Source organism: Chelon labrosus (genome assembly GCF_963514085.1).
Source record: "Chelon labrosus genome assembly, chromosome: 24".
NCBI lineage: Eukaryota > Metazoa > Chordata > Actinopteri > Mugiliformes > Mugilidae > Chelon > Chelon labrosus.
In genome coordinates this window covers 3,970,414-4,243,309 of record NC_140357.1, presented here as the reverse complement: position 1 = coordinate 4,243,309, position 272,896 = coordinate 3,970,414, and the positions used below count along the sequence as shown (strand labels likewise).

The 272,896-nt window shown below is 42.9% G+C and overlaps 17 protein-coding genes across 31 annotated transcripts; 8 read left to right on the top strand and 9 right to left on the bottom strand.

Annotated features, from left to right (window-relative positions):
* The first annotated feature begins 18,872 nt into the window (after positions 1 to 18,872).
* Positions 18,873 to 24,730, top strand: LOC311509002 (sodium/myo-inositol cotransporter-like). 2 transcript variants are annotated; one of them, XM_084574012.1, is made up of 5 exons: positions 18,873 to 19,124; positions 20,227 to 21,212; positions 21,295 to 21,487; positions 21,911 to 22,038; positions 22,121 to 24,730. In XM_084574012.1, exons 2-5 carry the CDS (start codon positions 20,582 to 20,584, stop codon positions 23,365 to 23,367), a joined length of 2,199 nt encoding a protein of 732 aa, XP_084430138.1. In that variant the 5' UTR covers positions 18,873 to 19,124; positions 20,227 to 20,581; the 3' UTR covers positions 23,368 to 24,730. The 2 variants fall into 2 exon arrangements, with proteins under 2 accessions (XP_084430138.1, XP_084430139.1); XM_084574013.1 differs by having other exon boundaries at positions 18,873 to 21,212.
* Positions 24,731 to 30,689: 5,959 nt separating this feature from the next.
* Positions 30,690 to 48,663, top strand: LOC311509426 (ATP-dependent RNA helicase DDX3X-like). 3 transcript variants are annotated; one of them, XM_084574636.1, is made up of 20 exons: positions 30,690 to 31,037; positions 32,529 to 32,580; positions 33,096 to 33,143; positions 33,625 to 33,684; positions 34,421 to 34,624; positions 34,883 to 34,985; positions 35,120 to 35,236; positions 35,531 to 35,630; positions 35,742 to 35,877; positions 35,999 to 36,096; positions 36,289 to 36,387; positions 36,469 to 36,629; positions 36,721 to 36,865; positions 37,068 to 37,212; positions 37,853 to 37,903; positions 38,962 to 39,143; positions 39,664 to 39,781; positions 39,874 to 40,027; positions 40,118 to 40,242; positions 40,360 to 48,663. In XM_084574636.1, the coding sequence occupies exons 1-20, from the start codon at positions 30,993 to 30,995 to the stop codon at positions 40,437 to 40,439; spliced, it is 2,223 nt and encodes a 740-aa protein (XP_084430762.1). In that variant the 5' UTR covers positions 30,690 to 30,992; the 3' UTR covers positions 40,440 to 48,663. The 3 variants fall into 3 exon arrangements, with proteins under 3 accessions (XP_084430762.1, XP_084430763.1, XP_084430764.1); XM_084574637.1 differs by lacking the exon at positions 33,096 to 33,143 and having other exon boundaries at positions 30,691 to 31,037; XM_084574638.1 differs by lacking the exon at positions 37,853 to 37,903 and having other exon boundaries at positions 30,693 to 31,037.
* A 101-nt stretch (positions 48,664 to 48,764) lies between these two features.
* On the bottom strand, positions 48,765 to 52,002 carry tgds (TDP-glucose 4,6-dehydratase). Its single transcript, XM_084574639.1, has 12 exons — positions 51,455 to 52,002; positions 51,223 to 51,289; positions 51,067 to 51,135; positions 50,898 to 50,988; positions 50,662 to 50,810; positions 50,484 to 50,582; positions 50,238 to 50,297; positions 49,885 to 49,928; positions 49,630 to 49,795; positions 49,472 to 49,527; positions 49,198 to 49,295; positions 48,765 to 49,112 (listed from the first exon to the last, which is right to left on the bottom strand). Exons 1-12 carry the CDS (start codon positions 51,499 to 51,501, stop codon positions 49,054 to 49,056), a joined length of 1,005 nt encoding a protein of 334 aa, XP_084430765.1. The 5' UTR covers positions 51,502 to 52,002; the 3' UTR covers positions 48,765 to 49,053.
* Positions 52,003 to 52,225: 223 nt separating this feature from the next.
* On the top strand, positions 52,226 to 57,894 carry gpr180 (G protein-coupled receptor 180). The gene is made up of 10 exons (XM_084574483.1): positions 52,226 to 52,438; positions 53,087 to 53,230; positions 53,359 to 53,453; positions 53,561 to 53,666; positions 54,018 to 54,198; positions 54,333 to 54,382; positions 54,559 to 54,716; positions 54,828 to 55,025; positions 55,119 to 55,196; positions 55,368 to 57,894. Exons 1-10 carry the CDS (start codon positions 52,300 to 52,302, stop codon positions 55,521 to 55,523), a joined length of 1,305 nt encoding a protein of 434 aa, XP_084430609.1. The 5' UTR covers positions 52,226 to 52,299; the 3' UTR covers positions 55,524 to 57,894.
* A 31,963-nt stretch (positions 57,895 to 89,857) lies between these two features.
* Positions 89,858 to 101,454, bottom strand: LOC311509638 (uncharacterized protein). The gene is made up of 7 exons (XM_084574878.1): positions 101,106 to 101,454; positions 95,347 to 95,479; positions 94,219 to 94,332; positions 93,568 to 93,817; positions 91,350 to 91,599; positions 90,695 to 91,259; positions 89,858 to 90,577 (listed from the first exon to the last, which is right to left on the bottom strand). The coding sequence occupies exons 2-7, from the start codon at positions 95,436 to 95,438 to the stop codon at positions 90,193 to 90,195; spliced, it is 1,656 nt and encodes a 551-aa protein (XP_084431004.1). The 5' UTR covers positions 95,439 to 95,479; positions 101,106 to 101,454; the 3' UTR covers positions 89,858 to 90,192.
* A 5,226-nt stretch (positions 101,455 to 106,680) lies between these two features.
* Positions 106,681 to 114,437, bottom strand: LOC311509634 (uncharacterized protein). Its single transcript, XM_084574874.1, has 6 exons — positions 114,226 to 114,437; positions 109,571 to 109,679; positions 108,934 to 109,183; positions 108,308 to 108,557; positions 107,658 to 108,216; positions 106,681 to 107,540 (listed from the first exon to the last, which is right to left on the bottom strand). The coding sequence occupies exons 3-6, from the start codon at positions 109,090 to 109,092 to the stop codon at positions 107,366 to 107,368; spliced, it is 1,143 nt and encodes a 380-aa protein (XP_084431000.1). The 5' UTR covers positions 109,093 to 109,183; positions 109,571 to 109,679; positions 114,226 to 114,437; the 3' UTR covers positions 106,681 to 107,365.
* Positions 114,438 to 139,256: 24,819 nt separating this feature from the next.
* LOC311509167 (uncharacterized protein) lies at positions 139,257 to 143,822 on the bottom strand. 2 transcript variants are annotated; one of them, XM_084574234.1, is made up of 7 exons: positions 143,684 to 143,822; positions 142,982 to 143,162; positions 141,719 to 142,226; positions 141,378 to 141,627; positions 140,764 to 141,013; positions 140,115 to 140,673; positions 139,257 to 139,997 (listed from the first exon to the last, which is right to left on the bottom strand). In XM_084574234.1, the coding sequence occupies exons 3-7, from the start codon at positions 142,210 to 142,212 to the stop codon at positions 139,613 to 139,615; spliced, it is 1,938 nt and encodes a 645-aa protein (XP_084430360.1). In that variant the 5' UTR covers positions 142,213 to 142,226; positions 142,982 to 143,162; positions 143,684 to 143,822; the 3' UTR covers positions 139,257 to 139,612. The 2 variants fall into 2 exon arrangements, with proteins under 2 accessions (XP_084430360.1, XP_084430361.1); XM_084574235.1 differs by having other exon boundaries at positions 143,641 to 143,739.
* On the top strand, positions 143,243 to 149,393 carry cyp4f3 (cytochrome P450, family 4, subfamily F, polypeptide 3). 2 transcript variants are annotated; one of them, XR_014699803.1, is made up of 14 exons: positions 143,243 to 143,921; positions 144,066 to 144,210; positions 144,329 to 144,382; positions 144,511 to 144,638; positions 144,801 to 144,922; positions 145,008 to 145,154; positions 145,261 to 145,387; positions 145,474 to 145,540; positions 145,717 to 145,846; positions 145,964 to 146,097; positions 146,365 to 146,429; positions 146,513 to 146,595; positions 146,686 to 148,148; positions 149,253 to 149,393. XR_014699803.1 is itself a non-coding variant. In XM_084574236.1 (13 exons), exons 1-13 carry the CDS (start codon positions 143,718 to 143,720, stop codon positions 146,885 to 146,887), a joined length of 1,608 nt encoding a protein of 535 aa, XP_084430362.1. In that variant the 5' UTR covers positions 143,243 to 143,717; the 3' UTR covers positions 146,888 to 148,314. The 2 variants fall into 2 exon arrangements, 1 of the variants encoding a protein (XP_084430362.1); XM_084574236.1 differs by lacking the exon at positions 149,253 to 149,393 and having other exon boundaries at positions 146,686 to 148,314.
* A 2,938-nt stretch (positions 149,394 to 152,331) lies between these two features.
* Positions 152,332 to 159,882, bottom strand: slc19a1 (solute carrier family 19 member 1). Of its 3 annotated transcripts, none has more exons than XM_084574238.1 (6): positions 159,821 to 159,882; positions 158,414 to 159,033; positions 156,405 to 157,188; positions 155,835 to 156,027; positions 155,053 to 155,194; positions 152,332 to 154,601 (listed from the first exon to the last, which is right to left on the bottom strand). In XM_084574238.1, exons 2-6 carry the CDS (start codon positions 158,693 to 158,695, stop codon positions 154,467 to 154,469), a joined length of 1,536 nt encoding a protein of 511 aa, XP_084430364.1. In that variant the 5' UTR covers positions 158,696 to 159,033; positions 159,821 to 159,882; the 3' UTR covers positions 152,332 to 154,466. The 3 variants fall into 3 exon arrangements, with proteins under 3 accessions (XP_084430364.1, XP_084430365.1, XP_084430363.1); XM_084574239.1 differs by lacking the exon at positions 159,821 to 159,882 and having other exon boundaries at positions 158,414 to 158,732; positions 158,839 to 159,802; XM_084574237.1 differs by lacking the exon at positions 159,821 to 159,882 and adding an exon at positions 159,459 to 159,802.
* Positions 159,883 to 162,407: 2,525 nt separating this feature from the next.
* LOC311509470 (C-X-C chemokine receptor type 2-like) lies at positions 162,408 to 172,161 on the bottom strand. 5 transcript variants are annotated; one of them, XM_084574696.1, is made up of 4 exons: positions 171,253 to 172,160; positions 166,321 to 169,767; positions 165,179 to 165,387; positions 162,408 to 164,996 (listed from the first exon to the last, which is right to left on the bottom strand). In XM_084574696.1, the coding sequence occupies exon 4, from the start codon at positions 164,992 to 164,994 to the stop codon at positions 163,939 to 163,941; it is 1,056 nt and encodes a 351-aa protein (XP_084430822.1). In that variant the 5' UTR covers positions 164,995 to 164,996; positions 165,179 to 165,387; positions 166,321 to 169,767; positions 171,253 to 172,160; the 3' UTR covers positions 162,408 to 163,938. The 5 variants fall into 5 exon arrangements, with proteins under 5 accessions (XP_084430822.1, XP_084430821.1, XP_084430820.1 ...); XM_084574695.1 differs by having other exon boundaries at positions 166,321 to 169,684; XM_084574694.1 differs by having other exon boundaries at positions 166,321 to 172,160.
* A 151-nt stretch (positions 172,162 to 172,312) lies between these two features.
* On the top strand, positions 172,313 to 179,633 carry arpc2 (actin related protein 2/3 complex, subunit 2). The gene is made up of 10 exons (XM_084574699.1): positions 172,313 to 172,535; positions 173,781 to 173,815; positions 174,159 to 174,271; positions 175,509 to 175,554; positions 175,676 to 175,862; positions 176,014 to 176,107; positions 176,977 to 177,103; positions 177,197 to 177,297; positions 177,936 to 178,036; positions 179,132 to 179,633. The coding sequence occupies exons 1-10, from the start codon at positions 172,462 to 172,464 to the stop codon at positions 179,151 to 179,153; spliced, it is 900 nt and encodes a 299-aa protein (XP_084430825.1). The 5' UTR covers positions 172,313 to 172,461; the 3' UTR covers positions 179,154 to 179,633.
* Positions 179,634 to 181,156: 1,523 nt separating this feature from the next.
* Positions 181,157 to 185,383, bottom strand: LOC311509424 (keratin, type I cytoskeletal 18-like). Its single transcript, XM_084574633.1, has 8 exons — positions 184,945 to 185,383; positions 184,770 to 184,852; positions 184,527 to 184,683; positions 184,262 to 184,423; positions 184,051 to 184,176; positions 183,326 to 183,555; positions 182,695 to 182,729; positions 181,157 to 181,725 (listed from the first exon to the last, which is right to left on the bottom strand). Exons 1-8 carry the CDS (start codon positions 185,320 to 185,322, stop codon positions 181,340 to 181,342), a joined length of 1,557 nt encoding a protein of 518 aa, XP_084430759.1. The 5' UTR covers positions 185,323 to 185,383; the 3' UTR covers positions 181,157 to 181,339.
* Positions 185,271 to 189,393, top strand: LOC311509425 (intermediate filament protein ON3-like). Of its 2 annotated transcripts, none has more exons than XM_084574634.1 (10): positions 185,271 to 185,405; positions 185,586 to 185,868; positions 186,558 to 186,766; positions 186,850 to 186,910; positions 187,004 to 187,099; positions 187,190 to 187,354; positions 187,441 to 187,566; positions 187,649 to 187,869; positions 187,999 to 188,024; positions 188,660 to 189,393. In XM_084574634.1, exons 2-10 carry the CDS (start codon positions 185,710 to 185,712, stop codon positions 188,848 to 188,850), a joined length of 1,254 nt encoding a protein of 417 aa, XP_084430760.1. In that variant the 5' UTR covers positions 185,271 to 185,405; positions 185,586 to 185,709; the 3' UTR covers positions 188,851 to 189,393. The 2 variants fall into 2 exon arrangements, with proteins under 2 accessions (XP_084430760.1, XP_084430761.1); XM_084574635.1 differs by having other exon boundaries at positions 188,613 to 188,801.
* Positions 189,394 to 191,602: 2,209 nt separating this feature from the next.
* LOC311509044 (G-protein coupled bile acid receptor 1-like) lies at positions 191,603 to 193,775 on the bottom strand. The gene has a single exon (XM_084574083.1). The coding sequence runs from the start codon at positions 192,694 to 192,696 to the stop codon at positions 191,677 to 191,679; it is 1,020 nt and encodes a 339-aa protein (XP_084430209.1). The 5' UTR covers positions 192,697 to 193,775; the 3' UTR covers positions 191,603 to 191,676.
* Positions 193,776 to 199,940: 6,165 nt separating this feature from the next.
* On the bottom strand, positions 199,941 to 204,164 carry aamp (angio-associated, migratory cell protein). Its single transcript, XM_084574833.1, has 11 exons — positions 203,853 to 204,164; positions 203,578 to 203,715; positions 203,363 to 203,482; positions 202,938 to 203,077; positions 202,504 to 202,648; positions 202,334 to 202,417; positions 202,091 to 202,206; positions 201,907 to 202,001; positions 201,723 to 201,813; positions 201,190 to 201,344; positions 199,941 to 200,534 (listed from the first exon to the last, which is right to left on the bottom strand). The coding sequence occupies exons 1-11, from the start codon at positions 203,941 to 203,943 to the stop codon at positions 200,459 to 200,461; spliced, it is 1,251 nt and encodes a 416-aa protein (XP_084430959.1). The 5' UTR covers positions 203,944 to 204,164; the 3' UTR covers positions 199,941 to 200,458.
* An 8,547-nt stretch (positions 204,165 to 212,711) lies between these two features.
* LOC311509271 (histone deacetylase 4-like) lies at positions 212,712 to 252,311 on the top strand (the record flags this gene model as incomplete). Of its 3 annotated transcripts, none has more annotated exons than XM_084574396.1 (27): positions 212,712 to 212,882; positions 214,991 to 215,288; positions 227,841 to 227,909; positions 233,059 to 233,399; positions 235,877 to 236,027; positions 236,714 to 236,837; positions 238,392 to 238,510; positions 243,982 to 244,110; positions 244,201 to 244,310; positions 244,719 to 244,853; positions 244,960 to 245,152; positions 246,321 to 246,550; positions 248,205 to 248,429; positions 248,687 to 248,882; positions 249,012 to 249,145; positions 249,224 to 249,326; positions 249,422 to 249,468; positions 249,557 to 249,664; positions 249,830 to 249,885; positions 250,037 to 250,124; positions 250,206 to 250,325; positions 250,527 to 250,624; positions 251,013 to 251,131; positions 251,294 to 251,427; positions 251,594 to 251,678; positions 251,782 to 251,926; positions 252,032 to 252,311. In XM_084574396.1, the coding sequence occupies 26 exons, from the start codon at positions 215,264 to 215,266 to the stop codon at positions 252,069 to 252,071; spliced, it is 3,324 nt and encodes a 1,107-aa protein (XP_084430522.1). In that variant the 3' UTR covers positions 252,072 to 252,311. The 3 variants fall into 3 exon arrangements, with proteins under 3 accessions (XP_084430522.1, XP_084430521.1, XP_084430520.1); XM_084574395.1 differs by having other exon boundaries at positions 212,712 to 213,113; XM_084574394.1 differs by lacking the exons at positions 212,712 to 212,882; positions 214,991 to 215,288 and having other exon boundaries at positions 227,795 to 227,909.
* Positions 252,312 to 256,672: 4,361 nt separating this feature from the next.
* Positions 256,673 to 264,001, top strand: LOC311509287 (ribose-phosphate pyrophosphokinase 2). Its single transcript, XM_084574425.1, has 7 exons — positions 256,673 to 256,970; positions 259,943 to 260,126; positions 261,164 to 261,262; positions 262,118 to 262,242; positions 262,505 to 262,678; positions 262,762 to 262,921; positions 263,011 to 264,001. The coding sequence occupies exons 1-7, from the start codon at positions 256,849 to 256,851 to the stop codon at positions 263,101 to 263,103; spliced, it is 957 nt and encodes a 318-aa protein (XP_084430551.1). The 5' UTR covers positions 256,673 to 256,848; the 3' UTR covers positions 263,104 to 264,001.
* Positions 264,002 to 272,896: the final 8,895 nt, after the last annotated feature.

The window sequence follows — 272,896 nt, the reverse complement described above, 5'->3', positions numbered from 1 at the left end:
AAGGTGCTGGTTTTTGTCCTTAAAATCAGATTTCCATCCGAGTAACACTGTACTCTTGTGCCTCCTAAACAACAACTCCCAGATAAATTGGCGTAAAATTTTGTACGAATGTTCCTGGATCCCGTATGATTCACCCGAGGGACTTTCTGACTTTCGTCTGGAAAGGTGCTCCACGTCCCAACGTTTCTCTGGACTTATTACAAACATCTCTGCTTCTGTTTCCCCCGAGGATCTCACAATACATAAACTGTATATATAAAGAGCGGTGTGTTTTTCAATCATAGGGAAGTATTGAGAAGAAAAATAACCGTCTTGTGAAGTGCTTCGCGTCTAGCAGATTGGTCCGCCGCCTGTTTATTCAGTGATAAATTTCCAGCATTGCTCCGTCTCCGACCGTTTCCCAGAACGCCGGTCAGCTCTGACAAACCCAACAGCTGTTTCCCTACAGGAGCTGCAGCAGTCTTATTTGCCTAGGTGTGTCTGCAGTACAATTTTGTGGTGATTTAACCCCCAAAACACCCAGAGCATGTCTTTTCAGCGCTCATTGATGAGGCTGTGAAGTGTGATTGCAGAGCAGCCGGCCCGAGGTGAGATCTCACTGACAACTTTGCAGCATGGAGAGTTGGAACAGATGCTCTTCTTTCTCACACCAGCTCTCTTTTCTTTCCGTACCCCACAGGGCCCACGGCACCTTCCGCCCCGGCTGCGACTCACGGTGCCCGACAGTAGCTGCAAGTCACGGGGAGCTACGGTGAATTCTTAAGGATAATATTGAAGTATTTATGCAGTTTAGCTGTTAAACCTTTCGCCTTGGATTGTTGTGGTTGGCCCGAGGAATTTCAACTGTTGTGTGAAGAGGCGTGTCTCTCGTCTGGCTTTTATCAAGCAAGATCCGCAGCGCAGAATTCGTTGCATCAACACTTGTCGATTATTGCTGCTGGAAAAGAGGGGGCCCCGTACGGTAATCCCGCTCTAGGGGCCTCCAGATCTCCACGGCCAAGAAAGCAAATAGTCTTTATTAAAACCAGCATTGGAACACATTTTTCTAGTTCAGAGTTCAGATATCCATCAACTTTGCAGAGACATTTGTCAAACATGGTCTTGCCCTCCAGAAGGTGCACTTTCTCCAGTTTGGAAAACCCACACACCGGACAGATTTCTCTGAATCTTGGTGTCGATATTCGAAGTTACCAAAGGATTTCTCATTGTGATTTTTGTGATGCTTTTGTACAGCTAACAAAGCATTCTTGTTACTGTGAAGATGAACCCTTTCAGCCCTCTACACAATAAGAGAGAGGCCCTGCACAGGCTTGAAACTGAGAACTAAAGTTCTCTATCCAAAGGTCCAACTTCACCGAGACCTGACCTATACACTTTTTCTTTATTTAATATTTTGCTGACCGTTGGATAGCCCTCAATGTTTGCATAAGTAATCCTGCCCAACCTTGAAACTTCCTTGCAACAAGCAGGAAGTTTCAAGGTTGGGTAGGATTAGAAACACACAGCCTGAGCTGAACCCAAAAATGGTAACGTCATATTTAAGGCAAACCTGGACCTTGCAAGAAATAATGCTCCTGGAAAAAGGTGCTAGCAAGGTGCTAAGTCAGCAAGGTGCAAGCACAGAGTAGTAGAATCCGATCCCGTGCACAGCTGCAGCCTTCAAATTCACAGATCCGTTGCTCAAACTGGACTTCATCGTCTCCTAAGCACCTGATGCAACCCTCGGCCCCTCAGGCTGTTTTAACACGAGGCCTTTTTTTTATTTTTTTCTCCCGTATCACCTGCTAAGTCTCAAGACAACAGTTGTCGGTGTCTTTCTGACACTTATGAATTATGGGGCGTAATAAAACGTACTTCCTCTCGGGGCTGCACGCTGACTCGATACTTCCAGCGCGCCGAGGTTTTCGCCAATTTGCATTCTACTCGCGAGTCAACGGTGTCAGGTGAAATGTGAAGGACGGAGGCGACGGCGAGCGGGAGGAGAGGAACGGACTGGATCATGCGCAGCACGTTTTTTTACCTCAAGGACATCAGAAATCTCAGGGCTGCCTTTTAATTGAGGCGGCGGCGGCAGTCAAATATTGGACTGGGCGAGCTGAGAGAGAGAGTGTTAACTGACCCCCCCGACCCCATCCCCAGAGTAAATGTTAATGTGTGTGTGTGTGTGTGTGTGTGTGTGTGAGCATGCTCCCAGGAATGCAGCCATGGCTCTCAACACCTTCCTCTCTCCATGGAAACTATGTCAACACATGGATGGGGGGAGACAGAAAGAGTGTATATGAGATGGGGGGGTGGCTGTGTGTGAGAGAGAGATTTATTATTAGGTAGAAGATATTTGACCTTACTTCTCCATAAATCTCCCTCTCTTGTGTTTCACTCTCTCTCTCTGTAACACACACACACACACACACAGAGAGATATGAACTTCAGAGCAGTTAGATCATTTTTAGAGTCACTTTCATCTTCTGCAGACTTTCGCTGAGTTGATTTATAAAGCGTTCAAGCACGAACACACACACACACTGAGATAGATAGCAGGAAAAGACAAAGGGCTAGAAACACATGCACGGAGCCAGGCTAACAAATTGACTTCTAGTTCTACTTCTGATATGATTGATAAGATGCGGCTTGATTGTTTCCTGTGGAGTGGACCATTACAAGTTTAGTTTTAGCCTGTAGTGAATGTGTATTCTGTTCAGACTGGACTAATATGTGTATGTAGCTTAGCTTAGCAAGAAATGCATAAATGTTCTCCGAGCTAGCGAGCCCGCACTTGCCAAAGCATGTGGAGGAATGTCACTCAACCTGCTGTGGCTGCAGAAAGAAAAGATGTCAGGGTGGATGGTTGGATTGAGAAAATGTTTGACTTGGACACTGGAGGCCAATGTTCATAGCCTCGAAAAGTTGCGCGTAAGGCTACATACAAGTTTCGGCTAGCGCGTAGCGCAAGCTAGAGGAAAACTCTCCGCACCAGCAGGTGGCAGTAGTCTGTAGTCATCGTACAAAGAGCTACAACTAACGGGAAGAGCTACAAACCGTTGTACGTGAACCATGCTGATCATTTGGTCTCACATTAGAGGTCTGGCTAGTAGCAACAGTGCTGAGGCCCTTACATGCCTGTACATAGGCTGCTGCTATAGGTGTCAGATATGAAATGCTCATAAGAATTGGAAGGAACTAACAGTAACCTATTTGTTATTGAGTGTTTACAAAGTGTGTCCCGACATGACGTGACTGTTTTTTTTAAGTGATATCTTTTATTCCAAATTGTCAGACTTGTAGACTCTTGGTTGAACCCTCAGAGCTGTGGTACACTCTCACCCTGCAGGCAGCCTGATCCTCCTGCATGACTTGTCCTTGTATGGCGCTGTGTCTCCGCCGTGGCACGGCTCCAGCTCTTCGCCGGGCACTCATCTTCATAATGCATACACGTCCAAGTATATACAAATAAGTGGTACCGTAGGTATGAATCCACATTGTCTAACCCCCGCTCTCTCTCTCTCTCTCTCTTTTCTCTCTCTCTCTCTCTCCGTCTCTCTGTGTCCGTGGCACGAGGCCAGCTAATATCTCGCTGAAAGATGGGGCTACGGCAACTGCTGCACTCTGATGCTGCAAATACTGTTTACCTCGGCGTCCAGATGGTAAATAAAACTCAGGGCTTGATGGCAGCTTTGAGGGAAAGGTAGGGAACCGATTTAGGCTGCCAAAAAAACCAAGGCTCTTGTAACAGATATTAATTAGATGTACTAAATGTACCCAGCAAATCAGCGAGGGATAAAAACCTGATAAAACAGTGATAGCATGCTATTCCCTACCACTGGCAACTATAAAGCCTCTACTGGATATGATAGGGGCGAAGGAGGTCCAAACCTCAGTCCCTAAAAGATGCTACAAAAGAGTGAATAAAGACTGCTTTATACACATACACTCTTATCGCTGTGCAAAATGTATATTGACTTCATAGCTGTAATTCCATGGCGGCAGGGATCTGAGCTAATGCTCCACGAGGGAGCATTAAAGCGAAAGGGATAAGCAAAGTCAGAGTGGCTCTGACATGTCTGTGTGTTTGAAGTTGTTTGAAGACCACGCGACTGTCGTTTTCCGCAGGCGGAGGTTGCTGCTGATCAAGAGTACCGAACACGGTGATGACACATTTAGAGACTAATCATTTTAATGTCCGACAACAAACCCCGGCGTCTTGCATATATTAAAGCCAATTTAAAGGAGTCGTTCCTGTTTGAAATACCCGGAGCTGATTCCCCTTATAAAAAGCTGTCATCATTAGGATGGGTACCGCCTGAATAGAGCAGAGTTATTGCTATTTATGTACGTTTTAAGATCAATAAAACGGAAAAAGAGCAGGCAGCTCAGAGCCAACCTGTGTCTGTGTCTTCTCACTGAGTTGTAAACGTGCTCATAAAGCTCAACTCAACCTTGCGCTGTAATCCCCCTCCTTTAAAGGGCTCATCAAACCGCATGTCTTGGCCTGGATTAACACAGAATGTCAGGTTTGATTTTTCGAAGAAATTCTCTGCTTTAGTGGATCCAGCCCAGCGGTGCAGAGAGGTCGAGCCGGTGCGCTCAGGTCACCGCGTGGACACAAGCTCATCACATCCTCCTCTGATCCATAGAGGATCCAGCTAATGGAGTTTAGATTGATTCATTGCTGATTAATCTCGATCAACACTGAAAGAGATGACTAAAATGAACAAGAGACTCCTCACAAGGAACATCCTGCATGCTAATATCTGCCACGTATGTTTTTATGCATCTATATCTTTATTTTTGCTGTTTTCAACAACCATGAGATTCACTCCACATTGGGAGTTAGGAGGTTAAATCATCCAAATACACACAGAACAAAAATAGCGATTAAAACACAAGACTCTCACACTCCTGCTCCGGTGCTGTAGTTACACACGGCAGTCTTGCTAATTTATCTGCATATTTTAGTAGAGAATGCCAATAAAGTCCTTTCGAAACAAAGCCAGTATACTTGCAGTTAATATATTTATATTAGAGTTCCCGGGAAATAGCTTGAAGGCTGCTTTTAGCTTACGTACGTCCTGTAAAATCTGACTAGTGAGGCCTCAAATATCCCGAAAAGCCCAGCTCTGATTGGTCAGCTCCGACGGCCTCCGCAAGGGAAATGGAATATGAGTACACGCCCAATAATGCAGGATGAGTCATCAACATTTTAAAGTAGTTTTTCAGGAAATGACAAACTCAAAAATACTAAAATACTAAAATTTTTTTTTACAATTTTGTCAACATAAGACAAATTAGCATCTTGTTCTGATCATCTTTAATGGTGAAAATGAGATTTATATTGGAGACTGTTCTTTAAGGTTTTTACATACAATATGTATATATTTTTTTTAATTATTACTCTGGTTAATTGTCAGAAATTTAAAAGACTACAACTCTTAAACCCACATCTTCTCTCTAAGTATGTGTGAAAATGTGGGTTTTCTTGTCATCTTTTGTGAACTGACCCTTTAAGTAACCAGTTTATGGCTTACCATAAAAGGCTGTCACCACGGTTACGACAGAAGCAGAGTAAAGTCGTGAGTGACGGACGCAGGGCCGTGACGTTTGCCGTTCCGTGGTCAAAACGCAACCTCCCGCGACCCAGATCTGCTCCCGCCTCTTTGGACGGCGGAGCGGAGATGTGGGTCGGGTCACATTCGGAGTGCGGCGCGGGGCCCCGGCGCGTAGACTTGGACTCCGTCGCATCATCAATCACTGCATTTCACGGTCACATAAACCCTGAGAGCAGAGAGGGGAGAGGGGAGAGCAGAAAACATGTCACACTTCAAACGCAGTCACCAGCCATTACATGCTGCACACCATTACACACAGTACACACACTCTGACTGCTCACGCCTCGCAGCACACGAGCACGACTGTAATTGCAATATAACCATGCACGAAGGAAAACCTATCATTTAAGCGCAATTTTATTGTCAAAACAGGGTCCCTGACACTTAAATCAATTCTGTAACATACTAAGAAAGTTGATGTTTCTTGCTAAACAAAAGAGGGAACGTAAAGGATCTTTTATTACAAATTACAAAATATTACCTCGACTGGACCCTCAAAAGTTTCACAAAAAATGAATCAGTCAGAAAATTACAATATTTTTCCAGCACATTTTACACCAGTCACATGTTTTACATCGTATAGGCCCGACGTCCACAAGTGTGGCAGCACGGTAATTGAAAGGGAAACAGTATATGCTGATTTTTGTATGAGAACGGAATTGAAAATGACGGGCCCTAACAGCCGGATGGAGGGAGATTGACTGAAGTTGGCTTTGTTGTGCGACCTTTCGTTGACCCAGTCCAAATCTGGCAGGCATGCTGGGGTAAAAAAAAAAAAAAAGGAAAAAAAAAGCAATGATTCAATCCCTTCAAGGGTCAAGAAAGTCAAAGCTGGCTTGCTGTTAGGTTTTTTGGCCTCAAAGAGCAGAGACCCTGATGAGAAGCAGCATCACAGATGACAGTTGTAGACAGGGACAGGACCCCTGGAGGCCTGATGGTGGAGCAGATAGTGTTAAGAAGACGTCGCCTGAGACCCCCTAAACACAGAAGTGCACGAATTTTAATGAAGGGAGGCTCATAAAGCTGGCAAACAGACCATTGGACAAGAGGAGTGACGTTGAACATGTAGAACTGAGTGATTTTGACAGCGTGGAAAAGCGGACGTGAGGAAGCATAGCCCTGATTGACACAATGTGTGGGAACACACGTGCCTTATTAAACTTTTGCCTAAGCTGCGCTGAATTTGCTCTACTCTTAAAAGTATATATCCAAATGTAGTGCAGATTTTTGCAAAGAAAATATTTTAACCAAGTGCCGATCTAACCAAGAATGATGGGAAACGTATTATAAATGTGATGTCTGCTTCATGAGTCGCTCTGCAGTTATCAACCTATATATAGCATTGTTTGTATTTTATATCTTCTCTTTTTTGGCTGTTTTTGCAGGTGGCTGAGAATGCACCGATTATACTGGCAAAAATCATGGCGAACATTTAGACCTGTGCATAGCAGCTGAATTTAGCTGTGGTTCAGTTGTTCATTTAAAGCCATTTGGGAGCCATAAGAGCTCTTCTACGGGGGCCGAGCCAAAAGGGCCGAGTCTTTGAAAGGAGCCGAACTCGCCATCTCTTAACTACTTCCTTAAATTCGCTTCACAGATCAGCGTCCATGTAGAGCTGCGCACACAGGGTGCCAGGTCCCATCATTATCACGCTGACCCTTTCATTATTCTTGATGTTATGATGCTCCGTGGATGCTCGCATGCAGCCTGAGGACAACTCACATTAACCTCTTTTCCACTAAGAGTTTGACCCAGTCTTCTTCACGTAATGAATAAAGCACGGGGGCTGGTTAATGGTCTGTGTCACGGGTGTCTCGTTTTCTTTTTTTTAAATAATTCCCAATAAATTCAAAGAACTCAGGTGTTTATTTCTGTTTGTGTCATTTCTACAGAATAAATCGGGGTCGGTGGAGTCTTGAGAAGGTCAGCTTGCTGCTCAGCCAGTGGTTAACCTTGGTTTCTTCATGAAATTCAACTATTTAGTGTCTACAGAGGGAACTGGGACAGTCGGATATATACAGAAGTGCATGAAAAATCTGCTTCCATCCCAGATGATACAGCACAATGCGAGTATTTTTAGGCTTCGCCCATGTGCGCCCAAATATCCGAGCGCAAGGGCTGGCGAAAGCATTTGCTGAACAGATCGATAAGCATATTTTGGAACTGCAGTCTCACGCTCCTCATGCTGCCGAAAAGCAGAGTTCAATAATCTCAGCTCAACAGAAAAGCTCGAGGTCTCAATTAAAAAGTCTCAAAGTGGGAACGTTCCCACTTTCTCCTCCAACAAACCAAAAAAAAAAAAAAAACGCGGTTCAGAGTCGGTGTCTGTGCCGTTAAATTAACCTCCGAGACATTAGATGGCAGCTCTGTGATATTACTTTTTAATGATCTGCTACCTTCTTTGGCAAAAATGAATAGTTTTATTTATATGTGTAAGCTGTAAGGGATCAAGAGAGTTGACATGGATAGATTTTTGTGTTTTGGGTCCCTTCACCCCAGAATAGAAGTCAAACTGCGCCTCGGGGCCGTGAGATACGCCGACCTCCTTTCTCCTACCAGTGCTCTCTATGTGTGTGAGTGTGTGTGTGCTGCGAGGAATTCCTCCTGTTCTCCTGGGTCACCTCCTCCAACACTGCACCGATAGTGCCTACAGCTGCATTTCAAATGAAGGAGCAGCTTTATGTTTCGGGCTTTCATCTGACCCTGGGGCTCTAGGGGTTCATTCCCCTCCATGTGTTTTACACTTATATGTATATATATATAGTATATGTACATATATATGCGTGTGTGTGTGTGTGTGTGTACACCGATCAGCCACAACATTATGACCACTGACTGATCAGCCACAGCATTATGACCGGACAGGAATTTGTGTGGATGTTCCTTAGACATGTAGCACCCACCGAGACCATTCACACTCACATTCACACCTACGGCCAGTTTAGAATCACCAGTTAACCTAATGAGCATCTGTTGGACAGTGGGAGGAAGCTGGAGTACCCAGAGAGAACACAACCTGTACTAAAAACTGTAATTTTCATCTAAATTTAGTTGAATGCAATGTAAAGAAAACTGATAAAATAACTGAATAAAATAGAAAATATGTAGGTGCAACTGTTTATGAGACTAAAACGCAGCAAACTGCAAGCAAACCTATACTAAAGTTGCCATCTTTATCAAGTTGTGATGCTAATCAAACACATTGTGTTCGTCTGAAATTTAAACTACTTTAACAGCATGGAACTAATCATTTAAAAGCACTTTTTGCAGTACGTAAAACTGGTTAAATGATAACATTAAAAACAATGTCCATGTGGTCGGCTTTGGTCTGACGTGACTGGTGATGCTGGTGGCTGCAGTAACCTGCCGCAGCATCCTCCCGTTATCTCGGCCCCGACACCTTATGATTGCTGACAGTTTTCAAACGCGATGACCGTGCAGTAAAGTGAACACCGCGTTCTCGTCAGTGCAGGCAAGACTGGCCAGGTCATGATGCCTTTAGGTTTGTATTAAAGTCAATATTTCTATTGCAGAAGAAGAAGAAGCCTGCCCGATGGAAGAATCAGTATGGTTCATGAATAATAAAGGTACATTTGCAGAAGGAACAGCAGTCCATCATGTCAGGTGTGTACTTTTGACTTTCTCCTCGTGTCATCGATCATTAATCAAAAAACACTGACTGATCACATGTGCGCTGAAGCCGTGTGGTTATTTTAGTCTGCGCTCATTCACGGTGACTGAGTTCAGGTTGTCAGCGTACAGCAGCTGACTGCCCTTCGTCAGTCAGATGGTCTAAATGGCTGCCTGCACCCAGGATTTGGTAGATTAACCTCACACCGAGAGTGGGACAGAGGGATGGGATGAGGTCCAGTCCAGCTCCAGTTTTCCAGTGTCTCAAACTAGCAACTGTAGGCTTGCTGTAGTCAAACCCATTCAGGGTTCTGTGGCTTTTTGTTTCTGAACCACAGAATTTATTTACCTTTAACAGTCTGTTTCCTTCAAGACAGTGTTTTAACTAGTTTAAAGCCAGAAAATCTAAAGAAAATGTGCTAAAATGTGTTAAGATGTTTCATAGAATTGGAGTGGAACTGCAAAACTAGCAACACATTTAGATAACATCCATCATTTCAATATCAGAGTCAAAACTGACTTATTAACTATTTTATTTCTTTTCCATTCTCTCTACTAATTTACCTCCTGGGTGAATTTATCATCCAAATATTTGAGCTGTTGGGCCATTAACGAAAGAGGTTTTTACAGTTGAATTTGCTTCCAGCAGTCACAGGAGGAGCGAGCAGATTACACCTGCTGTGTAGAACTGTCACTGATTTGGAATACTAATGATATTTTAAATTTATTTCATTACATTACAAAGGTTTTCTATTATGATTAAATGTCCACAAATTGTTTACACAGCCTGAACAGCAACAGACACAGCTGGTTGACGTAACTGATCATTTAGCAGTTAGCATTCACAATTTCTCATTTATTTATTAATCATTTATCATAGCCAGATAAGTTACTGTAGATTTAAGCTTGTGAAAATATTGCAGTCATGTAAAATAATGTTTTACCCCAACTATACAGCCTGAATGCTGCCCTGAAGGCTTTTCACCTCTCATGTTATTAACTGATCTGTAGCCATGCTCCTTTAGGCAATAGGAGTTCCACAGGGCACTGTCCTGGGTCCCCTCTTCTTTTTCGCTGTAGGATGCTTTGTATTATCATACACTTGCATGACTTCTGCTGCAATTCTGATGACCCCACTGTTTTTGTCATCACCATCTGATCCTCAGGTCCTTTAAAAAAAATTTGTAGGAGTATAAGGACCTACCATATCCATATCCCCTGCAAATTACATCCTGGATGGTGGATGATTCTGCACTTCATGATTTATGTCTAAATATCCTCGATGTAGCGTGGTCTGGTGGGTGGCGTCCAGTTGTGGTGGAGAGCTGCAATTAACATTCATGAATTTAGATTTCTGTAGGGAAGTATTTCCTAAACCATAACCACACTCTAACCTCGTCCATATTATACGTGCCACAGCTATTGTACACGATGTAATCTGATGTCAAGTGGTTGGTGCTCGTGTCCAGTTCAAGTCTCTGGTGCTAGCTTAATGCAGGTAAAAGAAATGCTTCTTCCTACTTTTAAGCTAATGGTCAAACATTTAATCAGCTATGTTTCTGGGCCACACATCCCCCCTACTTTGAGGTGGTCTCCTGTTTTGGGGTCACAGCTTCTTCATTTCTGCTTCCAAAAAATGTTTGGGCTGGCCACGATAACACATTTTTGTTGGAAATCCCAGAACACCATACATCTCTTAACACAGTTGCACTAATATACAGCTCGGAGTGCAACTAACTTATCTTTAAATGCAACTGTGACCAATGCTGGAAGCTTTCCTTTCTCATTCAAATGAATTCTAATCTGCTGTTAATGAATCCCAACCACTTTCCAAGTCAAATACAGGTACAAACACATACTCTCACACGAGTTATGTAAGAGCTCTGAATGCTGCTTCACTGAATCAGCTGTTAATTCAAGGAAGAAAAAAAAACAAAGGAAAGGGGAAGGGAGCGGGAGAGGATTGGGTTTATACCTCGTCATTCATCTGTCAAGTCCTCCTTCTCTTAAAAAAAAAAGCTGAGCAAGCATTTGGTGTCAGCATATTTGCGAGTTTGTGTGTGTGAGTGCGGCAGCGTGTGTATGTATGTGTGTGTTAGAGGATCAAATGTCCCCCAGACAATGAGACGCCCTTATTTAAAATATCTGGGGGAGAGAGAGAGGGAGAAGGGACATTCAAGGAATGAAAGCAGCAGAAATAGCCTGTTGATCTGTCTGTCTCTGGTTTTATTCAGCGTGACCTTAAAGTGGACTTTCTGCGACCACAGTCCAAAGTAGAACCATAGCTACCGAGCTAATGGCTAACATGCTAGACCAACAATAACACACGTGCTCGTTGGCATTTTGCTGCGAGAACCTGAGCCTTTTATCCTTCTAACGGGCTTATATGTAAAGATCTCGGATCAGTTGCAGCCTCTTTCGGCTAAATATTTGTTCTGAATCGGAGCCCTGCTCGTACGGACAGATGAAGATTAATGGTTTCCTTGTTGGGTTCTTGAACTTTAGTCTGTCCTTTCCACTTTGTTGATATGACCCCAACACTAACAGCCAGGTTGCAGAGTTCTTCCTCCAAAAACCTCTTCAAGCAGCATTCCTTATTTAGAGCAGTGGCTACAGTGTGTCCTTAAAGCATTCCTCAGGGAGTCTCCTCCGTCACGTACCTGCATCGCCAGTTTGGTGCAAGTTTCCACAGGTTCACGGGGACTTCAGGGACTTTTAGAAGCCTCTCATTCTCATACTGTTAAAAAATAATTATACTGCACCATAAAAAAGTCAGCTTTAATGGGTTGATGGTTTTCCCCACCCTCATTATTCTTCGTCTGTCTGTTTTGAGCGATAAACTTGCTCTGCTGTACGTTTCGGGGGTAAGCAGGAAGTATAATGTTGCCATGGAGTCACACAACTTGACATTTGTTTACTTTTTGACAAATTGGCACCATTAAAACTTGCTTGTAGCGGTTCCTGTTGGCGATGAGCTCATTGCTGTACAGACAGCTATTGCGAATCATTTTCGTTTTTAACTTTTATTTGCTAACGATATGTGACGGAACAGTAGGACCACCTGCCGTACCTGCAGCTTCCCCTTTCACTTCACGCAGCGTTAGTTCATTGTGCCTAACAAAGAATTTGGTTTGCAGTCTCTTCACAGCTACGTTTACAGCTTATAAGTGTTTCTTTGCAATAACAAATGTCTTTTTTTTTTTTCTCTCTCTCCTTTCTAACACGCACATATCGAGGGAGGTGTGTTTGCTGAGGTCACAAAGTCCTGTGTGGTTCTCAAGTTTCTCAGCCGCCTCTTTCTCTCTCTCACACACACACACACACACCGTTCACTCCCTGCTTTCGCACATGTATCACCATGGCAACATCTACCAGCATGCAATTATTACCATGGCAACATCAGACTGTACATGTCCATTAGTTTCAGGGATTCGTTTTCCCATCGTAGCTAAGTGGCTAATGCTAAGTGATCCTTCGTGGCTCCACTTTATCTCCCAGTATGAACCTTTTAACTGATTTTTACTTATATCAAGTCATGTGACCTTAGCTAATGCCAAGCAGTAGTCTATAAACATGATTTCAAGAAGAGACAGTTACAGACAGAATACATAGGTATAAAAAGACGTAGGATAGCGTCTTAGTAAAGTGGACATCATGCATGGTTTCGGACATTGGAATGATTGAAACCACACATGACATCCAGGTAATATCCAGGTCCAGATGTCAGTTGCTAACCCAAACTTTATTTACTCAAGATACAGAAATCAATATTCACACAGTGTAAAGTCTCTCCCTGCACCACTGTGACAGTTAGCGCTTGTGTTTTTCAAATTCAATCACATTTTTCATTAACCCCGGGGGAATCAACCCCCTCACATACACAACCACAATTCTTGATGATGATAAACATGTTGGAAGTGATTTTTCCATCTGCCTTTCATTCCCTCTGCCATCTGCCATCGCCAGCAACTCCGAAAGACTAAGCCCTGTCTGTGCTGGACGGATAGCGCCCTCCCTCGTCCTCCTCGTCCTTCCCTGGGCTGTAGAGAGACCTCTTCTTCGTAGTCCCGCCCATGCTGACCCCTACTGACCCCTACTGACCCCCTCCATTTCTCCTTCTCTGTGAACTGTAGCTATGTTTGCTTTGTAGGAGGTGATAGTTTGGTTACACCTACATTTATAGCGGACTATTCTTTGTGGGAGCGTGATATCAACTGCAGCGGCACTTCGAGACATGACAGCGGCTTTAAGGAATAGTTCAGGATTATGGGAAATACTGTATGTGTTAATCAGTGAGTGTTTCCTGCTGTTTCCAATGTTTATGCTGAGCTAACATCGGCTAAGCAGTTAAACAGTTTCCAATTTGCTTACTACTAGATTAGATTAGATTAGATTAGATTAGATTCATTTTATCAGATTTGATTTGCTGCAATTCGATTTAAACTTGACTAAATTAGACTAGACCAGACTAGACTAGACTAATTTAGATTGGAATCAATTAGATTTATTCATTTAGATTAGATTAGATCAGATTAGATCTATCAGATTTGATTCCATTCGACTAGACTAGACTAGATTAATTTAGATCAGTTATCACGAATCAGTTCGATTTATTCATTTAGATTAGATTAGATTAGACTGGATTAGATTGCTTTAAAATGCACAAACCTCAACAAAAAAATGCAGACATACAATGCTAAACTAACATCGGCTAAACAGGTAAACAGTTTCCAATTTGCTTACTACTAGATTAGATTATTAGATTAGATTAGATTAGATTAGATTAGATTAGATTCAGTTCCATTTGACCAAACCTAGACTAGACTTGACTAATTTAGATCAATTATCAAGACACAATTAGATTTATTAATTTAGATAAGATTAGATTAGATTAGATTAGATTGGATTAGATGCTTTAAAATGCACAAACCTCAACAAAAAAACAAAAAAATGCCAACATATAATGCTAAGCTAATATCGGCTAAGCAGGTAAACAGTTTCCAATTTTCTTACTACCAGATTAGATTAGATTAGATTCCATTCGACTAGACTAGACTAGACTAATTTAGATCAATTATCGAGAATCAATTAGATTTATTAATTTAGATCAGATTAGATTAGATTGCTTTAAAATGCATAAACCTCAACAAAAAAATGCAGACATACAATGCATACTACATTAAATACAAGCAGTATGCAAATAGTATGTTTTTATTTTGTATAGTCTGCCTACCTTTATGTATATGCACGTACAGAGGTTAGTGGGGTAGTTTAAAAGACAAATGAGTGTCCAAATACAGAAAGAAAATCACAGAAATAGTAGTAGTTACATCTGCTGTAATGGAACACACTTTTCAAACTGACATATAGTTTGTTTTTTGTTTTTTTTCCAGTGAATCCAGAAACCTAATCCAGACTTGGATCCAGACTTGGATTAGGTTTCTCACAGTGTAACAAGCTTATGTATTGTTGCTCTGAGTATTTGATCTCTTGGATGTTGCAACTTGTCGTCTTGTTGTCACCCGAGCGGCATACACTCCACAGCTTCTGATTTAAAGCCAGAGAGCAAATGTTTATGTGTTTGTCTGTGTCTGTCAATCAGCTGCACGCAGGAGCGCTCCAGCGTCGTGGACTCGCGGGGATGCTGAGGGATACGGTTAAATATAGTCTGTTAAAACTCTCTTTTTACATGATGTTTTCCTCAGCAGGGATAACCGTTTGTGCGTGTTTGATTGACAGTGGGACTTTTTTTTTTGTGAAATTTCAAGTCACTATTTCACCACAAAAAAAATGGCCTATTAATAATTGATGGGTATAGCAATGCGCCCCTCTTCCTCAGTCTTTTTGAAGAGAGGTTTGGAGTCTGGGCTGAAGGGGCTGCAGATTTTTAGAGATGACGAATTCGAGTCGGATTCTGCTCTAAATCAAATCGTCGTATAACAATCCTCAACTGTGACACTGAATGGCTGCTCAGTTATAACAAGTAACTCATGGGGACCTTTGTCAAAGAAGAGTGGCAGTGCTTGTGTTTGTGCAAGAGTGGCGCCATCTTCAGTCTGAGATCTTAAACAGCACCACCTTCCACAGAGAAATTATCACAGTTTAGTGAGTTTCTCTAAGCTCTGTGCAGGTAAATGGCAAATGGCAGTAAAAAGCAACATGAAGTGTCTTTGTAAGATGGTGCTTGTATGAAAAGAGTCCTCCAAAGAGACCTTTCAATGGAGACACAGCTGCCGTTCTTTAAAAAGTTAGTTCCTCACTTGATGTTTAGATGTTTAGAAGTTTCAGCTGCAACTAGACTGTAAATGCTTTCTTTCATGCAATATATATATTTTCCATGACTTTTTTTTAGCGCAATTTCGTTCTAAGAGGCGTGACTCTTGCGTCACTCTCCATAGCTGGAAACTGATGAAATCCTTTGCCACTTTCTTAACTCTAAGCTTTGTTTACAGTGTTCATGTTTGCGTAGAGCCACGTCTGGATCGGGATCGAAAGAAGAAAGGAAAACAATCCGTCCATCTTCTCCACGCTGAGGGACACGGGCTTTAGATGTTCACTAGGCCACAACAGCAACAACACACAGCACGCCATGAGAGGAACACACATCTGAAACGTTTCTTTCAAAAGCGGCGATGACGGGGATGTTTGATTTATAGCTGAGCGAGCTTGAAAAAAAAAATAAAAGCAGCATCAGATCCAGAATAACACATGTGGCAGCTATCAGATCATCTACTGAACAAAACGAGCCTTGACTCGTCCTTCGGCGCAGCCCAGCAGAGGGCCTCTGTATTTTCTCACACAGCAGCAGCAGCAGTGCGCGAGGAACCCACATTGTGTTTGTTGTGGAAGTTACTTAATAGAAGGGAAGTGGTACAGTGGTACAACACCTGTCAAGCTGAGTCTGGCTTTCAGATCCAGTGTGAAACAGCTCCTCCTCCTACTTACAGTTAATCCTGTTTCATTTCCAAGAATGAAGGGATATCGGTCCCATGTTTGTTATAGCTGCCCAAGGTGCACGAGGTTGTGTTGCTAACAGGCAACATGTGATGTGCCCTGTTTGCTTTAATAGTAGGATCAGTTTGTTTTAAATGTATGTTTTGTGTTGAAGCACAGCATCGTCCAATATGTCTTGGTGTGCTGAAGCACTTCGGTTGTCCTTCGGTTGCCCAAACCCTGAAAAACAGGCCCTATACTATTATGCCTCCTCCACTAAACTTCACAGTTGCTGCAAAGCAGTCAGGCAGGTAACGTTCTCCAGGCCTCTGCCAAACCCAGACTTGCCCATGTGGCTGCCAAACAGAAAAATGCGAACAACCCGGCAACCAACCGCATGGCAGTTTACACACCTATGGCGATGGGTCTGGTTAAATCATCTGAATTCAAGAATTAACAGTTGTGGCCAAACACTTTTGTCCATATAGTGTAGGCCTGTGACCTTTTACCCCTTCCTCCTTGTGCAGTGACTTGTACGGCCCATTCAAGAGCTCTATGATCCTTGACTAGATCGTTGTGAATTAACCACCATCTAGTGGCTAAAGATGGCAGTAGCTCCGTTTGACGGTGACAAATCAATTTAGAGCATAAATGACGTATTTTAAACATCTCAAAACGGTGACCTAATAAGTTAGTTTTAACTCGAAAGCCACAGCACGCAGTAGCTTCCGCTCTTGCTCGCACTTAACTCTGGTAGTCAGTCTGTCAACACAACATCATTTATTGACAGTGTGATTTTGCAGCAAATGTAACCGTACAGATCTCAGAAGGCGAGGTTCTTTGTGATCTGAAGCCGCTAATCTTCGGGGCATGTTGAGGCCTCCTGCCTGGATTAGTCGAAGTGGAAATGTGCCAAAATATGCCGAGGAACAATCTTCCTCTGCGGTTCTTACAGCGCTTTTAAATAAGTCCAAAGCTACTTTCAACAGCTGAAGCGTCAGGAATGCAAATGAAAGCTCTTTTACCTGTAACAAATTTTCCCCCCATGCAACTGTGCACCAATTAGCACTAAAACAGGCCATTGCACACAATCTGCAATCACATGAGCTAATATATAATAAATATTGACACAGAAAATGGGAATACACAGCATTTTCTGCTTAAGTTTGTGAGAATCTAATGTAGGAAATTGTGTTTTCTCTGGAATTGATGTGATTTTGATTACTTGCTTCACTGCCTTAATTCACAGTAGCACATATGTGATGCTAAGATGTTCCCTCCTTCCAGTATTCCTGATTTTATCCACTGTGACTTCCTGCAACGCGACGAGAACCCTTCCACCTCTCTTTCACCGAAAGTGCATAATCACGGTGCGTGTGCAGAAAGCGGTGTTTTGCTGCCGCGCGAAGGTCGCCCCTCTCTCGGTGATGGCTAATGAGGTCAATAGACACAGGGAGAAAAAACAAAAACGGGTGCATGTCGTCTGCATAAATGAATCAGGCATGCACAAAATAGCACACATGCAGGTGGACATCGGTGCCAAATCAGGCCGTGTCCACGTTCTCATGACTCTGTCGTTTTGTGGGTTTATAAGTAACAGCGTGTCTACCTTTGTTTTCTTCCTTGTGTACCAGATGTGCTCGTCCTCACTGGAAAGTGTCAAACCTGTAGTTTTTTTTTTAAAACAACAGGATCTTTGGTTTATTAAACACGTTGAAGAATAACTGAAAACTATTTTTTTTTAGTTATATACATATCCTTATTGAACATATGACATCTGAATGTATGAGCACATTTTTGCTTTAACGGCATAACCCTAGCCCTATTAAAGTGCAATTACATTAATGAAGTTAGTAATTTTTTATTAAGTCCTGTGCAATGAAGTGCTGAATATGATGTTACAGCCATGAGATAGCAGTTTAGCTTAGCATAAAGACTGGGAACAGGTGAAAACGGCTAGCCTAGCTCCATCCGAAAGCCACTCAACCACCTTTAATTCACTTATTTGTAAATGAAGAAATGTAAATATATGAACTTTTCTGGTGTACGTAATAAGTCTCCATCAACACTAACTGACGAATAATCAGACATATTTAGCCACATACAGCAAAATGTTAACATTATAGCGTAATAATCTATAAGTAACGCCAGATTTTTTCCATTTGTTTTAGTTCAGTGAAGTACATGTTGAAAATGTTTACGTTTAATGAACTATCATTTTAAAAAAAACATTTTATCAACAACCAGAATTTTTTTTTTTAAGAAAAACAGGTGCAATTTCAGCACATTGCTGCCATCTGCTGGATTTTGCCATTTTTTTTGACAAATTGCTCTAAATGACTTCTAATTTTCACACTTTGCAAATTGGACACTCGGTTTTGGCCCGCGAGCCGTATGTTTGACACCCCTGGGTTCCTATGCCAAAATCTTGCTGCTCATGCCGCATCCAAGTTTGCTTTCCCACTCATTCGTGAAGACTTGTGTGTGCACAACTGCTCTCTGCACACTGTTTCAGAGAAAGCGCTCTCTCTTGCCTGTGCGTCCGGTTTTAGGTCTCTGCGTGCAACCGCTGACGCACAGCAAACAGGAGGACGCCAGGCTGCACTATTTGGGGCCATGGGCTAAATAAACTGCCATTTGCATGTTCTCTACTTGCAGGGGGACAACTTTTTTTTTGGATATGAATAAATTCAGGCCTACATTTCCAGAAATGAAAATAAAGCGAAACTGTGCTCGAAAGTTTCAGCGCTCCCACTTGATGCTCATTAGATATTCCTCAGCGTGACTTCCAGGTGACGATGATGCTGCTGCTGCTGCTGCTGCTGCCTCAGTGGGCGGAGGCTCCGCTCCTGTTAAGAGGCTGGCGGACCGCGCAGCCAGACGCAGCGTGGAGCGCGAACCGGTCCGCTGGTTAACTTTACGCATCAACCTGGGAGGCGACTTGGAAGGAAACATCGGGTAAGTCAGGTCTTAATTACCGATTAAAGTCTTAGAAAACCGCAAATGGGCATTGCCAGCTTAATGAGCAGAACAGGGAAGCAAAGAAATGAAAAGGAAGTCGCTCAAATTCAAAGGAAAAGCATTTCAAGCAATAATACCACAATCGTGGGATAAAAGAGCAAGTCAGAAGACCTTCCTACAGCCTGTCCTGCAGAATATTATGCTTTATATTAAGGCTTTAAAATATTACCTGACTTTGGGGTACGTGTATTGTTCAGCAGCAACAGGAGACTTTTCAAATTTGCTTCAAATAAATAGTGTACTTTACTGCCGTCCTGTTAAATAAATTGTGAAATAATCTAAAGTACTCAGGCGCTGGAAGTAGAAGACCTGTCACTCGACATTCCCTTCAAGTTTACTTTGAACTGATGACTATAATTCAATATTGACTCAATTGCAGAAAGCATCAGGGGTAGACTATGCAGCTTCACGTATAGTCCTCTGTTGTTGCTGCTGTTCCCAGACATCTAACTTTCCAATAAAACAAAGTGAAGCTGCGTGGAGAGACTTTTCCGAAGAGATCCAACTGCAAGTTGTCCTCCACAGGCCAAAGCACTCTGCTCAGCAGTTAGCTCTGGAAACAGACACAAACACCAGCCCCGATGCAGGACCGTCATACTACAGTCCTGTGTTGTGGCTAGTGATAGCAGTGCTCACAAAAAAAGAAATACAGTTACTAGAGAGCAGCTGAGATAACTGCGCAGCCTTTCATCCCCACTTTTAAGAATCTGGTATTAACCACTTCCTCATAGCGTAAACCAGTAGATTATCTTCAGATCCTCCGTGCCTGGAGAACACACAGTCTTGGCAAACACCTTGACAGAAATGGTTAAGTACTGAAACCTGCACCGCTCCTCTTAGAGTCAACATAAAAAGTGTGTCTGCTATTCACAGGAAAGAAAGAAGCAGGATTTTTTTCTCGGTTTAGCCATCCTCAGCTGCACTGCAAATCAGTTTTAGTCTGTTGTTGTCGTCTTATCCATAACTTTTACTGGTAGCAACATGTTTGGTGTCACTTTAGTCATCAGCTTTTTTCTGTGTGTGTGTTTGTTTGTTGCAGGATGCTGCTAAACTTTTTTTCCCTTGGGGAAAAACCAAACGAAACCAAACAACAAGGCACCGTCATTGTGTGAGATGCCAAACCACAGCGTGCTTTTATTCTCACATCTGAGGTCAACTGCTTTAAACTTTAAGTGATTTTCATAGAATCAGAGTTTCAAAGAAGACTTCCCCCCACATATAGTATGCAGATGAGTGTATGTGACTCATTTGCTGCCCACTGACTGGCAAATCTTCCTTAGATCTCACTAAAAGTCGGTGGAAACTTTATTCTCCACTTTTATTTCATAGGAAACACAGTGCAAAGAGAGCGCACAGGTTTGTTCAGTTTTGGAAACCTACTAAAGTCTTCAATCATGGCCACTATGGAAGCAGTAGATATCATCGTTGTAGCGGTGTACTTCATCCTGGTGCTCGCAATCGGCTTCCTGGCAATGTGGAAAGCTAATCGGAGCACGGTGAGCGGCTACTTCCTCGCCGGCCGCTCCATGAACTGGGCAACCGTTGGAGCGTCTCTCTTTGTCAGCAACATAGGGAGTGAGCATTTCATAGGTCTGGCTGGTTCAGGAGCTGCCAGCGGGTTCAGCGTGGCTGCGTGGGAGTTCAATGCTCTGTTACTGCTCCAGCTGTTAGGCTGGATGTTCATCCCTGTTTATATTAACTCTGGAGTCTACACGATGCCGGAGTACCTGTCCAAACGATTCGGAGGGAGGCGACTGAAAGTCTATTTTGCTGCTTTGTCTCTCATCCTTTACATCTTCACCAAGTTGTCTGTGGATCTCTATTCTGGAGCCTTGTTCATCAAGGAATCCTTGGGGTGGAACCTGTATGTCTCCGTCATCCTCCTCATCGCCATGACAGCCTTGCTGACGGTCACTGGAGGACTGGTCGCCGTCATCTACACAGACACTGTCCAGGCATTCCTCATGATCGCCGGAGCCCTCTGTCTTACAGGCATCAGCCTCTTCAAAGTGGGAGGGCTTGAAGGTTGTTGTTTTTGTTGTGCTTTTCATTTATAAATTTGTACCATTTTACTGTGCTAAACCATGTCTTGTCGTGCCACGTTAAGGAGTGAGGACCAAGTACATGCAGGCTACTCCAAACGTCACTGCCATCATGCTGTCTTTCAACCTGACTGTTTCTGATTCCTGCCGCCAACACCTTTACCCAAAGCCAGATGCGCTGAAGATCCTTCGAGGTCCGAGGGATCCAGACCTTCCTTGGCCTGGTTTTTTACTGGGCCAGACTCCGGCTTCTATATGGTACTAGTTTTTCCCTTTAGACTGATGTCATACTCTCTTCAGCGTACTTTCTCATCTAGACCCAGACCTACACCAAAGCACATCATTCAAAACCATAAATTCAAAGCTTACTGTGGCAAAATAAGCCAACAAAGTCAGTCGATTAATCCTCCGGGAACCATGAACTGTACAAAAGCTTGCTAAACGAAACATCAGGGAATCGGTTAAATAGGCTTCATCTATCGGTGTCCATGTCTGTGCTAAATTCCATGGCAATCCATTCAGTAGTTGTTGAGATATTTCACCAGTAATGGTCCGAGAGCTAGCTTTCGAAGTCACTACAAGTAGCTCAGGTAATGGAGAGTAAACCATCATCTTTGTCAGCCTAATATTCTTTTGTAGCAGACTGGATGCTAACTGTAATCCCTCTTTGTGTGTTCTCAGGTACTGGTGCGCAGATCAAGTGATTGTACAGAGAGTTCTGGCAGCGAAGAATATTGCTCATGCCAAAGGTTCTACCCTCATGGCCGGCTTCCTCAAAATCCTCCCGATGTTTGTCATTGTCATCCCAGGTAGAGCAATTAGTTTCCTTCTGACTTAAACCTAAATTACTAACTGTAAAGTTGCCTGATGTGTATTTCCCAATGATTCCAGGAATGATTGCCAGGATCTCCTTCGCTGACGAGTTGGTATGTATCAGTCCAGAGCACTGCATGAAAGTGTGCGAATCTGCAGCTGGCTGCAGCAATGTGGCTTACCCCCGGCTCGTCATGTCAGTGATGCCGGTCGGTCTCCGCGGGTTGATGATGGCCGTCATGATTGCAGCTCTAATGAGCGACCTGGACTCTATCTTCAATTCAGCCAGCACCATATTCACACTGGATATATACAACATGATACGAAAGCAGGTGTCGCCCAAAGAGCTGGTGATAGTAGGCAGACTCTTTGTTGTTTTCATGGTGATCATCAGCATTGCCTGGGTGCCGGTAATCATTAAAATGCAGGGAGGCCAAATGTTCTATTACATCCAAGAGGTGTCAGGTTATCTAACTCCGCCTATAGCCGCTCTCTTCTTGCTTGGTGTCCTGTGGTATCGCTGTAATGAGAAAGGTGCCTTTTGGGGCGGGATGACAGGGTTTTTACTTGGAGCACTTCGTTTGATCTTGGCGTTCGTTTACCGCGAACCGCTCTGCGATCAGCCTGACGAGAGGCCGTCTTTCATCAAAGATGTCCATTTCATGTATGTGGCAGCCATCTTGTTTTGGGTATCGGCTTTTGTGACTGTCGTTGTGAGCCTCTGCACCACTCCACCCAGCGAAGAACAAATCAGAACGACAACTCTGTGGGGGTTAAACAAGAGAAAGAAGCTGAGATGCCAGGAAACCCACAATGCTGGGGAAGACATACATTCTTTGAAGCCTCTAACCAATGCAACCTTAACTGGAAATGGTGTCATTGGTGAAGAAAAGATTTGTCACAGCCACCAAAACAAGGTCACTGGTGCTGAGGCTAATCATGAAAATGGTCAATCAAGCAATGGTAACACTATCACAGTCTGTGATTTAGAAACCCATCATCCAATCCAGAATGGTTGCCATCCGTTGATTTCCGACCCCCAAATTGTAGAAGAGGGAGAAGGAAGAGGGGAGCGGGAAGAGGAATGCTGTCTTGGAGGAGGAGTAGGAGGAGGACTGGATGGTGGATGCTGTACGAAAGTTTTAGACTGGTTTTGTGGCTTCGAGGAGAACCCATCCAAAGCTCAGGTCATTACAGCTGAGGAACAGGAGAAGATTGTGGATGAGCTTCTCCACGAATCTCCAGCAACCAGAATCCTGCTAAACATAGGACTGGTGGTGATTTGCTGTGTCGGAGTCTTTCTCTTCGTCTATTTCTCCTTATAGGCACAGTTAACTCAAAGCAGTGGACCAAATTTGTCCTTCACTCATTCAAAACTGGTGCTTCTATGACAACATTCAGTAAAAACTTAAATTCAAAAAGGTTTCGCACATATACACTATATTACCAAAAGTATTCGCTCACCTGCCTTTACTCATTCTATGAACTGAAGTGCCATCCCATTCCTAACTCATAGAATTCAATATGATGTCGGTCCACCTTTTGCAGCTATTACAGCTTCAACTCTTCTGGGAAGACTGTCCACAAGGTTGAGGAGAGTGTTTATAGGAATTTTTGACCATTCTTCCAAAAGCGCATTGGTGAGGTCACACACTGATGTTGGTCGAGAAGGCCTGGCTCTCAGTCTCCGCTCTAATTCATCCCAAAGGTGTTCTATCAGGTTCAGGTCAGGACTCTGTGCAGGCCAGTCAAGTTCATCCACACCAGACTCTGTCATCCACGTCTTTATGGACCTTGCTTTGTGCACTGGTGCACAGTCATGTTGGAAGAGGAAGGGGCCCGCTCCAAACTGTTCCCACAAGGTTGGGAGCATGGAATTGTCCAAAATGTTTTGGTATCCTGAAGCATTCAATGTTCCTTTCACTGGAACTAAGGGGCCAAGCCCAGCTCCTGAAAAACAACCCCATACCATAATTCCTCCTCCACCAAATTTCACAGTTGGCACAATGCAATCTGAAATGTACCGTTCTCCTGGCAACCTCCAAACCCAGACTCGTCCATCAGATTGCCAGATGGAAAAGCGTGATTCATCACTCCAGAGAACGCGTCTCCACTGCTCTAGAGGCCAGTGGCGGCGTGCTTTACACCATTGCATCCGACGCCTTGCATTGCACTTGGTGATGTGTGGCTTGGCTGCAGCTGCTCGGCCATGGAAACCCATTCCATGAAGCTCTCTGCGTACTGTACTTGGGCTAATCTGAAGGTCACATGAAGTTTGTAGCTCTGTAGCAATTGACTGTGCAGAAAGTCGGCGACCTCTTTGCACTATGCGCTTCAGCATCCGCTGACCCCTCTCCGTCACTTTACGTGGCCTACCACTTCGTGGCTGAGTTGCTGTTTTTCCCAAACGCTTCCATTTTGTTATAATAGAGCTGACAGTTGACTGTGGAATATTTAGGAGCGAGGAAATTTCACGACTGGATTTGTTGCACAAGTGGCATCCTATGACAGTTCCACGCTGGAATTCACTGAGCTCCTGAGAGCGGCCCATTCTTTCACAAATGTCTTGTTTCACAGTCTGCATGCCTGAGTGCTTGAATTTATACACCTGGGGCCAGGCCAAGTGATTAGAACACCTGATTCTGATCATTTGAATGGGTGAGCGAATACTTTTGGTAATATAGTGTATATTTCCCTGCAAGAAATGCTGCAAGTCAGCATACAGCAATTAGGCTTATGGGGGACTCCTTGGAGCCCCTGGTACAGGGCGCGGTCCACAGATCCCTGCCTTTTAGAAGATAAGTGCAAATGTTTGGTGGTGATGATACAACACCACAAATTGGAGTCATGGTGGTGGCCGTTGATTACATTCAACAATAATTAGGACAAATGAAAAAAAAAAAAAAACCCACACCAACAATAATCTGTTGTGGTTAAACATGCACTTCATCAACATTCATAAGCCATCACCATTCATCTGTTTAGCCTAGAAAGTCAGAAAGTCTGGCCTGCAGTTTAGGGCTGGCTAGCTAGCGATCAACTCAGGCAGGAGTTAGTGCTTTCACAATGGGAGCAAGTATTCTATGTGTATTTACCATATATAATGTGTAGTCTATGGGATGAGCTTGCAATGCTTTAACCCAAATAATTTGAAATCTTTCTGGAAATAATTCTCATGCTGAAGAGAATTAGTTTTCCGTTGTCTCTAATTTCCCACCAATTTAGAGACAGACTTCAATTCAGACAACCACCACGTTGATTCTACACTGTGTGAATTGATGGAGAATGCACTTTCAAGAGTTTATGTGGCAACGCTGCCAAGTGAAACTAGTTTGTTTCTGTTTTGTCCTGTTTTGTGTCACTGCAAGTTGTATGTTTGTGGACTGTATCCCTTCAAGGTACTGTACAACTACTTAATACCACTGTGTAAAACACAACACAGCTTGCTTTACACTGTTTGGGTGAAGGTTTCAGAGGAACAAGACCAGAGGAACTGGTCTTTATTGAAGTCCTTGTACATGAATAAAGTGGTGTTTTTCCTTTTAGGCTACATGACAAAAAAAATCACGTCACTTGTTAGAATATAGAAAAACAGGAGAAGAAACATACATTTGTGTAGGTTTGACCCACCATAACTAGCCGTAAGCTAATAAAGTAATAAATCAATGTGCGGTTATTTAATACACCTTTATTTTTTACACCATATGATCATTAAGTATAGTTTTTACACACTTTATAAGTAAGACTACACACTCATTTTTCTGTGAATCTGTAAATTAGCTGCCAACATATTTTTATGCTTCAAAGCTAAAGCTAATATTTCCTCCAACAGTTTTAGCACTGTATGCTAACATGTTAGCATGTAACGAAGGTAAAGCTGCCACATGCAGTCCACAATTAAACCATGTCCAATAGTTTTAAATTAACAACTGAATTTATGTGACATGTTCTTTTGTTGTGTAGCCTCAAGCTATAATACAGTTTCCCAATGGGGATGTGTTATCATGAGATGACAATTCATAGTGAATGTGAATTTAATTGAGATTTACTGTGAATTTGCCTTTTATCTTTAATGGAAATATGTAAATAATTTTATTTAGTCTTTCTTCTCAGTCCTTTGTGCTATATTAGGAAACCATCAAACCCTCAAACCCTTCAAAGTTGCATTTAATGAAATGCTCTCTTTTTGATTATTTTTTTTTTTATTACACTTATTGTCAAACTTTAAATGTGTCATGCACACAAATTATTTTTTATGGTTGATTACAAATGTTAAAGGCAGGATTTTTGAATATTTTCCACACTGTTAAAGCCCTTCCTTGTTTGATCCAGGCCATTTAATTGTATTCATGTATTTTTTTTAACTTTGCACAGAATAAAACTTATTCCAGAGAGGGAGCTTTAAGGGAACGAGCCAGATTCACTTTTAAAAGACAGTATTCTCACTGTTACGTGAGGATTTATCAGGATAAGTAAAGGTGCAGGTTCCAGGTTGCTTCAGCTGTACGAAGTACTTACAAGCTGTGCTGCACAATAAAAATCACAATGAGTTTCCTTTCATCCTGTGTCATTCCAGTGATATATTGCACCTAAATTTCACCGAAGATGTCATTAGAGATCAGAAATATTTTCTTGCTCACAAATTTTCAAATGAGTCAACTGTCCTCATGACCCTTAAAGGCCTGTGCCAGGATCTGAACATGAGGGTTGTTGTATGCTAACAGTGCGTGGTGCCTAGAAACTAGACACTTTGCAGGGTTTCACTGACCTGATGGGCTTGACGGAGAATGAAAAAGTTTCTTTACTGTGACTGTTGTTCTGTAAGGGGGCACATCTAGGAGCAATCGCAGCTGGTTTACAGCCTCTATAAAAATGCCCAGTCCTGTCTTTTCGGTCTCTCTTCCACTATTGTTAAAACTTACATGGGCTTAAAATTGACTTGACTCAGACATAACCATAGTCAGCGGCTATGTATTCTACTAATTAGACTAATGGTCCAGTCAGAACAGAAATGCCTCATGCAACCACCTCGATTGGTGCAGTCTGGCTCAATCCAGCAAAATTGGAAACAACTTTCATTTGGATTTAAGAAGGTTGGTGTAATGTGTTGTTGATTAGCACCTAATAACCATGTGGATGCTCTATCCAATTGTTTCTAGGTGGATAGAATACAGGTTTTTACATGAGGTGACAAATTAGTTGCAGGGACACGAACATGAATGTAGCAAAACAAGTTGTAAATTCGTAAAGATGAAGCAAGAACTGATGTGAACAGCACTATGAAAGAGACGTGCTAATTGTAATCAACATCTATAATAGCTGGAGTCTCTGATTTTGAGATGTAAATAGTTTAGTGACTCCCTAACTTTTATTTTACTGTCATTATAATTTTTTTTTTACGGCCAAGTCTCCAGAAATATTGAATGGATTAGCATGTTAGCATGAACTCTCAACCCTTAAAGAACGAACTGTAATTTTGGAGATCCTCCTAACTATCTACCACCTGCAAAGCTAAGGACATCCCATCAGCCGCAGCTGTCCTCAGCAGACGTTGACGTGCAAGTAACACTCCTGCTAATCAGCAGTATGTTAGGGACACTGCTGTAAACTCTTGAGTATTTTTACAGAAGTGACATACTTGCAATTTACAGGCCACATACTACCCATTGGCTTTTACAACATGCAGTATATGAAGCTCACTACTGGAAAAGCAAACCTTCGCGAGTAAAAGCCCGAAGGCAGCAACGAACCACCAGGTATGTGAAGCAGACTCCACAGACCCTATTAAAAGCCACGACAACAAGCCAGCGTGCCACCGCTCAGTTCAAGATTACATTAACAACAGCCTCTGCTGCAGTGGAAAGTTACTGGCTGGAAGCGGAAAGTTACTGGGTAGTTCACGCACAAGCTGTTCTACTCAAGCTTTGAAAAAAAGAAGAAAGACATTTCTTCTTCTTCCATGTCTTGAGGTTCACAATCTTACTCTTCTAGCTGCTGTATGGTTTATCTCTTGCCAGAGTAAATTGTAATCATCATGTGCACGGGTACTCTAGTTGTGTATGTCTAAACACTAAAGAACAGAAGTACACTGCGGTTTATTAAAGGTTTGCTTATGCTGTCGGTGTAATGAGGTTGAAGATGTTTCCAAAACCAATGGTCAATATGTCCATATAAACAAAAGTGGAATGGTGAACAGCGCAAAGGTGACCTGCATAAATATTAACGAGCTCCTCAACAGCAGTGCATTCACATCCTGTGTATGTGTGGGGGTCTAAAATCAGCAACCGTACGGGAACTCGCTTCAAACCACAGTAAATGTCAATATGAGTGTGTGGATTCACTATTTCCTTTTTCATTTGTGTTTTAAAACCTACAACTTGCTCGGAATTTATGTGGTGGTTTTTTCGCCGGCCACCGACCGTGACCAATGTGGCAAGCCGGTAGGCGGCGCAAATGGCAGCAAAGGACAAGGGCAGCGCGGCTTCCAGGACAACTGCGCAAATGAAAGGGTCAGAGTGTGGGTTGGGTGGGGGCTGGGTTTCAGCCAAACCACCACCTGTGCACAGGATGTTCCCCTTCACCTTCGCAGACGACACGTCTTGTGAGTTCATCAGGCAACGTCTGATCAGGGGGCCTTTCCTCATGGTATTGAGGGGTTTTAGTGGCACAAATGTAGGCCTCAAGTCTAATTGGATGCTACAATATTGCATAGTTTTTGGTTTTCTGTACTATAAGGTGTGTTTTTTGACTTGAATAAAGGCAATGTTATTTCTTATTGGCCTAGCATTTTCTTATGCTTTTTCTTATTGGCCTTTCAACGTCTGATAAAAAAAATGGTTTGTACTGTACGTGACAGTTCAGCACCCGTGTACGTCCTTCACGTTCTTCATAAAGAATGAAAGTCTTTTCCCCCCACAAAGGTTAATTGGTAGTCGTCCAAATGTGCTGTTGGCATGGGTGTGTGTGCATGACAGGTGTGCTTTAAACTGTCAGAAATGAATGTTGCGTACGTGCAAGCTAAGACACAAGAATAGACGAATAGACGACGGAGGCTTTAGTGTTTACATACTTGCTGGGCTTGTGGGCTTTTTCTTCTGTTCTCCCGTAATCATGAGTCATAGATCGGTTACTTGAAAAACACATAATATGTTAATGCAGGTGTAGTCTCACTCAGTAGATGTGGGCTGTTAGCCTCTCACTGGCTGCGTTTTGCGTGCTAGCATTTTTAAATCCAACTTAGCTAGGAGCAGCATCGACAGTCTCCAAGCTAGCAACCTTTACGCTAAAAATGAGAGGTTTCGAAGAAGCAGGGGCCGGCGGGTGACCCACCAAACTCCATCCTAGATACAATCCATTCTTTGCAATCTGATTGGTTTCAAGAAATGCAAACATAATAATATGTTTAATGATTACATGTCCAGTTATTACTCAGCGCCACTGAGATGGGTCTGGCTACGTGACCCTAAAATTTCCAGCCTGTTTGCTGACATGTGACCTCTTTTCTGATGATGCTTTCAAAGAATTTGACATGTGTGAAGTAACCGATGCTTGTTCTGTATTTGGGTCAGCATGTTCATTTACGTGGAACAAAAAAAACTGAAACCGAGGGAAAGGTAAAGCAACAATGGAAACTGTTGTTACTGATTTTTGCCACAAGTGGGACGCCTTACACCACAGACAGACCAAATGCTGCACTAGTCTCACAAGAAGATAGAGGTCAGCATGAACTGCGCCATGCTGAGTATTAAGCGGTTGTTAATGGGCTATAAATGCCTCTGGACTTGACGATGTGACTTTAAAAAGAGTCCGCTGTTCGACACAAGCTATAAGAACAACTGAAACAGGATTATTTTTCTCCTGAAGTTCAGAAATAAAGGCAGAAATCAGAAAACCAACACATTCAATATGCCAAAGGAGACACCTTATTTTCTTTGTCTCACAAAAAGAAAGCTGGCAACATGTACATCACTTCCAACCAACGTAAAAAACTAATGAAATATGACAAATATTTAAAAATGTATATTTCACGTTATATTAAAGTTGGTTTTATAGACACACGAGGCTGGCTCAAACATTTGTCTCGTTAATTTCAGTTAGTACCCTTTAATATGTCTTGGTACATGCATCTTTTTTAAAATTAATTACTTTATTAACGGTTAACCTGTGATTGCTTTTCTTTTTTTTCCCTTTTCTTTTTTTCTTTTAGTAGCTTTATCGCGATAAACTGTTGTTAAAGTCTCGCGATGTTTTGATTAAAAACATTTTAGACGTGTCCATCAAGCTAGCTAGTGACAAACCGCAGCAACCCGGAAGTAAGGGTGGAAAAAAAATGCTCATTGTTTTAATTTTAAGTGAAGGACCCGTCGGCTGGTTATCGCTAACATTAACCTTATATGAAGTATGTAACGAATGGCTACGTTTACTTGTGCTAATCTTTAAAATTACTTCAGCGCTGCGAATTAAAAACTAGCTTTGGTTGCTGTGATTTCGCAAAACTGGGAAATTTAATAAAATATTTTTTTATTTAACACGTAAGTTGCATATTATTATCAATATGTACTATATTTTTATTTCTGTAGCTAACAAACTTTCAATGTCTATGTTTTGGTCAAAATAACTTTTATTTTGACATTACCGGATGTTTTTCCCGTTGTCTTAATGCTCGCTTAACGGGTACATTCATCTCAGCTTCTGCTGAAGAGCAAACCGACATCAGCTGAGTTTGCACGAAGTATCATCTTTGAAGCTAAAATACAGGAATTTACCTCCACTTAAAATCCATTACTAGTATTCTGCAAAGTTACGTGCAACTCTTAAGCCAATGAAATAACTGTCATCTTTCGTAACCACAGAAACAAGCTAGCGCAAAGGAGAAATAACATTACATCAAACCCGGCAAACAAAGAGGTCCTTTTTCAACGGCAACATTTTTCCTCCGTATTCTATAGTTATGAGTCATGTGGCCGTCGAAAATGCCCACGGTCTAGAGCAGCAGGTAAGCCGCGCCAGTTTAATTCGTTTGCAGCGTCAGTTGATGAAAAGTGTTATAACGGCAGGGATAAACGTTAGCTTGCCGGCTAGCCCAACATCGCTAACGGGATGCTATCGTGCTAGCTAGCGCTGTGTGCGCTCGAATTCTACACTCAAACGACCAAAAGTGGCTGAGGGGCGGTGAACGAACCATTCGATGTGCAAAAACATTTTTACCACTGCTGGTGTGGACTGGGATATGGTTTTGTGTTCTTTACACTTAAAAGTTGTGTAATAGATTTAAGAAAGCTTTAATATTACTGTTAAATGTGATAGCCAGCTTAGAGTGCAAACGGACTGTTCATTGCAGCGGAGAGCGAAATGATAAATAACGGTGCCGTTGGCTGCACCGTGTGAACATATGCAACGCACCCATCAACTATTCCGTTCACTGCGTTCGTCTTGCAGCTTGATACAATAATAAAATGGAGGTGTGCGGGGATGGAGCTAGCGCCTCTGACACAGAGATAATGCGGCGTTTGATAGCGTTTCCCATCGGTTTTCAGATTATACGCAGTGTTGCACTGTCTCCGTGCTTGCCTTGACTGCGTCCCGCTTAAAAAATGGTCATTTCTTCTGCGTCACTATCAAGGTAGTCTAGCTGTGTCTGACTGGTCAGACAGTTGGATGGCAACAGAAAAGTACTGCATGTCCTCAGCTGATATTTTGGAAAGGTCTGTCTGGCACAAAGAGTTTAATGCACAGCACTGGCCCCGTTTGAACAAATCCCACATCCACTCCAGTTCAGTTAGAGTGCAACGAAAGCTGCAATGGCAGTTTTTTTGTTTTTTTTTAGAGCAGAAAGTGTTGGTGCAGTGTGGGAGATCGTCAAAAACAAACACTGGAAATGAATGCATAACAAACCAAAGTGGTTTCCCTGAACAGCAGTGGCATTAATTAAGGAGCATTTTCGGTGACTCAAACCAGCTGTGAAGTCAATCAGTGCAATGGGATTTCTGCTTGAGGCTCAGACGTTTGCTAAATCAACATCTAGCGAAAGAAACCACAATAATCTGTGTGTTTTCAAATCTGGACAGTGTGGTTTCTGTACAGTGAATGTGAGCAAACGTTTTGGGGTGATTTGCTGTAAGGAAAAAAAATATTACGGAACCTCAAAACCAGGTAAACAAAGAATCAGTGAGTTTCTACCATGTGTATTTTTGATTTGCTGAATAGAAACAGATAGAAACGGTGGAAATCTGGATGCGGAACCCTATAAGAGAAGATACGGACGGATTATAAAAATCTCACTGGAGTTATTTTAATACGGCAGTGCTTTCTCTTCCACAACAACAAACTTGCACTTCATAGATGGAAGCTTCACTTTTCACTATGTTAAAATTCAGGTGGATGTATAGGGAGGTCGCACACAGATGTATAACTAGAAAACAGTGTAATTTGTGTTTCTGAAAATGTGTGCAAGTTTAGTTATTTGTGGCTTTCTTTCTCTCTCCAGCTCGCTGTCCTAGACTTGAGCGGTGCCGACGGACAAGGTGGAGGGACCAATAGTAAGCAGCCCACATGTTTTGTATTTTTTTAATATTTTTTTTAGTTGAAATGCGTCACGCGCACAAAAATACTGTGCGTCGACACTACGTTGGAAACATATGTTGTATAGATTCAAATATGCATATGTGTGGGTGATGTTTTGAATAATTCAAAATGAAGTTTTATAATTCATTACATGTGGACACTTTTCCATCACATGGTGGTTTTAATTATTTAATTTTTGAATGCAGGGGCATTTAGTTGAGGAAATGTTTGTTATTTCGACACTGGGTTTCGTTCTCAGTGCGCCTTGAATTTCCTCTTGTTGTCATTTAAGGGGTCTCAGCCATCCAGGTCATGGTATATCCAAAAAAAAAAAAAAAAAAGCTGATTTCTAAGCTTTATTTGACATTTCCTCTTGTCATTTTATAAACCTTTAGCCACCACAATAAATCTCAATGAGTCGATTCATTACAAATTTTATACCATTACATATTCAGTGTAACATAAGTTCTGTAACTGATGTCTGTCACAGGACGATATATTCCTCCACATTTACGGAACAAAGACGTTTCCAAAAATGGTGAGTGGTGTGAAACTTTCCTTGAAATAAAAAGCACCATTTTGTGTATTTGATTGCGTTGTGTGACCACATCAATGGGTTTACTGCTCCATAAAAGATTTGAGACACACTTGTAAGACATCTTTATTTTAAATCATTCATCAAAAACAAAAAAAAACCACAAAAAAAAAATCGGAATCACTCATTTAATACGATCCAGGCAGAGTTATTTAATTTATTTTTGGATATCTGTGTGACCAGATCTGGTGATAGACACACAGTAAATTTTCTACGGAAACAGAAAATTAAATGTCAGAATAATTGTAGGAGATGTGGCTTATAAAGAAAACTAAAAAACCTTTAATTTGGTAACTACGTGTTGAAAGAGTCGTCCAGAACCCATTTGTAAAATCATTTCTTTATACATCTAACTCCATAAGTATATGTATTATCACTGCATCTGTTACTGATCATAACCACAATTGAAACGTCTCTTTTTCAGGAGGAAATGCCTTTGCTGCTGGACGACCCGGCGGCTACACCATTGCACCTGCAGCCAACTGTAAGTTCTTTCTGATGCATGCACAGCTACGGACGCCGTAACTGAGATGGTAAGATCCACTGTTTAAAACTCTTAACAGTGGATCTTACCAACCAACCATGCTTCAAACGTTAATAGCACAGCCAGGTACTAAGTGCTGGTCACTATTAACCCAAGTGGCCAGCTCTTTTAAGAAGATTTTAAGAATACTGTTGAATTCAACCTGAATTCATCTTTGTAAGCAGCAGAGAGACAGAGATTTTCCACTAACAGTTGTGTTATGAATTATTTCGAAACACAAAAACAGAAATGACCGAGTCATATTGACCGGGGATGTTGGTTTCTGGTGTCGGTCATGTTCCTTAAAATGAGAGATTTGATATACATCCAGTTTCTGATGAGGGGCCGTTATCTGTATTATGTTTGTAACACCAGTTCAACCACACTTTTTTGCTACACAGGGTGAAGGGTTCAAAACATCCTTCATCAACCCGCCGTTGAAATCTGCTTTATAATTAAATGATCAAATGGAAGCATATATAACTTCCTGCAGTGTGCTACGGTGCACTTCCTATTTCATAACTGTTTCTTATTTCCTGCTCAAGTCAGTTATTGGTAAGCAACAAGAATAGAAAATGATCAGCCCTCTGATTTTGACAGCGGTGATGATTAATAATCCTGCAGATGTGGCGTTAATGAGACGCTGGGATCATTTTCACCCCCCTCCCGGTGGTTTAACGATTCTCCTCCCCTGCAGACGGCTGGGACGCGGGGCGCAACAACTTCGTCAACGGCTACCACGACGCTCGCATAGCCGGCAACTCGTTCAACCGCGGCCCGCCTCGCATGGAGCGGGGGCGAGGTGGGGTCGGGGGAGGCGGCTACCGCGGCAACAGGGGCGGGGCCTTCAACCCCATCAACCCAGCGCAGCCAATGGGTTTTGTTGGGTACGAGAATAAAGGTACGACTTAGAGTTGTTAGACCACTTCTAACTTCAAAACTTTAACCAAGTTGAGCGTGGGCATACAGCTTTGAGTCTTGATTCTCTTGTAATTACCAGAGAACACATCAGATGAAAGATGTTTCACAGTCGGCATCTCCCACATTTTAGAGTTCAGACACCAGCTGTTGATACCACACTGTGCTGTTGAACGCTGCTTCGTTAATATTGTATGCATGAAGCTATTCTCTAAAAGTTTTGCATCCATTCTTTTGTTAGACGCTACCGGCTGGAACACCCCCAAGGAAGCCTATGGCAGTTTTGGCAATAACCGGGGGAAGTCTGCGTTCTTCAACGACAGAGGCAACGCTAACAGAGGGAGGTGAGTGGATGAGACACACCGAATAACTTCTAATCTCACAGAGCCTCTTTACGCTGCAACCTGAAGTTGTGTAAAGCGGTGTGGGTTCTCGGATTTTAAAAATAAACCTTGCATCACACGTTTGCTGCGATCAGGTTCGAGCATGGCGGATTCAGTGGAGGCGGAGGAGGAGGAAACAGCCGCTGGGTGGAGGAGTCCAGAGACGATGGAGACTGGTCCAAACCAACACCGCGAAATGAACGGCTTGAACAGTGAGTCTGTGCTTTCACGGGTCTTAAAGCGGTGTATTCAAGTTAAGGGAAGTCAGATCTCGTAATACGATCACAAGACATGGTTGCAGTTATGGCTCATTTTAAAATCTACATTTGACCATTTGATATTGATGAAGGTTGGACCTTGTATCACTAAATAACACACAACAACACAACAAATAATTTATCAAGTAGCTGATAACAACTATACATTGGGTTTGTGAAGCAGATTCTTGATTGTGGCATTATGTGTCTTTTCTGAGCATCACACTAACCCGCTCTGTATCTCTGTAGTGAGTTGTTCTCCGGCAGCAACACTGGCATTAACTTTGAGAAATACGATGACATTCCCGTTGAGGCTACAGGACAGAACTGCCCTCACCACATCGAGAGTGTAAGCTGCTCTTTTCAATTAGGAATTTAACAGTAACCATCATATTTCAGCTCTATTATTGTTTTCCACAGCTCTTTCTTTTTTTTTTTTAAATAAATGTTTGTCTTGTAGTTCCAAGATGTGGACATGGGTGAGATCATCATGGGCAACATTGCTCTGAGTCGCTACACCAGACCCACTCCTGTCCAGAAATACGCCATTCCCATTGTAAAGTCCAAGAGAGACCTCATGGCCTGCGCACAGACAGGTAGCACGCACAACCTGACATTTCCACAAACAAAGCACTAATATCGTCATTAGATTCCTGAGACAGTGCCGTGAAATGAGACGCTGAATGCATGCGGATGAGGTTGACTTTGTGTGTTTAGGTTCTGGAAAGACGGCGGCGTTCCTGCTTCCAATTCTGAGCCAGATCTTCACTGAGGGACCAGGAGAAGCTCTTAATGCAGCTAAAGCGTCTGGACAGGTGAGGAAAAACATCCCCCAAATGGTGACTATGGTTATTCCTCACATCAAATAACAGAAACCTTGCAACCCCTCACATTCTGTTTTGTCCCATTCGATGGATCCTTGCTCACAGGGAGGGGACCACCACTGCTGCAAATTTTTCAACACGCTTATCTGACCGTTGAAATGTGGTGTTGCCTTTGTGTTGCAGGAGAACGGAAAGTACGGCCGCCGCAAGCAGTACCCCATCTCTCTGGTACTGGCTCCGACCAGAGAACTGGCGCTGCAGATATACGATGAAGCCAGGAAGGTATTTTGAAGAACGCACATTAGCGTGCAACAATGGAAACATTTCATCTTCACGACTTCACCCTTCGCTTTTTCTTGCTAGTTTTCCTACCGCTCCAGAGTGCGCCCCTGCGTCGTGTACGGAGGAGCAGACATCGGCCAGCAAATTAGAGACCTGGAAAGAGGCTGCCACCTGCTGGTGGCCACGCCAGGAAGACTGGTGGACATGATGGAGAGAGGCAAGATTGGACTGGACTACTGCAAGTAAGGCAGAAAGATGGAGTGATGGATGAAATTAAAAAGCATGCTTTGTGTTTTTTTAAAAAAATTACTTCTCTTTACCTGTTCACTTTAGCTACCTGGTCCTAGATGAGGCAGATCGTATGCTGGACATGGGCTTCGAACCACAGATAAGGCGCATTGTTGAACAGGACACCATGCCACATAAAGGCATCCGACAAACTATGATGTTCAGTGCTACGTTTCCTAAAGAGATCCAGGTACGTCTTCACTGAATTTATTTTAAGATGAATTGCTCTAACCTCACTTGAAGTGTTTTGGTCAAAAAACAGCTATTACTAAAATGGAAATCATAGTTTACATCTTAAAGTATTCATTTTAAATTCAAAGGAGGTGATATTTTAGTTTTTTTACAGTGCAAAACAAATCAGCTTGTAAGCAAATTGTTTGCTTGTTCCGCAGATCCTAGCCAGGGATTTCCTGGAGGAGTATATCTTCCTGGCAGTGGGCAGAGTGGGCTCCACCTCAGAGAACATCACTCAGAAAGTGGTGTGGGTCGAAGAGAGTGACAAGAGGTCTTTCCTCCTGGACCTGCTCAGTGCTACAGGTGAGAAATAACAACTAACTCTCCCTTTGTCCGGACTGTTGCTTAAAACACATCGCCATCAACCTGAATTTAAATTTCCACATCTGTGACGAGCTACTGCAAACACACATATACACACACACAAACACGATGCAATTTTATTTCCTCTGTCCTTTTGCCATTATCACATTGTCATCTTCGCATTTCAGCCAACACATTTCTACGTGTCCCATGCTTAGCACTATGTAATGTCTATCTTTGTCTTTCAACTCTTGAAAACATTTGGATAAGTAATGTATGTAGGCGGGGCTGCAATTCATTTCAGGCAGCTCTGACAGGGGTTGAATAAATCTAATTTAAAAGAGTAAGTCTTCCTGCATTTTCTGGTGATTAGACGCCTACATCAAGAAACATCCTGCAAGTTTAATAGATGATATTTCATCAAATTATATTTTATTTCTTGGCCTTACAAAGGCAGTGGTCGTTCCTGACAGCAGTTTTAGTTGCTCAAAATACTTCCTCTTCAGTAAAATAAAACGTTTTCTTGTGGTGATCAGTGTACTTGTGTGTTGATAAAGCAAATTAGATATACAAATTTGGTTTTCAACTGGTTACTGAGTGCAGTTTACATGTCGGTGGTTTGGTGTGGTTTTATCCCAAGTCATCCCCAGCGAGGTACAGGACAATACTGGAGACAACATAGAGAAACCTGGTAAGATCCTCAATCAAGAAACTTCTATCTGTCATTTCATATTTTAAGTAATTATGCTTGACTTTATAATTCTTCCCTATGGATGGAGAATTCCTTGTTTATTCACTCGATTTCGGTTCTGTGTACCATTTCACAAGTCTAGTCTGCTCAAATGAAACACCTGTTTTTGTTTTGTTTTTTTTCCTTTTTATAGTCGGATCGTTTTTGTGGCATCTTTACGTACATTATGTTGCTGTGGTGTCTTCATGTCAGACCCGAAGCCTTGATGGAGAGACTCTGGTCACGTTGTACTCCGGGTGCTGCAATGCTGTCACGTAGTCACAGCTAAAAACTGGTTATGAATGTGGGTCATTTAGTAATGTGAAGGAGGAGGATGTCGGAGGGCGATGCAGTGACCAAAATCTATCCATCAACGGCCCTAGTAGTGCCTGCATGAAAACACAGCGCTACTTTATTTTGATTCTTCAGATTGTTTTTATGCACACTGCACTATTCTGGTCGTACAAAAGCATCGATTGTAATGTGACGTGATTAGTTCAAACTGGGCAACCTGCATGTGTCACACCATGGACTGAAACACCCTTACATGACATACAATCTACAAACATGGCTGTGGTAATATGTCCTGTAACTATGATTTGTTCACACTAAGGGATGTACATTCCACAACTGCGCCAACGGATTTTGTTTCTCTTTTAAAATCGCAAATGGCTTTTCATTTAGAACATCAACATTTTGTTATTTGCATGACAATGTCGCTATAAAATTGGATTGTTCTGGTGCTGGTGTCCATTTTGTCATTTAACACTGCATTAGTTACAAGTCAATTCTATAAAAGCCTGATTAGATTTACTGAAGCAGTTACGTTTTGTATAATGGTTTATTAATCCTTTCCAGAGCTTGATTCATGTAATGATACTCCTGTCAGAGGTAGTGCCATAGTTGCACAGGATTTTGAAAACTGTAATGTTCAGTCTGAACAGCTACTTTGTTTTCAACAAGTCAAAAGGAGATTTTCATCGCATTAACCTCTGCTGTCTTTTCTCTCGGTTGACCAGGTAAGGACTCGTTGACTCTGGTTTTTGTGGAGACCAAGAAAGGCGCCGACGCCTTGGAAGACTTCCTGTATCGGGAGGGTTACGCCTGCACCAGTATCCACGGAGACCGTTCCCAGAGAGACCGAGAGGAGGCCCTGAACCAGTTCAGATCAGGAAAATGCCCTATTCTGGTGGCTACAGCGGTGAGTACACGTGAAATTCTGTTTGTCACACAGATGACAGTTCTTCACAGAAATGGGTACGTGTACCACATAGCATGTGTCAATATCATACGCTGTATAAATATGGACAATGTGTCACCACTTCCTTGCATTGGCCAAACTGACGCTATTTTCCTGGGGATACGGGCAGCGCTATCTTGCGAGTTTGGAGCCGAGTTTGCGCAATACGGTTCGAGAGTGGAGCCAAAAATGTTATTTGACGTGTATTTTAGTGTTTTAGTTTGACCCAAGTCCCACCCACTAACATGGAGGGGGTGGAGCTTATGACCTATACTGCAGCCAGCCACCAGGGGGAGCTGTACTTGCTTTGGCTTCACTTTTGAGGAGAACTTCTGCAGTCCCTCTTTAAATAAATAAATAAATACATACTAATATTTATTGACGGCCTCAATAGAAACAGAAAAATGACCTTGTTTATAGTCCATAGTATATCATACCTGTAAAAGGTACGTGTGTTTCTACTATTGTGTTGCTTTCTCAGGTAGCAGCTCGGGGTCTGGACATCTCCAATGTGAAACATGTTATCAACTTCGACCTGCCAAGTGACATCGAGGAGTACGTTCACCGCATTGGACGTACGGGACGAGTAGGAAACCTGGGTAAGGCTGTGTCTAATATCAGTTAATGGAAGCGTCCCACTAAGATGTGTTTGATTGCGTATGTTTGTATCCTCTGTGTGTGTTTGCTGTAGGGCTGGCCACATCGTTCTTCAATGATAAAAACGGAAACATCACTAAAGACCTGCTGGATATCCTAGTAGAGGCCAAACAGGAAGTTCCCTCATGGCTTGAGAGCTTGGCGTATGAACACCAGCACAAGAGCAGCAACAGAGGACGCTCCAAGAGGTAGTCATGGACGTGGTCTCCTTTAAATGTCTAGACCTAGTCAGAATCGGTGTATTTGAATCAGATAATGTAACTGATTTTTATCACCAGGTTCTCGGGTGGTTTTGGAGCACGTGATTATCGTCAGACGGCTGCAGGGGCCAACCCTGGAGGCTTTGGAGGACGTGGCGCTCGCAACCAGGCAGGACATGGAGGAACCCGTGGCTTTGGAGGAGGTGAGGATCTGGTCTTGAGTTGTAACTGCTTCTGTGAAAAGTCAAAAAACTGCAACATTTAACAGAAATGACAAAGAAAAGCTGACGTGTTCTCTGCTTCTTTCTCCTTCTCCTCAGGAGGTTTTGGCAACTTCTACACCAGCGACGGATATGGAGGCAACTACTCACACTCTCAAGTTGACTGGTGGGGCAACTAGGTTCCTCCATCTCCCCTTCACTCATCCCCCTTTCCTCTTCTCTCTCATCCTCCATCCTTTCTTCACACTGTCATCCTGCATCCCATCTGTCTAGCCACCTCCATTAACACCCTGAACCCAGTGCATGTTATTAAACTATTTATACTCATTTATATAGCCCTCCTCCCATCCCCATTCACATCTTTTACTTACTCCTCAGATATTTCCTTTGCTTTCCATCTCCACTTTTGTCTTTACAAAAATTTTCTTTCTTTTTCTTTCGGGTCTCACCTCTCGAAATAGGTAACATTTTAGAGGAATTGTTAAATTTTAGTTGGTTTCTTTTCAACACTGGCCACAGATTTACTTGTTAGCGCCAAGCTAGCAACAAACTTTGCTTTCAGTAAGAAAGCTTTTCCCTCTGTGCCATGTGTCTGAAGAAAAATAACCAGTTAAAGTCGTAGGTGTTCTTTATCCCCATAAAGTAGGACGTACAAGGTTTACAGCGTGTGGGCTGTAGAAGGGGAAGTCCTTTTTTTTTTTTCCACTTAAGATTTGAGTTTTGGCTTCATTGTGTTTTGTCTGCATTCTCCCAACGCCGGTCAGGCTCCCTGTGTCACCTCACATCACCTTTGTATTTAACGCACGGCCATGTTGTAAATCACCGGCCAAATCCTTTTCTAAAATATAGAGATAGGCGAGACGTCGAAGTATGTCTGCATATAAATTCAAAAATAGGAACTGGCTGAGGTCTCCTTCTCTTATATGACGGATATAAAAAAACAAAAAAGAGGCCACAGAAACGGCAAAATGTTTTTTTGTTTTTTTTCTTTTTAATTTTTCTTTTTAAAACATTGAAATATTGATTTGCCAAGTCTAAATAACAGAAAGAAGAGGTAAGGGGCTGGACAAACGGAAAACGTTGTTGCCCATTAGCAATAACGCGAGCTAAACAGTCTGAGGACTTGTGGTTGTTAACAGCATTTCTTTGTTTTAAGCATTATGGAGAATCATCTGTTTCTGTACTGTGCCTTTAACAATTTGAACATTGTCTCTTATTTTCGTTGTTTTTATTGCCATAACACGTAACTGGCTACCAGTATAAGCCAATAGTGACTAAAAAAAAAAAAAAATGTGTATTTAATGTCATGTATGGGTTTAAACATGTTTTTCTTTATTTCCATTTGGAAGGAAACAAACTAGGCTTGAACTAAATCAAACCTTGGCAAAAAAATAAACAAAAACTGAGATGAGGAAACTCAAAATAATTCCTTATCTGCCTATAGGAGTTAAAATTCATCAGGAGGACTCTGATGAGCTGGTTCCCCCAAAGCATATCACCACTGTCACCGTATTTAAAGATTAAGTTGATAGAGCCTTATCCAGAATGACTAAATATGGGCCAAAAAGACATTACATTGATTTCTTTAAAAAAAAAAGAAGAAGAAGGTGTAATTGTTACTAAAGCAGAGATAACAGCAGTGGTTTTATGCTTTTGGGAAACAGAGTCCTACTCATTGACCTGTGTGTCACATCTACAGCTCTGGTTTGAGCTTGCAGTTGGGTTCCCTGAAGCCATCTTGTCACTAACGGTCGGGCCACTTCATGTCTGTAACGGAGCCACTCGTTTAGCTGTGCTGCAGCAGCAGCAGCCATGTCCCAGCAGTCGTCTCTCGCCATCCAGACATGTAAATGTAGATATGTTCCTCAAACACGCTCTCATTTTAGAGTAACAATTGTTCGATTACCTTGCTGTGTACTCAAACTATTGAAAAGCCCGGTCTTTTCCACTTGCAAAGCATTTTTTGGTTTGTAGAAATTAGGAACGCCACATGGCTGCTGCTGAAAAAAAAACGTTACTGGATAGTATCCGCGGCTGTGGCTGTTCAACCGACTGTTAGTGCCACCATGCTCCCGGGAAACCAGTTCTGCTTCCACCACAAACACCGAATCCCTTGTTTGCCAAAAGCTTCTTTCAAGGGGATACACAACTAAAAAGAGTTCCAAATTGTCTTGCTCACTCTATCCTGGAGAGTTACATGAAGAGTCTTCTCTAAAATAAGTCATTCCAGTTTATTCGTTATTGTCTTTCAGATCTGTTGAGGCGAGGGGTGAAATTTAAAGAATCGGGTAATCGAGCCGTTTTTACTGCAGGGGCAGTCAGGGCTTCCCAGGGATGTAATGCCGCACATCCAGAGCACATTTTAGCCTCTTACCTTACTTACAATGATCAAGCACAAGATGTCATAGTCTTAAATCCGATGTTTATTGCTTGTCACTTCCAAACCAAAGACCTGCTGAAAGATTGCCAGTGCTTGCTTTCCTTTTCTTACTGCCGTGTTCACTCAGCAGTTCCTCCCCGCTTTGCTGTGCCTTGTCTTTCTAATGAACTCACTTCCTGATTTGCAGTGTCACCTAAATATTGGTCAGGTCTACATTTCCACCAACCAGCAGGGCGACCACACACGCATTTCAAAACACTCCTAGCTAGTTTCTCTCAGTCAAAGCTGCACCACTCTGCTGTCAACTTTCCAGAGAAGACCGACAGTCTTGACAGCTATTATCTTTATTCACCTTGTGTCCGCATAAGCAAAATCTGCTGCAGACATCAGCTGGCACAACAACATGACCAGTATGTGTTGAACTTTGGCCCTGCTGGTGATGTTAAATGGAAGAAAAAAAACAAAAACGTAGCTCGCAAGCACATTAAGAATCACAGGCTAAATTGTGCTGGTGGAAAAGTGGCAAAACAGGGCCGAGTTCTAATTCCTGGGGAGCCCCGCTTGGCTCTGCTGTAGAACCAGGCTTCTAGGTGCAATTGACGTGCACCTAGGCTGTCCATGTTTGATCCCTGATTGAACTTGTAAAGGGAACTCCACTGTACGTTTGGATGGTTCAGTGGCAGAAAAGCCCACTGCGTCAATTAGCAGCAGATAAAGGCAAAAAATACTATTGCTACCCTGTGGGGAAAATTATTAATTTGTATCTGGCTGTTAATTTCTTTTGTTTACATGTAGAAGCTAGATAAAATGTAAATAGTTCAACACTTCTTTAAAAAAAGAGATAAATCTCCACAGTAAGAAGAATGTGAATTATAAGTTAAACAACACTTGACGTATAGGAAATTACATTGATCACTCAACATTGGACCAGACAGTGTCTGGTGAGCTTAGTTCAGTGGGCAACTTGAACACGATTGACAAAAGCAGAGCATGTGTTTATGCATAAATAAACCAATCACTAAAATTAATCTATCAAGGAATTCTCACGGGGTAGGTTCCCTCAAGTTGCCCACTGGCTTTGACAAATGACAAGGCTGAACCAAGACAATAAAACATATGCAAGTGTTGTTGTTTTTTGGTCAAGGAGTTAAAAATGCCAAGCAAATAATTACGAATCAGTAGCAGGCTTTAGTTACGTTCGAACTATCGTGTAATATTTTAATTTTTTTCTGTGATTTTCAGACTAGTTTTTAATGAGAAGTCCGATTCAGGCCAGTCTTCAGATCTGTATCACTCGAGTACATTTTTGAGGGAGTTTAGTGAAACCAGTTGATTTTAACACTACTACGTAATACTTCAAGCGGAGAGCAGGTCACGTACAAAATGTAAAAACGCGGATTTTTCCGGAAGCTTCTTGGTGCAAAGTCGCATCTCTTTGGTTTAAGGTATCTCACTTAACCTGGTTTAGGGGCAATGCTGCCTTCAAGGACAGCCGTCGAACTAAAGACGCCGCACTCCAACGTGTCCATTGATAGACGAACCCAAAAACAAAACTTTTTTTCAGCTACTTTTCTTACGTGTGGTTCGGCTGTCAGATAAATCGTTAGCTTAACTCCTATGAGCACCGGTTAAATTGCTGATTTAAACTGTTGACCAGAACTGACAGAGGTGTCCCAATAGACAATTTTAGCACCCGATTCTTTTACTTTTTTTATTTTTCGGTGGCCACGACACGAACGCACACTTTATTTTCTCCTGCAGCAATGGTGGATGGTCTCCATGTCAGATGTCTTACAAGAACTGTTGCTAAGTTTGAAGGATTAACCAGCAGGACGATAGAAATCAGTAACAGGACAATGCGTTGCAAATGACAATCAATTATGGAGGATTTTGCTCAGTTTAGGATTCACTTTCCACATGAACATAACTCTTTCATTTCCACTTAGTGTTGTGGACACCGTTACATGTAGATGTTTTGTTTACCAGCTGCGTTGTCGGCAGTTGCTCAATAACTGATGTGACACTGTTTCGAGAGCAGCTTCTGCCTTTGAATATTGACTGAATAACACAATTTTTAACTCATGGCCTAACTGTCATTCGACACGTTGACTGACATTCCCTGTGCGAGAGGCACCGTCATCTTTTGTTACTTGAATCTGTGGCTGCTGCCGACCACAAACTTCGCACGCGGCTGCTGCAGCCTCTTGTGTTTTAGTTTCAAACGCGAAGCTTTATAAAATACCTGTCGGAAGCAAATCACGTGAAGGAAAGTGGTTGCGTGTGTAGATGTTGCCGTGCCTTCTAACAGCCACTAGGGGGCAGATATGTTAATAAATGAAGGAGCGGCTTAGCGTTTCACTAAATGCTGCTTGTTTTGATAGGAGTTTTTTATTTTTGAGTTATAGAGCAGGTCAACTTCAGATGAGTTCTGTCAAGTAGAAGTATTCAGCGTATACTGTGAATATGCAATTTGTTTAGGTCTTTCTCCAGGGCAGACAGCTTTTATACGTCTGTTTTAATTACTTTTGAATTGTGTTAGAGTAACTACCACTGTGCCCCAAATCACCACCTCATCAAAATACCCCCCTGCGCCCCCAACGTCTGCCCGTAACTGCAGTAGAGTTCAGTTGCGTGTGGCTTGCTTTCACTTTGTAGCCGCCAACATTCTCCCTTCCGTTAGGGACGTTTTCTTGGGTTTTTAGCACAAACTGGTACGAGTGAAATCAGCCCAAATTCTGACACATGCGCGGTGCCTTGAAATGACTGAATCGCTGATTCACTGAAGACTGAAATGCTTAGGGCTGGGTATTCTTCAATCCAGATGTAAAATCCTAACAGTACGTTGAAACAGTTTCAGTAAACGCACCATGAAGCGGCGTGTATGTGTGAGATGTGGACCACAGCTCGGCACAGTTACAAAAACACCTCGGTGCTGTTATTTTACCGACTTGCAACTGACTCCAGGTGCCATTTTGTGCCATTAATGGTACATTCTTGAGCAAATTGTTAGCTTTTTAGCCACAGGGCATTATAGGTGGGAGTGAAGGCCGCTTTGGTCCTGACTCATACTCCCTGCTAGGGCCGTCATTCAGGGTATAATTTAAATTCATCCAACACTTATGTTTATACCTGCAACAGTTATGCCTTCGCCTAATTAGCAAATGCTAGCTTGCTCACATGTTAAACTGCTGGAGGACACTGCAAACATTACCTGCTAGACAAACATATCCGCGTCATTGCAAGCATGTTAGCTTTTACTTGTAGCTATGCAGAGGCCGTAGCAGGTCTGTCTTTGCCGCTCTGCGTTCATGATCCGACATGAAGGAATTACGTGAATAACCTCACACATACTGAGTGAGTTCAAATGTAACGTGTGTTTGGACCGCGCTCCGTTTACTTCCTCTGAAACCCAGCACTTTAGCTTTTTGATTATTTCCCAAAACTTTTTGATGCCTTAAACACAGGGGTGATTACCCAGCCCTAACGGAGCAAATAGTGAAGATCGTTACACATCGTTGCCGTGGCAACGGACACACTGGCGGTGTCGCCATGGCGAATTATTCTGCGTCACTACAGTAGCTAATTTACCTGTGCTTTGATCGTCAGAGAACAATATATGGTGCTATGCTCCCATTGCTGCGGCCTGCAGGCCCCTCCGATGTAGAAACACTTCAAATCCCACAGAAAATACTTCACGTACTTAGTTTAAGGTTCAACTAAATCTTCTGTAGCACATGTCCTTCAAACCTCTGAGAGGTATGTATGCGTGAGTGAGCGTGATTGCAGTTAGGTGTCGAAATAGAGAGGTTTCTCCACAGTTTTTAGCGCGTGTGTGTCGTTTGGAAAGGTTCTTCCAGATATGAAACAGTTTTTTGGGACCAGGTGGAGTTCTAGTTAACAGCAACCGTAGGATTCAGGTGTTTGCACACGGGAGTTCTCGAGTCTACTTTCGCTGCTAGTTTGTGTAATTTATCAAGCATTTCTGAGAAATATTTATTTTTATAAGCCTAATACAAAAGTTGATATTTTACAAAGTGACTTGACCAAAAGACAGTAAACAAAAAACACTGGCACTTGAATGTTGAATGTCATTGGTATGAGTGAAAATTTCTATTTTTCTGGGGTAGTGTGAGCTTTTTAATGTTAAAGACGCAACGTGTGGGGGGGTTTCTCTCGCAATATGTCACGGTAACGGGCTGTCACTGGTGCCAAATGTTCACCTAATCCTAGTCCGCCTGTTCTCTGTAAGGCCAAAACAACCCAGGCCGCGTGCACATCACTTTGTAATAACCCTGACACCGTTTGCAGTAGTTCTTCATTTACAATATATATGCATTTATTTGAACATTTAAAGTTGCTTTTTACAGAGAAATCTTTCAACAAGGTGTAGCCACCACACATTGTTAGCCGTGCTAGTAGCATGGCTGCAGGGTGGCACCACTTAATCCACATTGTATGAAGTGCAGTGATATTTGTGGAAGATGCTCAATGTCACCTCAAGATAAACGACAACATCTTTTTGAGATCCTGTGACTTTCTCATACTTTGGATCATGTGCTAGCCAATTTTAGCATGCTAGCACTCTGAACTAAGATGGTGACCGTGGTAACCTACTAATAATCTACATGTTAGCCTTTAGATATCACAGTATATGTGTCCTTATTATGCAGTATTCATATTTCATAGTTCAAAATTAAATTGGAATTGTTTGTTTTTGGCTAATCCGGTAAATTAAATGACCTAAAGACGTCATAGTGTTTCATCATGTTACTGTATGTGGCATGTAGCGTGCCTTGTCCGTAGCAGGGCTAGTCCTCTTTCCGTCGGTTAGAACAAAAAGATGTGCACGCCGTTTCCCAGAAGGCTACAGGGTGAAGCGCTATGCGACTATGACAGATCAAGAGAAACCTCCTGCACAGGTTACCTGTAAAGTCACATTGGACTCAGTATCAGATCCACAAACCTGTTTGTGCGACAGGCTCAATTGCCAACAGCGATAATCAGTAACACAAACAGCCATCTTTAATTGGCGAACAAATTTGAGAAAACACCACCACATATGCCAAGGTTTGGATTAAAAAAAAAAAAAAAACTAATTAACAAAACGATCAAAGACCATTTTGTAAAAAATAAAAAACATGCAGTACAAAAAACAAGTGTCCAGATTCTCTCCAAGTCAGTTTTTTTTTTTTTCTTTTTTAATTTTCTTGTTTGAATCTTTACACTTCCCTTCTTGTTAATACCCTTGTTGTTGTGAATGTCTGGCAAGTGGCGAATCTTTAACTCTCCATCACACAGAATTAACTGTGGTTCTATTGCTATGTTGTTGTGATTTGCATATTTTCAGGCGTCTGTGTGTTAGCGCTGTCGTGGGGCGAGATTCTGGCCAATCGGAATCGATGATCTTTCCAGGTGTCTTTTGCATAGGTGACGAGTATTCATCTGTCTTGCATGAGAAGAAACGTAGCCTGTGTTTTTTACTGTAGGTCCACTAAGCACATACACACTGTAGTTCTACTCGGATTCAATCATTTGTCCTGCGACTGTAGCCTCAGTCGCCCAGAATGCAAAGCGGCACCAATAAGGCCGCAATCACTGACAGATGGATATGACACACGTGGCAGGTAAACCATCACACTTGACGGCTTTTTGTATGTTGCAGCTAAACATGTGAGGCTTTTTTTTTTTCCAAGTTATTGTGAAAGGACACTGGAAAATTTTTACAAACACGTTGCGGCTTCGTTTCAGTTCGATTCGAAGGTGACCTTTACGAGTGATTGCCGTTTTTAGCCAGCGACTTGAAACGAAATGGAGCCCAGCGCCGTCGTCGTTACTGAATGGCCAGACCCTCTCGGTGTGGACACACAGCAGCAGCACCGGCCTGGTAGTTAGTATTTGCTTTATGTATTAGTTTAGCAGTTGTGCACGAAGAGCACTGCACGAAGAGAAAAAAAAAAAAAAAAAAGAACTGTGCAACTATTCTGATTTTACCACAATTAAAGGTTTGGATTTGCAAATGTAAACGACGCTTCTGTGTTTCTTTTTCTGCTCTGTTTTTCTGCCTTTTACCACCTAAATAAGATCAACCCTGGGAAGAAACCTCCAAACAGAACAAGAATTGTGAGTTTTATTGTAAAACGTGCCATTTAATTGCGAAATTCAAAGGCTATCTGATGAAAAACTTCAGATAAATCACAGTGAGAGGAATAATGAAAATAAAACATGAGCCTGAGCTCAACCCTGTAGAAGAACTGCGATGCCGCGGTTTGACACAAGCATTGTCAAGGTTTCTGTTTACCTCCACAATATTAGTTTAAAATGATTAATTATCTAAGCAATGTGTTTGTCAACCTCAGCTACGTCAGTAATTAAGATAAAGTGCGGTTGCTTCCAGGTCCGGTTTGGTCCTACAGTCATCGACGCTCCTCGCTTACATCCGACCAGAAGTTTGGGTTATCTTGGTACCATTTGACTGTGAAACAGAAAAGAATCAATGTTTACACTGTATTAAATTCTCTTCGTCGTGTTTTTAGAGGCCCGTGTATGTGCTGCTGTACCAGTGTGTCTGATGCCCTCAGCCCAGGACACCTCGGCTCTCCAGCCCAGCTGCTGCAGCTTCTCACATGTGATGGGGTAGCGCAGGTCGACTCGCGGCCTAGACAGCAGAGGTTAATGTTTTACGTAGAAGAATCAAGAGGTTAGGATATTTCTCTAGTGTTTATGTGAATATGAGCCAGCTCTTTGTTTAATAGATCTTTTAATAGAGTATTTTACACTTTAATGGTGTCATAAATTTTAAGATAGAAGGAGAGTAGTAGAGTATCTACTCACCTGTCTGGCACAAACTCCAGCCAGTTATTCACTTCCTCATCAGGCACATCTTTGACCTATTAAAAAAAAAAAAAAAGACTGTATCTGACACTAATGGGGTTTTCCTTTCCAGTTTAAACATCTTAAAAGTTTTCAGAGCCAGCAGCTCCCCCACCCACCATCCTAACAAGCTCCCTGGCCAGCTGCACGATGGGAATCTCGCAGCTCGTCCCCACGTTGTAGATTTCTCCCAGGGTCCCTTTCTCCAGGACCAGCAGGAAGGCGTCGACGGCGTCGCTGACGAACAGGAAGTGGCGGGACTTGGGGAGAGTTCCCTGGATGGTGCTGCGGCAGAGAGGGCGGGCAAGGTTTTTACTGTGAAGCCGTTTCTCTCTTGATTATTTTTATGAAAACAAATCCTGAAGCGAACGTACCATTTCTTGTTCATTTGCAAGAGGGTGAGGAACCTTGGAATGACCTGAAAGATCAAGATAGATTGATTGAAAAGCCTGGAGGAGATGCAAATCCAGCAGAAGGTAAACCGGTTTACACTCAGAAGAAGACAATCGGTTAAAAGCTCAGTGATCGTCCAACCTTGTTATGTCAATCTCGCAGTTAACTGGTTTAATTTTTCAGTTTGGAAATGCAGAATACATTCCCCAGCAGTCCCCCAGACACAGGCTTCCTCACAGGTAAGAACAGCTCTTGTGCTACACAAAAAACTACTTCATAACCCTGCACACGTCACTCGGTGCAATTTCTATCTTTAGTGAAGTCTGGTAAATACCTTCTCTGTGTACTGTCTGGGCCCATAGATGTTGTTGCTCCTGGTAATGATGACGGGGAACTGGTAACAGACGAATAGCTGTTATTATTCTGAAGGTTATTTTCTTGATTTGGCCATTTAGGCAGAAAAATTTAAACGTCAGTGAAAGAAAAGGCCAAAAATATAAAGTTTACTTTCACATACGACAAAAAAAACTGGCATATCCCCATTTCACAAGCTGGCACTGAGGGATTTTAATATGTCTACCTTATACTGGTCCCAGTAAGATCTGACCAGGTACTCTGCAGCTGCTTTAGTGGCAGCATAAGGGTTGGAGGGCTTCATCGGACTGCTCTCGTCAAACACCTGCAGAGAAAACCAGTAACCCATAAATAAACCCAACAATTCATCAACGCAACCAGAAACACAAACAGACCCCCCTGACCTCGTCCAGGCCGGCTCCGTACACTTCATCAGTGCTGACGTAGATGAAGCGCTGCGGCCGGTGTCGGGCCTGATGGGCAGCTCCCAGCAAAACCCTGGTCCCCTCAACGTTTGAGCGCTGGAAACTGGAGGGTGACTCAAAAGAGGACTCTGAGGGAACGAGATAAGGGTGGAGGAAGCTGAGGCTTATGCAGGTGTGTGAAAGTGTGGCGCTAGTTTTTAACAAGCGGTGCTCACCGACGTGCGTTTTGGCTGCCAGGTGGAAGACGACGTCAATGTTTTCTGTGTTGAAGATGTGGTTTACCAGCCGAGAGTTGCACACATCCCCCTGTTGAAGAACGCAGTCCGTGTGTGTAGGGAAAATGATAATATAGAATACAAGATTGAGGCTGCTTTCAGCTCTTACCCTGATGAAGGTGTAGTTTGTTTTGTCTTCAATGCTCTCCAGACTCCTGTGGCTGCAGCAGTAGTCAAACTAGAAGAGAGATCGGACAGTCACATAAATATTCACTCCTTGACATAGAGTTTTAGGAAGTGAAGTGTAAGGATATATCTGGCTTACATTATCCAGGTTAATAATCCTCCATCCTGGATGTCTGTTGACCAGTGAGCACACCAGATGAGAGCCACTGGAATCAGAAGGATGATGAGTTTTGCCATCTGCATTATTTGACAACACTAAATCTAATGTTGTTTGTGCTAAAAATACAACTCTCTATTTAGCTTTAGTCATTATTTAATAGATGAGAAATGAATGGAATGATTAACGAGCTGTAATTGACATGTGAACTCACATGAATCCATAGCCTCCTGTCACCAAAACAGTCCTGTTAAAGTCCATCCTCTGGTCTTCCGTCAGCTGTCAGCTCACCTTAAGGTCTCCTACGCACATAATAACGGCATCTTTATTCGGTGTACATACTGTATAATCCCTTGCCGAGCCGGTTAGTTGGCTAAATAACTGGAAGAACAGTTGTTCTTTATGTTCTTCCGCACAGTAGTTTACTTTGTGTGGTGTACGACAGTCTCCGGCTGTTTACGGCAGTGTTGACACGTTGAAAATGGGCGTCCATTGGATCGCACGTTAACCGCTTTCTACTCCATGATTGGCTCTTGTGTGTGACGCAGCGAAGCTCACTGCGTAAGACAACAGTGTCAAGTAGGCTTAAATGAAAATGGCATTTCCGGTTAGTTTTTTCCAAAGTAGAAAGATTGAACGTGCAACTTCAGTTAGAATGTTAAATTTAGAAGTATACAGCTGCTTTTTAATAGTTTATATAGTTTTAATTAGTCAAATATTACTGTTTAAAATCCCTCATGTTCTGAACGATGAAGCACGGGTACATAAAAGGAACGGGTGTTAAAAAGGTTAGTTTAATAGAAACTATTGAATTTTTTTTCTTCAGTTTGATATATAACAATTTGTTGTATGTGTCATTATGCGCTCAAATACAAAATTTTCCCCGCATTTACTCACAAATTAGGTTTTAATTTGAGGGCAGAAACATCCGACTTCCTGTTTCATCCTTGGTAACTTTGGGCTACTTGGCGCAGCTGGTTTACTTCTGGCTTCGTGGCTCATTGAATTGATTAGCTACCGTTTATTTGTCGATACCGTTAACCTGCACGGGGGGGAATAATGTCGTATTTAATAGCCACGCTTGTGGCTCTGGTGCTGTTCGGTCCGCAGGCTTCTGGGAAAACTGTGACGGGACTTTTTAAGAGCGAAGCGGCGAGACAGGAGAAGGGCCAGTTCATCACTAAATTCATGTACCAAGGTAACGATGCTGATGTTGCTAACGTGTCATTTCAACAGGGCAAAGATTAGTTAACACGGAGTCATAACGTACGTTTAATTCTTTTACTGTTTTTTGAGTTTTTTTTTGGCTCATTTAAAGCCAATTTAAAATAACAACCGTGTCGTAATTTTATTTAATTTTATTTTTCATTTAAAAATGTTCTCAACTAAGTATTTCAGTAACTGCTCCAGGACTCTTTATGTAGTCTTTAACAGTAGTATGAATGTTAAAAAGAGCCACCAGAAGACTTCAATTGGCCTCAAAACTCTGAATTTGTAGACTCTGAAATAGTTTGAGGCCAGTCTGTGGTGGAGGGAGGTCAAGAAAAAAAAAATCAAAGCCAGAGTATCTAAGAAGTGGAATTAATCATATCTAAAACGCAAGGGTTTATGGGTAGAAACGAGGCTGAGGCAAAGCAGGAAACTACCATGAGGACCCACAAGTCCAGGGGCCCCTGAAAGCAACCGTCTTCCTGTTGCTTATCTGCTTATTTGAAAACCTAATCTCATCTTAATCAGTTCCTTTAGAAAGTTTAGACGGTCTGAAACCACAATGTGAAAGAACAACAACACAGTAGTCGTGGATCAGTTAGCTTGTCACGATTTTCACCGTTCATATTCTTTCTAGGTGGCAGTGGCCTGTGCGTGTGCCGTCTGGACAACTCTCCCCTGGCCACCGAGAAGGAGTCCAGACTGCTTCTGTATCAGGACATGGACTCGGACCTGGACAACCTCAGCTGCTCCGAGAGGCTCTCCAAAGCCCACTTCACCAGTAAGTAATGACCAGCGATGACTGACACAATTCAGTCTCGACATGTGATGGATGCGAGGCAGCCATGTTGATCTGTCCTCCTCACTCTTCTTCTCTGTGTGTTTGCCCTCTCCCTCCTCCCGCTTCAGTTTCTCTAAGTCAAGAAGAACACAACCAGACGATTCCTCACCAGTCGTTCCCCACGGCCTGGCAGGTCCTGTATGCCGACAGGTATACGTGTGAGGTAACGGCACCGTAGATTTGTTATTCCGGGAGCTCATTAACACATGGCTTGCGTAACAACAACACTTAGAGTGAAAAAGTAATTGTTTATTTTCTGTTTTTCTTTAGGAAGGTGCAGTGATTCCCTCTCATGCTGATCTCAGTTTTACTGTCCTGCTGTTTAACGCAGACTCAGCTGGAAACCCTCTGGAGCACTTCAGTGCAGAGGAGGCAGGTCAGACATCTTGAGTACTCCCATCACGGTCACACATTAGGGCATCGTTCAGCTCTGTGATGTGAAAACTTGATCCAGATTTAAGGACGTGTATAGCAAATGAAAGCAGGGCGTTGCAAACTCCGACCTTTTCCCTTTAAAATCAGTGTCTGAAGCTATTAAAGAGATGCCTGTGTCAAATATTTAAAAGACATAATGCGCATAACGGCTTGCCAGAGGCGATATCAAATCTGCGCCGGATAATTCCATTGTACTTGCGCTGTAACTGGAGGCCGGGGTTTTGTCCCGAGGGATCTGCGTGTTTCGCGTCGGATGGACCGTTCGCTCTTGACACGTTTTACTTTCTCCCAGGCCTCCACAGCTTCTACTTCCTCTTGCTGCTGGCCTACTTCATAGCCTGCTGCATCTACGTCCAGCCCCTGCTCCAGGCTCTGAAGAAAGGAGGCCCCATGCACACGGTCCTCAAGGTGCTGACAACGGCGCTGGCGTTGCAGGGCTGCTCCGCTCTCTGCAACTACATCCACCTGGCCAGGTAGATTGAGCACAGAGACATGCAGCTGCAATATTAAGACCAGATTGGACAAAGTACATGTGCATCTTTGTATTAAAACATTGTTTTTATGCTTTTGTACAGTGTAAATGAATGCACTAGTGTTTTCTCTGCAGGTACTCCAGAGATGGTATTGGTATTCCACTGATGGGCAGCCTGGCAGAGTGTATGTCATCATATTTTCTAACCTCACTCTTAAATCTTAATGCCGTCCAAAGGTTTTATTCGATTTAGATTTGTATCCATCACCTCGCCCCGCCTAATAAGAGAAAGAGGAGCTTCTCTGATGTCGGTGTTAATTCATATCCCCTCTTCTCTTCCACTCTTTCGCTCCCCGTGCAGTCTGGGATATGGTGTCCCAGGTGTCCATGCTGTACATGTTGCTGAGTCTTTGTATGGGCTGGACTCTGAGTCGAGGAAGGAAACCACAGTCCAGGCCTCTGCAGTGGGAGCAGTCTCCAGCGTCCACGGCTGTCGCTGTTGGTGGGGTCGTTACACAGGTACGCAAAACTGAAATCTGGTCTAAAAATGGTTCAGATTAAAGAGGGAGTTAAAGTAAAAGTCTGATATTCTTCAAGGGTGTATTTGAGCTGTTAAACTGTCATTTTCAGGCGGTGCTGCTGCTGTGGGAGCAGTATTCAGACTCCGAGAGCGAGCATCACAGCTACCACGTCCAGCAGAGCCTGGCGGGTCTCCTCCTCATAGCCCTGAGAGTGGGCCTGGCCCTCCTGCTGGCCTCCATCCTCTACCAGATCATCTCCACGGAGAGGAGCACCCTCAAGAGAGACTTCTACCTCACCTTTGCCAAGGTAAACCACGCTGTAAATCAAAACCGCCGCCAGGTAAACAATTACTTAACCTGCAGCGCGGCTCCTCATGTTGTCCTTTTGGTCTCTCTGCAGGGATGCTTCCTGTGGTTCCTCTGTCATCCTGTCCTCGTCCTCATGTCTGTAGTCTTCAACGAGCACCAGAAGGAGAAGGTTTGGAAGCACAATTGAAGTTATCTTCTTTGAAAATAATCTAGTAGCTTTTGCAAGTTTAATGTATTTTCCAGAGATATAAATGTGTATTCATTAGCGGAGAGTCTGCTGTAATACTTCAGACACTCCACAACCTCCACCCAGCCGCTGACTCGTCTTCCTTGTCCGCAGGTGGTGACTATCGGTGTGATCCTCTGCCAGTCCATCTCCATGGTGGTCCTCTACCAGCTCTTCTTGTCCCGCTCTCTTTACTGGGAGGTGTCCTCTCTCTCCTCCGTGTCTCTGCCGCTCACCATGTCCAGAACGAACCACAGGGGGCGCTACTGAGCACGTGGCAGTTTGCCTGATCACCGCGAGCGAGGGAGGACACGCTGCTACGCTGAGGCTTCTCCTCTCCTAACCTCCCTCTGTGTCAGGTGAGAGAGACTGAGGGGAACGGTTCTCCTTTGCTGTTAACGGTTTCCTTGAAGAACAGTGATAGCCACTAGGAAGCAAGTTACCAGGGAAGCATAGCGAGAGAATTAAAGCAACACCCTACCTCTATTATTTTTGACTGGGACCAGCAGCAAGGTTGCTGAGCAGGAGTAGAGTAACTAACAGCCAAAGTACAATCTGAAAATAAGGAACAGAAGGATGAATGAAGACTGCATCCAGAGGAAGGCTGCATCAGCTGGAGAGATAGAAAAAGGAAGCAATCTCAGAGAGTAGAGACGGTTGTTTGGGCTTCAAGGAGCCCAGATTGGTATAGATGGAAAGTTTAGGGATGTAGGGATTTGTTTAGTGTGACGGACTGACAAATTACCAAACAGAAAGTTTGAGAGATAAAAAAAAAAAAAAAGGAAGTGTCTTTAAGGATATAGTTTATTTCTCTGCTATTCTCGTGGTAATTGTTGGCAGGAAGGTGATAGATGGTGGAGTATGTGTTAAGGTTGAGATGTTAGTGGATAAACAGGTGGACTAAAGAGGAAGATGAGTGTATAAAGAATGGAACAATTAAGGTTGCACAGAGCTTGATGGATATCAGCATGGACTCCACATACAAGCTGTACCTTAAATCGTTTCTTCGCTCACGGCGTCGATCAGAGCATGTGAAACCCGAACCTTTGAAATCCTGTAAGCTGTACGTAGCTGGAGACACACTGCATGACTTATTCTTCATTGTAAAGGCAGATCCAGAGGAACCAAAAAAGCTGCCCGATGGCTTTAAAAGTATTTCACTGTGTAAATACATTCCAGTTATGTTCCCAACTCTACGTGACCATTCTTATTTGGTCAAATTATTACTGTAAGTGAGGTTCATTACTACAGAACAATGAAGTCCCCACTTAAACTGACAGGTTATGTATTTATTCATCAACTATTTATCAGTTAGTGAATATCTGGACAACAGATCTTGTGTTACTGACGTTTACAGTTTGATTTTATTTCAGTGAATCACAATCGCTATTATTCGCTTACTTAGTAGCATTTGTTGTCTGCTAAATACTGAAATGTTTACAGAAAGATGCACGTTAAGTTTCATGTTAACCCACATGGATCCAGGTCTTTCATAAGGTTAACTGAAGAACAAAGCTGGCTTTTTCAGGAGCTCACAACAAACTTCAGCCATATTATATAAGTCAACCCCATCACTAAAAACATTTGAGGCTACAGCCATGCATAACTTTTGTTTACAGCTGCCAAAACAACAATATACAGAGTAAGTGTGTTAAAGGTCGCAAAACCACTCTCCCAACGTTGCTCAGTAGCACCTCCTAGTGGTCTATTCATTGAACACAACAGAAGTTATAAAATTAACATTTAAAAGAACACACAGACTTAAGTTTCCCTTAATAATGTTTTTAAATATGTACAGAACCCTTCTTGCTGAGCCACTGGCCTTGAATAAATTAATATAATAAACTTAATTACAACATTATACTTGAATAATGAGCCTTTGTGGGTGGTTCAGCAAGTTCAGCCTGATGTGTTCTTTTAGATCATGTTGTAGATTGGGTTGCACTTAATCAGTGCCAGTGTTTATTTGCAGAATGTACTGTATGCACACTGTATGGTGTGCAAGTGGATGCTTTCTGTAAGTTTGTCCAACAATGATAATCTCATAAATCTGAGGCCTCTGACTGTACTGTGTGTTTAATAGCGGATCCTTAAATTGTTGCATTTATTTACTTTTTTTTTTTGTTGTTGTAGTTGTAGTGTTCACTTTGCACACTTCAGTTTGCATATATTAAATATTCATATTTTTATGACCTGTGGAAATGTTAGACCTGTGATCATGCCAACTGTAATAAGGTGATAAGGTAATAAAATCTTTTTCAAAGTAAACTGTCCTTTGTACTGTAATCACTGAGACTACAATTACTGTGCTAGTTTTGTATATTTGTTTATATGAGGAAAGGCTAACACTGTACAAACAGCAAAATCACGGTAAAGTGTATGTACAAATCCACACGGCCCAAAATATCTACATTTACATTAGAACACAAAATGGTATAAATGAAAAATCGTCACGAACAGGATTCGAACCTGTGCGGGGAAACCCCATTGGATTTCGAGTCCAACGCCTTAACCTCTCGGCCACCGTGACGGTGAGTGCACGTGCGGCACATGTACGGAACTTGTACAACCCTAACCCTAACACGCAGATAAACTATTGCGCGATGATATTATAATGTATAATATTTCTTCCTCGACGTATTTACCGTTATCAAGCAACACTGATCTTCAACTGAGCATTTAACATTGTCGTAAAGGTTGACGCTAAACAGATCTTGTCAAAATTAAACCCTTCGTTCGAAACGTTCCTTTATCAATGAGTTTTTGAATGCAGCACGGATAACGTCAACAACATATCGCATCTCTATTGGTCAGTCACTATGCAAGCCCCGCCTTCTTCCAACGAACATTAAAAACCAAACTCGAGCTGTCAAAGAGAACAAGAACGTCAACGCTACTGTCGCGAAAATGATCAACTGGAAGGTAAATACGCCACAGTGCATCGCGTTGTAGACTTTATGTTATAATATCAGTAAATTGCTGATTCCGTTTAGACTGATTTGTCGCGATTTGTCTCAACTCTCGCTAGCATGGAGCTAACGCTACCACAGCGTCTCGTGCTATCTGCAACAGCTGCTGCTAACACACTTCTTATTTCGCTAGCCACAGATATATTTATTGTTATTCGGGCATTATTGTCTCCTTATGAATTGTATTTGTGCCGAATTAATATGTGTTTTGTAGCATTTTGGGAACCTGGCAAGTGGTGTTAAAGTTAGGTGACTGTGTACGGAAATTTGTACATTATGATATTTTTTGAATGAGGTTTGGTGAGAATGAGAACAACAACAAGCCCAGAATACACATGGCGTGCAGCTGCTTCTCTGGTACACTCCTCCTCTTCCTCCTCCTCTCTGTGACCAAATTAACTTTCACCTTGACAGCTGAAGCCTCTGATGGGTGAGAGGGGAGGGGGAAACATCATCTCCAAGGTCCCTGACTGTTCCAGAGCTTTCTCTTCTTCGCAGGACATAAATGGAAACCGCCGGTTGCAAACAAATCTGAACAACTCTTGTTTTCCCCCTCCCTTCAAGGTTTTGGACAACGTGCCCGTCCTCTTGTACATCCTCGCCCTGAAGACACTGCTGCTGTGTCTGGCGTTCGCCGGGGTGAAGATCTACCAGAGCAATAAGATAGAGAAGGCCCTGAAGAAGGAGCAGGCTGAGAAGAGGAGGCTGGCCCAACAGGCGCAGGAGCTCATCGACAACTTGAAGGTGGACTGAGCAGAAGATGCTGCTGCGGACAGGTGTGTCGCTGTAAACAAATATTTCTCGAACTGTTTGTGCACTGGAAAAAGCTAGAATGATAAATGGGGATGGTCAGTGCATATTGTGCTGTTATTTATTGGATGGAGGTGCATCTTAACCCATAGGACCTCAGAAGGCCCATGTCCATTCTCTATATAATATTAGGCAGGTGGTTATAATGTTGTGCCTGATCGGACTAGACTCTTTTGCAGTAAGTGACTATTCAGAAACAGCCCCGTCATAATGATTGAAGGGATTGCGATCTATCTGACAGTTTTTCTTCCTTCTTCCTTAGGTCACCAAGACACTTCACTTCACTCTGTCAACATGAGCCAGACTCCTGACTGTCGGCAGCAGAAGAACCTTCTTGTGCGTCAGGACGTTGGCTGCATACGGGAACTGTTTTGTATATCTTGTATAAACGTTTGACTGAACCAGGTTTTTAGAAGAGGAAGTCGCAGTAGAAACCGTCGCGAGCCGAGACGAGGATGAAGGACTTTATTTTTTTTTGTAGAGGCGACTCTGCATCGATTTATAATTTGCCAGATGTTGTCGACTCAACTTTCACAAACGTTATCTGTATCACATCCAAATGTTGCTTATTTGTATAAATACAACATGGTATTTGTTTGGCGACAGCTTTGTGTCGAATCTTTGTAATTATATTAAATATTTTCTTCCACATACTGTAAAGATGTTATTTGTTTGCTTTCACTTGCTTCTGTCCAGTGTGAAACTCTAAAATCTAAATTAAATTTAGATTTTAAATTAGTTCAAAATTTTTAACAAATATCTTCATTTAAAGATGTAACAGAGTGGTGTGTTCAGTCCTGAGAGTTTCTGAATGCTGCTTTTACCACATGAACTCAAACAACACTGAGACTGGCTTCAGTCTTCAACACTCAAAGCCTCTACATTACAAAGTACAGAGCAGTGTCTGTGGTCGGCTGGATGACTCTGAGGAGAGTCTTCAGGTGTGGGTATGATCCTGGAGTTGGAGTTGGAGCAGGAGCAGCAGCAGGAGTTGCAGACTGAACGGCTCAGTGAGCCGTGAGTTGAACGGCTCCTCGAGGAGGCGGAGTCTGTGGGAGGCGGAGCCATTTTTTTCAAAATTTTGAAGTTTTTTGGCCAAAATTAGATGACAAGTATAACTAAAAAACATGAAATTTTTGTGAGCAAATAGCTCAGGGAGTAAGAAGAAGGGTTGGGAGTACAGAGACTGTGGGTTCGAGTCCCACAGGGAACTCTTTTATTTTTTAGTGACCATGAAATACGTTTATATCAAAACCTGGTCTCGAACCTGCAACCTCCAGATTCGGAGGCTGCTTTTTAACGCACCGAGCTACTTCTCAACTGAAAATATAAAATTTGGAACTTCTATTTCTGGTGTGAGTGGCCAAAAGCTCAAAAAAGGCAACTACCCCACTCCAGGCACGACCCAGCGAGCAGATGGCTTTTAGTGTAGTGGTAAAGTAAAGGGTTTGCACTCAGGAGGTCGGGGATCGATCACCGGTCTTCCCGTTTTTTCGGCTCTTTGACTCAGACTCCTGACTCAGATGACTCGAGTCAACAGCTCCCGAATCATTGATTCGAGAGTCCACTGATTCAGATCCACAACACAAGTGACTCAGGTGGTGAAGGCCATCCTTCCTCTGGGTGCAGGAGTCTCTTCAGGTTACTGACTGACCTGGAGCTGAACTTAGAAAATTTCACCACCACACCTGAGTGGCATGGTGAACAACAGGCAAACATCCTTTTAAAGCCTCAGACGGACATCAGTCACAATATTATGAACAGGAGCTTTTAATCCATCAAACATCAAAACTTTCATTCTTTAGTTAAAACTCATGAATCAGTTTCTTAAATAAATAGCTTTTATTTTTTTTATTTTTTAACACAAACATTAACACAAACATTAAATCACATCCGAAGAATCACATTCTTAAATAATTTAGTTTTAAAGTAAGAGTCACTGAGGAGATTCAGTTTAACATTTAATAAAAAGAAATCTGTGACTCTTAGTTTCTTTGTTGTTTCTGAGGTGACTGTGCTGACCTGAAGTCCCAAAGTTTCTCTGTGAAGCTCATGATGAGACCAGCTCTGAGGAAAGGTACAGTACGAGAAGGTGACGAAGTCTGACCACGACTCGTCTTCAGTTTTCATCTGGAAAGAAAAGAAGAAGGAAACATCCTGTCAGAGGACACAGAGACACAAAGCTCTGAAACACTGACATCAAGGAGTTATGAACTTACACTAACTTCAGTTATCTTAAAAAAATTGACCCAACTCAGTATAGATGACAAGAACTAATAACTAATAACAAGAACTGACTTCAACACTGTGCCGCAGAAAGACTCAAACACAGCAAATAAAAGAACTCTGTATCTCACTTCTCAGCCTTTAAGTCTGGTATCTTTAGAAAAATATGTTTCAAAAGAATTATGTGAAGCCACAAACAAAGGACGTTCCATGTCAAACAAATAACTCTGATCATTTGTTCCTGGATGATGGAAAGTATGAAATATTAGACATACAGACGTACTGTTTATCTACAGTTTCTCAAATTACAGATGCTTTTACAGAAGGAGGCTCAACACTTTAATTTCTAGACCATGTTCAGGGGTTTCATGGAGCTCCTTAGAAATGCTCTACCTTCATCAGTTTGTTTATATCTAAACAGTTTCATAGTTTGTCTTCAAGCTTCTGTACTGTCTTACAGTTGGTATATTTATTTTCCAATCAATTCTATATTTAGACTCATTAATTTTATTTTGTTTCATTCTATTTCAGCGACAATTCAGAAATTCCTCTTCAATAAAGCTGCATCTTATCTTAAACAGCTCCCAAACAGAAATAACTAACTGAACAAACACAACAACCAATTTGTTGCTTTGGGGACTACTTGGCGGATTAATCCACATGAAGCTGGATTGCATCGAATTATCTGAAAGTGGAAACAGCAGAGCAGCAACACGTGTCTCCGTTTTTCTTGCGTTTTCCACATTTAAATCCTTTATTTTTCTAAAAGTCAGTCAGCTAAATGAATCAGAGGTAAACAGCGGCTGTCAGACTCACCTGCGCAGGTGAACGCAGTTTGTTCATCAACACGAACACAGATCGTTCGTCAACACGAAAACAGATTGTCTCCACCGATACAAAGCGACACCAGGTAGAAGAAGAAGAACGAAACATTAGCGAGAGTTTTCCTTCGTCGGGAGAGAAGAAGCAGCGATCTGACGGTGACAACTAAAACACCAACCCGGAAACAACCAGAGGAGGAGGAGGAGGAGCGATGAAACTTAAATAATTCGGAGAGCGCGTTCCCAGCATGCTCCTCTGATCATCAACTGTGCTGCTGTGCAGAGGGGGAGCAGCACCAAGTTCCTGTGTGTGCAAGTCAAAGAGAACCTCTCCTGGACTACCAACACCGCATCACTGGCAAAGAAGGATCAACAGCGCCTCTGCTTCCTCTGCAAACTCAGGAAAACCAGATCATGCCCCGATTATGTGAACGTCCTCCAGAGACACCACTGAGAGCCTCCTGACCGGCTGCATCACTGAGTGGCACGGCGTCCTGCCGTAATAGTCAGAGCAGCTGAGAAGATAATCAGTGCCTCTCTCCCTTCCCTCCAGGACATCTACAGTACAATACCCGTCTCCTCCACAGGGCTGTGCAGGTGATCACACCCACCGACTTCCTCAGTCTGCTGCCATCAGGGAGGAGACCAGGATCACAGACTCAAGGACAGCTTCATACACCAGGCTGTCAGGAAGCTCAACTCTCAGTACCTGCTCTGTCCCCTCCTCTCTTATGTTGCACCAATGCAACTCAGGGGCTGCACCAGCCACTTTATGTACATTTGTCATGTGCCTTAGTTTTAATTTTATTTATATTTTTTCTTCTTTCTTTTTTTTTTTTATCTCAAATGCGTTCATCCCACAGTAATAGAAAAAATTATTAGACCACCCTTGTTTACTTACTACCAAACTGCAAGCTGGTCGAGGCAGGAAACGTCTTTCTACCCCATGAGATGACCGTGCACGCATCCGTTCCCGTGTCAGGAATCGTCGTCAGACCTCAAAAAAGAGTGGGCACTGACGAGAAATGTGACTTGTTCGACAGTTTGAAACCGACTTCTGCTCTGAAGTCACACAGGGCACAATAACCATAACGAATGGATCAGTAACGACAGGAAGGCCGTCAACAGATGGATGAGAAAGGCTGCTGGCTGCTTTAGCTGTGAAGTTATCGAACACCCCCTCCTGAGACACATTGACCACTCGGTGTTTCTACCAGACGGAGTGCACTTCACCAGAAAAGGAAATGAAATCTTTTTGACCAGGATACGCAACGTGATTAAGAAGATGCTCCAGGAAAGAGACCATAGTGGCAGCTGCCCCTTTGATGTAAATATGAGGTAAATTCGAACATAAATATTAGTCGGTAAATTAGCTCTAAAACCCTGTTTCCAAACATAATGCAGTTATTTGACAGTCATGTAAACCTTGTATTTAATTTAGAATCAATCAAATGTTTAACATCATTGAATTAGTATACTTTCTTTTGGAAACAGGGTGGGTTCATATGTATATATACCGATCAGCCACAACATTAAGACCAATTAAGTTTCTCAGTTCAAACTTTGAAGTGAATAACACTGATGATGTTGTTCTGATGTAATGTCCTTCTGGCAAACCTGGGTCCTGGCATATATACCAAGAGCGTCAGTTTTAGAGATGCTCTGACCCACTTGTCCCTGCCTAATATATCACACCCACTCACTGTTATTCACTTCATATTATAATTGGATTAAAATCTGACTTTAAATACGTTTATGTACTAACTGTATTTTGTCCTTTTCAGAATAAAAGCATTTATATTCTCCTGCCCTTCGCTCTGAGACCAACTAAGACAGGTTTGGGACAGATCTTGTCCAAATTCATTTTAACAAACCAATGTATTGACTGACTGATCTGAGGTTTATAGCTGATATATGATTCACATTTAATCAAATCTATGCTTTGAAAAGTTGACTTAGAGATAAAACATTTAAAACTTTCATCTCTGATCCTCAGCAGGGCAGAGAGAAGATGCAGATATTCCAGGTGTTTGGAGGCCTACCTTCACCTCTGCCCCACAGACCCTCGTGTTGCCGCCCGCAGCGTGGACCGCACAGGTGCAGCCCGGCCTGCAGCCACATTCAACCAGGCAGATCTGCTTCACGACGCCAGACGGCAACTTTACGAGCTTTTCGGCGACTTCGGGGAAACCATGTTGGAGCTGCTGCAGCGTCGTTGGTCGCCAGGAGATGAGGTCGGAGCAGAGCGCAGCGCAAGGCGAGTGCGCACTCCGGCCAAGCCTCATCTCCACGCGGTCAGCTGCGGAGCTGGGAGGATTTCCATCAGAATGGACTCATTCCATCATATGACTTCAGCACTGTGCTGCAGAAAGACTCAAACACAGCAAATAAAAGAACTCTGTATCTCACTTCTAAGCCTTAAGTCTGGTATCGTTAGAAAAATATGTTTCATTCAAATCAAAATTCAAGTCAATGAAGACAAAATATAAAAATAAAATAGCCCCAGTCATTAACAGTTACCTTTCAAAACGTTCTTTCTAATTTCTTCATGCGCATACATAAATACCATAGACAACAAATAGAAGTATATAAAAAATGCATTTGGCACCATGATCTAAAATAAACCCAAACCCTGCACTTCTGACCACCTACAATTTTCAGCCATAGTTGAACCATTTCAACTGTGAAACTCATCTTCAGAGTCAACTCCAGAGTGTAAAAAAAACTGGCAAAGATGAAGATGCCAGGAGGAAACGCGTGGATGACAAGCTCAGCCTGTCACAAGAGTTGGTGAGCCTTAAGACATAGGTTCAAATCTTATGACAGTGACTTTTGAAGTCCAACACTCAAAGACTGAAAGGCTCTAAGAAAGGGAGGGAACATGTGGACAAATAGCTCAGTCTGTCAGAAATGTCTTTGGAGAGTCTGAAGACATGGGTTCAAATTTTATGACAGTCAGTGACTTTTGAAGTTCAACATTCAAAGTAAAGACTGAAAGGCTCTAAGAACAGGCAGAAGCTTGTAGACAAATAGCTCAGGCTGTCACAAGAGAGGTGGGAGAGTCTTAAGACATGGGTTCAAATCTTAGGACAGTCTGTGACTTTTGAAGTCCAACACTCAAACGAAAGACTGAAAGGCTCAAAGAAAGAACAGTAACATGTGGACAAATAGCTCAGGCTGTTAGAGGGGTCTTTGGGGAGACTTAAGACATAGGTTCAAATCTTATGACAGTCAGTGACTTTTGAAGTCCAACACTCAAACAAAACACTGAAAGGCTCTAAGAAAGCAAAATAACACGTGGACAAGAAGTTCAGACTGTTAGAAGAGTCATTGGTGTTTCTTAAGACATGGGTTCAAATCTAATGACAGTCAGTGACTTTCTTTTGAAGTCCAACACTCAAACTAAAGACTGAAAGGCTCAAATAAAGAACACAAATACATGGACAAGTAGCTCAGGCTGTTAGAGGAGTCCTTGGAGAGTCTTAAGACGTGAGGTCAAATCTTATGACAGTCAGTGACTTTTGAAGTCCAACACTCAAACTAAAGACTGAAAGGCTCAAAGTAAGGACAGGAACATGTGGACAAGTAGCTCAGGCTGTTAGAAGAGTCCTTGGGGAGCCTTAAGACGTGAGTTCAAATCTTATGACAGTCAGTGACTTTTGAAGTCCAGCACTCAAACTAAAGACTGAAAGGCTCAAAGTAAGGACAGGAACATGTGGACAAGTAGCTCAGGCTGTTAGATGAGTCCTTGGGGAGTCTTAAGACGTGAGTTCAAATCTTATGACAGTCAGTGACTTTTGAAGTCCAGCACTCAAACTAAAGACTGAAAGGCTCAAAGTAAGGACAGGAACACGTGGACAAGTAGCTCAGGCTGTTAGAAGAGTCCTTGGGGAGTCTTAAGACGTGAGTTCAAATCTTATGACAGTCAGTGACTTTTGAAGTCCAGCACTCAAACTAAAGACTGAAAGGCTCAAAGTAAGAACAGGGACATGTGGACAAATAGCTCAGGCTGTTAGAAGAGTCCTTGGGGAGTCTTAAGACGTGAGTTCAAATCTTATGACAGTCAGTGACTTTTGAAGTTCAGCACTCAAACTAAAGACTGAAAGGCTCAAAGTAAAAAAAAACACGTGGACAAGTAGCTCAGGCTGTTAGAAGAGTGCTTGGGGAGTCTTAAGACGTGAGTTCAAATCTTATGACAGTCAGTGACTTTTGAAGTCCAGCACTCAAACTAAAGACTGAAAGGCTCAAAGTAAGAACAGGAACACGTGGACAAGTAGCTCAGGCTGTTAGAAGAGTCCTTGGGGAGTCTTAAGACGTGAGTTCAAATCTTATGACAGTCAGTGACTTTTGAAGTCCAGCACTCAAACTAAAGACTGAAAGGCTCAAAGTAAGGACAGGAACATGTGGACAAGTAGCTCAGGCTGTTAGATGAGTCCTTGGGGAGTCTTAAGACGTGAGTTCAAATCTTATGACAGTCAGTGACTTTTGAAGTCCAGCACTCAAACTAAAGACTGAAAGGCTCAAAGTAAGGACAGGAACACGTGGACAAGTAGCTCAGGCTGTTAGAAGAGTCCTTGGGGAGTCTTAAGACGTGAGTTCAAATCAGTGACTTTTGAAGTCCAGCACTCAAACTAAAGACTGAAATGCTCAAAGTAAAAACAGGAACACGTGGACAAATAGCTCAGGCTGTTAGAAGAGTCCTTGGGGAGTCTTAAGACGTGAGTTCAAATCAGTGACTTTTGAAGTCCAGCACTCAAACTAAAGACTGAAAGGCTCAAAGTAAGAACAGGAACACGTGGACAAGTAGCTCAGGCTGTTAGAAGAGTCCTTGGGGAGTCTTCAGACGTGAGTTCAAATCTTATGACAGTCAGTGACTTTTGAAGTCCAGCACTCAAACTAAAGACTGAAAGGCTCAAAGTAAGAACAGGAACACGTGGACAAATAGCTCAGGCTGTTAGAAGAGTCCTTGGGGAGTCTTAAGACGTGAGTTCAAATCTTATGACAGTCAGTGACTTTTGAAGTCCAGCACTCAACTAAAGACTGAATGGCTCAAAGTAACAACAGGAACATGTGGACAAATAGCTCAGGCTGTTAGAAGAGTCCTTGGGGAGTCTTATGACGTGAGTTCAAATCTTATGACAGTCAGTGACTTTTGAAGTCCAGCACTCAAACTAAAGACTGAAAGGCTCAAAGTAAGAACAGGAACATGTGGACAAATAGCTCAGGCTGTTAGAAGAGTCCTTGGGGAATCTTAAGACGTGAGTTCAAATCTTATGACAGTCAGTGACTTTTGAAGTCCAGCACTCAAACTAAAGACTGAAAGGCTCAAAGTAAGAATAGGAACATGTGGACAAATAGCTCAGGCTGTTAGAAGAGTCCTTGGGGAATCTTAAGACGTGAGTTCAAATCTTATGACAGTCAGTGACTTTTGAAGTCCAGATTCCAAAATGACAGTGACAAAAGCGTGCAGAGAGACAAGCCAAGTGTGAAGGGTTCTCGGTGGCGTGTGGTGGTTCAACCGCGACTGGCAGTCGCAGGAGATTGGTTCGAATCCCGCTCGTTGCCAGAGCCTGGATCATCGGATGGGCCCTGCGGGAGCAGGCGCGGGGGTGGGCCGTGTCCCCCCCGTGGTTTCTGAGCGATAGAAGGGGGGGGTTATGTCTCCGATAACTAAGACCAGCTGGAGTTTTACAGTGAAGGAAATATGAGGGGAGGAGTCAGCGGGGAGGGGGAGGAGTCAGTGGGAGGAGTCAGCAGAGAGGGGGAGGAGTTAGGGAGGGGAGGAGTCAGTGGGAGGAGTCAGCAGAGAGGGGGAGGAGTTAGGGAGGGGAGGAGTCAGTGGGAGGGGGAGGAGTTAGGGAGGGGAGGAGTTAGGGGAGGGGCCAGCAGAGAGGGGGAGGAGTTAGGGGAGGGGGAGGAGACCATTATTTTTTTCATCGCCGCCACCGCACGGGAAATCTGTGGGGGTTCCCTGAAGACTACGGTGGCCGGGAAGTGCAAAAAACATTACAAAATGTCAAACACTTTACAAAGCTTGAGATAAATTTACATTTTAGAAAACATTTTTACATATCATGAAAGAAAATGGCATTGCCATAACACATTTACAAGTCCCGAAACAAAATTACATTTCAGAAAGCAAATTAACAAGATGCGAAATACTTTTACAAACGCTGAAACAAATTTACAAGTGGCAAAGCACTTTTACAATTCCCGAAAAAATTTTACAAACATCAAGCGGAAAGGCAAAGTACCAACTCCGGGGTTGAACCGGATGTGATTAACAGGAGCGGGAGTTCATAGTGATCCAAGATAGACAGCGATCAAGTTATTTCTGTTCGTTCTTTGTTGCTGTTGTCATCGGTTCACCTAAATGTGCAGTTGCTTTTGTTAAAGAGGTTTTTATAATGTTACAGTATGTGAGCATGTGTTTTCTCATTAAATTGTTTTAGATCCATGATTCTCAAACTGTGGTCTGTTTAAAAATAAACAAGTATTACAAGAGATTTTGTTCTCTGTAATACAAAATACAATAAATACTCGTTACTTTGCTTTATTTTTTTATTCATATATTTCCCACTTTGAAATAATGAAGCTGTGGGTGACAAATTCAGATACTTTGTGTGCATGTTCCACCATTACAAATAACCTCTCAATTTCTTTTAGTTTTAGATACAGTTCAGTTGCAGACTGCCAGTACTCTGGCTTCTGTAAATGATTGTGATCCATGGCTAAGTCCAAGTACTCCTGCATGTTTGTGTCCTCACATGGAGCTCACTGGGCTCATGTATATCCACAAAATGGGCAAAACATAACTCGATCGCTGTCCATCTTGGATCACCGTCAACTCCCGCTCCCGTGAATCACTTCCGGTTCAACCCCGGAGTTGGTACATTCCCTTTCCGGGTGATGGTTGTAAATTTGTTTCAGGAATTGTAAAAGTGTTTCGCCGCTTGTAATTTAGTTTCAGCATTTGTAAAAGTGTTTTGCGTCTTGTTAATTTGTTTTCTGAAATGTAATTTTTTTCAGGACTTGTAAATGTGTTATGGCAATGTCATTTTGTTTTATGATATGTAAAAATGTTTCCTAAAATGTAAATTTGCCTCAAGCTTTGTAAAAGTGTTTCACATTTTGTAATGTTGGTTTGCACTTCCCGGCCACCGTAGGGGGGATATAAATAATAATACTATACCTGTAGGACGAAGCTCCTCTTCTTCAGGTGAAGTCTTGGAAACCATCATGGCCGTGTCCCCTCCTGATGTTCTGGAGTGATAGAAGAAGGAGGTTAGAACAAAACCAACTAACATTTACTAATGTGCAACAAGCTGCAACAAAAAACATCACTATTTTATTACAACCTGTTACTCTACTATTATAAAATAGTAAAAGAGCATGTAAAAAACAAAAACAATAAAAGTCTATGACCATCAGGAGTTTTACTATGGAGTAAAAAAAATAATCTAAAATGATGGAAGACTTTTGATGAAAAATGTTATTATGATTTGTTATGATTCATTTTAAAACTGTTTTAAATAGTAATGTAATATACTATACCTATATGGTGTCATTGGTTGCCAAGTTCCTGTTCTTTGGGTGAAGTCCTGGACATCATCATGGCTGTGTCCCCTCTCGATGTTCTGGACCGATAGAAGTAGGAGGTTAGAACAAAACTGACTAACATTTACTAATGTCACTATTTTATTAATATCTGTCACTCTACTATTATAAAATAAGTCATAAAGTCATTGTATAGTATGTTGATAAAAATGTCATAGTATAGTATGTTGAAAGAAAGTTAACATTTTAGTAAAAGTGAGGTAGCAACAAAACACAAAGAGACATGAAGACAACTTTAGTCTTTCATCACTTAGCAATTGCTGTCTTCATGCGTCTTTAGTTGTGGTTGAACTGGTGGTGGGGGACAGTCCGGCCTTTTTTACTATAGTGGTATGAATGGGTATCAATGAATTTTAATATATAAATGTGAAGTTGCAACGAAAAAGCTTCGCCAACATTATGACTTTGGACCTTCACATAAAAAACATGAAGACAGCTATTGCTGCTTGATTAAAGGACTGAAGTTGTGACAAGGTTTTGTTGAGTGAATACCAGAGTCTCTGGTCTACCTGGTTATGTTAGGAGTATAAAAACTTTCAACAAAACGTCACAACTTCAGTCTTTCATCAAGTAGCAGTGGCTATCTTGATGTCTCTTTAATTGTGGTTTCCTGTGTTGCTAGTTGATTTTCATCATCACATTTACAACTGGTGGTGGTGGACTAAACTTCTTCACTGAACTGGTTTGAATGGGTATCAATGAATTTTAATCTGGGACTTTTATTAAATGATGTCATTGGTAATTGTTTGATTTAAAGGATTTCAGGTTAACTCAGAGAAATAAACATTCACATTCAGTCTCATTCATTTGTAGATTCAAATTACCCAAATGTTTGTTCCATGTGCTCCATCCACACCTGTCCAGGTAGAAGGCCAGACTGACAAACAGGAAGTGGAAGATTCCAATGTGATTTATAGAAGGGGGAGCTGGACAGTACCAAGTTGTCGAAGGGGTATTTGGTAGTTGTAAACCACATTCATATAAAAATGTCTTTTACATGCATTCAAACAATTTCAGCATCTAGTTTGAAAATCATAAAATGTCATTAAGATGTCAGCCTGTAGGTAAAAGTTTGATGGTGTTGGAAAGATGTTTTATTTCATTAATGATGATCATTTTCTACTTGCTTGTGCTGGCAATCTGTATTTGGGCGTCTGTGAAATCAAAGAAGATGGAGGAAAACACACATGGAAGTAGGATGGAAGTTTCCTTGCTTGCTGGTGGGAGTCTTCACGATGACAGGTGAGTTTCATGAGTTTATGTTACATAATCCAAAAATGCAAAACGTGTTTTATTTTCTGTGGCAGCTACTTCTTCTCAGATTTTTCACTTCTCCAAATCATCGACTCCTGACTCAGATGAATGATTCTTCCTCCAAAACTTTGCCACACCTGACCCTCAGTCGACGACTCATCTTCAGTTTTCATCTGGAAACTCATCGAGACGAAAAGAAGGACGACACATCCTGGATTTACTGAAGGAGGAAGAGGACACAGAGACACAGAAACATTTAGATGATTTATACTTGTTAGTAGAATAGTTTTATTGTTTTACAGAATATCAGCTTTAAATCAACATTTATTTTGTCAGTTTATTCTTTTTCCAAATGCAGCTGGATTTCACCAAAGTGTCTGAAATGTCCTGAACGCAGCGGATTTAGCAGGAAGTGGAGACAGCAGAGCAGCAACACGTTGACTTTGTCTGAAGTAAAAAATTACTTAATGTCAGTTTCTTAATGTCTCAGTTTAATATAACTCAATCGAAGAGACAAAAACAAGAAATTTTTTAAAATAAAATAAAATAAAAATGTAAACCGGAAGCGACTCACTGACATCATTGTTACGTTGATGAATAAAACATATATGTTGACTTCAAGGTTGTTGTCCTAACTAATAAGCAGACTAACAGAGGATGAGTTGTAACAGTTGACTGATTCCAATAACTTTGATATTCAAACCAACATTATGACTTATTTGCTGCAGTATTTTAACTCCAATGTTCATCATCCTGTTAATTACTCTCTATATGTCAACACAGAACACACCTACAGTCTCATATTTTTATTTATTAGTGGTGAGTGATTTGCAAAGTCTTGCTTCTCCCATTGCAGCGCTAAGTTTGCATCGATCCTAAGTCAGATCAGGTCTGGAACTCTGTCAGGTTCGTATTCATTACACTTTAGAAAAAGAAGAACTCGAAAATTACGAAAAGAAATGTTGCTTTACTGTTATACATATAATTTCACCTAAGCTAACCTGTATTATACCTATAGGGTATTATTGTCTCAATCCAAGATGTGTTTGCTAAGTTCCTGTACTTTGGGTGTTACTGCTTTCAAACATTCAGGAATGACTCTTGGAAATCACCATAAATCTGGAGACAAAATTGTTTTATCTCCACCCAGACCAAGCCCTCAGCACAACCATGTTACTCCTGAAATCCTGCTCAGAGAAGAGGGAGAGGTCAGAGACTTCAAGGTAAATCCTGCAGAGATTCAGGATACATACATTTCACACTAAATGAATAAAAGAACAAATCACTGAACAGAGATTTGGCATCAGGTGAAACAATCTATCCGGTCCTTTTGTGAGACATTTGCACAGAAAACAAAATGACCTGCTTCATAGCAAAGAGATAAAGTTGTGACCGACACACACTGCTGAAAGACAAGACGCTGCATGCTGCAGGTAAAACAAACCTCTTTTTCAACACAGACAGCAGAAAGCTTTGTTTTTGATCAAACATGCTCCTTTTCTTGTTTTTGGGAATAGTTTTGACATCAATACTTATTTTTGCTGGAGAAACTTTTATTATGAACATTTTATACTTCGGTTGAATAGTTTGCGTTTATTTCAGTCATGAGGTGGTTTAGATCTGTTGGTTCAAACTGTAATATCAGGTTTCACTGTTAACTTAGATGAGATACATCTTCATCTTCTGTAACCGACTGTCCCGTGAAGGGGGGACAGGAGTCTAGAAATCATCATTAGCCTAATAGCCAGCCTGCAAGGCACTAGTTTCTACAATCAGCCTTGAAGGCAGCTGACTGAATAATGACATGCAATATGAAATCATCATTAGCCTAATAATCAGCCTCATTTTTCAGATTGAGTATCTCTCATCATTACCTGCACATCCATTCTGTGACCACACGAGGGCAATAAACATTAGTTATTCACTTTACAAACATTACATCTACCTTCATCAGTACATCTGTTTAATTATACACTGCCTGGCCAAAAGAAAGCTCACATCCTATAATATTTCGTTGGACCTCCTTCAGCTTTGACTACAGTACACATTCTCTGTGGCATTGTTTCCATAAGCTTCTCCAATGTCACCAGATTTATTTCCATCCAGTGTTGCATTCATTTTTCACCAAGATCTTGTATTGATGATGGGAGAGTCTGACCACTGCACAAAGCCTTCTCCAGGACATCACAAAGATTCTCAATGGGGTTAAGGTCTGGACTCTGTGGTGGCCAATCCATGTGTGAAAATGATGTCTCATGCTCCCTGAACCACTCTTTCACAATCTGAGCCCCATGAATCCTGGCATGGCCATCTTGGAATATGCCCGTGAACATCAGGGAAGAAAAAATAACCTGGTCATTCAGTATATTCAGGTAGTCAGCTGACCTCATTCTTTGGACACATAAAGTTGCTGAACCTAGACCTGAGCAACTGCAGCAACCCCAGATCATAGCACTGCCCCCACAGGCTTGTACAGTAGACACCAGGCATGATGGGTGCATCACTTCATCTGCCTCTCTTCTTTATCATGATGGCCCCGTCACTGGAGAGCGACAAAATAAAATATAAAACCAGTGTGTATATAATTACAAAAACCTTTGTATTTTATTGAACTCAACGCCTCCAATGATGTTTGTGTGTGAGGAGGTAAACGCGGTAAAACAGCAGGGCTTTAAAAGGAAAGCGAAAAAACAAATCAGTATAAACTGACAGTGCAAAGAAATCCTAATTTGACCATTCTGTCTGTCTGTGCATCCTAAAAGCTTAAAACAATTATTTCTTCTGTGTCACTGACTGATTTCTGTGTCAATGAATGAGACTGCATTGGGAACTCGAAGGCACAGAGAGGGAATGAATTTAACACATTCATCGGAGCATTTCTGATCTTCTAATGAAATAAACTCCGGCTTTTGTTTGGATCTAAACGTTGGAAATCTTTTTCTCTTCAGGAGAATTAAACAAAACAAACTATGTGGAGAAACTATGGTTCAAACGGACATTTTTTTGCAGTGCAGATCTGGTCAACGGGGAAGCAACAGGGACTCTCTTCCAGTCAGGGAGGGGCGCTCAGTGCTGTCAGTCCAGATGGAGGCGTCCTCACACACTGCTATGAAAATGCTGCTGTCGCGGCTGAAGCTGCTTTGCCGGATGTCTGATGTGCATTTAGGGAGGGTCAGTGTGGTGCACCTGAGGAGGAGGAGGAGGAGGAGGAGGAGGAGGAGGAGCAGAGTGTGGCATGATGAAGGATTCACCCTCAGAGCTCATAACTCTATTTATCTTTTACACCCTATGATAACTACAGAGCAACAGACTTGTCACACAAGATGAATTTACCATTTTTGTTATTTTAATGACTGTATTAATCTGATTATACATGGTACTGTATATACTGTACACACTCCTCAAATTAAATAACCTTCTGGAAAGGTACATTTATTCAATCTAAACTTCAGCTTCTTAATCAGTGATTTAACAAGAAGATTTTATAAAAACATGACTGTACAACGATCTGCAGCCTACCTGCATCATGAGTACCTGCTGTCATGCCTTGCTGTGTTGACTTTTCTCTCAGCGCCTGCATATGAATCCCTTCTTGGATGTGTTGCGCTTTCATAAAGGATGAAATGAATGGTTCTTCTGATTGGGTAGCCAATGCACCAATCAAATCCCTCCATGAAAACAATTTACCTGTTGTTCTTATGAAAAGGTACAGGCACTGCAGCATTCTTCAGCTAAATTCGTTGGCTTTCACAATTACATACCATCCTTTAGGATTGTGTTGCTGCTTAGATTTCTATAAGTGTTTGTTCAGTCTGGTCATGTGTGACCATTTGAACAGCGCACTCTTCTTTTGGTATTCACAACCTCACTGATGTAAATCTTTGCAAAATGTCATCCTTCAAATAGAATTTGTGAGTTTGTGGTTACAGCATGGGACGTTATGGGCACATAATGCTTGGTGTTTAACATCAGCCATAAGTTGTAAGAACACTGTTGGCGTCTAGAAGCCACGAAGCTAACAGTTTAGTATTCAGCATTAACATGTTGTTATGTAGTCGTTAGCACTCTACTGTTAGCCTCTGTGATTTTGACCTGTGGCTAACGCTACCTCCTGAACCACAACCATGTTGTGAACAAGACCACTTGAGAGTTTCTTCCAGGCACCAGCCAATCAGACGTCACTTCCTGCGGGCGGGGCCTAGAATGCCCAGTCGCTTGGCAACAACTTGACACCAATGCTGAAGTCACAATGTTTGAAAGGTCATAAGGGCATTCCAGAACACAACCAACTCTACATATACCAGAAATCAGTCGGTCGGTTCACATTTGTTCGTGCGTGCGCAACACAGGTTACTTTGCTACAGTTCTTCAACAGTCTTCCTTTGGAAATACTTTTGGAGATACATCGTGGAACTCAGTTTTGAGCTACACGCTGCAAGTTCTCAGTCATAAAAATGTCTGACAACTTCCAAGTCTTCAGAGGATCCCAGCTCAGGAACATCAAGCCTCCTCTGAAAAGAAAGATGGTAGACGACAACGCTACACAAGGACGTGACAGAAGCCCCTTCCAAGTCAGGAAGGACTTCTCAAAGGCCTCCTACCCAGAAAGGAAAAGGCTGAGGATTACCACAGATAAAGAGGAGAAAGACTTGACCCCAAGCGCCTCTAAAGACATCCCTTCTGTTATAACCCGGATCCAACCTCCGAAGAGGAAAGCTTCCAGATCACCGAGTGGCGACAGAAAATGGGAGAATATGCCAAGAAAGAAAAAGAAGAAGGACGACGAGAGAGTAACTAAGATCTGGATCATCGGGTCTAGTTACATCAGACGAGCAGAGGAGCCGGCGTATCATAACTTTGGAAAGAACTTTGGACTAAACGCCAAAGTTATGTGGTTTGGAAAAGGAGGCATGCGCTGGAACGGCGTCCGAGCTCGCTTTTATGATGAACTGTCCACACAGAGTCCTCCTGACATCTTGGTCGTCCATGCCGGAGGCAACGATCTGGGGCTCACGTCCTCCAAAGAACTGGCTTCACAAATGAAGAGGGATTTAATGCAGCTCCACGAAGAGTTCCCCTCAATGACAATTGCATATTCCTGCATCAATGAACGGCAGTCGTGGAGATACGGACAGCCGAAATGGATCAATAACGACAGGAAGGCCGTCAACAGATGGATGAGAAAGGCTGCTGGCTGCTTTAACGGTGAAGTTATCGAACACCCCCTCCTGAGACACTTTGACCACTCGGTGTTTCTACCAGACGGAGTGCACTTCACCAGAAAAGGAAATGAAATCTTTTTGACCAGCATACGCAACGTCATTAAGAAGATACTCCAGAAAGCAGCTCCAGGAAAGAGACCATAGTGGCAGCTGCCCCTTTAATGTAAATATGAGGTAAATCTGAACTTAAATATTAGTCGGTAAATTAGCTCTAAAACCCTGTTTCCAAACATAATGCAGTTATTTGACAGTCATGTAAACCTTGTATTTAGCAGATCAGCCTCGTTAGCAAGGCACAGGCTCTGGGTACGTCTACGTCTTCCAGGACTTCTGTTCCCTCGATCACAATCCGTGCGCTGGCTGGATCTGATGTGGCACCTCTGGTTACAATGATCTTCAACACTTCAGTGGTGAGATCTTGAAATAAGTTATCAACTTAATAAAACAATGGACATGTAACAAATTGTAGTTTTTATGCTGAAAAAGCTCATGTTTTTAAGTCATACTAACTAACCTCCTGAATCCTTTCTTAGAATGTGGTTTTATATGTATATATACCGATCAGCCACAACATTAAGACCAGTTAAGTTTCTCAGTTCAAACTGTGAAGTGAATAACAAATTCATTTTAACAAACCAATGTATTGACTGACTGATCTGAGGTGTATAGCTGATATATGATTCACATTTAATCAAATCTATGCTTTGAAAAGTTGACTTAGATATAAAACTTTTAAAACGTTCATCTCTGATCCTCAGCAGGGCAGAGAGAAGATGCAGATGTTCCAGGTGTTTCGAGGCCTACCTTCACCTCTGCCCCACAGACCCTCGTGTTGCCGCCCGCAGCAGTGGACCGGTACAGGTGCAGCCCAGCCTGCAGCCACATTCAACCAGGCAGACGCCAATCTGGACTCGCCACGATCCCACCGATGCTTCACTCTTGAAGGCTGCAGCTTGTTTCCAGCGTTTCCACACCTGATCTTTGACAAACTGCAACAACTCAGTCTGAATAAAGAATAAAACGTTTAAATTACAAAGTTGCTGCTAGAAATCATTCAGTGTTTTATAATCTGTGATCTGATTTGAAGCAGGTTCAGAAAGTACAAGTTTAGAAAATGGAAAGTCTAAAGAGCTGAACCCAACAGGATGCAGGTTCAACCAGTCAAACAGAACCAGTGACAAAGAGCTCTCATTAATATTAATGACAACAAGTTGCAGTTAAGTTCAGTTGGTAATTACACATATCAGATCTACAACAGTAACAGACAGTGAACTGACCTCAGAGTGTCCAGTCTACAATGTGGACTCTCCAGTCCATCAGACAGATGCTTCACTCCTGAATCCTGCAGGGTGTTGTAGCTCAGGTCCAGATGTCTCAGATGAGAGGACTGAGAGCTGACGACATGACGATGATGACATCAAGACACTGCAGATCCATGTCTCCACCAAACATAGTCACAACAGGTTCAAGTAAATTTAAGGAATCTCCGATCAGAGGCATTAAGTGAGACCCACAAGGGTCCTGGACTAAATGGATCCACCCAAGAAGAAGAAAACATGGAAAGTAATGCACATGAGTGGTGTCCTACAGACAGTCTTCAAAACTGAAACTATTCCTACAGCATCCATTATTTACACTCACTCATTTGACATATTTACAACAGGTAGACACTTCTTACCTCTTTGTCACAGAATATTATTGTTCTTTAAAGTCAATACCAAGAATCTTTGACCTGTTGCTCTTATATGACAAACAGCTTGATTCAGGCTCAGGTAGAGGAGAGTCTGGTCTCTGATGGGTCCTGGCAGAAGAAAAACAGTTACATACATTCAGTGAAAGTCTTCATTCATTAAGTACAAATACGATCTGAAACATTTTAAGGCTGACTTGATGAATGACCTTGTTTTAAATTTATATCAATAGACTTTGAACAGTCATTCTTGAAGGAAACACAGCTGGGTTCAGATTCAGGTTCAGGTTCAGGTTCAGTAGAGCCCGGTCTGTCCCGTTGCTTTGTTCTTCTACACACAAATATTAGGGTAGAAATAATGATGGTTCAGTGATTTTAGAGCCCACAGGTGTAGATTAATTAGGTTGATTTTACCTGAGAGCAGTGAGAAGGAGGAGGGGAAGAGAAGAACAGGAGGGAAAATACATGTACACAAACAATTCTGCCCCCTGACCCTGTTATGGACAGTTAGAGATGGTCATCTCACCTCTGAGCTCTGGTCTGCTTCTCATGGTCCCCACTCAGACGTATGGATTTAGAGGGAGGGACTCCCTCCCCTCTGTCCTCACTCTGATCCATGCTGATGAATTCACATCAACTCACACACTTTCTCCCTTCATCTGCAGAGGAAACACAAATCATTCATCTGAACTCCTCTTTACGTCTTTTCTACTGTAAAATGTCAGCTGCTCCTTCACTGATTGGCTCTTATTTTCTGTTTCATATCAGCTTCAGCTGAATAACGTTAGACAACAGTATTAGGTAGAGAGGCTGTCATCGGCTTTTGCACTTCTACTATAAAGTCCACTAGATGGAGTCATGAAGCTGAGGGGCACACAGGATGAATGAACAGCAACTTGCATTCACTGACACTAAAGTTAATTTTTAGTTTATAATACGAAAGGTCATCAATGAAAAATTATCAAATTGTGTGGATTCATTCTCATTTGAAGTGTGTTGACAGTGAACATCTTTCAATTCAGTGTTTTGTTTTGATAAAATCAAATTTATAAGTTTAATTTTATAATTTCTCAAAGAACAGGGTGACATCTTCAAATGTCTTTTGTTGGACAAACAGTCCAAACCTCCATGAGAAATTAAGAGGTGTAATATTTTTTCTTTTAAAAATTATAATCTAATCAATTAATTATTTTGCTAAACAAGGCAGCTAATGTAAAACCACAAGATTTCATATTACTGCAATTAAAACTTGCAGTAATATGGGAGAGTAGAGAACTATAAGGCTGAGATACAAATAAACAAAAACAAAAAACAATGAAGACGGACTACACAATCAGCATGAAAGTTTGACAACCTCGAACTTAATGTGATGTGCAGATGAATGCAGGACTTACAAATTAAGAAAGCCTTTTAGTTGGTGAAAGAAAATATTTGCTTCTTCACAAAAATAAACATTTGTGCAGATTGTGGCTGCTAAAATCTATTATGATTCTCTGAAACCGAAGATGGCGAAGAAAGTTCAGTGAAATGAATCAGTGAGGCAGCAAGTTAGTAATAGGGAGTTTATTTTTTTCTGTGCAGCAGAACAGAATGAGTCAACTTTGAACAAGATGAGTACAAACAGGTAACAGGTGTACAGGTAAATTCAAAGCAAGATGGATAGATCAATGGTTAAAATTGCAAACTCTCTAATTGTTTCATTTACCAAACGTCTGAAGTACATGCAGCTGTAGAATAGTACAATCACGAGTGTTTTACATAGTGCACAGGGAAATTAATTTGGCATGCGACTGTTATGACACGACTCTTAGGAAAAGTGGGTTTATACTTGCAGGGTGGTTCTGTGACCTCTCCTTCCAGTTCACACACAATTATTTTAAAATTTGTCTCACTGTATGCTTCGCCATTTGTTACGCCATTACAAATGGATGTGACATTGTTTTCATTATCAAGGATGAACGTGTTTGTCTTCTTACAAAGGTTGTTGTCATAGATTTTCCTTTGCTCAATCACTTCATCACACGTCGTCTCAGTCGTCTCAGTCATCTCAGCAACAATATGCTGTCTTTTAAACTGTTCATAACGTGCTCTCACTTTCTCGGGGTCAGGTGCTGGTGTTGGTTGAGTTTTTTTTGGTTTAGGCTTAGCTGAAAGCCCTGGGGCAAAGACCAGCATGATCAGCAAACAGGCGAACATGATCTTCATGATTCCCTGTGCAGGAAGAACAGAAATAAAGAATGGATTTCAACAAAGGGAACAGCATTGCAGTAATTAGACAAGCTGCACTGAGTAAACTTTCAATCCTTAAGGCTCAGTACATGATCTCTACTGATTCAGATTTTAAACTGAATCCCACTCAGAGCACACTCTTCACCAACCCTAACTACACAGCTTCCTTCAATATTTCTAAGCAGCATATACCAGGTATTACTTGCTGATGAATTCATTATGACTGATCACTTTTACACTTCATGTTCCCATCTTTCTTAGCCTATATGCAGGTTGGCCCACTTAACGTTCCTTTATGAATTGTTTTGTACTTCTCTTGAAAAAATAAATTAGATATTTACATTTACACAGCCTAGTCATATACTGGATCCACAAAACATAAAAAACAAGTCATTTGAAAAACTGAATGACTGAATAACATACTTACCATATCTGTTGCCCAGATAGTGAGTGACTGTGAGGTTGGCTGGTTGACCTGCAGGCGTTTGGGTAGAAGTTGGCTGTGTGAATCACCAGGTGAGACCTTCAGTGAGAGAAATTCTCTGAAGCTGTAACCTTGTCACAGAGAGAGTCTGCTATATAGTGCCCCGGTATGCCCAGCAATTATTATGCAGGGCATATGGTAAGGAAGTTATTTTTTGCCAGTCATGCATAGATAGTTCCAGATAAATATGCATAGTAGGCTTCCTGTTACATTAACCATTAACTACCAGAAATAACTTCCCTGTTATCGAAACATGAGCAGTCACCAACACACCTGATCAGTTTGATGATAACCAACCAACAGCAGGAAACAGTCAAATGAGCCATTTTCATGGCTGCTTAAACCTATTGTGATTCTCTGAAACCGATTAACCAACCAAAGTTTAATATGTCTTTTTCATAGTGCACAGGTAATCCTCCTTGGCATCTAACTGCAACAACTCTATTAGTTAGAAGCTTACCCCTATACTGACAGCTGGGTTTCCTGGCCTCTTCATTCTTACATACAACTATACAAAACCTTTCCTTACTATGTGTCATACCATCAGCTTTAGTTTCTCCTTCACCTTTACAAATGGATTTGACTTGCATTATCAAGTCTCTGAAGCTGTAACCTTGTCACAGAGAGTTTACGATATAGTGCCCCAGTAGCTGGACAACGTCTCCTTATCTGACCAGTTTGAATGAAGATGAACATTATCTGAACACAATATACACACTACTGACAGGAGAACACAGTCTGTATGGACTACAAGGCCACAGCAGTAAAAGCAGCCATATATGGAAGAGGAGAAAAAAAATTAACACAATGACGGTGTCTTTTTTCTGTGGTTGTTTATTTTTGTGTTAGCTTGAATTTATTTTCTTGGAGGTAGTACTTCAAAAGAAATTGTGCAGAGACAGTTCCACATAAATATGCATAGTCGGCTCTCTGTTATGCAGATGTGCAGATGACTAGCAAATTAAGAAAGCCTTTTAGTTGGTGAAAGAAAATATTTGCTTTTTTAGTTTTTTGCCTTTACAAAAACAAAAAATAAGTTTTTGTGCAAACTGTTATGATTCTCCGAAACCGAAGATGGCGAAGAAAGTTTAGTGAAATATATCAGTGAAATATATTCTGTGCTGCAGAACAGAGTCAACTTTGAACAAGATGAGTACATAAAGGTATCTGAACATATATGTATCACAGAGAGCTCTGATTGAATTAATAACATCATTTGTTTTGCATTTAAACGTGGAATCAGTTGTAGCAGGTAAATTCAAAGCAAGATGGACAGATCAATGGTCAAAATTGCAAACTCTCTAATTGTTTCATTTGCCAAACGTCTGAAGTACATGCAGCTGTAGAATAGTACAATCACTGATGACGTAAGTGTTCTTTATAGTGCACAGGTAAAAATGTTTTGCATTTGACTGTGTGGTTGGGCCCCAAAGGTGGCTCTTTCCTTGCTCCAGGTCTCGGTGTCTAGCCATGTCTCTCTTGTGCGGGGTGTGTGTGGGGTGTGTGTGTGGGTGTGTGTGTTTATGTGTGTTGGGGGTGGGGTGTGTGTGTGTGTGTGGGGGGGGGGGGGGTATGTGTGTGTCTCATGTCTCTGTGTTCTTATGGGGTGGGAGGGTTGGATTTTTTGTTCTGTTTTTGCTGTTTTTAGCCTCTGTGAGGCACTTTGTATTGCTTTTAATAGGTATGAAAAGTGCCATATAAATAAACTTGATTTGATTTGATTTGATTTGTTATGTAATGTCTGCCAGTAACAGTGGATTTATACTTACAACCAGGTGGTTCTGTGATGTCTCTGTACAGTTTGCATACAATTATTTAAAACTTTGTCTTATTGGTTGTTATGTGATTTCTAACGCGTTTACAAATGGATATGTCATTGGTTTCATCATCAAGGATGAACGTGTTTATCTTCTTACAACTGTTGTTGATTTCATAGATTTTCTTTTGCTCAATCACATCAGCACACTTCGTCTTAGTCATCTCAGCATCAATATTCTGCACTGAGTAAACTTTCAATCCTTAAGGCTCAGTACATGATCTCTACTGATTCAGATTATAAACTGTCCCCACTCAGAGCACACTCTTCACCAGCCCTAACTGCACAGCTTCCTTCAATATTTCTCAGCAGCATATACCAGGTATTACATGCTGATGAGTTCATTATGACTGATCACTGTTACACTTCATGTTCCCATCTTTCTAAGCCTATATGCAGGTTGGCCCACTTAACGTTCCTTTATGAATTGTTTTGTACTTCTCTTAATTTAATTTAGATATATACCATTTACACAGCCTAGTCACATACTTGATCCACAAAACATACATTTCTGAGGCAAGTTATTTGAAAAATTGAATGACAAAAAATAACTTCCTTACCATATTTGTTGCCTAGATTGTGAGCGGCTGTTAGGTTGGCTGGTTGACCTGCAGGGGTTTGGGTAGAAGATGGCTGTGTGAATCACCAGGTGAGACCTTCAGTGAGAGAAATTCTCTGAAGCTGTAACCTTGTCACAGAGAGTCTGCTATAAAGGGCCCCGGTATGTGGACAACATCTGCTTATCTGACCTATTTGAATGAATGAATAAACAGAAAATCTGTTAAAGACAGCTCTTTGTGTAAAAAGTAAGCAGATATGCAAAAATGCATTATAAAGGTTCACAAAGGGGAGATCAAGTCGTACTGGGCAGTGCATATTTGGACGCAAGTGTTACAGTTTTCATTATTTTGACTTTGTCTTCATCAGGCTGGATTTGAACAGTAACTGAGGTCAAACAGGCTTTAATCTTCAAGTCTCTCAGCTCAACAACTTAAATCAAGAAGTCACCTGCAGAAGCAGCCTGAGAGAACACCAACAGGGAGGATTCTGAGTTTAAATTGCACCTGTGGGTCAAACATTTGCAGCTACATTTTAAACACCATGACTTCACTTGTGCAGTCTCTCCCCTAAAATTCCAACAAAATCCATCTGGTGTGAATGCAAACACACTACACACTACTGACAGGAAAACACAGTCTGTGTGGACTCCAAGGCCACAGCAGTAAAAGCAGCCATATATGCAAGAGCAGAAAAAGCTTAACACAATGACAGTGTCTTTTTTTCTGTGGTTGTATATTTATGTCTTAGCTTGAATTTATTTTCTTGGAGGAAGTGACAATGCAGCTATAATAAATACTCTTAAAGTTTACATTAACCAACCGTATTCAGAGAGCGTTCGATACCTGGACAACGATTATCTGGATTTGAATAGAGAGAAGACGAGTACTAACATTCACTGTTTCTGAACAGAATTAAGCCACAGACAACTCTGAATGTGAGATATGCAAGTTGAGTCAAGGACACGTCAGCCTAGCTGTTGCTGAAACAGGTTATGATATCACGTATCCCCTCACAATAGAAGGCTGTATAGTATATCAGAGGGTTACAGTTACAATACTCCTAATATGTGCAATATTATTACACCTTATGGTGTAATAACACCAGTCTGTGCAATACGTCTATTATCTGTTCCATCTCTGTCATTTCTGCATGCTGTTGCAAATTGCAATTTCCCCATGTGTGGGACAAATAAAGGTTTTCTTATTCTTATTACATGAATCTCATGTAAATGAAAATTAAAACTGAACATGAGCATTTTATACGTGTGAAGCCTTATCCCAAATTAAATGTGCGGTGACTGAACATGAGTGTGTTTATGAATGCAGCATGTTTTAAACATGAATATGAAACAAAGAGCTGTATGTCAAGGTATTAATCTTGTTAAAGGTTGTTGCAGCTTTTCTGTTGCTTAGGGCCATACCACTCAGAACATGAATCAATACTGGCTCAGTTTCTACAGAAAGGAGAGCAGGAAGAAGTTACAGAGTGAAGGAACAACTACTGACCATGTGAGGAAATAATGTGAGAGCACCTTTTGTCACAAATTGAACTTGATCAGAAACACTGCAAACGGTTTCTTGATGAGCCAAGTTTCAGTATCTAATTCTTATTGTCATTTCTTACTTCATGTTTTTAATTCATCTGAATCCATTTTATTCTGTTAATAGCTCCAAACTCTCTCTCTTACAGACAGACACTCAAACACTGTGACAGCCTGCAGGACTGAAAGCTGCACAGGTGGAGTTCAGGCGCCATCTGTCGTCCGGACCACATACAAAATGTGTTAGAGGCAGGGAAGCTGGGCTGATTTTGATGCATCTTTGTGATATTTTGCAACAACATCAACTTCCCTTATTAATTTATTTAACACCAACTGATGCAATGAGTAGCTTCTCACTTCTTAAACAACCACGTCTAAAGACACATCCTGTGGTTGTGGAAAAGATGTTAGTCTGTTTGAGAAGGGTCAAATCATTAGCATGCATTAAGCAGAGAAAACATTTAAGGAGATTGAAGAAACTACTGAAACTGGGTTAAGAACTGTCCAATGCATTATTAAAAACTGGAAGGATAGTGGGGAACCATCTCCTTAGAGAAATGTGGTTGTGAACACACCCATCATGAATAGTGCCTACTGTACAAGCCTGTGGGGGCAGTGCTATGATCTGAGTTGGTTGAACGAATGAGGTTCTTCTATGCCATTTATGTACATGGCGGGATCATGAACAATTCTGAAATGAATCTAAGATGTCCTCACTCTGATCCATGCTGATGAATTCACATCAACTCAAACACTTTCTCCCTTCATCTGCAGAGGAAACACAAATCGTTCATCTGAACTCCTCTTCACATCTTTTCTACTGTAAAATATCAGCTGGGACAGCTGGGATAGACTCCAGCAGACCCCCGCGACCCTTAACTTGAATAAGCGGGTATAGAAGATGAATGAATGAATGAATGAATGAATGAATGAATGAATGAATGAATATCAGCTGCTCCTTCACTCAGCTTTTTTTGTCATCAGCTTTTGTACTTCTACCATATAGTCCACTAAAATACAGATAATGTAAAACCACAAGATTTCATATTACTGCATTTAAAACTTGCAGTCATGATGAGAGGGGGAGAGCAGAGAACAATAAGGCTGAGATACAAATAAAAAGCCCTGTCATGTCTGTAACTTAATAACTGTTACGGCCTCTCTGTACATGAACATGAAGGAAGAGGCTCCGTGTTATTTTCCAGAGGCACAGTGTTATTACACATCTCCAAAACAGTAACACAGACAGAACTCAGGGCTTTTTATACTCAGAAATAAGAAATCAATGCAGTTTATTTTTGTAGAGAAAGCTAATAAACATCAGCTTATTGTCATTTTAATTCCAGTAATAACTGATATATATGCTGCTCTTTCAGTGGAGAGAGATTTAGCTAGGAATATAGAAACAAGACATTAAATAATAACTTCTTAAGACCGAAAGAATTCACTTCTCTTTCCTACAGAAGAGCTTGTCAGAGGAGACACATTCTCAGTTAAAGGCATTGTCTTTTATTTGTCACTGATTTTCTATTTTTTTAATACAGGATAGTTTTTTCAAAGACAGTTCTCTCTGTTTTACAAAGTGGATTTTTAGTCAATTTAGAATAGAATAGAATAGAATAAAACTTTATTGTCCACCGAGGTGGAAATTTGGCTTCGGCTCACCAACACAAAGAACAATACTAATATACCAGAGTTGACAAATACAGACAAACAACATTACATTGACATAATAATAAATACAATAAGACAGTGGATGGCAGTTCAAGTCACTACATGTGGATTGGTCACTTGGTTGTGTTAAGAATGCCGATGGCATTAGGGATAAAAGACTTTTTAAAAACCCCCTTGGCCAGAGGGGCTCTATAGCGCCTCCCGGATTTCAAAAGTTCGAACTGATTAAAAAGAGGGTGGGAGCTATCTGCCAGGATTGGCTTAGCTTTCCTCCCCGTCCTCTCAGTGTAGATGTGGGTCAAAGACTTTTGGGGTTTTCCCACAATTTTGCTTGCGATTGCCACAATCCTGTTTAGTTTATTCTTGCACTTACTGCTTAAGTGTCCCTGAAACAAGAGTTTGGATGGATTGTATGTGTGCAGGTTTAACAGGACAGATAAATTTAAAAAGTGTTTTGGGGTTTTTTTCTAATGGAGAAGTAGAACATGATCTCTGAGCTACTACATTGGAGGACACAGGGAAAACCATGACATAAAGCTGATTTTCCATCACCATCTTTAGAGCGCACATTTGTTTTAAGATGTTCATAATTTCTGTACTATTCATGATGACGCTGACACCAAAACGCTCAGTTTAAAGCTGACAGTGGAAACTTGATACCTTAAATGAAATTCAGTAATCTTGAGTGCAGAGACCGTTCCAGATAAATATGCATGGTAGGCTCCGTTGAATTAACTACCACAAATGACTTCCTTGTTGGGGAAACATGAGCAGCTCAACACACCTGATTAGCTTCATGATAACCAACTGACAGCTGGAAACAGTCTGAGGACTACAGAGTCACACCAGTTATTATCAACTGTATTAAACGAAAACAGAACATGCATCCTTTTTTTTTTGTAATCCACAGTGGTGCAAACGTATCCCCACTGCTCCATTACAACAACCATATAGAAAGGTATAGAAAGATACCATGCTGTATCTGAGGGCAGCAGGTAAATATTGCGGCACGTCCTGTCTGCTCTCTAATGTTACCTTCAGTGACTATTTGACTAAAAGACACAGACTATTTAAAAAAAAAAAAAATCAGAAACAAGTGAAAGAACTTCACTGAGAATGTAAGTTGGTTTCAATGAGTTTATTCTATCAAGCAAAGTAAAATCCAGATTATCTGTATATTTAAAAGGGAAAAAAATGCTCTTACAATTCTTTATTGTTGTTATCTTAAGAGAGAAGATACATTATAATTAGCATATTCAAACACCAAATTTAGATTTAACCAATTTAAACATCAACTTCAGAAAATCTCACTGTAGTACAGAGCAGATGTTCAGATATGTTTCATTACACTAGAAAGGCTCACATATTTCTTGTTTTCACATTTCACTTTAAGTGTTGATTTTGGGTGCACATGTCCAGTGTAAACACAATTAGGAAACTTGTTCTTTTTAACATCTGTGCAGTCAACAACTTTAATTTCATGTATGTCTACCGGGCCATTACCAATTATTTTACAGGCGTCATCGAAGGTTACTGCACGCACAATGAAGGTTTTTGTGTGCAAGCATATCTTTTTGGCCGCATTGAACGGCCTCATCTTCTCATTACAGTTGTTTGGCTCCATTGCAGGGACAATCTCGAAGTCATCAGCCCCAGAGACCTCAGTGATGGAGAGCAGCACCAGCAGCAAACAGGCAAACTGGATCTTCATGATTCACTGGTGAAAAAACAGAGTTGGAGAACAAGAATTTAGCCGCACAAATTAAAACTTCAGTGACATGAGGGCAGCCTTTCTTTCCAAATCTCCAAAGCTTTAATATTTAGGAGTTGCAAACTTCCTTGAAATATAACATTTTGTTGGCAGTAATTCAGGTAACAGCAAATAATACTTTGCCCTACTGTCCATCTTCCAGGTTGCTTTAAATTACAGCTCAAATAGCAAAAAACAAATGTTCCACTTTGTGCTTAGAGGAGATCATTCAAACAACTGACAGCTTTAAAAAAAATAATAATAATCTTTCTACATCACATCACTTACCTTATATTTTCTCTTGGCAGATGAGAAGTTGGTTGGCTGGATGACCTGCAGTGGCTCAGGTAGAAGTTGGTGGTGTAAGTTGGATGGTGGAGATCTTCAGTGAAGGAAATTCTCTGAAGCTGTGACCTTGTTACAGAGGGTTTGCTAAATATAGCGTCCCGGTGGCTTGGACAATGTCTGCTTATCTGATTGAATTTGAATGACAATGAAGACTATGAACTTAATCTGAACAGAAATCAGTTAAAGACCGCTCTTTGCGTAATATGCAAGTAGATATGCAAAAACGCATTATACAGGTTCACAAAGGGGAGATCAAGTCGTACTGGGTAGTCCTTATTTGGATGCAAGTGATGCAGTTTTCATTATTTTGACTTTGTGTTCGTCAGGCTGGATTTGAACAGTAACTGAGGTGAAACAGGCTTTAATCTCAGCTGAACATCTATAGTCAAGAGGTCAGCTATTGAAACATTTGCAGCTACGTTTTAAACACCATGACTTAACTTGTGCAGTTTCTCCCCTAAAATTCCAACAAAATCCATCTGATGTGAATGCAAACACACTATTAACATACTGGAACAAAGAGATAGCATCACATTCAGCACATATGCTTGTACAGACCATGGGCAATAACCACAGATCTAATAACATTTCTATTTCACTATGAATACAGGAGAACACAGTCTATGTGGACTCAGCAGTAAAAGTGGCCATATATGCAAGAGCAGATAATGATAGTCTTTTTTTCTGTAGTTGTATATTTGCGTCGCAGCTTGAATTTATTTTCTTGGAGGTAGTGACAATGCAGGTATAGTAAATGCTCTCACAGTTCAGACTAACCAACCGTATTCAGAGAGCGTTTTATACCTGGACAACTATTATCTGGATTTGAATAGAGAGAAGACGAGTGCCAACATTCATTGTTTCTGAACAGAGATAAGCCACAGACAACTCTGAATGTGAGATATGCAAGCTGAGTCAAGGGCACGTCAGCCGAGCTGTTGCTGAAACAGGTTATGATATCACGTATCCCCTCACAATGGAAGGCTGTATAGTATATCAGAGGGTTACAGTTACATGAATTTACATGAATTGTAAATGCAAATTAAACTGAACAGGAGCATTTTGTACGTGTGGTGAATATGAAACAAAGAGCTTTATGTCAAGGTATTAATCTTGTTAAAGGTTGTTGCAGCTTTTCTGTTGCTTAGGGCCATACCACTCAGAACATGAATCAATCCTGGCTCAGTTTCTACAGAAAGGAGAGGAAGTTAGACTGAAGGAACAACTACTGACCATGTGAGGAAATAATGTGAGTGCACCTTTTGTCACAAATTGAACTTGATCAGAAACACTGCAAACGGTTTCTTGATGAGCCAAGTTTCAGTATCTAATTCTCACTGTCATTTAAGCCTACCTGCTGTTTCTGGTTTTGCAGCAATTTGACATGATGATAAAGAACTTGTTTGAGTGTTTCAGTCAAATAATATTCAACTTGTATAATATCAAGAGTCAATCAAAACGTGCATTTGCGTGACTTTATTCTTTTAATTATTCAACATTGCAGTGCAACATCATCTGGTGATGTGTGTAGTTCAGGTTTAACAGATTCTTCAAAACAAAAAAAAGAAACAATTGACAAAAAGGGACAAAATGAAAAGGTGCATTTACAGACGCTTAAGTTGTAACTACTTGTTCTTCTGTTAAGACCTGAAAGGCACATGATCTATGTTAAACTCAAACATCCTTGAATCCTGTAAATGTGAAAACAAAACAAGAACAGCTGAAATATTACTAGAAATTATTCTTTGGCAAGTTTCTCTGTTTAATTTACATGAGCATTTTTTTCCAACGACACTTAGCTCATGCAGCAGGTTGTGACTTTGGATTTGCTACACATCCTGTAACCTATGTCACCTTCTACATGTGAAATAAATAGCTTCCGTTCATATTAATGGAATATAAACTAAATATTTCATTACTCCAAACACTCATCCGTCCTCCGCTTGAAGGCAAGAAGGTAGACACAAAGACAGCCAGTATCTTCTAACAGCAGGTACAGTTTGGAGTCGACTAGACTGGCCTGTATCAAAGACTGGGTCAGCCTGCAGAGGTCTAGCATGGACCGGTCCACTCAAGGAAAATGGAGTCAGATCAGAACGGTCGACACTCTCCACAGGAGAAGTCTGTGCCGAGCGGCGACTGTGCTGAGCTGATGTCTGCTCCTGTCTTGCATTATGCTGAGGATGAGCAGAGCAGCTGATGCTCATCTGTGATTGGCCAGTTTTTCTTTCTGACTGTTGGACTGAAGTCAACAGCCAGTGTGTCTGACTGTGGACAGACGGATGCAGCGGGGAGTGGCAAACAGAGGTGGAGCTAAAAATACAACAGTTGGATTTTACTCAAAAAACACACAAGCTAAAGTTAATGTCTAAAGTTAATGTGTTGTAAGGGATTATTTCCCACTAGCAGCAAAGAAAATAAGGTCCTTACCTGTTGAATGATGTCTGAAGGGAAGAGGAAGAGGAAGATGGCCAATCATGTTTATGAGGACTTGCCATGGTCACATAGTCATCCTGAGGCAACACAGATGAACTGTGGCAGACCTGAGGGGACATGGTCATGTACCCCAGCACTTCCTTCTCCTCAACCGGCTCCCGGCCCTGCATCCTACATGCTGCAACACTGCATTGGTCTGTTTCCATTTCCATGTAGCTGCTGGACACAGAGCTGCAGTGCTGAGCTCTGAATGGGCTGAAATGAGCGGTGGAGCTCAGGGATAATTCTGGCTGCGTTTCTTCTTGTTTGCGGGGGCTCTGGTAACACTGTGCTGGAGTAGTCTGGACATCAGGGGCTCTTGGAAGCGTGGCCAGCGGACCTAGAGCTCTCACATTCACCGGCTTTTCTCTGTATATTGGTCTGCAGCGCTTCGAGGCTAGAAAGGCTTGAGGCTGACTGTGACTAGAGGTCGGTGATCGGCTGAAGTCAGGAAGAGCTCGTAATGCTCGTACCATCTCCCGAACTGCCTCATGAATGTGTTGGGCCACTGCTGGGTTTCCTGTACGGAACATAAATAGTCACATTCACACAATGAAGCACACTAAATAAACATGAAACATGAGGAAATGAACAAACTATTGTTAATTACCTTGTTCTCTCGCTTCCATCCAGATTTCTCCTGGACCGTTTGGGGCAGACCTGCCTACCTCCAAGTAGAAAAGGCCATCCAAATGACCAAAGCGCCGAACGCTAAGTAAAGGTATAGTGACAGACGGCAGATCATTGCCAGCACCCAGTCTGACCAAGATGAGAGACGTAGCTGTGAGGCAGAGACGGTTCTCTCCTGTGAGGGACTTGGAGGTGCCCAGACCCCTGGGCTTCACCGTGACGGGCCAAAGCTTAGGTGAAGGTGAAAGGAACGGGAGCGGAGTATGGCAGCGATATTTTTATAGCCAGTCAGAGGCAGCAGCACTTAAAGATGGCCGTTTTTTCCGTTTTGTTTTTGTAGTTTGACATAGGTTAAATTGATAGCATAACCCGCAAATGATTAAATAAAGGATTCATCTTTTACTAATTTGATAGTCATAGAAATCATAATATATGATCACAATCACACCATCTGTTGATTACTTGATACAGTGGGGAAAATAAGTATTTGATACACCGCCGATTTTGCAAGTTTCCCCCCGTATAAAGAATGGAGAGGTCTGTAATTTTCATCATAGGTAAACTTCAACTGTGCGAGACAGAATCTAAAATAAAAATCCAGAAAATCACATTGTATGATTTTTAAATAATTAATCTGTATTTTATTGCATGAAATAAGTATTTGATCCCCTAACAACCAGCAAGGATTCTGGCTCTCACAGACCTGTTAGTTAGTCTTTAAGAAGCCCTCCTATCCTCCACTCGTTACCTGTATTAATTGCACCAGTTTGAACTTGTTATCTGTATAAAAGACACCTGTCCACACACACAATCGATTACACTCCAACCGCTCCACCATGGCCAAGACCAAAGAGCTCCTAAGGACACCAGAGACAAAATTGTAGACCTGCACAAGGCTGGGATAGGCTACAGGACAATAGGCAAGCAGCTTGGTGAGAAGGCAACAACTGTTGGTGCAATTATTAGGAAATGGAAGAGACTCAAGATGACTGTCAGTCTCCCTCGGACTGGGGCTCCATGCAAGATCTCGCCTCGTGGAGTGTCAGTGATCATGAGAAAGGTCAGGGATGAGCCCAGAACTACACAGGAGGACCTGGTCTATGACCTGAAGAGAGCTGGGACCACAGTCTCAATGGTTACCATTAGTAACACACTACGCTGCCATGGATTAAAATCCTGCAGCACATGCAAGGTCCTCCTGCTCAAGCCAGCACATGTCCAGGCCCGTCTGAAGTTTGTTAATAGCCATCTGGATGATCCAGAGGAGGCATGGGAGAAGGTCATGTGATCAGATGAGACCAAAAGGGAACTTTTTGGTATAAACTCCACTCGCCATGTTTGGAGGAAAAAGAAGGATGAGTACAATCCCATCAACACCATCCCAACTGTGAAGCATGGGGGTAGAAACATAATGCTTTGGGGGTAGTTTTCTGCAAAGGGACCAGGACGAGTGCACCGTATGGAGGAGAGGATGGATGGGGCCATGTATTGCGAGATTTTGGGCATCAACCTCCTTCTCTCAGTAAGAGCATTGAAGATGGGTCGTGGCTGGGTCTTCCAGCATGACAATGACCTGAAACACACAGCCAGGGCAACTTAGGAGTGGCTCCGTAAGAAGCATTTCAAGGTCCTGGAGTGGCCTAGTCAGTCTCTAGACTTACACCCAATAGAAAATCTTTGGAGGGAGATGAAACTCTGTGTTGCCCAGCTACAGCCTCGAAACCTGAAAGATGTGGAGGAGATCTGTAGGGAGGACTGGGCCAAAATCCCTGCTGCAGTGTGTGCTAACCTGGTCAAGAACTATAGGAAACGTTTGAACTCTGTAATTGGATCTGTACTAAATATTAAGTTCTGTTTTTCTGGTGTATCAAATACTTATTTCATGCAATATAATGCAAATTAATTATTTAAAAATCATACAATGTGATTTTCTGGATTTTTATTTTAGATTCTGTCTCGCACAGTTGAAGTTTACCTATGATGAAAATTACAGATCTCTCCATTGTTTATAAGGGGGGAAACTTGCAAAATCGGCGGTGTATCAAATACTTATTTTCCCCACTGTATATCATTTCTGACTGACACAAAAAGCTGCAAATCAGGTTTTTTCTACTAAAACAGCAAAATTAGAATCGACCTACAGATTTCTATTACTGTGACTGAAATTAAAAGAAAAAAAAAAAAGCTTCTGGTCCAACCTCTTTGAAGAAAGCAGCAGGTGGGAGAGTACAATACCCATCATCCTCTTCCTCAACCCCTTCTCTGTGCTCTTCATCCTTCTGTTCTTCCTCTATGAGTTTCTTAATGGCCACATACCAGTCTTCTTGTTCCTTCTCGTCCTCCATCACCAGCACCATGGTCTGATCCTTGGCGTACAGCGCCACCGCGTGGCCTTTCCGGGAACTGCCAATCCGACTGACGCCAAGACAGCACCGCAGGTAAATCACCCTGGGAAGGAAGATTTAATTTAATCGTACATTGTGATGTATGCTCATTTACCTAACGCACAGCAAATAAGCTTCACAAATGTTCAGTAATGCCTCTTTATAAATTTTAAAGTAATAAAGTTCACAGTATTAAACTTCTGCTGTGTAGTAGTAGTGAATCTCAAAACAGAACAACTGATCAATAGTGCCAAATTAAAGGTTTGAATACCAGCTATACAAAGCATATAAGTGCCTGAGAACTTCAGCCCCAAGTTGAAATCGTTTGTGGTAATATACATCATTTCTTATTTGTTTAGGATACTGCCAAAACTCATTGCAATCTGTACTTATTACTGAATGAGTAAATACAAACTCTGAGCTCTTGTATAAACCCTTTAATTAGCTGAAGTAACTTTTACCAACCCTTGCTTGCTTGATCCAAACAGCGCAGCTTTACCAGCAACCTTCTCCACAGCGGTGAACTTCTCCCGGCTCTTGTACCACTCGAGTCGGCTCGGCCCAGTGTGACTCCCTGCTCTTAGGACAAAATATCTTCTGTGGTACTGTGCTACTACAGAGGAGTCATCAATACAAAGTCCAACTGTCAGTGCGGTCAGATCACTGTTAAAGATTGTGAAAACATCATGAATCACTAGATACTCCTATCAAATAGTTTCCTGCCCTTCAAAAAGCATTATTCAACTAACAGGCCAGTTTTGGCAAACTTCAACAATTCATCTTAAAGAGGAACTTATTAAATTAAATTAATAAATTATTTGCATTTGTATCACTATTGTATCCTCCCCAGATCACATCCCCTCCCAAAGTGCTAATTTTCTCGGCCCTTAATATGCCGTAATGATATGCCATTTCCCAGTGGCAAAATAAATGAAACTGAAGAGGCACAGTGTCATTACACATCTCCAAAACAGTAACACAGACAGAACATCCACTAGATTCAGGACTTTCACCTTTTATACTCCGAAATAAGAACACAATGCAGTTTGTTTTTGTAGAGAAAGCTATCATTTTAATTCCAGTAATAATTGATATTAATATTCAGTAATCCAATAATGATGTAGATTGAGCCTAAAACGCAAGAGTGCTCCAACTGTAAATGGGTGATGAGATGGGTCTCCACCTGTGTAATAGCATGACTTTATGTTCCATATAAAGTTCTAATGAAGTGGTCTTTATCTCCAGGAGATAAAGGCCACTTTCTGGATTTGAATGTTTTAAATTTATATCAATAGACTTTGAACATTGCTGAAGAAGGAAACACAGCTGGGTTCAGGTTCAGGTTCAGGTTCAGGTTCAGATTCAGTAGAGCCCGGTCTGTCCTGTTGCTTTGTTCTTCTACACACAAATATTAGGGTAGAAATAATGATGGTTCAGTGATTTTAGAGCCCACAGGTGTAGGTTAATCAGGTTGATTTTACCTGAGAGCAGTGAGAAGGAGGAGGGGAAGAGAAGAACAGGAGGGAAAATACATGTACACAAACAATTCTGCCCCCTGACCCTGTTATGGACAGTTAGAGACGGTCATCTCACCTCTGAGCTCTGGTCTGCTTCTCATGGTCCCCACTCAGACGTATGGATTTAGAGGGAGGGACTCCCTCCTCTCTGTCCTCACTCTGATCCATGCTGATGAATTCACATCAACTCACACACTTTCTCCCTTCATCTGCAGAGGAAACACAAATCATTCATCTTAACTCCTCTTTACGTCTTTTCTACTGTAAAATGTCAGCTGCTCCTTCACTGTTTGGCTCTTATTTTCTGTTTCATATCAGCTTCAGCTGAATAATGTTCGACAACAGTATTAAGTAGAGAGGCCGTCATCGGCTTTACTTCTACCATATAGTCCACTAGATGGAGTCATGAAGCTGAGGGGCACACAGGATGAATGAACAGCAACTTTCATTCACTGACACTAAAGTTAATTTTTAGTTTACAATACGAAAGGTCATCAAAGAAAAATGATCAAATTGTGTGGATTCATTCTCATTTGAAGTGTGTTGACACTGAACATCTTTCAATTCAGTGTTTTGTTTTGATAAATCAGGAAACTGGAAGAAAAATAAAATGTACAAGTTTAATTTTATAATTTCTCAAAGAACAGGATGACATCTTCAAATGTCTTTTGTTAGACAAAATTATAATCTAATCAATTAATTATTTTGCTGAACAAGGCAGCTAATGTAAAACCACAAGATTTCATATTACTGCAATTAAAACTTGCAGTAATATGGGAGAGTAGAGAACTATAAGGCTGAGATACAAACAAACAAAAACAAAAAACAATGAAGACGGACTATACAATCAGTATGAAAGTTTAACAACCTAGAACTTAAGTGTTACGGCTTCTCTCCATCAGTGCTGTAATTTGAACATGAAGAGGCTCAGTGTTATTTTCCAGACACACTGTCATTACACATCTCCAAAACAGTAACACAGAAAGAGACTCCACTATATTTAGGGCTAGAGACAGGTAACCAACCGACAGCAGGAAACAGTCAAATGAGCCATTTTCATCTTTCTGCTTTAAAAACTCAGAGGCGCTATTGTGAGAATTGTGGTGATGCATGACCTCAAACAACATGGCCAGTTAGTCCATAGATTATCTACATTGCTACATGCTCATTTTGTCTCAGGTAAAAAGTCCAGGAAATGGGTAAGATGTGCAGATGAATGCAGGACTTACAAATTAAGAAAGCCTTTTAGTTGGTGAAAGAAAATATTTGCTTCTTTACAAAAATAAGAAAAAACATTTGTGCAGATTGTGGCTGCTTAAGTAGTCGAGTTGTAAAAAAAATTCAGGGAAGATGGTCAATTTTTTTCACCTTAAAAAAAAGGTGGTGGCCGGGGGGGGGGGGGGGGGGGGTAATTCATGTAAATTCGTTATCAACAGAAAACACTGAAAATAAGACTTCTTAATCTAAGCCAAGTTTATTTTATCATAACAATTATCTCTTTTTAAAGACAGTATTTTACAACAGAATTTACAACTTCAACGTTTTACAGGGGGGATGATTTTGATCGTTTTTATTTCAGGTTATTTCATGCCATCCCCCCTCATCCCCCCTCAACTCGACCACTGGACGGACCAATGGTCAAAATTGCAAACTCTCTCATTGTTTAAATTTATCAAAAGTCTGAAGTACATGCGGCAGTAGAATAGTACAATCACAAGTGTTTTACATAGTGCACAGGTAAATGATTTTGGCATTCGACTCTTATGTAATGACTGCCAGTAACAGTGGGTTTATACTTACAACCGGGTGGTTGTGTGACGTCTCCGTACAGTTTACATACAATTATTTTAAACTTTGTCTTACTGGTTGTTCTGCCGTTTGTTACGTCATTACAAATGGATTTGACATTGTTTTCATCACCAAGGATGAACGTGTTTGTTTTCTTACAAGTGTTGTCAAATTTGAAGATTTTCTTTTGCTCAATCACATCAGCACACTTCGTCTCTGTCATCTTAGCATCAATATGCTGTCTTTTAAACTTTTCAAAAGGCGTTTCCATGTTTGAAAGCCCTGGTGCAAAGACCAGCATGATCAGCAAAGAGGCAAACATGATCTTCATGATTCCCTGTGCAGGAAGAACAGAAATAAAGAATGGATTTCAACAAAGGGAACAGCATTGCAGTAATTAGACAAGCTGCACTGAGTAAACTTTCAGTCCTTAAGGCTCAGTACATGATCTCTACTGATTCAGATTATAAACTGTCCCCTCTCAGAGCACACTCTTCACCAACCCTAACGACACAGCTTCCTTCAATATTTCTCAGCAGCATATACCAGGTATTACTTGCTGATGAATTCATTATGACTGATCACTTTTACACTGCTTTACATGTTCCCATCTTTCTAAGCATATGTTTTGAAATCGAGCAGTTGGCCCACTTAACGTTCCTTTATGAATTGTTTTGTACTTCTCTTGAAAATAAATTTAGATATATACCATTTACACAGCCTAGTCACATACTGGATCCACAAAACATATACAGTATTTCAGAGGCAAGTTATTTGATTGAATTGAGCTGAATGAGAGACAAAAAATAATATACTTACCATATTTGCTGCCCAGATAGTGAGTGGCTGTTAGGTTGGCTGGTTGACCTGCAGGGGTTTGGGTAGAAGTTGACTGTGTGAATCACCAGGTGAGACCTTCAGTGAGAGAAATTCTCTGAAGCTGTAACATTGTCACAGACAGTCTGCTATATAGTGCCCCGATAGGTGGACAACATCTGCTCACCTGACCAGTTTGAATGAATATGAACAGAAAATCAGTTAAAGACAGCTCTTTGTGTAAAAGGTAAGCAGATGTGCAAAAACGCATTATAAAGGTTGACAAAGGGGAGATTGGGATTTGAACAGTAACTGAGGTGAAACAGGCTTTAATCTTCAAGTCTCTCAGCTGAACAACTTAAGTCAAGAAGTCAGCTGCAGAAGCAGCCTGAGAGAACACTAACAAGGAGGTGGTACACCTGTGGGTCAAAAACACCATGTATTGAAACATTTGCAGCTACATTTTAAACACCATGACTTAACTTGTGCAGTTTCTCCCTTAAAATTCCAACAAAATCCATCTGATGTGAATGCAAACACACATACTGGAACAAAGAGACAGCATCACATTCAGTGAATATGCTTGTATAGACCATGGACAATAACCACAGATCTACTAACATTTCTATTTCACTATAAACAAACTGAACTGAACTGAGAACACAGTCTGTGTGGACTACAAGGCCACATCAGTAAAAGTGGCCATATACACTCACCGGCCACTTTATTAGGTACACCTGTCCAACTGTTAACTTAAATTTCTAATCAGCCAATCACATGGCAGCAACTCAATGCATTTAGGCATGTAGACATGGTCAAGACGATCTGCTGCAGTTCAAACCGAGCATCAGAATGGGGAAGAAAGGTGATTTAAGTGACTTTGAACGTGGCATGGTTGTTGGTGCCAGACGGGCTGGTCTGAGTATTTCAGAAACTGCTGATCTACTGGGATTTTCACGCACAACCATCTCTAGGGTTTACAGAGAATGGTCCGAAAAAGAGAAAATATCCAGTGAGCGGCAGTTCTGTGGGCGCAAATTCCTTGTTGATGCCAGAGGTCAGAGGAGAATGGCCAGACTGGTTCGAGCTGATAGAAAGGCAACAGTAACTCAAATAACCACTCGTTACAACCGAGGTATGCAGAAGAGCATCTCTGAACGCACAACACGTCCAACCTTGAGGCGGATGGGCTACAGCAGCAGAAGACCACACCGGGTGCCACTCCTGTCAGCTAAGAACAGGAAACTGAGGCTACAATTCGCACAGGCTCACCAAAATTGGACAATAGAAGATTGGAAAAACGTTGCCTGGTCTGATGAGTCTCGATTTCTGCTGCGACATTCGGATGGTAGGGTCAGAATTTGGCGTCAACAACATGAAAGCATGGATCCATCCTGCCTTGTATCAACGGTTCAGGCTGGTGGTGGTGGTGTAATGGTGTGGGGGATATTTTCTTGACACACTTTGGGCCCATTAGTACCAATTGAGCATCGTGTCAACGCCACAGCCTACCTGAGTATTGTTGCTGACCATGTCCATCCCTTTATGACCACAGTGTACCCATCTTCTGATGGCTACTTCCAGCAGGATAACGCGCCATGTCATAAAGTGCGAATCATCTCAGACTGGTTTCTTGAACATGACAATGAGTTCACTGTACTCAAATGGCCTCCACAGTCACCAGATCTCAATCCAATAGAGCACCTTTGGGATGTGGTGGAACGGGAGATTCGCATCATGGATGTGCAGCCGACAAATCTGCAGCAACTGCGTGATGCTATCATGTCAATATGGACCAAACTCTCTGAGGAATGTTTCCAGTACCTTGTTGAATCTATGCCACGAAGGATTAAAGCAGTTCCGAAGGAAAAAGGGGGTCCAACCCGGTACTAGCAAGGTGTACCTAATAAAGTGGCCGGTGAGTGTATGCAAGAGCAGAAAAAAATTAACACAATGACAGTGTCTTTTTTAAAGAAAACAATAATAATAATAATAAAATAATTTATTTTCTTTCCAATTACCGTCTTGCAGGTAGTGACAATGCAGCTATAATAAATGCTCTTACAGTTCAGACTAACCAACCGTATTCAGAGAGCATTCGATACCATGAGCAAAGATTATCTAGATTTGAATAGAGAGAAGATGAGTGCTAACATTCATTGTTTCTGAACAGAGATAAGACACAGACAACTCTGAATGTGAGATATTCAAGTTGAGTCAAGGACACGTCAGCCTAGCTGTTGCTTAGACAGTAGGGGTGTAACGGTACATGTATTCGTGTACGCAGTCATACAGCGTATGCGTCTGAGTAAGTAGCCAGGAAAAAAAAAATTGTGCGCAACAAGGTAGTTGAGTTAGTTTCTTCTAATGAAGTTATCAAAGTTGTCAGTTGCTACCCGACTACCTCAGTTTATCCCTACAAGAAATTGTGCTTTCTTTTCCTCTATATGAACAAAATGAATGAATGGTATGAGAACCCTCCTTTGTTTTATGTTTTATTCCATTTTTTTAACAGGAGGTGTTTTTTAGTTTTTGGTGTCTGTTAAAAATAAATGAAAAAATGCTAGTTTTATACATGTGAGTTTTTGTTGCCTTTTTCCAGTTGCACCAAACCTGTACTGAACCGTGACCCCCACATGACTTCTACACATGTCAGTCATCACTATAATGAACATGTGTGTTTATGAATGCAGCATGTTTAAGCATGAACATGAAACAAAGAGCTGTATATCAAAGTATTAATCTTGTTAAAGGTTGTTGCAATTTAGCTTTTCTGTCGCTTAGGGCCATACCACTCAACATGAATCAATACTGGCTCAGTGACAAAGATGCATTAGAAGAAACTATTTCTCACACGACTTCCTCTTCTATCTAGGTGTACACTTGTAGTATGTGGAACACTTTATTAGACTAACGCGTTTTGACTCTTGGCCTTCATCAGGCTCATCAAGAAACAGTTTGCAGCTGTTCTTGTTTAAACAGTTGCAAATTTAAGTCACCAGCCAGTGTGTCTGACTGTGGACTGACGGATGCAGCGGGGAGTGGCAAACAGAGGTGGAGCTAAAAATACAACAGTTGGATTTTACTCCAAAAACACACAAGCTAAAGTTAATGTCTCAAAACTGGGTAAAGTATGAGTTTTTTTATTAGTAGTGTATTATACAAAATGTCCGTCCGTTTGTGTTGTAAGGGATCGTTTCCCACTAGCAGCAAAGAAAATAAGGTCCTTACCTGTTGAATGATGTCTGAAGGGAAGAGGAAGAGGAAGATGGCCCATCATGTTTATGAGGACTCGCCATGGTCACATAGTCATCCTGAGGCAACACAGATGAACTGTGGCAGACCTGAGGGGACATGGTCATGTACCCCAGCACTTCCTTCTCTTGGAAGCGTGGCCAGCGGACCTAGAGCTCTCACATTCGCCGGCTTTTCTCTGTACGTTGGTCTGCAGCGCTTCGAGGCTAGAAAGGCTTGAGGCTGACTGTGACTAGAGGTTGGTGATCGGCTGAAGTCAGGAAGAGCTCGTAATGCTCGTACCATCTCCCGAACTGCCTCATGAATGTGTTGGGCCACTGCTGGGTTTCCTGTACGGAACATAAATAGTCACATTCATACAATGAAGCACACTAAATAAACATGAAACATGAGGAGATGAACAAACTATTGTTAATTTCCTTGTTCTCTCGCTTCCATCCAGATCTCTCCAGGACCGTTTGGGGCAGACCTGCCTACCTCCAAGTAAAAGGCCCTCTGACATGGAGAAGAGTCATGGACAGTTAGAGATGGTCATCTCACCTCTGAGCTCTGGTCTGCTTCTCATGTTCCCCATTCAGATCAGTGGATTTAGAGGGAGGGACTCCCTCCCCTCTGTCCTCACTCTGATCCATGCTGATGAATTCACATCAACTCACACACTTTCTCCCTTCATCTGCAGAGGAAACACAAATCATTCATCTGAACTCCTCTTAACATATTTTCTACTATAAAATATTGGCTGCCCCTTCACTGACTGGATTTCATTTTCTGTTTCGTATCAGCTTCAGCTGAAGAGAAGCTGTCATCAGACTAGAACACATCATGCACGAACAGCCATTTGCATTCACCAACACTACAGTTAATTTTTAGTTTATAATACGAAAGGTCATCAGTGGAAAATCATGAAATTGTTGCTGGAGCCTATCCCAGCTGTCAATGGACAGGTTGCCAGTCTCTCACAGGGCTAACTCAGAGAGACAGACAACCATTCACACTCACATGCACACCTTGCAGGGAGAACATGCAAACTCCACACAGAAAGGCCCAGTCGGCCCATGGATTCGAACCCGGAACTTGCTAGCTAACCACTACTCATCAGTGCTAACCACTACTCCACTGTACCACCTATTAATATTCAGAAATCTAATAATAATGTAGACTGAGCCTAAAATGCAAGAGTGCTCCAAGCTTTAGAACGAAATAAGAAGTGAACATCTTCTACAAAGATTATAGAACAGAAACAAACTGTAAATTTACTGAAGACAAAGAAGCAAACTTACAGTTTATCCAGTCCAAACTGTTGAAGAAGACAGCTCACCACTCCACACATGGACACTAAAGACTGCTTCCTGGAATGAGATGGGTTTCCACCTGTGACTGAAGCAGGACAGGTAAGATTTATTTAATAGCATGACTTTATGTTCCATATAAAGTTCCAATGAAGTGGCCTTTATGTCCCAGAGAAATACAAATATTTGTTCAATTTTTGCATTTTTGCAATAGATGCCATCTTTGCTTGTCTGGGTTTACGAGCTAATTTTCCAGTTTGAAACATCCATGACAGAAAACTGTTGATTTAAAATAAGACCAACCTCTCCCTCAATGCATAAAACATACTGGAACATTTCAAGCTTTTCTCCTGTTAAAATTAGCAATCACATCAATACCATTTGTCAGTCTTTGTGCAGGCCATTGACATGCTGTTTGACCTGTATGACTGAGACGTCATCTTAAAAATAAAAGTGAAGCTGTAAGTTGATTACTCTCTCCAACAACCTTTTAGAAGCATTTAGGGGTCCTTGAGGTCAGTCCAAAGAAGTAAAATGATGTGACACTACAGCATGTTACCACCTGATTGTGTGTGTGCAGGTTTAACAGGATTGATAATAGTTTTTTTTATTGAGAAGCAGAACAACATGATCTCAGAGACTTCACTGTATATGATGGTGTCACATATCAAAAACGATGTGGATACTACAATGGAGAAGGACGCAGCCAAACACGTAGTCAACATTTATAGTGGAAAGAAGCAAAGCTCACCGAGCAGGACTGCAGAGGGCGATTCCTCTCCTGAACCATGGCATGAAGCTGAATTTCCATCACAGTCTTTAGAGTGCACATTTGTTTTAAGATGTCCATCATTTCTGTACTATCCATGATCACGTGGACACCAAAACGCTCAGTTTAAAGCTGACAGTGGAAACTTGATACTTCAAATGAAATTCAGTAAGCTGGAGTGCAGAGGCAGTTCCAGATAAATATGCATGGTAGGCTTTCCGTTGAATTAACTACCAGAAATTACTTCCCTGTTGCTGCTCAGCCACTAACACACCTGTTCAGTTTTATGACAACCAACTGACAGCTGGAAACAGTCCAAGAACTACAAAGTCACACCAGTTAATATCAACTGTATTGAATGAAAAACAATACATGCACCCTTTTTCCTTTTTTTAAAGTTTTTTTTAATCCATGTTCGAGCAAATGACTCCCCACTGCTCCATTATAACAGCCATATAGAAAGAGTAAACACCATGCTGTATCAGAGGGCAGCAGGTGCATATTGCGGTGTGTCCTGTCTGCTCTCTAATGTTACCTTCAGTGACTATTTGCTGCACCTAAAAAGACACAGACTAACTGTAGTGATGCATGCCCTCCAGCAGCATCCCTGGTTTGATTCAATTCTATGATCCTCTATGTTTCAGTATCCACTGTACAATAAATCCACCTCCTAACACATCAGCAACACAACATGCAGTGACGTCTTTGTGAGAAAGGGATATTTAATAAATAAATAAATAAATAAATCAGAAACAAGTGAAAGAACTTCAGTGAGGCAGTAAGTTGGTTTCAGTGAGTTTATTCTATGAGTAATGGCTGCTACATTGTAAGGACAAACTGAGTTCAGAAAAGACAAGCAAAGTAACATCCAGATTATCTGTATATTTAAAGGAAAACATGCTCTTACAATTCTTGATTGTCGTTATATCTTAAGAGAGAATATACATTATAATAAACATATTATATCGCCAAATTTAAGCATCAACTTCTGAAAATTTCACTGGAGTACAGAGTAGATGTTCAGTTATGTCTTCACAATGCCAGCATATTTATTATTTTCACATTTAATTTTAAAATCTGTTTTTTTCAGCACAACTCCAAGGTAGTCACAAACAGGAAACCTATTCCTTCTAACATTTCTGCAGTAAACAACCTTAAAAATCCGAGGTACGTCTATCAGGCCTTTAGCAGTACCTTTACAGGCGTCACCAAAGCCTTCTTCACCCAAAACGAAGATTTTTAAGGGCAAGCATTTTTTTTCCGCCTCACTGAACGGCCTCATCTTCTCATTGCAGTTGTCGTTGTTCATTGCAGGGTCGAACACAGGGTCATCAGCCCCAGAGACCTCAATGACAGAGAGCAGCACCAGCAGCAAACAGGCAAACTGGATCTTCGTGATTCACTGGTGAAAAAACAGAGAACAAGAATTTAGCTGCACAAATTAAAACTTCAGTGACATAAGGGCAGCCTTTCTTCCCAAACATCCAAAGCTTTAATATTTATGAGTTGCAGACTTTCTTGAAATATAACATTTTGTCGGCAGTAATTCAGGTAACGGCAAGTAATACTTTGCCCTACTGTACATCTTCCAGGTTGTTTTACATTTCAGCTCAAATAGCAGAAAAAAATGCTCGATTTTGTGCTAAGAGGAGACAATTCAAACAACAAAAACATTTTTCTACATCACATCACTTACCTTGTATTTTCTCTTGGCAGATGAGAAGTTGGTTGGCTGGATGACCTGCAGTGGCTCAGGTAGAAGTTGGTGGTGTAAGGTCCGGATGGTGGAGATCTTCAGTGAAGGAAATTCTCTGAATCTGTGACCTTGTTACAGAGGGTTTGCTAAATATAGTGCCCTGATGGTTTGGACAATGTCTGCTTGTGATTGAATTTGAATGACAATGCACATAATCTGAACAGAAATCAGTTAAAGACAGCTCTTTGTATAATATGCAAGTAGATATGCAAAAACACATTATAAAGGTTCACAAAGGGGAGATCAAGTCGTACTGGGTAGTCCATATTTGGATGCAAGTGATGCAGTTTACATTATTTTGACTTTTTGTTCGTCAGGCTGGATTTGAACAGTAACTGAGGTGAAACAGGCTTTAATCTCAGCTGAACATCTATAGTCAAGAGGTCAGTTGCAGAAGCAGACTGAGAGAACACCAACAGGGAGGATTCTGAATTTAAGTTGCACATGTGGGTCAAAAAGATCATGTTTTCAAACATTTGCAACTACATTTTAAACACCAAGACTTTACTTGTGCAGTTTCTCCCCTACAATTCCAACAAAATCCATCTGATGTGATTTCAAACACACTATTAACATACTGGAACAAAGAGACAGCATCACATTCAGTGATGTATAGACCATAGACAATAACCACAGATCTAATAACATTTCTATTTCACTATGAACAAACTAGCAGGAGAACCCAGTCTTTGTGGACTACAAGGCCACTACAGAAAAAACTTAAGACAATGACTAGTGTCTTTTTTTTCCCTTGGTTGTGTAAAAATTGAATTTATATTTTTTCCAATTATTGTCTTGGAGGTAGTAACAATGAAGCTACAATAAATGCTCTTAAAATTCAGACTAACCAACCGTATTCAGAGAGAGTTCGATACCTGGACAAAGATTATCTAGATTTGAATAGAGAGAAGACGAGTGCTAACATTCATTGTTTCTGAACAGAGATAAGCCACAGACAACTCTGAATGTGAGATATGCAAGTTGAGTCAAGGACACGTCAGCCTAGCTGTTGCTGAAACAGGTTATGATATCACGTATCCCCTCACAACGGAAGGCTGTACAGTATATCAGAGGGTTACAGTTAGTGCACCATGAATCTCATTTAAATGCAAACTGAAGATGAACATGACCATTTTGCACGTGTGAAGCCTTATCCCAAATTAAATGTGTAAAAAGTGCAGTGACTTCTACACATCAGTCATCACCATCACGAACATGAGTGTGTTCATGAATGCAGCAACTGTTTTAAGCATGAACACAAAACAACAAGCTGTATGTCAAGGTATTAATCTTGTTAAAAGGTTGTTGTTAATTTAGCTTTTCTGTCACTTAGGGCCACACCAATCAGACATGAATCAATACTGGCTTAATTTCTACAGAAAGGAGAGCAGGAGGAAGTTAGACTGAAGGAACAATTACTGATCATGTGAGGAAATAATGTGAGTGCACCTTTTGTCACAAATTGAACTTGATCAGGGTCGTCAAGAAACACTGCAAACTGTTTCTTGATGAGCCAAGCTCCAGTATTTAATTCTTTAGCCTCAACGATACATTTAACAAGACAAGTCACAAGTAGGAAATTATTGTCATTTAAGCCTCACTGCCCTACTTCTGATTTTGCAGCAATCTGACAAGATGTTCAAGAACTTGTTTACATGTTTCAGTCAAATAAAGTCAAATAATATTCAACTTGTATAATATCAAGAGTCAAACAAACCATGCATTTGCGTGACTTTATTCTTTTAATTATTCAACATTGCAGTGCAACATCATCTGGTGCTGTGTGTAGTTCAGGTTTAACAGATTCTTCAAAACAAAACAAAGAAAGAACTGACAAAGAAGTGACAAATGAAAAGGTGCATTTACAGACACATAAGTTGTAGCTACTTGTTCTTCTTTAAGGTTAAGGTTAAGGTTAAGACCTGAAAGGCACATGATCTATGTTAAACTCAAACATCCTTGAATCATATAAATGTGAAAACAAAACAAGAACAGCTGAAATATTACTAGAAATTATTCTTTTGCAAGTTTCTTTTTTAAATTTGCATGAGCATTTTTTTCCCAGGACACTTGGATTTTCAACACATCCTGTAACCTATGTCACCTTCTACAGGTGAAATAAATAGCTTCTGTTCATATTAATGGAATGTAAACAAAATATTTCATTACTCCAAACACTCATCCGTCCTCCGCTTGAAGGCAAGAAGGTAGACACAAAGACAGCCAGTATCTTCTAACAGCAGGTAGAGTTTGGAGTCGACTAGACTGGCCTGTATCAAAGACTGGGCCGGCCTGCAGAGGTCTAGCATAGACCGGTCCACTCAAGGCAAACGGAGTCAGATCAGAGCGGTCGACACTCTCCACAGGAGAAGTCTGTGCCGAGTGCCGACTGTGCTGAGCTGATGTCTGCTCCTGCCTTGCATTATACTGAGGATGAACAGAGCAGCTGATGCTCATCTGTGATTGGCCGGTTTTTCTTTCTGACTGTTGGACTGAAGTCAACAGCCAGTGTGTCTGACTGTTGGACTGAAGTCAACAGCCAGTGTGTGTGACTGTGGACAGACGGATGCAGCGGGGAGTGGCAAACAGAGGTGGAGCTAAAAATACAACAGTTGGATTTTACTCCAAAAACACACAAGCCAAAGTTAATGTCTAAAGTTAATGTGTTGTAAGGGATCATTTCCCACTAGCAGCAAGGTAAATAAGGTCCTTACCTGTTGAATGATGTCTGAAGGGAAGAGGAAGAGGAAGATGGCCAGTCATGTTTATGAGGACTCGCCATGGTCACATAGTCATCCTGAGGCAACACAGATGAACTGTGGCAGACCTGAGGGGACATGGTCATGTACCCCAGCACTTCCTTCTCCTCAACCGGCTCCTGGCCCTGCATCCTACGGACTGCAACACTGCATTGGTCTGTTTCCATGGAGCTGCTGGACACAGAGCTGCAGTGCTGAGCTCTGAATGGGCTGAAATGAGCGGTGGAGCTCAGGGATAATTCTGGCTGTGTTTCTTCTTGTTTGCGGGGGCTCTGGTAACACTGTGCTGGAGTAGTCTGGACATCAGGGGCTCTTGGAAGCGTGGCCAGCGGACCTAGAGCTCTCACATTCACCGGCTTTTCTCTGTATATTGGTCTGCAGCGCTTCGAGGCTAGAAAGGCTTGAGGCTGACTGTGACTAGAGGTTGGTGATCGGCTGAAGTCAGGAAGAGCTCGTAATGCTCGTACCATCTCCCGAACTGCCTCATGAATGTGTTGGGCCACTGCTGGGTTTCCTGTACAGAACATAAATAGTCACATTCATACAATGAAGCACACTAAAAAAAACATGAAACATGAGGAGATGAACAAACTATTGTTAATTACCTTGTTCTCTCGCCTCCATCCAGATCTCTCCAGGACCGTTTGGGGCAGACCTGCCTACCTCCAAGTAGAAAAGGCCATCCAAATGACCAAAGCGCCGAACGCTAAGTAAAGGTATAGTGACAGACGGCAGATCATTGCCAGCACCCAGTCTGACCAAGATGAGAGACGTAGCTGTGAGGCAGAGCCGGTTCTCTCCTGTGAGGGACTTGGAGGTGCCCAGACCCCTGGGCTTCACCGTGACGGGCCAAACCTTAGGTGAAGGTGAAAGGAACGGGAGCGGAGTATGGCAGCGATATTTTTATAGCCAGTCAGAGGCAGTAGCACTTAAAGATGGCTCTTTTTTCTGTTTTGTTTTTGTAGTTTGACATAGGTTAAATTGACAGCATAACCCGCAAATGATTAAATAAAGGATTCATTTTTTACTAATTTGATCGTCATAGAAAACAGATAACATATGATCACAATCACACCATCTGTTGATGACTTGATATATCATTTCTGACTGAGACAAAAAGCTGCAAATCAGGTTTTGTCTACTAAAACAGCAAAATTAGAATCGACCTACAGATTTCTTTTACTGTGACTGAGATTAAAAAAAATAAATCAATAAATAAATCAGGTCCAACCTCTTTGAAGAAAGCAGCAGGCGGAAGAGTACAATACCCATCATCCTCTTCCTCAACCCCTTCTCTGTGCTCTTCATCCTTCTGTTCTTCCTCTATAAGTTTCTTAACGGCCACATACCAGTCTTCTTGTTCCTTCTCGTCCTCCATCACCAGCACCATGGTCTGATCCTTGGCGTACAGCGCCACCGCGTGGCCTTTCCGGGAACTGCCAATCCGACTGACGCCAAGACAGCACCGCAGGTAAATCACCCTGGGAAGGAAGATTTAATTTACAACTGTACAGCAAATAAGCCTCACAAATGTTCAGTAATGCCTCTTACAAATTTATAAAGCTCACAGCATTAAAACTTCTGCTGTGTAGTAAGTGCTTTTCCAATTTAACAAAGCAGTGAATCTCAAAACAGAACAACTGATCAATCGTGCCAAATTAAAGGTTTAAATACCAGCTATACAAAGCAGATAAGTGCCTGAGAACTTCAGCCCCAAGTTGAAAGTGTTTGTGGCAATATAAATGATTTCTTATTTGTTTAGGATACTGCCAAAACTCATTGCAATCTGTACTTATTACTGAATGAGTAAATACAAACTCTGAGCTCTTGTATAAACCCTTTAATTAGCTCAAGTAACTTTTACCAACCCTTGCTTGCTTGATCCAAACAGCGCAGCTTTACCAGCAGACTTCTCCACAGCGGTGAACTTCTCCCGGCTCTTGTACCACTCGAGTCGGCTCGGCCCAGTGTGACTCCCTGCTCTTAGGACAAAATATCTTCTGTGGTACTGTGCTACTACAGAGGAGTCATCAATACAAAGTCCAACTGTCAGTGCTGTCAGATCACTGTTAAAGATTGTGAAAACATCATGAATCACTAGATACTCCTTTCAAATAGTTTCCTGCCCTTCAAAAAGCATTATTCAACTAACAGGCCAGTTTTGGCAACTTCAACAATTCATCTTAAAGAGGAACTTATTAAATTAAATTAATAAATTATTTGCATTTGTATCACTATTGTATCCTCCCCAGATCACATCCCCTCCCAAAGTGCTAATTTTCTCGGCCCTTAATATGCCGTAATGATATGCCATTTCCCAGTGGCAAAATAAATGAAACTGAAGAGGCACAGTGTCATTACACATCTCCAAAACAGTAACACAGACAGAACATCCACTAGATTCAGGACTTTCACCTTTTATACTCCGAAATAAGAACACAATGCAGTTTGTTTTTGTAGAGAAAGCTATCATTTTAATTCCAGTAATAATTGATATTAATATTCAGTAATCCAATAATGATGTAGATTGAGCCTAAAACGCAAGAGTGCTCCAACTGTAAATGGGTGATGAGATGGGTCTCCACCTGTGTAATAGCATGACTTTATGTTCCATATAAAGTTCTAATGAAGTGGTCTTTATCTCCAGGAGATAAAGGCCACTTTCTGGATTTGAATAGAGAGAAGAGTACTAACATTCATTGTTTCTGAACAGAATTAAGCCACAGACAACTCTGAATGTGAGATATGCAAGTTGAGTCAAGGACACGTCAGCCTAGCTGTTGCTGAAACAGGTTATGTTATCACGTATCCCCTCACAATAGAAGGCTGTAGAGCATATCAGAGGGTTACAGTTACAGTTCTCCTAATATGTGCAATATTATTACACCTTATGGTGTAATAACACCAGTCTGTGCAATATGTCTGTTATCTGTTCCATCTCTGTCATTTCTGCAATTTCCCCATTTGTGGGACAAATAAAGGTTTTCTTATTCTTATTCTTGTTACATGAATCTCATGTAAATGCAAATTAAAACTGAACATGAGCATTTTGTACGTGTGAAGCCTTATCCCAAATTAAATGTGCAGTGACTGAACATGAGTGTGTTTATGAATGCAGCATGTTTTAAACATGAATATGAAACAAAGAGCAAAGGTATTAATCTTGTTAAAGGTTGTTGCAGCTTTTCTGTTGCTTAGGGCCACACCACTCAGAACATGAATCAATACTGGCACAGTTTCTACAGAAAGGAGAGCAGGAGGAAGTTACAGAGTGAAGGAACAATTACTGACCATGTGAGGAAATAATGTGAGTGCATCTTTTGTCACAAATTGAAGTTGATCAGAAACACTGCAAACGGTTTCTTGATGAGCCAATTTCATGTTTTCAATTCATCTGAATCCATTTTATTCTGTTAATAGCTCCAAACTCTCTCTCTTACAGACAGACACTCAAACACTGTGACAGCCTGCAGGACTGAAAGCTGCACAGGTGGAGTTCAGGCGCCATCTGTCGTCCGGACCACATACAAAATGTGTTAGAGGCATGGAAGCTGGGCTGATTTTGATGCATCTTTGTGATAATTTGCAACAATATCAACTTCCCTTATTAATTTATTTAACCCCAACTGATGCAATGAGTAGCTTCTCACTTCTTAAACAACCACGTCTGAAGACACATCCTGTGGTTGTGGAAAAGATGTTAGTCTGTTTGAGAAGGGTCAAATCATTTGCATGCATCAAGCAGAGAAAACATCTAAGGAGATTGTAGAAACTACTAAAACTGAGTAAAGAACTGTCCAACACATTATTAAAAACTGGAAGCATAGTGGGGAACCATCGTCTTCCAGGAAGAAATGTGGTTGTGAACACACCCATCATGCCTAGTGTCTACGGTACACGCCTGTGGGGGCAGTGCTATGATCTGAGTTGGTTGAACGAATGAGGTTCTTCTATGCCATTTATGTACATGGCAGGATCATGAACAATTCTGAACTTAATCTAAGATGTCCTCACTCTGATCCATGCTGATGAATTCATATCAACTCAAACACTTTCTCCCTTCATCTGCAGAGGAAACACAAATCATTCATCTGAACTCCTCTTTACATCTTTTCTTCTGTAAAATATCAGCTGCGACAGCTGGGATAGACTCCAGCAGACCCTTAACGGGAATAAGCGGGTATAGAAAATGAATGAATGAATATCAGCTGCTCCTTCACTCAGCTTTTTTTGTCATCAGCTTTTGTACTTCTACCATATAGTCCACTGCAGATAATGTAAAACCACAAAATTTCATATTTCTGCATTTAAAACTTGCAGTCATGATGAGAGGGGGAGAGCAGAGAACAATAAGGCTGAGATATAAACAAAAAGCCCTAGTGTCATGTCATGTCTGTAACTTAATAACTGTTACGGCCTCTCTGTACATGAACATGAAGGAAGAGGCTCCGTGTTATTTTCCAGAGGCACAGTGTCATTACACATCTCCAAAACAGTAACACAGACAGAACAGTTTAGTATTCAGCATTAACATGTTGTTATGTAGTCGTTAGCATTCTACTGTTAGCCTCTGTGATTTTGACCTGTGGCTAACGCTACCTCCTGAACCACAACCATGTTGTGAACAAGACCACTTGAGAGTTTCCTCCAGGCACCAGCCAATCAGACATCACTTCCTGTGGGCGGGGCCTAGAATGCCCAGTCGCTAGGCAACAACTTGACACCAATGCTGAAGTCACAATGTTTGAAAGGTCATAAGGGCATTCCAGAACACAACCAACTCTACATATACCAGAAATCAGTCGGTCGGTTCACATTTGTTCGTGCGTGCGCAACACAGGTTACTTTGTTACAGTTCTTCAACAGTCTTCCTTTGGAAATACTTTTGGAGATACATCGTGGAACTCAGTTTTGAGCTACACGCTGCAAGTTCTCAGTCGTAAAAATGTCTGACAACTTCCAAGTCTTCAGAGGATCCCAGCTCAGGAATATCAAGCCTCCTCTGAAAAGAAAGATGGTAGACGACAACGCTACACAAGGACGTGACAGAAGCCCCTTCCAAGTCAGGAAGGACTTCTCAAAGGCCTCCTACCCAGAAAGGAAAAGGCTGAGGATTACCACAGATAAAGAGGAGAAAGACTTGACAATGACCCCAAGCGCCTCTAAAGACATCCCTTCTGTTATAACCCGGATCCAACCTCCGAAGAGGAAAGCTTCGAGATCACCGAGTGGCGACAGAAAATGGGAGAATATGCCAAGAAAGAAAAAGAGGAAGGACGACGAGAGAGTAACTAAGATCTGGATCATCGGGTCTAGTTACATCAGACGAGCAGAGGAGCCAGCGTATCATAACTTTGGAAAGAACTTTGGACTAAACGCCAAAGTTATGTGGTTTGGAAAAGGAGGCATGCGCTGGAATGGCGTCCGAGCTCGCTTTTATGATGAACTGTCCACACAGAGTCCTCCTGACATCTTGGTCGTCCATGCCGGAGGCAACGATCTGGGGCTCACATCCTCCAAAGAACTGGCTTCACAAATGAAGAGGGATTTAATGCAGCTCCACGAAGAGTTCCCCTCAATGACAATTGCATATTCCTGCATCAATGAACGGCAGTCGTGGAGATACGGACAGCCGAAATGGATCAATAACGACAGGAAGGCCGTCAACAGATGGATGAGAAAGGCTGCTGGCTGCTTTAACGGTGAAGTCATCGAACACCCCCTCCTGAGACACTTTGACCACTCTGTGTTTCTACCAGACGGAGTGCACTTCACCAGAAAAGGAAATGAAATCTTTTTGACCAGCATACGCAACGTCATTAAGAAGATACTCCAGAAAGCAGCTCCAGGAAAGAGACCATAGTGGCAGCTGCCCCTTCAATGTAAATATGAGGTAAATCTGAACTTAAATATTAGTTGGTAAATTAGCTCTAAAACCCTGTTTCCAAACATAATGCAATTATATGACAGTCATGTAAACCTTGTATTTAGCAGATCAGCCTCATTAGCAAGGCACAGGCTCTGGGTACGTCTACGTCTTCCAGGACTTCTGCTCCCTCGATCACAATCCGTGCGCTGGCTGTATCTGATGTGGAACCTCTGGTTACAATGATCTTCAACACTTCAGTGGTGAGATCTTGAAATAAGTTTTCAACTTAATAAAACAATGGACATGTAACAAATTGTAGTTTTTATGCTGAAAAAGCTCATGTTTTTAAGTCATACTAACTAACCTCCTGAATCCTTTCTTAGAGTGTGGTTTTATATGTATATATACCAATCAGCCACAACATTAAGACCAGTTAAGTTTCTCAGTTCAAACTGTGAAGTGAATAACAAATTCATTTTAACAAACCAATGTATTGACTGACTGATCTGAGGTTTATAGCTGATATATGATTCACATTTAATCAAATCTATGCTTTGAAAAGTTGACTTAGATATAAAACATTTAAAACGTTCATCTCTGATCCTCAGCAGGGCAGAGAGAAGATGCAGATGTTCCAGGTGTTTGGAGGCCTACCTTCACCTCTGCCCCACAGACCCTCGTGTTGCCGCCCGCAGCAGTGGACCGGTACAGGTGCAGCCCAGCCTGCAGCCACATTCAACCAGGCAGACGCCAATCTGGACTCTCCACTATCCCACCGATGCTTCACTCTTGAAGGCTGCAGCTTGTTTCCAGCGTTTCCACACCTGATCTTTGACAAACTGCAACAACTCAGTCTGAATAAAGAATAAAACGTTTAAATGACAAAGTTGCTGCTAGAAATCATTCAGTGTTTTATAATCTGTCATCTGATTTGAAGCAGGTTCAGAAAGTACAAGTTTAGAAAATGGAAAGTCTAAAGAGCTGAACCCAACAGGATGCAGGTTCAACCAGTCAAACAGAACCAGTGACAAAGACCACTGACCTCAGAGTGTCCAGTCTACAATGTGGACTCTCCAGTCCATCAGACAGATGCTTCACTCCTGAATCCTGCAGGTTGTTGTAGCTCAGGTCCAGATGTCTCAGATGAGAGGACTGAGAGCTGATGACATGACGATGATGACATCAAGACACTGCAGATCCATGTCTCCACCAAACATAGTCACAACAGGTTCAAGTAAATTTAAGGAATCTCAGATCAGAGGCATTAAGTGAGACCCACCAGGGTCCTGGACTAAATGGATCCACCCAAGAAGAAGGAAACATGGAAAGTAATGCACATGAGTGGTGTCCTACAGACAGAAAACTGAAACTATTCCTACAGCATCCATTATTTACACTCACTCATTTGACATATTTACAACAGTTAGACAATTCTTACCTCTTTGTCACAGAATATTATTGTTCTTTAAAGTCAATACCAAGAATCTTTGACCTCTTGCTCTTAAATGACAAACAGCTTGATTCAGGCTCAGGTAGAGGAGAGTCTGGTCTCTGATGGGTCCTGGCAGAAGAAAAACAGTTACACACATTCAGTGAAAGTCTTCATTCATTAAATACAAATATGATTTGAAACATTTTAAGGCTGACTTGACGAATGACCTTGTTTTAAATTTATATCAATAGACTTTGAACAGTCATTCTTGAAGGAAACACAGCTGGGTTCAGGTTCAGGTTCAGGAGAGCCTGGTCTGTCCTTTTGCTTTGTTCTTCTACACACAAATATTAGGGTAGAAATAATGATGGTTCAGTGATTTTAGAACCCACAGGTGTAGGTTAATCACGTTGATTTTACCTGAGAGCAGTGAGAAGGAGGAGGGGAAGAGAAGAACTGGACCCGTTATGGACAGTTAGAGATGGTCATCTCATCTCTGAGCTCTGGTCTGCTTCTCATGGTCCCCACTCAGACGTATGGATTTAGAGGGAGGGACTCCCTCCCCTCTGTCCTCACTCTGACCCATGCTGATGAATTCACATCAACTCACACACTTTCTCCCTTCATCTGCAGAGGAAACACAAACCATTCATCTGAACTCCTCTTCACATCTTTTCTACTGTCTTTTCAGCTGCTCCTTCACTGATTGGCTCTTATTTTCTGTTTCATATCAGCTTCAGCTGAATAATGTTAGACAACAGTATTAGGTAGAGAGGCTGTCATCGGCTTTTGCACTTCTACCATATAGTCCACTAGATGGAGTCATGAAGCTGAGGGGCACACAGGCTGAATGAACAGCAATTTGCATTCTGTGACAAAGTGGACTAATAAATGCCATTTGTCAAGTGGATACATGTTTATTTCTCTGCCATGTTCAGTTTAGTTCTTTGTCTGTTATGTTAGCCATGAATCTCATATAGTGCAATACACATAACTATCCCGGGTTTGTTTGTGTTTAGCGTTATATTTTGTTGACATGGTTATCACCTTTAACACCTGGTTAAACAGTAACGACAAACAAGCATGGTTGATATTTCAGTTATTTTTATTTATGTTTCTTCAAGCAGTTTTCTGGTTTATTGAGTTAAAATGATTTCCTTTGTTTGAGTTACTTACCTCCTTACCTGGGCAGGAAGCCATTGTGGGTGAAAGGGGGGCGGCCCCACAATTCCCAGTCTTTTATGTACTGGATGACATCACCAGTGATGTCATGGGTGATACCATGTTGGAAGGGGGGAATGTAATAAAGTATATTTTATGTAAGTCTCTGAACAGAAGAGATATGGGAGATCTGGCATGAGGAGTGATAGTAGAGCTTAGTGAGAACTTTGAGTACAGGTGGTAACGATGTCTGTGTGTCTATTATGGTGAAATGCTGAACTGTTTAGTTTGTTGACCCTGTAGTGAAGAATGGTAAGGTCGTAAGGTACCTGACTGAGAGACAGAAGGGAGATATTCAGTGGTCTTTGGGGAGACCAGAGAGAAGCGAGCGAGCACAGCAGCTACCAGGACTTGTGCCGTTATTTCAGAATTATTATTATTATGAGTTGATCAATCCTCAGTTACTTTGTTGATACTTTGTTTAGTTTATTTATTTATTTTTTTGTGGTGGTTTTGGTACATTCCTGGAAGCACTGTGAATAAAATGCCCACCAACGGGACCTTCTACTAAGCCTTATGAGTCTGCCTCCTACTTCCTAAAAGACCCTCGGTGACGCAATCTTACAAATGGTGGCAGTGGTGACTCCAGTCCAGTAGGAGGCAGTGAAGATCATGCCCAGACCCAAAAAGGCAAATGAGGTAGTGGATGGCCTACAGGAGGAATGTCTTGATGATCTTGACCTGCAGGGGGCAGCAGGGGGTCAACCCCAGGATCCAAACCCAAGTGTGGCAGAACTATCTAGCCTTCTGCGATGTTTGATGGAGCAACAGTCTGACCGGGAGGTCAAATGGGAGCAGGACAGGAAGCGTCAAGAGGAGCGTTGGAAGAGGGTCCAGCACCAGTTCACTCAGCTTCAGCTAGAGGTTCGGCAAGAACGTCAGGATCGCCAGCCGGCTGGGGCTTCACCAGCTGACTCTGGGCCGCCCTCTATATCATCGTCAGTGCAGCATGAGGCTCAGCAGGTGCTCATGGGGCCTGCTCCTGATGCTGATCCAGTTGAGGCTTCCAGGGGGCAGCCATCCAACCCAGGGCCCAGATTTCCCGGGTGGAAGGGTCCAAAAATGCAGCCGTATCATGAGGATGAAGACATTGAGCATTACTTGACAACATTCGAAAGAATTGCACATGCATGCCAGTGGCCAAGAGAAGAGTGGGCTCTACACCTTGCACCACTACTCACCGGTAAGGCTCGGGCGGCATATGTTGCTTTGGACATTGAGGAAACAATGGACTATGTCAAAGTCAAGAGTGCTGTCCTGCAGAAATATGAAATCAATGCAGAGTCATATCGTGTGAGATTTCGTTCCAGTAAAGTGGAGAATGACGAGACACCCAAGGAGTTGCAGGCTCGCCTTAAAGACTTGTACGACAAATGGATGAATCCCAAAGACAAAACCAAGGAACAAATTGGAGATGCTATCGTCGTGGAGCAGTTCCTGAGGATCCTGAACCCTGAGCTCCGCACATGGGTTAAAGAGCGTAACCCCACCTCTTCTAAGGATGCAGCAGAAATGGCTGAAACTTTTCTGGCAGCTCGACGCACCACAAGACCTTTTACAAGTCCCAGACCTCACATAGCCACCCCTTCATCTGGTAAGCCAGCCATGGGTAGTGGGTGGAGGGACAGACAGGTTAAGCAAGGCCCCAGTAGTATAGATACCAGTAAAAATAAAGAGTTCAGAAACAGAGGCCCCTTAGCATGTCACTCTTGTGGTCAGGTAGGTCACTTTAAAGCAGATTGTCCTAGTCAGCGTGTAAGTAAGACCTACATGTGTTGTGCACCCACGTCGTCATTTAGGCATCTTGAGGGTAGTGCGCACCAAGAATCTTTTAATGAGGAATGTACGGCCTGTGTATCTATTGAGGACAAGATGTATATAGCTCTCTTAGACTCAGGTAGTAACCGCACCCTGGTTAGGCCAGACTGTCTTCCCAGAGATGTTATCTTTATTGAGGGAAAAATTAGCATCTGGTGTGTTCATGGAGACAATGTAGACTACCCCATAGCAGAGGTGCCCATTGAAGTTGAGGGTCAGCAATATTTGCTTGCAGTCGGTGTAATGGAGAAGCTACCATATCAGGTTGTGATAGGGAGAGATCTTCCGGTCCTGTATGATCTTATTGCTAAGTATGGGGTTGAGGAAAGTCAGAACAGGGCCAGCGAAGGTATGGTGGCAGTCACAAGGTCCAGAGGCAGGGGTGAACAGTCTGAATCAGCTCAGGGGTGGGAAGAGCTACCTTTTGCTGTTGAGATGCCATGTGTGGAGGAGGCTAGGCAGACTAGGGTGAAGAAAAGCAGGAGAGAACGGAGGCAGGACAGAGTGAGGGGAACTGAGATAGGAGAGTTATTGCCTGAGCCTGATTGTTCTGAGTTGCAGCTCATTCCTGGTAATGTTACTCAGGTGCAGAAGCAGGACCCATCCCTACAGCCCCTGTTTGCTAAGTGTGTTCCTGAGACAACCCAAGTGACGGAGAAGGGCAGTGAGGTATTTATTCTGAGGGGAGGGCAGTTGTTTCGCCGCAGTAAATTAGGTGATCAGCTAGTTGTTCCCCAAAGTTTGCGGCCCACAGTGCTTCAGCTAAGTCATTCCATCCCTTGGGCAGGACACTTAGGTCAGCAGAAAACGTTTGCTCGAATGGTGCCCCGTTTTTATTGGCCAGGGCAATTTGCAGACACAGTCCAGTATTGCAAAGCATGTCCACAGTGCCAGTTGACAGCCCCTAGCAGAAAGGGAGAGAGAGCCCCTCTAATCACCATGCCACTTATTGACACCCCCTTCTCCCGTATTGCCATGGACATCGTCGGCCCACTGGAGAGAAGCAGAGGTGGACACAGATACATACTGGTAGTGTGTGATTATGCTACTAGGTATCCAGAGGCGTTTCCACTGAAGAAAATCAAGGCCCGGCAGGTTGTTAACTGCCTGATCCAGCTTTTTTCAAGAGTGGGTATCCCTACAGAGATAATCACAGACCAGGGCACTAACTTCACCTCTAAGTTGCTAAAAGAGGTGTACAGCCTGTTGGGGATCCGAGGTGTGAAGACAAGCCCATACCACCCACAGACTGATGGCCTTGTGGAAAGGTTTAATAAGACTTTGAAATCCATGCTCAGGAAGTTTGTGACGGACACAGGATCAGATTGGGATCAGTGGCTCCCCTTCCTTTTGTTTGCCTACAGAGAGGTACCACAGGCTTCCACTGGCTTTTCCCCTTTCCAGCTCCTCTACGGACACCCAGTACGGGGTCCACTGGATGTTCTCAAGGAGGCATGGGAGGAGTCACAGCCACAGCAGCAGCAACACTGCAGCTCTCTAGCGTACGTCCTGAAGATGAGAGACAAGCTGGATGAGTATCAAGAGCTGGCTAATAATCATCTGTTCAGCGCTCAGCAGCGTCAGAAGGTGGGCTATGATAAGACTTCGCGGAGGAGGTCTTTTCAAGAGGGTCAGAAAGTCCTCCTTTTGCTGCCAACTTCAGATTCTAGTCTTTTAGCCAAGTGGCAGGGTCCGTATGACATCAAAAAGAAGGTGGGACCAGTGACCTATGAACTGTACTTACCTGACCGGCGCAGAAAGCACCAAGTGTTTCATGTGAACCTGCTGAGAGAATGGGTGGACCGGCCAGGGGGATCAGCACAGTTGTGGGCTCGTGCTGTGGCTGAGGAGGAGGAGCTGCAGGAGCAGTATTTTCCTTCCCTGGCTGGGGCCCAGGTGTTGCCAGGCCTGTCGCACCTTACACCGGATCAGCGTGGAGAGTTGGAGGAATGCATGCCACTTGAACTGTTCAGTTTGCAGCCTGGATGTACAGACCTCATTCAGCATGAGATTCGTCTGCTTTCTCCAACACAGCAACCTATCAGGGAAACTTCCTGCAGAGTACCTGCAAAGCTTATGCCAGCACTGAAGCATGAAGTGGAGGACATGTTGACCATGGGGATCATTGAGCCATCCCGCAGTGAATGGTGTAGCTCTGTAGTGCTTGTTCCCAAGAAAGATGACCCAAACCTGAGGTTCTGTGTTAATTTTTCCCGGCTGAATGCAGTGTCAGCTTTCGACCCATATCCAATGCCACGAGTGGATGAACTGATTGATCGTTTGGGGAATGCAACCCATCTGACGACCCTTGACCTCTGTAAAGGTTATTGGCAAGTACCCTTGACAGAGGCCTCCAAGGATTTGACAACTTTCCGAGTGCCTAGTGGTCTGTACAGGTTCCGAACCATGCCCTTTGGATTGCATGGTGCACCAGCAACTTTCCAGAGGTTGGTGGATGAGGTGTTGAGGGGAGCTGATGACTATGCTGCAGCGTACATTGACGATATTGTAGTCTTCAGTAAGACATGGGAGGAGCATGTGGAACATCTGGCAGATGTCTTTCGCCGCATCCAGAGTGCTGGGTTGGTCATCAACGCCAAGAAGTGCCACATTGCCAAACCAGAGGTCCAGTATCTGGGGTATGTGATCGGTGGTGGGGCCATCCGTCCGCAGGTGGGTAAAGTGGAGGCCATTCAGGCGTGTCCATTACCATCTACTAAGAAGCAGGTTAGGGCATTCCTGGGGTTGATGGGATGGTATCGCAGATTTATTCCAAACTTTTCATCACGATCTGCAGTTCTCAGTGACTTGACTCGCAAATCCAGCCCTGTCAAGGTGAAGATGACACCAGAGTGTGTTGCAGCATTTGAGGACCTGAAGAAGTGTTTGTGCAGTGAGCCTCTTTTGCAATGTCCCAATTTTGAACTCCCTTTCACTGTGCAGACAGATGCCTCGGGGAGGGGTCTTGGGGCTGTGTTGCTGCAGGGGGAAGGTGACGTCCAGAGGCCGGTGCAGTTTATCAGCCGCAAGCTCTTCCCGAGAGAAGTGAGGTACTCTACTGTTGAGAAGGAAGCCTTGGCGGTAAAGTGGGCTTTGGATTCTTTGAAATATTATCTTATTGGGAAGGCGTTTGTGCTAGAGACTGACCACAGAGCTTTGCAATGGATACACAGAATGAAAGACACTAATGCAAGAATTACCCGATGGTATCTTTCCCTCCAGCCTTTTCGGTTCCAGATCAAATACAAACCTGGACACCAGAATGTCATCGCTGACTTTTTGTCCCGTTCCTTTGAGGAGTAACGGTCTTAAGGGGGGGGGAGTGTGACAAAGTGGACTAATAAATGCCATTTGTCAAGTGGATACATGTTTATTTCTCTGCCATGTTCAGTTTAGTTCTTTGTCTGTTATGTTAGCCATGAATCTCATATAGTGCAATACACATAACTATCCCGGGTTTGTTTGTGTTTAGCGTTATATTTTGTTGACATGGTTATCACCTTTAACACCTGGTTAAACAGTAACGACAAACAAGCATGGTTGATATTTCAGTTATTTTTATTTATGTTTCTTCAAGCAGTTTTCTGGTTTATTGAGTTAAAATGATTTCCTTTGTTTGAGTTACTTACCTCCTTACCTGGGCAGGAAGCCATTGTGGGTGAAAGGGGGGCGGCCCCACAATTCCCAGTCTTTTATGTACTGGATGACATCACCAGTGATGTCATGGGTGATACCATGTTGGAAGGGGGGAATGTAATAAAGTATATTTTATGTAAGTCTCTGAACAGAAGAGATATGGGAGATCTGGCATGAGGAGTGATAGTAGAGCTTAGTGAGAACTTTGAGTACAGGTGGTAACGATGTCTGTGTGTCTATTATGGTGAAATGCTGAACTGTTTAGTTTGTTGACCCTGTAGTGAAGAATGGTAAGGTCGTAAGGTACCTGACTGAGAGACAGAAGGGAGATATTCAGTGGTCTTTGGGGAGACCAGAGAGAAGCGAGCGAGCACAGCAGCTACCAGGACTTGTGCCGTTATTTCAGAATTATTATTATTATGAGTTGATCAATCCTCAGTTACTTTGTTGATACTTTGTTTAGTTTATTTATTTATTTTTTTGTGGTGGTTTTGGTACATTCCTGGAAGCACTGTGAATAAAATGCCCACCAACGGGACCTTCTACTAAGCCTTATGAGTCTGCCTCCTACTTCCTAAAAGACCCTCGGTGACGCAATCTTACACATTCACTGACACTAAAGTTAATTTTTAGTTTACAATACGAAAGGTCATCAAAGAAAAATGATCAAATTGTGTGCATTCATTGTCATTTGAAGTGTGTTGACTCTGAACATCTTTCAATTCAGTGTTTTGTTTTGATAAAATCAGGAAACTGGAAGAAAATTAAATTTATAAGTTTAATATAATAATTTCTCAAAGAACAAGGTGACATCTTCAAATGTCTTTTGTTGGACAAACTGTCCAAACCTCCATGAGAAATGAAGAGGTGTAACATTTTTTCTTTTAAAAATTATAATCTAATCAATTAATTATTTTGCTGAACAAGGCAGCTAATGTAAAACCACAAGATTTCATATTACTGCAATTAAACTATACAATCAATATGAAAATTTAACAACCTAGAACTTAAGTGTTACGGCCTCTCTCCATCAGTGCTGTACTTTTAACATTAAGAGGCTCAATGTTATTTTCCAGAGAGACACTGGCATTACACATCTCCAAAACAGTAACACAGAAAGAGACTCCACTATATTTAGGGCTCAAGACAGGTAACCACCTGTGACTGAATCAGGACAGGTAAGACCGGCTCAACAGGAAGAGCATTTCTGTTTATTTAATGACATGACTTTATGTTCCAGAACAATGAATTTTCCTTTGGTTTAACACATACATCCAGGCATTCCTTTTGAATGTCTTCTTTGATTTTTCTTCCAACTTTATGTAAACGTGTCAAATTCTTAATTAACATCAGAGATCATCATCACTTTGAGAAATAGAAATATCTGTTCAATGTTTGTGTCTTCAAATTTGACTGAGTTATGACTGATCTTTGTTTTGACACACAGAAAAACAGGAACTTATTAACTAAATTATGGAACTAAATTATGCATTAACCCATAATTAGTGACTCACCAGGGAATACTTGATTCTCTTTACAAGCTGCAGGGAGCGCTGCTGCTCTTTCAGTGAATGCAGGAATATAGAAACAGGACATTAAATAACTTCTTTAGACCAACAGAATGCACTTAGCTTTCCTACAGAAGAGCTTGTCAGAGGAGACAGGTTCTCAGTTGAAGACATTGTCTTTTATTTGTCATGGATTTTCTATTTTTAATACAGGATCAACGTTTATAGTGGAAAGAAGCACAGCTCACCGAGCAGGACTGCAGAGGGCAATTCCTCTCCTAAACCATGACATAAAGCTGATTTTCCATCAGTCTTTAGAGTGCACATTTGTTTTAAGATGTCCAGCAATTATTCCAGGTATCACAACTTAAAGGGGTGGAAAGTTCATTCTTCAAAAGAAATTCAGTAAACTGGAGTGCATAGACAGTTCCAGATAAATATGCATAGTAGGCTTTCTGTTGCATTAACTACCAGAAATAACTTCCCTGTTAGGTAAACATGAGCAGCTCAGCCACCAATACGCCTGATCAGTTTTATGATAACCAACCAGCAGGAAACAGTCAAATGAGCCATTTTCTTCTTTCTGCTTTAAAAACTCAGAGGCGCTATTGTGAGAATTGTGGTGATGCATGACCTCAAACAACATGGCCAGTTAGTCCATAGATTATCCACACTGCTTCATGCTCATTTTGTCTCAGGTAAAAAGTCCAGGAAATGGGTAAGATGTGCAGATGAATGCAGGACTTACAAATTAAGAAAGCCTTTTAGTTGGTGAAAGAAAATATTTGCTTTTTTACAAAAATAAAAAAAACTTTTTGTGCTAACTGTGGCTGCTAAAATCTATTATGATTCTCTGAAACCGAAGATAGCAAAGAAAGTTCAGTGAAATAAATCAGTGAGGCAGCAAGTTGGTAATAGAGAGTTTATTTTCTTTCTGTGGAGCAGAACAGAGTGAGTCAACTTTGAACAAGATGAGTACATAGAGGTATCTGAACATATATGTATCAGAGAGAGCTCTGACTGCATTAATAACATCATTTGTTTTGCATTCAAACGTGGAATCATCAAAATTGTAAACTCTAACCATTTCATTTACCAAACATCTGATGTACATGCAGCTGTAGAATAGTACAATCACTAATCAAAGTTTAATATGTCTTTTTCATAGTGCACAGGTAATCCTCCTTGGCATCTAACTGCAACAACTCTATTAGTTAGAAGCTTACCGTTATACTGACATTTGGGTTTCCTGGCCTCTTCATTCTTCAGTTTACATACAATTATACGAAACCTTTTCTTACTATGTGTCATACCATCATCTTTAGTTTCTCCTTCACCTTTACAAATGGATTTGACCGGATTTGCATCATCAAGGATGAACGTATTTGCTTCCTTACAACTGTTGTCGTTATTATAGATTTTCTTTCTTTTAATCACGTCATCACACTTGTCCTCGGTCATCTTCTTGTCAATATGCTGTCTGTGAAATTTTTCATAACGTTCTTCTTCGATTTCCTTCTCTCTTGGATTTGGGTCAGGTTTTGGTTGAGGTTTTGTTTTAGGCTTTTTTGAAAGCCCTGGTGCAAAGACCAGCATGATCAGCAAACAGGCGAACATGATCTTCATGATTCCCTGTGAAGGAAGAACAGAAATAAAGAATGTATTTAAACTGTCCCCACTCAGAGCACACTCTTCACCAACCATAACTGCACAGCTTCCTTCAATATTTCTAAGCAGCATATACCAGGTATTACTTGCTGATGAATTCATTAAGACTGATCACTTTCCAGCTCCTTTACATTTCATGTTCCCATCTTTCTAAGCATATGTTTTAAAATGGAGCAGTTGGCCCACTTAACGTTCCTTTATGAATTGTTTTGTACTTGAAAATAAATTTATATATATACCATTTATACAGCCTAGTCACATACTGGGTCCACAAAACAATACATTTCTGAGGCAAGTTATTTGATAAGTTGAATGACTGAATAACATACTTACCATATTTGCTGCCCAGATAGTGAGTGGCTGTTAGGTTGGCTGGTCGACCTGCAGGCGTTTGGGTAGAAGTTGGCTGTGTGAATCACCAGGTGAGACCTTCAGTGAGAGAAATTCTCTGAAGCTGTAACCTTGTCACAGACAGTCTGCTATATAGTGCCCCGGGAGGTGGACAACATCTGCTTACCTGACCAATTTGAATGAAGATGAACAGAAAATCAGTTAAAGACAGCTCTTTGTGTAAAAGGTAAGCAGATATGCAAAAATGCATTATACAGGTTCACAAAGGTGAGATCGGGTCATACTGGGCAGTGCATATTTGGACGCAAGTGTTGCAGTTTTCATTATTTTGACTTTGTCTTCATCAGGCGAGATTTGAACAGTAACTGAGGTGAAACAGGCTTTAATCTTCAAGTCTCTCAGCTGAACATCTAAAGTCAAGAAGTGCAGAAGCAGCCTGAGAGAACACCAACAGGGAGGATTCGAGTTTAAATTGAACCTGTGGGTCAAACATTTGCAGCTACATTTTAAACACCATGACTTAACTTGTGCAGTTTCTCCCCTAAAATTCCAACAAAATCCATCTGGTGTGAATGCAAACACACTACACACTACTGACAGGAGAACACAGTCTGTGTGGACTACAAGGCCACAGCAGTAAAAGTGGCCATATATACAAGAGCAGAAAAACCTTAATACAACGACCAGTATCTTTTTTTCTGTGGTTGTATAATTGTGTCTGAGCTTGAATTTATTTTCTTTCCAATTATTTTCTTGGAGGTAGTGACAATGCAACTATAATAAATACTCTTAAAGTTCAGACTAACCAACCGTATTCAGAGAGAGTTCGATACCTGGACAACGATTATCTGGATTTGAATAGAGAGAAGACGAGTACTAACATTCATTGTTTCTGAACAGAGATAAGCCACAGACAACTCTGAATGTGAGATATGCAAGTTGAGTCAAGGACACGTCAGCCTAGCTGTTGCTGAAACAGGTTATGATATCACGTATCCCCTCACAATGGAAGGTTGTAGAGCATATCAGAGGGTTACAGTTAAATGAATCTCATGTAAATGCAAATTAAAACTGAACATGAGCATTTTGTACGTGTGAAGACTTATCCCAAATTAAATGTGTAAAAAGTAAAAAGTGCAGTGACCTCTACACATGCCAGTCATCAACATCATGTTTTAAGCATGAATATAAAACAACAAGCTGCATGTCAAAGTATTAATCTCGTTGAAAGTTGTTGCAGTTTAGCTTTTCTGTTGCTTAGTGCCATACAGCTCAGACATGCATCAATTCTGGCTCAATTTCTACAGAAAGGAGAGCAGGAGGAAGTTACAGAGTGAAGGAACAACTACTGACCATGTGAGGAAATAATGTGAGTGCATCTTTTGTCACAAATTGAACTTGATCAGAAACACTACAAACAGTTTCTTGATGAGCCAAGTTTCAGTATATAATTCTTTAGCCTCAACGATACATTTAACAAGACAAGTCACAAGTAGGAAATTATTGTCATTTCAATCAAATAATGTCGAATATTCAACTTGTATAATATCAAGAGTCAAACAAAACGTGCATTTGCGTGACTTTATTCTTTTAATTATTCAACATTGCAGTGCAACATCATCTGGTGCTGTGTGTAGTTCAGGTTTAACAGATTCTTCAAAACAAACAAAAAAAGAACTGACAAAAAAGTGATAAAATGAAAAGATGCATTTACAGACGCTTAAGTTGTAGCTACTACTTCTTCTTTAAGGTTAAGACCTGAAAGGCACATGATCTACGTTAAACTCAAACATCCTTGAATTATATAAATGTTAAAACAAAACAAAAACAGCTCAAATATTACTATATATTATTCTTTGACAAGTTTCTTTTTTTAATTTACATGATAATTTTTTCCCAATGACACTCAGCTCATGCAGCAGGTTGTGACTTTGGATTTGCAACACATCCTGTAACCTATGTCACCTTCTACATGTGAAATAAATAGCTTCCGTTCATATTAATGGAATGTAAACTAAATATTTCATTACTCCAAACACTCATCCGTCCTCCGCTTGAAGGCAAGAAGGTAGACACAAAGACAGCCAGTATCTTCTAACAGCAGGTAGAGTTTGGAGTCGACTAGACTGGCCTGTATCAAAGACTGGGTCAGCCTGCAGAGGTCTAGCATAGACCGGTCCACTCAAGGAAAATGGAGTCAGATCAGAACGGTCGACACTCTCCACAGGAGAAGTCTGTGCCGAGTGCCGACTGTGCTGAGCTGATGTCTGCTCCTGCCTTGTATTATGCTGAGGTTGACCAGGGCAGCTGATGCTCATCTGTGATTGGCCAGTTTTTCTTTCTGACTGTTGGACTGAAGTCAACAGCCAGTGTGTCTGACTGTGGACAGACGGAAGCAGTGGGGAGTGGCAAACAGAGGTGGAGCTAAAAATACAACAGTTGGATTTTACTCAAAAAACACACAAGCTAAAGTTAATGTCTCAAAACTGGGTAAAGTATGAGGTTTGTAATTAGTGGCGTCCGTCTGTGTTGGAAGGGATCATTTCCCACGAGCAGCAAAGAAAATAAGGGAATGAAAAGAACGATTGGATAGGGCGTGGGGACTGCCCTGTGTCTGACAGATGGGGGGGGGGGGGGGATTCCTAAAGGGATTTCCTAATTCCTAAAGGTTAATAATTAAAAAAAACAGTTAATAATTGGTTACACAGAACTTTATTACATTAATTTTAACACCACGTCTTCCACGGATGATAGGCCACGCTTCCACAGATGATCCAGACAGACGTGGTGTGCACGGAGGGGAGGGGCTGTGTGTGTGTGTGTGTGTGTGTGTGTGTGTGAGAGAGAGAGAGAGAGAGAGAGCCGCGTGAGTGACAGAGAGACGAAGAGAGAGCAGGGAAAGGAAATGCAGCTGAACGAATACGCTGCGTGTTTTAACCCATTCAGGCCTAAACACTCTTCTGTAAACCCCCTCTCAAAACCTGAGGTTTTTCAGAATATGTCAACACTTAAACCTTAATTTCTCAGGCTCTGTAGCAGATAAAAATATGAGATGAAAAGCATTTGACAGCTTACTTCTTTGGCTTTCAACTTGACTGACTTGCTAGGGCATAATCTTCAAATGCATTTTTTTTTAAATCAATAAACTCCAAAAATTTTGAAAATTTTGAAAATCAGTAAAGATCTATTTTTTCAATTACTTCGTCAATATCACTTCCTTCACTTGAGTCAGCCATGACGGATCGCTAGCACGGTGTTTAAAAATTTCGATCAAAACATACTCCACGTGTAGGCTTATTTCGACCAATCACAAAGCGTTTTATTAGTCACATGAGTTTAAAAAAAAAATCCCTAAGCATCTCTGTCACTCACCCAAGAATATTTCAGCCAATCACAGTGCATATAATTGGCCATGTGCCTCGAAAAAGACGACAACGCTCAAAATGACACAGACGCGTTTGCCGGCCTTAATGGTAACTACGCATAGATGCGTGATCCGGTCTTAAAGGTTAACACGCACAGATGCGTGATCCGGTCTGAATGGGTTAAATAGCGTAAAAAAAGAATAACGAAACGCAATATGTGACGGTCGGTGTCGAATCTTTTTTTTTTGTTCGGTGTTGAATCTGTGGCGCACCGCCACAGATTCGTCTATGTGTGGGAAACACTGTGGTGAAAGGAAATATTATTTTTTTTTGCTTTTACAAAAATAAAAATGCAATAACTTTTTGTGCAGACTGTGGCTGCTTAAACCTATTGTGATTCTCTGAAACCGAAGATGGCGAAGAAAGTTCAGTGAAATATATCAGTGAAATATATCAGTGAGGCAGCAAGTTAGTAATAGAGAGTTTATTTTTTCAACTTTGAACAAGATGAGTACATAGAGGTATCTGAACATATATGTATCACAGAGAGCTCTGACTGCATTAATAACATTATTTGTTTTGCATTCCAACATGGAATCAGTTGTAGAAGGTAAATTCAAACCAAGATGGACAGAAATTCTCTGAAACTGTAACCTTGTCACAGAGAGAGTCTGCTATATAGTGCCCCGGTATGCCCAGCAATTATTATGCAGGGCATATGGTAAGGAAGTCATTTTTTGTCAGTCATTCAGGTATCATAACTTAATGGGGTGGAAAGTTCACACTTCAGAAGAAATTCAGTAAACTGGAGTGCAGAGACAGTTCCAGATAAATATGCATGGTAGGCTTTCCGTTACATTAACTACCAGAAATAACTTCCATATTATCAAAACATGAGCAGTCACTAACATGCCTGATCAGTTTGATGATAACCAACAGCAGGAAACATGGCCATTTAGTCCATAGATTATCCACATTGCTTCATGCTCATCTTGTCTCAGGTAAAAAGTCCATGAAATGGGTAAGATGTGCAGATGAATGCAGGACTTACAAATTAAGGAAGGTTTTTAGTTGGTGAAAGAAAATATTTGCTTTTTTTACAAAAAAAAAAAAAAACTTTTTGTGCAAACTGTGGCTGCTTAAACCTATTGTGATTCTCTGAAACTGATTCACTAACCAAAGTTTAATAAGTCTTTTTCATAGTGCACAGGTAATCCTCCTTGGCATTAGACTGCAACAACTCTATTAGTTAGAAGCTTACCCCTATACTGACAGTTGGGTTTCCTGGCCCCTTCATTCTTCAGTTCACATACAATTATCCGAAACCTTTTCTTACTATGTGTCATACCATCAGCTTTAGTTTCTCCTTCACCTTTACAAATGGATTTGACTTGCATTATCAAGTTTCTGAAGCTGTAACCTTGTCTCAGACAGATTACTATATAGTGCCCCAGTGGCTGAACAACATCTGCTCATCTGACCAATTTGAATGAAGATGAACATTATCTCAACAGAATATCAGTTAAAGACAGCTCTTTGTGTAATAGCTAAGCCGATATGGAAAAACGCATTATACAGCAGCCTGAGAGAACACCAACAGGGAGGATAGATTGAACCTGTGGGTCAAACATTTGCAGCTACATTTTAAACACCATGACTTAACTTGGGCAGTTTCTCCCCTAAAATTCCAACAAAATCCATCTGATGTGAATGCAAACACACTACACACAACTGACAGAAGAACACAGTCTGTGTGGACTACAAGGCTACAGCAGTAAAAGCAGCCATATGTGAAAGAGAAGAAAAAACTTAATACAATGACGATGTCTTTTTTTTTCTGTGGTTGTATGTTTTTGTCTTGGCTTGAATTTATTTTCTTTCCAATTATTGTTTTGGAGGTAGTACTTCAAAAGAAATTGTGCAGAGACAGCTCCAGATAAATATGCATAGTAGGCTTTCTGTTATGCAGATGTGCAGATGACTTACAAATTAAGAAAGCCTTTTAGTTGGTGAAAGAAAATATTTGCTTTTTTTGCTTTTACAAAAATAAAAAATAAAATAACTTTTTGTGCAGACTGTGGCTGCTTAAACCTATTGTGATTCTCTGAAACCGAAGATGGCGAAGAAAGTTCAGTGACATATCAGTGAAGGCAGCAAGTTAGTAATAGAGAGTTTATTTTTTTTTTTTTTTTTTTTTTTTTTTTTTTTTATTTAGAAAGAGCATTTACAAATGACAATGCCACAGTCTATTACAAACAGCCTCAAGCACATGTATGTATACAATGACATTATCGTTTAAATAGTCACAAATTACCTGCGTATGCGTATTACTATGTAGCTCTTTCAGATGTTTTTAACATTTTATGTAACATTGTTAAAAACTATTAACAAGAAGGAACATGGGAGGCTTCCACATTGGAGAGGTATAGAAAACAAAATGCTAGTGTAGCTATATAGCAAAATAAATAGGTTCAGGTTAAAAAAATAAAGAAAGAAAGGAAAAAGAAAAACCTAGGTCACTAGAACAGTTTTCCTGACCTTTCTTCAGTAATTTAGGAGAAGTCCATTCTTATAGGTTTGATATACTCAGTCCATTTACTCCAGATTATGTAAAATCTATCTTTCTGGACTTTAAGGGAATATGACAGCCGCTCCATTACATAAATTTCATAAATCATGTCTATCCATTCATCTATAGTGGGTTGATGGGGTTTCAGCCAGTTTCTTGTAATAAGTTTTTTGCTTCCAGCTAGGAGAATCTGAACCAACTTTTTATCGGTATTTCTCCATCCGTCAAATTGAATGTCTCCCATATAAATTGCATCAATTGTAAAAGGGATATTGACTCCAAATACATTGTTAATATGTTTATGGATTTCCTGCCAATAAGGAACAATGACTGGACAACTCCAGAAAACATGGAAATGATTGGCGTTGTCCATCCCACATTGTCTCCAGCAGCTGGAACCCCCTCCCCCGTATCTTTTTTGTAAAGGTGTAATAAAAAACCTAATTACACTCTTCCAACAGAATTCACGCCAAATAGTCGAGCAGGATGAAGTCCATTGTACGAGACACATTCTTTTCCAAGCATCCTCTGTTATAATCAAATTGCCTTCTCTTTCCCACTTTTCTTTTATATACCAGGTATTTCCTGATTTGTGATGGAGTATAGCTTTATATAGTCTAGAGATAATCTTAGTACAGGGAGACTCTGATACCAACAAGAGAATTTTCAGAATTCCTGTTTCTATTTTACCTAAGTTTGGTCTCAGATTCTGGTTAAAGTAATTTCTAACTTGAAGATATCTATAGAAATCCTTTTGCTCAAGATTGTATCTTTTCTTTAGGTACTCAAAACTATGGAATGTCCCCTCCTTCGTAAATGAGAAATAATTTGTTAGACCTCTGGCAGCCCATTTTTTAAATTTACCATCAGATCTGTTTGGAATGAATTCGGTGTCATAAGCACACCATCTCAGTAGTTTAATTGAATCATTTATATTACAAGTTTTCGCAGTTTCCTGCCAAGTTCTCAATAGTATGTTTAACCAAGGGTTGCCTATGTTCAGCTGTTTATTCAACAGTTCGTTATCTGCAATAGTAGCTTCAATAGGCATCCCTTCTAGTAGCTCAAGTTCAACTTCCTTCCAACGTGCAGAATAAGCTGGGGTACATAAGCAAACCAGAGGCCTCAACTGTGCTGCTAAGTAATACTCTCTTAAGGAGGGGAGACCCATACCCCCACTCTCTTTGCTTAGTTGTAAGGTCTTAAACTTAATCCTGGGTTTTTTCCCCTGCCATAAATACCTGGATATCATCACATCCCATTCTATGAATTGCTTGGTTGGTATTGATACTGGAAGATTCTGGAAAAGGTAAAGCAATCTCGGCAATACGTTCATTTTAATGGACTCCACCCTGGAGCTTAGACTCAAGAAAGGGATAATATTCCACCGCGAAATGTCAGATTTCAACTGGGAATTTAAGGGGTTATAATTCGAATCAAATAATTTTGTGATATCCTTTGTTAAGTTTACCCCTAAGTATCTAATTGATTCTGCATCCCATTTCATTTTGTATTTGCTTCTGATGTGGTTAGGTGGGTTATAGTTGAAGGTGATTACCTGTGTTTTTTGTATATTAAGTTTATATCCTGAATACACCCCATATTGTTCTAGCAGGTTCATAAGCTTTGGAAGTGACTGTGTGGGTTGTGATAAATATATCAATACATCGTCCGCAAATAAGGCCAATTTATTTTCTCCTGATGGCATATTTATTCCTTTGATGTCTGTACTTTGTCTGATCCATTGGGCCAAGGGCTCAATAAATAGAGAGAAGAGGAGAGGTGAGGCGCAACAGCCTTGTCTCGTTCCTCTTTCAAGGATGAATGGATTAGATAAGTGACCATTAATTTTTATTTTTGCAGAAGGTTTATCGTATAGGGCTTCAAATACTTCAATAATAGATTTATGAAAGCCAAATTTTTCTAATACTTTATACAAAAAAGACCACCTGACTGAATCAAAAGCCTTTTCGGCATCTAGACTAATAATGGCTGTTTCTATTCCTTGTTCGATAATCCAATCTATTATGTGCAAAGTTCTCCTAGTATTATCCTGTGTTTGTCTTTGTTTTACAAAGCCAGTTTGGTCCAAGTGGATCAGTTCTGGTAATATATTTTCAATTCTTTTGGACAGGACAGTTGTAAATAATTTATAATCTATATTCAGTACACTAATCGGTCGGTAATTGCTGCACTCCAATTTGTCTTTTCCATCCTTTGGTAACACAGAAATAATAGCATATCTCCATGAGGCCGGGGTCTCTTTCCTCTTCAACACCCAATTAAAAGTTCTCAATAGTACTGGAGCCAGTGCTTCTTTCATAGTCCTGTACCATTCAGAAGTGAAACCATCTGCACCCGGCGACTTTCCTGTTTTCAATTTACTTATTGCTGCATTTAATTCTTCTATTTTTATTTCAGACAATAGTTTATCATTTTGTTCATTTGTAATGGTAGGTAAATTAAGAGTGGCTAAAAATGATTCAATCTGAAAGTCATTATTCATTCTTGGTTGGGAGTACAGCGATTTATAATACATTTCAAAACTTTGCTGAATTCTCTCTGTTTTTGTTTCAATGTTCCCCGAATAAGGATTTCTTATTTTATATATTGAATTGTCTGCTTGTTGTTTGCGTAATCTGTAAGATAGGAGTTTAAGAGATTTTCCACCAGCTTCATAATAACGTTGTTTTGTAAATAACAGCATTTTCTGTATTTCTAAAGTAGTGATTTCATCTATTTCTTTTTTGATTTTATTCATTTTTAATCTAGTTTCCTTATTTAGAGTCTCTACATGGTCTCTTTGTAATTCCTTTAATTTCTCTTCCAAACTAATGAGCCTTTCTTTTCTGAGTTTCTTTTCGTACGACGAGATAGCTATTATTTTCCCTCTGAGGACTGCTTTGAGCGCATCCCAGAGCACAGATGGCGTCACCTCCCCATTGTCATTCAGCTCCAGATATATTTTAATTTCTCTCCTAATTTTTTCCTTAATTTGTGAGTTGTTTAGAAGATTCGAATTCAGGCGCCAAGGTAAAGATCTTGGTTCATTGTCTAAATGTATTGACATGTATATGGGGCTATGGTCAGATAAAGTAATCGGACCAATATTACATTGTCTTATTCTGTGAAAGTCTTTGCCAAAAGTGAAAAAATAATCTAATCTGGAATAAACTGCATGAGGTGAGGAGAAGTGGGTAAAATCTCGGCCAGACGGATACAACTCTCTCCAAACATCGATAATTCCCACTTCTTTCATCAAAGCATTCACTTTCTTACTGATAGCTTTTAAGTCTGACTTTTTATTGGAGGAGTCCAATCTAGGATTCAAACGAATATTAAAGTCTCCTCCACAGATTAAAGTGCCCTGGCTTTTTGTAGTCATTATTTCAAATATTTTCTTGTAAAATAGCCAGTCACTACCAGGGGGGATATAGACATTCAGGAGGGTTATTAAGGCTCCGTTAATTTTCCCAATAACCAGAACAAATCTTCCTTCCTTGTCCCTAATTTCTGACACGTGTTCATATTTAACTTGACCCGATATCAATACAGCGACTCCTCTGCGGCGTCCTGATTTGTGAGAAGATGAATATATGTATTTGAAGCCCATTTTGTTTAGCTTGTCATGTTCTATATCACTCAAATGCGTTTCCTGTAGAAAAGCGATTTGAATCTTTTCTTTTTTTAATTTGGACAAAATTTTTCCTCTTTTGATTGGACTATGTATACCATTTACATTATAAGAAGCTACTTTTAGAGTTTTACCCTGCATACATGTGAACAGAAATCAGTCTCCATATACTTCCTAGGGAAGCCTCCCCTCCCTGAAAGAACTGACAGGGAATGAACATAGAAAAAGAATGCAAAACCAAAAATACAAAACAAATGCACATGAAATATAACAAAGCTGTGTATGACTTCCACTCCAGAGGTCTTTGATGTGACCCTACTGTAGTCTCTAGGGAAAGTCCCTCCCTGAGTCCAGAAGAGGGGGCCCTACTGAAGATAGCTGCACCAACAAGACCCCCCCTGCACCCTGTAGTCTTGCATTTAGTAACTTAACATCATTGATCGGAGTGACCAGGCAATAGTGACAGTTCCCCCGTTTAGATTTAGGTTTTTATATCCCCGTCTACCTGACTTTGAAGGGGGAAAAAAAAAAAAAAAAAAAAAAAAAAAAGGAAAATGAAGGGGGGCTCATTTACCAGACAAACATGACCAGTCTTAACTTGAAGTTGTTGGAGGTGAGGCCCGCCTGAAAGATTGTAGTCTCTCCTTGAAGTTGGACTCTCGTCTGGAGTGGGATGCGCGTCTCCCCCTCCGCTGGCTGTTCCTCTCCCACGTCAGCTGTCGCAGTTTGTCCATCAGCGTCTCTGGAGGTTTGACGATCTCTACCGGGTATCCTCTGTCTGACATGTCAGTTGCCGCTTCCTCGGCGCTCTCGTAGATCTGGGTTTCGTCGTTATATTTGACTTTGAGCCGCGCTGGATACAAAGTTTGGAACGGGATCTGGCGCTCCTTCAGGATCTTGCGTATTTCTGTATATGCCCTTCTTTTCTGAAGAGTACGCGGCGCATAATCGTTGTCCAGGTTTATTCGCCTCCCTTGCCAGGTAAAGCCCTTTTTCTGCCAAGCTAAGCGGAGAACATTTTCTTTTGTTTTGGAGCTGAGGAATCTCACCAGGATGGATCTCGGCGCTGCGTCCTCAGGTGGCTGTGGACCGAGCGCGCGGTGTGCTCTTTCCAGGTGCAAGGGCATGTCGTCGGGTATGTCGAGGTTTTCGCGGAGTAACTTTTCCACGAACGAAGTCATGGATTGGGACTGCTTTTCGGCTCCCTCGGTGACTCCATAGAGCCGTATGTTTTCACGTCTCGACCGGTTCTCCTGATCGGTTATCTTGGCATCCAGCGAGTTGTGTAGCTTAAGCATTTCTGCTAAGATATCCTCTGTGTTTTGGACTCGTTCCTCGACTTTCATTATTCGCTCTTCCGCCTCGTCTAGTCTTACGTTGGTCTTTGAAATTTCCCCCTTAATGTCCTCCAACTGTTGCTTGTTGTCCTGGCGAAAGCCCCTCAGCTCCCGAAGGATCAAGTCCAGATCAACTTTCTCTTCGCCTGGCATTGCGTTAGCCTGTTTGCTAGCAGTGGTCTGCGTGTCGCCAAATGGTCTTTCGCCGTCATTTATTTCTGGCTGCTGAGTCCCCCTCTTGCCTTTTAGCCTGGTATCCATCGTTGCCCCCGCTTAACAGAGTATATAAAAGTGATATTTCGCTTTTTGGGGGGCTAATTCAATGACTTTGTAGAGGGTGCAGGCGGGAGCTCCCTAACTAAGCTGCCATCTTGTCCGTGTCCCACCCGGAAGTCCAGAGAGTTTATTTTTTCAACTTTGAACAAGATGAGTACATAGAGGTATCTGAACATATATGTATCACAGAGAAGTCCGACTGCATTAATAACATTATTTGTTTTGCATTCAAACATGGAATCAGTTGTAGAAGGTAAATTCAAAGCAAGATGGACAGATTATTGGTCAAAATTGCGAACTCTCTAATCATTTCATTTACCAAATGTCTGAAGTCCATGTAGCTGTAGAATAGTACAATCACTATGTATAGTTTAATATGTCATCGTCATAGTGCACAGGTAAACCTCCTTCACATCTGACTTCAACAAGTCTACTCTTTAAATTCTTACCCCTATACTGACATTTGGGTTTCCTGGCCTCTTCATTCTTCAGTTTACATACAATTATATTAAACCTTTTCTGACTGCGTGTCATACCATTATCTCTAATTTCTCCTTCACCTTTACAAATGGATTTGACCGTTTTTCCATCATCAAGGATGAACGTGTTTATTTTCTTACAACTGTTGTCGTTATTGTAGATATTCTTTCTTTGAATCTCTGCATCACACTTGCCCTCAGTCATCTTCTTATCAATATGCTGTCTGCGAAACTGCTCATAACCTGGGTTAGGTTGAGGTTGTGCAACCTCAAAGACCAGCATGATCAGCAAACAGGCGAACATGATCTTCATGATTCCCTGTGAAGGAAGAACAGAAATAAAGAATGGATTTCAACAAAGGGAACAGCATTGCAGTAATTAGACAAGCTGCACTGAGTAAACTTTCAATCCTTAAGGCTCAGTACATGATCTCTACTGATTCAGATTATAAACTGTCCCCACTCAGAGCACACTCTTCACCAGTCCTACCTGCACAGCTTCCTTCAATATTTCTCAGCAGCATATACCAGGTATTACTTGCTGATGAATTCATTATGACTGATCACTTTTACACTTCATGTTCCCATCTTTCTAAGCATATGTTTTGAAACAGAGCAGTTGGCCCACTAAACATTCCTTTATGAATTGTTTTGTACTTCTTGAAAATAAATTTAGATATATACCATTTACACAGCCTAGTCGTATACTGGATCCACAAAACACAAAAAAACAAGTCATTTGAAAAATGAAATGATTGAATAACTTCCTTACCATATTTGTTGCCCAGATAGTGAGTGGCTGTTAGGTTGGCTGGTCGACCTGCAGGGGTTTGGGTAGAAGTTGGCTGTGTGAATCACCAGGTGAGACCTTCAGTGAGAGAAATTCTCTGAAGCTGTAACCTTGTCACAGACAGTCTGCTATATAGTGCCCCGGGAGGTGGACAACATCTGCTTATCTGACCAATTTGAATGAAGATGAACAGAAAATCAGTTAAAGACAGCTCTTTGTGTAAAAGGTAAGCAGATATGCAAAAATGCATTATACAGGTTCACAAATGGGAGATCAAGTCGTACTGGGCAGTGCATATTTGGACGCAAGTGTTGCAGTTTTCATTATTTTGACTTTGTCTTCATCAGGCTGGATTTGAACAGTAACTGAGGTGAAACAGGCTTTAATCTTCAAGTCTCTCAGCTGAACATCTAAAGTCAAGAAGTCACCTGCAGAAGCAGCCTGAGAGAACACCAACAAGGAGGATTTGAGTTTAAATTGAACCTGTGGGTCAAACATTTGCAGCTACATTTTAAACACCATGACTTAACTTGTGCAGTTTCTCCCCTAAAATTCCAACAAAATCCATCTGGTGTGAATGCAAACACACTACACACTACTGACAGGAGAACACAGTCTGTGTGGACTCCAAGGCCACAGCAGTAAAAGTGGCCATATATACAAGAGCAGAAAAAACGTAAGACAATGACAGTGTCTTTTTTTTCCTGTGGTTGTATAATTGTGTCTGAGCTTGAATTTATTTCCTTGGGAGGTAGTGACAATGCAGCTATAATAAACACTCCTGAAGTTTACATTAACCAACCGTATTCAGAGAGCGTTCGATACCTGGACAACGATTATCTGGATTTGAATAGAGAGAAGAAGAGTACTAACATTCATTGTTTCTGAACAGAGATAAGCCACAGACAACTCTGAATGTGAGATATGCAAGTTGAGTCAAGGACACGTCAGCCTAGCTGTTGCTGAAACAGGTTATGATATCACGTATCCCCTCACAATGGAAGACTTTATAGTATATCAGAGGGTTACAGTTACATGAATCTCATGTAAATGCAAATTAAAACTGAACATGAGCATTTTGTACGTGTGGTGAATATGAAACAAGCTGTATGTCAAGGTATTAATCTTGTTAAAGGTTGTTGCAGCTTTTCTGTTGCTTAGGGCCATAGCACTCAGAACATGAATCAATTCTGGCTCAATTTCTACAGAAAGGAGAGCAGGAGGAAGTTACAGAGTGAAGGAACAACTACTGACCATGTGAGGTAATAATGTGAGTGCATCTTTTGTCACAAATTGAACTTGATCAGAAACACTGCAAACGGTTTCTTGATGAGCCAAGTTTCAGTATCTAATTCTTACTGTCATTTAAGCCTCACTGCTCTGTTTCTGATTTTACAGCAATTTGACAAGATGGTCAAGAACTTGTTTGAGTGTTTCAATCAAATAATGTCAAATAATATTCAACTTGTATAATATCAAGAGTCAAACAAAACGTGCATTTGCGTGACTTTATTCTTTTAATTATTCAACATTGCAGTGCAACATCATCTGGTGCTGTGTGTAGTTCAGGTTTAACAGATTCTTCAAAACAAAAACAAAGAAAGAACTGACAAAGAAGTGACAAATGAAAAGGTGCATTTACAGACACTTGCAACTACTTGTTCTTCTGTTAAGACCTGAAAGGCACATGATCTATGTTAAACTCAAACATCCTTGAATCCTGTAAATGTGAAAACAAAACAAGAACAGCTGAAATATTACTAGAAATTATTCTTTGGCAAGTTTCTTTTTTTAATTTACATGAGCATTTTTTTCCAACGACACTTAGCTCATGCAGCAGGTTGTGACTTTGGATTTTCAACACATCCTGTAACCTATGTCACCTTCTACAGGTGAAATAAATAGCTCCCGTTCATATTAATGGAATATAAACTAAATATTTCATTACTCCAAACACTCATCCGTCCTCCGCTTGAAGGCAAGAAGGTAGACACAAAGACAGCCAGTATCTTCTAACAGCAGGTAGAGTTTGGAGTCGACTAGACTGGCCTGTATCAAAGACTGGGCCGGCCTGCAGAGGTCTAGCATAGACCGGTCCACTCAAGGAAAACGGAGTCAGATCAGAGCGGTCGACACTCCCCACAGGAGAAGTCTGTGCCGAGCGCCGACTGTGCTGAGCTGATGTCTGCTCCTGTCTTGCATTATACTGAGGTTGACCAGAGCAGCTGATGCTCATCTGTGATTGGCCAGTTTTTCTTTCTGACTGTTGGACTGAAGTCACCAGCCAGTGTGTCTGACTGTGGACAGACGGATGCAGCGGGGAGTGGCAAACAGAGGTGGAGCTAAAAATACAACAGTTGGATTTTACTCCAAAAACACACAAGCCAAAGTTAATGTCTAAAGTTAATGTGTTGTAAGGGATCATTTCCCACTAGCAGCAAAGAAAATAAGGTCCTTACCTGTTGAATGATGTCTGAAGGGAAGAGGAAGATGGCCAGTCATGTTTATGAGGACTTGCCATGGTCACATAGTCATCCTGAGGCAACACAGATGAACTGTGGCAGACCTGAGGGGACATGGTCATGTACCCCAGCACTTCCTTCTCCTCAACCGGCTCCTGGCCCTGCATCCTACGGACTGCAACACTGCATTGGTCTGTTTCCATTTCCATGTAGCTGCTGGACACAGAGCTGCAGTGCTGAGCTCTGAATGGGCTGAAATGAGCGGTGGAGCTCAGGGATAATTCTGGCTGCGTTTCTTCTTGTTTGCGGGGGCTCTGGTAACACTGTGCTGGAGTAGTCTGGACATCAGGGGCTCTTGGAAGCGTGGCCAGCGGACCTAGAGCTCTCACATTCACTGGCTTTTCTCTGTATACTGGTCTGCAGCGCTTTGAGGCTAGAAAGGCTTGAGGCTGACTGTGACTAGAGGTTGGTGATCGGCTGAAGTCAGGAAGAGCTCGTAATGCTCGTACCATCTCCCGAACTGCCTCATGAATGTGTTGGGCCACTGCTGGGTTTCCTGTACAGAACATAAATAGTCACATTCATACAATGAAGCACACTAAATAAACATGAAACATGAGGAAATGAACAAACTATTGTTAATTACCTTGTTCTCTCGCTTCCATCCAGATCTCTCCAGGACCGTTTGGGGCAGACCTGCCTACCTCCAAGTAGAAAAGGCCATCTAAATGACCAAAGCGCCGAACGCTAAGTAAAGGTATGGTGACAGATGGCAGATCATTGCCTGCACCCAGTCTAACCAAGATGAGAGACGTAGCTGTGAGGCAGAGCCGGTTCTCTCCTGTGAGGGACTTGGAGGTGCCCAGACCCCTGGGCTTCACCGTGACGGGCCAAACCTTAGGTGAAGGTGAAAGGAACGGGAGCGGAGTATGGCAGCGATATTTTTATAGCCAGTCAGAGGCAGTAGCACTTAAAGATGGCTCTTTTTTCTGTTTTGTTTTTGTAGTGTGACATAGGTTAAATTGACAGCATAACCCGCAAATGATTAAATAAAGGATTCATTTTTTACTAATTTGATCGTCATAGGAATCAGATAACATATGATCACAATCACACCATCTGTTGATTACCTGATATATCATTTCTGACTGAGACAAAAAGCTGCAAATCAGGTTTTGTCTACTAAAACAGCAAAATTAGAATCAACCTACAGATTTCTATTACTCTATTAAAAACAAAAAAAAAAGCTTCAGGTCCAACCTCTTTGAAGAAAGCAGCAGGTGGGAGAGTACAATACCCATCATCCTCTTCCTCAACCCCTTCTCTGTGCTCTTCATCCTTCTGTTCTTCCTCTATAAGTTTCTTAATGGCCACATACCAGTCTTCTTGTTCCTTCTCGTCCTCCATCACCAGCACCATGGTCTGATCCTTGGCGTACAGCGCCACCGCGTGGCCTTTCCGGGAACTGCCGATCCGACTGACGCCAAGACAGCACCGCAGGTAAATCACCCTGGGAAGTAAGATTTAATTACTGAATGAGTAAATACAAACTCTGAGCTCTTGTATAAACCCTTTAATTAGCTGAAGTAACTTTTACCAACCCTTGCTTGCTTGATCCGAACAGCGCAGCTTTACCAGCAGACTTCTCCACAGCGGTGAACTTCTCCTGGCTCTTGTACCACTCGAGTCGGCTCGGCCCAGTGTGACTCCCCGCTCTCAGGACAAAATATCTTCTGTGGTTGCGCTCCAGCTTCCCCAGGTAACTTTGTCTCACCACATCGCCCTGTGGCTCAGAGGAGGTCATGAGGGCACCAGCCAGAGGCGCAAGAGGGACGGAGCTTCGGCCGGTACAGAAGAGCTCCTCGTAGAAACGAGAAGAAGAACGCTCTCTTAACTGCATCCCGATGGGACCGTCCCCAGACTCCTCATCCGGCTCCGTTTGGCGGTCGCTCCAAGGAGGCCGCAGAGGAGATTCAACTGGAAGCCACGTTTGGGTGGAGCTGAGGCCGTGAGACGACAGAGGGGAGAGGGAAGCTGGCGGTGGAAACCTTTTTTGGTTGGGACACCTGTCGGGCCCTTCTGCCATTTCATTCATGTCAAGCTGAAGACCTGTCATCAGAACAACAATAAGATGACTGAGATTTCGCCACAACAAACAAGCTGAGGAGTCTGAACACCATCTCACGAGGTAAATGATTTTATTTATTGGATACGTTTCAGTCTTCTAACATGCAATCGCAGAAATATAAAACAGTAGAGAACAAGATACAAAGCCTTAAAGTAAGCGCTACTGCTGAGGAGTCATCAATACAAAGTCCAACTGTCAGCGCTGTCAGATCACTGTTAAAGATTGTGAAAACATCATGCATCACTAGATTATGAAATAGCTTCCTAGTTATTCAACTGACAGGCCAGTTTTGGCAACTTCAACAATTCATCTTAAAGAGGAAGTTATTAAATTAAATGAATAGATTATTTGCATTTGTATCCCTATTGTATCCTGTAGGATTATTAAAGTTAATGGAAAGGCAATTTATACAATTTAATTAAAATGCCTGAATGCCTAGAATCCCTAATTTCTAGTAAAGTTTGACTTCCGGTCAATTCTGACCATTTTATCCAATAATAAATGTGACAATTAGGAGCTTTTCCAACTTAATAATAGTGATAATAAAATAATAAATATGTAAATATCACTAAGCACATATATTGACTACATATTGAATAGTACACCTTCAATGGAAGGCTGTGGGGATGTTTCTAATTTAGCTACTAATTAAGCCAATTAGCTAACCATGCTAACTAGCTAGCTAAGTGGAGATTTCCCGCTCTGTTCGGGCAAATTCCTTTCATTAAAAACTTACCTGAAACTGACAGGTCTAAACATTACACCTGAAAACTTGGACTGCTTTCAGGGTTTCGTTTCAGTCTGCCTGTAACTGTCGAGCAGGGCTTTCCAAGCTCATTTTCTGCGTCTCTTCGCCCTGGCTTCCGTCCAGTTCGCCCACAGGTGCAGCAGATACCAATCAGTGTGGCCTTCAGTGGCTCCTCGTAAAGACAGACACCCAGTTGAAGCAGTGTTGGACAAGTGGCTCATTGAAGTTCTCAGAGTAGAAACTAAATATAATTTTAAAATTGGCCAAGCTGACTAATTATTTTAAGTAAATTTTATCTTACAATACAAAAAAATCTTGCAGGAACAGTAACAATTCCTATAATAACACAGTGACCAATAATAAACGACAGAAAGGCTACACTAACTAAATATATAAATATGCAAAGTAAAAGCATTTATTGTGCATATTAAGAAAAGATTAAACAGCCCATCTCTTCGCTTTCACACAGTTTTTTTTCTGTTGAGACACAATTCAGTGCCGAATAGTGCCATGGGAAATAACTGGTTCTTTAAACAGATAAAGGAAGTGTTTGTCAATGTGTCACCGCAGTTGTTTGTGATGAAATAACTGCAATAACCTGTGGAACCGTTTGGCTAAGGCATGTTTCATCACTGACAGCCACTCACTGTTAGCACAGCTTCTGTAAGAAGAGGACAAGTGCAGGGAAACCTGGGCCTTTGGATGCTTCGGCTTCTGTGCCAGGATGGCTGTCCTCCAGACTATCCTCTCCCAGGTCCTCACCCGGTCGGGCCTCTGTGACGTCCTGTACGTGGTCAGTAGTGGAATTCTTGCAGTCGTTGTGTTTTGGACGGTGAAGCTGCTGGTGCGCCATGCCTGGTACACTCACAGGCTGTCCTGCTTCAGCAAGCCAAAAGCACGCTCGTGGCTGATAGGCCACCTGGGACAGGTAGGTAGACTATTTATTATGTTTGATGCTCGACAAATGGTGACACAACAAATCAGGAAATGCAGTTGTAGACAGCGATATAGGATGTGCTTTGGATTTCATCATCTAATGCAGTAACCCATCAATAAATCATCTTTACCTCAGATGCAGAGCACAGAAGAAGGTCTCCTGCAGGTGGACGACTTGGTGCAGACGTACAAACACTCCTGCAGCTGGTTCATCGGGCCTTTCTATCACCTGGTCCGACTCTTCCACCCTGACTACGTCAAACCTCTGCTAATGGCCTCTGGTAGGAACTAGCATCATCAGTAAGATAGTGAAGCTACCTGACTATTACAGTTTCCCCAGAGCTTCATATAATGTTGTTTCCTCCTTCCATTATATCATCACTCCTTTACGTCTCCAAGCGAACATCACCATGAAAGATGAGCTTATCTACGGCCACCTGCGTCCATGGCTTGGTGAGTCAAATATGTCATGCTGCTCTGAAATTAGTCTGCAGTTATGCAATTTCAAGGTTCGTTGGAATCAAGTTTGTGTAATTGTAAAGTCAAATGGCTGATCTTCACATTGAAACCATCTCCGCCAGGACAAAGTCTGTTAATAAGCAACGGGGAGGAGTGGTCCCGCAAGAGACGGCTGCTCACTCCAGCTTTTCACTTTGATATCCTGAAGAACTACGTCACCATGTTCAACTCCTCAGCTAATACCATGCATGTAAGACACACACAGCCACACACAGCAACAAGGTCAAACTCACAGTTTACACGCGCATAAAAACGCAAAATAAAGAGTTTATTATTTAATATTTTTGTGGAACTAGAAGAAGAAAAACATGATTGGTTTCCTATGTCCTGCGTCTCCCTCAATGTCTTTCAGGATAAGTGGCGCCGCCTGGTGGCAGAAGGCAAGAATAACATGGAGATGTTTGACCATGTCACCCTGATGACACTGGACAGTTTACTGAAATGTGCCTTCAGCCACAACAGCAACTGTCAGGAGTGAGACTATACGCACTTGATTAATTTAGCAGATATATTTTATTCACGTCGTACTTCTATGTTTTTGATGAAACTGTCTCTCCAGGTCTACCAGTGAGTATGTGTCAGCCATAGTGGAGCTCAGCGACCTGATAATAGACCGCCGGCAAAACATTTTGCACCACTGGGAGTGGCTTTACTGGAAATCCCAGCAGGGAAAACGGTTCAGGCAGGCCTTAAACGTTGTACACAGGTGTGCTCTCTCATATATAATATGAAAAGTAAAGTATTAGCACGTGATATTACTTTTTGGAAAATAGCTCTAATTAGCATCTATTTTATCCTACTGTATTTTGCAGGTTCACCAGAGAAGTGGTTCAGAAGCGTCGAGCCCTCATCGACCAACAGATGGAGAAAGAAACACTGTCTAATGTCACAACACCGCAGAGGAAGAAAGATTTCGTGGACATCATACTGTTGTCGAAGGTTGGCCCACAGAAGAAATATAAAGAAATACAAGAGGTACTGCAATTCATTATATTACACATGATTGTGTATGTGTTGCGTGTTAGGATGAAGACGGGCAAGGCCTGACAGATGAAGAGATACAAGCTGAAGCCAACACCTTCATGTTCGCAGGTGAGATGTAAATGTTACTAAATAGCGCCCCCTGTGCTCAGAAGTGGTAATTACACAACGTTAGTCTATTAGCATTCCGACCTAAATATTAAAGCTGCACTTTATAGAATTTTCACCTTATTTTTAATCGTCAACATGAAAGCTTTCTTACTTGAAATGAAGTGCTTTGTCCACAGGTCATGACACGACTGCGAGCGCTATTTGCTGGACGCTGTATAACTTAGCGCGCCACGAACACTATCAGGAAAAATGCAGACAGGAAGTGATGGACCTGATGCAGGGGCGAGATGAACATGTCATACAATGGTCAGAAAAAAGACACACATTGAATACTTTACCTATTCACCGTGTGGATCAGTTCTATTTCAGTTATTCAGATGTGAATATGGACATGTGTGCAATGACACGTCTTTTAATGTAAAGGGAGGATCTGTCCAGCCTTCCCTTCACCACCATGTGCATCAGAGAAAGCCTCAGACTCCACTCTCCTGTGCAGGCTGTGACAAGGAACTACACTCAGGACATTGAGCTACCAGGGGATTGCACGGTACCAAAGGGTGAGAAGCTTCTTTAAAAGTACATTTTAAAAAGGCCACCGTTCAGGTTTTGCTTCTAGCCAAGCTTTTGCATGTCAGCAAACCATGCAGTTTTTTATTGGTGATGCAGCATTTTAAGGAATATCCATTTAAGGAGATTTTACTGTATGCCGTGTCGACTGGGAAATGAAACTTGTGGTGAGAGTTGTTTAAGAGCGTCCTTTAAGAGAGTAAAGCTCTGAAGGTTCAAGTCAAAATACCTCTTTTTGCCCTTTAAACATTCCCTAGGTGCGATCTGTTTGGTCAGTATTTATGGAACGCATCACAACCCTGCTGTCTGGACAGACCCACATGTAAGAACAGAACACATTTATTTTAATTTGATGTTCACTTTGGTACAGATTTATCTAATCTGTGTGATTTACTCTCTAACCAGGAATTTAACCCTCTGCGTTTTGACCCGAACAACACGGAGAGCCACTCTTCTCATGCCTTCATCCCCTTCTCTTCTGGCCCAAGGTTCAGTTTTGTCATTCGGCCTGAAGCTGAATAAGATCTGACTAAAGTGAGGATGTGTTGGTCGAGTAAATAACCTGTACGTGTTCACAGGAACTGCATTGGACAGAAATTCGCCCTGGCGGAGCTTCGAGTTGTCGTGGCGTTGACCCTGCTCAGGTTTCGTCTGAGCCCGGGTGTGAACCCCGAGCTGGGGAGAAGCTCTGGGGCCGTTCGCCGTCTCCCCCAGCTCGTCCTGCGTGCAGAGGGAGGACTGTGGCTGCAGCTGGAGACCCTGAACTCGACGGACAGATAGAACGACTGGATGAATGATCCGACGGAGTGACATTTTCAAATGTTTTATCATGTTTTTTAAAACTCAAAAGTTCTGGCTTTACAGATGTACCAACATTTTCAACATTTAGTCCCTACAAAGTACACAAAGCCTTTCTTCTTTTCCTTCCAAATGTAACATACAACATGTAAAAATACTATAATGTAAGCAACATGTTGCAACATTCTGTGTTCAATTTTACTGTATGAAAAAATAAATTATGACATTCATCTTGCTTAAAATCCTTTTTCATTCATTCATTCATCTTCTGTAACCGCTTAGTCCTGTTAAGGGTCGCGGGGTCTGCTGCAGCCTATCCCAGCTGTCATCGGACGAGAGGCGGGGGTACACCCTGGACAGGTCGCCAGTCTATCGCAGGGCTAACACAGAGAGACAGACAACCATTCACACTCACATTCACACCTACGGCCAATTTAGAATCACCAATTGACCTAATGAGCATGTATTTGGACAGTGGGAGGAAGCCGGAGTACCCGGAGAGAACACACACAGACACAGGGAGAACATGCAAACTCCACACAGAAAGGAACCAGTCGGCCCATGGATTCGAACCCGGGACCTTCTCTTGCTTAAAATCCTTTCTACAGAATTAGTAAACAAGCTTTGGGCCTCTCAGGTGCATGCTTTACTTCATACATAAAGGAGATAAATGAACTTAAGTCAGAGGGTTGTCCACACAACACAGTAAAGCAGTTTTGATCTGTTCAAATGAATTTTTCTCACATCAAGACCTGCAGTCACAACCCGTGACCACCAGGGGCGGAATACTTCCGCTTTGTAATGACGTTTAAGAGTAAACTTTTTAAAAAGTATAAAAAAAAATGTTTATTACATATAAAATTGATTGGATTAAATATAAAATCATTTTCTAACACCTAATAATACGCAATAATTTGTTTTAATGTTATTTTATTCTGATTTCCAGTCCTTTTAAGGCGGAGCCTGTTGTTGTCTTTAACTTTCAGTTTCTACCGTTTCAGTCGTCTCTGAGCATAAACTGCGTATTAAGCTAGCGTGTTAAGACTGAAATGAGTTTAGCTTGTAATTATAGTTCGTAGGTAACGTCTCTTGACATGTTTCTCTGGGTCCTCAACAGCAGCAGCCTGCATTTCTCCTCGTTTTTGACAGTTTAACCGACCGGAGATGTGGCCGTCGGTGACAGCCACGATGCGGGCCGGTTGGTTGTGTCTGTGGTTCTTGGCTGCTGCGTCCGCGGAGGCCGGTGAGTTTTTCTCCTTCGAGCCTCCTCTTTCTTGTTTTCCAACTTGTTGTCCTCTCTCTGAAAGCTGTTTTGGGTAGATTGCGTGGTTATATCAGGGTCAACAGCAGTGTTATTTTCCGTATCCACGGCCCCGCCCTGCGCAGGTCAGCGCGTCAAACGACATTGAAAGCAACAGGCATTTCATACAGACTGAATATAAGGCAAAACAAGGCGAAAATATATTATAAATTGACCAATTAGATAACGAATCGTGGAAGAACTATGAATAAAATACATTAAAAGAGCAGAAGGAGAGGCTCCAGCCCAGTCTGTATATAAACAATTATATATAAACAGTTTATACATATGTCAATTTATATTTTGATATCAAACAACTGTTTTTTAATAAATAGAATAGGTAGGAAATATAAATCAATATAAAACAACCACTAATAGAACAATTGTGAATAAAAATGCAATATGAAAATGAATCAGCAAAAAGAAAATCTGCTTTTTGCACTGACTTATGTTGCACGAACCCCAACCTCACCATCTCATGGTTTTTATAGTTTTATTTATAGTTTCCACCACCACAGTGTACATACAAAATGTCTTTAGATTTCTGTTTTCCTCTATATATGTTGTCATTTTTGTTTCTTGTGTAATTTTCCTGTCGAATTCGTCATTGCTGTGGACTTTTTGTGTTTATATTTTCCGCGCAAATTCCGCACCACTGTGACAAGGAAATTTCCCACACGTGGGATAAATAAACGATGTCTTAATGGAATAGACACACACAGTTTGACAGGTTAATCTAATTGGGCAAAGGCAAGGTTCAGAGTTTGTACGGCCCTCACTTGTTTCTTATCTATATCTGCCTTCCGGTCATGGAAGTCCTTCATTGTCACACCCCTGTTGGCATGAGCACACCATCCAGTGACAAATCACACAAGCCCACTGTTTCACAGATAAGAATGAGCCAAATGTGTGTGACAAAAAAATAACTTTCATTGTTCAACCTTTGTGTCAGATTAGCAGATGAACCTCTCTTATCCAGAACCTGGCCAGAGTCTAGTATGTAAAAAGCATATTTAAAGGCAGCTCTAAACCTTTTTGTCCTTGCAGAGACTGTAGTGTACGGGAAGTTGGGCGGTGAAGTTGTCCTCGATCCAAACTCTCAGAGCGCCATCACATCAGTACAATGGAAAGATGGTAATAACATTGCCATGGATTGGGATGGAAGCATATTTGAGTCATTTCGTCAGTTCAAAGGTATACTGTGCATACAAAGTTCTTCATTTAAAATTAAAGATTGATGCGCCACATTTGAATCATTTGTGACGAGCACTAGCCATGTGTTCTTACAGAGCGTGGCCACCTTAACCAGTCAACCGGAGTGATGACAATCAAAGGACTGACCCGAGAGGACAGCGCCGTGTACACACCAGAGATCAACGGCGCGAAGTTGACTTCAATTCGCCTTGAAGTCATCTGTAAGTGGATAAATTACACGCCATTTTGCTTATCAAGTTAAGCACTCTGGAGATTTTGATGAGGAGAAAACGGAAACTTGTGATTTTATTTCTAATGTCCCTCTCCAATGACAACAGCTCCTGTCCCTAAACCTGCTGTTAGTCAAACATGTGTGGCGGAAATGAACACATGCAAATTGACTTGTACTGGAGACACCACAGAAGCTGAACCAGTCACCTACACATGGACGGAAGACCAAAAGATCAGAACAGATTCATCTAAGACCATTACTATTGTTAAGGTACTGTTTGTGGCTGATGCGATTCACTGATCGGTTGACAAGTCCCTCGTCAAAGTATTTATTGCGCAAGATAAGTGATTAATGTTTAAGTCAAGACAGTTTGATGCGACACAGAAAGCATGTGTGTGTCAGGAAAGGAGGCATTCAGGTACTGTGTGGAGCATAGGTCTCCTATGTTTTAGAAAAATATATGTGTATAAATGGTAATGTTTATTGTTTCACTGTGTGTCCCAGGGAACAAGTTCAGACATAAAAGTGTTCAGCTGTGAGCTGAGGAATGGGGTCAGTAATGAGATCAGCGAAGAGATCGTCATCGATTTCATTAAACCCCAACGTGAGTTTTTTTTTTTTTTTAATTGGCTTCCCCACACGATCACCAACTGAAATGTGTAACTGTTGCTGTCGTTATTTTACAGCAAAACTGAGAATTTCTGCAGGACTGACTGTCTTAATCTCTATGGTCTCCATTGTTGTGGTGCTGGTGCTCGTTCACAAATGGACAGCAGGTAACACCCCCATATACACTCATTTTATTAGCACCACAGTGATGAGCAGTTAAAGGTCCGGTGTGCAGGATGTATAGTGACATCTAGTGGTAAGGTTTCACACTACAACTAACAATTTGCCTAGTTGGATTGGTTGGTCCACTGTGGGCTGTAAAACACAATGATGAAAATCCTACAACGTTAACATTGAAGCATCAAGTTACATAAATAAAACGTGTTTGTTGATACTTTATTTTAATTTTCTTTCAGGAGAATGGTTCTTTCAGAAAGGTGAGAAGCCCTAAATAAAACTTATAGTGAAATGAATCTAGCAATGTGAGTTCTAACTTTGTTCATGTTATAATTTTCTTCCCACAGAATCCATGCCCTGGCAACCAGGTCAGTACTGGTGCTATTAATGCCTTAAAAATCAACATGCTACTGATAAAATATTCTTTATTGCGGTTCTCCTGCGCTGTATTTTCTGTTAACGTCACTGTTTTTTTGTTTTTTCAGATTTCTGGAAGAAGGAACGTAAGTTTTTTTTTTTTTTATTTTTTTTTTTTATTCCTAATACTTCATTATGCTAAACAGTTGACACTAATACGTATTTTCTTTCAATAAACCAGCAATAGCCGCTGCTGGGTCCAATGGCACCACTGCTCTTCGGCATACAGAGGAAACTGATGGTAAGTTTTTTAAGCATTGTCAAACCACCAGGCTATACAAGGTTCAAGTAGAATTAAGGGGATGGTTCAATTTCTTTGAAGTGAAACTGTATGAGGTACAGTCATTGTATTAAGGCAAGCAATGGATACTATGCTTGCAAACATACTTTTCCAACAGGGAACTGAAGCCGTTTCATTGTTCTCCAATGAAAAATGAAATTTAATTTTACCTCCCAGAACACAAGAGTTGCTGCTTTATTGCTGCGTGACTTTAACATCAAGCCACTCCCACGTTCTGCGGGGTAAAATGTTTTTGTCTGTGGACTCTGGTGATGTTCCCTACTCCAGAGAACCTGAACCATCCCTTTGACACTTTATATTCAGGTGTTTGTGTGACCCGTCTTCTTTTCTCCTTTTGTCATTTGCCAGAGGAATCACCAATGAGTTAAGACGGCTGAACCTGCGAAGATGCGCAAGATCCAGATTGAAAAGATTTTGGAATGTGCAAAAGTGGATTTACACTCCAAGTGCGAATCCAAACGACACAACGCACTGAAAAGATCGGAGAGCGGTCTAGTAACCCTCAAGAGTCATCCCTCCTTCACGTTTTAAACAGGATGCATTTGTTTATCCAGCTATTACCTGCTACTTTAAGTCTCATTCTTTAAAAATTTATTAGACAATACAAGAGGAAATAAAATTAATAAGGCAAAAGACAACAGCCCAGGAGCAAGAACAAGCCCGGCCATAGAGAGAAGCTGCGAGGCCTTCCTGAGGTGTGCGTCAAGAATTCCGAGTCAAATTTTGAACAATACCAGGAAGGCCAGCAATGTGCGCTTTCCCGTAGCGGACTTCATGAATGACATCGACTGGCACCTCGAGCTCATTACGGCTGAGGACGCTTTGTGATCGGAGGCGGGTCGGATGTGCGTAGCCTCACCACTTTGAAGGGCAGCGTGGGGAGGAGCTGAGCCGACAGCCGGAGGGGAAAAAAGGGAGGCCATTGTCTGGTCAGCCAACAAAGCTCCCTACTCACAACTCACAGTATGTCCGTCTTCTTCTTTGCGTTCTCTCTGTATTTGGCTTTTCATTATGGCGTCGATATGTTATTAACATCACATAAGCATTAGATGAAGAATAAATTGCCATTTTTAACTTGTAAAAAGCTGCAGACACTCCACAAGACAAAGCACTGAGACATATCCTGTCAGTATTTATTGTAGTTTGATGTTTGGAGCTGGATCGGTATATTAGGTGTATTTTATGGAGGTGTGTTTAATAAAAAAAAAAAAAAAAAACGAAAAATCTTTTGACCTTTTATTTTTTTAATTTCCAAAAGTAAAAGGAAGGAATATTTCTGCTGGAGTGTAGTCTAGAGCTTCACCACTTGAGGGCAGCAAATCACCACTAATAAGTCACATGAGGATGGTTTGATAAACTGCTGGTTGCAGGCTATGGCTGTAAATTGTCTTGTAACTTCAGATAAAATTATGTATTTAGCTTCCTCGTCAGCTTTAACGTGGATGCTTGACTGTAAAGGAAGGAACCTGGCACCATTTTGCAACAGCAGTTTCTTAAAAAGCTTCAAATGCCTTCACTGTCTCCTTAATCAGTTAACTTAATGGCTCGTTTTTTGTTTGCCAATTTTAGTCAAAGACTGAGCATCCGGAGTGTTAAGGGCCTGACTTCCATCTTTAAATGTCTTTACAATGGTCTTTTGAATTTTAACAGAGGCAATCAGAATCCGCCATTTCGGTGCAGGTGCAATGGATTGATTCCATTTCATTCCTGATTCTTAGACGTTGTGCGAGCTTTGCACAGCCTTGCGCATGTTTTCAGGGCGAAGCAACTCCAATCGCATCACCGTGTCCAGCTGTAGAAACAATCTAAATCAAAGCTCCTGCTGAGAGATGCAGGAAAACAACTGTCTTTGTGCTGTGAGCAGCAGCTGACCAAACAAGTGACTTTCACACATCCTTTTATGAAACTCGGACTTTAAACACAGCATTATTACCTGGTGTGTGCTGGGGAGGAGTATGGAAAAAGTTTAAATTATTGATTCAGTGGTTTCAACAAATTATTAACAGAATTCCTTTAAATGTCATCAAGTGGTTCCCATCACAAGAAAACTTAAACGTTACAAACCTGTTTTGACATTTTACCAGTCTTGCATGCACTACAACTTTTTTTTTTTTTTTTTTTTTTTTTTTTTAAATGTTTTGTCATTGCTTCATCTAATGTTTTTAAGAATGTATTATGTCTTGTTTTTGTGCTTTCTAATCTTTAATCAAACGTTCTGGGAACAAATGACGGTATGTCGAGATGTTTTTTTTTTTTTTTTCCATTTGAATAAAAGTTAAAATCAAAAACAAAGTGTGGGTTTGACTCCAAAAACTGATCGAGAAGATTTCTATCCACCAATTGTGATTTATTTGTGAATAAAAAATTAACACCTGATTTTCTACAGCATTCACAGTCGTGTGTCAGGAATTATTTCAATCAAAAAAAAACAAAAAACAAATATCTACACATCCTGAAGAATCTAATGTTGTAAGACCTCTTGTGTTATGGCTGCGTGTGTCCTTTATAAGTTTTTAAAATCCTACTGAGCACGCTCTCTGTTGTAACACTGTGTACTTATGTGCTGTACAGGACCAGCGCCTGTAGATACGAGAGCTGCTGCTTTATCTTGCTGGTTGGTTGCTTATAAAAATGGCAGTCAAACTCACAAGCAACCAGATACTAATACAAATACAGACAGAAATACTAATTTTAAAAAATCTACACATTCACTTGTGTAGAAATGTCTATAAACACAATTTCCACATAAAACCCGTTTCTATGTAGCTAATTATTAATAGTGTCCTTCTTCTACATAACAGTTTTTAACAGAATTACAGCAATCACAACATTAATTTAAACACTATAAACAAGTCTACTGCAGTAGTAGAAGATCAGTTGAAGACATTCCTAATCTGACACTGATGTGTAAATGTGACCATCTATCATTGTCAAAAAGTAATCATACTAACGTGGTCTTTTTCTGTTCTTGTCAAACGGCAGTGTAATTGTAACATTTAGTACAAAAGGAGTGTCTGCACATTAAAAGGTCCCACTCTGTATCTAAGATGTTTTCGCACAATACTTAGCTAAGTGCTGATTAGTACAAAAAAGTGCTGATTAGATCTTTTAGACCAGAAGATGAGGCACTTGTGTGGTAAAGGCTAACACTGAACGCGCGGTTAGAACGTCTGACCCTGCCGACTCTGAACCGCTTATTGGCACAAACCTGGTCTCTAGGTAATAGTCGTTCATAGACAAGAGTTTAAGGCAACACTGTGTTATTGTGCTTTGACACTTTCAGACGAAGGTTCTGAGTTTACTGATGGGGGGGGGGGGGGGGGGTGGAGGTTTATGAGCGCGGCCCCGCCTCCTCCTCTGGAACGGCTTCCAGAGGGGTGCGGCGGTAATGGCGGAAGATGACCACAGCAGCGCAGACGAAGTAGACGGCGGTAAGAATGGTGAAGTAAATGAAGTATACCAGGAACTAGAAAAGAAAGAGAAATAGAGTTTATGTAACTGTCGCTGTACAACGGAGGATTTTGAGTGTGGTTTGAGTCCAGAAACTGATCAAGGATGAGATTTACATGTTATTTTCTTTTTACAGCCTTCAAACTGTAATATTGGTATAAAAAAAAGGGACAAATTAAAGTTTTTACAAACAAAAAAACTCAAGGATCTTCTATCTTTAAAGCAAACTACAGAGAAACACTGGCTTCTTTAAGTTTCTCATTGGACTCAAGTGTTTGATTGATGTGCTTCAGTGTTTCCCGTCTTGATTTGCAGCAGGTAAGCACACATAAAGTAAAATAATCTCCCAACATAGTAAAGTGCCACCTCTGACACGGTCTCTTCATTCATTTCTCTCAACGTTAAACCGTTTGGAATTGGCCCTTGTCACTGGTATGAATTAATTACTGAGGCTGCTTTTACTTTACCTGATTCTGCACGTCCAGTCCGAGGCCCCGCTTATCTGAAAAGATCAGGATGATGATGCTCTTCAGTATCGTCGCCAAGAAAGTGTTGATCCCAAACACCAGGGCGCAGAGCTCCTTGGTGAGCGACGACGCGATCTGGAAACTGTGGAGAGAAGACAGCATTGACGCAGGCCAAGTGGATCGATCATCAAAATAGGCCAGAAGAGTTTAGATGAAACTGGCCTGATCAGAAGGAGTTTTCGAACAGGTTATGAGAGGTGGTGTAAATATTTGACAATCCAATGATTAGGAAAATATTAGCTCCTAAAAACCAAGTTAACTCTGGATCTGGTTGGAATGAATCCATCCAGCATGTGTGCCCCGCGTGGGGTTAACGCACAGAGGTAGAGAAGCAGCCAGTTGTTCAAACAAGTGCTTGGAAAGGTGAACCAAGCTGGACTGTGTGTGGGCAGAAATGTTAGAAACATGGAAGCATCATGGTTATATTCTGTAGTCAGTGATTTTGGAACAATAACCGTTTCATTTCCAACAGATTTGATGCTCCACAGCAGCAGAAACACTTTGCTCATGTCTAAAAATGTCTATTCTGATGTTGGATCATTTTATTTACCAGTTAAACTGTAATCTAGGATGTGAATTATTCCTATCTGGATGTAAAAGTCGTCTTTCTCCAACCTTGCTGACCTGAATCTTCAATATTTACTTGACTGACCGCTTTGATCTGTTGCATAGCCCCGTCACTGACGTGCAGTGACAAATTGTGCGCTGTATCCGGCACTCACGTGGCAATGGGCACCAGGAACTGGTAGAAGCATCTGAAGATGACGTAGGAAACGTAGCAGACCCAGATGCTGTCTGTGGTCCCCATGAGGAGCAGCAGGCCCGCCTGTACCGCCGTGATGATCGCGATGACGAGCTCTGACCAGACGTTCCACCGGATTTTGACAAAACCCGCCACGAAGGAAGCTATCGCACCTGCAGGAAAACGGGTCAGATAGTCAGCACGAATGGTTGACCTTTCAATACCGACACAGTATAACTAACATCTGTTTTTGATTTAGTGTATTTAATGTGTTTTCTTTTCTTTAGTACTTGCGAAGATTACTACAAGGAACTCCTATAGGCCTCTTTATTGTAAAATAGGCAGCTTTTTCCAGACTTCCGTCCCTCAATCTGAGCTGATTTTTAGCTTTTGATTTTTTTTTGGTAGCTTTGACGCCTGGCAATGAAGAGGAACAAGATATTTTGGCGCTACAAGAAGGTGGTCTTGATTTATGACTGACCTAAACACTCAAACAGAAATGCGTCATTCCTGCACACACTAGCTTTTATATTTTCCAAAAATGTCTCACTGAGAAATGTCGAGGCTGCCTCCACTCCGCCGTTGTAAACGTGCTTGTTCTCGGTGGCTGTGTAGACTTTGTTCCACAGGATGTGGACATAGAAGAGCACCAGGTAATACCCTGTGGAGTTGAACACCCACCACAGGCACCAGAGCTTCAGGTTGGGCCTCTTCAGTACGTTTCTCACCTCCAGCAGCATCTTCACAAAAACTGAATCCTTCCAACGCGACACAGAGCACTGAGGGGCTGCTGCTGCTGCCGCCCCGTCTTTCGGATTCATTTTGTCCAGCTCTGACTTGGTGACGACCGGCGCCAGCTCCCTTTGCTCCTGATTCTTCGTCCGGTTGAAAAACAAGGAGCGCTTAGGCCACGGCAGACACAGCGAGAGCAGCAGGCCAAAGCTGACAAAGCCCAAAGAGATACCGTTGAGAGTGTAGAAGCTGATGTTGCCAAGAGATATGCACAGCTGGCCCAGGACTGAGCTGGTGAAAACCCCGAACAGAACGGAGGAGCGGGAGTAGCTTGCCACTCGCTGGTAGAGGGCCGGGTTGACCAGGGAGAAGATGTAGGAGGAGTAGGCCACGCGGCAGGCCATGGTGATGCCGTAGAAGAACTCCATGAACTGCATCTGAAGAAGTGTGCTGCCCAGGAGGAGAATGGACCAGATGACCACCTGGCTGATGCCCTGGATTATCAGGACGGGCTTGTAGCGCAGGAGGTCCGTGAGCAGGAAGGCCGGCACCAGCACGGCCATGTAGGAGTACGTCAGCACTGGAATGATCTCATTGGTCACCTGGAGATAGAGTGAAACCCAACTTTACTCTGCTGGTAGGAAACTTCTAAAATTGTATTTAACCTTCTTTAATTCCATTGATTGATTAGTTTAATTTTAATTTACCAGTTGCATGTGTAAGATGCATTACTTTACATACACAATCCTATTAAAATAGAATTCTTCAGACCAGCCACGGTCGTTAACACAACATACATTCAAAGACCTGAACATGCAAACTATAGGAAGAGTTACTGACCTCAGACAAACATGGCCAAGAACAGCTTGGTGTCATGATCAGCAGATCTTAAGTCTTATCTCTCCGAATGTCTAAATAATTAACCAGAACTTAATGATAGAGACACAAAGAACACTGTTGACCCACAGTCCTCACATACCAACATAAAAAAAGGGGGGTGAGCAACATGGCTGGAATGAACAGTACAAATCTGAGGCAAACACTTTTGATACATGCTTCTGGATGAGAAGATGGTCGGTGTGTTGTTCATTTATTTATCGTTTTGTCCATAAAATGTCAAAAATGAGGCCTATAAAACTGTTGTTTTTAGCTTGTATGACTGTTACAAGCTAAACATTCGTATTCAGCATCGTCACATCACTGCCAAAGGAAAGGTAAGGAAAAGTTTAATTAGTAACTTATGTTTGCGATACTTTTAACACTCATAACTGACACACGTGAGTCTGTTCACTACCTCAATAAAAGTACTCATGATTCTACTCGTGCTGCTGCTAATAAAATAAACTGTACTGTTGTGTAATTACCACTTCTGACCACAGAGGTCGCTATTTAGTAACATTTACACCTCACCTGCGAACGCAAAGGCTTTTTAACCCTAAAATAACTGCTTGTGTGTTTTAAATCATATTACATTTGTTGTCACGGTCATGTTTTGGCACAGACGGGTAAAATGTACGGTCAGCGCAACAAATGTGTTGCCTCCAGGTGATGCCAGTGATCCCATCCGACGCAACAGTCCGCAGTCAAAAACCTATTTAACTGGCCTACTTTTGGAGGAATGTGAACTTTAACCACAGTAAGATGGATCAGTAAACTCCCACAGGGAAGTTACTAATTCTCCTGCGCTGAGCTGCACCGAGGAACACTTGGAAAAAGAGTCTCCCAGGTTAGCTTTCTGGACAGCTTCAATGAATCATTATTGGCTGTTTTCGTCAATGCTACCTCTTAAAGCTCTTTTGCTGCAAATTTACCAGGACGTTCACTAACCTGCTCCCTGGTGAAGTTCTGCTCAGGGCTCAGCAGATACGGCGTAATGAAGGGCTCCCCGGGCTTTATCGTCGTCATGAACCCAAAGAAACACAAGAACACCACGTTCCACTGCCACTTCCTGGGCTCCCTGGCCTCCTCTGAAGGATCCCCAGAGGGAGCCTGGGCCGCCAAAGCCGAGACAGCCTTCTCCACGTCCTCCTTTTCCGCCGGCGCCTTCAGATCCAGCTCTTTTTCCTCCTCGGACCTGTCCCCGCTTCCTGCCGTGTCTTCTTCCACCATGGTGCCAGCGGGTTGTGCCGGTGAGTGCAACTTCTGCCTGCCGTGTCAGATCACCACGTGAGGGTCTGTTTTGATGCGGAAAAGCTGCCGACCTACTTTGAACGAACTCGGGGGGACATGTAAATGAAAAAAATGAAAAAAACCTCAGCGGGGCCTCCCCTGGACTCAACGCGTTCAAACACTGAGCTGGTGAGAATGAAGCATTTGACAAGAGGATGAGGAGGTAGTTAAAATGCTACATGCTGCCGTTCGCATGTAAGAGAATGTTGACCTTTGCTCCACACTGACATTGTCTGGCACAGAGCTACCCATCAGCTGAGGTCGGTGTCATTGTTGACCTGTAAACACAACAGTGCTGTCAGTTTGACATTAAAGCAGAGAAGAAGCATGCAGACTTCTTGAATTCTTGATTATTTCACATTATGTGCATGAAATAAGAGCGCTTTCTTAAGGTTTTATAGTGATCTCTTGAGGCACAATTTTCCACAAGTTGCTGATATTTTTCAGGCGAAAGGATAAGAAACGAGGCAATATTCAGCTTAGAGAAAGCTGCAATAGACTGTTCATGGATTGATCCCTCAGTACATTAACGAAATAATCAGTCAATCGTTTACTGATTATTTCAAACTCTTATTTCAAACATGCATACACGCTGCTGCACAAACCTAGCCACATGTCACTGATTATTTCGATTCAAATCACAAGCAATGACTACATGTAATAATCACTACCAGGCCACTAAAGTGAAGTAGCCTCCACTCACGGAATGAGCCACCTCTTACGCAAGGGCCAGTGCAAACAGCCTGTTACACAATCATTACACAAGGCAACTCTTCGCTGGCAATGCTTGAGCTTCACATGGCAGCACAAGCACAAAAACAGGAGTTGGCGCTACTGTTGCGTCAGCTGCTAACATGCTAAGCCCATAACACAAAAACAGGTGCGACGACACAGCCAGCGACTGAGAAAAAGAGACACAGCGCGGTCTCGTGGTCCGTGTTGGCGCGCTTTTCAAAAAAAACAACCAACCGCCCGTTTACCCAACTCCAAGTCAGCTATGAATTGACAAAGTATAATGTGCGTGTTTTCAGTAAGAATATGCATGAATAAGACAACGTGACCTACCTCGCGCGGTAAATTGGCGGACTGAAGAAGTCCCGCCACCGCGTTAAAATAAACAGGGGGCTTCTGGGTAATAGAGGCGGGCAGAGCGATCCAAATATCGATCATATCGATACCAACGTAATGAGATCGATACTTAAGTTTCAGTTTTTCTCGTTTCACTAAGAGGCGACCTGACTCTGTTTGTCTTTTTTTTTTTTATTTTTTTTTTTTTTTGTCTTGTCTTTATTTTTTGCAATTTACAAAACACAAGCAGAGGAACTATTCATACAACAAGAAACAAAAATAATGTTGTCAGATACCGAACAATAATAAAATAAATGAAATAGAAAAAGGGGGGTACATAAGGTCAGGTCCTTCCTTATTTAACATGTATAACAGTTGGGTAAAATCAAAAACCAAAAACCGACAGCCAAGGAGCAAAAACTTAAGGGGATTAAAACAACAAAAAAACAACAAAAAAACAAGATATATCATCAAAAAGCTTTCTTGCTTTTCCACGGTGCATTTTCTTCAGAGATGAAAAAAAAACAAGTTAAAGTCATTAATAAAACACACAAAGGAGGGCTTTGTATCTCTCCACTTACAACAATGAATGTGATATTTACCCATGAGTATCACCACATTAATCATATCAGAAACTGGGTTCAGACCATCCAAATAGAAAAGAATATGGGGCAGCGGAATGTCAAAATCTTCGGAATGTCAACATCTTTCAGTATTATCCAATTTCTAATGTCCAACCAAAATTTTTTCACTATAGGGCATGAAAAATAAAGTTCCAATGTTTTCCAACACCGCCCACCGCTACCAGCCAGGCCCGACCAGTAGCAACGCATTACACACAACGAGAGAAAGAGTAGCGCTGTTTGGTTATATTTTCGGGCCGAAAATGAAATGATAGCACGTTGTACTATTTGTAAAAAGGCTGTAAGATACAGTGGAAACACAACAAACTTGGAATTTTTTAAAATCCCCCGCCCACCTGGCCCCTACGGACCCCTGAAAAGAAAAGAAAAAAGTGCATGAGGAAATAAATGTCTTATTTTTGTATTGTATTGTGCTTCCTAAACACTTCCTTACATTTATAATATTTGTTGTGGAGTGATAATTTTGTACACTTTGTTTATTTAAGAAAAAAAAATCCAGAAAGAAGTGCCATGAAGGGAGCTTGAGTTTTATAATTGTATTGTAGTTTCTGAACACTGCCTGAAAAATAATTTGTTTTTATTTGTCCTCAAGTGATCATTTTGTGTTGTTTCTGAACGAAAACTTTTATTGTGATAATAAAGTATTTTCTATTTACTTATAAACTTTGCCCAAATTGTGTACTGGATCTTTACTGATTAATAATCCAAAAGGCAAATCACCAGAGCACTTAAATGTCATGAAAATTCATTCAGATTTAGATTAATTCAGACTGACGATGCATCCACCGTAATTATTAAAAAGTATCGATATCGGTATCGGCGACACTGGCCCTGTATTTACTTGGTATCAAATCTGGCGGCATCACACACCTCTCCTGGGTAATGTAGTTTTGCAGTCCCGCTCATCAAATATTAGGCGCGTTCATTGGGCGCGTTCGACTTCATGACTTGACGTGATGCATGCTGGGTAGAACAAGTTCATTTTAACCAATCATATTCGAGATCTATGAGCATAACAACCCAGCATGCATCACGTCAAGTCAGATCTGCACAGATCTGCATGAAGTCGAACACGCCTAATATTCACCCGGGTCAGCTAACGAAAACAAACACTGACACAAACATGGAGTGGGAGAAATTTATTGAATTTTATTTTGAAATGGGCTTAAAATACAGCGAGATGAAAACTGTGCTCAGCAGTAGACACGGCCTTGAAATCAGTGAGAGACACCTCAAAAGAAATCTAGTTTTTTATTTAATTGGGTACAGTTTCGAGTTTAATAGTAAATGAACACCCCTGCAAGTGACAGCACATGTATTTATTCTGCTGCAGAGATGTGTTGGTGTATTTTTTGGTTTTGTTTAGGTCTAACAAACACTAGGTTATTAATAAAAAACAAGCTACGCTAAAATCTATGCTATGCAAAGCTCATTCATCACTAGGAGAAGCAAGATGAAAACCTAGCTGTTTAAGACACCACAATACGTGACACACTACACGCATTATTTTCTTTTTCGTATTTGTATTCAAGTGATAAACCTGGTAGTCACGATACAGTTTCGTTGTATTTCATTGTACCAGCCTCTACAGTATGCACAACGAGCCACGGCGTCCATAGTTACTATGGCTACAGTATGCACACATAGCTCTACATAAAGCAAAGTAAAATGAAACGCCTAACGACACAACGTTATGGTCGTAGGACTAACATTAGAGCCTTTTTATATACAGTCTATCATAGACTGTACTAATATTAGCCTATTACTATGCCCACTCGACTTATGTCCTCTTTTGGGACCTCTCTTGAATTCAAGAAGCACTCCAAGTCGACCTCATCTATCTATCTATCTATCTATCTATCTATCTATCTATCTATCTATCTATCTATCTGTCTATCTGTCTGTCAACAAGAACAAATGAACAGACACTGGGATAATTGCAAAGCCTTTTATTTTGTTTATTGATTTATGCATTTATTTATCTACTAATCAAAATAGGATATGTGAAATTACACCTGAAAAGCATCTGAAACATTGTTGGACTTTTACTGAAGAAGATAAAAACATATATGGACACAAATAAAATACACCGTGTGTATGTATGTCTTTGTGTAATGTGTGTGTGTTTGTTTAGTTAATACAAATTAGAACAAATTCTACAGAATATTTAAATAAACACAGCATCATACAGTGGTACATGGGAAATAAGGATGTGTACAATGTGTACATTAGCTGCTGAAAGAAAACAGAGTTGCATAAAAACACTCATAAACACTGTTATATGTTCATAACCAACAGAAATGTAAGAAATCCAAGGTTTCAACAAGGTTTGTCCACTAGGGGGCAGCAGTTCCCCATATAATCCAATGACAAACAACGAGAAAGACCGTGTAAAGATAGTGAAATATCCTTTCACGCTGTTGGGCAATGAAATGTTTTCTAACCTAAGATGGGAGTTATTTCATCTCTGGCCAAATGAAAAAAAAAAAAATTATAATTGTCAATCTAAACATCAACCTGAGTCATTTAATGTATTTCCCGGTTGGCTTGTAATACAGGATGTCTGCAATAATTATTTCACTGGAAGGGATACTGTGTGTTCATTTCCCCTTTCTTTATTCATCCACGCATTCCACTGCTTGATTAAGAAGCCAACAAATGCCATCTTTAAGTGTGTCTTGCCTCAGGCTGTGTCAGCTGACAGCAGGTCCACCTTCCTTATTTCAGTTTGTGCCGAACACCAAAATGTTTTCCTCTTGTTTACATTAGGCATGCAAAGAAAAATCTTCTAAACCTTTGTAAACTCTGACTGCGACTACTTTTATGGAGGGCAGAACTCAAGGTGAAGCCATGTTTGTAAGTTTTATGCCGCACCGTGGACGGCCATGTCCACCATTTTGGGTGGACATGGCCTTTCGACGACTGCTTGACGGTTAAAAGGGAAAATTAATGTTCCACGGAGTCCAAATGACCAATCATCTAGCATCAAGTTTAGTTTGTCCACTTCCGGTGTGTTAGTAACAGCCTTCAGAACTAATGATATTCCCCCTTGAACTCAGAGATAGTTAGCAAATGTTAGCATGCTTAGACACTAAACAAAGACAGAAAACATGGCAGATTTACATGCTAATGCTGCATTCCGTATACCTCGTAAGTGGGATGGGAGATTTTGAAATGACTCAACCTCTACGATTACTACAAATGTGTTAAAATTACGTAAAAAACAGAAGAGCTAAAATGACGCCAATGTGCATGTTAAGAAATAACATAAATTGCAAAAGCCTGGGTTGAGAAACCTAAGCCAAGTTACTGAGCAGGAAATCAAACTGTCAGTTTGGGATTTACCCAAATGACATCGAATGCAGCATGAATATCTGTTTATTAGCATTGTCATTGTGAACATGACACCGTGCTAGCGCTTAGCTGAAAGCGACGCACTTGGACTTAAGTACAAAAAACTCTGGCATGTGTTCAAAGAAAGGTTCCAGCGCCATCAGAGGACTGAGACGTTGACCTGCTGAACTTTGACCCTGACATCCTCTCCTGTCTGAGTTTCCTCTGAAAAAGCAGCATCATTTTTTTCCTAAACTTCGCTCCAATAAATGCATAGACGAAGGGGTTGATGCAGCTGTGGAACAGAGACAGGGTGCTGGTTGCAACCACAGCCTTGTCCACTGACCTCCTCATAGAGCAGTCGTGTGCTACCAGATCAGCCCTCAGCAGTGTGTCTACCATCATGGTAATATGGTACGGCGTCCAGCACAGCAGGAATGCAATCACCACAGCTATGATCACCCGCATGGCTCGGTGCTTCTGGAAACCCCGAGTGTGCAGCAATCTCATAATAGTGATGCCGTAGCAGGTTAGCATGACAACCAGAGGGACCAAATAGCCAAAAACATGGAGTAACCCACGAGTGGCAAGCCTCCATTTATCGGAGCTGCCGATGTCATAGCTTTCAGTACAAATCAACCTGCCATCGTCGAGTTTGGAGACGCTGTTGAAAAGTGCAGGCAGGGCAAGGGCCACACCGAAGGCCCACACCGCCGCACAGAGGACCCTGCTGCACATCCTCTGACGTCTCAGCAGCATCTCTTGGGCGTGCACAATCACGAGATAGCGATCGATGCTAATGCAGGCCAGGAAGATGATGCTGGTGTAGAAGTTTGCTTCCATGACCAGGTTGAGCAGCTTGCACAAGAAGTCTCCAAAAATCCATCCCCGGACGAGGGAAGTTGCGAAGAACGGGAGCGTGAGAGCCAGCAAACCGTCGGCAATAGTCAGGTGAAACAAGTATATGTCTGAGGGAGTCAAAGCCTGTCTGCTGGTGGTGATCACCCACCCCACCAGCAGATTTCCCGGTATTGCCAGTAAAAAGATGACACAGAGGACGGCACACAGGACCACAGCTGCGGTACGTTCGAGCGGTTTAAGCTGACATACAAGGGTGTTTGGATCGGCGTAGAAAATGGTGGAATCATTCGGGTAGAAGTCATCCGTAGGAAAGACGTAGGTGAACGACGACATGGCTGTGGAGGAATGAAGACATTCAGCAACAGAAATTGACAGATTCACACTCAAAAACAAAGGGAAGGCAACAGAAACAGCGTCTGTCATATCGTGCGCTTTAAAAAGAATAATTACAAACAACTGTATTCTCCCCCCCCCCACGACCCTTAACAAGAACAAGCGTTTTCGATTCGATACTCACCTTCTGTGCTGGATTCACTTTATCTTTTAAAGACGACCGCAGCAGGGAATTCAAAGGAGTCAAAGAGCGACTGCGTAGACACTGATACGATACAGGGGTTTTTTGCACAGAGGTAACCCAATGTCCTGTTTCCTGTTTATGAGGTTACTTCACAGGCCAAACAAGGAACTAATTCCTTGTGTCACCTGTGTCAAGTTTATTTTTTTCCCCTAGAATTAAGCACAAGAGATAAATAAATCATCAGACACTACCAGAAAGAAAATCCTTGGATTTAGAGTATTGAAATACTAAAATGCACGTTTGGTTGAACCTTTTAACTCCCTTTTAACTGTAGGAGGCCATTGGGCAATGAGTTTTGTGCCATATGGCGTTGCACAAACTGCAAGGCCAGGATGTCAACTGTGAGACTTTCCGGTAATGAGGCGTTAAAATGTCCTCTCTTTTGCAAAAGTCCACTTTGGTTCTCACGCCGCCCCCACAGAGGAGGTAATTAGCAGGTGTATTGCTATTTCGTTCATTTAAAGCTCTGGGGGAGGGGGAGAGGGAGGCGATAATCGGCGAGCACACAGAGAAAGATGTCTGTAATCACAGGGGACTGACAAAGCCCGTCTGGATGTTTAAGCAAAGCGGAGAGGGGCATAAGCATCTCCTCCACCTCCCGTGTGTCTCCATAAAACAAACAATATTCAGCATGTTGCATCAGTGCCGTCCTCCCTGCCGCACTTCTGTAAGTTAGCGGCGACGTGAAGGCGGCACACGCCTCAGTACGTGTATTGTCACACCGCCAGCCTCTGTAAGGAAGCACCTCAGTCCCACAACAAGAATGGCCTGTTTTAAGGTTTCTGGTTACTTCTGTAAACACAGTTAGGGTAAACAGACTTTACCTGAACCAGTGTTGTGCAACTGTTATCCTTAAAGTGATCACGAAAAAACAAAAAAAATGAAGCTGACGTATTTAATTTTAGGGTAGAAGTTATGATATTTAACAGGTTAATTTGACACCAAAAAGTCCAGCATTTGTCCCTTAATCAGCTGAAGAATGCAAATTCAATTCAAAACCTCATACAGGTGTTAATTGAACTGGAATAAACTCTGACATTTGATTGTCGAGCCAACAGCTCGACACCTATAGTTTCACTCACGCACAGTCCACGTTGCCCCTTGAAAACAATAGCACGGGACTTGGCACAAGCATTGACCTTGCTGGGAACCTGACCTCCAGCCCCCTTCTGTGGAAATGCTTGATTGACATCAACGTCGGCTCTTATTCATCCTGTTCCAGAGAAGAGAAAATATTTGCTCTTCCGCTGATAGATTGACATCTCCATTCCTTTAAGAGCTCAGGGGGCGTAAACATCGTGCGCACAACTCCACTATCTCATCGACGTGTCTTTTGTAAAGTAACACCAGAAACTGGAGACGATTCCAGCAAGACGTTGTAATTAGTTCAAACTATGCTTGGAATTTTCTTTATTTGTTTTACTGCTACATCTCTTTACTATTAAAGTGCCTGACGTTTGTGATGGAAATTACTTTTTATAGCTTCTTAGTGACACAGGGAACATTTCTTCATGAAAGGACATCTCTATCGTCTCCTGTCGTTCTTGGAGCTGATAAACAAAACACAAAGCCTCTGTTCAGAACGTCTTTCTCACAGCAACGTCTGCAAGGATTACTCATCCCATTTGAGCCTGACTTTTAAAGTCAACTTGATTTAAGGTTCAGTTTCAGTTGACACATTCGTTGTTTTTATGTGGAAATGTTGTCACACATCTTTGTCTTTATGCAAGCTTCTCTCGTTTAAATTTTTTTTTTTACAGTTAACACTGCACGCATTTAAGAAAGCAACATTTTCCTCTGGAGAAAATAACACAAGTTCCTAATTAAAAATAAATAAATAAATAAATTCCGTAGCCTCACGCGCACCTACAGATCATAAAACACAGGGTTCCCAATACAGTTCCTTGTCCGTACGATCACAAACAGCTTAACTTCCTTTTACCTCCTACACACTATCTATTTAAACGTCATGTCTTTTTTTTTTTTTTTTTGCGTAGCGGTGATTTCAGTAGTCGTTCTTCGTTCCAGTCGCCGCCGAATGTTGCCAACAAGCCAGTGCACAAGCACAGATGGCGACGCCAACGTAGGCCGCTCGGATGGGCTACGGCGGGAGCATACGCCGCGCTTTAAAGTACGCGAGCAGATTTCGAGACATACCCTGCTTTACTCAACCAATCAGAAATGTTCACCGCTGCGAGAAACACCCTTCAAAAAAAGCGCAGTCACCAGTCAGGATGTTTTTGGAACAGAATTTAGACCCCAATCCATGAACTCGCAGAGCGCCTCCGTAGGAAGTTCCTGTGGTGGATACTAAAGTCACAGCAGAGTCATTTTGTTCATTCTTTTCACCTCACTGCTGAATGTGTCCCTCTTTACATTTATTTAACGTATTATTCATTTCCTACCTATTTGATTTGTACAGGGGTTTATGCCCGTGACTCCAAAATTCTCTAAATACCTGTGAATGCTGCCATGCCAAACCTGAAATCTTATCATGAGATCAAATCAAAATGTAGTTGAAAAAAAAAAAAATAAGCAAATTTTTGTTCAAATATTTTCTTTCAACTGAGGAACTGGGGAAAACAAGCGTGACTCTCCTTCCATCAACCTTGGAAAGACCCATTCATCCCTCATTCTTACAGTTTAAAGCAGACATGCAAATAGAACAGTTTCGGTTTCTGGAATTGCGTTTGTCACGCTAAAAGCCTTTTTACAAGTTGAGTAGATTACGTATTTAACTCCTATCTAAAGCACACACGGTACCACAGGTGTTAAAAGGGACAAAGGCGCTTGAAAGGTTCACGACTGAACTGTCGTATCAGTCGTGACGGTATGTGGGAATTCAGTGCGTGCACCAAAGTAGAAATGTCTCATCAGCCGTTCCCATCGCAAACAACACAAATACCACTCATTTCTGTCTGTCACAGATTGACATCTGAAATCCTTAGCTGTGGTATTATTTTTGTTTTTAAGCGTTACGGCTGAGCAGCAGTTAAAACTCCTAACAGATTCATGAATAAGAAGCTGAGATCCAGAAACACCAGTTGTGCAGAAATATTCAGAACCTCTATTTAGATTGCTGCCTAATCCCTTTGTCACAGAGCTGAACGTTTGATGTGGCGCTACCGCCGACAAAAGAGGACAGCACAAGGAATACAAAAGCAAACCAAAGCCAAACCATTAATTATCTTAATGCACAAGATTAGATCGTCCTCAGAGTGATTTCTCTGGCACTTCGCATCAAGAATCTGAATCTGGCATGCTCAAAATGTCCTACACAAGAAGTACAACCCAATCAGGTCGGTTTTCATTAGCTTGCCAAGTTAACGAGAGATGATTTAAAATACCAGGGAGAAGCGTCACCATCATTTGATTTCACACGCAACTCTAATCCACAGGTGTCAAACATATGGCCTGGGGACCAAAAGTGGCCCGCCAGAGGGTCTAATCTGGCCAGCAGCATGAATTTGCAAAGTGCGAAAATTACATAGAAGGCGCAATTTTTCAATGAAAATATCTGCCCAGGACTAAACAGAAGACAGCAATGTGCTCAAGTTGCACTTATTTTTCTTAAGAAATACATTTTTTTTGAAGAATAGTTCATTAAATGTAAACATTCTCCTAATTTACCTGATTTACGAAGTTATTCTTTGCACTAAAACAATTGAAAAAAATCTGGAGTTGTCGCTACATATAGGTTATTATGCCAAAATAAGGTTGACACCCGTGCTCTAATATGTTAGTATTAGTTACAGCATACACAATCTGCTAGTCTTGCCAGATTTTGCTTTTTAATTATTGTTCTATTACGCAGTAATTGAAGCCCTAAAATCTTTGCCAAAAACAGACAAACTAAAAAAAAAGAGCATCTCCTAAAAGACAAAGGTTATGAGACAAAGTTACAAATATTAAAGAATAATTAATCATAAAAATATTTTAAAAAAATAAAAACAATATAAAACGACATTATCATTGTGTCATTATAATTAAAGTGAGTACAAATCAACTTCTTCTTTAACTAAAGTATTGGAAAAATCAAGTCAAACCACACTGTAATGTGCTGAAAGAATGTATAACCGCCAGTTATTTTGACATATAGTTCCTTGTAATTAGATGGACACACCTGAGTTCCGTAGTAGTGCTGATTACACTCATCCTGTTAAAAGACTTCAGGGCATCCTATAGTACAGCATCGTGGAATACTACTGGATTTTATGACATGAATATGAACATTAAATAATAGTTTACCGTTGCAGTAGCGAAAAATAAAAATAAAATCTTAAATTTAAACCACAAAATAAAAATCATTCCTCTCCGTGGGTCGTCCTTGAGCTGAATTCAGATTTGTTGGCCTGTTGTAGTCACCAAACGCCCTCCCTGAAGTCTCAAAGGTGAGGCTGATGCGGCTCCCTTCCCTGCGAGCCCCTTCCGAGCGATACCTCGACACTGGGGGGGGAGAAAAACTTGCGAGATGTTTTAATCAAGCAAACCAATGGAGTTGACCAAACCGGTCGGGCTGGGGGAGAGGGCTACATAAGCAGAAGGATAGGACAGATAAGCGAAAATAGTAACTGCTAAAACGATACAAGGAAATTCATGTGCCGTTTCGTTTTGCAAGCTGTTTTGTTGCTGTGGGTGCATTTTTAACGCAGCTTGCCCCTCTGCATGTCCATCCTGCTTGACATCTATACAGTCTATAACAGACTACACGGTTTTAAAGGGTCTACTGTGCAGAGAATATGGTTAATATAAGATTTAGTCCAATAACAAAAAATCTATAGATCTGCTCAAAATTAAGCGAGTTCTTCTTTTTTTGTTTGGGAGAATAACAAAATACATGATCTAATTTTTTGAGGAGATAAAAGCAAGGACTGCAAGTGGCAACGAGTTAGAAAAATAATCTCTGGAGGATCTGTGGTTTCAAACTAATTTTCTATGGCATTTGTAAGTGTCGTCATTGAAGTTTAAAGAATTCTTTGGAGTGATCTCATCCTTTAACAATGTGTCTCCATCTTGCACAAAACGTTGTTGTTGTTGTTTTGTCTGTACAAATGTAGGCCTCCTCAGGCTAAGAGATAATATCATTGTTATTTGTCTACCTGAAAATACTGTAGTTTTTCTACTGTCATTAATTAATGTTTTTAAAGCTTTATATAGCTTTATATAATTTGTAGCCGCAAAATAAAAGTAATGTTTGAGGGTCTAATCCAGCCCGCAGCATGAATTTGCAAAATGCGAAAATTACATAGAAGGCGCAATTTATCAATGAAAATATCTGCCCAGGACTAAACAGAAGACAGCAATGCGCTCAAGTTGCACTTATTTTTCTTAAGAAATAAATTTTTTTTTTTAGAGAATATTTCATTAAATGTAAACATCCTCCTAATTTACTTATTATTCTTCGCACTAAAACAAATGGAAAAAATCTGGAGTTGTCGCTACTTAAAGGTTATTATGCCAAAACAAGGTTGACACCCGTGCTCTAATATGTTACTATTAGTTACAGTGTACACAATCTGCTACTAGGACCATGAAGTCTTGCCAGATTTAGCTTTTTAATTATTGTTCTTATACGCGGTAATCGAAGGCCTAAAATATTTGCCAAAAACAGACAAACTAAAAAAAAAAAAAAAGAGCTTCTCCTAAAAGAGAAAGGTTATGAAACAAAGTTACAAATATTAAAGAATAATTAACCATAAAAATATTTAAAAAATAAAAACAATATAAAACGACATTATTATTGTGTCATCATAATTAAAGTGAGTACAAATCAACTTCTTCTTTAACTAAAGTATTGGAAAAATCAAGTCAAACCACACTGTAATGTGCTGAAAGAATGTATAACCGCCAATTATTTTGACATATAGTTCCTTGTAACTGGACGGACGCCTGAGTTTCGTAGTAGTGCTGACTACACTCATCCTGTTAAAAGACTTCAGGACATCCTATAGTACAGCATCATGGAATACTACTGGATTTTATGACATGAATATGAACATTAAATAATAGTTTACCGTTGCAGTAGCGAAAAATAAAAATAAAATCTTAAATTTAAACCACAAAATAAAAATCATTCCTCTCCGTGGGTCGTCCTTGAGCTGAATTCAGATTTGTTGGCCTGTTGTAGTCACCAAACGCCCTGCCTGAAGTCTCAAAGGTGAGGCTGATGCGGCTCCCTTCCCTGCGAGCCCCTTCCGAGCGATACCTCGACACTGGGGGGGAGAAAAACTTGCGAGATGTTTTAATCAAGCAAACCAATGGAGTTGACCAAACCGGTCGGGCTGGGGGAGAGGGCTACATGAGCAGAAGGATAGGACAGATAAGCGAAAATAGTAACTGCTAAAACGATACAAGGAAATTCACGTGCCGTTTCTTGTTTTGCAAGCTGTTTTGTTGCTGTGGGTGCATTTTTAACGCAACTTGCCCCTCTGCATGTCCTGCTTGACATCTATACAGTCTATAACAGACTAGACGGTTTTAAAGGGTCTACTGCGCAGAGAATATGGTTAATATAAGCTTTAGTCCAATAACAAAAAATCTATAGATCTGCTCAAGATTAAGCGAGTTCTTCTTTTTTTTGTTTGGGAGAATAACAAAATACATGATCTATTTTTTTGAGGAGATAAAAGCAAGGACTGCAAGTGGCAACGAGTTAGAAAAATAATCTCAGGAGGATCTGTGGTTTCAAACTAATTTTCTATGGCAAGTGTCGTCATTGAGATTTAAAGAATTCTTTGGAGTGATCTCATCCTTTAGCAATGTGTCTCCATCTTGTACAAAATGTTGTTGTTTTGTCTGTACAAATGCAAAACTCATCAAGCTAAGAGATTATATCACTGTTATTTGTCTACCTGAAAATACTGTAGTTTTTCTACTGTCATTAATCAATGTTTTTAAAGCTTTACATAGCTTTATATAATTTGTAGCCGCAAAATAAAAGTTGTGTTTGATGTAAAACTCTCCGCAATTAAATAGATAACCTCTGACCTCCATCACTTTCCCGTTTCTTGTCATTACGAATTTATTACAGGCAACGTTTCAGCCGCCCTAATCTTTTGGGGTCCTGAGTGTAAAATACGCGGAAGCTGCAGGCGGAAGCAGCCTCGACGGAAGCGGTCTGGTCTGTCAAGGGAGGAAAAATTTGCAGATTTTGACACAAAGACGTTAATCCCACCAAATAGCACCGGTCATCCCCCTTTTCCTCGACATCGGCAGCCGCCGCGATGATCCTGTTAGAAATCAATAACCGCATTATAGAAGAGACGTTGGCGTTGAAGTTCGACGGCGCATCCAACGGGTGAGAAATCATTGTTACACCTGGCTAGCATTGCTAACGTCAGCTAGCTTCCCCTTTGCCGTTTTCCTTGAATATGATAGCCGCATGTAACGATGCACTGGGGGGTTTCGGGTGCAGCTGATAAACGTTCGCGGCATTGCACGATACATTTATTTACTTTATGAAAAAAAAAAAAAGGGGGGCACAAAAACACACAATGAATTAGCTTGTTGGTCAGCCGTGACTGGTTCGCCTAAAGCTGGGGTGTGTCTTCTGAGTCGGTGTTGTGCCAAAAATTGCAACCCCATTGAAATTTATCTCCCCTGGCGGTTCTCCTGCACCAAGTGGAAGTAAATAAAAAGGCATTTTAGGTGGTTTTGCAACCTGTGGCCTGGCTAATGTTCAGTAAAACATTTTAAAAACGTTTGCGGGGGCTGCATAGCTTTAAAGCAGCTAGCTAACCGCAATACAGTTGGCCGGGTTGTGTAGTTTTTACAAATAACGGATGTCACTGTGTTTGATAAAGTCAACTAGTAAATTAATGACACTGCTAAAGAAATTACCAAGCGCTAATTAGCATATTAAACCTGCGTCCAATACAAACGGGAACCGACACAACAAGAAAATAAAAAACTGCTCATATCCGGTTACTTTAATCAATAACTACGATTTAATAACCCACGTCTGATTACTATTATTATTATTTTGTATTAATGGGGCGTTACTATGCAGTAAAGAACATTTATTAGCCTTTTCACGGCTCAACTGGACCAGTTAGCGGCTAACATGCTAGCGAACCGTCGCCCCTTTTCTCCAGCTTCCGCATTCCTGTAGTCAAGCTGAGTCAAGTCCGGGCCCCGGGCAGGGCCAGCTGGAGCTCCTTGGAGCATTAGCAGCGCGCAGCTGGAACAAGTCCCTGCAACATCCAGCTTAGAAGTTGTATTTACTACTGTGCATACCACAAAAAAAACAAAAAAAAAAACGGGGTTTAAATGTTTGCTCCAGAAAAAAAGTGCAAATTATTAATCCTAATCTGTAAAGAAAAAGAAGGAACCCACTTTAACTATTTACATTCACATCAGAGGAGATGGAACTGCTTAGCGTTAGTTACATGGTGTATTTATGGATTTATGTTGATCAGCTGCATTTTGAATGAATTAATCTGTCAACTTTGCTGTGCAGTATAACATTGTTCTGTGCTGTGCTGACTGAATGTGAATTAGCGGGTCTTAACAAATAAGTGTTGCTTTTGTTTGCTCCCTGCAGAACCAAGCCAGAGGCAGTCGATGTGACGTTCGCGGGTGAGAATATTTAAGTTTATTGTTTCAGCGCGCCACGTTCAGACCTCACCGTGCACTTGCACACTTTAGTTGGTGTTTGGCGTTAAAATAGACAACTGACCCTGACTTGATGCTGATTTCCTGCAGCTGCTGTTGCTGTAATTAATTTCCTGTCATGCAATCCACCTGTTGCACATGATCAGCCCTGCCAGTAATCACTGCATGATGACACCAGATTGACTGAAATAATACCGTGTGTTGGATTTAGGGTTGCTAACGAAGCCGGTAAAATGTGTCAAGGTGCCAGAAGGACGAGGCTAATTTATCGCGTGCGTGCATTTATGCTGTGTTCCTCCGACTGCAGACTTCGATGGCGTCTTGTACCACATCTCCAACCCCAATGGGGACAAGACCAAAGTGATGGTCAGCATCTCCCTGAAGTTCTACAAGGAGCTGCAGGAGCATGGAGCTGACGAGGTAAAAACGCAGTAAGAAGAGAAAGCAGCTGAAACGCAGAGTCAGTTTGTCTCGTATAGAAACAGATTATTTATTTATTTTTGCTGAGGCCTTCTTTCATATCCTTGTGCTTGTTTGCACATTCTCTTTACACAGTGTTGGAAAAACCTCACAGTGCGAAATGTTTTAAAATGCGGTTGTGGTTTTCTAACACACTGTTCCCCTGGTGTAAAAATAAACCGGCCATGCGTGAAATCTTCGCAGAGGGCAAAACTTGTTTTCATTGTAACCGTGCAAGGCGGTTACGGTGTACCTTCGATATAACAGGTGAACCGTTTAACATGCAAACACGCGCGACTGCGGCAATAAACGCATTGTCACCGCTGAGCTCGGGCGAGAATGCTTTTAAATGTCCATTACTGTCTGACTTTGGGGGGGGTCAATTAAAAATAGTAGAATGAGGTCATTGTTGTGCTCCGAACACACACCTACAACACAAGAGCTCTGTTGCCATGTAAGGAAGAAAGCAGCTGCCGAGGCCTGTGGTAGAAACAGGAAGCGAGTTTGTGTGACTCACCCCGGGCGAGGAAGTGCTTACTGTGCGCTGCAGCCGCTGTGTATGAATGGCTTGGCTGCCGTCCAGCAGCTTCCCCTCCTCGGTCCCTAAAACTCAAGAGTGAGCAGCCTCCCATTCGGTTATTGTACGTTTGATTTAAATGAGGGAGAACGGACAAGCATCTGCGGTGCATTGCCATCATACCTGGGTCGGATTTGCATTTTCGTTCTAATTGTACCTCAGTTCATACCAAAACGACAGGTATCTGTTTGAGAGGAAACCCCCCTACAATTACATCAAGAGCACACACACACACCTCCTTCCTGCTCCTTGTGCAGCAAGTTCAGTTCGTTGAACTGGCTCTCAGCGGTTATTGTTGTTGACATTTCCACTGGCTGATTTTCATCTGTTGAACTACCTGCTCGATCACAGCTGTGACAATAACCGGAATGCGAAATACTTTGAATATGAAAGGACTGCTTTGAAGAAAGCGCCAAAAAAACGTGAGACTCTTCCTCCAGTCCAACGCCTGAGCATCTAGTCTATTTGAAAGCTCAACCTTGCAAAATACGCCAAAATTTAATCAAGTAATTATGCTGTATTTTAGCCCTGTTGTTTATCTGTGACCTAGGATTTTGTGAAGTTGTTGCTTTTGCATTTAGAGAAGTGAGATGCAAATAAAGGTCTTATTTTTAATTTCAGCTGCTCAAGCGGATCTATGGGAATTTCCTGGTTTCACCAGAGGCTGGTGAGTTCTCATCAAGTTTCATATCTCCTTTTATAGCGATTTATTGCCCCGTTTTAATAACCTGACGCTTTTGCTCACATTCGGTACGAGTGAAATAAAATTACCATCGACCTCTTCTCAGGCTACAACGTGTCCCTCCTCTACGACCTGGACGCGCTACCAGCCAATAAAGACGAGGTCGTCCACCAAGCGGGGATGCTCAAGAGGAACTGCTTCGCCTCTGTGTTTGAAAAGTACTTCAAGTTCCAGGAAGAAGGCAAAGAGGGCGAGAGCAGGGCTGTGGTCCACTACAGAGACGATGAGTCCATGTACGTCTTAAAAGATTTTAGTTTCAAGTGTCCTTTGAAGAAATAAGTGTGATTCCCTCACGTCTGGGGTGTCTTTTTGAGCTTGCCTGTCTCATCTGAAGGTGTAGCCGGTCTGTTGTAAGCTCACTGGTGTGTTTTGTTGTCGACTTAGGTATGTGGAAGCCAAGAAGGACAGAGTGACGGTTGTGTTCAGCACAGTGTTCAAAGACGACGACGACGTCATCATCGGCAAAGTGTTCATGCAGGTGTGTGAGGCCACCTGTACTACTAGTGCGACGCTTAGTGTCGTCAAAAGGTGATGGTGTAGTGCTCAATAAAAAGAATAGAAGAGGTTGAAAACCCAAAATAAAGCATTGAAGACGAAACAAAACCTGTTGCCATTGCTTCAAGACATTTAAATTAGGTTTCCATCTCCCATTAATCAGATTAACTGTTTTTCTTATTAATATATATTAACACTGAAAACCTTCTAGTTGTGATTCAGAAAGGGCGATATCATTAATCTCTTACAGCTATGATGTCTCCTACTTTTTGGAAATAGCTTAGCAAAATGGCAATAAATATATCATGTCTAATTTATTCATTTAATATATGTTTAGTAGCTAGCTTGTTTATCTGGTGTGGCTACAAGGCTAGCAATGATGCTAAAGCCCTGGGGTGTAAATAATAAAAAGTTTGGAACACGGTGAAACAGTTACTAAAGAAGTAGCTAATAAAATGTAGCGTAGCATACTCACTATTTGCTTAAAATTGTATATCTAGGAATGTCTTCATTGAGTTAGCCTAGCTAAGTCTATGTTAGCTGCTACAGTCTGTTGTCAACTAGCTCGCATAGTTAGCGAGCTAACATTTTAAGCTAACCGAACAAATAATACAAGTAATAAAATTTGAAAACTTAAACAAAAAATAGTTATTTTGTTGTTGTTGTTGTTTTTTGACCAGATATGTGTTTCTTTTTATTTTATTTTTTTACTTTCCTTATACGGAGATAGCAGAGGCTCCATAGCTAAGACTATGCTGTTACTCTGTGTATGGCTTGTTTTAGAGTAATTTAAAACAAAAAAGGTTCAAATAAGCTCTAAAATTGCCGTACACTTCCTTATCTTATGTTTAGGAGTTCAAAGAGGGTCGGAGAGCCAGCCACACAGCTCCCCAGGTGCTGTTTAGCCACAGGGAGCCTCCTCTGGAGCTGAAGGACACGGACGCCGCCGTCGGGGACAACATTGGATACATCACCTTCGGTCAGTGTGAACACCCAACACTGAAGCCTTTATGTACATGTAACCTCACGGCTCATTTACCAATTTAACTGACCCTGTTTTGGCTATTTTCAGTCCTGTTCCCACGTCACACAAATGCCAATGCCAGAGACAACACCATCAACCTCATCCACACCTTCAGGGACTACCTGCACTACCACATAAAGTGCTCCAAGGTGAGTACAGACCCCAGCGGGAATATTTTCTTTAATTTATATATATATTAAACCATAAATTGCTGATTGGCGGCATCTTAATATGGCATAAATTCCAGTAAGTGTTGGAGCTAGTAAGTGCTTGTTTTCATTTCTCGCTGCAGTTAAAATGTTTATGGTTCACCACAGCTGATGGAAAATTAACAAGGAAGCTTTCAAACTGAGAGCTGGTTTTAATCACAGGCCAGAAACCAGCCATAAAATCCCGTCTAATAGTACGTTCTGGTTTTCCTCCTCCACAATAGAAAGTCCCACCAGTAAGTGAGCTGATATGAAGAGGTGGTATGCCGTTAATGGTCATGCAGGTTTATAGGGCAGCGTGTGGGTGTTCATGTATGATTAAAAAAAAAAAAATGACAAGCAAAGCAAAATAATGTTTGGGTGACCTAAATCCAGAGGTATGTGGTAGATGTTTTTGCCACCTGGAAAAGCCATGTGGGTGGATGGATTTATGGAAGCCTGTGGGTGGGTTGAGCCTAAAAAACAGGATGATGCACACTGTCAAAAGAGACGCAGATTGATGCAAATCGTCTTCATGTTCGACTTGGCATTGAGAACCTCATGAGAGTCTAATCATACACGCAATCTGTCTTCCACAGGCCTACATTCACACACGCATGAGGGCCAAGACGTCGGATTTCCTCAAGGTGCTGAACCGCGCTCGACCCGACGCCGAGAAGAAGGAGATGAAGACCATGTCGTAAGTGGCTTTTTTTTTTTTTTTTTTTGGGTGCACATCTAATGCAAGAAATGGTGTCAAGAACAACAAGGCAAGACGGTTAATATCACACAAAACAATCCAGGGATTCTGCCACAAAGGGTTTTTCGATAAGATTTAAATCCGTCTGTTAACGTCATGTTTTGTTCTGTTGTGATCTTGAATGCGGCACTGTTATCTCCATTTGAGATGACTCATAAAAGGTTTTTACTGGCGAAAGAAAAACACCAAGATACAGTTTGCAGGCACTTTTCAGTGTTTTTCTTCTGTTTTTGCGTGCTCTGAATCTGTGTGTTTTTCAGGTGGGTTTGCCTGCACAGCTTTTGTCATGTTTGTAATGAGTCGGAAAGGAATTTTTACCGCTGTCCACTTCGCTAAAACCTCTTTTTTTATTTTTTTTTTTTGCCTCGTAACTCTGTAATAATTGGGAACATTTTTATTGTCTGAGCTCCAAGTGTCTTTGTTCTGCGTAATATGTAACTAATTACGACGAGAATCCACATAACCGCCGTTGTTCAACAAGGAAAAACCTTTTGGTTTGGCTACGAAGTAAATAACCTCAGAAATTCTCAAGTAACCTGAACTGAAATGAAAGCGACAATTACACATCCTTCAAACGAATTGAGGCGTTGCATAAAAACATGTCGGGCAGCTCTGTGTCATGCCAAAATGCACTGATGGGTGTCACAAATAAACGGAAGAATTCATTGGTGTGGCATGATCCAGTTTGTTGAGTTTTGTTTTTAAATGAATAATTTGCTTTATAGAGATCACTCGAGTTTAAATATGAATCAACGCCCAAAAAATTAGCTTAGCTTAGCATAAATGAGGAAACGGCCATTTTGTTTTTTGTGTTTTTCAATGGATTTATGTGGGCATAACCTCCACTTTGATATGTTAATTTGTGAGATTTAAGGATATAATGGTGGATTATGCTAGCTTTGGACAGTTCTCAGTTTAGCTCAGATAGCAGGCTTTATGCTAAGCTAAGCTAACTGCATGCTAGCTATGCCAAAAATTTCTGGTATCATGGCAGTAAATAAAATACATAAAATTTTTTTTGTTTTGTATTTTCAGTGGAAAGACTTTCTCCCGCTGAGGCTGACCTCCACCTGAATAATCCAAACCCCTGTGGACACGCCCCAAACGCGCCACAATGAGAATCAACTTCACATCGGACAGGACTCCAGGAAGCCTCTCAACGCCCCCCCGCCCTGCCTCCTGATAAAGTTTCCAGCCTTTTTTTTTTTTTTTTTTTTTTATTTAGTTTTTTTCTGGATGAATAATAATGTTGGCTCTACTTAGGGAAAGCCTCAACATAAATGGAAAAAAGGGCATTCCTTGCTTTGCATAGTTAAAGAGAATTATTAGTCCTATATAAATATATATATGAAAAAAATGAAATTTTTGATACGATATCTTTTACTCCATTTGGTACTTCTTGCTTGCCCCAACCTTCAGCCCTCACAATGCAATATCCATGTACTGGATGATTTCAAACCCCTATTCCTCTCTGTGCTTTTATGTCGTCTGTACCATCGTCATTTGAAAAATTCAAATAAATCACTTGTGAAAAGAGCATTTCTTTTTTTTCTTCCTTTACACATAAACTTGATGTTATTTAACAAAATTAACTTAAGTCTGGCATTCACATTATCAGCACTTATTGAGCAGTTTATTGGACACTTTAATCATTTAAAGTGTCACACTGCTTTGCTTTCTGTTAATGCAAGCTCACTATTACACAACCCCTGGAAAAAATTATGGAAGCACCAGTCTTGGAGGATGTTATGGAATCACTCAATTCTGAGGACAAAATTATGGAATCGTGAAAAACAAATAAACAAAAGAACATTTCAACACACCACTAGTACTTTGTTGCACCACCTCTGGCTTTTATAACAGCTTGCAGTCTCTGAGGCATGGATTTAATGAGTGACAAACAGTACTCTTCATCAATCTGGCTCCAACTTTCTCTGACTGCTGTTGCCAGATCAGCTTTGCAGGTTGGAGCCTTGTCGTGGACTATTTTCTTCAACTTCCACCACAGATTTTCAATTGGATTGAGATCCGGACTATTTGCAGGCCATGACATTGACCTTATGTGTCTTTCTTCAAGGAATGTTTTCACAGTTTTTGCTCTATGGCAAGATGCATTATCATCTTGAAAAATGATTTCCAAACATCCTTTCAATTGATGGGATAAGAAAAGTGTCCAAAATGTCAACGTAAACTTTTATTGATTGATCGCATTTATTGAAGATGTAATGACAGCCATCTCCCCAGTGCCTTTACCTGACATGCAGCCCCATATCATCAATGACTGTGGAAATTTGCATGTTTTCTTCAGGCAGTCGTCTTCATAAATCTCATTGGAACGGCACCAAACAAAAGTTCCAGCATCATGACCTTACCCAATGCAGATTCGCGATTCATCACAGTCATCCATAGTCCACGATTGCTTTTCCTTAGCCCATTGTAACCTTGTTTTTTTCTGTTTAGGTGTTAATGATGGCTTTCGTTTATCTTTTCTGTATGTAAATCCCTTTTCCTTTAGGCGATTTCTTACAGTTCGGTCACAGACGTAGACTCCTGTTTCCTCCCATTTGTTCCTCATTTGTTTTGCTGTGCATTTTCTGTTTTCAAGACATATTGCCTTAAGTTTTCTGTCTTGACGCTTATACAGTATGTCTTCCTTGGTCTACCAGTATGCTTGCCTTTAACAACCTTCCCATGTTGTTTGTACTTGGTTTGATAATCCTCTCCTTTGTTTCAATTGACTGACTACCACAATTTTTTTTCTTTATTTCTTTTAGTGTTTCTTAAAGCCAGAAGGTTGCCATTTGAAATGACTTTAGTTTTGTGTCAAGTCTGTGATCTGCTTTTTTTCTACAAAATTAAACAACTGAATGAACATCCTCCAAGACTGGTGATTCCATCATTTTTGCCAGGGGTTGTAGATGAGAGAGAGGTATCTTCTGCAGTAACTTAGAAAATTTTGTAATTTTCAAGCAAAATCAGCAAACACTTAATGGTTAGGCTTTCATAAATGTAAAAAGTTTCTGGTTTTGTTAATCTTAAATTATAAAATTAAAACATACTGTGCAAAGATTGCCACATAATTCATGTATCAAAGGAGTGAGTCAATGAAACACTGCTGAGCGGTTCTGTTTCGTATGGAATTTATTTCACCCAAGAAAGTACACCTTCATAACCGTTTAATGTGATATCTGTCAGAGTAACAGGAAAAAATCAAGAAAAAAGAACAAAAAATGCCATTTGAGCTCAAGCTTTGGCGACTTCATCCTCATTTTTGGTCTTGTCATCTTCCTTCTCGGAATCGGAGGAAGAAGAGGATGAAGAGGAGGAGGAGGATGAGGAAGAAGAAGAAGAAGAAGAAGAAGAAGAGGAGGAGGAGGAGGCTGAATCCTTCTTAGTTTTGGACTTTTTGGATTTTTTCTTCTTAGCAGCGGTGCTGACTGGAGCAGCTCCCTCGCTCACAGTCCCAGACTCTGCCTTGCTGATTTCTCCTTCCTCCACTTCAGCAGAAACCTCTTCAGGAGCTTTGGGGGGAGTAGATTTGTTAAAGGGGGCACTGTCTTGCTTCACAGGAGTTTGCTCTTTCACTTCTTCCTGCTGTTCGGGCACTTTGGCATTAGGCTTCTGCTCTTCTGTAAAGAAAAAGGACACAATTACCGACGCGTAACTTTCATGTAAATGTGTTTGGGATTCTTTTAGCCATTCAGCTTTCTTCTCATTTACGTGTGATCCTGCCAGAGAATCCATACAACATTTAATTTTTGTAATTGATTTGCTTGGCATAATTGTTAAATTTTACTTGTGGTGTTAATATTTGGTGTGATTTCATGCATTTGCAAGTTTAAAGTGAAATTTAGTGCAGTTTAGTGACGTGACTGGCTGTGAAGGAATAGTTTTATCAATTTGGGAAATATGCTTATTTTATATTTTCCAGTTAGCCGCCATTAGCATCCAGCTAGCTTTACACAAAAAGTGTAATTAAGGGACACAACTAGCAATTGCTTAACCCTGAATATGCATATATTTGCATACTTTGAGTTCTGTCTGGTTCTGGTGTAGCTAGGCTAGCTCTTTATCCATTGCCTTTTTTTCTGTGCTAAGCTAAGCTAAGCTAACTGCTGCCAACGGTGTTAAACCCTGACATGAGTGATGTTTTAATCTTCTCATTAAATCCTTTCCAAAAAAACTAAATAAATAATAATAAGCATACTTCCCAAAACTATTCCCACAACCAGAAGTGATGTGAGGGTTAGCTTTTAAGTTTAACTCCGCACGTAATGCTATTAGCTGTAAGGTGTAAACTTTATAGCCATTGCATCCACATTACAGTATTAATGTCAGCAACCATACTGCTTACACCTTTTCTACCTCTTTCTGGTTTTCAGACTTTATATCAGAAATGAAAAAATTCCGATCATTGTCTTTTGTTTGGTTCCTGCTGGAGACGAGCCAGTCAGACCACAAGACATAACTGAAAGCAGCCCCTGATCAAAGTCTGGTGATTGTTTTGTGATAGAGGTAAACCTGTCTATCAGGTTACAGCACAAACGTGTTGGAGTCATTTATTTATTTTTCCGTTTCCTGCCAGTTTCAGAACTTACCTCCGAACACTGCATCCGCTAAAGCAAACTCCAAGCTGTCAGGGAAGAAGAGCATAAAGTATGCTAACGAATAGCAAACAGGTACACTATGCTTCTGTGTGGTGTTGGCATATTTACCTGCTGTCCCTTAAATATTTTAAAAGGTCTAATTGTTAATATTGTCCTTTAAGATTTTGCTTTTTTGGAAAATGATTTATTCACTTTCTTGCCAGTGTTTAATGCTATGGCTAGCAGCCTGTTAACTTAGCTTAGCATAAACAACTCATTAATTAGCTAAACTTTTACATTTTGATTTTTTTTTAAATAAAATAAAACAGGACATTTAGCCTGTTTATTTAGTGTGATTCGTTAGCTTTGGACGTTTGCTAGCTTTTCCCAGAATTCCTTTGTCTTGTGCTAAGCTAAGCTACCTGGTTATCGCTTGTAACTCTATGTTTATGACTCAAAGACATGAGTGGAATTAAACTTTTTATCAAACTCTTGTCAATAAAGCGAATAAATTTTTTTTTACACATTAAAATACTAGAAATGATTAAACACATTACTAATTTTGTTTGAGCTGTTGGTATAGGTGTGCGTGTACCCAACACACGTTTAATTTGGGGAAGTCTAAAGGCTCGATCATCCTCACCTGTCAGGCTCAGTGGTTATGCCATGGATCAGTTGCTGGTACTTATTGATCTCAGCCTCCAGCTTCATCTTGACACACAGCAGGTTCTTGTTGGTTTCCACCTGCTGCTCCACCTGAGACCTAACCTCCTTCAGCTCCTTCTCCAGGTCCATCACTACCTGGTACAGTGGGGACAGACGTCTGCTGTACTCATCTTTGGTGAGCTCCACGGTGCGGTCCAGATTGCCCATCTGAAAGGAAGACATGAGATGGCTTTGTCTCCAAGTGGTCGCACATAATGAATCACCATAACCTCTCAGGGGCATAGACCCTTTACATGTTTACACTTTGTTTTGTTATGCAAGACCAGATCCAGGTGGCTTGTCAAAGACTAGCGTGAAATGGGTGAGGAATCTGGTTTAAAGTGGCACTTTACAGTTTAATGACAGGGTAGTCAGGAATGCCTGTGAAGAGGGCCGGTAGACGATCATCTCTGCAAGTTGTTTATCATTCCTGATATGATAAAGGAAATTTTTTTCAACTCCAGAAGAACTGCTTGAAAGATTTTTATCTTTTTGAAAAGGTCTGATTGTGATCGAATGTGCGTCTGAGTTTTGCAAAGGATGCTGCAGAGTTATGTGAGAACGTGGTAAACGTCGAGGCATCTCCAAACTCGTCTTGAGGATGCACTCGCTCTGTTTGTTGTGCAACAAAGCTTGTGCGTGCATTTGTGTGTGTGCGGTTACCGTGCTGTACGAGGTCTGAATCTGAATCTCCAGGGTTTGTTTTTGCTTCTGAAGCTCCTTGAGCTCATTCTTTCCGGACTGCAAGGCCTCGGTGTTTTGGGCCTCCTCCACTTTGATGTTTTCAAACTTCGAGAAGACAAACGGGATGGAGGCAGTGAGATAAGCAGAGCAGAGGGAGCGGATTGACTTTAGGTGGCTGCGGGTAGCATACCTTGCTCTTGTACCATTCATCCGTCTCCTTCAGGTTCTTCTCTGCCAGTTTATCATACTGGTTGCGGATACCGTTGACAATCCCAGGCAGGTTGGAGTCCTGGGACTCGATCTCCACCTTCACCTCGGAGTCCTGTATCTTCTTACGCAGAACATCCACCTCCTGCAAGAATATCCCATGTTTAGTTTTTACACTTTTTTTTTTATTTATTTATTTTTTTTTTAAAGTTGCAGATGAAGTAGACACTTTATCTGTGTGCGCTTACATTTTTGTGTTCACGCTCCACTCGATCAATCTCCTCCTTCAGCAATTCAATCTCTTTCTGCGTCTGCTCACGGTTCAGTCTGGATTCATTCAGGGTTCTGTTCAGATCGTCCAGGTCTTTTTCTAACTCCTTCCGAGCATCTGTCTCATCCTTCAGCCTGCAAACAGAGCCCAACAGTGATCCATGAACGCAACGACTTTTTTTTTTTTTTAATCTGAGTTTTGGCTGCACTGCATGACTCACTTGGTCTTGAAGTCGTTGTTTGCCAGGTTGGTGTTGTCCGTCTGAAGCAGCAGCTTTGCATTGTCCAGGGTGATGTCTTTGATCTGAGGAGATAAATGGCACGGCATGAGTGCAGTAATTTATGGAAAGAAAAAAAAAAAGCTCTAAAAACGTTTAAATAAAGAGTCTGACTCACCTTCTCCTTCAGCTCCTCCAGGGGTTTCTGGACTTCATTCCAGTCGCGTCCCTCAGGTGCTTGTCTCTTAGCCAGAATGTCATCGACCTCTTTCTGCAGCTCGCGGTTTCCGTCCTGCAGCTGCTTCACTCTGTCCAGGTAGCCGGACAGACGGTCATTCAGACCCCGCAGTGTCTGCTTGTCGTCCGCGGGGACTACGGGAGCCTCAGAAGCAGGGGGCCCGGTGGGCGCTGCAGCGGCTTGAGGCGCCGGAGCGGCATCTCTCACCGTGTCATTATTGCGCAGCACATTGCGCAGCCCCTCCAGGCTCGCCACCGACGCCCTGGAGCCTCTTCCTCCGGCTCCGCCGAACATACTCGCGGCGCTGTTTATAGGCATGATTGATGCTGAATGGGAGCGAGCTCAGACTGACACGGAGACTTCTTGTCTGGGGAGTCACTTGATGGATACGGAGGATGCAGGTAGGTTTTGTACCTGCTTTTTACGCACAAATCCGCCCCCAGGTATGCCATTGGCTCCTGGTGACCAGCCCCACTCCTGACCTAACAGGTTCAGAGTCGAAATTCAAGTATTTCATGTCGACTTTTTCATTTTTCTCACTGTAATATTGCACTTGTCCTCTTGTGATTGGGCGCATGCAGAGTTTTGGGGAGGTGACGGGTGGCCCCTGTCCACCTTAAAAGCAGCTGATGTGGAGGGTTCAGGGTCGCCTTCACCTCTCTCACCTGTTCAGCCAGACGTCAGCCCGCCGTGTCAAGCTCCACTATGTCCAAATCAAGAGACTACAGCAGCCAGTCCTACAGCCCGGGGAGCTCGGGGCCGGTCAAAAGCCAACCGACCCACAGAGTGGACTCATCGGGTAAAGCCCGGGAGAAGGATGACATGGTTGGACTCAACAACAAGTTCGTCCAGCTGATCGACAAGGTTCGGAAATTACTATTTATAATTATTTTCACGTTTTGTTTTTTTTCTGTTGTTATAAAATATAAATATGCTGGTTTTCAATAATCCTTACGCAACAGTTTATTAATGCGTAATTTAATAATAACCACTTAAGGATTAAAGAATTATTTCAATTAATTTTTGATGTTTGGTATACTCTGTCTTAATCTGCTACTTTTTTTTTTTTTTGAGAAAAAAGTGCTTTGCTTTTAATTTATTGTTTATTTCATTCTGTCGTTTGAACCAGCGCATAATCTAGAAGCAAGACTTTTGTAATGGATGCAATCTTTGTAAAAGCAATACCTAGATTAACTTCAGCCGAGTTCACCATTATCTGTTACCTGAGGCTACAGAAAGTGACTCCTGCAAGCGTCTGTCCCAAGAAAGATTGTTGAAAGCGTTTTGGGCGCCACCTAGTGGATCTAAATTAATGTTCGTTAGTTTAATTCGAAATTGACCATCGGTGTGCATGTGAGTCTGAATGGTTGTCTGTCTCTCTGAGTTAGCCCTGTGATAGACTGGCGACCTGTTCAGGGTGTACCCCGCCTCTTGCCCGATGACGGCTGGGATAGGCTCCAGCAGACCCCACGACCCTTAACAGGAATAAGCGGTTACAGAAGATGAATGAATGAATGAATCAACCCCTCTTGCTTTATCTGTCCTTGTTTTAGGTCAAAAACCTGGAGGATGAGAAGAAAAAGCTTGAGACGAAGCTGAAGATCCTCAAGCAGCAGGAGGACTACACCGGGAAGGTCGAGGAGCTCGCGAATCAGGCGGAGCGCGAGCTGGAGCAGCAGATCGAGCAGTTGCTCGCTGACCAGGAGAAGCTGAAGGACGGACTGGAGAGGTCCCAGATGGAGGTGGAGGATACCAAGAAGAGGTCAGCATGCAGGTCAAAGTGGACTGGTCTGATTTTTCATAGCTGCAGAGGCACACATTCAGATTTGACCCTTTGCGTTTCAGTTATGAGGACGAATTGAGGAAGAAGGTTGATTTGGAGAATGACTTCATCGTCACCAAAAAGGTACATTAAGGCTTTTTAGAGATACATTAAAAACTTCACAAATATACCTGTGGCTTCTCATGCATGTGCGTGTTTAATGTGTGCTTGCAACAGAATGTAGATGAAAGTCACTTGGAGGAAATAGAGAAGACTCTGGAGTTGGAGAACCTGATGGAAAAGCTGGAGTTCCTCAGGGCCGGCTTCGACGAGGTAATGACAAACTGATGTTGTGACAATCTGGAGCAGAACCACAACAAAAAAAAACATATGAACTGCTGTCCTCATGTCTTCCCCCTGCAGGAAATCAAGGAGCTGGAATCCCAGATCCAGAACGAGACGGTGGTCATACGTGACATCAACAGACGGAATCTGGACATGGACGCGATCATCGAGGGCGTCAGGGCTCAGTATGCCAACATGGCCGCCCGCACCAGGGAGGAAGCCGAGCACTGGAACCAAAGAAAAGTAAGGATGAGATGATGTCTATGATTTCTAATGCAACATCTTAAAACTACGAAATAGTTATACGATTTTCACTTTTCCCACTTTAGATGGATGCTTTGGTGACATCTGCAGGACAGCGTGAGCAGGAAGTGCGTGACATAAAGAGGGAGATCGCAGACATCTTGCGCCACATCCAGAGGCTCACAGGAGACCTGGATGCTCTCAAAAGGAAGGTTGGGATCACACACAGCTCACACACATCGTACCACATGCGATTAACCAGCCACTAATTACGTCTTCTTACATCCGTGTCAGCAAGAGCAGCTGAGAAAAGAAATCGATGACATTAGAAAAGAAGGCGACGAGCGCTTGGACCAAGTCCGGGAAGACATCGGCCGTCTGGAGGAGGCCTTGCGGCGGGCCAAGCAGGACTTGGCGGGACAGATCCGTGAGCACCAGGAGCTGCTGAACCTCAAGCTGGCCCTGGACATCGAGATCGCCACCTACCGCAAGCTGCTGGAGGGCGAGGAGCTGAGGTATGTGACTGAGGAATACATTTGTGGGCGAGAGCACATCACTAAGCATGAGAATAAAAAAAAAAAATATATATGGATAAATGTATAAATGTTTGCACTAACAACTTTCTCTGCTCCATCTGTGTAAAGGCTTAACGACTACATGCGCAACACAGGTGAGAACAATTTTATTACTGAAATTAGCTCTACTAACATGGCATTTCTGGATTAGTATGTTGCTTTATTTTAATACTTCAGAACAGATATGCGCTTTAGGATGTCATTTGTTTTTTTCGTTGCAGCTCAAATTGTAGTTCCTGGCATTTAAAATAAAAGATGATCAAGATTAACTTAATATCTCTGACAATTTGTAGTCAACTTGCGACCCCTTGTGGTGGTCCTGGGTAATAGGTTTGAAACCACTCATCTACCCCGCGACCCTTAACAGGAATAAGCGGGTACAGAAGATGAATGAATGAACTACTCATCTAAAAATTCATTGCTTCCAATTTCTACACCACTAAAGCCTCAGTATACCAAAATAAATTCAATACTGTCTGAAGCTTGTTGAAAAGAATTCGGTGAAATGTAGTAAATCAATATCCATTGCGTTTGTTGTCAAAGTAGATAACAAAGGCGGAGAGGCAGGAAAGTTAAGGTAGCTAATTAAAAGAAGAATGTCCACACAGAAATGCACATATAGCAGCTTTCTCATACTTGATTCATGTTTTTCCTTACTAAAATCAAACCTTTCTTTTGCTCAGATTACTAAAAAACAAACCAACCAATCCAAGTCCTTACTTGCACGCAGACGTTCACCTGCCACCGAAGCAACACCTGCCAGGGAAGCCACAAGCTGCAGAACCCACAGCCGTCCAGCCACCCACCACCACCACCACCACTAACCCACCAGGAGTCACCCCCTCAAAGAAACGCCTGCTGATCCGGGTGGAAGTGGAAATGGGAAGAGTTGTGTCGCAAAGCTCGCAGTACACTGAGTGATTGACTGGGACCTCCCACTTCACCTTTGTCTGCAGCATTCCAGTAAATCCGCAAAATGTGAATTTAAAAAACTTCAAATTAAGTTATGTTAAATTAAACTATTCAGAATCCTAATTTTAATATAATAATCAGTACAATTTGCTTGTGTGCTTTCTGGTAGAGTGAACAATTTCATGGCAGGCTGAATATTTTGTTTGCATTTGTAAAGACTTGTCGCGTTGCTTTATGTTTTCCTGTTGTTGTTTCTGTCAAACATCTGTGACCTAAATGGGAATAAGGCTTTGAGGTTTTGTGGTTAAAGGAGTGTTTCTGTTTCGTTGGTTCTCGCATTGGTAGTTAAGGAAAATAAACTCTTTATTTTGCGTTGTTTGTTTGTTTCAATGGTGCTGTAATGTATGTCCTGGATCTTTTACAAAATGCTGCAATAGGGAATGTTTGCAAGTCTGAAATCCTGTAAACATTGGAATTGTTCTCTGTGACTTTGTGCCTGAAATATGCCAAAATGATCACAAGATTTTACTGTTAATAAATAACACAAGGTCAGTTTGTCTGCTGTTGTTCTTTCACACAAATGTGTACAATGATATAAAAAATAGCTAAATGAATTTTATTAATTGTTTGAGAGACTTTATACTTAGCAGGAGCTTGGAGGCGGTTAGCATAACCTAGCATAAAAAGTGGAAAGTGGGGAAATGGCTAGCCTGGACGTACAGCACTAAAACTTACTATATATTTCTGGTTCTTAATCAACCAATTTCCCACCAAACTTGTGACTCCAGCCAATTCTTAATGGCATATTTTCCATTAGAGTGGCTTCGCTAGCTCATTGTTTCAGGCTAACTTTGCGCTCTCCACATCCTTCAAGAAATGAGGAGCTGTAACAAAATATGTGAGGAAAACTGCGTCAAGCTCCAGCTTTAAAAAGGAATGTGCACGAATGAGTGAATAATTTGAAGCAAAGTCTGAACATAAACACAGATATTAGTGAACGAAAGTACCATTTTGCTAACAGCCATTTTGCTAACTGCTTTGGGGATCTCCATCACAGGGTAACTTGCTAGCTAACCTAATCATTTGTATATTTATTTTTATCAAATATTTATCTTAAATATTTACCATATTTATTTGTCCCTGTGTGGAATTTAAAAGTGATTTATAAATAGATATATCATATCTTTTGAAGATACTTTATTTCTGTGACTGAGGCAAAGAGTTAGCATGACCCAATGAGCCACAATAGCCATGTTAATGACAAAATATCTCGTGTTAAAACAGACAAAGTTGAAATTAGCCTTTTATGAGGTTGTAAGTACTATAAGCCAAGGGGAAAAAAGATAGTTTAGATACCCTATCTCCATGCTTTATGCTAAGCTAAGCTAACAGGGTGCGAGCTAAAGCTACGCATTTAACATAGCCATGTTAGAAATGGTCTAAATCATGGCAATTTCTCTGACAAATTGTCCAAAAATATTGTTCAAATATTGTTCAAAGTATCCAGGCACTGTGCTAGCACGGTGTGTTTGTTAAATGAAAAGCTGAAAGGTTTTCAAGTTGATAAAGACAGCAGTTAAGTCTTTAGCGGAGTCGCTGGAGCCCGACAGTCTCGTCCTGTTCCATCCTCCTCCTCCTCGTCGCCCGGTTCTCCTCCGTCTTGCTGACATACATGATGTTTTGATGTGGAAAACAAAAGGTCTAACAAGGCCACATAGATGTCTTAATATAACAACAGTTCAGATCTCTTTAATTTGATTTTAAAGCCGGCTCGGCTTTGCCGGCTGTCTCCTTTCCACCCACATACTATCTACCACAACATATTCCAAATTTAATCAAGCCTCAAATCAGAACTCATTTCCGTTGAATGGCTTACATAAAACACTTCTTCAAAAACAAGTATTTTGACGCAGCAGATTAATCCTCCCTTAATAACTTATCTAAATATTGCGAAAACTCTTCATTTCCAACTTTGAAATGCAAACCTTATCTTTCTCCTTCGCGTTCTTGCCGCAGGCCTAATCTCATGTCTTGTAGATGTATTACAGACGGTGGATGGTCTCCCCTCTTCAGCTCGCATACCAGTATGTAGATAAACACTGGCGAGGGAAGTGGGAGTAAACATCGCAGACAGGGGGGGGTAACAGATGGAGAAGCTGTACGACCGTTAAAATTGATGTCCAGAGCAAGCAACACGACGTTGAACTGTATTTATAGGACGTAATACACCAATACAAGGGAGGTTTATTTCAGTTTATGATGTTATCACGGAGAGAATTTACATTCACATTCAGCCGTCACATTCAGCAGGTTGCGTGGCAATCGCATTCAAATAAAAGTGTGTTTTTATACCTGTGAACAAAGCTGAGTAGTAAATGACTCAAAGTGACGCTGTGTGTAATCAGACCAATTAAATATCCTGTGAAGTGTTGTATCTCGATGGAAAAGAGAAGCTTTTCTTATTTTTTTATGGGGTTAAATATGACATGTTGTGCGAAAACATATGAATACATTTGGATGCCAGTGCAACAATAGAAGGAAATAAAACTGCGTCAAGACAGCAAGATCAAGTCAAAGGTCATCAGGTCAATAATGATACTTAAATTATCTGTTACAGACATACTGTGATTTCAAGATATGGCATCCTGAGACCTTAATCTTTCTCCTAATATTATTTGATGACGAACTTTATGTTAAACATTCAGAGATGTCCAAGAACATTGATAAATAATTGGCAGAATCAATCACCGTCTTTTTTTCCGCCAACGGCCTCTTAGCGACATCACATTTCCTACAGAGAAGGCTTCATAAATATTTAGATTCCTCAGTATTCTTTCAAAGCGCGACCTCCTCTGGCGCCTCTGTCCTCCGCCTCCACCTGTCTCTGAGCTTCTGGATGAGTTTGCACGCGGGTTCCGTGTACTGCCTGTTGGCCAGGCCGAGCACCAGCGGCACCACGGCCATGCTTCCGATGCCGGTGCAGGACAGCACAATGTGGGTGGTGGAGCTCCACTTGGTGTCGCTGATGAGGAACGCGATGCAGACGTGCATGTAGATGATGTAGGGAACCCAGCAGGCGAGGAAGGTCAGCGACACCGCCACCACGCAGCGGGTGTACCGCAGGTTCAGCCTCTGCTCCCGGTCTGAGGCCTGGCTTCCTCGCTCCACAGAACGATGGAGGCGGCAAATGTTCTTCAGCTGGCCTCTGGTGATCCACAGAACCCGGCCAGTCATGCCAGCGATGGTAAGAATAGCAGGTAAAACCAGGCCGTACACCTCCAAGTAGATGAACGCGTTGGGGAACACCCGCCTGTACGAGCAGCACGCCGTTCCATTTGCGGAACAGTTTGAAAGTAACTTCTGGCTACTTTCACAACAGCCATCCCAATCCGGCCCTGTCCAGTTATTCCACCCGAAAGCAGGTAGAGATGCGTACAGGAGGGGCGGCGCCCACACCGCAATCAACGCCAAAGGAAAATTGCGATGCATCCACAAGTTACTGTAATGCAGTGGGTCCGCAATGCATATGTAGCGCTCATAGTGGACCATCACCAGGTTGAAGAGGAACGCCAAGAAGAGGAAATTCGGGAACACGTGCGCCCCCAGGCACGAGCTAAAACTCAACTCCCGGTTCAGACCCATTAACGGTATAAAAGGCAGCGCCACGCCCGTACACATGTCGGCCACTAGCAGGCTGAGGAAGAAGTAGTTGGGCGTGTTGTGGAGCTGCCGGTTCCAGGAGATACCCAGGATGATGACGAGGTTGGCCAGGATGATGGAGGTCGACAGCGGCACGGTGATGACGTAGATGAGGTTCCGCCCGGAGAGCAGGGCGTGGGAGTCGTTGTAGTCCATCTCCAGCCAGTCCCATCGAAGTTCAGCTGACCTACAAAAAAAAAAAAAAAAAGAGAGAAACAGTGATTACGTAACACTGCCGAGGAGATCTGGTGATATGTTTTAAATAAAGTGAATCGAGAGTATTAGCTCATATTTGTTTGTGTTGTTATTTCTCAAGAAGCACAGAGAGGCCTGCAAGGACAGGAAATGCAATAGAACAGAGATGAAAAAGCAGATTCTGTAGAAAATGTAGCAGGCAGAGGAGCAGAGTGGATTATGTGAAACGTATTGCTGCCTCTACAAATCAGTCATGTTGTTGTTTACATTTAAGTCAGTCCAGAGTATAAGCCCTGAAGACATTTAATTGAAGAACTGTAGGATTTAGGGTTAGGGTTAGGGTTATGGACAAAAAAAGCCACATCAGCCTTTAGAAATTCCCTGAAGGCGTTCCCCCAGATGAATTTCATATAAATAACACTTCACTTCTGGCACATTATATAAATCATGCTAGATATCTTAAGCTTTTAGCAGTGGCATTCAATGATATACAAAATGGTTAGGGACAAGCAAATGAGAGGAGATGAACAAAGTGATCGGAAAATGCACGCGAGAGCTGCGGTGGACATTAACTCCGCTCGTTCCAGCTCATCTGAGTCCGGCGCGGAGTAATTTCCTCGTTTTCCGAGACGTCGCCGTCACAATCTGAATTACAGTTCATCCTTGAGCCTAAGTAAACACGTGCACCAAACTTGAAGACGTTTCCTCAAGGGGTTCGTGAGATGAGACGGAAGAGGGGTGAATGTAGGGACAAATACAAGCGCAAGTAAAAGGACGCACTGTAAAACATGTAATGCTTAAATTTATAGCTGTTTGTCATTAAGTAATGAGTCTCCTCAGTGAAAGCAAAAATATCTTAACAATATCTTAAGACTGGACCAGAAGTACTGACAAAAGAGTTCAGTCAGGTCATTTTAGCCTGTGTGGCCACGGCGTAGTTTGGCTGAAGCTTATTCAAGAAAATAAGATTTCAAAAACGGTTTCAGAAGTAAGATGCATGATAGAAGAATAAACAGGAACACAGCTATCGCCTGCAATGTTCCTTCCTGTCATCTCTTCGCCGCTGAAACAAATTTAGCCCCATTGTTGCCTGTTAATGAATATATGTTAAATAATTAATCCACCGAATCATGTTACAATTCTCTTTGTGTCCATTAAATTTTAAAAAGTGTGTCCTGAAGACAATTGAACAAAGTTTACAGCTGGTTATATCCAGTGGAAAATGCACACAGATTCTCCCAGTGAGCTATAATAAACCACACCTATATGTTACACTTATGTCTATATGCTTTCTGATTAGGCTTTACTATGTCGCTCTGGTCATGTTTAAGTTCTTCTCCTCTTAGTAAGTCTTTAAAACTGAAGTCCTGTCTGCTGCTATACCTTCTATATAAAAGTCTATATTATGTTTGAACAAGACATTAAAAAATAAATATTGCAATATGTGTACACTCCCCAATTTGCAGGTTCACTGAAGGGCGCTTTATGGTATCAAAGTCCTGTTACAGTTTCGGCACATAGAGTCTTTTAAGGGTCTTTAAAAGGTGAATACACAGAAACACATTCAATTTAATGGGGGCTGTGTTTGCGCTTTGCTTTTCTTTAAATAATTTTAGCACCCGTGTTTGAGAATTTTCCTCTAATAAAGAAGCGAAGAAAAATAAGAAGAAAAAAGTACAAATTGTCAAAATTATCCATAATGCAAGAACATGTTAAAGAATAGAAATAATGTGATTAAAAACATCACCAGAAATGCATGATTATCATGTGAAACCACAAGCAATAACATACCGTTTGGTGATAATTCCAGTCATGTGTCGCTGGAGAGGAGAAGTTGAAATGAAACACAGTTTCTTGTCACTCTCCTGATAACTTCAAGTCTGCTCTCCTGCATATCATATGATTCGCCAATGTCCAGCATAAACTACAGGAGTGTCTTCTTTATCCTTTAAGATCCCCTCGGTGAGCCCGGTCATCCCAGCAGCCTTTACAAAACCTCAACACAAACTAAGACGGAGACAGAGCGAGCAGCCGGGCTTTGCCTCTTAGATACTTTAAAGGGGAAGTGCGCACTGAAAGAGGAGGCGTGTAACCCTTGAACTAACTAATGTCTCACTACCACTGTCCAGACTGAAGTGCACGTCCATGAATGGGAAAAGGCTCAAGATGTTATCACTGCACCCTGAAAGTGATAAGAACATTCCAGGTTAACATCTGCAGGCATGCGTTTTGTCTTCACACCCTCCATGGCGGGCCCAACATGTGTCCCAGATATTTATGGTAGTCATCTTAAAGTGGGGTTAGAGAATTACAGGATGAGCATGAGAAATCATTTCAGAAATTCAACTTATTTTCCCCCTTGTCTCACAAGCCATTGAAGTTATTGAGCAACACATACGGTTGTTTCTCAATCCTCCAAAGAGTTTACAGATGCTTCTTAGTCGGCACGGAAGAGAAACAGTATAGTTTTCCGGAACAGGGCTGTGCAGACATTTATGTTGACAGGAAGTTAGGTTTGTTTTTAGAAGAATTTAAATGATAGTGTAAATAACAGAGGAAATAAATATTTAAAGAAATCAATAAGCAATTTAAAATTTTAAAACAAAAGAATAAATAAATAGTAGTGGTTTGAGAACATACGAAGAGAAGATGCATTCAGATTTACAAGCCTACAAATTCTCTGGAAATGTAACTTTGCTTCTAATGGTTTTGCTACTAAGCTGCTACTTTATAGAAATGGCTAGCTCTTAGCGCAGGAATAGCTTTCAGCGATGAAACTTCCAAACCTGGAACAGAATTTTTAATTTAATGTCAACACTATCTTTAATTCATATATGAACAGATGGGCAAAAACAACAAGTTGTAGGTTCATGGTGTTGTATCAGGCAAGGTGGAGCGGCTAGCAGGAAGCTAACGCTCTTAGCAAGACAGAAGCACATTTCCCGGTATTTTTAGCGATTTGTTCCTCTCACACAGGTTTAATTGTACCTTAAATATACACAAGAACTTAAGGCTGAAAAAATATGCTTATTTAATATGATAGTAGGATATTTTATAATAACACCAAAAAAAAGATTCTTGCTTTGAAAGTTAGTACCATTCCTTGTGTTACCCTGCTATGCTACGTATGTGGTGCTTGACCTGTAGGAAATTCAAAAATATACCTGTCAAAACTTCTGAAGGTCACATTTTATTAAATTTATGTCATTCACATGAACAGATAGGTAAAAACGACAAGTTGTGTGTTCACAAAGTTTTATCAGGCTGGGCGCAGTGGCTAGCAGGAAGTTAATGGTCTTAGCAAGACAGAGGAATAAAGCATATTTCCAAGTATTATTACCAATTTTTTCCACTGAATTGTACTATAAATATACAACAGCACTGGAATTAACTTGACATTATTGAGGCCACTTATAAAATTTAAAAATTACATCCACAATATTTTTATTGTGCGGAGCTATGACAAGAACAGATTCTCCCATACAGGCCTCTTAAGTAGGTTAAACCTACAGACCGTCTATGGTTAAACCAAATACTAAGATGTATTTGCTCCATTTATTTGCCCTAGGTCTGACCTAAACATATACATCCAACAGTGTCTACATCTGATTTCATAACAGCTGTCACACTCGTCTCGTATTTAAACACAGCGTTGGATGGAAGGCCGGCAGGGACCTGTTTTGTTAGCCAAACACAGAAGACTCCTTCACTGATAGTTTGGAGCTTACCCGGGCACTGGTAGAGATGGACGAGCTCCGGTCAGATAATGGATTTAAACAGAAATGTTCCTGAGCCTGGGAGCGTCTGGAAAGACACTACGCAGGGAGGACAAGCTGGACATGAAAGAACAACATCTTCACATTATAAAGGAGGAGACGGTGCGTCTTAGGTTTCCAGGAACGCAAGGTCCTACACAACAGTAAATCAATGATCTAATCTGGTTTAGTTTTACATACAATGGAAAAATGTAATGTGATAAGATTAATGAAGCTCGGCTAGCGAAGGAGATCTATGCTAGCTCTTGTGGCGCCGCTTAATTTGACCAGAACACTTAACTAATACCAACTTTCCTTACGTTCGCTTGAAGCTGGACTAATTAGTTTCACTTCCACTTAAACTAACACTCAATTCATTGCAGTTTCTAATATTTGAGAACATTAATTTCAGTTAATAACACTTAAACTTAATTCAAAAATTCAACAGCCGGTACAAATGATTTATTTATTTTTTTTGTTTACAAAAACAGTTTGGCCTTTATTCTATTTTAGATTATTTTAAGAATTATTTATTTGCCAGACACAAAGCTGAAGGCCTAAAATGATAATTAATTTGGCAACATAAAAACCACAAGCAAATTCTGCACAAAATAGTCCAGTTTTGTTTAAGAGATTTGTTTACCCTCACAACTCTAACATAACATGTAGTAACAGTCTTAGTTTATAAAATATATATAATATAATATATATATATATATATATATACATTTTATAAATATTAACCCATATAAATGTGAAATTTCTGAGAATTAATACAAAAATTCTTAGAAAACAGTCAAAAATAAAAAGCCAAACACACTAGCTAGCTAGCTAGCTATTTAGCTAAACCGCATTGATCATTTTCTTGTTTAATAGAATTTAAATAATAAGTTTTGATGCTCCATTATTAGTTATCTCACGAAATAATAATTGTAAAACCTAAATCTTAAATTATACTGTAGAAAGAAACGTGACAAAGCAAAAGCCTTCAAAAAGCTAACTAGCTTATCTTAGCACAGCAGTTGCTGTCATGTGATGTTACATTCTCTTGAGTTTAGCAGCATTTAGCATGTTATTAAATTATATTCTGTGTTTTTTCCAAACAGTTTAGATGCTCCAAATTTTAAAATGTTTTTCAGATTTTATTTTTAGTGTCAGTGACCATTATTTACTCAACAATTAAACTAAGAGCATTGAAACTTCAAACCCACTTTCACTGTTACTATGGTTACTGGCAGTATTGTTAATGGATTTTTCACTATCCATCCCCTACCTTCAGATGTGTTTACCTTGGCAGCGGTACCTGCCTCTTTTTTTGCTCAGCTGATTAGATTGGCAGCGTCTGATGTCAGCACAGCAGCCATCAGAGAATATGAGCTGCAATTTAAAAGATCAGGCGCCTCCGAGGTCTAAAGGTGATAAGCCCTCTAGCCTTTGTCCTCACTCACGCCAATTTGGGAGGCCAAACACTGTGCGCTGTGACAAATGAGGAAAATATCCTGTTGTCACTGAACGCCCCATTAGCCAGGTGGTAGTTTCCCTGAGCACCCTGCTGAAACACTGCAACATATTTTACAAGCTGAATATAAAACGGATGGAAAGTGCTTTGTTTTGCCTGAAACTTCTTGGTTACCTGACTGCACATCCACACAATGCTTTTAGAAATGTTTGTGCGTGCAAATGTTTTACTGCCTGTCTGGATGAGTTATGCATGCACACTTTCAAATGCTGAGGTACAAGGAAGAAGCACTTGTGCACAGGATACCGAGTGACGTTTGTTTTTCCTCATCCTGATGGACAATGGAAGACACCGGGCTTCGGGAACATCAGTTTTTAGGTGTAAAGATTAGCGCAGTGATGTGTTTGGAAGCCACACAGTCTCCCTTCTGCTCGGCCCAGTCTGGTCTCCATCAGAGCAAGGTAACCAATCGCAGCTCCGGCTGCTCTCTCCTGAACAGGCTCCTATTAGTCACATGCAAACACAAGGTCACATTCATCCTCCATTTTCAACAAACAGCTGGTCAGCTGATTTACTTCCTGACTTAGAGCAGGTCAAGTGTCGTCATTGCTTCTCCCAGTTTCATAGAAAGTCAGATTGTTAGAGAGAGTGGCACACAGTATGTGACCTGCATGGTGCAAGTTTTATTTGACGTTTTAGAGATGGAAAATGGAAAATGCCCTAAAACAAAATTAAAATTGATTAAGAAATAATGAAATCAGTTAACGATATTAATGATAAAGCAATTAGTGAATTTAAGTTGAGTCTTCTAAGTTAAACCTTGTATTTTATACACACTTTCAAGTCGGAATCTAAAATAATAATTTTCTATAGACAGAAAAAATATTTTATCCATGGATAGATTAGTTGACATGTCTTCTTTTAATGTGTATATATATATATATATATATATATATATATATATATATATATATATATATATATATATATATGTGTGTGTGTGTGTGTGTATATATATATTATATATATTAAAAGAAGACATGTCAACTAATCTATCCATGGATAAAATATTTTTTAATCATAATGTAATATTACATTAAATATATACATTAAGTTTTTATAATATAAATATTAATAATACGTGTATATAGCATGGGTAGTATTATATATCTATATATATATATATATATATAGATATATAATTTGAATATTAAAATATTTTATATATTCGTTTTTGTTATACTTTACTCTTTATTTTTAATTTTTAAATCTGTGCAGGGCAAAGAAAGCAAAATAATTTCTTTGTTGCTTACCAGCTACTTGCTATTTTCACACTTTCAACACTTTCTACACGCACAAAAATACTAAAAAATAACACTGACTGTCAAAAATGTGTTGACATTAATAAACAACACTATTGGAAGAATGGAGTTTAAGGAAAAGACTTTTATTTTAAAGTCTTTTTCATCTCGTTAGATAAATTAAAACATTTTTATTTGGATTTTGTTCAACTGGTTGGTTTTCTTTATTTTTGTCTCACATTTATCATTTAGCTTTTACCGTCTGTTGTCACATTTGAGACTACCCATTACGGAAAAATGAGCACATAAATAACATGTGGAGCCCAGACGCTCAAACATATTATTGTTATTCTAATGTTGGAAATCTGTCTCACGTTTGGCTTTAGCACTCGTCTCATCAGTCACTGAAGGAAAATTTCATTAAACATCTGTGGGAACAGATAAAGAACTTTTTTTTTTTTTGTTTTATTTGACTTTAAATGGAAATGACATGATTCCTCCGTTTAATCACATCAAGATAGCGTTTTTAAGATCCGCTTTTGCTGAATGACTCACCGGCTCCCGGCTCACTCAATCTGGTATGAGTCAAAACTGAATCGATACCAGTCTAAACAAACCAAGGGGCCTCTTAAATTCAGGCCTTTCACATCGCCGTGACGACGCATGACACATGACACATGACGCAAAATCGTCCTTGGCTGAAAATGATTTTAATGGATTTTTTATTTATTTTCTTTGTATTTACACTTGAGTTTACTTCCAAAGAAATTGGAGTTGGAAGACCACACAGACAAAAACTCCAATTAAGGAATAAAAGTCATCTTTTCTTGTACTGCTTTATCTCTAAATCTTTTTGAACATAAAAAGGGATGTCGCAGGCAGGAGACTATAATGGATCACTGTTTGAATTTAACTTTGTTTAGATTCTTGTACAAGAGCGTACTTGGACGAAAATAGAGTTTGTTCTAAAGGATGTCTCTACAGCTTGAGGTGTGCTCAATCGTTGACCAAGACAGAAAATTCATTGTTAGCGGTCAGGTGAGATGTCCGGACCACACAACAGAATATTTTTAAAAATCCCGAGGAGAAAGGAAACGGTGCCGCTGAGTGTGAGAGAACACACAAAAAAAAAAAAAAAAACAGTCCGATCATTGAATGTCTCTGACGCTTCTCCTCGATTAATCTTCCCTCCCTCCTCTGTCGTCCTTTTATCGATCAGGTCTTTGGAGGCAGAAGACTTTCGCCTGGTAGTCTCCGGAAGTTGTTATGGCGAGAGACGCTTCCCTGAGAAGAGACAAGGACGGCAAGGGGTGAGACAAACAGACAATTCCACATAAATGAGTAGTGAATTTAACAGTAAGTAAGACGACGTGAAAATTTTTCTGTGGGAAATGTTTGAATGAACATTCAATTTCTTCACCTAAGATGGTTTGTTGCAAAGAATCGACCTGAGATGTTACGTTTGATACGTTACGTTTGTTGTTATGTTAGTTAGTTGTGTTACGTTTGTTATGTAATGTTCGTTATGTTACGTTTGTTACACTATGTTAGCTATGTTACATTAGTGAGGTTTGTTATGTTACGTTAGTTCCATTACATTAGTTCCTTTACGTTGTTTACGTTTGTTATGTTACTTTAGTTACGCTATGTAAGCTACGTTACGTTAGTTACGTTTGTTATGTTACGTTAGTTCCATTACATTAGTTCCTTTACGTTGTCTACGTTTTTTACGTTTGTTATGTCATGATAGTTACGTTACATTAGTTCTTTTACGTTAGTAAAATTTGTTATGTTCCGTTCCGTTACATTAGTTCCTTTACGTTGGTTACGTTTGTTATGTTACGTTAGTTACGTTATGTTACGTTAGTTACGTTAGTTACGTTATGTTATGTTATGTACGTTACGTTAGTTAATAATTCATCATACTCTGGACTCATACCTGTTGACGGCAAAGTCGAGGATCTCTGCGGTGTGGCCGTGGTACTCCGACACCATGTTGCCGGAGCGAGCGTCCCACAAGCGCAGCGTCCCATCTAAACTGCAGGTGGACACCACGGAGGAAGACTCCTCCCAACGCAGGTGAACGATGCCAGCCTGGAGAGACGCAGAGAGGACAGCTTTCAGACTAAACCCATTTCAACCGTAGCATGCTGCATGAACTGCCTATTTTTAGACTGATAGAGGAAGAAAATACTACTGACAGAACTATTGTGCAAACTGAAACAAGAACTTCCCTAATTGGACGTCTCCGCATGTATATATTAAGACATCATCTGCACAGACATCCCTGACGGCGCCGAAGGTGGTTGCTCAATTTGTGATCTCACCGCACACTACGTAGAGCTGAGACGTGTGTGCACGCAAAGCGGTCTGCATGGAGATCTGAACTAAACACACAGAAACTGAGCCCCTCTCTCTCCCTCTCCCTCTCTGTCTCCGTCTCTGTCTCTGTGTGCTGCTGTTGCTGCTTACCTCGTGCTGGCACCTGTGCCTCAGGACCTGCGTGGAGAGGTCATATAAGGCCAGAGTCCCATCCAAGTACGCCACAGCTATGAGTGGCAGGCTGCAAGGGACAAAGAGAGGTGAAACTTTTAAGGAGCTGAACATCATTCCGGCTCATTCTGCAAAAAGACAAGTGAGCGGCTTTACAACTCACATGTTGCAGAATCCCACCGATTCCACGGAGTTGGATTCTTCCTCGTCTTCGGATCCTTTTGCTTTGCCTCCGTCCGCGGGGAACACGCCGACCACCTTCAAACACACATAAACACGGTTATTGGTCGCTGCTAGACAGCCCTCCGTGGTTGTCAGTTTTGTAGCTGCGTCACCGAAGCGCCCACCTTGCCCGTGGCCGTGTTGATGAGCTTGGCGCAGCCGTCCACCGAACCCGTCAGCACCAGAGAGCCGTCTTTGTTGCACGCCAGGCAGGTCAGCGGCCCCTGGTGTCCGTCCTGGCCTGCCAGGAGACGCACGCAACAAAACTTTTACAGCAACCCGAACCGCTGCTTTCATTGGCCAATTAAAAATCAGAGCGCTAAAACGTGCAAACAGTGAGACGAACCAAATCACCACATAAAACTCACCTTTAATGACGTGGAGGGTGTTACCCTGCTTCAGGTCCCACACACGCACACTTCCATCCCCGTATCCCACAACGGCCCGTTTACCTGCAGTGAAATAAAAAAAGTAATAAAAGTTATTTTTAGGGTTGGAAATCATCAATCAATACAGGTGGTGTTTTGCTATCCCTCACCGTCAGGGAGGATTTTGCCGCTGGTGGCCTGACACGCAGGGCTCTGGAAGGTTTTACAGTCTCCTCCGGGGACCTTCCACATCCACACGTTGCCGTCGTTCGTTCCCGCCAGGAGCACTGGAGCGCAGGGATGCCACTCCAACCACTGAGGACGAAGCACAGCTCATCACGCCAACCGTCTTCCTTGAAATTTCCACTGGACTAGTTACCACCGTTATAATTATTATGATTTACACGCCTTAATAAACGGGCAGCTCAGCAGACGTGGCCGAGGAATGGGAGCGTGCCTCGATCACACACTTCCTCCACAAAGACCGCACACTCTCAGTCTGAGCAGTCAGCGTTTCTCGTTTCCTTATAAATTCCTCCAGCCCCAATAAAAGACCTCGCGCAAGTGCTTGCAGATGCACAAAGCAGCGTTTTTGGACTCTCACCTCCAAATCGCCCACCTCGAAGGACCAGACCTCCTCCTTGGTTTCCACCTTCCAGACTTTGATCAGGCCGCTCATGTCGCCCGTGGCCACCATGGAGGAGTCGTGGCTGAAGAGGGCGCACGTCACCGAGTCTTTGTGGCCTGCGGAGACAAAGCTGCTTTTGTAGGTGTCGCACGGGTTTTTGGCACAGACACCTTTGTGAGAAAATGTGATTTTACTTCACAGATATTTCATTAACCCCAATCTACTCTGCGAGCTCTCTTCTTTTACTATTAACTGACCACACCGTTATGGAGGGCCGTAAGGGGCCACAATAACAAAGCTTGTTTTCTTATGACAGCACATTAATTTTTCTTGTTTTTTAGAGAAAAAAAACAAGAAAAGAAAAATGGTAATCAGACGTAAAGACAGCCTCCATCACTCACCTGTGCACTCCAACAGAACTTCTCCATCGCTCACCCTCCACACGTACGCCTTGTCGTCCTCTCCTCCCGTCACCGCCAAGCTGTTAGTCACTGGGTCCAAGCTCACGCAGAACACTGAGCCTGGAGGGGAGATGTGTTTTGGAGGGGGCGGTTTAACCACTATAGAGATCGTCGCTGTCTCACGGGCAGAGATCGCGTCGGAGGGAGGATGTTACCTGTGTGTTTGGAGAAGGTGAGCTCGCTGTCATCCTGCTCTGCCTCAGCTTCCATCTCGTCCTCCGTCTCCCAGCCTTCGTCGTCGGCGTCCCCGGGTTCCTCAAACTCAACGTCCCCCAACTCATCGGCCAAATCGTCTGAAAGAGGACGTAAGGTATTTAAAAGAAGCGGAGGGTGGTTGTTTTATGTTTAAACCCGAATTGTTGTTAGCATTAGCCTAAATCTAGCTGTCACACGAGCGGCCATGGTGACTCGAGAACTGTTTCCCACCCACCTGGGCCAGGCTCCGTGTCGTGCAGGTCGATGACTTCGATGATTTCTTCATCTCCGTGGAGGTCCAAAGCACTTTCCTCCGTGTTATCCATGCTATCAGCTGGCTAAGAGCTAGCAAAACAACCGAAAAGTAACGTGTGCGGCTAAAGCGAAGTTAGCAAACCTGACTTTACGCTGCCTCGCGTTCCGCTAACTATAGAGGACAAATGTTACACGTTTGGTCATTAATGTTAATGTCAGTGTCACGCGAATTTAAGCAAACGGCAGTTAAATATCATAAAAGCTGCCCCTCCATGTTTTCTTCACATGCTTTAGCGACTGGGGAGACGGGCGCATACTGATGACGCAGGACAGAGTGAGTCACACACTTTAAGCGTCGTTTACCAATTCGTCCACAAGATGGCGACGTTGATAAATCGATTAAAAGATAATAATGCGACTCGTGTGAGATAATAAAGAAAACAAAGAACAATAAAACACGCTTATAATATTTTATTAGCGCTGTATACAGAACAATAATGTCTAAATACAGAACAATGTCTAAATACAAGTGTTAAAAATTGACAGTTTCAATGTGTCCTTTCAAAATAATAGTCATTTAAGCATAATATTAGTCCACATTTATTGAGAAAATCAAAACGTGAATTAAAAATAAATGCTAAATTAACTACTAAACATTTAGGGGCCATGTGCTTGTTAATTCACTTCATTGTTTATTTTCTTTTTCAATTTACTGCGTTTGCCTCTCAATTAATGTGAAACCTGTGTCACTGCCCGCTCACCGTCCATCAATTATATTATAAAAATTATTGTTCTGTTTCTGGAAGCAACCCATAAACCAAAATTCCATGTATGGGAAACATTACTTGGCTGCTTCCTCAATCCTAAACTATCATGGCAAAGTGCTCATCCATCACATCATTGTAGTGTAATCTTTAAGATAAGATAAGATAGCCCTTTAATTTGATCGCGACTGTCAAGTGTTATACATAGTTATAACGTCATTTTTATGAGTATTTCTGTTAAAATACAACCGTATGAATAAAATTTAACTTGTTTCACGTTTGTCCCAGTAAGTCAAACGGTAAAAATTTTAAAAGTCAGATGAAGGTGTTCCCTTTGATCTAGCATCATGGGTAGTGAAATAAAAAAATAAAAAAAATGACTGAACGCAGCTTGACCTCTGGCCTCTGTGTGCACTGGGAAAGATCAGAAACTATTTTCTTTCTGTGATTAAAACAAAAGGTGTTCTGTAAATCTGAGAGTATGCGCTTCACGTTTATGTATATTCATTAAAGTGCAGTAAAACCACAGGGAATACTTTAGAAACGGGGCCGTTCTCTCTTCCTTAATCCCTCCATCAAACCGGAGATGTTTTATGAACACTTAACACAGTTTGTCTACATCAGGTTTTTTTGGTTGGAGTTTTACACCTCCTCCTATATGCTGCTGGCACCGCTCACTGACTGCATGCCCAAGTAAGTTTTACTGGCTGCCCGGGCCCTCCATTTCAAACCTTCCCTGGAAAAATACAGCCATCTCATGATGTGGTGGGATATGGAAATATCAGGGCGTGCGTTATTTAGACGTTTTAAATCTGCACCGAGCGAGAGATTTATAAACTCTCCGTTCAGTTATGACTAACGCTGGAAGAGGTCGCCAAACTTTCACGCTGGAAAGTTAAATGACATTAGACGCAACAGCCTTTTTATTTCATCAATCTCTTTCTGCAGTTCATAGTTTTTTTTTTCTGTCCATCGTGGCAGCAAAGGAGTTCATTCAGCTCCTGCTAACATAACTTAGAGGCCTCTAACACTATCACGCTAATTTGGGAATCTGAATCACATTTTTGGACATTTTTACTACGGTTGCGTGGCACTTGATCTTGAGGGATGAGCTGTGCACAGATCCAATAGCTGATATTTTCCCATATAATCAGATTATCTTATTTTCATGCCAAACCATGGCAAGTAGTCACTGTTTCCTCCCAGAAAAAGCCTTAGATCATCGTGAGACAGTCACAGTCTCCATTAAAACCCAGACACAGGAGATTCTTTCAGGATTTCCACCTCCTCAAGACATTATGAATCATGGATGGATGTGCAAACTGTACGTAGCCTATAGCTAAGAGAAATAAAAAATAGCATATAGCAATAGCATTTACCACTGTACCCAAAGTTTACTTCATACATATGCAGACAGGAATACTGTTTTTCATTGAGAATCATGCTAACATCAGCATGCTAACATTAGGATGATACCTTCAGCATGGTAATGTCAGTATGATAACATCAGCATGCCAACATTAGGATTATAACTTAAGCATGCTAACATCAGGATGCTAACATTAGGATGATACCTTCAGCATGTGAACTTCAGAAGGCTAACTTCATCATGCTAACATTAGGATGATAACTTCAGCATTCTTACACCAGGATGATAGCATAGTATTAGCATGCTTAGCTTTTTCATATCAAGATGCTAACATCAGCCTGCTAACATAAGGACGATAACTTCTGCATGTTTACATCAGGATGATAGCATAATATTAGCATGCTTAGCTTGCTTATATCAAGATGCTAACATCAGCTTGCTAACATTAGGATGCTAACACAAACATGCTCACAATGACGGCTGACGTTAAGTAGGCATACATTTTACACTTTTCACCATATTTGCTTAGCACATTTAGCTAAAATTTTCTGCAAATTATCCAATATTTCTCAAACAAAAAGCAAAGATTACAGAAGTGTTATTTAAAAAAAAAAAAAAAAAAAAACTTTTAACATAGAACAATTCTACATGTTTTACCTCAAAATTATTGTTATTATTTTTTTTTACTTGACTATAGTAAAATATTTAATACTTCTACATAATATGTCATACTCTCCAGCTGCATGTGTATAACATAAGAAAATAATTTTAATCTTAATTTATAGAACTGGTTGAGATAACTTGTGCTCTCCAGTTTGATTTAGTCTTTTAAATCTGCCTATTTTTACCCAGACGCTCTGGAGCATCACATTGGGTGGGCTTCTCTCTGCCGTCATCGGGACAGCAGAGACCAGGAGCGACCCGTCATAACAACATTTCTGGGTTTATCACCCCAGCAAGCTGGTTTATGTCTGAAAAACAGGACACTCTGGGGTGCTGTTTCTTTATATGCACACACATGGAAACACGCACTGCCTGCCCAGGACGTGGAAGCATCCACTATGAGTGTGTGTGTGTGCAGTCCGTGCACCTTTACACACACATGCACGCAAACAGTATCAGTAATAAGGCCTGGGAGCTGTTACTGTGTGAGAGGTAATTACTCCATGCAGCTCAGCGTGGCTTTGATGGAAATTTTTAGACTGACTGGCTCGACTGTAAGAAGCCCCGACTCTGCTTCTTTTTAACAAGAACTCTTTACGGCTCCTTTTGCTCTCTTAAACGCTCCTGTTTTAAGGCGTCCTGGAAAGATTTTACGTCTCATTTTAAAGCAACCAAACATACAAAAAAAGGCCTCAATACATATAATACCGTCAACGTATGCTCGAAGCTGTTACTGCGGAGTCCCGTCACAATAACATGCTGTCAAACGCGCTCTGGGATGTGCTCTCTTCCTTGCTGGCAATGCAAACCTTCTTTATGACGCTGAGGTCTGCAAGCTTTGTCTGCACACAGCGTCTGACTCATGTGGGACCGTGCTGGGTGAGACGACGGCTTCCCTTCTCAAACCACTAACAGCCAGTTATGTGTGTACTGCAAGTGGTCTGGTCCACAGCCTGTGTGTGATGTGTCTGCTGTGGTAGCAGAGCAGAGGTTTGCGCAGGCCCTGCTCGCTCGCCTGTTGACTTTCTAGCCCGACTGCTGCTCCTCTTCTAGCCGCTGGCCAAAAAAGCACGGTGTATTTTTAGATCATCATTACTCGGGATCTGGGTTCTTTGCTAAAACCATGTAAGGTTCTTTGGTACAGATGCTTTTAAAGGCATCATGCGCCAAAGACTCGTAGGGACACACATGACATAACTCTAAAGTGAACAGAGGCAATGGATCCTCTCCTGGATGCAAAATAGTTAAACTAACATAATCAGCGATTTGGCAGTGTGTTCACTGAATTGCAAATGTGCTGCTCTGGGCAATATAAGCCAATCTAATCCCTGCTTTGACATCACTGCCCTGGACGCTCTCACTCACACACTCGCACGTATACACACATTTGAGTGTTTTATGCATGTCTGCGTCAGCAAAAGCCCATAGACAAACAATACAGATGCAGATGTCCAAGAGCAATTTGTTCTCCCTGACAGCACAAGTACAAACTCTGTGCTTTGTTTTAGCGCGTGAGACAGTCTTTTTTAACGTTAGTATGAGTTTTATAGTCTTTTATTAATTACAGTAGCTTAATGAACAACAAATAATGTGTTTTTTGTTTTGCTTTGCTGCCGTTGTCCTCCACTTTACTCCAGATGTGCGTGCATGTCCTGCAGATGATGTATCCTGATGTATCGAAGGATTTTAACAATCCTATTCTTTTCTTCTTGCGACAACATGAGGTAACACATTCACAAACACGCAATCATGTTCCCTTCAGGATCAGCCAAACTTCTGTTTATCCATTTAATCCATCGCCAGGTCAAAATACTTTTCATTGTGACTGTAAAAATGTACTGCTAACGTTAGCGTGTTAGCAACATAATGGGGCACATGTTAGCTTAAGGCATCACTGTGCCCTCAAACTAGAATTGCTATTCATTATATCTTGTCTATTATTCTTTATTTGGTAGTTGCTGTAGTTTTATTATCTTAGAGAAAGGTGTGTTCTCAAAGGCTAAAACTATTTTATTTCTTTAAAGAAAACATGTCTTCTGTTTGTATTCATGCACAGCATAAACAGAAGAAGGAGGTCTGCAATCATAAGGTTAATGGCCCCAAAGAGCTTACTCAAGCACAACATCCGAGTTGCCTCCAAGACAGACCGCCTTACGTAACCCAAGCTCTGTAGCTCATCCACAAATTAGAATCCTCTGTTGCTATGGATACGGCTGTCCCACCGGGCCGCCCCTGTACTCCAAAAGCAGTAGCGACCTCGATTAATAAATGCAAGTTGTAGTGGAGTGCCACAAAGCCGGGGCAGAGTTAAAAATAACACGAGAAGGTCTTCTCTTGACAGTTTTAAAAATGTTGGTGGTGATGGAGGGAAGGTCAGGGCTGTAGCAAGTTAGCATCTGGTCCGGCTGAGGGCTGAGGTGCCCTTGAGCAAGATGAGGAGTTGCTGACGGACCCTGACTCCAGTCTCCCTGTGGTAAGTGAAAAGGAGAAATGCTAATGAACCAAGTTTATGTAACTACAATCTTGTTATGGCAATAAAAGCTATGGGGTATAAACAGTGACTTATAACTGGAGGGAATGTATTTCTGTTGTTGCTTAGAAAGATTGTAATGTAGTTATCTAAACTAGTTAATTTAAAAAACATTTGAAATAACTATAATAGTTAATTGTAAGACACTAAAGCAAACAAAGCATGTGAAAACCTAGCAGCACAGTAGCACTGTGAAGATTTAAGCTAATGTTAGCTAAATGTAATGGGAAAATGCTAAAAGGAAATCATTCAAGTAGCAATTTATAAACTGTTAGAATAAAATATTATCAAAATAATAAAAAATACTCGCTATATATTGCTAAAGGGAAACATTTCAGGTTGTGGTTAGCTAAAAAGGAACACAGGAAAAACTGAAATAGCTAAAAGTAAATGACAAACTAGATGGCTATAGATGCATTGACTAAATAGTTAGCTAAAAATATGTTAACAATTTGAAAGGTGAAAACAGCTTAAATCGGTTTAAAATAATTTTCAAAAAGCAGCAACAATAACAGTTTGAAATAGTTAAACTTAATGAAAAACCAATCTAAGATAGTTGGCTAATAGCTAGATGTCATTAGCCAAAAATCGTAGAAACCATTAAAAAATAGTTAGCGTAAAATTTGCAATATATCGCTAAAAGGAAACATGGCTAAAACTAACTAAGATAAATTTAGATAAATGGATAAAATATTATTTTAAAATAACTAAAAGTGGCAGATATACTGTTTAAAATAGTAAGCTTAGCATAACTGATACATTTGTGTTTAACATAGCTTACCAAAGCTAATGAATAAACAGTTTAAGTGTTAGCTAAACATTATGCATTAAGAGTCAACAATTGTTAGCCAAAGGTTTTGTGGAAATAGTTTAAATGGATTAAGCTAATGCATTAACAGTTCAAACATGTAAAATGTTTAAAATAGTTTGCAAAGACTCTAAAATAGTTAACGAAACATTAAAAACAGTAGCAAGTAATGCTTAAATGGTGGAACAAATGGAGTGTATGTAAACTGGTTGACCAACCTAAATATTACAAATTAAATTGGATAGAAATTATAACAAGTCCACTTTTATATAATCTATAGTGTTAAATAACATACGATTAAATAATGGGTTGTTACTAGTGGTCTAGGGTATTACAATGATCCTACACCACCTGACCAGGTTGTAGATGAATGTATTTTAATGAAAAAAAATGCAGATACAGGTTGATTTAATGCAGCAGTTCTTGTGTAATTCTATTTGTCAAGTGGCTTTTGTTTCTTTCCTGAATGGCAACCTGGCACAAAACTTGGCACTGATGAAGTTAAGTCATGTTTCAGCCCCTTCTGCTCCTTAGAGAGTTGGCTGGGCTCATTCAGTCCCGGCATCAGATCCTTCCAAAAAACTTCTCTCTGAACTCCAGTCAGCCGTCAAAGGAGGCCTGGAGGCATGAGAGCAGAGCTGTGTAGTCTACCTGCACTTGGTGAATAATAACACCGTCTCCGCCTGCAGATGTAGCCTACATAGACACCAGTTAGCGTATTACAGTAATCGAGTCAGCTAAAACGGGCGGTGGTGTTGCAGTTCTGCCTGTGGGTGGCTGCTGAGATGCAAAATCAAATATAAAGTAATGGAAATAAAAGCATATTGGATTAGAGCAGGCAGTGGGGAGGGCATTTCATGTTGCAATGAGCAAGAACTGAATAAAAATGTGTTCCATTTTGCCACCACCGGTTATGGAAAGTACTGAATAATGGAGGGATGGCTAGAAATGCTGCACTAAATCTCAGGCAGCGAATTTCTCTCTGTAGCCATATTCCCTATTTTCCTTTATTTCTTTCTGAGAGACGGGCACAAAGAAACATTGACAAGAAGCATTGTTTGATGTTCAGTGCACGTGTGTTATTGCTAAAACCAATTGACAAGCAGTAAGTAGTCATTACAATACATATTGCTCTTTATATTCAATGCAGGGCAAGGAAAATAAGAGGAACGGCAGCAATCGATGACAAGCAAAGACACAAAAAAAAACAGAACTACAATAAAAGTCGGCAACATTAAACATACTGTGTCCAAGACCCATTATAAATCCACTGAATTGCCATGTAATAACGATACCAAAAGTAGATAAAGCTGTTACAGATAACATTATTAGAAACGCACCACTGAGAAATGCAGGTAAAACGTAAGCAGCAGATAAAGCGTGCCATAAAACACCTCTCTTGACGCACTAATTATTTGTGCATCATACGGACATTACTAAGAATAAAAAGCAATATGTTGTGACGTTTTTGCAGTGAAAGGAGTATTTTGATGGTGTGTTTAAAAGTTGTAACACAACAAATCAAGATAAATGTCTTCTAAACTTGCAAAGAAATAATATAAGGAGTGTTATAGAGGAGGAAAATGTTTATTAAAGTTATACAGGGTCATACAGTTACTTGCCAGTTAATTAGGTACATTCTAATATAAGAGCAATGACAATGGATCTTAGATTCATGAGGGATTTGTTTGAAATAAGGGAGGATCCTCTGTGGATTATCCCACAGATTCTTGATCAGTTTGGGATCTAGTGAATTTGAAGGCCAGGTCAACACCTTGTGCTATTCTTTATTTTTTTTTTAGTTGTTTATGTGAGTGTGCCTGAACCTTGTATTGTCAGAAAGTAGACAGTGTTATCTACTTCACCTGTGAGTGGTTCTATTGTTGTGGCTGATCGGTGTATATTTTATTATATAGGTTTTATTTTGCCTTATTTTTATATAAAATTCAGTTTTTGTAGTTTTATACTGTGGTTTATTGGGGATTAATAAACTATTTCTGATTCTGAATTGCCACCTTTCTGACACCATAAACCACAGGTGTCAAACATACGGCCTGCAGGCCAAAAGTGGCCCACCGGAGGGGCTAATCTGGCCCCGCGGCATGAATTTGCAAAGTCTGAAAATTACACAGAAGACTGCAATTTTTCAGTGAAAATAACTGCTATCCCTAATTTTTCCACTGTTTCAGTCAGAGAAGTGGACAGAACACGACAAATGCCCAAATTACACTTATTTATTTTTAAGACATTTCACTAGTTTATTAAATGTAAACATTCTCCTAATTTGTTGAACATAAAAACAGTCATGAAGGAGGATCTGGTGCAGGACTGTACACTAGTGTGCCTCATAAACTGGCGAGCGAAGCGTTTATGAGCATGACGGAGCTGTTACAGAGGATAGGATAAAGTTATGAAAGGCCACTCAGGAAGTGCATGCTGTAATATTACAATAAGGGACACGCCCAGGAGACTTTTCTCCCCGATTAATCACCACGGCCATAATCGCAACCTTTCATCCAAACGTTCCTCCTGCACACACACACAAAAACAACACGCATATCAAGCCGCACACTGGTAGATGATCACATTTTCATCAGCCTGTCTGGTCTGACCCCGCCTCTGGTAAATGCAGGGGCGCTCCTCCATGTGACGCTGGGGCTGTGTAGCTAAAAAAAAAAAAAAAAAAAAAATCCAGTATGGCGGAATCTGTCAGGAGATGAATTTTTCTCGTCCCCCCCTTTTCCTCTTGCGCCGAGAGAGAGAAAAAAATAGAAACACCCCGAGAGTGCGATAGCAATGGGAGAGGACTACTAGAGAGCCCTGCGGCTGCGGGACACACGGTGGGAGCTGCTCCTGGTCCTGGCTGGCCCGTGTAGGTGAGCTGCTCGCGGATGAACGTGGAGCCGAGGCGGGCGAGGGAGCGAGAGAGCGAGAGAGCGAGCGCCGCTTTGATGTTGATATTCAGGCAGGGATGCGATGCACGCAGGCAGGCAGGATTCATCAAAACAACGTCCGGCTGAAGTTCCCACTCCGTTCCGCTCCGGCTCCGGCTTCCCGGTTGCGTTTTTAGCGGCCGCCTTTTTGAGCGTGAGTGGTGTCTGAATGCGGTAGGAATACATTTTTATATCTTTTTGAATAAAAAGCCGTTTTCGCTAAAGCTTTCCATACGGTTTCTTTGCACTGTCGCGGGCGGGAAGTGTGTAAGGAGGAGGTGGTGGAGGTGGTGGGGGGAATGGACTGGCGATGTTTATTATGCCGATTGTTGCTGAAGCTATTTATAGTCCACGTCCCGAGCCGTGGGCTTGAACGCAACACACAGGGAGCCGTTGCTCCTCTGTCGCTTTACGCTCGTGTTGTGTTCGAGAAAAACGCCTAAAAATGAAGGTACGGGCCTGTGTGTGTGTGTGTGTGTGTGTGTGTGTGTGTTTGAGTGAATGGTTCGGGATGGGCGGTGGTAATTCTCTGCATGCGTCAATCTCTCGCTCTTTTTTTTTTTTTTTTTTTTTTTTTTTTTTTGTGAATGGGGGCGTACGAGCTGTTAAAGCAACACCAAGAAAAAAAATCAAAAAAAAAAATCGGCTGTTTTAAAGTGTCTCGTAAAGCTGGAATTTCTCTTTATCCCCAAATATTAGTCACAAAAGTCGTTGCACATGTTAAGGTGCAGAAAAGACGTCCACGTATCTAATAGTGTTATAATTAAGTAAAGTTGACTGAGCCTTTGAGTGAATGTTAATTCATGCTTTTATTTTGGAATTTTTCTTTTAGTATTATTATTATTTTTATTCTAACCCGTCATCCAGGTCCGTTGTGCATCATTTGTTATTTCTTCGCTTCGGGCTTCAGGGCTCGTCTCCCCGGATCTGTCACCCCGCATCAAGCCAGCTCATTTTAGGGACAATGGCCCCGGCGCACATGAACACCCCTCCCGAGACAGCAGAGGAGATGCCCTGGGAGAATGGTGTTGCATGAAGCAAACCGCCCCCCAACCCACCACACACACACACACACACACACACCCCGGAGTGTCAGCTTCTCCCCGCCACACACACGTTCGCCGGCCTCCCCTTGCTACCCCTCCTCGCTTTGCTTTTCCATCACAAAGCGCAAGTGAGCGTGCACTGTGCGGTGACCGACTTTTTTCTTTTTGGGGAGTGCATGGGGGGAGCAATTTGTCCTGCGGCTGCAGCACTGTCTGGCCCTCTTGTCTTGAGACCCCCCCCCCCCCCCCCTTTCCCCCGATCCCTTCTCTTCTTTTAACGCACACACATCCGTGCTGCTTCAGAGGACCTTTGAGACCTCTGCCAACACACACACATGGGCGTGAACATGCTACGCTACCCCCCAAGCCTCCTCTGCCGCCCCGGGGCAGTTTCACCCCCCCTCCCCCCCCCTTTTTTTTTATTTGCGGTGGTACGACTTGATGCTCTGGGCTCGATTGCATCTGACACCCGCGCCCTTGGGCTCAAGGAATTCAGGCTAGTCTGAAAAACAAAGAAAAGAACAATCGTGTGATTCCCAAATTAATAAAGGGATCAATGTTTTGCAAAAATTCCGTGTTTTTCTCGTCATTTCTCGGGCTCCGGAGGTCGGAGGAGGTTGCAAATCTGTGCCACCGTCCTCACACGGCTGACGAGCAGCTGCAAGGCTGCGTTGTTCGGTATTTAAATCCGCTGCAATCGCCTCGAAGGACATAAAACTGTCAAGAGTCTTCTTAACATTTATTGATGATCAAGCCATATCAGGTCCATCCTGTAAGCGGATTCCAAGGCTTCAGTCAACAGTTGTTACGTCCATATTAGTGTCACTGAAAGATCGATGCTCTAAATGACGATAAAACTGATGTGCGTGTGTGTGTTTGTGTGTGTGAGACGTTAAAAGGATGCACCTACGCACTCACGCTGCTACCGCTGCCAGTTTTCAACAAATTTAAAATCCGCACGCCAAAATAAAGTCGTGACTTTGTCCCTTTCATCCTGTCCGACAGGTTGCTAGACAACGAGCCTCCGCCTCTCTGATTGGAGCAGCCAAATCAATACGCTAATGGAGATTGGCTGCAGCTGCTGCACGTCGGCTTCCTGTTTCCCGTTCGCCCGTCCCGTGAGTTGGATCAGCCCGAACGCGTCCAAGCGCTCGCTCCCAGACGTCCGCGGCCTCCCGATCGCCGCCCCGTAGAGCGCATCGAACACACACACACACATCTGTAGTACACACACACACGCGCGTGTGACGAGGGGTGCTGGACCTCAACCACCTGTCAATGATGACGTCGCACAGCCACCAAGGTAAGATCTTAGTTTTTACTTCTGTTTTATATATGTACGTTTTTGCATATTGCCTTCTTAAAATACTTATAACACGTTCACACTTAATGAAAGAGTCATGAGATTATGTGACAAACAATCAGACCCGGAGGAGAGGTTTTGCACCAGTGTCTCTGTCGCCGCCACTGCCGCTTTGGGATCCCTCTACAATATTCGCAGCTGCCATGTGTGGAGTAATGAGAATTTAGCTCCTCAATATAGTCGCATTAAAGGAAATGTGTCCGCCGCTGCATCTGCCGCACGGATCCGAGCGTTTTGATAATGAACGGAGACAGATCGCGGCTTGGCAATGCAGCATTTTAATCTGCTCTTATGACTATTGATGAGCTTGATTCAGTACGAATGAGTTCCCGGAAAGAGCGAGGGGGGGGAAAAAAGTCCGCGTAACATTGGTTTGTCTCGAGAGTCTCCTCTTTGACACCTAATTGAGGCTTGTCGTGTTGTGTTGATAAATTATTCGGCAGCCAGCTGCAAAGGTTAGCTTCCTGCTCGGGTCGGCGTGGTACCCGTCACTGTCAGCCGTGTTTACTTTGTACACCTGGGAGTGTGTGCACTATAAATACCACAGCTGAGGCAACCAGCGGGGCCCCCCGAGGGATACGAGCGGCCTCAACCCGGCGTCCTTGGCTCCTCCAGCGCAGCATCTCCATCACTGACGCTTGTGAACGCACCGCAGGGGCTGGAGCACGTATTCAGTGCTCTTGTCCCGCATGTGTCTGCTGCTAGGCTCAGAGATGACACTTGGTCCACGGACGTCTTGACGTGGCTTCGGCTCGCTTTCCCCGTCTCCAATTAGGACCAAGCGCATTATACTGTTAGATCAACCTCAGATTAGAACGGCTCAACAGTTGTCAGTAGACGGCCTTCCCTTGTGGCTTAGAAGTTTCCAGAGATTAAATCTCATGCTTGTTTGTAAATGCTTAAATTGTCAAAGAATGATTAAGAGTGTCCTTTAAACGACTAAAGTAGACCTATCATATCTGAAATTAAGGCCGTAGAGGGACTCTAATGAGGTTAAATGTAGTGGTTTACATCGTTACAAAATGTCTTTAAGGAGTACTCCGCTGATTTAGAGTTGCACTTAAGGGGCTCGCGAGTGACACATGTAAAAAATGGTCAAAATCAAAGCAGTATCCCGTCTTTTAGTTCTTAATATGGGTCATTCTTCAAAAACATTGGGTCCTACATTTCCCATAATGCACCTTTAAAAGGAAATTAAAGCAGTTGCGCAGACTTATAGTCTTTTTACAGATCATTATCTTCTTTGTGCTTTTTAGAGTAACATAATCATCGATCGGGCGTAACATTATGACCACTGACAGAATATGTTCCCCCGTCTATTGTATTTCTGATATGCTTATACTCAAAAACTACAAGCGTGAAAAAGAAGAGTGACTGCTTATTGAGCAGTGATACAAGTTTATGTTTGACTTTTGGTTATCTGTTTTAACCATACCTGTCAAGTATCCCGTTTTGGCCGGGAAAGTCCCGTATTTTACCCTTCTTTCCCGCCGTCCTCCCGTATTATTACTTTCCCGTGAATCTCCCGTATTTTAACCTGCGTTATTAAAAAATAATAATACCCCGGGCCCGGGTGGAGTGAAAAAAAACAAAAAAACATTTCCAATCTGAGCTCTGTCACTAGCCTCGCGATAACTGCCATCTGCAGTAGCCTACTACAGGTACTGTAGGTGGCAGTTGTCGCGAGGTTAGTGTGTGACGTCAGAGGATGAGTGACATGAGTCTCTCTGATTACTGTTGTTGTGACTACTGAGGTCAGGCACACCTGGGTTAATCAGTTTGTCCAATAATGGCAGACAGGAAACAAAGGAGCTGGCTGAAGTTCAGGAAGTAGTGCAGCTGTGCATAAAGCCAATTGTAGTTTATAAGTGGCTGACAAGTGGTGATTTTTACTTTCTTGTACGCCTGTCTTAAAATGTAAGGGATACTGGAGTTTGGTTGGGGTGGTGGGACTGCTCTCGCCGTGCGCCGGAAAATTTTCCGGATCAAAACTTGACAGGTATGGTTTTAACATAGGCAGTATAAAGATGGACGGTGGAACTGCAACTTAAAAGTGAAGCCAAAGCAAGTAGAGCTCCCCCTGGTGGCTGGCTGCAGTATAGGTCATAAGCTCCACCCCCTCCATGTTAGTGGGTGGGACTTGGGCCGAAATAAAACACTAAAATATATGTCAAATAATAATTTTTTTCAAGGATGGTTTCTGTTAATTTCGGTAGCTAATGTAATGCTGATGCGTGTTCAAGCGTCAAGTTTTAATTAGTTATTTGACGCTATAAAACAGGATGTGACATAGCGACGTAATGGTTGCCATACCAACTGGTCCGTAAAGCGTCCCGTAGGACCGTGAGAGTTGTAAAAGAGTTGCAAAGTGGCGCTGCCGGTATCCCCGGGAAAATAGCATCAGTTTGGCCGACGCAAGGAAGTGGCGACGCATTGTCCATATTTATATACAGTCTATGGTTTTACTGAAATGCAGCTGCACTGATGTCTTCTTTGACTCGATTTCAAATAGTCTGGAGCAGATTAAAGATTCAGTTAGACCGAGCAGTGTCCATTAGTTGGTAGTCCTTGAATCTCTGAAGATTATTGACGCAGGCATTCCGTCTCTTTATAAAAGTAACACATGCAGCCAACTTTTCACTGGTCGGGCAACGGAATATCGACCAACGGGTCGACCAAGTCATGAGGCGCCAACACCCCTAGAATCCCTATCCATCTGCGGACACAGCCAAGACAGAAGCCGTAGCTCTTTCCTGGCCAAGGGCAGCAGCAGTTCACAGAAAACATAAACTGACCAGCTCCTGTCAAAATCTAAAATCTGTAATTTCCCACCCGTGCCCTCTGCTGCTTCTCATCTCCGCCGCTTCCTTCCTAGCCCGGGAATCTGTCAGTCACCCTTGTTAACTCACCTCTCACCGAAGCAGAAATAGCCGGGATGCTTTGTGCGAGGCCAGGAGATACAAGTCATACCTGCAGCAGCTGTTTCTCACTGTCTTGTTTGCCTCTCAGAAGCCTTTCGGCGGAGACGCTCTCAGTCCTCAGAGTGCTGCCAAGTGTGGGCGTCAATTTGAGGTGTTGCTTGTCTTATTTGAATGACAGCTTGGAGACGCACTTGTTGGATGCCGGATCGCGTAGGGGAGAGGCGGTAAAACAAGGCAGCCAAGAGACGTTTAAAGAAATGTGAAAAATGCGCCTCTCAACAATGTGACCTTGTGGCGCTTGTCAGGCTATTCCAACGGCTTCCTTTTTTTTTTTTTCGTGGAAATATTTGCGACGGTGATATTTACAGACGGGGGGGAACGCGCAGGGAGAGGAGCCTTTTCTCTGGTAATAATTCTTCTCTCGAGAAGTCGATGGAAGGAAATGGATCCCGTGGCTTCAAGTTGCATCACCGCTGTCTGCCACGGCCGCCGTTAAGCTGAATTTGTTTTATATTGAGTGTAATCCCACAACACTGGCTTTGTTCTCGGGGTGAACAATGAGACTTTCAGATCCGTGGCTTTGTTGCGCTCTTGATTTTACAGTGCGATCCGAAGCTGCCAACTTTTTTTTTTTCAGAGCTTGCATTGCACTTATTTCCAATCATGTAGCAGGGCCTCTAAATAAACCCTTGTGTGTTTGCGTGCGTGCATGCGTGCCTGCCGGCGTAATCTGTAAATGAGCTTACTAGCGCGCACGTTTTTTTTTTTTTTTTTTTTGGGATCCAGGACTTGCTCATTTTCTTTATTACAGCGGCGGAGGGATTTTTAGATTAAATATAATTTACCATAAATCCCTTCCCGGAAAAGTGAAATGTAAAACTCTTTGCCGGGGTTTCCCAGAACAAAAGGGGGTCAGGCTGATAAGTCCCGGCGCATCGGTTGTTGCCGGCGTGTCGGCAAACAGGCTCGAGTGTTTGCACAGGAGTGATTACTCTGTGTGCCGAGCGCTTTGGCACATTAGCCGGCGACATTTGTTTTACACTCGCGCTTTAGCAATAAGCTAACGTGTTGCGCAGGGCGGTTGCTCCTGGCGTCACGCTCAGGATGAATTGCACGGATTTGCACAGCGACTGGGGTTTGCTGCGTTCGGCGAGAACTGAAGGAATCGTGCGGCGAGGTTAGAGGCGGCTCTTTTGCAACGTCTGCTCTGCTCAGTAGCTGTGATCATTTAAAAGTCAGCAAGCCAGTTAATTATTATCTTTTGTTTATGATTCAGTCACACTTGAAGCCTTTTTTCTTTACTCCTTTCTCGGAAACGTTGGACCTTAGAGTTCCTCCGCAGGTGTGAGCTTCCTTCTTCCCATGATGCTCTGTCTTGGGGCCCCTTTGTGGTTGTGGTCACTTGCCAAGTACCCTTATCAGTCCCTGCTGACAATCTAGGTTTCCCCCAATCCAGATAAAGAGGGAGGCTACACAAACCACATGTTACACACTCAGAAGAAACACAAAACAACAGCGTTCCTCTATTAGAAACCAGTGTATGAACTGCAAAAGTAAATGAAGACGTGAATTTAAAAAAAGAGCAGCCTCCTTGTGCTTTGCGGTGTCTTACTGAAGAGGGAAGGTGATGCTACTAGCTTGCTTGGCAATAATTTGTTTTAATCTTAGTCCGAAGTGCACCGGCTTTCCAGGAAAGTCTGCATTGCTTACCGCCGGTCTGTGAGCCGGGTCTGAGTCACGCTCTCACGCTGCGAGGCCGCTGAAACGGCTGCCTTGCAAGCGCCGGGGACGCTGTTTCTGAATGAGGGGTTTGAACTTTAAATTGCAATAAATGAACACACTTCCACGAACGCTATCGGAGGCACGTCTACAGCGGGATATAAAGCGCGTTCAGATTATATTTTTTACAGCTTTATTTTTCAGGGGATGCGTGGGCGTGAGCGCCTTTTATGGCTCTGAACTGCTGAACTTGACACAGTGCTCTTTTCCTCGAAGGCTCGGCTGTATCTAGGTTACAACAGTTTCTAGGTTTATACAGCCAGAAAACACCACAAATCGGCGAGGAAACTGGAGTGAAATATCGTCGAGGGTCCCGAGACTGCGTTGTTAGTGCTGCCGCCTAATTAGATCATTCTCCTCAGGTCGTTGCATATACAGATTTATGTCTCATGCAAAAAGAGTCTGGTCAGTTTTAATGATTATTTCTTAATTGCATACAATTGATTGGTTGGTTTCTAAACAGGTAACCGGTGGCTTAAATCAATGCTACAGCGTGGCGCGACTCTAAAGCTTGTACGCCCACGTGTTTTTAAGACTTTCATTTCCTGGTGCTGACTTTTTATTTCTTGCTCAGGAGACGACAAAGTGACGCAGAATTTTAAATAATACGCACATGTGAAACTGAGGAAAGTCAAAGCACCACAGTCCAAACTCATTTTAGTTCAAGGGCCAGTACAGCCCAATTTGATCTCAAGTGGGCCTGACCAGCAACGTAACAGGATAATAACCTTGAAGTAACGACAATTTGTTCCATTTGTTTTAGTGCAAAGAACAAGTAAATTAGGAGAACGTTTACATTTAATAAACTCTCCTTCAAAAAAATTTAATTTCTTGAGAAAAATGTGTTATAAAAATTGTCTGCTGTTTAGTTCCAGGTCTCAGTGTAGTGTTCTGTCCACTTATCTTACTAAAATAACTGCTTATTGGATATAGCAGTTATTTTCATTGCCAAATTGCAGTCTTCTTTGTAATTTTTGCAAATTCATGCTGTGACCAAGATGAGGCCCTCTGGCGGGCCGCTTTTGGCCCACGGGCCATATGTTTGACACCTGCGGTCTGCATCTTCCTCGACTCGAACCTCCATCTTCGATTCACCGGAGGACTGTCCGTTTCAGATCGCCTCCAACATTTTGTCGTGACATTTTTTTGGCTTCACAATTCTCTCGGCCCTCCCGTTCATTGTTCAACTTTTGAACTCGGGGAAAAAAAAAAATGAACAGATCTATAATTTAATACACTTTAATATCCGAGTCGCTTAACCGCATCAAGTCATGTGATTTCCACTGAGGCCGGGGGATGAGAAGGTCACCACTGCTGCTCTGCTATGCTACCCTGCTAGCAGGACCAGATTATAAATGAATAACGATTGTATTTATCTTGTTGTATGTAAGATAAAAGCAGAATTAGAGATTGTTTCTATCCTTAGAGATGTTAGAAGAACCACTAACATGTCTCTAAGCTTCATTAGCTTATAGGCGGTTTAGACTTCTGCATCAATTTGACTCCCTAGCAGACTTACGTAGACCTACGTAGACCCTAGCGCCGTAGCTGAAGTGCACCTCCCCAGAAATGTAACTATGCACCATGGCGATGCAGACCTCAGCAGCTGTGATTGGTCCGCTTGGTAGTAGCTTGTTTCTGCTTTAATATTTCTGCCTGCTTCTCCACCTCCACATTTTTCGAATTGATTGTTTTGGATCAAAACAGATGGACAACGTCAAGGAAAGGCTAACTGAGGAAGTTTGGAGATACAAACGTTTGTACGACTCGTCTTCGGCGAAAGTTTCATTCGACATTGTTGAAAGTGAAGCAGGAAGTAGAAACAAAAGTTAACCAGACTGTCAAAAAAGACACAGCGCCGACTAGCGTTTGGGTGGTGGCGAGCCAGACGGACGAGCGCACGACTACGAATGGCTCGGACCGGCGTAGGCTACATGCGCAAGTTATGGCGTCTATGTCCCGCAGTGCTTTAAATGAGCCTTTAGCTGGAAGACACTGGAAGACACTGGAAGACACTGGAAGCAGATGAAAACAGCTGTTTGTCTCCGCTCTGTATTCTCTTTTGTGTGTGTGAGAGCACTTTTATTATCTGGTCCGTAGGGAGTTTCGTCTGGAATACCTAGGGACCGCCGCTGACGTAAACCGTTCTACAGACAAGGTAGTGACACAGACGTGTACACCCTGGTGGAGGGTTTTTCCCATTGGTAGTTTGGGAAAACAGACTTAAGAAACACTGCATAGCACAAGCGCTTATGTTCTTTACTGACATCGCCTTTTGGAGATAGGTCCAAGGGGTGCATCAAACGGTTACGCCCCTAACCCTAACCCTAACCTCTGGGATTGAAACCTCTGCTCCTGTCGTAATCCAGCGCCCCTTTTCCCCGTTCATACTTTCAAGGTAATTGCCGTCGTGACCAAAAACGAATCTTTCATGTTTATCAGCGCAGGGTCCAATAAAACTTGGGCTCCCGCACTCTCGCCCTGCAGTGTGTTGCCTTATCGCACATGGCGGTTGCAGATAGAAGATTTATCACCTTTCGTTTTGAAATAAAAACGAATGTGTCATTTATTTATTATTTGTGATTCTCGGTAACCAGAATAATTTAAAGTTGCTTTTTTTTCTCCCCTCACCCCTGTCTTTGACAAACACCGCCGTACAGTGCACACACAGATCTCCGGATTGCCTATAAGTCTATATTATAGATTTGCTTTTTATTACACCTGCCAGATACTATTAACGGCGGAGCGGTGACACGGAGATTTAAGGAACGGTCTCGGGCCTGGAAGATCAGTGGCCTGTACTGGCTGGTAAATGGAAGAGAAAAAAAAAATAAAAAAAAGTGAATGAGAAGTCCTTTTCCGGGAAGCAGGGAGACTTGTGGTGCCCTTAAGCAAGACACATAATTCCTAACTGGTGCAGTAGATCTGCCACGGTACAGCTGTAGCGTCCCTGGGCCTTTGTTAGATATATAACTGTTGGGAAGAATAACTGTGAGACGGGAAGCTTCTGACGTCGCCTCGAAAGTTTACAACAAAGTAATCTAAAAGTACAAGCTCCTCTGCGGTGGCTGGAGAGGTAAATGTAAGACCGACGCTTTTGTGCATTAAAATTTACATTCCCCTCGCCGTTCCTTCCACTCTAACCCCAGTGCCAGTGACCCCTTTTCATGCTCGTCTCCGAATGCACGCAACCGCACATCAGGCTGCTTAAATCCAGGGGTGAAGGGGTTAAAAGCTTTCACTGCAATAAAGAGGGCCCGGCTTATCCCTGACTCTATTTTTAGAGGCACACACACAAGATATGCGCACGTGCATGCATGGTGAACAAACACTCATTATTTTTGGTCTCCCGTGTTGATTCTCCCTCTCCCGTCGCCGCGTGTTGCGCGGCTAAAAAAATGGGGGCACGGGACGAGTGCGTGCACGACCGCAGCCCCGTTTTTTTTTTTTTTCACGCGGGCGGTCATTGTGATGGCTGCATAATTCCGAGCCCGATTGTCACGTCTGAACGCTGTCCACTTGCGCCGACATGTCGTTTCTGCCCTGCGGAACCCAATTACGAAATTGTGGCCGATTGCAAAACGCGCTTCGGCGGCGTGTTCCCGCAGTGCCGCTCCCTCTCTCTCTCTCCCTCTCTCTCTTTCTCGCCCGTCGAACCCGGTCAACGGCGGTGAGGTTCCTGCCAGCCAGACAGTCCCGACAGCTCCGTCCTCCCATGTGCCACCGACTTGGCTGGACATGACAAAACGGACCATCCCAGAACAAACCCAGGGGGGTCTCTTGTGCAACAGCTGACCCCCCTACGCGCACAAGCTCCACTTTGTCCCTGTGCAGCCGAAAGAAGCGCAGCACCCCGCCTCGTCCCGCTGCGCCCATCCCCCCTTCTGAAAACAAACACCTAATCATGGCGTTTATACAGGGTGATGTCCTGGTACATTAGCAGGACTCAGTTTTTAATTGGTATTAGGACAAAGACAGCAGAAGAGCGAACATGAGCTAATGAAGGGAATGGGACGCATCTTTTGTCCCCGTGCCTTTTGTCTCATCCCGGGGAGAAACGGGATACACTGTGTTCTGCCAGCGATCTGTCAGCGGCAATTATGGTTTACACTGCTGCCTCGGAGCCCTTTCCTCGTGCCTTTTGACATGGTGCTCCGCAGTGCTTGACGCAAAGCACGGATGTCTGGCCGGGACATCAAAGAAATGCGGGGCGGTTGCGCGCATCAGCATTAGATCTGTGTTGGAACTTGAGGCGCGTCATGCCTTGAAAAATGAAACATACCAAATAGTAAGAGGTGCACCTGTAGCTGTGTTTGCATAACAGGCGCAGAGTAACCGCGATCGCTCGTATTGTGGGTGTTTGTTGTTGCAAGGCGCTAAGCCCGGAGTCTTTACAGTTGCATCGCGAGTCTCCTAGCAACCGCGTGTAAAGGTCGCCCATCGCGAACGTGCAGATACTCGTAGGAGAACCTGGGTCACTGCAGGGGGCTAAGTCGGGGAAGCGCTCTTCAAAGCGCGCTCCTTTCATCCGCCACACATGTCCAAAAGCCGGACTTCAAATATGGCTGCCAGGGATTGAGTCATAACACATTGCCACAACCCTCCACAGAAGGTTGTTTTACTTGTCTTGCATCGTATTGAAAACCAAAATCCTTCACGGCTGTGACTTCGAAACCTCCAGTTTGCTTTGACCGGGCTTAAGCTCATAGCTTCCCTGCTTTGTGCGCGGGACTTCCACGCTCTCACCGCTTAAATTATGAATGTGACAAGCCCATATCCAATAGTCACGGCCATATTAAATTAATAAATCTAAACTGCAGCTTCAACGCTGTTATGAATGCCGGAAAACCAGTGAGACTCGTTGCAGTGCATTTCTTGTTCCAGCGCTCTCAGCGCGAGAGTTTGGTTTCTCCATTTAACCTTAACTCATGACTTAAATAGGTTCTGGACGCGCAACAGACGCCCGCAGCGTAATTACCAATTTACAACTAATTTGCGATTTTATATCAAATGTCCGCATTCACCGGGAAGCACAAAGAAGCACTTAGCCGCCACGCCAAATTGCATTACCGCTGTGTTTTTCCGACTCTACGAGCATGAAATGAGGGTCAGATGCTTGTTTCCGACTGTTGGCGGGGACGCGCGCCGGCCGAGGCTCACGCAGGGGTCACCCATTCTCTTTTATCGGCCGCCGTGACGTCAGCCGGCTGCCCTCGGGAAGCGAATCTGCGACCCCGGAGGAAAAGGCTCTTCAAGGAGAGGCGTGTTTGATTAATCGTATTGTTCCTGTCTGGTTCACCTTGCCTTCGCCGGAGTCACCCTGGACGAGGCAGCCGGAACGGAAGCGCGCTGAATGTAATGAGGCCGGGAGCATCCTTCCTCCCTTTCTCTGTCACTGTCTCCCTTTGTAAACGCCACGGCGGCCGCAGACAGACGTCTCATTCTCGCTTCTCCCGCGTAACAAAGGCCTCTGTCAACATACAGTGCGCTGGCCGCGCCGAGACCGGGTCAAGTTTGTCTCTCCAGACAGAACTGTATTTGGCAGTGCCACGGACGGACAGAGCCCTCCGCCATGTTGCTCATTACTCCTGCACCCCCTCCCCATTTACAGCGGCGATCACAACACGCATGTTTTCGACAAGCAGGAGCTGCGTTAGCTTGAGTTGACTGCCTCTCTGCCCGAGGGTAGCTGGGGCTATTTATAGCTTCCCGTCTCCCGATGCTTACCCAATGGGACCAAGAAGAAGATAGAAGGACGGAGAGGAAGAGAGAAAGAGAGGGAGATGGAGGGAGGAGGGGGCTGCTGGGTAACTAGGCTACATTTAAGATTGATGGACCCTGTTGCCAAGGTATAGGGCGCTTCTCCTCTGCAAATGTGTAGCGGTTGTATATGCGGTTTGTTGCGTCATTACGTTGCTCCCCCTGATCGTCCGTCCCAGCCTCCTGCTCCGTTCGAAACACACCTATACTCCCTCCCCGTGCGTGTCAGGTGTCGCCCGTGCGGTTTGGACTGAAAGCCTATATGCTTCGTCTGGCAAACCACAGACAAAGACATCCATCCCCCTAATTCCCCGTACTTAAGTTGGAGATGTAAAGCCGCTGCCAGCAATTTGTGCAAAAACCGGCGTAGAATTACCCCCCGAGCCACAGGTGTCATCGCACACACAGATGCACCTCATTTCCATTGCAAAGTGCGAGCGGCGTGCGCGCCATTTGAATAGGCTCGTCAAGAGATATCAACTATCGCCGATGCGGTTGAGTTCGCCGCGGCGAGGGCGGGGGACGCGCGCGGCGGCGTGACCACCTGTCTGTTTTCGCCCCCTTTTTTTTTTTTTTTATTTACATAAACGACGCGGCGCACTCAAATGAGGCCGCAGATGTGGCCCCCGCGCCTCGCGGGAGTTCGCCGAGAGGATCGGACGCGGTCAAATAAAAGCCGGGGGCCCGACGCGGCGTTCGAGTCCACACCCAAGTCCTCGGAGGGGTTGGTGCGTCGGGGAGACGGTGGGGGCGGTGCAGCCATTCATGCAAGGTGGTGCGAGACGAATACACGTACATAATCAGCGCAAAATGCATCCTCCAGCTTCACGGCTAATTAAGTGTGTGTGTGTGTGTATGTGCCAGTCTGGTCCCGGGAGGATTCCAGAAATAGATCGCGCGCAGTGAGACGCTCGCCTGTTTTCTTCTCTTTTATGCCTCCAAAGGGATTTTACACGGGTTTTCATCTCGCATCCGAAGGAATAATTGCATGTTTGCCGCGCTTCAGATGTCTTAAAGCCGTGCGCTCGGAATACGCGCGGATCAGGTGCTTATGAAGATACTAAAAATACACACACACACACACATATATATAGAGATATATATATATATAAAGACTGTGTGTGTCAGTAGGCCCAGATTTGTGTGGAGTCGCAGCGCATGTCAGCTCCGTCCTCTCCTCTTTCCGCCCTTTTTTCGCCGCTTTTTCCTCCATCTTTCCATCGCCTCATCCTCCTTGCCTTCCACTCTGCCCACCTTACCTCTCTCTCTCTCTCTCTCTCTCTCTCCCCTTACCCCCGATGCATCTTCCTCCTCCTCCTCCTCTTCTTCTCCCTCCCCACTCCTCCTCCTCCTCCTCCTCCACCACCCCCTCTCTGTCGCTCTGCTTTTTATAGCCACGTCTTCCCAGGGCTCGGCAGCTACAAAAGCCTTTTCATGTTGCCACTATAATTACAGCCTACACACTTGCACACACAACACCCACAGACGCGCACTGTGTCTTTGTGTCTGCGTGCGCGCGCGAGCGAAGGCCGTGCGCGAGCGCGCGCTTCGCATGTGCTGCTATACACAAAAGGGTGAGCTATTTTTACCTCTCTCCCTCCCTCTCCTCCATTCCTCCTCTCCCCCCCCTCCTCATCCCTCTCTGCCAGCCACATTTGCTATGCTGAGCACAGGCAGTATCAGTCGAGCCCCAACATCCCTCCGCTCGCACACACCGAACCGACACGCGCAAGCAGCACACACCGGCTGATGAACGCTGCTCCCTCGGCGGCCCCCCCCACCCCCCTCCCCCTCTCCCTCCCTCCCACCCCCCCCCCCCCCCCTCCTCGATCTCTACCACCTCTGCAGACTCCGAGCGGCATCTCTGCAAACCCGTCCGCTCGGTCATGGACCGGGCAGCGGCTCGGCGCGGCGTGAGACCTGAAGCCCTCTCGCCGCTCAGACTGTTTTACTGACTAGCGGGCGCGTTGCTGGAAGCTCGCCTCAATGTTGCGGACCATATTTGAAGCGGAATGCTCTCTCTCTCCCACAGAGGGAATCCTGGGAAAGGATCAGCCGCTCGAGGTCCTGAAGACATCGGCGCTCAACCACATCCCAACAGGTTGGACACTTTGTATATGTGTTTGTTTTTTTTTGTTGTTTGTGTGCATGAGCGTGCATAAACCAAAGCCTGCGCGTGTGTGTGTGAGTGCATCTACGTGATTTCACTATTAACCACATCCCGTGTGACTTTGCATGCATACATGGGATGTGTGCAGCTGCCATGAATGTCGTTGCATTTTTGTTTGTTTTTTGTCACCTCGTAAATTTGTCTAACGTGGAAGTTGAGCGGCTTGCAGCGAGACCACGCCGTCCCCCCCCCCCCGGCGCGTTTTTATTCACGCAGTTTATCTCGCAGTGCCATTTTGTTGAATGAAAATCCGGCAGCCTGAACGTCGGGGGCTCTGTTCGGGAGCCTGCGCGAGGCTGTTATCGGATGTCTCGAGAGGGAACGCTTGCCAAAAAAAAATCCACGGCGGAGCGAACTGCGCTCGCCGCAAGTTCCCCGACACACTTTGACGCCCCCCCCCCGAAACAAATCAAAGAAACAAATTTGACTGAATGCAAGGAAGGAATGGTAGAAGCTAGACCAGCGGAAGGAGCAGAGATGAAGCGGCGTAGAGGGAGGCGAGAGAAGTGAAAGGGGGCACAGATGGAGATGAGGTAATCTGAAGGAGAAATGAGTCTGAGGTAATATATGCATAATGCATCATCTAATTCCATAATGAGGGAGCTTAAACCGCTCGGTGCGTTTCATTCTTCACCGCTGTGAAAGTAAAAAAAAAATAAATAAAAAAATGGTGAAAGTACAATTCATAATTCACGGAGCTGCGTTTCGGGCTCTGGCGCTGTTAAACGCTCCAACAGGAAGCTCTAACAGCTGAGCCTGTTGCTGTTAAGTTTAAGATTCACTTTCGCATCTCCTACCCAGCCTCCACAGGCGTCACATGCTCTCTCATGTTGTCTGGGGTTGCTTTCCGCGTGCCTCTGGCCGGGGCTGATAAAATATTGAAATCCTCTTGAGTGGCTTCATCGGATATTCTCGAAACCTGTTGTCTTGGATACGGAGCTTCCGGGGTTCCTCCGCGTCGGATCTCGGGACCATCCGAGTGCACCCGCGTGCGCGCGCGCGTGCTGCGGCCTTCCACCGCGGCTCGGTTCCCCCGTCTTCTCGTGTCAGCTAATGAGGGGCCTTCTTTTGGAATGCAAAGCTGCGGTCGCTGCACCTGCACGGAGCTGCGTGACTCAACGTACGCACCTGAGTCTGAGCGGAGGTTTGCATCAAAGTGTTCCTCTCTTTCCTTTTTTTTTTTTTTTTTTTCTCTTTCCCTACGTCAGCTGAGGCAGCGAGGTGTGACATGTTTGATTTAAGCCCCGGCCCAACGGCTTAGACGGACTTCTGCACGTACCTCGCATCAACCTTCACACGTCAGCCCCCACGCTCCCCTAGCCTCAAAGTCTCACCTGTTATGTCTCTGCCTCGGGTTCGCACCCCCCCCCCCTCCCCCCTTTCCTCTGCGGACCGTCGCGTGACGTCACCCGGACGGCGGCAAGTCGGGACGTGCTTCGGGAAGAGCGAGGCTCGCTGCAGCTCCACACGTTCCCACCGCCGGCCGCGCCCTCCGCCGTCTCCTCCCGGAGTTCAGAGAGGTCGCTCCAGAGCAGGATCACAGCAAGAGGTTATTAGAGGTTAGAATTCAGAGTCGGGCATTAGAGAGTAATGCAAAGTGACGTTCGCCCACCTCGCCAACCCAACCGCAGCTATTCTCCACAATCAACAGATGCGCCACTTGTTGATCTCCATCCCGCCCTGCAGCTAAATTCGCCACGAAGCCCTCTGCAGAAAATCTCCCCTTTTTTCTTCCCCGAGAAAAGACCTAATTTCTCCGAGGCCGCGCTAAACGGCTCGGCTCGGCTCAGTGTGACATCTATTAAGCCTAACGAGTGCGGAGCTCAGGCAGTCAGACCGTGGGATATACACCCGGCGAACCGAGCCTCAAATCAGAGACGCCAGGCCTCTGCATTGTCTGGTATAAATAGATCCGCAATTGGAGCCAGAAGAGTTGTGGAGTGCGCCCGAGGGGTTGTAAACAGATTGTGATTTGTTGTGGGTTGAGATGGAGGAGAGAGAGCCGGGCGGGCGGGGGGATACTGAGCGGGGAAGGACGCAGACCAGGACGTGGAGAAAGAGGAGGGCAGGGAGGTGAGGAGCCTGCAGAGAGGAGAGCAAGAGTAGACTGATCCTTAGTGTTGCTGCTGCAGCTGCTGTAAATGTTCCACATCAAACTCAACTTCCTTCTGAAGTCTGAGCTCCAGATCCGAGGGGAAACTTTTATTCAGTCTGACGTCCTCGCTCTCGTCAAGCTGATCCAGGTGAAGCCGACGTTGCGCAACTCTCCTGGAAGCTCCTCCAGCAGCCGCCCTCCTCCTCGACACGGCACGTTTGCCTTTGTTTTGGTTGTGTGCAAGCGCCCCCCCATGTTATCTTCCATCCGGCATCTGTAAACCGAGGTGCGCGCTTGACGTCAGCGCCTGCGCGCGGAGAGATGCGCCGATAACCGCAGTTCGGCGGTCACGCGGGCGCGCGCTCTGCTCTGCACGGCACGGCTAGTTGAGTTCGCGGCTTGTCGCTCGGAGGGACGATGAACGCGAACTTGTTTATCGCCTCGCCGTTATCTGATCTGGCAGGAGCGACCCATCGCGCCGATTGTTTTTCGCCGTTACCCACTGTCGCTCGTGAACGCGAGGCGGCGGTGGCCGATCCTGAGGTGAATCGAGATTTAATCGCAATTTAAAAGCAGCAATTACCGAATTATTTTCTGATCCCTGATTTTCATCCGCGGAGCCTCCCTGCGGGGGAAAGTCCTTTCTCTCAATTCACCTGAAACCATTTTGTGGTTTTATTTGTTTGGGAAATGCAGGCAAATTCCAGACCAGGAATTTGAGCGCACGGTATTAAACCGCACACGAGGGAGAGAGAGAGAGAGGGAGAGAAAGAAAGATTGTAAGTAGAGGAGGGGCAAAGCCAGAGGAGACGATCCTGCAAGTGAGAAGGAGGCAGCGGAGATATTTGATGCACTACGAACTGGCGTGGAGGGTTTTCCTTGGCCTTTGGAGCAAGAAAGGAGGTCGAGCGGGGGGGAGAGAAGAGCACAGAGGGTAAGGAGAGAAAAAGACAGAGAGAGAGAGAGAGAGTGCGCTCTGTGTGTGACGCTGGTTCCTGGAAAAGCAGAGGGCTGCAGAATAAACAGGCTGCATGCCTGAGACTGCCCTGTGATGTCACCACTGGGCAAAGGAGGGACGAGGGGAGGAGAAAGAAAGGAGCAGAGGGAGGGAGAGAGAGAGAGAGAGAGAGAGAGAGAGACGCCCATCAGGTTAAAACCAGCAAGACGATGAGTGCTGAGCCAAAAGTGACGGAGAGCGAGAAGAGAAGTCGGATGAACAGGGGAGGGAGCGCGCTGTCATCCGCTGTAATAGACTGAAGGAGGAGGAGGAGGAGGAGGAGGAGGTGGAGGAGGTGCATTGATAAGGAGGAGAGGACAAGAGCACTGATGGGTAAAGGCAGCACTGATTCTCTCTCTCTCTCTCTCTCTCCCTCCATTGTGTGGCGAGCAATTAGCCAGTGTGACAAGAGGTGTGTTTGCGAGTGTGCGAGGCTGCTTCTTGTTGTGTCAGTAGAATGCGCGCAGGGACATTTTGTACGGGGTAGGGGTAGGGGTAGGGGTAGGGGTGGCGGTGGGGTGGCGAGTGTGTGTGTGCATTTGTGTGCACGAGTTATGGATTTCGCCAAGATCGGAGCCGCAGTGTTTTGACAGTTTTTCGCGCCACGTCCGCTTCTTACCTGTCCTTTTCCAACGCGGCCGGCGTGCTACTCATTTGTGGTCGCTAAAACTAATATTAGATAAAATCACGACCCCTTTTCATTGTTTACCTTCAGCTTTCAAGACTCCTGAATCATAATAAAAAGAAATAAAAAAGACGCGAAGTGACTCATGTTCAGCATCCTCTTCTTGGAAGGGAAATTGATTGAAGGAGGAGGAGGTGGAAGAAGGCATCTCATGACTGGGAAATGTTAAACCTCATTGCCCCCCCCTCCCTCCCCTTACCCCCGTTCTGCGGCTAGAAACAAATCAACTAGTTAAAGGGGTTGTAAGCTCATTCAATGCCAGGCTCAAGAGGCAAGAGGACTGACTCATGTGTTGTTGTCATCCTTCGCGTGATCCTCCAGGACTTGTTGCTCCGTTCTCCTGCTTTCTCTTTCTCTACTTGTTGGATGCACAGTTGCAGACTATTACACAGCGAATTTATAAGTCGCTGTCTGACGCCTTCTTTATCTGGCTTCAGATCTTTCGTGTAAATGCGCCACAGGATGATGTGGATTTCCTAAACGACTCTAAGCGTGTTCATTAAGTGCCCCGGCGATGCTGTGTTTGCCTCTTTATTAACTCAAAAGTCCAAGGCGAGTATCTCTGGCTCTCGGGCTGCGCTCTCCGCAAACAGGTAGGTAAATAATCAGCCAATCGGCAACTGTTTATTCGGATTTAACGGGGAGGAAGCGGCTTGATTGGAGGGCTTCCTGCCCGGGGCGACTTGTGGCCACCTCGCGGGGTCAAAGCCATCTTTGTCAGACGCCGCGCGGGGCTGCGCGGCCGCCGCAGGGTTGTGCGAGAGCAACGGAAGCAAGAAGAGATGAAACAATGCTCGTTCATTAAAATCTTAAAGCTTTGAATCACTTCGTAGCGCTTCTTTTAGGAGGTGGACACTTTAAACAACCTCTTTGAGCAGATTTGATTTAATCCCTGAATGAAAACAAGTTACGGTAATTTCTCTTGGCCGTGCTTATGTTTTCATACTGTTCCACGGAAATGTACCTTACCACACGGTTTCCTAAGTAGCCAGCAGTTAATCCAGCACCTAAGAAGACGTAGTATCATGTGTGGCTCCACCACAAGTTGTAAAAAATGTCAGTGACGCCACCTGTAGCGCTGAGTTGTGCAAGCTTTATTTCAGTTGTTTTGATGCTGCTAAAAATACACCAGGATTTATTACTCTGAGAATCTGAAAAGAACACTTTCGTTCAATGGAAATGAAAAACGATCTGTCCTTGGCTATTTTATTAAGCCGCGTTGAGATGAAAGCTGTAGTGAAAATGTTCCCGGTTGGTGGAAGCGCCGTCCTCAAAGCCTCCCTCCCTCTCTCCGTCCCTGCAGTGGACATCAACTCGGCGCTGCCTCTGCGTCTCCCTCCGGCCGCCATCCCCATGGACCTGCGCGTGGACCACCACCACCACCACCAGCAGCAGCAGCAGCAGCAGCAGCAGGTGTCCTCGCTCTCCCCGCCCGCCCAGCAGTCGCCCGGCTCCCTCGGAGGGACGGGGCAGGCCGGCGGGGGCGCGGTGGGGGCCTCGGTGCGCGAGCAGCAGCTTCAGCAGGAGCTGCTGACCCTCAAGCAGAAGCAGCAGATCCAGCGGCAGATCCTCATCGCCGAGTTCCAGCGGCAGCACGAGCAGCTCTCGCGCCAGCATGAGGCCCAGCTCCAGGAGCACATCAAGGTACGTTACTAAAGGATTATTTATTTGTCACGATCCAGAATGCTGCTCAAAACTGTGCAAAAGAGGAATATATTTTGAGTGGAACAAATGCAAAACAAAGCAAAGACAGCTCTTAATTTAGGCTGCCACAGGATTCTTCATTAACAGACGAAACTCAGCAGCAGCAGCAGCAGCAGCAGCAGAGAGCACTCCGTCAGCTCTAAATCACTTTGCTCCGTGTACAGATGGAGCCAAGAGCGTGGAGGCACTCTGGCTTCTTTTACTTTAAAACCAGGGATGGATAAGAGCAATATAAACGTGTCTGGATTAAGAAAGTATGTGAAAGATGGACCGGCGTTACATCACCGAAGCCTGCTGCACAAGACCTTAAATATAAGTTTGCTCTCTTTTTATTTTTTATTTTTGTATTTCTGTAACCATAAACAAAAGTGCGGAAGCTGATAGACGGGACCGCACCGCCGCGCCGTAGTGACCTGGAAACGCAAAGCGAATCTAGAGCATCACGCCCTCGCTCTGAAACTTTAATACGCCGGGGGCCCCCCGAGAGCAGCGGAACAATCCCGCGGGGCTGAAATGTCATATAAAAATGTTGTTCTTTTGCGGGATATTCTCGCCGTAATGTGAATTGCGATGCAAACAGATACAGCTGAAGCACTTGTGTTTTTTTTCTGGACTTAGTCTAAAATGTCTAAAAAAGGGATTTCGGGCGCGGAGGATTAGATCGCAGTGCGGAGGATTACATTAGTTTGAATGTGATTTATTTCTCGTGGGGAAGTTGATTCATACTGGAAGTCTCTTTATATTCCTTTCTTGCTATTTTAGTCCAACCCATCTTCTTTTCAGTCTCTTCATCTTTAATTATTTCTTTATTTTTCCTATTCCCCTTCATAAATCTGCAAATTTTCTTCATTCTTCTTCATTCCTTCCTAACCTTATGTTCTTTCTCGCCTCTCTGCCTTACTTCTTGCCTTCTTCTCCTCTTCTTTATTGTCTTCTTCTTATTCCCTCCTCTTCTTTACTTAATTTTTCCACCATCCCATCCTTTATAGTCCACTGTTTGCTCTTTTTAAAACAGTCGTTCCCATGTGCACCCTTTTGCAGACGATACCCCGTTTTATTTAGATGCCCGTGCAGCCAAATATTATCCATCAGCTATCGGCCGTGTTCCGTTTTGGTCGTTTTCCTGATGCTGACGGACGCAGCCTGGCCTGTGGCGGGGCTGCGGGACCACTCGAATGGGAGCTGGTGACGCACCAGCCCGAGCAGGGAGGCCCGGGCCTCAATCGGCCCCATTCACCAGCGCGGACACACACTGGGAATTGTGCGGGCCATTAAAACGTACACATCCTCTTAAATGTCGGCAAACACTCCCGAGTCCAACGCGAGCCCAGTTTGCTTCCACATTAGGGACGGCAACACTGCAGGCGCACGCTCGCATGCGCTCACTCAGATGTCTGCAGTTTCTTGCTGACAACGGGGAAATCTCCTAAAGCACCCCAGAGCTCTACAGTATTTGTCAAAAAGGGGGGGAAAAAAGAGGAAGCTGTGTGTGTACATGTCTGGTCTGCAGAGCCACAGGGGTTTTGGAGTGTGTGTATGTGGGTGGGGAGGTTACTTTGAACCCTATCCTCAAGCTTGATTGAAAAGCAAAAAAAAAAAAAAAGGAAGAGAACGATCGAGGCTTTGGGCTGGAAGCGGGCCAGCGAGCCGCCGATGAGCTTTTCTCACGAGCTCCGCCTCACCTTCCTCTCACCTTCAGCTGCTAATTTATTCCCCGACTTGTCTCAAACATTTGATTTCGCCCTCATGGTAAACACAAGTTCACGCCGCAGCTATTTACCGGTGTGTAAATAGCTGCGACGTTACAGTAGCGTGCTCAAATATTGCCACTGGGCTCGAGATGATAAGGCGGAGTGTCGATTTCCTGGCACATCAGCCGGAGAGGTCGTTACATTGATGGTTGAGTGCAAGCGCAGACGGCTTGGCTGGTTTTTTTTTTGTGTATTACAGAGACGTTAAAGAGCAATCGGGACTCATGATTGGGATGATTTGGTGCCTCAAGTTGACGAAATGAAAGCTTCAAAAAGGTGAAAGCGGTGCAGTTGTAGCATTTAATTGATGCTCTTATCCACGGTGACTCACGCTAAGGTCTCATTTAAGGCCACTTCAGTGGGATGAAGAGGTGTTTGTGAGCACATTTTGGCTTTTGTGGCTGTTTTCTCGATGACCCTTTGGTTTCTGGGCAAGGATTATTTGGTAAAAATGTTTTTCAAACGTTTACCTGATGATCTTCAAGTCTCACCTCCAGTTAATTTGTGATGTATTCACTGCAGATGGCAACTTCAGCAGACGAGGAGTGGATTGTAAATAGATTCTTAAAGGTGATTTAAGTAATGAATAGAAGTGATACTCATGAAGTGATGCAGTTCATGATCTGTGTGCCTTTACTGATGTGATTCTGACGTTCCCTCCCGCAGCAGCAGCAGGAGCTCCTGGCTCTGAAGCATCAGCAGGAGCTGCTGGAGCACCAGAGGAAGATGGAGAACCACCGTCTGGAGCAGGAGCTGGAGAAACAGCAGAGGGAGCAGAAACTGCAGCTGCTGAAGAACAAGGAGAGGGGCCAAGAGAGTAAGCAGCGGCAACAGTTGTCTACCACACACACACAACAGCGATGCAAAATCCAACAAGGATTCATGCTAAAATTTTAGTCCAGCTCCTTTAAAGCCACCTGTGTGAGCTATTGTCCTCACAGTCATGCAGTTTGGTGACATCTTCCAGGGTTAGGTTAGCTTGAAAGAGCTGCTGTTGTGCTCCGGCCTGTGCAAGTGTGCGCCCGCGGATTTCCATTTTACTTGGAGGACCTGCGTATTTACCGTGGTAAACGAGCTGTTAGCCCGGTGGCCTTGGCGGGGGCCAGGCCGAGTTATTACCGCTGCCTGCTGGACGTCTCTCAACAGTTCATTGAAAGCAAGTGGACAGGAGTCCTTGAGAGCAGTTTACTCACTATATGGAAAATGCTAACGGATGGAGGCTGCGGTATGTGTGTGAGCGAGAAAGAGGAGGATTGCAGTGTTTGCTTTTGGGGCTTTCAGGATTTTCAAGACTTAGTTTTTGCTTATTTTTCCTGCAATTTAATTATGCGATGATCAAAAGGGCAAATAAATTCCCTATTAGGTAGGATTCATTTTATTGAAACTTCCAGTCAATTAACTGATTAGTTGTTTATGTGAGCTCGTCGTGACGCCTTCTAAATATCTTAATAGATATTGATGATCCTGCATGTGCCTTCCAACTGTAATAACTTTCTCCATCAGGCGCTGTGGCCAGTACCGAGGTGAAGATGCGTCTTCAGGAGTTCGTCCTGAACAAGAAGAAGGCCCTAGCGCAGCGGAGCCTCAACCAAGGAGGCGTCCCTAACGACGCTCCCTACTGGTACCGGTGAGGAACCCTTTCCTGGTGATTAAATGGAGTTAGCGTAGACTAAATATAGATGGCTGAACTGCTCCTCGAAAGTGAAGCCAAAGCAAGTAGAGCTCCCCCTGGTGGCTGGCTGCAGTATAGGTTATAAGCTCCGCCTCCTCAATGTTAGCGGATGAGACTTGGGGCAAACTAAAACACTAAAATACGCGTAAAATATTTTTATTTCAAGGCTTGTTTCTGTCATTTCAGGTAGTTAATATAATGTTGATGCATGTTCAAGTGACAATTTTTTTTGGTGGTAACTGGTGGAGGTGGAGCAGAGCGTAGCGTAAATTAAACGAAAATGCGAATGAGTCTGGCAGAACTGTGGCCAGGTCACTCTCGGACCGTACTGCGCAGATTCTGGCTCCAAACTTGGAAGATGGCGCTGCCCGTATCCCCGGGAAAATAGCGTCAGTTTGGCCAATGCAAGGAAGTGGTGACACGGCATCCATATTTCTATACAGTCTATGGGAGTTAGCCACAGACTTCGTGCCATGTTTTGGCATCATCATCATATGCCACGCGCATGAATCAATATCGCCTCTGTCAGTTTGCGAGCAGGAAAACAATTTAAATACCACGGCTGCTGCTCTTATATCCCCGAACCTCTGTAATGATCGGAAGCAGCGGAAGCCGGCAGAACGTAACTGCGGATCGTTATAAGTTTTGATGCTCTCTCTCTGACAGCAGATGAATAATGTATTGGCTCGTGTCTTAATCTGTCAGCGAGCTTCCTCTCCTGCTCACCTGCCACCGCTGTGTGAGCCCGAGTGAGAGATGGATGGGGCGAGGGTTATAAAACAAAGATAGCAACACACATGCACACTGACACACATACACGTGAGAGCAGGATATTGGAACCTGATGATAGGGGCTCTTACGCTCAAGACTCGGCCTTGAGTGTTTATTGTAGCATCTCTGGAGCCCTTTGCAGGTGTGTACACTTGCTGTTTCCTCTCTAAGGCCTGTCACATGTTGCCATTGTCTTTGAGTAACCAGTGTTTGCAGTATGCAAACAAAATAATTTATTCAGCAAAAAATAGTTCAAGTTTGTCATTTACTGCTGGACATAATTTCTAAATTAGGGTTATGTGTTTGGTCACCTTTACAGATAACCAAATAATGTTACATCATCTTGATTTGTGACCCAATGAAACACCCACAAGTGTTGGTTTTCAACAGCTCAAATTAATAAAATATACTACAGCTGCCTGCTTCTCTACTTTCCTCTCTCTAACTCATTTTCGGAGTGTGTACATCCGCTTGTCAGGAACATGCATTTGGGTCAAAGCCAGCCCAGCTTAACTTTGCCTGCAAACACCACGCCATTCAGTAGGCAGTGAACAGATGGCGGCACATGTCTGCAACCTTGCCAAGGGATTTGAGTGATGCTTTAATCATACAGATCTATGATAGCCATGAAGTTAGTTACTTTGTCCGGATTACTAATTCAGTCACACGTGCTCTCACTTATCAGTGTTTGGCCTTGTTGCACATTTTATTTTTTTTTTGTGTGTTTTCATTCTTTAGCAAAACCCAGCACAGCTCCCTGGACCAGAGCTCGCCTCCACAGACTGGCTTGTCCACCTACAACCACCCTGTGCTGGGCGTCTACAACCCCCGGGACGACTTCCCGCTGCGAAAGACCGGTAACGTCACGCACACACTTTCGGACACATGCGCGCACACTTAGATTTGGCAGTGCGGAGTTGTCTATTTGCTGCATGCATGCTCACATTCAGAGAGGATTACACACACGTATTTTGTAAACAGTAATGTCCGGTAGCTTCTATGCAGACTCACGTCCAGCATAATTTAGATGGCATCAGAGCTGTGCGCCATTAATCACAACCACATTAGGCAGCCAGGGCGTCCCAGCATCCCCCACATGAGACTGTTAGAGAGAGTTAAGCGTAGGTGGTTCAAGAGTTCAGTAGAGTGAGAGATTTTTAGAGCTCCTGATGTTTTATTAGATATCAGTATTTACTCATTCTCAGAGCTAAGTCAGGCTTAGAAAGAAAATGTAGCTTAATGTTGATCAAGCTATGACAAGAGCACTGAATACCATTGTACTGTATTTAATTTCAAATAGCATTTTAAAACTAACAGGCTCTGACAGATCTTACCTGAGGACTATGTCATTTGGGAAGATTTCCTCTAGCAGTGAAACACTTACCTCTGGGGTTCCCCAGGGCTCTATTCCGGGCCCTTTATGTTTTTTCCAATTTACATGATGATCAAGTAATTCCCAACTGCAGCGTTTATTTTGGCCGTTTAGCTGATAATGCACTCTTATTAAACCACCAGGCGCCTCCCCTGTTTACTCACTCATAACTTGTCAGATCGAATTTACTGCCATTAAATGCTTGTAAAACATTTGGTCTGAAAACAAATATGAAGACATACAGTAAGTACGATCTTGTTTATCGGGTTTATTCGAATAGTAAATTTCCTGGGTTTGACAGCACAAACCTTTCTTTGTGTATTTCATTAATTAACTATGACTTAAGCCATTACTGTGCTCATGAAGCTCGTAAAAACATATTTGAACCAATTTCTGGTCAGGAGGACGTAAATATTTGTGCGGTTTTTGACATCAGTTAAAAGAAAGCAGTTATTATTATTTATTATTATTATTTATTCTTGTATTTTGTATCCAACCGTGTGACTTTTAATTATTTGGCATACTTTCGAAGATATGAATTGGGTAATTGCACGTTTTGAAATTTTAGCAAATTTCAAACTGCGGTCTGAATGTGCTCAAGATCTGTTTCTGCTTTAAGTAGCTACTGTACTAGTGCACAGTTCAGCACGTTTTCTTTTCAATTTGGGACAAATCTTGTCATCAGAGAAGCTAAAACACTGCAGAATGTGCCGCTGGAAAAAAAAAAAAAGGCTTCTCGTGGTTTACAATCTTAACATCTTCAGGCTTCAGCGCTCAAACTCCCGAAGCCTTTTCAGAGTGAAACCATCTGTTTTCAGCGTGTTTTTTTCGTCAGGTGTGTGTATATGCGTGTCGCTTCGCCTGGGTGTGTAAAGTGCGAGTGGTGTGCGCGGTGGTGTAGCTGTGAAGCAGCGGTCGTCTTACAGTGCAATTATTCACTTAGCGCAGCGGCAGGCGGCTGCAGCCAGCGCTCCAGCCCTGTTGACTCGGAGCCTTCGGGCTGCTGGCTACGACAACAGATAGACCACAGTTGACACTGGCCCACACAGCCACATTCCACCCTGGGAGAGCAGCAGAAGAAGAAGAAGAAGAAGAGGAAGGAAAATTTTAGGGAGAAAGGAAGAGACAGGGATAAATACATGAGAAAAATGAGAGGAAAAGGGTAAAGTGAGTACAGAACGAACAGTGATAATCAGACTGGAGAAAGTTATGGTGGCCTCGCTCACTGCTTCCCTAATAAGAAAGGATGTTGGTTTCTTTTTAAAAGCAGAGAAGATTAGAGCACAGAAAATGAGAGCTGGCAAGCAGGATTTAAACTAAACCCAGCAAGTGGCACAATGATGCCACACTCCCAAAAACGGGCTTTATTTGGAGGAGAGAAAAAAAAGCGGGAAGATGGGAGGGAGTGAAAAGATTGTCCCTGGAGTGTCAGTCCGTCCCTTGATTTCTATAAGGCCACGGATTGTGCTCTCGCCGCCGAGAGAGGAGAGAACCTGTGCCACCCTGATATTTGCCCACAGCGATGACGTGCTTTGCGGGGTTTACTTATGGTAATGCCAGCTCGGGAGAGTTTAGAGGCTCTTTTATATCACCGCCAGGCTATAAAGTAGAGAACTGGAACCCCAGGACTCCCAGCAACGGCTAAGGGAAGCAACAGCGCTCTTTTGTGCGTCTCGCTCTTTTCCATTTTAGAAAGTTAGTGCCACTGACGCTCTTTGTGCGCATTGTGCGCTGCATAATTTGGACAGTGCAACACGGGGAATGAGCTAAAAATCATTTATGAGCAGGAAGATCTTATAGGATGATCTGGTGCCAAAGCAAATATAGTTAAAAGTCAGAAACACGAGGAGAGCAACAGGTGTATGGGTTCATAGTGCAGCCAGATACATTGTTTTGATGGGGAAGGCAGTTCTAAACGGTAGCGTGCCGAGCTCTACGCGAGTAGTTTTCCACTGCAGGACACGGTAAAAGCCGAGTCCAAAGGAGGACTGTTGAACGATCGCTTTTATAACAAACACTTTGCATCCTCTGGACAGGAAGTCATGATTTGAAGCGTCCAGCAGTATGAATGCTAACCCGAAAGCCTTCCTGATTTTGCCCAGCGATCGCCTAAAAGGTGAAGCGGTGCGAAAACAGTGGCGTGAGAAGATTTTTCTTTTCTGAAACCCTGAACCCGCGTACAGCAGAAGCCTTTAAAACCATTGACACGTTCAGGGGTGAGGGAACATCACAGGAACAATGCCCTGTCTGGAGACTTTCTCACATACACAATGCCACAGAAAGATGGAGACTGGGTGGGAAATTGTGAGGCCCTCTGATTCACTTTTTTTTTGTGTTTGTGCGTAACTGGGGCAGCCCGGCCTCCACATGGGCACAATAGCCGACTAGTACAGTACTTCTACAGTACCGCACACGATAGCCAGACTGTACAACCTACACATACAGGGCAACATGTCTGATTACGCGCCTCTGATTGGCTTGTAGTGAGGCCCATTTTAACCAGGCGACAGTCTGTGCACCGATGCACGATGTCCGCTCTGATCGTGGGTGCTCATGCCTCCCTAAGACCTGTAACAAAGCCTTGTAGCACTAGCTAGGATTTCCAATTATAAACTGCAATATTACAGCAGTCTTACTTGAAATTAGTTCATTAATTTTTCTAGAAATTAGCTAATTAGTCTACCAAAATTGGAAATAAGTCAATTATGTCCTCAGCTCAGAATTGAAGACGGATCCGAGACAAATGTAACTGACACCCGATGATTATTATTTCTTTTTCCCCCTCCTTTAACTTCACATTAGCGGCACGTTGTGTCCTTTTCTCTCAAAGAGCGCCTCGTCTCACAGGTATCGACGTTTCCTCCATTGATCCCGCTTGGCTTTGAGTACATCTTCGCCGTGATTATTTGCGGTGCTGTCAAGTGTGTTTTCACTCAAGCAGGAACCAAAAAACCCAATTACTCATTTCTTTTCGGTCCTCCTCGTGTAGTCGTTATTCGTTGTTTTTTCTTAATAACAGACTCTGTGTGAAGATCAAAGGTCTGCCATTAGTCTTCGAATGAATTCACGATGTCCCCGATACAGTTATGACGATCAGAACAAGAAACACATTCATCTTTTTCTCAAAGAGTGTAAGAACAAAGATTTGGTCCATCTCCACAGACGTAGCTTCAGCTTGTAGCCTAAGTAGATTGGACATAAAGGAGTAAGGTCCCTTATGGAAACTTTTGAAAAGAAAGAAATTGTCTTTGGACCTCATTTTGTCTGGAGACAGCTCCTTTTTTATTAATGCTGCCCAAAAGAAAAAGGTAAATGCACAGTTAGACAATCTAAATGGTGATCGATTTTAACAGGATTTGTTTTTATCTCTTTTCCCATTATGGTTACATCTATTCGATTGGCTTTGTACACCCAAAAAGAGATAAATTAATCCAATGTAGGAGCGTCATGAGTTTTCAGTCTCAAGACTTTGGTGATTTAGCCCTAGCTGAGACCAGCTCTGGAGTTATTTTCGATCATTTACGTTGGCAAAACAACTGTGAAAAAGTCTGATCTTGGGCATAACGCGATACCAAGCCCATATCTAGTTGCTATGCTTTGGCTTTGTTTGGCAGAACAGTGCGTTATATCCATCTAAGATGGCATTTTCCTTTCTTCTCTAAAAACATAATCCAGGAACACCGTCTCTCAGAAATCCTTCTATTGGATTCGTAGTAAGTTGGCTTCACAAGCTTATCTCCCAGCAGCATTCATTGGTCTGAATCCATCTGGACTGAGATCTCCTTCCGGCTTTGTGCTACTGTACCTTCACACTTCATACTTCACACTCCTCTCTCTTCCACACGTTTATTTTTACCTGACACGGCAAGTGGGAACACGTTCGTTTTAGATGTTTCCCAAAAAGGACAGTTTGCTCCGGGGATTGGTGGCTTTTCAGGGTTTGTGCGAAAGAAAGAAAGAAATCCGGTTGGGTCACAACAAGGGTTGGTGGCGCACCATTTTTGGATTCAGCTCTCCTTTGATGGTTAAAAATTGGATAATGAAGAGCAGAATTATCCGAGTCTGCTGATTGGCAGGACAAAATAAACAGAGCATTAGTCTCCATGGCCGGAGCCAAAGTGACATGCCGTTCCCTTCTCCTGTCTCCATTCACAAGTCCGTGACAAGCGTACACAAAAGACCGAGAGGCCTGTAGGCAGTCAGACATGGCTCGCAAATTGGAGCTAATTGCTTTGTAGTCGCTACGACTTTGGGAAAACGTATCAGAATTTGACTTGTTCGGAAGCACCTCGATAGGTGGGAGGGTTTGTACGGCCAGTGAATGTTACAGCCTGTCTACCAGAACGGGTTTCGTAACAGATCGACTCTGCGGAGGGCTCTCCGTGGCAGATCAATGCGCCGAGCTCCCCGGTTTAAGCCGATAGCCCGGGAGACCGCAGCTCAGGTAGCTCTTCCACGCTGCCGCTTGATTGATTCGCCCGAAAAGCTGCGCTGCCGCCAGTTATCTGTTTAACATCAAGGAGGCGTGACAGGGGTGTTGGCGTCTGAGCCGGAGCTGGCCGCGAACCAAAATCGCCTTGTTCCTTGAGGTAATAGAAGTAGGAAGCAAGGGCGCAGCTTAATATTTAATGTGTGTCGAGCTGTGCCGTGCATCAGTGGGAAAATGGCAGAGATTAAGTCATTTATTTAGACAAATAATACTTTCTCAGGCTGCAACAAGAAAGACACACCTCGGTATTAGTACAGCAGACTATCAAACATAGGTGTGGCTGGTATTAAAAATAGTACGGTGAGATTAGGGTTGTACTGTTACTGGAAAGGAGACTCACCACACACAAAAAGGGGTGTTTCCTGTTTTTTTTTTACCAGCTTAATGAAGCTCTCCTCAGGCCTCCGTGCCCCAAATATCATGGGATTGCACCAAACACCATTGGGCTCTTTCTGTTCCTCTTTCAGCCTCGGAGCCCAACCTGAAGCTACGCTCCCGGCTGAAGCAGAAGGTGAGCGAGCGCCGGAGCAGCCCGCTGCTGCGTCGCCGGGACAGCCCCATCACCACGGCCAAGAAGCGCTCGCTCGACATGGCGGGTGAGGCGCAAACCCCCACCTCCTCGGCAGTGGTTTTCATTTCTTTCGCGCCGGGCTGCTGATCTCCTGTGCGTTCGATTTGTGTTTCAGACTCGGCGTGCAGCAGCGCCCCCGGCTCGGGCCCGAGCTCCCCGAACAACAGCTCCCACAACATCCCCAACGAGAACGGCATCACCGTGCCGGTCTCCAACAACACGGAGGTAACAGCCAGTCGCACCGCACCGATAGAGGAATGCGCCGTCTTCGTCGAAATTATTAAACAAATCCTGCAGCCTTTTGTCGTCAAGTGGCCTCGCTCTTCTCGTGTGCGTGAGCCGGTCTACAGGTGGTAGTTTCTAGCTTGCACAAAGGCTGTGAAAGGGGGAAAATCAGATTCTGCAGAGGAAGAGGCAGAACGAGGAGCTGGCAAGATGCTATTTGCGGCAGTCATTAGGGGCTCTCAGTGTGGAGGAGGCTTGTGGCCATGACGATTTTACATCACCAGTAGGGTGCAAATGTAGCTCTCCCCCCATGCCTGGACATCTACTGCTTTTTCTTTTTTTTTTTTTTCTCTCTCTCCTGCGTGCTGGATTATTTTCACAGATAAATAACTTAAATGTGTTTTCCAGGCGTCTCTGGCCCAGAGGCTGTGCAGCGGCGCTGAGCGGGCCTCCGTTAACCAGCTGTCCCTCTACACTTCGCCATCCTTACCCAACATCACCCTGGGGCTGCCCGCCACCGCCACAGCCACCGCTGCTTCCAATGTAAGGAGGGGGGAAATTTCAGATCCCGATTGTTTTTTAAAAAAAAAAATAATAATAATAAATGCATTTGCGTCGTCTGTAACTGTTTATTCGCACCGTTTCCAAGGTGACCTCAGCGCAGCAGGACGGAGGTCTGCAGCCGGCCCTGTCCCTCAGCCCTCCCTTCCTCTCTGGTGGACACTTGACTCCGTATCTGGCCGAGGCCGGAGCGGGAACGGGCGGGCACGGCGCACACAGTCCCCTGCTCCAACACATGGTGCTCATGGAGCAGAGTCCGGCGCAGAGCCCCCTAGTGACAGGTAGGTGGACACATTAAAGTTCTCACATTAAAGTGGCTAAAAGTCGCAGAATTAGCAACGTGTTGTTGTCGATGAAGTTTGGGGTAACGAGAGGAGTAACAGAGCCACACGTGAAAAGAAACCCATTCCACACTCATGGAGCCGTGTGTCTCCGTCCGTCCCCTTCGTGCTGACAGACATCCATTCATCAGCTCAAACTAATGAGCTCCTTTCATATGTCAGCGTATGCTATGAGAGCGAGACATGGGCGCATTGTGTGCCCTTTCCCATCAGCTCATTCATTGACTACAACACCGCTGCTATTTTCAGCGGGACATTAGCGGTGAATGAGGCAGTGACGCACATGCGGACGCACGTATGCGAGCGTCCGCGCCTGAAAACATACAGACAAGGACATGTGTGGACGCCCCCGCACAACAACCAGAGCGAATTCTTGCAGCCCGGGCGACAATAACTTACTAGTCCCCGCGCCGTCTTTCTCCCGGCTCCACTGCTTTGCATCTTTTTCATTTAAAAACACCGTGGTCGGCATCTTCTCTGATGTATTACACAGTAGTCAAGCTTCTCAGATCATTTAGCAGCCTCGACCAGGGTCTGCTTCCTTAGTTTTCTCGCTGCGAATGGACTCACAATGGAGGAATCGCAGTATGGCGGCACAGATGGTCGTTTCTGTTTGGCTCACAAATACATCTGCTAACTAATCTTAGGTCCAACACCAATAAGAGCAAAATTAGGACTCTTTGAACACAATATATTCATCCTGAAGTTGAGGCGTTTTCAAGAGTTTATAACGTAAAGGTCAGGTGATTTTACTCCGCTCATTGTGGTCTGGCAAGTCTTAAAAGGCTTCTTCATCCAGGCGCGCACAACGTGAACCTTTCTCTGATTTGATCTTTAATTTGGAAAACACGGCGGCTGCTCTGGAAACGCTGTCACATTTCCCCCCGAAACGAGCCACCAGAGTAGAACAGCGAGTCGCGCAGCCATGAATCATTATGACACCTAGTCTAAATAGTCGCGCCGGAGTTTGGCAGGAAGTCACATCGCCGTCAGAACACTTGCGCGGCTGCGAACGGTAGCTACATCAGGTAGTTACCCTGCCGCCGTTGAGACCGGCTAAATTTGCTTTGGCTTTGTGATGAACCCTCCCTCGTTTTTTGCGTCCTAGGCGTCGGCGGCCTGTCCATGTCGTCGGCGGCGTCCATGGCCAAGCTCCAGCGGCAGCACCGTCCCTTGGGGAGGACCCAGTCGGCGCCGCTGCCCCAGGGGAGCGCCGCCCAGGCTCACGCCCAGGCCCTGGCCCTGCAGCAGCTGGTGGTCCAGCAGCAGCATCAGCAGTTCCTGGAGAAGCACAAGCAGCAGTTCCAGCAGCAGCAGCAGCAGCTCCACCTCAACAAGGTAGCCACCGCCGTCGTTGTGTATGTTTAAGGGGTCGTCTCCCTGCGGGGGGGGGTGAAGCCGGGGGCATTTATCTGACGTCGCATTCAGATAAACTGATAATTAATGAGCGCTATAAGTTTCAGAGGCTGCAGGAGCTGTAGTGTAGTAGTTTGCGTAGGCAGCAGCCAGAAGCACAGCCAATAACGCGTTGTTGACTTTCCTCTGCCCTTTTCTTCCTCTCTGTGTAGTATTTTTGTTTGTGAGTAGGCAGGTATGGGTTAACATGTACAGCAGAGTGTTATATATGTGTGTGTGTGTGTGCGCATCTACGTCCCTGTGACTGCGGCCGAGACAGTTGCCACGGGCTGCGAGGTAACCGCGCGGCGCCATGGCAACCGAGCGGAAGCCCCTGCCCTTGTATGGGCAGGGAGGAAGCGAGCGGCTCTACCTATTCAGGCAGAGCGCTCCGCTGGAGGAGAGGTGGGTGGATGAAACAAGGGATTTCCTCTCCTCCTCCTCCTCCTCCTCCTCCTCCGCCTCCTCCGCCTCCCCCGCGTTCCTCCGCTCCGTCTCCCTCCCTCCGTACGTTTCAGAGCTCTCGAGTGGCAGCTTCTCGCACAAACACATCGACGGCGGCCGCCGGCGCGCCGAGGACGCGCCCTGCAGATTCCTGTCAGGACAGAAGTGAAAATTTGACATTTCATTCTGTGCGAGGGAGAAGAGCTTTGTGTTTAGCTTTATTCTAAACGCTGTAGCGCTCTCATTCTCTGGTTTCAGTCCCTCTACGTCGGTGTCAAACTAGGGATGCCGGTTTGTTTGTCACAAATTTAAATGAACAGTTCAACATTTAGAAGTAGAAAATCTGCCTTCCAGCGGCTTTTAATCTGTAAAAATAAAGTTTTAAGTAGCGTCGTCCTGTGTAAAATTGTGGTATTGTCCCTTTAAAAGTACCTTTGGTGCATATTCTGATGCAACGACAATCAAAAAGTTAACGAGGAGAGGATAAAGAGGAGGTTTGTGGGAAAGTAGAGCGGAGGAGGGACGCGGCGTCGGGGGGAGGGGGTGAACAAACGGCGGGCAGAGACGTCTGTTCGGACGCAAAGACGACGAGAGCAGCAGAGAAGAGGAGGAAAGGGGGATTTGGGGGGTGGGGTGAATGAGAGTTAGTGAATGCTCTGACGTCAATGTCGTCCCCTGGCACCGAGCCAGGAGCCCCTGAGGCTCACAGCTCTGGGAACACACACACACACACCCCTCCCACACACACCTGTGGATGTGGCCCACTCTTGAGACTTCCCCCGACTCGCGGCCCTCTTCACATCACAAACAGTCTGGAGGCGAGGACTCTCCGGCGCTCTGAATGGTCAGCGAGAGTGAATGAATAGACAACTGAGTCACCGCTCGGTTAACAGCAGGCCCCCGGAATGAGTCGATGAGAAGCGGCGCAACGGGGAGCGCGGAATGTCTCTGTTCATCGGGGCGCGCTTTCGCCCTGGAGCACAGCCGGCAGAGCGGCCACTCACAATCAATTAGAACGGTTCGGTTTTGAAACGAGCGAGGCACCGGTCCGACTGAGCGATCCAAATTAAGCTCGTTAAAAGAGGCGAGGCGCGTCCGAAGCGCGGCCCCGGACGCGCCTCGCCTCGCCTCACCCAATGCCGCCTCCCCGCAGATGATGGCCAAGCCCGGCGAGTCGCCCGTGGGCCGCCAGCACCAGAGCCACCCCGAGGAGACGGAGGAGGAGCTGAGGGAGCACCAGGACGGGGGAGCTCTGCCGCCGGGGGTCACCATCAAGCAGGAGCCCCCCGACCCGCAGGAGCTGCAGGAGGAGGCGCTGCAGCAGCACAGGGAGAGGGAGCGGGAGAGGCAGGCGGAGCAGGAGCTGCTCTTCCGACAGGTAGAGGATGAGTCCAACTTTGTTTGACACAAATATATATGTAGTTGTAAACCCTTAGAGGTGTGTCCCATAACATCTCATTCAGTAGAAAAGCAAAAAAGATGCATCATTTGCTCTTGGCTGCCACCTTTTGGCCACACTTTGTACTTGCAGTTTAAAACTTGTCTGAAATATTTTTTTACCTCTACATTTTGGGCCACTTCCCACAACAACAGAACTGATTTACTCCACTTTTCCTCTCTTTCATTCACGAGCAGCAGGCCTTGTTGCTGGAGCAGCAGCGGATCCACCAGCTGAGGAACTACCAGGCCTCGATGGAGGCTGCCGGCCTGTCCATCTCCTTCCCGGCGCACCGCCCCCTGTCCAGGGCCCAGTCGTCGCCGGCGTCGGCTTCCTCCTTCCCGATCAGCGTCCCCGCCTCCGATCCTCCCGTCAAGCCTCGCTTCACCACAGGTCGGCGTCGGCATCCTACTCTCCCACTCTTCCGTAGCTTTGTCTTTGAGGATGCCACAGTGGATCTTCTGCTTCAGATTTTCAAAATAAAAGCACTCATTTGTTTGCCCCTCTTCTGTGCTCCTTCAGGCCTGGTGTACGACTCTCTCATGCAGAAGCACCAGTGCATGTGCGGGAACACCAACAGCCACCCGGAGCACGCCGGGCGGATCCAGAGCATCTGGTCTCGGCTGCAGGAGACCGGACTCAGGGCGCAGTGCGAGGTAAGCGCGAATAACGCCCGACCCCGACGCCGGCAAAGTAGCGAGCTCCTTTTAAAATCCGCGTCCATCTGTGTGCAGTGCATCCGTGGGAGGAAGGCCACTCTGGAAGAGCTGCAGACGGTTCACTCCGAAGCCCACGTCCTGCTGTACGGAACCAACCCACTCAGACAGAAACTTGATTGTAAGCTCACACACACACACACACACACACACACAGAGTTAAAACCTCTCGGCTGCTGATATCCTCTGATTTAACGCTCATTCACCGATCACCAGGTTCAATCACTCCCATGTTTGTGCGGCTACCGTGTGGAGGGGTGGGGGTAAGTAACGCCTCGAACCTTCCAGGCTGCGTCCTTGTGTGCCGCGGAGTCGGCCCGGGCAGTAACAGGAGGACGTGTGTGTTTTCAGGTGGACAGCGACACCATCTGGAACGAGGTCCACTCATCCAGCGCGGCTCGCCTCGCCGTCGGCTCCGTGGTGGAGCTTGTTTTCAAAGTGGCCACCGGAGAACTGAAGGTGACCGTGATGTTCCTCCGCCGCCTTAATGTGTGCTTCTTGAAACGTTACAGCCGCCCGTCTGGGTTTTCGTATTTGGCTAAATGATAGTCTTGGGTCGTGGTTTGCCACTGTTTTATAAACGCAGCGTAAACAGACTCCTGATGCTTCTGCCCGTCTTTGCAGAATGGTTTCGCCGTGGTCCGCCCCCCAGGACACCACGCAGAGGAAAGCACTCCCATGTAAGGCCACAGCCGTCCCCACGATCACTCAGAGACTCCTAATATATTACTACACAGATATACCAGCATTTCAGAGCCTCATCCGGAACAGAAATCACATAAAACAGTTGCACATAAAGTAATAAGCGCCTTTATTCTGCTGCTGTTTCAGGGGTTTCTGCTACTTCAACTCCGTGGCCATCGCAGCCAAACTCCTGCAGCAGAGACTCAGCGTCAACAAGATCCTCATCGTGGACTGGGTCAGTCTCCTTGGTAACCTCACCAGTTGTGTTCGCTGTTATTTGGACATATTTTTTTTTAAACGGTCTGTCCGCCCTCAGGACGTCCACCATGGCAACGGCACCCAGCAGGCGTTCTACGACGACCCCAACGTCCTCTACCTGTCCATTCATCGCTACGACGACGGCAACTTCTTCCCTGGAAGCGGAGCACCTGACGAGGTGAGTGTTCTTGGCCGGAATGAGACACTCCCAGTGCATTGTGGGAAGGTTTTTTGCACATTTGGTTTAGAATGAGTTTGATTTTGCTGTTGTTTTAGTGATAAAGTAATGTTTTTAGCTTTTAATTCTTAACTCTATCAAAGCTCCACCGCTGGTTGGGCTTTACTAGAAATTAAGCTGCATGCATGCTCCTCTCCGCAGGTGGGCAGTGGTCCCGGAGTCGGGTTCAACGTCAATGTCGCCTTCACTGGAGGCCTCGACCCACCCATGGGAGATGCAGAGTACCTGGCTGCCTTCAGGTACGAACAAATAGATTTAGTTTTCTGTGACAAACCCAAAAGTTGTTAGTAAGTTATTAAATATTTGGTCTACAAGAAACAACCTTTTAGTTCAGGAGCATAGACTGTAAAAAAGATGGATGGCGGAGCAGCTCTTCAAAACTGAAGACAAAGCAAGTAGAGCTCCCCCTGGTGGCTGGCTGCAGTATAGGTCATAAGCTCCTCCCCCTCCATGTTAGTGGATGGGACGTGGGCCAAAGTAAAACACTAAAATCATGCTCATACAAGGAAGTGGCGACGCTTTGTCCATATTCATATACGGTCTATGTTCAGGGGTATTATCTTCATTCACACTGAAATATTGCCTGTTCCACTGCGTAACCTTTACACTCCACCCTCCCACTCCCAGGTCGGTTGTGATGCCCATAGCCAACGAGTTTGCTCCGGACATCGTGCTGGTCTCCTCCGGCTTCGACGCAGTGGAGGGTCACCCGCCACCGCTGGGCGGCTACACCCTGACGTCCAAATGTGAGCATTATCTCAAGTGTGTTTCTTATCACGCCCCCGGCAGACGTCCGCAAATAAACTCACTGGTTTCATTATAAAGGGTGAAAGACGACTGTAGATTACGAATAAACTCAACTGCAGCTGATTTACTTGTGCGAATACATTCACAAACCCTTCCCTCAGGTTTCGGCTATCTGACCAGACAGCTGATGACCCTCGCTGGAGGTCGAGTGGTCCTGGCTCTGGAGGGAGGTCACGACCTCACCGCCATCTGCGACGCCTCCGAGGCCTGCGTGGCCGCCCTGCTCGGCCAGGAGGTAGGGGGGTCGCTTCACGAGATCTGAATGTTAAGCAGAAATGTTGGAAATGGGAACTGATTGGAATCGTCCTTCTGAATCGTTGCTTCAGCTGTAATTTGATCTTCTAACAATAACAGTTCTTCTTGTGGGAAATATGGTAAATGTTTACATTTGTGCTGTGTAGCTGGATCCGCTGCCGAAGGCCGTGCTGGAGCAGAGGCCCAACCCCAACGCTGTTCGCTCTCTGGAGAAAGTTCTGGAGACTCACAGTGAGTTCAGCACAAACTCCCAGGAGGATTCAGTACACTGATACCTGATTAGAAAGCCTTCGACAGGTTTCTTGATGAAAACAATCCTGCTCCGTCCTCTCAGGTAAATACTGGCGCTCGGTGCATCGCTACTCGCCGCGCCTGGGGCTGTCCCTGCTGGAGGCCAGGCGAGGAGACTCGGAGGAGGCCGAGGCCGTCAGCGCCATGGCCTCTCTGTCCGTGGCCAACACCAACGCCATGGATCAAAGGTGAAGCTTCACCCACTTATTGGTTTAACATGTCAGGTAGAAGCTAAGGCAAATATCCCATGGTTTGGAGGAAATATGTGGTGACAATTTCATTTTCCCACTTAGGCCGGAGGAGGAGCCGATGGAAGAGGAGGAGCCACTGTAACGGAGGGAAACACGAGGGTGTCACACTGTTACCATTGACCTCTCCGGAGAACGCCTCTTTGAGCAGCAAAGAGTCTCGGCTGATCCCTTCATTTAGTCCCCCCTAACCCCACTCACCACGTCAGTCACCTTGATTGGCGGCCCCTCGGCCAAAAAAAGACGAGGGAGAGGGGGTGGGCTCAGCCTCGGAGCAGGGAGCCTATCAGACGACAGAGGACTGAATCGGGGGGGGGGGGGAAACAAACATAACGGCGTTGCGTGGCGGCACTCGCTCAGAGACATTCATTTTTTTTCTGTCAGTCTTTGCACCCTTGGCCCACCGCGGCCAACCGAGTGATCACGGCAGCGGGGCGAGTGCGTTTGGAGCCGGGGCGGGATCCGGTCTCGCCGCAGAACGGCGCGATCACACTTCCGTGCAGAAACATAACGGTGCTTTTACGCGGCTGCCCTCTGACCACACACAGTACGGACACCAGGGACAGTGGACGTCCCCAGCTGTCGACGAGCAGCTCGGGGACTTTCTTTTCTCTTTTCTTAACTATTTCCCCCCCCCAGAAAACGGGGGGGGAACCGCAGCAACTGAGATAACATTTTACACGATGCGTTCACTGTGGACTTTGGTCGGGCCGAAAGTTTAAGTAGGCCTTTAACAAAGATTTGACGGTGAGACTGTCAACTCGCTGGACCAGCCTGACGTTGGAGGTTGACGAGTGAGAGGAGTGCCTTGGTGAGGGTCCGCTGGATTTCAGGATTGTTCAGGAAAAGATTGCCTTAAGTTTAAAGAGTTTCTCGCCCGCCGAGGAATCGGCGCGAGGACGGGAGGGAGGGAGGGAGGGAGGTAGGGGCGCGGAGAGCGTCGAATCCCTCCGCGGGATGAAAATAAAGCAAACAATCTTTCAGCATGTTTACTCGGAACGTGACGCAGACAACATTTCTTGTCTCTCACGGCCCTCTCTTGAAGAGTTACTTTACTTTTTTTGGATGGATCTATTTTTCTGTAAAAACAAAAAGAAAAAAAGAAATTCGCTTTGTTAAGGTAGTTGGCCAGCTCCAGTAGGAACGAATAAAAAACAAAAAAAAAAAACAACGGTGCAAACGTGGAGACCCTCAGACGAGGAATTCGATCGGAAACGAGCCTTTTATGTAGCTTCCCTTTAAACAGAGTCGTCACGCATGCATCCGAGCGGCGAGACTATGTTTTTTTTTGTTTTGTTTTTTGCAAGATTTTTTGAATGTTATCCAAAAGAGAAAGCCAAGTGAGAAAAGCCAAAGCATGAGTTTGCATATACGGTAGTACCTTCACTCCACTTAGCTGGCAAGCCGACAAAACATTTCACGTGTTGGCCCCTTTTTTTTTTTTTTTTTGCCAACGAGGCCCCCCAACACGCTCTCTCTCGATGTTTACTAATTTAATCCTTCACAGATCAGGTGAGCATTTCCTCGACGCGTCGCTGATCCACCATGATTTTTTTGCCGGTCGGCGACTACCTTGGTTACTAGCGGGAGCTAGCCATGTACATTGGATTGAATATATTTTGAGGGGCAATCGAGCGTTGCCCCGTTTGTGTATGATTTCCACATCACGTTGACGATTTATCAAGAAAAAAAAAAAAAAAAAAGTGTTCGGTAAGCGTGTCCACTTTTTATTTTCTAAGATTATTTTTCTAACTTTTTTCATCCATAGATTTTTTTCTGTGTTTTTATCCGTTTTCTGGATAGTTATAGGGCTGCCATTCACTTAGTACTATTGTCATTTCTTGTTCAAGACTTTCTTTCTTTCTTGTACTTATCAAAAACAAGGAGCAACACTTTCTTTCTTTCTTTCTTTCTTACTTTCTTTCTTTCTACGGCTCCCGAAGCCTTTCTGCATTTTCATCAATTATGTATTTATAACATGTACTGTTTATAGAAGATTTGTATATGGAAAACTTTATAAATGTACTCTAACTAATGACAGCTATGATATTGTGAGCAAAAAAAAAAAAAAAAGCAAAAAAAAAAGAAGAAACAGTATGGCGTACGACACTACTCCATGAACTTTAAAAAAAAAAGAGCAGCGTATTTAACTCGTCATCGACTGCACTGTTTTCAAGTTGCCCTCGAGTGAAACATTACACGGCACTGCAATTTGACTTTTTTTTTTTTTAACAGAGTCTGATCACTTTGTTGCCTAATCGATTATTTTTGGTGCATGGGGTGGATATGCACTTACCTTTCGACTGTGACGACACCATCCGTGAAGAGGTTTCGAGGCCGTTTTATGTAGCTAGCTACGTATTTTTTTTCGTAAGCGGGAAAAGACCAGAAGGGGGCGCTGATGTTTAGAAAACAATCGGCTAATAATCCGAGCATGTGTCGCACCCTTCTTCCCTTTTCCTGCTTGGATTCAACCGATCCGACACTACCGAGTAGATCAGTTAAATTAACCCCCATCTGCTTTTATATTATTTTAATATTATTTTATAAACCTGTAAGATTCATTTTTCATGTCTTAAAAAACATTCCACTTGTTTAATTTGGCTTTTTTTAATTTAATATTTTTATTTTTTTTTAAAGGTGATACTACTCTTTTTTAGCCGTCTGCTCGCGCCAACTTTAACTCTTTGCATGGTTTGTGAGTCAGCATGCCTGCTTGTCTATGTAACAGAAAAAAACAAAATGTATTTGCACAATAGAAGAAGAACACTGGAGGACTTAAAGATGACACCTCCCAAAGGGCGACCCCTCCGAGAGGCGGGAGGAGAGGAGCGGCTTTCGTCCTCTCTGGTGGGCAAACGACTCAAAAAGACTTTGTCCGGTTGACTCCGCCGGTGGGGAGTCAGCAACATTTGATATTGTTCTTATTGAATTTCCAATAAGTGATTTTAACCCGATTCAGCACTTAACGACATGTACGGACTTTGAGAGAAACGCGCTCCGCCAGACCTCTGCTACATTCACACCTTAACAAGACTTTCCCAAAGAATGTTAGAGAAGTGACGGATATCGGTTTGGAGGAAAGACAGAAAAAAAAAGACAAAAGGGCATCGTCGTTTGATTGTCACACCCACCTCGGCCAGTTCTATATATATAACCACTGTGGCTCAAGAGCAATTCTTGGTTTACATGTAAATGGATTTAAAAAAGTTATTTTTTGTTTGTTGTTCGTCTCTATTGATGAAAAATGTTATCTTTCTTTGGGACCTACGCTTTGGACATTTCATCTCTGACATCATCTATAAAATATATTTCTGAAAAATACAATTTACGGTCGCCTCATTGCCTGTGTTCTTGTGTGTCCCGGGGCATTTAATTACCAGGCTCTGATTGTCTCATGATGCAGACATGTGAAGAGGCGCGTTTCTGCTTCAGCCGCCTCGCTGAAGTGATTAGTCAAAGTCCGCGTTGACTCGATCCAGTCCAAATAATCCATGTGCATTCCTGAGGGGACGGCCCATTAGCTTCCCCAGCACATGATCTCAATGATGGCAGAGACGAGGAGGCAGGCTTCGAGGGGCATGAAGTCTCAGGTGACTCCTCTTTGAGTGAAAAATCTAATTTACGAAACCCAGTGTCACAAGTGTGCACGCTGGATAAAGGCAAAGTCCAAGCAGCAGCTAATAAGTGGCCTCTTTCTCTGTGGTTTGTCATGATTCTCTGCAGAAAATTAACAGAAACAAACAATTAGTCTCGACATTTGGTCGATAAAATGTCACAAAATGCTGAAAATGTCCCAATATTATTTGCAAAAGTCCACAAATCTTGCAGCATTTCATTTATTAAATTTATTATATATATTTATTATAAAAGGCCAAGAAAACTGCAAATATTGTCTTTAAATTACACGATTATAATAGATTTGTTGACTTTTTACATTTATTTCTAAAAAAAAAAAAAAAATAAATAAGGATAATAATAATAATAAGGAAATAATTAGTAGGCTAGAAAAATAGATTATTAATGTAAAAAAATATTTTAAAATAAAATCCTCTTTCTATCATCATGAATATCAGTTGTCTAATTAGTTAGAGAATATTGAGAATATTTAATAATGAGGTTTTTTTATATAGTGATTGGAAGTTATAAAAAAATAAAATGAATATTTTTCTTTTTTTTTAATAATTAGGTCGTTTATTCTGGAAGGAAGTTCTATAATAATAATAAAAATAATTTCAAATTAATAACCAGGTCGTTTCATAGTGGTATGATGTTCCATAATAATAATAAAATTAATAATTTAAAATAATTTAATAATTAGATCGTTTTATAGCGATAGGATGTTCTATAATAATAATAAAAATAATTATTTAACATTATTTAATAATTAGATCGTTTTATAGTGGCAGGATGTCTTGTAATAATAAGAATAATTATTCTAAATTATTTTATAATTAGGTTATTTTATACTGGAGGAATGTTCTATAATAATAAAAATAATTCTTTAAAATTATTTAATAATCAGGTCGTTTTATAGTGGCAGGGTGTTCGTGTACTGATAATATTCATAAAATAATACAAGATATATTTAAAATAAAGTTTGAAGCAGGGTAGATGCATGTGTCAGTGGACACCCTCGCTGTCCAATGAGAGACAGGCACTTCCTCCAGCGTGAAGATACCGACCTGATATTTCCTCTCTGCCGACGGTCCCCTCAGCTGCACCAGTGCAATGCTCGGGCTGCAACATTAACAACCTCATTTACCCTCTTTTCATCGCCCTCCGTCGAGGAAAGCCCTCGCAGCTTTTCTGCTCTTCTTCCCTTTTTCATCTCTTGAGCGAACCGCTGCGGCTTTTCGGACATGCCGAACATCGTGCTTTTTAGCGGGAGCTCCCACCACGACCTGTCTCAGAAAGTGGCGGATCGGCTCGGGCTGGAGCTGGGGAAAGTCATAACGAAGAAATTCAGCAACCAGGAGACATGGCGAGTGCATTTTGAACTCAAAGACGACGCTTGTCGCTTTGGCATTTGTGCATTGAGCGTGTAAAATGTGTCTTAATTGTTTGTCGGGGACCGTGTTGCTTCAGCCTCGGTCCTCCCATGTGGGTAGGTTAGCTTGAAGCTAACTCATAGTTTACTATGCAGCGGGCAGGGCTACACGTGACTAGCTAGCCACATGTAAACACAACAGGCTAGCAAGCTAACACTAATGCTTCCTTTATCGGACAGGGACGCTAGCTTTGCTATTAGCACACCGTTTAAAATGTACACCTACACTGCTATGTGTGCCTTAGAAACGGAGGAGTTTAAAAGTTACGTAACGTTATATTTGGTTAGCTGCGTATCATGCTAACGATGCTAACGTCTGTTTTCCGTATGGCGGCTGATTATGGAACCGGCAGAAAGCGTCGCTGTACATTTTGTACACGTATATAGCGGGCCTTTTATTTTTATGTTGGCCTAAATTATGTTAGTGGTTGCTTATTTAAGCTAGAAACCAATAAAATATATTTATTCGTTACGTGTAGACAAAAAAAAAAATGACGTGACACCTTTTAATGCGTACACCGTTAGGTAAGTGTGTCCCAGAAAAATAAATAAATAGAAAAGTAGACAGGGACAAAGCTTCATCTGTCATTTGTGTAAATGTAGTCGAAGTTGTTGCCCTCCTATATAAAAAAACTAAAAAAAAACGGGAAAGCTGTCCGATAATGGATGCTGGCTAGCCTGCTGTCACTTAGCATGGATAAAGCTGGCCATGTAGCTCACACACGTTACAAGCAACTGACAAATCAACTTAAATGTCGCATTTAAATGTTTCTAACACATATTACACGGCGTTTATTGTACTAAATGAGAATAAGTGCATATAAATAACAGTAAAGCCGCTTGTGTTCGTCTCTGAACGCTGCCTGTAGTTGAAGTTAGTTATCTCTTCAGCGGTTAAATCACATGCACTTCATTAGTGCTCATTTCCAGAGAAGTCAAGCTAACCATTAGTAGAGAGTGTGTGTGTCTGCACGCCAGCTGCTACCTTGTTTTAATACAATATTGCAGAGAGATTTTTTACAGCCTGGCCTTGAATTGTTAGTGCAGGTCCAACCTTTGTGCAGGATGACCCTTTGGCCTCTGGCCCCCCGAGCTCATCCCAGCAGCGTTCGTCTTCTGCAGCTTTAAAGTCGCCATACATTTTGTGGATTCGATTATCAAACCGTCAGAGCACATTTTATTAGTTAAAGTGCATGCAAGTGTATATCAATGACCTGGTGTCTCTGAGAATGTTTGTAGTCCCGTCCCGGGGTCAATCTGTGATGCATTCACTGCGAAAGCATACATTGTTTTGCAACCTTTGCATTCCACTGCTTCGATCCGGCTCCGCGCTGAAGTCGTTCCCCACGCGCGGCTCCGAAGATCCAGGGAGGACTCCTCGTCGCCCCGAGTTCTCTCTCAAGGGAACGCAGCTGTCCGCGACACAAAAAAGCGCAAAACAAAGATTATTTTAGCGTCTTTTCACGCTCTCAGGAAGGTGATAGCGGCTCTTCTCACAGGTTTTTACTCCTGACTGGAGGGAGTGAATTTCTTGGAATAATGCAACAACGTTTTGTTTGTTTTGCACGGCATAAAACATCCAAATTAAGATTTTATTGAGGCTGGGCTGCTTGGTGTTGGGTCATAACCAGCGCTGGTGCTCATTTAAACATTCAGGATGACTGTATAAACATTAATATGTACAGAAAATGGTCTGTTATTAGTTGTGTATCTAGTTTTGTCTCTTACAGTAAAGGTCGCCTTGTGTTTGTTCCTTTGTTATGCCCCTGTGACAGGAAATGTTTCGCACAAGTTAGCATTAAATAGCTGCTTCTAAAGTTGCCCATTTTAACATGATTTTTGTCGGAAGGAGTTCCTGTCGACTGCTTGCGTTTTGAATGTTTGTCATCTGTGAAAGGCCCCGAACGAATCTACACGTGTGTGTGTGGGGGGGGTCACATGACTTGAGGAATGTTTCGCACACATTAGATCCGACGTCTCAGGCAGGTTGGTGCTGCGTCCTCAGACGAGCGAGAGGAGTCGGCCGAAACTCGCCTTTTAACCTTCAAGGCTCCTCTGTCGCATACAGGTTTAGTCCCGGCTGAGTGGGTCAACAGTCACTGCTCATAAATGTGCAGCTCCTGGAAAGAAGTTGAATTCAAATAAAATAGGAATTCTTTGAAAGTATTAAAAGGGCTTCTTAAATATTACAGACAGTAACGGTGGGAACAGCAGCAAGGAAGCTCATAGTTGGTATCTGAATATAACTTAAAGTGGTTAAAATGGAATCACTAAACTGTACTTAGTTGAAGTTATTGTGTGTCTCTTTGTGGTGGTTTTGTGATTTATTTTGGCGTCTTTGTAGTTGTTTTGAATTTCTTGGGTAGTTTTATGATTTATTTTGAATCTGATGTGGTTGTTTTAAATGTCTTTTTGGTGGTTTTGTGATCTATTTTTGTATCTGTTGTAGTTTTTTGTCTTTCTTGGGTAGTTTTAAGATTTATTTTTGTATCTTTGTGGTTGTTTTCACTCTCTTTGTCGTCGTTTGTGACTTGTAGTGGTTTTGTGATCTATTTTTTGACTCTTTTTGTGCTTGTTTTGACTCATTGTGCTTGTTTTGACTCTCTTTGTGGTGGCTTTGACTGCTTTAGTCGTCTTCTGACTCTCTGGCCGTCAGAGAATTATTAACAGTCTGCTCATTCAGAGGCTGTTGCTCCAGGGGCCCCTTGAATGACCTCTCGGGGCCCCTCTGCCTGTCGACTGTATGCCTGTTGAGTAATGCGTTGTGTCCCGCGCATGTTAATTGACTTGAATTCTATTTGTAGAACTTACTACAAAACACCTGGGAAGTATCTGTAAAAAAATCATCTTGCAGTCTTAAACACTGAGTCTGACGTTCCATTTTTTCCCCTTCTTCTATTAAACAGTGTGGAGATCGGGGAAAGCGTGCGCGGCGAGGACGTGTACATCGTGCAGAGCGGTTGCGGCGAAATCAACGACAACCTGATGGAGCTGCTGATCATGATCAACGCCTGCAAGATCGCCTCGTCGTCCCGGGTCACCGCCGTCATCCCCTGCTTCCCCTACGCCCGGCAGGACAAGAAGGACAAGGTAAACGCCACTAGATAGTAGTAGTAAATAAACGACACCTACTTAAACTCTACGACACCTACTTAAACTATAGCAGCATGTATAAAGTGTCGTCTACTTGCACATTGCTGTTGATTTAACCTCCTCAAGCATCTGCAGCCATCTGATAATGGTTGAAATATCTCTTCATAGGAGAAATCGTCATGCAAACCAGATCATAATGTGATTAAACAAGTCACTAACAACTCTGCTGCAGGTTTACTAAAGAGAAACGGCTCCAGCTTAAGCCACATCTCAAACTAGTTCAGGCTGCCTGTCAATGATTGCCTCATGTAACTACAACAGAAAATCCTGAGCAACAAGTTATCACCTAGAGAAACACTTCTCGTCTTCTCTGTGTGCAGTTATTTAATAACGTCTCATTGTCCTCTCATGATGAAGGTTAAACATCTGCAAACACTTTCTAACCTCATGGACGTCAGATAAAGATGTCTGTAAAAGGTTCTGACTTCAGGCTTCTTGTCAAATTGAATCATAGTTGGCCTACAGCTTTAGAGTGGAATGAGCTTTTTAATATAAATATTTCCTGTTGTTGTGGTGAAGGATGTGTTATTCTTATACAGTAAGTGTCTACTCGTCACAAACCCTCCATCCAAACTTCCCATTTTCTCCGAGCGCTCGCACAATCGCGCCTCGGCCATCGTCGTCATCCAGCTAGTCGAGTGTTGTGTCAACAAGCCCCGAGCCTTGCTCGACGTGTCCATCTGCACGGCGCCGGCTTTTCTTGAGTGAAAGCGCCGAATAAACAGAACACGCCCGCAGCTGCAGCGAGGCCTACATTTACTAGAGTGACCGTAATGGAAAGGTTGCAGGTAAACAAAAAATAAAAAAAAAAAAAGTTAGAGCCGCATTCACGCGGGTTGACGTCCTCTCGGGCCGGTCAGATGGATGGATCTGGACGCACAAAGGGGGGGAAAAGCCCTCGGTGAACAAGGTTTTTAAGTTTCTTTTTCTTACTTACTCACCTCAAGCCGACTGTGTCTTGATGCTTGTCCCAGAGTCGAGCACCGATATCGGCCAAACTGGTGGCAAACATGTTGTCTGTGGCCGGAGCAGACCACATCATCACCATGGACCTCCACGCCTCACAGATCCAGGTCAGTGTGCTGGCTGCTGCAGCCTTTAAAGAGAACACGCTTGTGCTAGCTTAGTTTAGCTTGGCTTAGCTTAATTTAGTTTAGCGTAAAGATTAGTGCTGGGTGTCCCCACTGACTTCCTGAAGTGATTCGATATGATTAATTTAGAGCAGGGGTGTCAAACTCAATTTAGTTCGGGGACCACAAACAGCACAATTTGATCTCAAGTGGGCCGGACCAGTAACATAATAGCTTGATAGCCTATAAATAACGACAACTCCAGATATTTTCCATTTATTTTAGTGCAAAGAACAAGTAAATTAGGAGAATGTTTACACTGGGCACATTGCTGTCTGCTGTTTAGTCTCAGGTCTCAGTGTTGCGGACCAGATTAGATCCTCAGGTGGGCCGATTTATGCCCACGGGCCATATGTTTAACACCTGTGATTTAGAGGGATTGGAGTTTTGGGGTTTAGTATATTTTAAATCATCAGCTTTTCAGGCCTGACGGTGCTCTCTGAGTTTAGCTAACGTCATGTTTTGGATTAATGGCACGACTTTAAAAAGAAAAAAAACAATACAATGATTCTATGAGTTGATATTTAATCTTTCAAATGAGGAAACAACTGCAGAGGCACATGTAGGTGGATGACTCCCTCTGTCTCCAGTGCTTATGCTAAGCTAATCCTCTGCTAACGCTCAGCGTGATTTATTTTAATTCATTACTTCCCTGGCTTTGTTTTTACCTGGATTTAATAAGCATTTGTTTCAAAATAAAGCTAATCTGACCAAATACCTGTTGCAGAAGAAACTTTTATTTTGTTAAACCATGGAGCAAATAATAATCTTGAGTCTTTGTTGTGTTTTTGTTGAAAGGGGTTTTTCGACATCGCTGTAGACAACCTGTACGCTGAGCCTGCTGTCCTGCAGTGGATCAGAGAAAACATTCCTGAGTGGAAAAACTGCATCATCGTGTCTCCAGATGCGGGAGGAGCGAAGCGGTAAGACGCAGCCATTGGAGATAATGTGTCAACGGGCGTCCAGTGTCCTCTCTAAAGCGTTAAGTTCAGTACTGAGGCTCTCAGCAGCGATGCTCACATTAGGAGAGATCAGCTGAACGTCATTTTAATCTGCTTACTTTGCCTTTTTTTTTTTTTTTTTTCGCCATCTAGGAAGTCACTCAATCTCTGCGGAAATAAGGTCACACAATGAAAGCATTTAAATGAGCTTCGCTCGGCTAATTCTTCCTCCTTCCCGTTCCAGCGTGACGTCCATCGCCGACCGCCTCAACGTGGACTTCGCCCTCATCCACAAGGAGAGGAAGAAGGCCAACGAGGTGGACCGCATGGTGCTGGTCGGCGACGTCAAGGACCGCGTGGCCATCCTGGTGGACGACATGGCCGACACCTGCGGCACCATCTGCTACGCCGCCGACAAGTCGGTAGCATTTAGATCCGTTTATTATCTCTAGGCTCTAGTGAGAGGACGTCAGCTGCATCTTTCTGCTTTTTTTTCTTCAGGTTAATTGATGCCGGAGCTGTAAAGGTCTACGCCATCCTCACGCACGGCATATTCTCAGGTCCAGCCATCTCACGCATCAACAACGCCCCGTTCGAGGCCGTGGTGGTGACCAACACCATCCCGCAGGAGGAGAAGATGAAGGCGTGCCCCAAAATCCAGGTATGCCCCAGAGTCAAACTCAAGAAGAGCAAAGGAGGCGTTCAAGCGACAGAAATAACACTCCTCATGTTTTGCATTGCGTCCCCCAGGTCATCGACATCTCCATGATCCTGGCGGAGGCGATCAGGAGAACCCACAACGGCGAGTCAGTGTCCTACCTCTTCAGCCACGTACCTTTGTAGAGGAGGAGACGACGGGGCGGGGCGGCCCTCTCCTCCCCTCTCCTCTCTCCTCTCCCGCTCTTCAGGCTGGCACTTTTGGCCACGTGTCCTCCAGAAAGGCTTGGCCGACCAAACAACAGACCACGTGTGACTTTAAAAGGTCACGCCCACACATTGTGTTTGACATTTCCACCCAGCAGACAGAGCCAAACATCACCTCCTTCTCTGAAGACCAAGTTTGTATTTATGAGCATCTGTTCTTTTTTTTTTTTTTGCTCTCTTGTTTCAGTCTTGCTAGCATAAATCCTCAAAGCCTGGCCTTCACTTTAACCAGAGGGTCCAGTGTGTCGCACCACCTCCTGCTTTTATTAAACTTCCTTTCAATGAAACATTCCACTTTATACGATTAGAAATATTTTGGCCCTTGATAAAAAAAGAATGTGCACCTTCCTCTTTTACAAATACTTGCTTTAACAGCTTCCCCTGAGCATTTTCTTGCAACTATCTAACACTCTTGATTGTATTAACGCTTAGCGCCATCATCAGGCCCCCAGAGTAGTTTAAAAACTGCACGACAAGACGAAAACTGAACACGCTGGTGTCCTATCTCCAGATAAGCTGCTGCTTCCATCTCAACCTTCTAATTCATTACCAGCTAAACTTCTCTAAAAATGAATATATGAGGTGTAGTGGGCGTTCAGCCCGCGTATCCAAAAGGTCATGAAAAGTAATCGAGCCCAAAGCTTTGTTTTGTTCAACATTTCAGCCGCTGCCGACGGTACGAGGCGGGTTTCGGCGTCGGCGCGAAGGCAGATCAGAAGTTGGTGAAAAATTGTGACTTAACCTTTTTTTTTTTTTTATATGTAACACTTCGAGCTGTTTCTTTGACAATAAAGCTTTGACAATGGCTTACAGACAACACGCTGCTCCGTCTCTTGATTGCTGCAACATCCTGCAGACGTTCTGCAAACACTTCCCATAATGCAACAGAAAAACTGCTTCCTTCAACAGGGAAATGAATGAAGTAAAGGAAATCTTAAATAATAATTTCAAGCGTTTATATTTCCACTGTATTTGTTTTGCCAAAAATAAACTACCCTCCTGAACACTTACAATCATTTTGAGAAGTAAATTTCTTCCACAAATGAACCATCGGCATCCGAATAATCTCGTCCAAAGGCCGCCGGTCTGCTGATGTAAGCCTCTTATCATCTGACTCCACTCGGGAGGTCAAAGGTTTCTGACTTGATGGAGGTTCAATGTAAAATCTAATCTCAAACCTATAAATACCAGACAATGAATGAGGAGGGCCTCACCTGAGGCGGCCACCAGGGGGCGCTCGGTGTACATTAAATACCTGGAGCGGCGACACACATTAAAGAGGAAGGACACGTTTTTACGCAATTTAAATCACAAGAAACACTTTTATTTTTTATTTAATTATTTATTTATTTTAGATTAAATCCATCTAAAATTATTACGCATGTTAGGTGAAGACGTGTGCGCTGCTGTTATATGGCGTGAGCAAAACAAGCTTTACGCACCACGTGGCTTACAGTAAAACACAATAAATCCACGTATTTTCTTTCCTACCGGGAGGTGATCATAGGAGGCCGCTCTCTTTTTTTTTTTTTTTTTTTTTCTCATTGCTTTGCAGCGTGATGATGATGATGGATGAAGGGGTGGCGGTTCCGCTCCTCTCCACCAGGGGGAGGTGGCGAGGGGCATGGATGATGTCAGACGTCATTAGCATATCCCCGGCTATATCTTGGTGCTTGCGCAAAGACGCGCCACTACTGCTGCAACTCGCTGACCAGAGCAACTTCCAGACGTTGGACGAGCACATTGGTAAGACCTTCTGCAAAAAATAATTCCTCTTCCCTCCTTCTTCTTCTTCTCCTTCTTTTTTTTGTGCAGCCCCAACAAAATCGATGTTCCAATTTGGCACCGGTGCGCAGAGAAAAGAGGACACTAGAGAGGATAATTTGGCTTTTTCTATTTTTTTATTTTTTAAATGTGACTTTGTTTTTGTTTTTCTTTAAAAAAAAAAAAAAATCTCCTCTGAGGGTGTAACGTGACAGCGGAGGACGCGCGCGTGTGTTTGCGTGTGCGTGCGTGTGCCATGTCTTTGTCTCGGGCGCTTTACGCACATTTCCCTTTTGTTTTGCCCTACTAGTCTGCGCGCGTCTGCTTTTCCGTTAATTAGACGTCGCCCCTTGCGCCCTGCTCTCGCGGGCGGCTAGAGAATATTTGGGATAAAAAAAAACATGGGAGCTGCAAATCATTTGGAACGCGGATGAGGAGAATCTGGGCGGTGGTTCCTTCAGACTGCGCCCCGAGGGGAGAAGTACGTGACAAGTGAATTTGCGGATGTCGCGCCGTGGACACCTATGAATCATTACCATCTTTAAAATGTGATTTATTTATTTTTTTATTATTCTTCTGCTGTATTTCCATACCCACTCAAGCAAAGACTCCATCTTTTTAATATTTTCCTCGGTGCGCGCACCATGGGAACTCCTATTGTTATGTAAATGTCGGCTTTGAACGCCTCGGACTGGCTTCATTGTCTGTGGCGGCTTGTCCCCAGCGTGCAGCATCCCCGGGTCCGGTGCTGTGTGTGTGTGTGTGTTGGGTAACGGTATGGATGGCAGTCAAATCAGGCTTGGCTCAGCCGCAGGCGAACAAAAGGAGGCGGACGCAGCTGCGCGCATTAAGAGGGGAAAAGTAGTCTGCGGTTGCGCACGTACTTAAACTGAACAAATGATTTTTTTTTTTTTTTGGTCGCTGAGATTTAGGCAACGCCCTTCGGCTGATAAAATGCCAGCCACATGCTCTGGTGGCGTCTCCTCTGCAAACAAACAACAAGCCTGATAGATGAGATAGATAGATTCCTGCACAAGTCTGCTGATTCCTTTCTTATTTCTTCTTTTTTTTTTTTTTTTTTTTGCAGAGCGCCTATTAACCTTCCTGTTTTCTCCTCTTTCCTCAGACTAAACCGCAACCATGAGCGACAAGCCCGACATTTCAGAGGTGACCAGCTTCGACAAGACCAAGCTGAAGAAGACAGAGACGCAGGAGAAGAATCCCCTGCCTTCGAAAGAGAGTGAGTGCTGCGGCTGCGTTACGTCACACACCTCCTGTGGAGTTTTTGATATTGGTGTAAATCTCACACGTCTTTCCCTTTCTTCTCATTCTCCTCTGCAGCCATTGAACAGGAGAAGGCAGCGGCGACGTCGTGAAGCCCCTTCCTCCCGTCATGCACTGTACACCCCCCCTCCTCCTGCATTGCCTTGTTTTCAGTCACTTCTTTTAGCTGTATAACTTTGTAACCGAAATTATGAAACGATAACCAAGCTGCACAAGCCTGTGGACGGATGATGCCTTTCGCCAGGGCAGTCAGCCCCGTCCCCTCAGCGAACGCCACCTCCGCCGGGGAGGGAGACGAGGAAGATCTAAAAGGGGAGGGGGTGGGCTGCACGAGAAGGTCCTTAAAGAAAGGTGCATGTCTCCTCTCCGACAACAACACCTTAACTTAGCGGCGGAGAGGCCTGAGGGACGGGGCGTGGCCTGCGTCCCAGGAAGCTCATCACCGTCTCACCAAAACCACCACCACCCAACTTCCTGTGTGGCTGCTTTTGCGCCAAAGCTGAGGCGTCAAGCTTTTTTTTTTTTTTTTTTTTTTTTTTTTTTTGGTTTATATTTTTCGTCTTCTAATTTTCGGGAAAAAAAATGCACAACTTTGTTTGTACGCTGGCCAAAATGTAAATGTCCCCCTCCCCCCTTCCCCCTACTTCCAAAAAAAAAAAAAAAAGTTGATACTGTCGTCTGTCACAATGTGTTTTCTTTTGTGTGTACACAAGGATAATCGGAAAGTGATTCCATCTAGATCTGGGTGATGCTCAAACTGATCTTCGTTTGTGGTTAAATTGTATTGGCCCCTTTTTTTTTGTCAGATTCGGGATCGCTTTTGTGTTGCAATCTGTCTCTGGAAAAAAAACTATATATATATAATAATCTGGCAACTGATTCCATGTGTTCTTTGGAGTTTTGTAAATTCCCAGCAGTCATGTTATTCTGCCACAAATCATTACCAGAAATGGGAAAACCGTGAAATGTTGTAATAAAAAAGAATTTGTTACTAAAACTTTGGACTCAAGACTGCTTCCTCCTTCCAAAGCTCACCAGCATTTTAAGTTTTGGTCTTCCAGTATAGTTCAACCTACTCTTCACACTATCTCACGCTCCTCAGATGAGGCCTGATCCTTCAGAGTTACTTAACGGATGAGGCTGTGCACCATTAAAAGGCTTAAACGTCGCTGCAGGATTTACCAGTGCAGGAATTTGTGTGTGTGTGTTTAAAGTGAGAGGAGGGGACATGAAAGTCACTCGACCACCTGTCCTTTCTTGTGTGCAAGCGTCAACAAAGTCAGAGATGATTGCAGGAAAAAAAAAAAAACGAGTCAAGGAGGTAAATTTGTCCTGCAATCCAGGAAGTAGACATGCCCGACTGAGGGTATCATAAAGCTAAAGGCTAATTTAGTACAAATGCATGACATCACGTGTGTGTTAGCAAGAAAGTATCGGTGCGTGTGCTAGTTGAAGCGCAGGTGAGCAGTGGCTTATGGGACGGCGCGCCCTGACCCAGAGTACAAGGTGTAGCCTCAGCAGGAGATTTACTCTGCCCATCACCCTAAACTGCCTTCTTCTTAAATTAGCCACCGCCTACTTAATGTCATTAGCATGACGCAGCTGACATTTCCTGTAAACAGCGTGAATATACGGCCCCCGTGCGTAACGCTGGACATCTTTTATTCAAACATAAATCCCTCATCGTCCGCATACCGATTGCTCCAGTCTCGAGAGGCCGAGCCGTGAGTGGGCTCACGCGGGACGTGAATCAACATTTTCGAGCTTGTCAGACGTGCCTGGTGTTGCAATTTTTTTCCTGCAGCGGGTAGACTCCCAAATGCAAAAGGGAGACATGATCAAAGTCGGTTTCTTCCCTGGACTGAGCCGCGGTTGATCCCGGGTCACGTCATAGTCGGCAAATCTTACATGTTAGTGTAAGTGGATTGGTGTTAAGTCAGTTGCTCTTAATAAGGCATTAATCTGCATCAAGGAAGAGGAGGAGGAGGAGGGGTGGGTGTGGAGGTTAGGGGGCTAGAGCGAGCAGACTAGCCCAGGTCGATGTTCAGATGGGATTAACACCTCCCGTCTCTTTGCATGCTGCATAGCCCCACACAGGCCTGCATCGGGGCCTCTAGAGAAAGTGTACAAGGGATTTTAAGGTGGACCGGCCCGAGAAGGGGGGGCAGATGTGTCAGCACTGAGCTTGTTGGAACCCTACGGCTGTCCTGCCTGGTAACCCATGGCAACAGCTGCTGCTGAGTCACTTCCTAGGGATGGGCGGTCGGGCGCTCATTGTCCTCGCGGAGAGCTTTTCTCCCTCGCAGGCACTCGACATGAGACCTGTCCTGCTGGCGTCTTTTGAACGCTCAGGAGATTATGAGCGCGGCGCATTCTGGAGCGTTGTCTGCGTTTAGATATGTTCAACCATCTGGAGCTAGCGGCCTCATGGCTCCACTGAAGGCATGTCTTTGTAAATGGCCTCATTAACAGAGGTAGTGATTGATTAATGGTGCCATTGTCGCATCCCCATTAGCAGGCGGCTATGCTAAAGAGTTGTGGATTTCTGTCTCTCTGCACTTGGTGATACCTAATGGACAAAGGTTACAAGACGTGGTTGGTTGGTAGCCTTAGGAGCGTTGTTTTTAATTGGTTGGTGCCCAATTTGGTTCTGAAATATCACAACACCTATTAGCTACAGACGCTACAGATGCTAGTTCAGTCAAAGTGGCCTACTTTGGTGCAAAGCTACATTCATATTATAGAACTTAGCTAATACATTATGGGAAGGTATGCGCGCCATATGTTAGGCGCTCAAGTGGCCAACGCTAGCTGTAAGTCGCTGATAACACTGTTGCTAGGCAGCTGTTGGTGTCTAGGCGCCACGGAGGCTAACAGTTAAGCGTGTTTACGGTTTGGTGCCTTGTAAACTCATAGACTTTTTCTCATGAACACAGTAAACACAACCCCACTGGAAGGCAGCCAGAAACACACTCCCATACACACAGGACGTAGCTCCATTGCTAGCTAGCTTATTGCTAACGTGCTAAACTAAACTGAGAACCTCTTTGTCTCGTTTTCAGCCGCTAGCTCTGTAGCCAGACGGCATAAAAAGGTACACATCGGTGCAGCTGCTTCACCTCCTTTGTTCGCAGTGCTAGATATTATCTGCAGGTCCTGCTTGGTTTTCCACCGAGTCAATTATCTATCAGCGGCTGGCTGAGACAAACACTGCTGTGGATTTCCATGGCAACCGCCCACCTAGGAGTCTCGCAAGCGACGCGGGATGTGGCCGCCGTGGGCCGCGCGCTAACACCTGACCATTATCATTAATAATATCCGCTGCGTCTTCAGCCCTTGCTGTGGGAGAGATGCAAACATCGAGCGAGAGGGTGGTGGTGGTGGGGGGGGGGGGGGGGGGGGGGGGGGGGACAAACAGGAAAAGCATGTTTAGGGCTGCATGTTTGTGTCATTATTATGGTTTCCTGTCCACGCCATATCTCCCCTGACTGTCTGTGGTGTTGTTATTGTGCGCTCGGCTATCTCCGCTCTCAATAGACGGATGATAAGAGCACATACAAAGAGAGGACACGAGCTATATGCAACATTTGTTCCTGCTCTGTCAGACGTCACTGAATGCAACTGCTGTTTTATTTTAATCAGCGTACGGCAACGTCAAGAATACGAGGTTAGTTAATAGGATGTGACTTCAGAGTGTTATCTGAGGCAGCGATCTAAGCACCCAGGGACTTCCACGTTACTATAAGCTGTAATAAATGAGGTATAATATAAGAAGTTTATTGTTTTACCCCACATTTTATGGCCCTACAATATACAAAGCAGCATTGAGAAGTCCCGTAGAGTCATCCAAATCACCAAATTTGGAGATGCGTGCATTTCAATGAATAACAGCAACGTGGTAATGGTTAACTGAATATTTTATCAGGTCAGGAAGGTGGCTTCCTTGTGTTTTTTATGGAGGCGGACTGTCTGATGCAAACAATGTGAGAGGCATTATTATTAAAGGCTGTGCATTTAAAAGAAAACCAACAAGTGGGCTGGCTGTGTTCGCTTCAACCCAGACAGCAACGCAGCGGCTGGAAGAGTTTGATGAGACAGCGCAGGCCTCAAAGAGTCTCCCCAGTCATGTCCTCTTTCTGCAATGTGTTTACAGATAAGTGCTGTTCCGCGTCCGGACTTAGCAGGAAAGTAGGAACTAACTTTTTTATTGCGCCTCTCTGAACAAAGACACAAAGTGCTCTGACAAAAATAGGTGAGCCAAACACAGTGTGAGCTGTAAGAGCGAGCAGGGGGACAGCTAAAACCAGCTCTAACGTGAGTGCTGGCTATCCTGTTGCATAAATGTAATTACATCAGATCCTGCGGATTGGTAAAAGTCCGTTAAACAGTTTTAGGCTGCTAATTACACCATTCAAACTGGTGCATAAAAGCCTGACTGTTAGGAAGCGGTGGGGAAGCGGAGCGGGCGTGGCTCCAGATTACACACTGCAGCAGGCCGAGCTGCCCTGTCTATAGCTCGGCTTGATTATCCCAGACGTGCTCTATTAGTCTGGCCCCAGGTGGGGTAAAGATCAATGGCGTCTAAATGGTGTTCCCCTTTGCTCGTTAATGCATCAGCCAAAGCACTGCACAGAATCAATGCAGCCGCACAGACAGCAGCAGCGGCACATCCCAGCGTCTGACTGGCTCACTGTGGCTGATGAGGAGCGACCAAGAGCGCGGTGAAAGCAAGGAGCGCGAGTCACCTTGGCACCCCCCCGTGAAGTGTAAACACAGAGGAGCCCTCGGGTGCTGCTGTCCTGAGGGGCTTACACAGACAGACAGCGTTGACATTTCCTTGCCGAGGCGAGAGCGCCACGGCTGCCACTCTCACCGCAGGCTCAGATCTGGGCCGCTCTGCACGTCTTGATGTTGATGCACCAAACACCTGGCACTTTTGGTTTCTCTTTTGCAAAAAAAAAATAAAGTTTCCACACTTCACAGAGCCTCAAGGAACGGGTTAAAATGTTTCAAATATTTCCATATTTACATTTATTGTTCTGTTTATTTTGTTGCTGTCAAGTGCAACTTAAAGCTTTCTAAATCTGAATCAGAGTCTGAAAGGCTTTGTTGATGTGAATACGTAGCTTAGGTGGCAAAAAAAGCTGTCAGAAGTTTTTTTCGTGAACTGAAAGCTTCTATAAACGCGTGTGAGGTTGCATTTTTATTTTTAAATCGCGAAGCGTGCAAAAGTAGACCGTCCTGCAGACGGTTCCTCCTGAGCGCTGCTCAGCTGCCCAGCAGCCCAGCATCTTCTTCTTTTGCTACTTCGTCGCAACAGTCCGAGGCGAAACGTGTGGCACCTCTCGGGGCCGGGTTCCCCGCTGGAAGAATGTTGATCATGAAAGCTAATTACCCCAGAAGTCCTGGGAGAGATCTGCTTAATTACTGCCCCCTTGTTAGTAACAAGCTCTGCCGTGCCCTTGTTTGGATTTTTATTAATCGGCAAGAGACCAACATGCAGGAGGTCGGGGGAATAACACTTCAAACGGACACTGTGTTTTCTTTTCCCTTTGAACCCGCTTCCTGACGGGAAGTTGGATCGGCCAATCGGCTCGTTTGATTTGCCAGGGCTCATGGTTTAGATTTGAGCGGTGTACAGCCGCCTGTAAATCTGCAGAGATGCTTACGTGCGTCATACAGTAAAATCCAGTGAACGTAAGGTTTTTGGTGCTGCAGCCAAATAAATATCTGACATGTGCCTCGGCTTGCAGCAGGCTGATTTATCACGACGTTCTCGCCGTGTTACTGATCCTTCATCTCCTCGTTTGCAGGTGAAACGCCCGAGGACACCTTTTTTTTCTCAGCGAACTTTGATTGATGATTAGTTTTTTTAAGGCGCCCGCGGCTTTTCACACTGTCCTGTGATTAAGTTTCCCTCATGCTTCTGCTAACTCAATAAACCACGAGTGAATGCTGTCCGTCAGCGGAGGTGCCAGCGCTGGTCGGTTTACGTCGGCCATTATCAGGGTGTAGTCGCACTGATTATTTAATCTCTCTGTGCCTGCATGTGTCTCTTTTAATGCCCCAACAGTACCTCTCTGTTCTTCCTCAGCACATGGCCTAGAGGAAAGTTTATTATTACACACATGAATAACAGAGTAGCATGTCAAATGGGCTCTTTGCCATCTATCAGCTCATTATCTCTATTTGGAGGCCCAGAGGTTAATGCCGTGCTCACGCTGCACTCCTTAAGATAGCATTATTCACTGCGACTCATCTTATTCAGCTCCCCAGAGGCGTCCTCGCCGCTAAACCTCACAGTGTTGCATCATATGGAGGTCTGTGACATGAGTTCCTCAAACGCCATTGCTCAAAGGCTTCATTGTGCAACCTCCGCTGAGGTCTAAGATGCACATAGGACGTATGTTACCATATGCTTTAATGAGTCATGAGTTTTCGGCCGTGCCAGCTGCACAGAAAATCATATTAAACATGTTTTAACCGAGGGGCTCTCACATGCAGACTGAATCTCAGAAGTGTAAACCAAACACCACACCCATAGCCCATAGTCCGCTCATATCTCAGAGTTGTCTGACGTGCCGTTTATTTTTTATTTCCTTCTGGCGAGGTCGGTTAAGTGTTGATAACGCCTGCCGGCATGGCAGTGACTCACGCTGGGCCA

Excerpts from the sequence above, each read along its gene's own strand:
- LOC311509002 (XM_084574012.1), top strand. The coding sequence starts at position 20,582 with ATGGCCACTATGGAAGCAGTAGATATCATCGTTGTAGCGGTGTACTTC. Across the intron at positions 21,213-21,294 it reads CAAAGTGGGAGGGCTTGAAG|GAGTGAGGACCAAGTACATG; the intron begins GTTGTTGTTTTT and ends TGCCACGTTAAG. Across the intron at positions 21,488-21,910 it reads CAGACTCCGGCTTCTATATG|GTACTGGTGCGCAGATCAAG; the intron begins GTACTAGTTTTT and ends GTGTGTTCTCAG.
- LOC311509426 (XM_084574636.1), top strand. The coding sequence starts at position 30,993 with ATGAGTCATGTGGCCGTCGAAAATGCCCACGGTCTAGAGCAGCAG. Across the intron at positions 32,581-33,095 it reads ACAAGGTGGAGGGACCAATA|GACGATATATTCCTCCACAT; the intron begins GTAAGCAGCCCA and ends TGTCTGTCACAG. Across the intron at positions 37,213-37,852 it reads GGACCTGCTCAGTGCTACAG|TCATCCCCAGCGAGGTACAG; the intron begins GTGAGAAATAAC and ends TTTTATCCCAAG.
- tgds (XM_084574639.1), bottom strand. The coding sequence starts at position 51,501 with ATGGACTTTAACAGGACTGTTTTGGTGACAGGAGGCTATGGATTCAT. Across the intron at positions 49,796-49,884 it reads TTGCAAATGAACAAGAAATG|CACCATCCAGGGAACTCTCC; the intron begins GTACGTTCGCTT and ends TCTCTGCCGCAG. Across the intron at positions 49,296-49,471 it reads CTGGAGTTTGTGCCAGACAG|GCCGCGAGTCGACCTGCGCT; the intron begins GTGAGTAGATAC and ends TCTGCTGTCTAG.
- gpr180 (XM_084574483.1), top strand. The coding sequence starts at position 52,300 with ATGTCGTATTTAATAGCCACGCTTGTGGCTCTGGTGCTGTTCGGTCCG. Across the intron at positions 53,667-54,017 it reads CTTCAGTGCAGAGGAGGCAG|GCCTCCACAGCTTCTACTTC; the intron begins GTCAGACATCTT and ends ACTTTCTCCCAG. Across the intron at positions 54,199-54,332 it reads AACTACATCCACCTGGCCAG|GTACTCCAGAGATGGTATTG; the intron begins GTAGATTGAGCA and ends TTTTCTCTGCAG.
- LOC311509638 (XM_084574878.1), bottom strand. The coding sequence starts at position 95,438 with ATGGATCAGAGTGAGGACAGAGAGGAGGGAGTCCCTCCCTCTAAATCC. Across the intron at positions 94,333-95,346 it reads AAGCAGACCAGAGCTCAGAG|AGCAGGGAGTCACACTGGGC; the intron begins GTGAGATGACCG and ends TTTTGTCCTAAG. Across the intron at positions 93,818-94,218 it reads TTTGGATCAAGCAAGCAAGG|GGTGATTTACCTGCGGTGCT; the intron begins GTTGGTAAAAGT and ends CTTCCTTCCCAG.
- LOC311509634 (XM_084574874.1), bottom strand. The coding sequence starts at position 109,092 with ATGGTGCTGGTGATGGAGGACGAGAAGGAACAAGAAGACTGGTATGTG. Across the intron at positions 108,558-108,933 it reads CTGCTGCTTTCTTCAAAGAG|GTTTGGCCCGTCACGGTGAA; the intron begins GTTGGACCTGAT and ends CCTTCACCTAAG. Across the intron at positions 107,541-107,657 it reads CTTCAGACATCATTCAACAG|CTCCACCTCTGTTTGCCACT; the intron begins GTAAGGACCTTA and ends TTGTATTTTTAG.
- LOC311509167 (XM_084574234.1), bottom strand. The coding sequence starts at position 142,212 with ATGAATGAAATGGCAGAAGGGCCCGACAGGTGTCCCAACCAAAAAAGG. Across the intron at positions 141,628-141,718 it reads TTCGGATCAAGCAAGCAAGG|GGTGATTTACCTGCGGTGCT; the intron begins GTTGGTAAAAGT and ends CTTACTTCCCAG. Across the intron at positions 141,014-141,377 it reads CTGCTGCTTTCTTCAAAGAG|GTTTGGCCCGTCACGGTGAA; the intron begins GTTGGACCTGAA and ends CCTTCACCTAAG.
- cyp4f3 (XM_084574236.1), top strand. The coding sequence starts at position 143,718 with ATGGCTGTCCTCCAGACTATCCTCTCCCAGGTCCTCACCCGGTCGGGC. Across the intron at positions 145,155-145,260 it reads GCCTTAAACGTTGTACACAG|GTTCACCAGAGAAGTGGTTC; the intron begins GTGTGCTCTCTC and ends TGTATTTTGCAG. Across the intron at positions 146,430-146,512 it reads CTGTCTGGACAGACCCACAT|GAATTTAACCCTCTGCGTTT; the intron begins GTAAGAACAGAA and ends CTCTCTAACCAG.
- slc19a1 (XM_084574238.1), bottom strand. The coding sequence starts at position 158,695 with ATGGTGGAAGAAGACACGGCAGGAAGCGGGGACAGGTCCGAGGAGGAA. Across the intron at positions 155,195-155,834 it reads TTCCTGGTGCCCATTGCCAC|TTTCCAGATCGCGTCGTCGC; the intron begins GTGAGTGCCGGA and ends TTCTCTCCACAG. Across the intron at positions 154,602-155,052 it reads GACTGGACGTGCAGAATCAG|TTCCTGGTATACTTCATTTA; the intron begins GTAAAGTAAAAG and ends TTTCTTTTCTAG.
- LOC311509470 (XM_084574698.1), bottom strand. The coding sequence starts at position 164,994 with ATGTCGTCGTTCACCTACGTCTTTCCTACGGATGACTTCTACCCGAAT.
- arpc2 (XM_084574699.1), top strand. The coding sequence starts at position 172,462 with ATGATCCTGTTAGAAATCAATAACCGCATTATAGAAGAGACGTTGGCG. Across the intron at positions 174,272-175,508 it reads AGGAGCATGGAGCTGACGAG|CTGCTCAAGCGGATCTATGG; the intron begins GTAAAAACGCAG and ends TTTTAATTTCAG. Across the intron at positions 177,104-177,196 it reads CATTGGATACATCACCTTCG|TCCTGTTCCCACGTCACACA; the intron begins GTCAGTGTGAAC and ends GGCTATTTTCAG.
- LOC311509424 (XM_084574633.1), bottom strand. The coding sequence starts at position 185,322 with ATGCCTATAAACAGCGCCGCGAGTATGTTCGGCGGAGCCGGAGGAAGA. Across the intron at positions 184,177-184,261 it reads ATGAATGGTACAAGAGCAAG|TTTGAAAACATCAAAGTGGA; the intron begins GTATGCTACCCG and ends GTCTTCTCGAAG. Across the intron at positions 183,556-184,050 it reads TTCAGACCTCGTACAGCACG|ATGGGCAATCTGGACCGCAC; the intron begins GTAACCGCACAC and ends TCTTCCTTTCAG.
- LOC311509425 (XM_084574634.1), top strand. The coding sequence starts at position 185,710 with ATGTCCAAATCAAGAGACTACAGCAGCCAGTCCTACAGCCCGGGGAGC. Across the intron at positions 186,767-186,849 it reads GTGGAGGATACCAAGAAGAG|TTATGAGGACGAATTGAGGA; the intron begins GTCAGCATGCAG and ends TTTGCGTTTCAG. Across the intron at positions 187,567-187,648 it reads TGGATGCTCTCAAAAGGAAG|CAAGAGCAGCTGAGAAAAGA; the intron begins GTTGGGATCACA and ends CATCCGTGTCAG.
- LOC311509044 (XM_084574083.1), bottom strand. The coding sequence starts at position 192,696 with ATGGACTACAACGACTCCCACGCCCTGCTCTCCGGGCGGAACCTCATC.
- aamp (XM_084574833.1), bottom strand. The coding sequence starts at position 203,943 with ATGGATAACACGGAGGAAAGTGCTTTGGACCTCCACGGAGATGAAGAA. Across the intron at positions 202,649-202,937 it reads TCGAGGTGGGCGATTTGGAG|TGGTTGGAGTGGCATCCCTG; the intron begins GTGAGAGTCCAA and ends CTTCGTCCTCAG. Across the intron at positions 201,814-201,906 it reads TCGGTGGGATTCTGCAACAT|CCTGCCACTCATAGCTGTGG; the intron begins GTGAGTTGTAAA and ends TGTCCCTTGCAG.
- LOC311509287 (XM_084574425.1), top strand. The coding sequence starts at position 256,849 with ATGCCGAACATCGTGCTTTTTAGCGGGAGCTCCCACCACGACCTGTCT. Across the intron at positions 256,971-259,942 it reads TTCAGCAACCAGGAGACATG|TGTGGAGATCGGGGAAAGCG; the intron begins GCGAGTGCATTT and ends TCTATTAAACAG. Across the intron at positions 262,243-262,504 it reads GATGCGGGAGGAGCGAAGCG|CGTGACGTCCATCGCCGACC; the intron begins GTAAGACGCAGC and ends TTCCCGTTCCAG.